Raw genomic sequence first — 266,459 nt, 5'->3', positions numbered from 1 at the left:
TTGGGGTTGTCCCACGTTTCCTTTATCTTCTCCTTCATTCTGAGACAAGGGGTTCCCAAAGTATCATTAGATCTTTTCATTCTTTCCTCTTCTCTTCCTTCTTCTTCTCCTCCTCTTTCCTCCTTTTTTTCTAAAAACATTTTTTTAAAATTTTATTTATTACATATAAGTACATGGTAGCTGTCTTCAGACACACCAGAAGAGGGCATCAGATCTTATTACAGATGGTTGTGAGCCACCATATGGTTGCTGGGAATTAAACTCAGGACCTTTGAAAGGGCAGTCAGTGCTCTTAACCACTGAGTCATCTCTCCAGTCCCTTTCTTCTTCTGTTCTGAGGGTTGAACCCAGGGCCTGGCACACATTAGACAAACACTTCACCTAACCCTTCACAGGCCCCTACTGTTGTCTTCCTGTCTCCTTCCTGTAGGAACACTCCTGCTGCCAAGAGGACCACCCAGCCTCACCTCAGACAACTCCTATTCTCCGTGTCTAGGCTGGACTTCATTCTGACTTCCCACCAGGTCTAACTGCCCTCTCCATTTCAGAGTCTGGGTCACCTCTCCCAAGGTCCGCTGTCCCCCTGGGCCCACTGCCTCCTGCTAGTCTGGCTGATTCATTTGCTTGTCCCAAGTCTCCCTTTCCATCTCCACATACCAACTTCAGGCCATTGCAAAGACTTGGGTGCCTCCACACAGCGGAGGAAGTTCCACTCTAACAGCCCTTAAGACACCCCTGTCCTGTATCTTGTCCCCTGCGTTTAGCCCTGGAGTGGCACCTTGGGCCAGACCTGACACGTGCCAGCTATAGTTGCTCTGATACACTGCTTTTGACCCTCATCTCTGAAGGTCTATACCCTGCCTACTTTGATAAATCACCTACTCTCAGCAACTCTAGATAATGCCCTTTCTACAGTGTGAGGCAGTAAGACTTGATTACCCACCGTGTGGAACTGTCCTCGAAGGTTCTCAACGGAGGAGAAAATGGCTGCAGCCTGACAAGACCAACACAGACTTCCTGGAAGAAAGGCTGTGTGTGCTCTGCAAAGAAGGAGTAGCCTTCGGGGTGGGGGTGGGGAGAATTTTGTTTTCTTTAAACACAGAAATGCCATACGAATGTTTCTGTTTTAATCCCAGGTGTGGGATACGGGGCTGTTTCAGATTGTCCACAGCAGCTGACTAGGATTTACCTCACACTCTAACAAGGGTGTGGTTTTGACAGCTGCAGACAATTTTGCAAGTGCGTGATGTTTGACATTCTGAGCACTCTTGAGAGGATCCACAAATGCCAGAGCCCCGAGGGGGGTGAGGGAGGTGGGGCTGCTCTCCCTCCTGCTGCTGTGGTTGCTCCCCCGCACCTCCTCCCGTTCCTAGTTGTTAGTTGGAGATATCCTGACAATGAGGATCTAGAGTGGTTCTTGGGGAAAATTGGTCGGCTGGTGTTTTGCTGTGGCAAAACACATGAAGGAACATTTAGCTGAAGCAGACACAGGTGAAATGATGTTGCGCTAAAGCAAGGATCCGGGATGAAGGATTCTTCGCTAACGACACTCATGTATTGGTCCACCTTATGCTGTGCAGTTCAGCTCTCTTAGTTGGGACTCCATAGAGAGAAACGCACCAAAACCAAGCTTCGGGCGGTATCCTGTAGTTGCTGCTTTCGTGGACTCAGGCTGGTTGACAGAGTAATGTCAGCTGAGGCAAGACGTGCCAAGGAAAGACACAAGGAGGACATGTGATGTTTGGAGGGTACAAATAAGACAGGAATGGAGACTGAGCCAGGCTCGCTTATAGATCGAGCTGTGACTCTTCACTGATCTTCCCTTCTGAAAGAGGCACAGCCGAGAGAACTTCTCCTGGCGTCCCTCCGGGTCCCTCCTGCTGACTTGTGTCTCTGCTAGGTCATGCCACCACTGCTGATTTGTTTGCTAACCCAACTCTACTGAACTGGACTGCTGATGTATCCGTGAAGTGTTTGTGAGTGGATCGAGCCTGCTAACCTGTGAACTTAACTGCCGATTTCCAGACAACACAGATGGGAGTCTGAAGACTTTCTGAACAGATTTATTCTTTCCTACCTCTGGTGGTGGGCTACAAGGGAAGTTAAAGCATGTAAGAACCATCATTAAAAGTAGACTTTGGTGCTCGCTTCGGCAGCACATATGCTAAAATTGGAATGATACAGAGAAGATTAGTGTGGCCCCTGCACAAGGATGACACACAAATTCCTGAAACGTTCCATATTTAAAAGTAGACTTTGAAAGAATTAAAATTGCAAAGATCAACATGGCCCCAAGGAACTTGACTGCCCCTAATCATCAGGAAGTGGTCTAGTGAGGTCGACACCCCCTTCCCCTCTGTCCTTCTTTCTCTTTCTAGTGTTGGGGGGGTTGGAAGGGATAAGAGTGGAGTAGGGTGATAGAGGAGGGAACCCATAAAGTAGCCCAAAGTCTGGTTACAGGAGGGGATCAAAGAAGGGGTGAAGGTGGGTGGGAGTGGACATGGGGAGAAGTCCTCCTGAGCTCGGATCTTCACTGGGTTGGGGTAGAGAAATGGGGCTGATGCAGATATTCAGCCACAAGAAAGGGTCAAAGAGTTGCCTGAGCCACAGCTTTGAAGCAGTCAGTAGGGTCCCAGAGAGAAGAGGGGAGAAGAGAGAGAATGGGCCTCATTAGCTAAAATACTGCACAATCTTGGTGAGAGAGGGCAAGCAGACTTCTCTTAGTGGGAAGGGAGGACGAACCCACCCCAACCAGTTGTGAAAGAAGAATTCATTCGTGTGTGGCCATATTGCCTGACCCCTCCCTGATGCCCCTTCCCAAAATGAGTTCATGCCTAGGGGTACAGAAATGGCTACTGGTGGCCGTACCCTGAATGGTTCTGGATAGCTAGTGCCAGTAGGGATACTGGGTGTGTGGGGAGTCCTTCTTACCTCTTTGCAGGGCCTGGATCCCTGCCAGATGTACTGACTCAGAGAAAGGCTATAGTCATGGGCTCAGTACTTTCCTGGTGGGGAGCAGGAATGAGGCCATGGAGCCTCTAGTGATCCCCTCTTCCCCTACCAACATACAGGTGCCATACAATGTGCCTCTGTCTTGGCCAGTGCCTAGCTCAAGTATACCCTTTCATCAGGTAGCGGCCCCGGCTCAGCATCTCCACCTTGCAGAAGCCCCTCTGCATCCTTCCTGGGCAGTGCTGGCTATAGCTCTGAGAAAGATGTTTCTTTCAAAAGACTTCTGTTGCGCAAGTACTATGTGCTTACTGTAGAAAAATTTTTTAAAAACACACCAGGCCAAATAACAAAGCTATTGATATGTGTTATCAAAGTACAGGCTGCCCCTCCCCCCACCAGAAAGAACAACTATAATCTTAAGAGGTTTGTGCACTTGTTTAGACCTTGAGATACCCGAGGGGGGCCCAGCAGAGGGTGGGGGGTTCACATTCCATCAGCCAAGAAGCTTGCTCTGTCTCCAACCCCTCCCTGGCAAGATGCAGCATTGATGTCACTCCCACTGACAGGACATTAAAGAGTTGACATGCATGGTGTGAGGGTTTGAGCAGTCTGGCAGTGAGCACTAGGCAGGCTGATCTCATTATGTAGATGTGCACACCCTGAGAAACATTTTATTGTGGAAACTTCAGTCATCTGCATAAGCTGACTGCCAGTTTGGTCGCTCCTGCAAATCCACTCATGGACCACCTGCTCTGCTATGCCTCGGGCTCTCCTCCGAGGGCATCATGTGATCCCACCAAAGAGTTTCTCTCTCTCTGAGGGCATCTCATGTTATTCCACCAAAGTGTTCTCTGCCCCCCACCCCCCATGAATTTTGCATTACAGCCTTTTTTTAAATCAGGGTCTATGGAAGACCCCATGGGCTGGGATTACCATCCATGCCCCCCCCCCCATCTTTCTTTTCTTTCTTGAACATGTTACTCCATCTAGGTTGTGTCTCCAGAATTTTCCCAATGCCATTCCTTCCCAGGGGCAGGACAGGCTCCTACCTGTCATCTCTTCACGTTAAAACTAAAAAGGATCAATTCTGGACTTTGAGCCTCTGCTTGAAACCTCCCCTCTTCTTCAGAGTAAAAGTCAAAGTCCCTCCAGGGACAGACAGACAGCCACATGATCTGACCACATTTTGCTCCTCTTCCCTGTGGCTTTGCTCCAGCTGCAACGAACGGCACTTCCTTCTTCAATGTAAGAGCACAGCCTCACCTTGCTATTCCCTGCCAAGAACAGGGCTGGGGGAGCACTGCTCAACCTTCAGCTTCTGGCTGGGCATGCACTCTCCCCTGGATTTGATGTTAAACTCTATGGAAACACCCAGTTCTGTGAGTTTCTGCTCTGTTCCTGCTCAGCAAGAGCCAGCGTTGGTGTGAGAGTGGTGGTTCTTATCTGTATGGCTTCTCTCTCTCTCTCTCTCTCTCTCTCTCTCTCTCTCTCTCTCTCTCTCTTCCCTCCTTCTCCCTCTCCCCATTCTCTTCCCCCCTCCCCCTTCCCCCCTTGTTATCCATAAATGGACCATTCTCCTGACATGGAAGTTGTAAGCCCTTGTCAACGTGGACCTTGTTCACAGGGTCACACTGTCACTGCTGCATTCTGTTGACCAAAGTAAGTTTCAAAAGGAGCCACTGAGATGGCTCAGTTAGTAAAGGCGCTTGCCTCAAAGCCTGACAACCTGGATTAGATACCTGGGTTCCACACGGTGAAGAGAAATGACATCAAATAAGGAGGGACAAGCCTCTGCCTCTTTCTAGGGGGAAAAGACTTCAATCTGTCATTAAAGAAAGACAGTAGGGGGGCAGAATTCCTGGGCAATCTTCACCCACCGTCATTGACTAATCTGCTGGTCTAATGTGCATTCTCCCAGTCTGTCTTGTACCATGTGGGTAGTGATTTCTGTATGCCACATACACTGTATTTCATGTGCTTACACAGCAGGCTGTGTGGTTGTTAAATGAATGGTTGGAAGGATAGCTGTAAAGTTAAATAGCGAGTTAGCCAGTTAGTTAGTGTTTGTTTTGGTGGGGGTTAGGTTTTTGCTGTGACTGGGTTACAAGCAGGACAGACAAGTGCTCTAACATTTTAAGTTATAGTTTATATGTGTGTATATATGCATATACACATGTACACATATACACATATAGGTATATGTGTTTAAATCATGCTTCTGCCTCTTTGGCTGCAGCAACCTGAGAAACATAATTCTAGCTTGAAACTGCTACACTAACTACAATATGAGGACATGATTGTAAGCAGGTGTAGTTTGCACCTTCCCTCAGAGCACCCTGGAAGCAAAGGCAGGAGGATTGAGAGTCCTAGCCTAGAGCCACACAGTAAGACCTTGCCAAAACAACAGTAGGAGCTGGAGAGACAGCTCAGTGACCAAGAGCACTTACTGCTTTTGTAGAGAACCCAGGTTCAGTTCCCAGCACCTACATAACATAGATGGCTGTAACTACAGTTCCAGAGGATCCAACACCCTCATTTACCCTCTGAAGGTACTGCATACACATGTTGAGTAGACATACACTTTTATACACATTCAGAAAAGCTGTAAAAATAAAACCAAGGTGAGCAGTGGAGGTGCATGCTTTTAAGCCCAGCACTCAGGAGACAGAGGCAGGTAGATCTCTGAATTCAAGGCTAGCCTTGTCTACAGAACACATTCCAGGGCTGCCCAGGCTATGCAAAGAAATCTCTAGAAAAACTGATAAATGATAGATGGGTAGAAAGATAGATATGCAGATATATAGATGATAGATAGATATGTAGATAGATGGATGATAGATATGTAGATAGATGGATAGATAGACATGTAGATAAATAAATATGTAGATAGATAGGTAGGTATGTAGATAGATATGTAAATAGATAGATATGTAGATAGATAGATGGTAGGTGATAGATATGTAGATAAATAGATATGTAGATAAATAGATATGTAGATAGATAGAATAAAACCACCACCATCAAAGTACAATGGGTCTTATCTTCTGATGGTCTAACTTACAAATCTTCAAGTTTACAGTTTACTGTGTTCAGTTGAAATTATACTTAAAATATTTTTAAACAGAACTGTGGCTTAAGCAGTAAGCTGAAAGCTCATATTTTTTTTTAAAAAAGTTTATTTTATATATGTGAGTACACTGTCACTTGAAATCATACTTTGAATTTGTATCTTTCCCCAGACAAGTGATGTTCTGGCTCTGATGAGAGTGGCCTGCAGCGTGCAGGGCTGGTCCACTTTGGTGCTCTGTAGGACCAGTGTAGCAAATCATATCCTACCTGGAAGATTTCCAGGTTGTCACAGGCTTACCATGCATTGCCCCACGCCGTCAACGACCCTCTGCAACCCGTTCAACATATTCATAGAGAAAATAAGAATTCAACAAGTCACTAACGTGGGATGTGGCTGCCTCCAAGCCGTCCACTCATGTGAGAGCTGTTACTTCTTACCTGTCTATCTGCCCACCACTCAACTTCTGAGGCAGGCCTTGCCCCTGACTAGGAATCCAGGGTCTCTCTGCACAGCCTCCTGCCTGCTGGTTTCCCTTTTCCTTGTCTTGGTGCTACTCAGGGTAGCTTGGTTGCTTTCCAGTCCAGCTTCTCAGGACCGTGGATAAGAAACCAGGAAAGGTAGCAAGATTGTCTAACTCTGGGTGGGTAAACCACAGTTCTCCCTCCCCACTATTTGTATCTGTGTTTTATTTCACAGTAAACGAGAAAATAACTAAACGTTACTGGGTCTGATTGCTCAAGAATGAAGCAGTGTTAGCTTCTGCGGCAGTGTGAATGAAATCATCTTCGGATTTTTTTGTTTGTTTAAGGTGGAGCCTCGCTGTGTAGCCTTAGCTGGACTAGAACTCTCTATATAGAACAAGTTGTCCTTGAACAAAGAAATAGGCCTGCCTCTGCTTCCTAAGTGTTAGGATTAAAGGTACCTGCCACCACACTTGGCGATGTTTTTATAAAACGATAAAGAGGGTAGTATGGATTGTTCTCTGAAGGTGTGGGGGAAAGGGGTGCCTCTGGTGGGCCCATGTTGGGGGACCACACTTGACAGTATAGTATAGAATGGAGTTTATTCACGGCATGAGGAGGGGAATTAGGAGGGTAGTAGGGGCAGAGAAAAGCAGAGAAAGAAAGAGAAAGAGAAGTTGGAGGCCAGCCATGAGCATGTGAAGAGAGGGGGAGGGGATGGGGAGAGAAGGGACAAAGGGGAAGAGAGCAAGAGAGTGAGGAGGGAGCAAGCAGCCCCTTTTATAGTGTCAGATATACCTGGCTATTGCCAGGTAACTGTGGGGTGGAGCTTAGACAGAATGCTAACACTTGGTATCTTAGTTTGATACCATGACTGTACTGGTTGGTTTTGTGTTAACTTGGCACAAGCTGGAGTTATCACAGAGAAAGGAGCCTCAGTTGGGGAAATGCCTCCATGAAATCCAGCTGTAAGGCATTTTCTCAACTAGTGATCAAGGGAGAAGGGCCCAGAGCATTGTAGGTGGTGCCATCCCTGGGCTGGTAGACCTGGGTTCTATAAGAAAGCAGGCTGAGCAAGCCAGGGAAGGCAAGCCAGTATGTGACATCCCTCCATGTCTTCTGCATCAGCTCCTGCTTCCTGACCTGCTTGAATTCCAGTCCTGACTTCCTCTGGTGATGAACAGTGATATGGAAGTGTAAGCTGAATAAACCCTTTGCTCCCCAGCTTGCATCTTGGTCATGATGTTTGTGCAGGAATAGAAACTCTGACTAAGACAATGACCAAGGCAACTCCTTTTTTTTTTTTTTAAAGATTTATTTACTTTTATTATACATAAGTACACCGTGGCTGTCTTTAGACACACCAGAACTGGGCATCAGATTCCATTACAGATGGTTTTGAGCCACCATGTGGTTGCTGGGATTTGAACTCAGGACCTCTGGAAGAACAGTCAGTGCTCTTAACTGCTGAACCATCTCTCCAGCATCCAAGGAAACTCTTTTTTAAAAATGTTTTTAAGATTAATTTATTCAGACACATCAGATCCCATTATAGATAGTTGTAAGCCACCATGTGATTGCTGAGAATTGAACTCAGAACTTCTGGAAGTCATTGCCCTTAACTGCTGAACTATCTCTCCAGCCTTCTCTCCATTCCCCCAAGGCAATTCTTATAAAGGCAAACATTTCATTGGGGCTGGCTTACAGGTACAGAGGTTCAGTCCAGGATCATCCTGGTGGGAAGCATGGCAGTGTGCAGGCAGACATGGTGCTAGAGTTCTACATCCTGATCAGAAGCCGCAGGAGACTGAAATTTGACACTGGGTGGAGCTTAAAGGAGAACTTAAAGGAGACCTCAAAGCCCAAGACCACAGTGCCACACCTACTCCAACAAGGTCACACCTCTCAATAGTGCCACTCCCTGTGGGCCAAGCATTCAAACACATAACTCTATGGGGGCCATTCCTATTCAAACCAATGCACATGGCCATCTTTGGATTCTTAACTTGCAATGAATCTGGGGTCTGTAAGCACCCTTGTCTTTCTCTTCTTCTGAACCCTCAAGGCACTCCTTCATGGCCAGCTATTCCTGGATTAGATAGACAAACCCAACGAGCTTTCAAGGATACTTCCTTTGCTATAATCCTCTGGCCAAATCCCTAGGCAGAAAGGGGTCTCTACGCTTTTTTGCCTTCCACGACTCCCATATTGAGATGGGGTCCCATTCTGGTCCTCCAACTGCTCACTGGGTTCTTGAATGGTGCCTGTCCAGAAGGAGAGACACAAATCTTCCTTAAAAGGCAGCAACTGTTTCTCACAAATAAAGTCTCTATATTTGTTACATAACCAGCCAGGCCCTGGCAAGCCTCAGCCCCAGTGCTGGAACATCAACTGCCAAAAATCCAAATCTAAGATAGGCATGGTAGCACACACCCATAACCCCAGCAGTGAGAAAGCTGAGGTGGGGGTATTGGAAGTTTGAGGCCAGTCTGGAACTACACAGGGAGACCTATTTCAAACAAAATTACACAAAGCTTGAGGTTCTGACAGGTCAGAAAAGGTGATAACACTATCCCCAGGGTAGCAGATTGAAAAGCAGCACACACCCCCTCCCCTAAACACACACACACATGCGTGTCATCCCACAGCTTTTTTGGAATGAGTCCTTCCCTTGAGGGGAAGAACCTTGAGATAATGTCCTCCTGAATTTGAGCAATGTTTCTTGATCAGTGTCATTCTAAGGAAAGAGGAGGGCTCACAGAAGAGCCCAGAGGGAAGGCAGCCACTAAAGTGACAGCAGAGACTAGACCTGTGTAGCCAGTGACCAGAGGAGACAGACAGGGGCCTCAACTGCAGACTTCAGGAACCTGGTCCTGCTGACACCTGTTTTTTTTTGTTTGTTTGTTTGTTTGTTTGTTGTTTTTTGTTTTGTTTTGTTTTGTTTTTTTGTTGTTTTAATTCTTGCTTGAAAATGAGGAGTGAACTTGTTTCTGTTGGTTCAAGCATCCCAGTTTGTGAAAGTTTGTTATGCTGATCATGGGAAAGGCAACACCAGAGATGAACGACTACAACGTATCAGTAAGAGCCAGAAGGTCCAGCCAGAGCTCGTCGGGGGCCAACACTCTCCACCAGCCCTGTCCAGGACCATCAGGAGTTTAATCACATGCTTTCCAAGTGTTGCTGGCCAGTGGCCTTTAAAGGGAAAGGGACAGAGGACAGGAGGGGTGGGCGCTGGAGCAGAGCTGACTGACTCCCAGCCCTCAGGTGCAAACTGCACTAAAGTGAAAACCAAAACCAACTGAAGGCAGGTGCTGCTGGGGTGGGGTGAGGGGCAGAGGTGTGCAGAGGGCTGTCTAGCTTTGGGAAGGTTTCCCTCTCCCCCAACACAGGCTAGAGAGCTGGAGAGAGGACCAAGCCTCAGGGCCGGTGAAGGAGCCCAGGCATGAGGTGGTCTGTGCAGGCTCTCTGACTATGTGGGGGTCTCAGAGAGTGGAACCAACTGGAGACTTGAAACTTAGACGGGAACCCCTAAGCTAACTCTACTGGAACAGAGAACCCAAATCAGTCTGTCTCTCTTTCCCAAGAGGCACAAGAGCAGCCTGGGGGCTCTGGAAAGGGAAGGCCAGAGACTCCCCACACCCAAGTCCGGCCTCTGCCCCCTGCCTGGGCCAGTCTCCTGAGGCTACCTGCTCTCAGTTAAGGACCTTTTTTTGGGCCAGTTCCTTGGTCTGTATGAAGGCATACACAGCATTCTTTCTCGGTTCTCTAGGCTCATCCAGGCGACTGCGGCACACCTCCCTTTTATCTTAAGGGCACCTCATATTGGGAGGCGGCACACATCTCTCTTCTCAGATTCACTCCCCCACCACCTTCCTACAATGGCTGCCACAGTCAGACTGTGTGGAGCCGGAGGAATGAAACCAAAAAGACAATTTCCATATGGGAATGGAAGGTTTCTGCTCCGTGGAGTCCTTGCTACTGTCCAAGGGCTGCGCTGGAGCCCGGACTTACCCAGTAACTACGCATCCTGCTATGAGAACTGTGAGTTCTGCTGCGGAAGCTACCTCCAGGTCAGTCCCAAACAAGTTCCTCAGCCCTCCAGGAGCGATCCCTTCCCTTCTCCACCTGCCCTTTAGCCTGCTCTGGGGCTCTCATAGGCACACACAGTACACTCAGTAGTCATCCACAGCCAGCCCAAACGACTCTCAAAATGGAGTCCCTCCATTCTCTGACCGCACAGTCACGCCACCTCGCCAGACCGAAATTTAAAGTTATGCGTGGTTCCATTTGCCACTCCCTTCCTCCACTATTACCAAGTTTGTTGTGCTCCTTAGATCCCAAAAATATTCCAACGGGGCTGGAGATATAGCTTAGGAGTGGAGAGCACTTGCTGTTCTCGCAGAGGGTCTGGGTTCAGTTCCCAACTATTCCTAACTCCAGTTCAAGGAGATCAGACACCCGCTTCATATTTCTACCCGCACCAGGCAATCACACGGTGTCCATACAAACATTCAGGCAACACAATTAAGCACATAATTTAAAACAAAAACAAACAAACAAAAAAAAAAAACTTTAAGAGACTAGAGGCTTAAGAGCATTTGTTCTTGCAGAGGGCCTGAGTTAGATTCCCAGCATTCACAGGGGCAGCGGCTCACAACTGTTCTTAATTCAAGGTCCAAGGACCTGACACTTTCTCACTCAGCGGGCACCAAGCATGCACGTGGTGGACAGCTACACATGCAAGTGAAACACGTAGACACATAAACTAAAAATAAATAAGTATTAAAAAAAATAAACCGAGTGTCACCGGTATATTTTTGTTTTCTTTTTCAGATTTAAATGTTTGATCCATCTGGAATTTACTTAATGTTCAGTAGCTTGTGAGGGGGCCAGTTTCTATTTTTCCAAATGGACCGCCAGATGTCCCAGTGCGGTTCGTTAGACTGGAAAACTTTTTCACACTCCACCAGCTCACACGCAGACTACTCAGACTTAACTTATATCTGCGCCCCTCTGTGTGCCCAGGGGAAGCCGCGTGGGCGCCCAGTCACCAGCAGAGGCAGCAGAGAGATGGGCCGGGACTTCTATGGTCCAGGATAAGCCGAGACCCCGCCCCCGAGGAAAGAAAAGTGCCCGCCCAGTAGAAGGCGAAGCCCCGCCTACGAGCCCAGGTTCCTCCAGGGTCTCCGAAGCCAATGGGGCTTTCGATAGAAGAGTCCTCCTCGGGCGTTATTTGCATAGAGCTGGGGCTTCTGGAGGGAAGCCTAAAACATCCTAGATTGCACAGAGCGAACACCACTTCCTCTCTCCGCAGGTTTCCTCCCTCTCCTTCCGCCTTCTTTCCTCACCCTACCTTCCTTCGTTCCGCGGCCTCCCGCGCCTCCTGAGTCGGTGATCAGATGCTTCCGAAGCGACGGCGAGTGGGAGCCGGGTCCCCACACAGCGCTTTAGCCTCTTCCGCGCCTCCAGCGGCGCGCTTCCCGGGCGTAGCCATTTACCTTGCGGAGCCGCGAATGGGCCGCAGCCGCCGGGCCTTCCTCACTCGCCTGGCGCGGTCCAAAGGCTTCCGCATCCTAGATGCTTACAGGTGTGCGGTGGGGGGTTGCCAGCCTCGCGGGGGGCTGGGGGCCTGGTGTAATTATGCCCGTCACCCCAGCTGTGTATAGACTTACTGTGGCCCAGGGCGGGAGCTGGCGCGCTGCTGCTGTGACGGCAAGCAGCACCTGCGGCTTTGGGTTCCAAGCCAGCCTTGGTACTTCGCGGTTGCGGTACGGTGGTTCTCCAACCCGAGTTCCTCTTTTTGAGAGGATGCCATCGAGCTTAAAGAGCCATACAAGGAAGAGTGGTTAATGAGCAATATTTGCTAGCTCTCTTCCCTCCCAGTGAGCTGGCAGTCAAGGATGTCCTGAGTTTACAGACGTCACCAACTGGCTTCATTAGAGAACATGCCCAGAGCAGTGGGGTAACTTTGAGATTGAAAAGACTAAAGAAATTTGGAGCCTGTGCCCCTGTAGCTGGCTAGCTTGTTTGCAACTCCGCCCTCCACAAAGGAAACATTCCTAAAGACTAATGTACCAGACTCACTTAAACAGTAGAGATGACGATTTGGATTGCACATGGCTCTACATTTTTACCACAGCCTGACAAGATGGCTTGTTTTGGATTTCTCCAATGTAAAGGAAATATAAATACCACACTTTCCAAAGTCTGCCTACGGGGGTTTGAATAAACAGGCAAGAGTCTCCAGTCTTGAAATCTTAGCGGAGTGGAATGCCCGTCTGCAGTCCTGGTGCAAGGGTGCTAGAGTTCCAGGCCAGCCTGGCCTACAAAGCAAGTCTCCAAACAACAATTAGCACTGAGATCAGAACCACTTGGCCCTGGCCACTAAGGCACCTGAGGCAGAGGGTGGTGGATAATTTAACACGTCCAAGTGGTTTGTGAGTGAGGCTGGGGTGAAAACCTGTTGGACCCAAGTCTAGGAGAGGTATTCATCCATCATGGCGGCTGGGAAGGCTTTCTGGAAGAACAAAGGCTTGGGATAGGAGCAGAACAGCAAGGGCCCTGAGCCTCATTCTCCTTTCCTTCCAGCTCAGAGGTGACACATGTGGTGATGGAGGGGACCTCAGCCAAGGAGGCCATCTGCTGGCAGAAGGACATGGATGCTCTTCTCCCCGGCTGCCCACAGCCATCTCTGCTAGACATTAGCTGGTTTACTGAGAGCATGGCAGCTGGGAAGCCTGTCCCTGAGGAGGTCCGGCACCGCCTGGAGGTGAGGGAAGGAAGGACTAGCTCAGCTGAGACAGATGATGTAATAGTGGTGTCCTCTGGAGGAGGTAGGGAGCAAGGACTGTCCTGGGAGGGTGAGACTGCAGGGTGCCTTGGGAAACCAATAGAGACCTCAGCAGGGATTTGGGGACTGGACCATCCCACCTGCTGGTCTAATCTTTTGGGACCTACGTTTAGTATAATTAGAGTTTCTTCCTTAGTGAGTACTTGGGATGAGCTGAGTTGACAGAAACCTGTCCTTGGGATGCTCTGGAGCCAGGGTGCTAGGAGACAGGAGGCAAGCTCCCTCACTTTGAGCCCTCATCCCTATCCCATATATGTAGAGTTGGGGGTCAGAGGGCACGCCAGTGCTTTGGCTTCATGAAGACCTGTGCCTCCCCCCCCCCCCCCCGCAGGTAACTGAGCTAAGGAAGGAACCTCCAATCTCGGTGATGACGCCAGCTTATGCCTGTCAACGCCCCTCACCTCTCACACACCATAACACCCTCCTCTCAGTAAGCTGCATCTGTGAGCAGATCCCTACCCCAGAGACCTGGGTAGAGCTGGGCAGTAGCTGAAAAAGGCACCTTATCCTGTAACCAAGGGCCCTCCCTGCAGGAGGCTCTGGAGACACTGTCAGAGGCAGCAGGTTTCGAAAGCAACGAGGGCCGGCTTCTCTCCTTCCTCAGATCAGCCTCTGTGCTCAAGTCCCTTCCCTACCCTGTCACATGTTTGAGCCAGCTGCACGGGCTGCCCTACTTTGGAGAACATTCTTCTAGAGTAATCCAGGTAGGTGCTTCGCACGGTGAGTGGGTAGCCTGGGGAGTCCTGGGCCCAGTGGGACAGCAGAAGACTTGGTTCAAAGCCTAGTTTGAAAATGTGGACACTCACAGGAAGCTGCTGCGTGGCCACACTAAGTTGTCTTCAGCACAGATTTCTAGTGTGTGAGTGGTTCCCCTGCCCTAGGGCGGATGAGTGACTCAACCGAGGTTGCTGCTGACGCTCCTCTCATCGTTGGCAATCCCGGGATGTCTGGGGTGGTATCCGAAAGCAAGTGGAATGTTTGTGGAGGACCCGACATTGAAACAGTCCTTTGGATGCTTTTCCTTGAAGACCCCTTAGTGGCAAAAGCTGCTTTCAGATGAAGACGTCCGAGTTTCTAAAGGGAAACATTGGTCTATCCTGGGACCCAGGAGTGAACCACACCAAAGGTTCCATTGCTCCGGCCCCGAAGAGTTTTACAGCTGGGGTCCCTGCCACACCATTTCCAAGTCCTGCTGGTCCCTAACTCTACAGAGCCCCTCTCTGCAGGGTACAGAGGAAACTGCCTCAGCCTTGGGCTCAGAGTTTTGTTCTGTTTCCTGTCCCAGGAGCTGCTGGAACATGGAACATGTGAGGAGGTGGAACAAGTCCGTTGCTCAGAAAGGCACCAGACCATGAAGGTTCGTGTCAGAGGAGGGGACAGGACCCTGGCAGGGGTTCACAGCCCAACCCACATGAGCAGCCAGCAAAGGTTTTTCCCTCCGCCCTGGGGTCATAGGCGGTCACTAAGGAATGGCAGCTGGACCGACACCCGATAGGTAGCAGGCTGCCAGATGCAGACATGCAGACAGAGCCTGTTTTGAGCACAGGGAAACTTCTACATCACTCAGCACCATCTGGTTCTTTGGATGGAATATTCTTGCACATATCAAGTGCCTCACTGAATCTGGCAGTGGCGGAACAGGCCTTTAATTCCCAGCACTAGCCAGGGCAGAGGCAGGGGGATCTCTGAGTTCCGAAGCCAGCCTGGTCTACAGAGTTCCAGGACAGCCAGGGCTACAAAAAGAAACGCTGTCTCAAAAGACAAAAACCACCACCACCAACACGATGAAAATGAAAAAGGACACACTGAACAAAATGTGTGTGATAGGATTTGTGTGTGTGTGTGTGTGTGTGTGTGTGCGCGTGTGCAGGCTACAGTCACCTTCCGCCTCTCCTTTTGTAGCTGGAGATTGTCAAGTCAGTGCCAGGGACTTGTGGCAGTGAATTGTGGCCTCCTGGGAGGGTGAGGCTTGTGGTATTGTGGGACACTGTCAGAGTGGCAGGGAGGACTTGGTAGAGAGGCCTGGCTGTAGCCATGCTGGGCAGATCAGACATGGGGCTGGCTCTGAGGTGACTTTGATGTTGGCAATAAGTAAGGAAACGGTTTCTCCATAGCCCAGCCAGGGTTTCCTGGGCAGAAGAGGGCCCTAGAAGAAGTTGGAGGTGTCTCTTCTCCATTCTGCTTCCTGGACACCCCAAAGTCCTCAAAAACATCCATGCCAGCAGGAAAGACTTACACCAGTAACGAGAAGAATTTTTGTTTGTTTCTCAGAGTAGGGGGTTGAGACTTTTCATACTGACGCTGAGAGTGGCCTCCAACTAAGAGCAAGCAGCCTGCCTCTTTGACTCCTGCGTGCTGAGATTATAGGCGTGAGGCTCTCCCACTTTTAAAAACAATTTGTTTTCTCTGTATTTTATGTATTTTTAGATTTCATTTTTAAAAATCTGGTTTATTTATTTTGGGGAAAGCACACTGTGGCACACTTGTGGGGGTAGAGGATAGCTTGCAAGGGGTTGTTTTGGGCTTTGGTGGAATGCATCTCACACAGCCCATGCTGGGCTGGATCAATTCTGTAGCTGAGGCCACTTTTCTCCTGCCTTCACCTCCCAGATGCTGAGATACCAAGAATGCACTGCCATAGTCAAATGTCAGATTTTTTTTTTTTGTAGATTTATTCTTTAAATTACATATATGCATGTGCGTGTGCTGAGTGAGGGGGCCCAGGTAACAGAGCCCCTGGGGAGAGAGGCCGTTGCAAGCTGCCTGACATGGTACTGGGATTTATACTCTGCATGAGTAGTACTTGATCCTAACTGCTGAGTCATCTCTCCAGCCCTAGATTCAGATTTTTGTTTTGTTTTTGTTTTTCAAGACTGGGTAGCCCTACTCTGTAGGCCAGGCTGGTCTCAAAAGTCAGGGATCTGCCTGCCTCTGCCTCCCTCCCAAGTGCTGGAGATTAAAGGCATCACCACCTCAGTCAGCTAGTACCAGAGTCTGAAAGCCAGGTTCTGTTGACTGTAGCGACACTGGTCTGTTTTACGCTGTGAGTTCAGAGTCAGGAAAACATGGCTGAGAAAAGCCCAGCAAGGGCAGGGCTGACACAACTCTTTTTTTTCCCCCCTGCTTGTCTACATGGTAGCTTCATTTTGTTTGTTTGTAATTGGGGTCTTGCTTAGTTGAAGACTGCCCTGGAATTCTTGAATCTGCTGGGATTACAGGCATGTACGGCCACACCTGGTCTCCATCTTCTTGACACACATCTGTAACATCCACTGCTAGAAGATGTAGCCACACAGAAGGGTTTGGATTGCATATATAGCCTTCACTGCTGTGGGGGCTGTCCTTGGTCTCGTTCAAGAGTCTCTGAGTGGTTAGCCCAAGAAAGGCTTGCTTAGTCCAGAACTCCATGGGCCAGTGGGCATTTGAACATTGGAGAGCAGCCTGCTGGGGTAGATACTGGTCAGGCCTCCACCTCTTTGTTCACTCTTCCTTGGTTTTGCTGTTGAAGGGAAGCACAAGCCAGCTCCACTTGTGGTAGGTTTTCCCAGGAAACTAAGAACCTGGTGAGTCTGTATATTAAAGTAACTCTTTGCGGTCTGTTGTAAGCACAGGCTAGGCTTGTGCATTAAGGAGACAGACTTTTTATTTTTTATTTTTTTAATATTTGCTTATTTTATAAGTAGCTGTCTTCAGACACACCAGAAGAGGGCATCAGATCTCATTACAGATGGTTGTGAGCCACCATGTGGTTGCTGAAAATTGAACTCAGGACCTCTGGAAGAGCAGTCAGTGCTCTTAACCACTGAGCCATCTCTCCAGTCCCGCAGACTTTTTATAAAGGGGTAAAGAGAGCTTCCTGAAGCTTTTTGGCAGCTGCTCAGCACAAATATGCTGTCTCTAATAGGGCTACTCTCAGAGTTCGTGGTTTCAGTCCCCTGTGAGAGTAGCCTGCCCAGGATTGAGTCCTTATCCTATGGCATTGGGCATGAAGACAGTACTCTCGGGCATCTTTCCACGAACTTTGCTCCTGACCCATCCATTCCTTCTTCACATAGCTCTTCACCCAGGTCTTCGGGGTTGGGGTGAAGACTGCCAACCGGTGGTACCAGCAAGGACTACGGACCCTGGATGAGCTCAGAGAGCAGCCCCAGAGGCTGACCCAGCAGCAGAAAGCAGGTGAGCTTCCCAGAGCTGCCTGGGCCTGAAAGCTATGTAGCGAAGCCCTTAGCTCTAGTGTGGAACATGCTGATTGCCTGAGGGCAGGACAGCTGGTGCAGAGGGATCCTGGTAGCCATGAAAGAGGCTCCCTGTGGCTTCCTCCCTGTACCCAGGGTCGGCCAGGACCCTTTCTCAGCAACTGTTGTCACAGCACTGCCATGGCATCCGGACCTCATGTTTCTTTCTGTTTGATTTCGGTTTGTGTTAGGGACAGCCTTGGTCTGGGCTACCTGCCCAGTGTGGTGCCTGGTGTGTGTGGTTTTGTGGTGCAGGCACCACTGTGAGTGGAAATAACACAGACCTTGGGCTTGAGTCTGCCCCTCCATTTGCTAGGTATGTATCCATGGCTTTTAAGACTAACCTCTCTTGAGTTGCCATTACCTTCTCTGGGAAACACAGAGAAATGACAGCATGGAATTCCTAAGAGCCTCTGGAAACTGCCAAATGATGAGCACACGTGCTGCCTGCGTAGCCTGCTGGGTTGGGCTCGGGGTCTTGGCTGTAGGCACTGCTGAAAGGTACCATGGCCTGCCGGTGGCCTCCCCAGGGTGATCCTGTTTCAGCTGCCTCTCCCCAGGGCAAGGTAGACAAGATGACCAGCAGCCTTTACTAAGGGCTTGCTAGGTTTGCTATTCCTCACGCTTAAACCTCCTTAGTGGTGTCCTTTTCGAAGGCAAGAAGACAGAGTAGGCCAAAGGAGAGGCGACTATCGGTGCCCCATCTTCTTTCCGTCTTCTTACCACGTCTCACTTGCATTTCATTAATCTGGAGAATATGAAACTTCAACAGGGCTGGCTACGTCTTGCTTGTATTAACTTCATTGTCTCGTGTAGTCCTGTGAAGGCATTTTTTTTTTTGTTTGTTTGTTTGTTTTGCTGTACTGTTAGGGGTTGAAGCTAGGGCCTTATAAGGCACATGTTAGTTAACAAACTCTCTGCCCCAGCCCTCTGGTATGTAGCCCTGGCTGGCCTGAAACTATATATAGACCATGCTGGTCTCAAACTCACTGCAGTTTTATAAGATCTTGTGTTTGGAGGGGAGTTGGGTAAAGGGCACAGGGGATCTGGTTTTCTTCATTTGCATGTGAATCTGCAGTTATCTCAAAATGAGAATTTAAATTTAAAAGTAGGATCTCACTCTGCTGTGCCCCAGACTTTCCCTCTGTGCCTCTGCCTTTTTTTTTTTTTAATATTTGGAACAAGGTTGATATTTATGTATTTATTTACTTATTTATTTAATGTACATAAGTATATACTGTTGCTGTCCTCAGACACAGCAAAAGAGGGCATCAGATCACATTACAGATGGTTGTGAGCTACCTTGTGGAATTGAACTCAGAACCTCTGGAAGAGCAGTCAGTGCTCTTAACCGCTGAGCCATCTCTCTAGCCCACCTCTGACTGTGGTGGCTGCTGTGTGCTGGGGAGTGAGGCTCCATGGGGAACACAGGCTGTGCTGCCCACAGGGCTCCAGTATTATCAGGACCTGAGCACTCCAGTTAGTCTAGCTGACGCTGAAGCTCTGCAGCAGTTGGTAGAGGCAGCTGTGAGGCAGATCCTGCCCGGAGCCACTGTCACACTGACTGGCGGTTTCAGAAGGTAACCGGACCATCCGAGTGTATTCCAGGCTCCTTCCTGAGGGAGGGACTTGAGTTGTGTGGCCTTTCCTATCACTTAACATGCATGGCTTTGGGTTGAGGGCAGAGAATCAAACTGTCTCTTTCAGGGGGAAGTTACAAGGTCATGACGTGGACTTGCTTATCACCCACCCTGAGGAGGGCCAAGAAGTAGGGCTGCTTCCCAGAGTGATGAGCTGCCTACAGGGCCAGGTGAGGGCCTCTAGTGTCCTGCCCAGGAGTGCTGACCAGCCCTCCCAGAACCATGGCACACCAGACCACACCTGCCTCCCCTCCCGCAGGGACTCGTCCTGTACCACCAGTACCACCGAAGCCACTTAGCAGACTCTGCCCACATCCTGCGGCGGGGTTCCACCATGGATGCTTTTGAGAGGAGTTTCTGCATCTTGCGCTTGCCGCAGTCCCAGCAGACAGCTTTAGAGGGGGCCCCGCATCCCTGCCCAACTTGGAAAGCTGTGAGGGTAGATCTTGTGGTCACCCCCAACAGCCAGTTCCCCTTTGCCCTTCTTGGCTGGACTGGCTCCCAGGTAAGTCCTGTGTTCCTTTCGGGGCCTGGGACTGTGGTGGACCAGCCCTGCTAAAGGAAGTTGCCCCTTCCCTCTCTCCCCAGTTTTTTGAGCGGGAGCTACGGCGATTCAGCTGGCAAGAGAAGGGGCTAAGGCTAAACAGCCATGGGCTGTTTGATCCTGAGCAGGTAAATCTCCGGGAACTAGGGTAAGAAACAGTTCCCATAATCCAGATCTAGTCCACAATCTCAAATACGATGCACACCGCCAGGTAACCTGACACGGTCACAATGCACTGTGCACAATAATGTGGCCTGGGCCTCAGCCACTAATGTTTTTGTCCTTTGCAGAAGACATTTTTCCATGCAACTTCTGAGGAAGATGTTTTCAGATTCCTGGGCCTCAAGTACCTTCCTCCAGAGCAGAGAAATGCCTGAAATGAGAAATGCATGCTGGCTGCCACACCCATCGGCAAAAAAAAAAAAAAAAAAAAAAAAAAAAAAAAAAAAAAAGAGAGAGAGAGAGAGGGGCTGTCTCTTGACCAGGAATGTTTCCAAACAGGAGCATTGCCACCCCATGGCCTCATCTGAGCAAATGAGATTCTCACCCGGGACATTGGTCGAGTGTGAGATAACTCAGCTTTCCACCTCCACCTCCTCACAGTCAGGGGCTCTTAGCAGTTCGTGCATCACGGACCTATGGCAGAGTCTGAAGTCGTGGTTCTGATCCAGCTGTGGTTGCTGTGCCTGTTGTGGTTTCTGTCCTTTCGGCCGGCCAGAAAAGAGACGTACGGCCCCGCCCTGGGCTTGAGCCGATATGGGAAGTATAATTCTGTCAGTGAGGTGTTGCAGAAGTGAGAAGCCTGCCTGAGTGCCATGCTGCAGTAGGAGGTGGCCCAGGACAGCAACATCCAGTGCCAGCACCCCACCCCCACCCCACCCCTGCAGACCTGGGTACCAGACTGCATAAGCAGCGCAGCTCAGGAATCGGCCCCACATGTGTCTTCTATCCTCGGTTATCAATCCTCTCACACTCCAGCCTAGGCCTGGCCTACCCACCACCCCCTGTGCACCCACAGCCCCAGCAGTGCCTTCTGGGAGGACTGATTCCCAGAATAGAAGCTGTAACCCAGCCTGACAGCGGTACTAAAACTCAGCAAGATCGGTGGGGCGGCAGAGTGTTCTTCCTGTCCTGAGATGGGAGGTGCGGGCTTCCTGGTCCTGACAGCCCTGCAGCAGTTCCAAACCTGCAGTCCTCACGCAGCCCCTGTGGCTCTGGTGTACCCCTCCACTTAAGCCTCCCACCCCCAACTTTCCCAGTTCACTTCTGGACCCAGTTTGCAGGCTCTGTGTGACCAACTTCATCTTCTCTGGGCCAGAAGCACTAAAGTAGGCTGGTCACAGTGTTTTCATGTCCCCAGGTGCCAAAGGCTCTAAAGTCCCTTGCCCTTGCCTTACTGTATACCTTGTGCCCACTTTCCCTGCCTCCTTCGGGACTTGACAGACGAGGGCCTCCTAGATCAATCAGCAGATTAGCAAGTATTTTAAAAATTAACATTCAATAAAGTGGATTCTTTTGGAGTATAGTGTTATGAGTTTTAACACACATGCTCACACAGAATGGTCATTTCTGCCACCTTAAGGACCCAACAGCTCTGTCCCCAGAACCTTGTCTTATACTGTTATAGTGACAAGGCTTTCTTACCCCAACCCACTCATTTGGTTTTGTTCCTACAAATATGTCATAGATGTGCAACTGAACTTTACATAAGCTGTCACTGGCCTCTTCCTTAGCAAATGCGTCTGAGGTTCCTGCAGCTGTTACATGTAGCAAGCTTATGTCTCCTGTTCCACTGTCTGCTGGGCTCTCGGAGGCTCAAAATGGTGTGATTGTAACTAGAGCTGCTCTGGGCATGTCTAAGTGTCTCTGTAAGATACTGTGACAAGAGCAATGGAAGGGAGAAACTGCTTATTATGGGCTCACAGTTCAAGGTTCAGCTCATCGTGACCTGGAGGCATGGAGCTTGAGGTCACATCATCTCCTTAGCCAGGAAGCAGAGATTAACGTGTGCTTAGGTAGTCTTTATGCACTAGTAGCCAGAAGAGTGAGTCACCCACATTCGGGGTGGGTCTCCCCACCCCAGTTACCCTACTATAGATAATCCCTCAGAGGCACACCTGGAGGCTTGTCTTCTAGGTGATTCTAAATCCTGTCAGTTGACAATATTAAGCATCACAAGTACATTTTAATATCTTTTGGGTAGATAGCAAGGCATAGGACTATTGGATCATATGTATATTAAGGTTCTCTAAGAGGAACAGAATATGTAGAATGAGTGTGTGTGTGTGTGTGTGTGTGAGACGGTTTGTATATGCTTGGCCCAGGGAATGGCACTATTAGAAGGTGTGGCCATTGGAGTAGGTGTGTCATTGTGAGTGTGGGCTTAAGACTCCCACCCTAGCTGCCTGGAAGTCAGTCCTCCACTAGCAGCCTACAATGAAGATGTAGAAGTCTCAGCTCTGCCTGCACCATGCCTGCCGGTCCTACTTCCATCTTGATAATGGACTGAACCTCTGAACCTGTAAGCCAGTACCAATTAAATGTCTGTCATGGTGTCTGTTCACAGCAGTAGAACCCTAACTAAGATAATATGTATATGTGTGTGTGTATGAATTTACATATGTGTGTAGTTTATTTGGGATTTATTAGAATGACTTATGAGTTGTGGTTCAGCCAGTCCAACAAAGACTGTGAAAGATCCAAGGCTCCATAATTGTTCAGTCCACATGGCTGGAAGTCTCAGCTGGTCTTCAGTATACGCTGGAACCCCACAGAGTAGGCTCTAATGGCAGTGGAGGAATGGCTTGCTAACAAGAGTGCGAGCAAGCAGGCGAAGAGAGAGCTTCCTTCCATGTCCTTCAGTAAGCTGTGAGCAGAGGGTGTGGCCCAGGTTAAAGGTGGATCTTCCCATCTCACGAGTTGGAAATTACAAATGTTCGTCCCACTTCAGATGATTAAGAAGTAAATCCCTCACCGGGTGTGTGCCCAGCCACTTGGGTTTTGGTTTATTCCAGAAGTGGTGAAGCTGACAACTGAAAATGGCCATCATAGGTTCCCCTCTTGTGAGCTTGACAGAAGTAATATTTTTATGATATGCTTAAATTTCCAAATGAAAACAATAACCACGTCATAATTACATCTAACATATATAATATCTCATGTATATTTATCTCATGTATAAATATCTCAGGTATAAATATCTCATGTACAATTAATTACAAATGCATTATATATTTAACCACATCATAACTATGCTATCATAACATAACCATCCCTTATGCAACTACAGACACGTTAGAATAGAATAGGTGTCATTGTCCTTTAAAGAACCTTAACCACTTAATTGATGTTACATTGCATAGGAAAACAGAAGTATCTGTACAAACACATTCTTAACAAAATATAACAAACACTTGTCAATTATTATTCTTGTTTCTGCAATTGGTCACATGGCCTTAGCTGGTATAACTTCACTCCTCTACTACCTGAATTAAATACTAAATATTATCCCGTATTTCCTCTGTTTTCAACAAGCATCTACCTCAGCAGGTCTTGGATCTTTTCCTAGAGGAGTGACCCATCCCTTCATTCCTGAAGGATCTGTGCCCTTTGTCATCTTGCCTGGATTAGGTGTAGGTTCCTATTAACACTCGTCACTGGAAATGTAGCACCGAGAGACCAGACATGAATAATCTTCAGTGTGGAGAAGCAATCAATTTCCTCATGGTAATCTGGATAAGGCATAACTCCCAACACTGCTATTCCTTTCTTACTTAGCCTGTTGGCTTAAGGGCTTAAACCCAAAGTGGACAGAGGAAATCTGAGCTTCCAGTTCAATAGAATCTTTGTTGTGGCTCCTAGCAGGGGCACTTCCCCCAAAGCTTCTAGACCAGCAGAACTTAAGGTCATGGGAACAGGAAGGAAATTTTTCCTAGTGGGTCACTAAGGGTGATAGTGAGTGGAACTATTCCCTTTTCCACCCCTTGACCCATGGATCCTGGCTATGAAGGAAACTACCATATATTGGATGCTGATTCAAAGCACACACAGCTCTTCGGGCTACTGCCACCTGATTAACACTGAAACAATGTCTTCAAAAGGTCATTCCAAATGTCTATCAAGTAGCTGCTTCAGAATGATGGGGGACGTGGCAAGACCAGTGGATTCTGAGATCATGGGCTCACTGTCACACTTCTCTGGTTGTAAAGTGAGTTCCTTGATCAGAAGCAATTCTGTGTGGAATGCCATGATAGTAGATAAGGCATTATATGAATCCATAAATAGCATTTTTAGCAAAAACATCACATGCAGGAAAGGCAAATCCATAACCAGAATAAGGATCTTCTCCTAGAATGACAAAGCATTGTCCTTTCCACAGAGGAAGTCCCAGCACCCAGGGGAATGGTGCCACATCTGAGGCTCCGTGTTTGTCTCAGCTGTTGGCAGATCTGGCATTCAGGGGCAGCTGAATCCGTATTGTTAAGCTGATCTCTGCCACCATGACCATTTTATTTAGGAACCCATTGGGCAACAACAGGATGGCTTAGTGGGGTTTCTGTTGCTGTGCCAGGACACATGGCACCTCTTATAAGGAAAACCGTTTCACTGGGGATGAGTTACAGTTCAGAGTTTATTCCATTATCACCATGGTGGGAAGCACACAGGCAAATATGATACTGAAGAGGTAGCTGAGAATTCTACATCTGGATATGCAAGCCGCTGGAAGAGAAAGTGATACTGAGCATCTGCAACCTCAAAGCCCACATCCTGGTGACACGCTTCCTCTAACAAGGCCACACTCCAAAAAGGCCACAGCTTCTAACAGTGTCATTCTCTATGGGCCTATGGGAGCCATTTTTATCCAAACCACCACAGCTAAGAAAGAGGCTTAGTGTTTACAGAACAGCTCATTTTATCTACTTGATTATTGAACTCCCTCTGTAGTTACATTTTGATGAACACTTACACAGGACACAAGTGTATTCACATGGTTTGTCCATTTGGAGAGATCTATCCACGTACTTTTTCTCCAGATGTCTTTCTCACCAATTTTCCAGCTATGCTCTTTCCAAGTCCCTGATCATTCGGCCAGCCTGTTAGCTACATACAGCCCACGAGTCAGTGAACAATTGAACATCTGGCCATTTCTCCTTCCACAAAAAAAAAAAAAAAAAAAATGTATACTACCCCAAGTTCTTCCCACTGTGAAAATCTCCCAGGAAGGGGTTGTAATGCTTCAGCTATCTACTTCTGTATGACAACTGCATAATGTGCAGAACCATCAGTAAACCTGGCCCTAGTCTCTTTCATAGTCAACTGCTCTGAGTCACTCCATAAGGCTGTAGGTGCATGTGTAGCAATAGACAGCATTATTTGGGGAGTAGAAACAATTTGGACTTCTTCATACAACTTGTTTGTGCCTTTAGGATCTGCCTTGGTCCAATCATATACATGCCACTTCCCGTTAATAATAGACTGCTGCTGTGTGTGTTGTGCTTTGATGGGTCAGATAACACCCAGCTCGTAATGGGTAGCTCAGGTTGCATTGTAACTTGGTAGCCCATTGTTAAACACTCAGTTTCCACTAAGCCTAAGAGCTGCCTCTCAAAAGAATAGCTGTCTGCAGATGATGGTAGAGCCTTGCTCCAAAATCCTAATGGTTTCTTTGGTGATTCACCAAAGGCTCCAAACAGCATCCCCATCTGCCACTGCTACCTCAAGTACCATTGGGTCTGTTGGATCATATGGTCCAAGTGGTTGAGCAGCCTGCACAGCGGAGTGGACCTGTTGAAGAGCCTTCTCCTGTTCCAGGCCCCACACAAAGCAAACAACTTTCTGAGTCACTTGGTATATGGGCCAGAGGAACACACACAAGTGAGGAAGGTGCTGTCTCCAGAATCAAAAAAGACCCATTAAACATTTTTTTTTTTTTTTTTTTTTTGGTGGTGGGAGGGCCTAGGTGCAATAACCGATCCTTCACCTTGGAAGGAATACCTCTACATGCCCCACGCCACTGGACTCACAAGAATTTCATCAAGGAAGTAAAATCTTGAATTTTGGTTGAATTTATTTCTCATCTTCTGATGTATAACTATGTTACTAAAAAGTCCAAAGTGGTTGCCACTTCCTGTTCTCTTGACCAGACCAGCATAATGTCATCAATATAGTGTCCCAATGTGATATTTTTGTGGACTAGACAACCAAGATTCCTTCAAGCTAAGTTATGACACTGGGCTGGAAAGTTAATATACCCTTAAGGTAAAACTGTAAAGGTATACTGCTGGCCTTCCCAACGGAAGGAAAACTGCTTCTGGCAGTCTTTATGGACAGGTACCAAGAAAAAGTCTTTTGCTAGATCAATAGCTACATACCATGTACCAGGACATATGTTAATCTGCTCAAGTAGGACACCACACCTGGTGCAGCAGCTGCAGTAGAAGTCACTATGTTGTGTATATGTGTGTAATTTTTTAAAAATGTCATGGTTGGGTTAGGTAGCCCCCACAGCTAGCTAACACTTTTCTGAGATCCCGGTTAAGCTCTGAGAACAGCCACAGCCATGTTGCCAGATGGCTTTTTCCTGAGACCATAGCCCATTCCTCTGGCTGGCTTTGCTAAGCCACTCAGCACCAGTGCCTCCTGAGAATGCCTGGAGCAACTGCAGCTGAGACCACCCCATGGTTGTGGCCTCTCTCTTGCCCACCTGGATCGTCATGAATGGAAGATACCAGACAATCTTAATATTAAAATCAGTCAGATGTCACAACTGGTGGGCTCAGAATCTATTGTCCTAAACTCATCAGCAATTCTATGCTGGAATTCTGCCACTGGGTCTAACCTGAGCTAGCTAGGCTTCATAGTACCCATGCTTCTCTCTCCACTGCCTGGCCAAAAAAGGCTTTCTCTATATTATATCCTCCTCTTCCTCTTCCTCTCTGGGACTCAGAAAGCCCACCACCATTTCTTCACTCCATGATTGGCTTCGGCTGTCTTTATTTAGCCAATCAAACAATTAGGAAAACCCCCTACATCACTGCTTGGTTGAGTTTTCAGCAGTCAGGTGTCACTGTCCACGAGCCTTCTGTCTTGTGTACTGACCAGATATACCCTGCATCTTTCCAGTCCTTGATGGTGGCAGTCATTTCTGCAAATCCGGCAGGGATGTGATACTGTTTTGGTAGGAACAATTCTAAAGGCTTCCATTTAGCCTTTCCAACCATAACAGATAGCCCACTCCACCAGTCAGAGAACCAATATGAGAATTCTGGCAATTTTTAAGTATATCTATCCCAATTATACATTGTGGGACAAACACAAAGAAATCCAAAGCCCCCGGGAGGAGATAACCATATTTCCAGCACTGTCTGCACCTACTGAGTTAGACTTTAGCCAAGTCCATTAATCACCTGAACTCTGTAAGCACCTGCTTTAATTAGAGGGCCACAGTGTTTCTTAGAGTCTCAGAATCAGTATCGGACAAACACAGGAAAGGCTGATTGTTTCCTATCCCTCAGTGTATAGTTAGCCTTGTAAATGGCCATAGGTCCCTCTGAGGAAAGACTGGAGAAAACCTAATAATAAAACCCTTAGGTATTTTATCAAGGCCTTTCCTTAGGAAACTGGCTATCTCTTCTTTCAATGGGTTCTACATCTGCAAACTGGTTCAAGTCTGGAAATTGGTTCATGGACTAAGATTCCCTTCTGCCATGATCCAATGGAGACTTTCTTTCATTTGTCTGAGAATCTTTCCACTTATACAGATCAAACAAAAATTCAGTAGGCTTCTGTGATTGTTTGTATATGCTTGGTCCTGGGAGTGGCACCATTGGGAGGTGTGCCCTTGTTGGAGTAGGTGTGTCACTGTGGGTGTAGGGTTTAAGACCCTCATCTTATGTGCCTGGAAGTTAATATTCTGCTAGCAGCCTTCAGATGAAGATGTAGAACTTTCAGCTCTGCCTGAACTGTGCCTACCTGCATGGATGGTACCGCCTTGATAATGGACTGAACCTCTAAACCTGTAAGCCAGCCCCAGTTAAATGTTGTCCTTTATAAGACTTGGTCATGGTGTCTGTTCACAGCAATAAAACCCTAACTAAGACACTTAGCTTAACTGCCAGTAGTACCCTCTGTGGCAGGACTTGGATTTTCTTTGTAATTTATCCAGACTTACAACGAAGACTTTAGTTTGATTTTCTGCAACTAAAGCTCTGTAGCTGTTGAGAAGATTCTCTTCCAGGACATGCTTAGCAGCGTTTAGACTGCTTATGTGCATCTGGAGTGGGTCAGTTTTATCACTGAGTTCATATTATTTTTCACTGTACACCGAGAGGCTAGCAGTTGGGTATCTTAGTGTTGTCTTGTTGTGAAGAGACACCATGACCATGGCAACTCTTACAAAGAAAAGCATTAAAGCATTTCATTGGCTCTGGCTTACAGTTTTAGAGGTTTAGTCCATTACTATTAAGGCAAGGAGCATGGTAGCCTGCAGTCAAGCATGATGCTGGAGAAATAGCTGGGAGTTCTACATCCAAATCCATAGGCAGCAGGGACACTCTGGGCTTGGAGTGAACTTTTTGAAGCTTCAAAGCCTGTAGTGACAATTTTGGAATTTTGGTTCTTTAAAACACACACATACACACAGAAATATTATAAGAATATGTTTTTGTTTTAATCTTAAGAGTGGGATATGGGGACTGCTTCAAATTGTCCACAGCAGCTAAATATAATTTGCTTCATGCTCTGGAAAGGGGATGATTTGCCAGGGAAAGTTTCTGCAAATGTATGATGTTTGGAATTCTGAGGCCTTCTCAGAGGATATGTAAATGTTAAAGCCCCAATAGGCAGAGTGGGTTGTTAGTTGGTTGTTAGGGAATTGTTGGTTGGTTGTTGCTAGTCATGGGTGGTAGTTTGTTAAGTAATCGTGTGCAAAGAAGAAATTAGATATCCTAACAATGAAGATCAAAATTGCCCCAAGGAACTCGACACCCCTAATCATCAGGAGGAAGCCTAACAATAACATCACCCCCTTTCTGACCCCTGGATTTGTTCAGGGATCTCTTTCCTTTCCTCTCTATCATGTGTTCTCTCTTATCTAGTGTTAGGAAGTTGAAATGTTGGAAGAAAAGGGATGGAGAAGTGTGAAAGATAGAAGAACCCACAAAGTAGAAAAAGACAGATACATGTCCTCAGTTGTTGGGGTTCAGGAATTGCCACACAAACCACATGAACTCTGATCTCATTTAAGCAAGATCAGATTATTGACCGTACATTCTAATGCTAGTCAGACTAGGGACCTAGCTCAGGATTATCTGAACTGTGACAACAGACATCTTTTTGTGTCAGCTTATAAAGGAAAAACAAAACAAAACAACACAATGGGCTCATACACAGGCAGGAAGTGCTGCCTGGTGGTCAACTCTGACTCAATCCACATTAGACATAACAGTTCATACTGACCTTTGATTGATGGGTCCTACATAAAGCTTTTTGGAATTTCTTAAGATTAACAAACCTCAGAGCATACCAAACATAACAGGGGATGTGGTCTGCATGATCCTACTCTGAGTAAAGTTATTTTTCTGTCAATCACTGGCAGTTGTATTAGAGCAACTGTATAAAACAGCTGGTGGGCATGGAACAGAATGGCTACAGCGATGTTGGAGTGTGGTCAGACCGTAACATCTGTGACACACTTTGTCCAACAATTCCACATCTCTTAATCCATTCAAATAGTGCCACTCCCTTGTTGTTTTTTATTTTTAAAGAATTGTTTATTTATTTTGTGTATTCAACTACACAGTCACTGTCTTCAGACACAAGAAGAGGGCATCGGATCCCATTACAGATGGTTGTGAGCCACCATGTGGTTGCTGGGGATTGAACTCAGGACCTCTGGAAGAGCAGTCAGTGCTCTTAACCACTGAGCCAGCTCTCCAGCGCCCCGTGCCACTCCCTTGTGACTTAGGATTTAGACCCATATGAATACCTATCTCAGTTAAGCAAGAATAGTTTATTGAATGCACTTCCTAATACTGGTCAGACAAGGGACATGGCTCAGAATTATCTGAACTATGACAACGGACATCTCTTTCTTATCCAAACCACCACATTGGTTAATTTAATCACAGAGCTCATTCTTTTTCTTTGTCAGTTTATACATCATCATTTTTCTTATTTTTTCAACAAATAAAAGTTGCCTCTCATAATTAGTGAATAAGAATAATCAACACGTTTGCCTTCTTACGTTTGTAAAATAGTTCCACCATGGGCTTGCAATGATCTCTGAGTTTTTAGGAGAGGCTTCAGTAACTAACTGTAGGTGTTGGCATATTGGAAACTCTATTCCAGATACTTTAAAATTTATCCTTATACATCTGTTGTTCTAGAACCTCTTCTAGTATCAAATCTGTTTAGTCATGGTTCTTGAGAGGAACACAACTCACAGAATCAGTCATCTATCTACCTAATATTTATCTATCTATTTACCTATCAGTCTATCTATCTATCTATCTATCTATCTATCTGTCATCCATCCATCCATCCATCCATCATCGATCTATATTACTATATAGAGAAAGGAAGTTAGAATGACTTATAGGCTGCAGCCTAGCTAGTCCAACAATGGTATTAATAGAAGGTCCAAAAATCCAATAGTTGTTCAGTCCATGAGGCTGGATGTCTCACCTGGTCTTTAGTATACACCAGACTCCCAAAGAAATAGGTTCTAATAGCAGTTAAAAAAAAAAATGGATTTGCCAGCAGGAGCAAGAACAAGCAAGCAGAGAGAGAGGCGGTGGGGAGGGAGGGAGGAGGAAGGAAGGGAGAGAGAGAGACATAGTTATTTATTTTCAACTTCTTGGCACAATTTCTGAGCATTATTAAACTCCAGGGGCTGCCTTGCCCTTATCAGTACTCTTATCTCCGCCCCTCCCACCTGCCCTAAACTTTAGTTGCTTATTTACCTCTAGCTCCTGCTTATTTACCTCTAGCTCCTGCTAAACTCCCCTGACCACCCACCTGCAGGAGCAGCCTGTGTGACCACTCTATTTCAAGAGCTCACATGGCTGGTCTTTCCACATCAGAGGTCAATGTATTCATAAAAAGAAGTCCCTCGGACACTGTGGGCTGCTCCCTGCCCTTGGGTGGCGGGCAGAGCCAGAATCGAGCAGATCTGTGGTAGAGGGATGAGAGAGAAGCTGAGCAGCTTGTGGGCTAGGAAGAGAAATGGAACTGGAGACAGGATGGTGAGGAACAGCCTGATGCCAGAGACCTGCGCAGCCTCCAGAGGTCATGGTAATGTCTGACCCAAGCTGCCACTGAGGGCTGTATCTGGGTCTATGATCCTGCTGAGGCCAGGGCCTGTGCTGATGCCCATGGCCTGTACTACCACTGAAGGCTCTGAGAACATCCGCAATATTGCAATGTTAGACAATGGGGAAACGTAGTATTAAGCACACTCAGCTGTGTTGGCAGCTGGCTGTCCTGGACCTAGGCTGATAAGGGGAGCCAGACTGTGGCAGAGGACAGACCATGCCTACCTCTGATGTACAGCAAAGGCTGTTTGTGTCAGTGTCTAGTGACACATTCCTAGAACATAGAAACACACCTAATGTTTATCAGTTCTCCTTGTATCCTGAAGGATGGCAGCACTTCACTTTAGTCATAAGAGAGTTTTGGTGGGCTCCCTGGAGTTGTTTATATAAACAATCATATTGTTCGTGAATGAGAAGCACATTTCTCCCTTTCCAATCTTGATGGCTTTTATTTCTTTTTCTTGAATTGTTACACTGGCTAGAACAATCTGGTGTTGGACAGGAATAGTCAAAGTGGGCATCTTGGGGCTGGAGAGCTGGCATCAGATCTCATTACAGATGGTTGTAAGCCACTATGTGGTTGCTGGGATTTGAACAGAGGCCCTCTGGAAGAGCAGTCAGTGCTCTTAACCACTGAGCCATCTCTCCAACCCTTAATTTATTTATTTATTTTTAATATTTGGGTTTTAATTTATGTGTATGGGTGTTTTGCCTACATGTGCGTATACATATCACGAGCCTGCCAGGTTCATTTGAAGGTCAGAAGAGGGTGTCAGGTTCCTAAAAATCAAGTTACTTCTTAGGTAGGATTCTCTCATGTGCTAGAAGGGATTATAAAAATTATTCTCTAAACTTCTAGAACTCACTAGTGAAATTGCCAGGGTCTAGAGAATTCTCTTTCTTGAGACAGGCTTTCACTGTGCAACCCTGACTGGTCTGTATCTTGCTGTGTAGGCCAGTCTGACCTCAGATTCACAGAGTCACTTCCTCTGCCTGGGTGCTGGGCTTAGAGGTGTGTGCCACCACATCCAGCAAAAGGATGCTGTCTTTGCTAGGGTTTTACTGCTGTGACCAACACTGTGACCAAAGCAAGTCTTACAAAGGACAACATTTAATATTGGGGCTGGCTTACAGGCTCAGAACTTCAGTCTGTTATCATCAAGGTGGGGTAGCATCTAGGCAGGCATGGTACAGGCAGAGCTGAGACTTTTTCATCTTCATCTGAAGGCGGCTAGTGGAGGACTGACTTCCAAGCAGCTAGGGTGGGGGTCTTAAGCCCACACCCACAGTGACACACCTACTCCAAACAAGGCTACAACTCCTAATAGTGTCACTCCCTAGGCCAAGCATATACAACCCATCACAGATACTTTTACAAAAGGTCTAAAGTTATGAAATAATTTCATAGTAGCTATAGGATGATTCTGGTTTTATCTTCTTCGGTATCACTAGTTTGTGACTTCTAAAACCATAGGTCTGTTTTTGTCAAAACCGTTCATGCGTGTAGAGCTGTTAGTATTTTCTTGGTTTTCAGTGGCTGCGGTTGCTCTGCCCTCCTCTCCTTCCCAGGTTGGTGAGTGTCTTAATCCTCTCTCAACCTCTCCATATTTTTTCCTTCATTGCTTTTACTTCCCTTGTTCATTTCATCAGTTTCTCTATGGAAACAAATATTGAGGCACTGGCCTTCCCTCTTAAGTAAGCATGTGACTTCTCAATTTCCCTCTGATCAGGTGTTTTACTGCTTCATAATTGCTACATTGTATCGAGGGGCAAATTAGGTTTTGTTTTGTTTTTTTTTTTTTTCTGTTACTTTAGTTTGTTTTTTGATATTTGGAGTTTATGTGTGTGAGTTTTTTGTCTACATGTACATATGTGTATCACGGGCCTGTCTGGTGTGAACAGACAGAGGGTGTCAGATCCCCTAGAACAAAGGTCAAGGATGATTGGAAAACAACATGCAGTTGCTGGGAACCCCTAACCCAGATCCTCTGCCAGAGCATTAGGTGCACTTAGCTACCCGGCCATCTCTCCAGCCTTGTTACTCTGTTTGCTGTTGGTTGGTTTGATTGTTTGGATGGACTGCCCAATTTGTAATCTAGGTTGATCTTGAATTTGGCTTACCCAGTATCATAACTGGCTCTGTATTTTTTTTTCAGTTCACAATATTTTGTTTCCCCTTGGATCCAAGGGTTGTCTAGAAAGGTTGTTTAGAAAGGTTGCTTGCTCTGCTTCCAGTGTTAGAGGATTTTCCCTTTAACCTTTTGGAATTCTAGTTTGGTTCTTTGTGATCTGAAAAACAATCCATATACTTTTAATATTTTAGCTTGTCAATATGGGGAATGTTCTAGGTATGCTTTTTAGGTGCTGTGATGCCTTGTCTACATGATTTCTGACTGTTCATTTTTCACCCTGCTACTTTGACAACAGTGTTTATATTGAGGGGGATCCCTAGGCAGGGCAGCAAACCTCAAAGAGGTGAGATGACTTCCTGAATCAGACATAGGGAGTCTCATGACAGGGTGCTCATTGTCAGCCTATTTAAAACCCAGTACAATTTGGGCAAAAGTTTCCAAGCCACAATCAGTCAGTCCAATTCCAGGTGCACAATAAAGCTTAAAGTATGACTATATAGAGACTCCTTTACAAAGAACATGTGACCTTGAGGGTGGTTCTATTGATAAAAGGCATATTGTGGTCTCTAACTGAGATAACATATATGTCAGCAGGCCAGAAAAAACATGAGACATCTTCCCTAAGGATGGCTTCTATTAACTGGGAACTGAAGATAAAGGTCGAAGGAGGGAGAGTTTGGGATACCATGCTGGGGGACTTGGGGGAGGTCTGCCTGAACAGATAGCAAAAGGTCACCTGGTTGTTAACAATATCCACTTCCAGCCTTCTGGGTGGAAAGCAGGCAATCCCTCATTTGAGGAGAGGCCCCCGTGTGTTTAATATTCCTGGTTCTCTTATGCTCTGTGGGATCTTTGTGTCCCTAACAGTTTATCAGCTGTACACGTTTCCTGGTGGAATGTTTTTGGGTGGTGGTGGAATCATTTACATATAAAATTATACCATCTGCAAATAGAAATGCTTTGACTCCTTCCTTGTCTGTTTGTATCCCCTTGATCTCCCCCAGGTGTCTTATTGCTCTAGCCAAGACCTTAAGTACTATATTGAATAGGCAGGAGAGAGTGGGCAGCCTTATCTTGTTCCTAACTTTAGTAGAAATGCTTTGGGTTTCTCTCTGTTTAGGTTGACACTGGCTATGGGCTTGCTGAAAACTGACTTATTATGTTGTGTTATTTTTCCTGTATCCAGAGTCTCTTCCGGTTTTTTATCACAAAGGAATGTTGGATCTTGTTGAAGGTCTTTTCTGCATCTAATGAGATGAGTGTGTGGCTTTTGTCTATTAGTCTGTTTATGTGGGCTAGGCTTAAAATTTTCAAAACCTACGTTTAATAAGGGTTCTTAAATGCTGTAACCTCCTTCCTAGGCCACTCCTCAAAAGAGGTAGTAGAAAAGAAAGGCTATTAGAATATGGGGGGGAGCAGACCAGTTTAGAAATTGCTCTTTAGAGCAAATCCAATCTGTATTGTCAGGAAATCAGCAGTTCAGTTCACAGGAATCAGCAGTGGCAGCTGGATCTATTGGCAAATATGCCAGCAGTCCAGTTCAACAGTGTTGGGGCAGCAAACATGAATCAGCAGCGGTGGCATGACCTAGCAGAAATAGTCAAGCCTCCATTAGATCTGCACGAGTCGGCAGGCACGACCAAGATCAGTCGAGATGCCAGAAGTTCTCTGCTGTGCTTCTTTCCCAAGATCAGCAGAGATGAAGATGAGAGACCAGTGAAGTGTTTTGCAGCTAACCTAAGCCAAACCCACCACTCTCCGTTGAGTCCTATTTATGCTCCCTCCAAACATCACATGACCTTCCACAGGTCTTGCCTCAGCATGCGAGTCTGTCTTAGAAAATTCCATGTGAACCTGTATCAGCTGACATCACTCTGCCAACTGGCTCAAGTCCACAGAAGCGGCTAGAAGCCACCAGAACCTCACGAGAAGTTCTTTGGTTTCTGTCTATAGTGTCAAAACAAGAGAGCTCAGCAATGCAATGTAAGGTGAACCAATACATGTGTGTAGTTAGTGAAGAATCCCTCAACAAGCATGCTTTCACATGCTTCCTTCAGCAAAACATCCTTTCACCTGTGTCTGCTTCAGGGAAACATTCCTTCAAGTGTCTGCTTTAGCAAAGCACCCTTTGATATGACTGACTTTCCAAAGACACCAGAAGTTTCCACTTCAATGTGGTATATTATGTTTCTTGGTTTACATATATATGTCCAATCATCCCTGAATCTCTTGGATGAAGCCACATGATCATGGTGGATAATCATCATCATCATCATTTTCCTCTTCATTGTCTTCTCCTCCTCTTCCTCCTTCTCCTTCTGAGACAGGATCTCTCTTTTATGTAGCCCTGGCTATCCTAGAATCCCATAACTAGATTATGCTGGCCTTGTACTCATAAAGATTCACCAGCCTTTACCTCCCATGTGCTCTGACTAAGTCATGCACTATTATGACCTGTTTTGTTTTGTTTTTTTTTCTTTCCAGGAGGGGGTGTTGGTCTGCAAGCATTTTATTGAGAAAATTTCCATCTATGTTCATAAGGGATATTGGCCTACATTTTCTTTCTTTCTTTTGTTAGGTTTTTGTGTAATTTAGGTATCAGGGTAATTGTGATATAAAAGGAATTTTCCTCTAGTTTCTATTTTGTGGAACAATTTGAAGAGTGTGGCTAGTTATTTGAAGGGTTGGTAGAATTCTGTGACAAATCCATCTGACTCTTGGCTTTTTTTTTATCAGTTGGGAGACTTTTAATTATGGTTTCTATTTCATTAAACATTATGAGTCTATTTAAATTGTTTATTTGATCTTGATTTAACCTTGGTAGGTCATATATATCAAGAATACACCCACTGTTTAGGTTTTCTAGTTTGGTGGGGAGTAAATGTTTAAAGTATGTCATCATTCTCTGGTTTGCCTTGATGTCTGTTGTAATGTACCTTCTCTTTTTTAATATTCTCTTATTTATTTTCAAGTTAGGATCTCATTTTGAAGCTCTGTGCTTCCTGGACTTGTTATGTAGTCCAGATGGCTTTGAACTCACAGAGACCCACTTGCCTCTGCCTCCTGAGTTCTAGGATTAAAGGTGTGAGCCACCACACTTGGTAATGACCCTTTTCTTTTCCATCCCTAATTGTATTAATCTGAATCTTCCTTCTACATCTTTTAGATGATTAGGGTTTGCCAATCTCATTTTCTCAAAGAATCAACTCTTCATTGTACTCTTCATTGTTTTGTCTGCATCAGTTTAAGCCATAGTTTGATTATTCTTTCTGTTTATCTTTTGGGGAGTTATTTATTTTTTTTTAGACCTCTCAGGTATATAACTAAGTTTCTAATATGAAATTCCCCTCCCTGTCTGTCTGTCTGTCTCTCTCTCAAGGAGGCACTTACGTGCACTGAATTTGCTTCTTAGAACTGTCTTCATTGTGTCCTATAGATTGGGGTATGTTGTGTCTTCATTTTAATTCAGTTCTAAAAAGTTTTCTTTCCTGATTTCTGTCACTGGTGGTGGCAGATTGTCTTGGCTGTCCATGTTTGTATTTTTGCCCTGGGCCTAGGCAGCTGCATTATGACGTCTAAGGTGTTCCTAGGTGTTTATACCTGGCCTTGTCTTTGTTGGATGCTGTTGCCCTCTCTGGTTCCTAGGCAAGTGTGCTGGCTGTGGGCCCCAAAGGTCAGGATGACAGCACAGCTGGACAAGCCTACTGTGACTAACGCCAGGTGCTAGGAAGAAAGGGCATGACAGGAGGTGGAGGAGAGAAGCAATTGCTTTGAAGAGTGCACAGGAAAAGACAGCTCCCCAGATGATACCTAGTTGAGCTAGGAAAACACTGAGGAGTGAGCCGTGCACCCTACAGGGAGGGCCCACAGTCAGGGTTAGCTAATACAGTGGGAGTTCCTAGTGTGACAAAGGGCACAGAGCAGCGATGGGGTCCATGTGCAAGCCCCGAGGTCTGCAGAAGTTCTAACAGCCTGTTAAGATTCTTGGGTCAACGTTGGTCTACAGAGCCTTCTCTGTGTACCAACTCATGTGGTCTTCAGGGGACCAGCATGGAGAGTTCCCTGAGTTCAAGGCTCCCATCAGCCACCCATTCTTTCTGGTGGGAGATGCAGGATGCAGGAAGGTGTGTGGGTATGACATCTGTTCCCCAAGCTCAGATGCAGATGTTCTAAACCCCATGCTGCTCATCCCATCTCAACCTATCCCTGGGCCCTGGAGAAGGGATGCATGTGCCCTGTAACTAATTCAGCGTATGTGTGTTTCTAGGTAGGGCTTGCAGGTGCCATGAATCCTATTTTCTTTCCAAGGCGGGTCTCAGCTTGGAGGGGTGAACCTGGCTTGGATGACAGCTCAGGCTCAACAAGGGAACCCAGAGAGTTCTTTTGTGATTGTTCTGGAAACCAATCCAACGTGTGTGAGTGTGTGTGTGTGTGTGTGTGTCTGGTGCTGTCCTCCACAAGGCTGGACCTCTCCCCAAAGCCATGGGCCGGTACCTACTATATTTCTTCCATGACTTTTTCTCCTGTCTACCAAAGGGCCCTCCTAGTGGCGACCCATGGAAGTCAGGAGAGGGTCCTGCCAGGGAGGCAGGTGATCAGGAGCTTGAAGAGGGCCTCCAGCCTAAAGAATTCTCTACCAAGTTGAGCACAGCCAGGCCACTTAGTGGGCTGGAGATGGGGGTACCCTTCTGGTAAAAATTGTATGCTCACTTCCAGTCTCACTAACAGACAACGCATGGATGCTGAGACAGGCGCTGGGCAGAGAATAGTCGTTTGTTGCGGACACACCTATTTATTTATGTATACACTGACCTCTTTGTATTTGTGTCTTATACACACACTTTACCTTGACACTAGGCTAGATTTCTTCCTGAGACATGCTTTGTTTGCCTTAATTGTGTGAAGAGGCTAAGGGAAAGATTGCAGCTTGGGTCACTCAAACCCTGTCTTTAAATATATGGATATATCAGAAACAGGCCTGGAATAGCTATGTTTCTACCTGATCAGGAAACGGCTGCCGGTGACTGAAAGCTGCTGCGGTCAGATCAGAGTGTTTCCATCTGGAGAACACCCCCCAGGACTGACTTCTGCCCTTCACCCTGGTCCAGTTCTGCAGCCCCATGTGGCTTGGTACCAGGTGCCAGCTGGTTATGGGCTTGTCATCTGAGCTGATGATTTTGTGGGACTATTTTTAAGCCCAGCTCTTGGACTGCACCCCACCCCCAGTCCTGCTACTGGTTGCTGCCTCCGCCTGCACCTCCTGGAATGCTGATTGGCAGTTAGGGCTGGGGTGGGGGCTGGGCAAACTGTTATAAAGCCTAAGGGGCTAAGCAAGTAGCTGTCACCTGGAGCTCCTGTGTCCCCTGCCACCATGACCACCCACCGCCTAGTGATGGTTCGACATGGTGAAAGCTTATGGAACCAAGAGAACCGTTTCTGTGGCTGGTTTGATGCAGAACTGAGTGAGAAAGGGGCTGAGGAGGCCAAGAGGGGGGCCACTGCCATCAAAGATGCCAAGATAGAGTTTGACATCTGCTACACATCGGTGCTGAAGCGGGCTATCCGCACCCTTTGGACCATCCTGGATGTTACGGACCAAATGTGGGTGCCTGTGGTACGTACCTGGCGCCTCAATGAGCGGCACTATGGTGGCCTCACGGGCCTCAATAAGGCTGAGACAGCTGCAAAGCATGGGGAGGAGCAGGTCAAGATCTGGAGGCGTTCCTTTGACACCCCACCACCACCTATGGATGAGAAACACAACTACTACACCTCCATCAGCAAGGTGGGCCAGGTGCTGGGAGGCTGTAAGGTTGGGAGCCCAGGTGGGCGGGCTACCCAGTCAACAAACAGACATGTTCCTGTGCCCTTGTCCCCAGGACCGGCGCTATGCAGGCCTGAAGTCTGGGGAGCTGCCTACCTGTGAGAGCCTCAAGGACACCATTGCCCGGGCCCTGCCCTTCTGGAATGAGGAGATCGCACCTAAGATCAAAGCTGGTCAGAGAGTGCTTATTGCAGCCCATGGGAACAGCCTTCGAGGCATTGTGAAACATCTGGAAGGTGAGGCCATCTGTAAAGATGTGAGACAGAAACCACTGAGGTTGATTCGTTTCAGTTATTTTACAGATGTCAGGGTTTCAAAACTTGATTGTGGAATACTGTGTGTTGTTCCAGTATGCAGGGCTATATGACAAAGGTGGTGAATTTAGTCAGCATAGCACAGCTGAGGCACTCCATGGAAGGTAGAGCAGGCTTAAGGCATCCACTGGGGAAAAGGGCCAGAGCTCTGGGCATCAACGCCAAGTACTGGCTTGCTGCTCAACCAAGCCACCTGAGCTGTTATAAAACTTTTGGTGCCTCTCCTGGTGCTGCCTGCATTTCTTCTTTTTCTCTCAAGATGTACACAGTGCCCTAATTTGAGGTCCTTTTGCCTCAGGTGTGGGCTACAATACATAGTCCATCCACCACACAAAGCTGATCTAGGCAAAAAAGCAGTCTGAGTGCAGAGACATGGAACTAACTTAAAATCTGAGGCCTGGAGTGGTGCTCCTAAGGAGCAAGGGCTGGCAGACAGGTCTGGAAGAGGGGTATAGTGGTCAGGGAGATTACCAATTCTGGTACCGACTGGGTCTTAAAGATACCAGAAGCCTAATCTGATTCTGGACAATCATTAGACTTTTGGGATCCTAAGGGTTGGGGTATGATCCACTTCTCCAGCTCCTAGCAGCAACATGAGGAAGATTCCCCCACTCCCGAGTTCTCTTTGTTGTAGGGGAGAAGTGATGGCAATAGCAAAGGTTGAGCTGCTATTCCAGGCAGGGCTGCAGGAGCAGGCAGTGGGTCAGGTTTCCTGTTCCTCCCCAGTTCAGAATTTAGAAGCTCTAGAAACCAAATGTCATTCTCCCAAACCCTCTTTAGCCTGGCCCACTCACCCTGGGCTGAAAGCATGTGTGTGGCCACTCAGGTCACAGCTGTTCATGGAGGATGCTCTTGTCTGTTGGGCTATTTCTGTAGCCAGCTCTCCCTTAACCTTTAGGTACATTTTTGTGGCCTTGCTCTCAGGGATGGGTTAACTGGCAGCATCCCAGCACCATGGGCCACAGGAGCCATTCTGTATGAATTGAGTAGAAGGGGCTGAAAACATTGTTCCTCCACTTCAGGGATGTCAGACCAGGCCATCATGGAACTGAACCTGCCCACTGGAATCCCCATTGTGTATGAGCTGGACCAGGCACTGAAGCCCACCAAGCCCATGAGGTTCCTGGGAGACGAAGAGACAGTTCGGAAGGCCATGGAAGCTGTTGCTGCCCAGGGAAAGGCGAAGTGAAGGTGTGGGGGACAATAAAGTTACTTCTGAAGCACAGTGCCAAGTTTAGTATGGCTGGGCTTGGTCTACCCAAGTTAGGTTTTAGTCAGTCACAGGACCTCCTTGGTCTAGGTCACTGCTATCCCCAAGTCACCATCTATGGGTACAAGAAGCCCAGTACCCATCCCAGGCTACTGGGGGTGAATCAGGACCTTGTACACCCTTTGTTGTTTGACCAACCCCCATAGTGACCCTAGAACTAGAGAATCACTTGGTTTTATGAGGGACAAAAGCAATGGAATCTGGCCTTCTCCCTGAGGAACAGGAAGTACAGCTTCTGGCCAACTTCTCCTTTGGGGTGGGTTTTTGCTATCTTTGTGACCTCTTAAGTGGCGAGTTAAATGTACCTTCAGGGCAGGACAAACCTAATGGACTAAGCCTGCAACAGCATAAGCTCGTAGGGCCGCCATGGCTGTTTTCACAATGCCTCGACAGCTGCCTGACAGGGTCAGGGGCTGCCAGTGGTAAGTCTGAAGTCAAGCCTGTCCATTCAGCATCTTCATCAGATGAGTGCTGGGCTCTGTTGCAGAGGTTCCTGGAAAAAACTGTAGCAGTGGCCCCTTCTGAACTGAAATGCACGAAGGCTCCAACATTAGCTATTCATACACCTCTTAACCCTGGCTGCCCAGGAACTACGCACACCAAGCTGGGCTTGTGGCCCTGAACTCAAGAGACCCACCTGCCTGTGTGTGCCGACATTTTCAGGCATGTGCCACCATGCCTGCTCATTTATACTTCCTGTAGGAGGCTAAACAGTCTGTCTGAGGGCACATATGTGTGGGCACACGCACACACTCAGGAACGATGCAAATACAGAGCCCAGGCTTGGATTTCTTCCCCATTCAGGTCACAAGTAGGGCAGATGGGCTGTGGGCCTCACCACACTGATTAGATGGCTTATCAGACATAGATGGGTGGAGACAGTAGAGGACACAATAGATGGACCACAGGATGCAAGTCTTTGATTTTGCACATTCCCAGAGATGGAAACTCAAGTCATCTCAAAGAGGTGGGGAAGCCTCTGATAAGAAAACTTCCCCTCTGCTAAAACCGCCATGTTCTATTCTGACTTTGGTGAAGACTTCCCTAAAAACCATTCTCTTTTAAGCTCATGATTCCCGAGGCCCTCTCTAAACAGCTGCAGCCACCACCCTTAGAAGCCACACAGAAAGAAAGGCAAATGTACAATGTGGCCCCAGATGTCCCTGCTCTGAGTCCATTGTCTCAGTGCTGCTGTCCCTGGACAGGTCATCCAGAGCTGGTCACAGGTTAAGCTTGGCTCAATATGCCATTCCCACCGGGGTCAAGTGTAAGGCTGGCAGAAGGGCCTAGAGGCTGCGGTAAGCATTTGGGGGAGCAGTGGGATACTGCTACATCTGGGGTAACAGGAGCACTCAGGGCAGAGAAAGCCTTGTTCTCATTGAAGTCCCATTCCTGGAAGAGGGCCAAACGCTAACTCTTAGGCCTCCTCCTTAGGCACAAGGAAGCCACTGCGGTGAAGGATGACAGGTCTCCGCCTCACTCTATGAGCTCCACGTAGTTGGCAGGAAACATGCCAAAGTGACCATCAGGCCCATAGCCACGCCACCAGCCTTCATCAATCACCTCGATGCCTGTGATTAGGTTCTCAGGGTCAAAGGAGATCTCTGTGTCGTCAGCTGCAGGAAGGGAAGTCACAGCATGGCATCCCAGGCCTTGCCACACCCCTCAGCTGCTCCCAGGGAGGCCTGCCTTTCCTGCCTTTCCTGCAGAAACCCAGCCCATTCCCCAAGGCCTCCCCTCAGGAAGGTTCACCTCTGACAAGACCTGAAAGGAAGAGATTTCTGCCCACAGGTGGCGAACAGCTAACTGGAGGCCGTTGCTGCAAGGCCACTGCCACGCCAGGGCTTTCCCTCTCACACGTCCTCTAGAGCTGACCTCCATGAAGCCCCTATACACACTCTTGTCCCCTAATCTTCACTTCTGTGATGGTCAGGTGGGAGGTCTTACCTGCCTGGTAGTCGTACAAGGCCCGAGCACACAGCCCTTGTCCACTGAGGCCCTGGCTCTGCATGTAGTTGTCAATGTGTCCAGAGCCAGCCCCTTGCTGCTGTACCTGTCAGAATTTGAGAAAGATGGGATGACACCAGACCCAGCCTTCTCCTGTGGTCAGATTAAACTGGAGGCTGAAGCAAGGGCACAGGATACAGGAGGGCTGCTGGGGTCAGGGGCTGTTGTTGCCTGACACTTGTAGCATAGCTCTCACCTCAAAGGTCCAGAAGAGCAAGGCAGCACACCAGTGCAAGCTCTAGGCACCTTACCATCAATCAAGCAGAAGCACTGGCTCATACATCCTGGAGTATAGCATGGCTCCATGCCAAACAACAGCACACTCACTGGCAGACTACTTCCTACCATGCTCAAGGCCTTGGATTCTATCATCCGTGCCACAAAAAAAAAAAAAAAAAAAAAAAACCAAAAAAAAAAAAAAAAAACGGAATGATGCCGTGCATGGCCACAATCCTGCACTCAAAGGGCTGTGTCAAGAGCTCTCCAGCTGAAGGCCATAAGAAGCAATACAGGGGCTGGAGAGACAGTCCAGTAGCCAAGAGCACTTGGGGCCTTGCAGAGGACCTAGGTTTGGGTCTCACAACCCACATGGTATCTCACAACTGTAACTCTAGTTCTAGGAGATCTGATATTCTCTTCTGGTCTCCACAGGCATCACACACACACAAACACACACACACACACATGTATACAGGCCAAATGCTCATACATATAAAATAAACAAAAGACCAAAACAAAACAAAACCCAACCCCACCCCTAGTGCCCTAAAATGTGCCACAGGAAACTCAGGCCTGTGTCTACACCCCATCCCCCATTAGGGACCCACCAGTGGTGGTTCTTCATAGAGGGTGTCCTGCTCTGGGGGCACTTCATACGTAGGTTCGTCTTCTGTCTGGGCTGAAGGCAGAGTGCTGGGTGCCGGCTCCTCACAGACACCTGCAAAGGACAGAGCAGGTTGTGACCTTCTAACAACACTCCCCTCCTCAAGCATCCTTCCCTTCCGGGGCTATGCAAGGGCTGTCACAAAGGTCTTGCCTGCTGCAGGCCGTGAGACAGGAGAAGTGGGCTCTCGGCCATAGGAAGCTTCTGGTTGAGTGAGCTGCTTCTGCAGGAAGGGGCTCCTCAGCTTGCCTGAAAAATCCAGCAATTACTTTGTGTATCACTTCAGACACACCCCTTGCAGTCTACAGACCTGCCTAGGTGTACCTAAAATAGGGCTCTGGCTACAGGTAAAGACCCCAGAATGTGAGACTATGTCAAAAATCTGTGAGCCTAGAGTCCTATGTTCTTTAGTGGTCAGAGTGGTGTAGAATGGTCATACTGCAGGGCAAGAAGGGACAGCTGGATTCTAGGTGGCTCTCCTTACTCATTTATCCTTTGTCACCCTTTAATACATGCATTGGAGGCCCCTGCATGGGACTCTGGCTTCCCCTCAGCCCACCCCTGCTGTATGACCGGTTCAGAGGAATCTCACCTGGCTGAGAGCTGGAGATGGACGTGGTGGACATAGCCCTTTCCTTCTGCTTGAAAATCTCTCGTGCGTGTGGGGCCTGCTGCCCAGCAGACTCCTGGGAGAAGCACAGAAGCATGCCTTGACCCCTGACTGCTCCTACCTCAAGCTCGTTAAGAATGTGTGGGGTGATGTAGCATGGGGACTAGGAAGCAAGGAGCTGACAGGGCCTCTCCCCAGAGCTGGTCCTGGCTTCCCCCACTGTGCCAGATAATGCCAGAAATGTGCCTCAGGCTAAGCCTTCAATCCAAGATCAAGGATTTCAACAAGTGACCAAGACAGATCCAAACCAGCAAAGTGCCCAGGTCCACGTAGAGAAGTCTCAAAACTCACCCATTCCTGTCTGTTTCTTGAAACCACCTCTTGCTCCAGCTCACCCGTCCTGCTGGAAGGGCAGAAATGAGAGGAGCTGAGGCTCCTCAGGAGCTCCTCACGCTGTTCCCTTAGTGGCCCTGCCTCTCAAGCAGGTGAGCATCTGGGGACAGCTGTAACCACTTGCCCCGTGCAGGGTGGGCTAACCTCGGGAGTCCAGCTGATCCATGTTGCTCCTGGTAGCGCTGCTCACGGCGGGCAGCCTCCTGCAGCTCTCGCTCCCGCCGCTCCTCCTCCAGCCGCTGCCGCTCCTCTTCAGCCCGTCGCTTCTCCTCCAGGCGGCGGTTCTCCTCTTCCTTCTGCAGGAGGAGCTGCTCACTCAGCCATGTGCAGCCAGCCCCCTTGGCCTCACCCTTGCGAGGGACTTGTTCCCTGAAGGGCCACGGTCAAGGAAGGGCCACTAGGTCCCATCATGCCCTGTGACTTAACTTACAGCCCGGAAGGATGCCTGTCAGTGTGCCTCCCCCACTACTGCAGCACTCACCTCCGCTTTGGCCCAGAAGTTATCCTTGCCAACTTTCTTGATCTCAGACATGGCATTGGTCTTCTGGTACACGGAGCCCTAGAGACAACACAGTACACACTAGAGGTCTGGCCAGGTTAAGGGGATTTGCCAGTTCCAGAGAGCTGGTGAAAGCTACTAGACTACACCTGGTAGGCTCAAGGGAGCCTGGCCTACCACCACCAAGGAGACTCAGTAAGATGTTCAGAAAAAAATTCAAGGAGCAGCCAAGTGGCTGAGATTGAAGGTTCTTCTTGAGTTCAAGGCCAGCCTGGCCTATGGAGCAAGTCCCTGTCTCAGAAAAACAAAACAAGAGCTGGAAAGATGGCTCAGCTGCTAAAAGTACTTACTGCTCTCGCAGAGGACCAGGTTCAGTTCCCAGCACCCACATGGAGTAACTCTTTAACTCCAGTTCCAGAACCCCGCACCCCTTTCTGTTCTCTGCAGGCACAGCACAAATGTAGTGCACGTACATATATGCAGGCAGAACACCTATACACATAAAATAAAAATAAAGTACATCTGAAAAACAAAAGCCCAGGGAAACCAGCCAGCAGGACATGGCATCCTGAGAACACTGTGTATATGTGCAAACGCGTGTGTCGATGGTGGAGACTGGTCCTCGCTGATGGGCAGAGGAAAGGATTCTTATCCTAGATCCTGGCAGCTCTAAAGCAGGCTGCTGCTCTGACAGCTGACAGCTAACAGCATCCCGGAGAATCACCATGGATCCCAATTGTATGACTAATAAGTGGTTTGCAGCCATGAGCTCCACCAGATGCCAGAAATGCATGCCTGTGTGGTTTCAGGCTCCACAATAAAGCCATCAGAAGTTCTCCACAATGGCTACTACCAGGAACTGTCCAAGTCATGCAGACACTGTAGCCTTGTAGACTATCTCAGCTGGAGACAGTTGCTGAAGGGCCTTTGCCAAGCCAGTGGGGTTGGTGCCTACCAAGGCTTAGGATTACCCTCTAAAGATACCAACAGGAGGGACTGGTTACCGAGGCATTAGAAATCACATTTCTGGTCCCTGCCCTCAGGCATGGAGAAAGGTGATGGGTGGACAGCACTCACCACTGGGGCCTGAGGCCCTACATCCTGGAAGCAGCTGCTTTCCTTATGGAAGCTGTAATTGGCTCCAGAGGCCTTGGCAACCTTCTCCATGATGCACTCAGGCTCCACGTCCTCCTCAGCCCGTGCGTTGATGGTCACATGGGCACCCTGGAGCAGAAGCAGCACTTAAAGCACAAGCTTTGCAAGTTTAGGAGAGGACAGGCCAAAGCAAAGGGCTGCTCTCCTCAGCCAAGGATGTTATATACTTCCTGATACCACGCCCCGCTCTCTCCAGCCATGGATCTTATACACTTCCTGCTGAGTTCCCACCAGGCCTGCTCTCCCCAGCCGTGGATGTTACATAGTTCCTGCCGAATTCAATACATGCTCAGGCACCTTCCACTATTCCTTTCCGGGTAGCTGACCTGTGATCTCATTAACTGTCATTATACATCTAACATGCTTGGAAGCTCACTGAGGATGTAGGCTCAGTAGCAGAGTACTTGCCTAGCTAGCAGATGAGAAGATGTCTTTGATCTCAGCACTGCATAAAAACTTAAAACTTAACTAAAAGCTTAGAAGCTTCTGTCACCCACCAGACAGAAGGACTAAGGTATGTCTAAAGTCATGTAGGTACAAATTGAAGCCAGTCTCAAGTCTTCTTGCCAGGAATCAAGGAAATGCAAAGTCAGTTGAAAACTGAGTTATAAATTGTGATAAAAAGTGTCTTGGAAACCGGAAAAAAAATTACAGCCGTGGCATGAGTGACAAAGGTTGTAATAACCAGCAGGAAAGGGATGCATCAGAGGATACATGGGACGTCAGAGGGATACTCGGGGCAGGGCACTGGCAGCTTGTTCCTTCCTCCAAGTCTTGCTGCTGCTTAAACACCCCTTCCCCCCTTTTTGTTTTTAGTTTTATGAGACAAGAGGTCTCACTGTGTAGCCCTAACTAGCCTGGCACTCAAAGAATCTGCCTGCCTCAGCCTTCTGAGTGCTGAGATTAAAGGTTTGAGTCGCTATACCATTTGGGGCCAAACCACTCAGACAGAATGATCATAACAAAACAGAACCCAGGGCTCAGTCCCCCTGCACTCGGCCAGTGCTGGAGTGTCCTTATCTTGCCCACAGTGAAGCCAGCCAGAGGTGGCTCTGCCCATACCCTGTTGTCCAGTTCACCTGGACCAAGAATCTATAGTACTGGATCTTCAAGGCCCTGCAGGGCTTGGCTCAGTTCCTACCTTCAGGAAGTTGGCCATGGTGCTGACATGGTTGGCACACGCTCCTTTCCGCACATCATTCACACCCTCGCCTGTCTGCAACACAAGCACAAACTGCATGAACCAGGCCTCCCCCAAAGCCACTTTAGTTTCCCTATCTCTCCTAAGAGATACTCCCTCGTCCCTACTCCCCACTCCCCGCCAAAGCCATTCTCCAACCGAGTCACACAATCCTCGTGCTTTTAAAGAAGCTCAGGATTGAGAAGTATGCTGGCTTCCCACGTGGGAGCTTTGCTCAAACATTCCTGTTCCCCAGCTAGGGGGAAACATTCTGTTGGAGCTCCTATCTCTACACTCCCAACGCTCCGGAACACAACCCCACTCTGCTCCACCAGAACCATCACTGGGAAGAGGACAGGGCAGGATTTTTTTTTTTTTAATCATTTCTATTCCATTCTCAGGAAACCATTCTGGGCTTGGAGGGTGAATTCCAAGCAAAGCCATTTATTCCTTGGTTCACAATGAACAGTCTATTCCTCTCATTCACCCGTTTACAGCTAACAGGTCTGTTGACCTACTGAATGGTATAGGAGAACACTCTGTTCCCAAGGTTCAAAGGACAGAGGACAAGGGACTTCCCCAGTGCATCAGAGGAGCTGAATTCACATACCCAGTTGATGAGGACAAACTTGGGCAGGCCAGAGTTGGGGTCCTTCACCCTGCAGAAGGCATACATCACCTTCCCACTGTTGAGCTCCTCCACCAGCTCCTCCAGGCCTCCCTCTGCAGAGTCACGGGAAGGGTCAGAGGTCAGAGGCAACCCCTGCCCACTGGTGCTCACCCCACTGCCTCAGAATCATTCTGGGACCCAGGTTTAAAATCAAACTCCTGAGGATGAATGTGCAGCTCAGTGGTAGGGTGTCTGGATGGCACATATCAGGTCCTGGTTCATTCTCCCGCACCACAACAGTAAGCAAATAAATAGATAAATGAATATGCAACCATATTCTTGGGCTTCAATCCCACTCAGATGATTGAGTAGAGTTGGTGGGACCCAAGACAGTACGTTTCTGACCAGCATGTTAGGTACCTTTTTGTTTTTGCCCACGACAGTTTGCTTATTTTTTAAACCACTTCTCTAAACTGAGGAGAGAAATAGACATTTTTTTAAAGTTGCTATTTCTATCGCATTTACCTTTTCTTCTTCTTTTTTTTTTAACGCTTATCCGACTTTTTATCCACTTAGTTCACCTCTCACATTCGTGGCTGGGGAAGGATGAGCTGCTCTAGGCTATTCTTCCTGTGCTTCACTCTCTAAACTCCCCAGGTCAAAGCAGAAGCCAGGTCAGGCATTTTGGCTACAGGGTTCCACAGAACCTAGGGCGGTCAGCATTCTGATGAGCAACTGAGTCCTGCTTTGTGTCAGCAGGAAGCTAGGAATGCTGATATCTGCAACTCACAGGCACCTACCATGTCACATGAAATGACCATTTGGTGATAATTCTAGAAAGAGGATTTATTAGTAAGAATGGCGCATAGTGGATAGGGACTTTTCTATCAACAATAGTAACTAAAAGCACACCCTCATTCGCCTGAGCAGAGAGCATGTTCTGGGCATCCACTTGGAGCTGGAGTAGAGGGTGGTTAGGTAGGCCCCACCGACAGTCATGCTAGCTTCAAGCAAGGGAAAAGAATCAAGGGTTTCAGCTGACAGGCCTGTCTCATATCTCAGGCATCTTTGGATCGGCTGACTTGCCAGGTTATCCCTGTAGTGGACAAAAGTATTTCTTCTGTATTTCTGAACAGACACTTTGACCACCAAATCAAGGTCCTCACGACCACTTGCAGCAGCACGGCCTCTCCCTAATGAGGGTCAGGCCCTTGGGTGTAGTTGCCTGAAACCAAGGCAGGACAGAATCAGAGAATATATGTGGGCCTCCACCTGCACCAGCTCCGAAGCTGGCTTCCTCAGTGTGCAGTACCCTGGACAAGGGCTGCGCATGAGTTTTTTGGAAAGCAGGCTGCTTCTTACCTAGCAGCACTGCCCTGGCCCAGCCAGAGAAAGATGTTTTCTCTAACAAACATGTGAACTGCATCAGGGTATCATGGCTGACATGGCTCTGGCCCTGGTCGATGCTAGTCTGCATTCAGATCAGAAGTAGCCCTTAATGGAGCCATCTTGGCACAAGGTCTGCAGGAAAACTCAGCCGGGGAAGGGTCAGCTGTAGGAAGGAGATGCCTGTGCACCTGAGTCCTCTTCCTGCTCCCGCGAGGCTTGAACATCAGCTGTGGTGGCCCACAGTTAGTCACACTACTCCCTATGTCACCTCACTACGATACTGCTGTTTGGGTTCATACTCACCTCCTGTGCCAGCCACACGAATGTCATTGCTGTTACCTTCATAGGTGAAAAGAGCCCTGCAAAGAAAGACAAGTGGGCTCAGCCGGCAGCACTCAGGGCTCTGCGCCTTCTCTGCACCCACAGCAGGCACAAGCTGCTCCGTATTGCCAGAGACTACCCAACAGGCTGCTGTGAGGCTACCTGCAGGACTGAGGAAGGACATACATACACACACTCGGGGAGAGTTATGTGCTCTTCTACACACTAAAATAAAGCACTCAGCTGGCTTTCAGGCATATACATTTCAAAAGGCAAAGGATGTCTTCATATTCCTGAGTCTCAACACCTACACTGGGCCCTCCTGGGTGTGTATCAGCCATGCCTTCTGTAGCCTGAGGGTAGAGCAGCAGGGCTTCCGGTCTTGAGATTCTCCTGGAAAACATGCACTTTCCCAGGCAGATATAGCAACAGAAGTAGACAATGACACAGCACCGAGTACCAGTTAAGACACAGAGCGGGGCTGGAGGGATGGCTCAATGGTTAAGGGCACTGATTGCTCTTCCAGAGGTCCTGAGTTCAAATTCCATCAGCCACATGGTGGCTCACAACCATCTGTAATAAAATCTGATGCCCTCTTCTGGTGTGTCTGAAGACAGCTACAGTGTACTCATATATAATAAATAAATCTGAAAAATAAAAAGACCACAGATCCACCAGTCCTCAAATGAACAGTTTTCCAGAGGCATGATTTCCATCTAGTGGAGTCTTGATGTGCTAACTTGAAGATGGGTGTGTATAACTATTCATAAGACTCTGGAGATGATTTTAGCTCATATGCTTGTTCTTTAGAAGTAGTGAGGAAACAGTGAGTCATGGACCAGAATGAAGGTTACTAAAGGAGAGCGATCCTGAAGATGTGGTTCATCTCTTCAGACAAGTTGCACCTGAGGGGTCACAACACAGGGCCCAGACATTAGCATGAATCTTGCACCTAGCAAGGCTGACATGAGGTACAGGTGACAGACTCAAGTGACAGCAAATCTGGCTGTTGTCTCTTGGGCTCAGAGGCAGGTGGACAGAAGCTCCAGACTGTGTTCTAAGAGGCTGTCAGTGCCTTGCTCAGGGCCATGTCCAGAGTCAGTGAGACAGGCCTACCAGGCAGGGCTGCGGACAGGAGACACTGCTTCCCAGAACAGAGGGGATCCCCAGAGTGAAGCCCGAGCCAACCGGACAGCGACTTGGGAGGCACATCTGACACTCAGCCTGAGTTGGTAGAGCTCTCTGGAAGAACCCAGTCCCTCTCTCTTGGTAATGAGTCCTGGCAGTCATGGCAGAGGGACTAGAAGCAGCAGCAGACAGAAGGGGCCCAGCAGCCTTCCTGCTTGGTGTCTGGGATGCAGACCTCCAGCCTCACCTCATGTTCTCTTGTGTTGTATTTGAAATCACCTTCAGAAATGATTTTCAGTCCAAACTAGGCAGAGTGGTAAATGCTTGGTAATCCCAGCACCAGGAGGTAGGGATAGGGGCAGAGGCAGAGAGATCACAAGTTTAAGGCCAGCCTGGACTATATGGAAAGATTCCGGCTCAAACAAAACAACATTAACAAAACCCTATCAAGACTGAGGAGGTGGCTCAGTTGATAAAGTGCTTGCGAAGTTTAGCCTCAGGACTAGAGAACCATTCCTAGTTCCTATGTGCAGCCAGACAGTGTTTATAGCCCCAATGCTGGGAGGCAGATAGGTAGATCCTGGAGCTTCCTGGCTACCTAGTCTAGCAGAATGAGACCCTATCTAAAAAGAAGGGGGGGGGGGCTGGAGAGGAGGTCCTAGGTTTGGTTCCCATCATTTACATGGCAACACACAATTGTCTGTAAATCCAGTTCCAGGGGAACCCACATGCTCTTCTGGCTTTCAGGGGTACCAGGCATGCACATGATACATATACATACATGAAGACAAACATTTATACACACAAATCTTTAAAAAAAACTAAGGCAAGGCAGAAATGGACTAAGGAAAACTGACACTACCCTCTGGCCTCCACACACTTGTGTGTGTGTCTCTGTGAATGCATTTGCACATGTACACTCACACATTCACATGCACACATAATACACACACCACCCCAAAATAAAATTTCCAGTTCAGGGTATTTTTCTTACCTTCAACAGAGCCCCCCACCCCTTCTTTTAAATCAGCGTAAATAAAGCATGGTGCGCTGGGCTGTGTACAGCAAGAAAGCATCCAGTCACTCTCCAGGTATGTGCATGCTGACAGGACTGAAGCTACAAACCACCCCGGAAAGGTCCGAACCACGGAAGCTACCTTCCAATGGAGGCACAAACATACATGCTAATGTACAGTCAGGGACAGAAGTACGCACAGAGTGAAAAGAAACCAGATGAGCACAGGGCAGGCCAAGCTCTTTTGGGAGGAGGCTGAAGCTGGATTATAGATGAGAAACTAAAGCTATGATTCTTGTCTACTGTGCCATGGTACCAGCTTTGTGTGTAACCTTTTGTGACTACCAAACTAAATACTACCTCTTTTTGACAGTCTCTTTTTTATCATGGCTTAATCCATCCATCAAAACATATGATAGTTAGGTAAAAGGGACAGAAACAGGCCTACCTGACCATGGTAGGGAAGACATAAAGGACACACACACACACACACACACACAGTTCATGACGGTTTCCAGCATGTGCCTTATTTGTATTGCAAGGAAATAAAACTGGGAGAGAGGACAAGGTGACCATAACTTTAGTTTAAGGGGACTCCACCTCTTTTCTGACCTCTGAAGGCTCCAGACATGCATGTGGTCCACATACTAGGAATTCAGGAGTCTCTGAGAAGACAACCCTAGCATAGAGACATGAAGAACAAGAACCAATCAAGACGATATATATAAGTATGTCCCATGCAGGGGAAGCAGCAACACCAAAGCTGTCTGATGAGGAACTAGCTTGCAATTTTGAGGAAGAGAAACACTTTGGTACAAGGGTGGTCAACAGGTGTGGCCAGAGTAGTAAGCAGGAGGGGCAACAGGAACCAGGTCAGACATGGCCTGAGTCTGGGCTTTACTCAGCATGCAACAGGAAGTCACGGCAGTGATGGGCAGGGAAGTTAAGATGGCCCAGATATTTTCTCAGCTAGCGAGTGGGGACCTGCCACAAAAGCTTGCTGAGTAACTACTGAAATGGCTGTGACAATGAGGGTGGAGGCCAGAGGCTCGTTCAGCAGGAGTGGCAGCACCGTCTGCATGTAGTACTGCAGGAAGCTGGGCAGCAACATGGCTGCTAGGGCCGATGTACTGAACGGGGAAAGAGAAGGCTCTGCACCTTCAGAAGGAACAATGGGTGGATGGGGCAGGATGTCAGACCAAAGTGGAGCAGATGATTCTAGTAGGAGGCTCAATGTGCACTCAGGAGACAGACACCGGTGAGATCATGGCCAACCTGGTCTGCACAGTGAGTTCCAGGCCAGTCAGAGCTACATAGTGAAGGCTCTGTCTCAAAAGCTAGCAAGCTAGCACAGGGAAGGATTATAAGCATGGGTGAAGTACACTGCTAGCTAGGTTGTGAGGTATCACTCCCCAAACAGTGATGGCTCCTGAGAAGACTAAGGGGCCAAAAGATGAAGAGGAGAGACAACACAGTAGATTAGAAGATAGCTGGTCAGAGTCCTGCAATAGGGGAAGTCTCCAGGGAAGGCTCAACAAAGGCAAACTCGGTATGGCGCCCCTCAGTGCTGACCAGAGGATAGTGGTGGTCCCACCAGAACTCCAAAGTCCAGTTTGTACTCCCCAGAATTTGTTCACCTGCCAGACTCATCCTATTTCTCAGAAACGGAAGCACTAAAAACTGGCTAATGGAAGCACACTAAGTAAACGGAAAGTGAAAGAATTTCGGTAGACGGGTGGTACGCAAGCAGCAGAAAGCTGAAGAGGGCTCAGCAGGGTCATTCCGGAAACTTCAGATCCCAGTTCACAGTACTGTAATGCCCAAGTAAAACGAATTGCAGGATGAAACCTATACACTGACAGCCTAGCAGACGATGTCCTGAGGTGGTGGTGGGAGGATGCAGTCTTTTCTCATACAGTTGACAGGATCCCATTTTCAGACCTCTTTCTATAAGTCAGAACCGTGATCTAAGAGAACCAGGGACCCAGAACGCTAACATCCCTGACTGAGCCTTGGGTGAGCTCATGACTTCAACCCCACTTCTTATGCTGCTTTCATGGCCTATTCCTAACTCAAGGTTTAGAAAACGTGGTTTCCGCCTTCTAGGGAGCTGGAGAACTGCGCGGGACCCCTTTGTCCAGGAAAGTCCCAGAAATGCAAAGAGCACAACCAGGCAGAGACCTTCAAGAGACTCCCCAGGGCAGAGCCAACCACTAGGTGGCAGGGAAGAGGCTTGGGGATACTCGCTGGAGGACCGCGGTGGCGAGGGTGGGGTAGCATCTCGTTAGGTTTCAGGGAGGTGGACAGGTGATCCTGAAATACTACAGCCACGCTGCGACCTCCACCTTCCCGCTTCAGCGTCTCTCCGGCCCCGCCTTGCTGCCTACCAGTCGGTCGGGGATTTCTCGGTCACCACTTGCACATAGGCCTCCTGCAGCGCCGGCCCGTTCCGGCTCAGGTTCACCGCCATGGCACGCCCCACGGTCTCAGCGATGCAGCAGCCTCAGCTTTCTGCCGGCCTCCAGTGACGGCCGGAAGCCCCGCCCCGGCGGCCGGAAGCCTCGCCTCTGACGTGCAGAAGCCACGCCCAGGAGGCCGGAAGCGGAAGTAGGGAAATTGCGAGCCAGAATTGAGGCGGGGTGTCTGTTGGTGAATTCAAATGCGCCAGAGGCGGGCCTGTTTATTTGTCCTCGTCCGTGGGGTGTCGGCTCAAGTTAGAACACCAAGCTTATTCTTTTCTCATTCTTGTTTTAGTTAATGTATTTTGTTTGAGAGCAAACTTAGATTTCCTGGTCTCTCCAGACGTGTATTCCTGAACCTGTATGTGCGCTCGGAGGCCTCAAATTTAATCTGATAGTCGGACATGTTGGTCTACGCCTTTAACACCAGCATTCGGGAAGCTAAAGCAGGTGGATCTCCGAATTCAGCCTAGCACGGTGTACAGCGCAAATTCCAGGTCAGCGAGGGGCTATACAGAGAAGCCCTGTCAGGAAAACACAAAGAAAAGAAAAAAAAAAAAAAAAAAAAAAACTACAGTGTCCGTCGTGGAGGTACGAGCCTGTGATCCTAGCATGCAAGAGGCAGAAGCTTGAGTTCTAGACCATCTGAATAATGTAAAATAAAATACTTGATGCGCTAGTGGGTGAAGAAGACCTGCTTTATGCTTCAGTTCTCTTTCAAAACAGTTGCCTGAACTTCCTTATGAGAGACCATAATCTAGTCGTAAACTAAAACAAACCATCGCTTCTCTAAATTGCTTTTAGTTAGGGCATTTTATCACAGCGACAGAAATGAACTAGAACAGTGGGGGTTGAAGTTACATTTAAAATATGGCGTTGGAAGGCCAGGTTAGATGGTTCATGTCTTTAATCTCAGCACTGGGGAGGCAGAGGCAAGCCTGGTTTACATAGTTGAGTTTCAGAACATTTAGTGACCCAGTCTCAAAGACAGACACAAAAGGGGGTGGGATATGGAGAGATGGTTTGGTGGTTAAGAGCACTGGCTGCTCTTTCAGGGGTCCCAGGTTCAATTCCTAGCACCCATATGGCAGCTCACAACCCTTTGTAACTCCAGTCCTAGCCCTATTCTAGTCTCTGCTGGCAGTAGGCATGGCCATGGTGCACAATCACACAATATAAAAATAAAATAAGATGGGCATGGTGGCACATATCAATCCCTAGACATGGAAAGCAAAGGCAGGTAGATCTCTATGAGTTTAAGGCCAGCCTGGTCTACATAGTAAACTACTGGCTACAAGTGAGTCCCTGCCTCAAAAATGTATTTATAAAGAAACTCCAGCTTCATCTAGCAACCCAAATTTTCCAAGAGAGGTAACATTGTGGTATATGCACATGGGTGGGTGTATATACATAGAATGTGCTGCTGGAGGCCAGAGGACAATGTCAAGTGTCCTGCTCTTTCATAGTCCACCCTGTTCCTTAGAGAGCCTGGATCTGGGCTGGTAGCCAGTTACAGTGATCCTCCTGTCTCAGCCGCCCACAGCACTGACATTGTATACAGAGCCAAACCCAACTCTGTAAGCAGTTGCTGGGTGTTTGAACTCAGGTCTTCAAGTGCAAAAGCAGTACTTTCCCAGTGAGCCATCCCCACAGCCTCAACAGCAGTCCTTTATTCACAGATCACTTACACTAGTGTTCTCAACCTTCCTAATATTGTGACTCTCTAATAAAGTTTCTCATGTTGTGACCACCAACCATTAAGATTATCTTTTGGATACTTCATAACTGCAATTTGCTACTGTTATGAATGGTAATGTATATCTGATATACAAGATATCTGATATGTGACCCATAGGTTAAGAACCACCAACTTAAACCCATGCATCTCTCTAATCGTTGTGGTCCACTAAGGGGGAAGAAGATCACATTACCTCACAGTTGTCTTTACAGATCTGCTTGCTGTTCAGTTACTGACCTAGGATTGAACTTGGCAGTATATATACAGATAGATGTTGGTGGCATGGACCACCCACACAATAGTTTATTTTCAAAACAAGACTTTTGATTCAGGAATCTTTCCCCAGGTTGACCAGAGCCCTAGGGGCATGACAAATAGGTGCCCTTCTCAGTGGCAGAGATTCCAAAGGATTTGCCTGAGCACAAGACTGTCCAAGTGATCTGGCGAGTGTCAAAGCTCATTTCAGCTTTGCAGTCAGCGAAAATTTACACGGGGACATCAGAGGGCTAAACTTTTACTCTCTCTTTTACTTATTCTTCAGTAGAGAGGCCTGGCTTGGAGACTGTGGAGTTATAAACTGTAGATTTATGTTAAGTCAATACACGATTGGACAGGGAGAGGAGGTGGGAAAAAGGAGAGGAAACGGAAGAGGAAGAGTCAGGGAGTAAAACAGAAGAGGAGGAGTCAGAGGGGAAAGGAGAGGAAGGAAAGGGAACAGGTGGAGAGTTAACGGCAAGTGATAAGGGATCTCCTAGGAGGGGATAGAGAGTGTAGTGGTAAATCTGCCCAATATAGATGTGCAGCTTGTGTTCCTAATCACTGAGTTGTGTTTTCATTGAATGGGTTTATTTGGGTTGAAGAGGATATTGTAACAAATTGGGGATTTGGGTTGAAGAGAATATTGCAACAATAAACTATGTTTGAAAGATTTAAGTATGGATGCCTAGAACACTAACACCATGTTGGTTGAGGACTTTCCCCTCTGCTGACCTTGATGTGAAACCGTGCCCTGGCTAGGTTATCATCTACAAAATGCTGCTGAGCTCAAGTATATGACTTCACAGAGCACATGGTGTTGTAGCTTGGGAGAGAGCACATGGTAACAGCTTTGCAGAATATTTCAGTAGAAAATTCTTAAAAAGCAGGAATTTAAAGAGAAACTCTCAATAGGTTGAGAAGCAAGGAAAGAAGACTGAGCACCCAAAGAGACTGTGGTGAGGAAATCTTAAATGTGGGGGGCAGATGCAAGGCTTTGCTGAAGAATTCTCACGTACTGGTAACTTCTGTCGTGGACAGTCTTATGTGGCTGAGGTTAGCCTTGAACCTCCTTCCTCCACTTTCTCCTGCATCCTGAGGTTATGGGTATGGGTAACCATGCCCAGCTACATGTTTTTAAAGCAAACCAATCTCCTTTGGCTGATTCTCAAGTGTTAGATCTGCAGACTTCTTCCTTGCTCTCAAAGGCCTAACCTGGTTGTTTAGTGGCAGAGTTTTTCTCTTCTCACCCCTTTCTGATCCGCTCCCTAAGAAACAGACCAGCTTTATAACCAAGTCAGAAGACTGAGTTAAGGCTTGGTGTTATGGGTATACCTGTTCTCCCCATGCCAACGAATCTCTTAGGTCAGCCTGGACTGTATTGTGAAAGCTCATCTAAAAAAAAAAAAAAAAAAAAAAAAAAAAAAGACCCCTCCTTGTAAACTCTTTGGATCTCCCCCCCCTCTTTGTAGTCCTTTCTAGAAATTTCTTTCCTGGCCAGATGTGGTGGCACATGCTAGTAAGCCCAGCTTTCAGAAGACTTGAGACACGAGGCTTCAAGACCTGCTCAGGCTACATAAAAAACCTTTTAAAAACAAAAACAAAAAATAATTCTTTTACACACGGAGATGCACTCACCCTTGTATTTTCCTAGGTAATTAACCTCAAAGCTCTGAACTCTTAATACGTGTGCTGCACCAGAAAGCCAACAGAAGAAGCCAAATAGTTAAAGCCTAATCACATCTCTGAAGAACCTGCTAAGTTTATTTTCTGAAAAAAGAAAAAAGGAGACGTAAATGTCAGTTGTCACTTCTGAAGGAATCTCCCTTTATTTCCATTTAAAGTTCCTCTCCTTCCTTGTGTTCCAGTCTGTTTGTTGGCTTATGCTTGAACTTCATGTTAAGTGTCCAGGGGGAAGAGGGTAGAGGAAGCCGCATTACATACAAAGCATAACCCAAATCTCCCCATGTCTGAGAATTCCATCATTTGTTGGGGCGTTGCATGCTTTAAATGCCAGTCTCCTCGCTTGCTATTTCCTGAGGCGAGAAACACAGTATACAGCACTACAGAGGAAGGCGCTGGGAGACGGCTTTCAGGTGATGCTGTTCTAATTTCCAGGAGCCTCCAGGATGCACTCAGACTCCTGAGAATATGGTTCTGTGGCAGACTCTGGCAGACAGAATAGGAAGAAGCCCAGGAAAGCACTGTGCTCTAAAGGCAAAGGGCATGTGGTCAGGGAGCAGACGGGGTCCCTGTGAGTGGTGGCACCGTGTGAGGACAAGTGAGGACAAGTACGGGAGGCATGCATGGCTTGGTTCCCCAGAGACAAGCAGACAGACTGGAGCCTAGATAAAGTCTGGTGGAACCAGGAAGACTGCAGCTCATAGCAATGGTTGCTAATTTGGCATCAAAGGTGTGGTGCTGCCAAGGTTACAATGGCTGAAAATGGCACCAACGTGCTGCAGCCAGAGGAGTGAGTGCCAACACGTGCGCGGACAGAGGATGTTCCGTGAGTGCCTTAGTCAGTAGCTCAGAGCATCACAGGAAGGCCACTCTGCCTGGCAAGCTTCTCTTGGACAGGGTCCCCCATGGAGCCTTTGAGGCACTTACAAAGCATATTTCTGAGTCCACTCTCTTGCTAGTCTGTTGTACCTAGAAGAAAAAAGCAAAGCGAGCAACGACCTTACTTGAAATGATTATCCTTTCAGTGTGGAACAGAGGACAAGAGAGGGAACGTGCATCTAGGGTTGATGGATGAGTGAAACAAAGGCTTCCTTGGAAAAGCAGCACTTCAGGCATGATGTAACCTATTAGCGTGGTGATTCCTGCTGCTCCTCCATAACTAATTGAGGTGGGACATGCAATAATGCACACCGTATCTTTTCTCTCCCATGGCCTTCAGTATGAATACAGGATGTGGAAGTTCAGCTTGGAATATTCCAGGGCACACAAAACTCCAGAATGGTGGCATAGTCTGTGAATCCACAAGACCTTCTACAGCTGGGTCACCTGTGTACTAGCTCCCTTGACTGATTACCATGAAACACCATCTATTTTGTGGGGCTGCTGGGAGGACTGGACAAGTCTATGAAAGCTCATGGACCATGGCTGGTACCTAGGGAGGGCTCTATCCGTATGTGTATTTACCTTCACATGTGACGAGAACTGACACCATACAACAGCAGATTAGAACTGTGTGGTAGTTAGAGGATCCTGAGCTGAGGAAATAGTTCTAGCTATCTAAAACAGCTCCTACTAAATGTTAAATACAGTTTAAGCCAGATAAAGTGGTGCACTGTAATCCCAGCATTGAGAGGCAGAGGTAGGAGGACAAGGCCAGACAGGCCTACTCAGTGAGAGAGACCCTGTCTCAAACACCACCACCACCAAAACAAATGAGCAGAATTCTTCAGATCCAGTCAGTTTAAACTTACTTTGATCGCTATGGGGAAACTTCACTAAGGAAATCAGATTTATAAAGACTTCAAGAAAAATTCTGAAACAAAATTTCTATACTAATCTCTTTAGATTAAAATACCTCATGACTCTTGGCCTCTCTTGCCTCCTGGCTCTCTTGCTCTCCCAACCCTACCCCTCCTCTTCCCCTTCCCTTCCCCCCTCTCTCTCCACATGCTCATGGCCAGCCTCTACTCCTCTACTTCCTTCTTTCTCTCTCTGCCTCTTAACTCTTAACTCTCCTCTTAACTCTTAACTTAACTCTCCTATGACCTGAATAAACTCTATTCTGTACTTAAAAAAAAAAAAAAAACCTCATGAACTAAAAGACTTATTGAAGATAATCTTTAGAAGAGCAAACACTGGGAACTGGAGAAATGGTTCAGTTGTTAAGAGCACTGACTACTCTTCTTGAGGACCCATGTTCAATTCCCAGTACTTGCATGGCACCTAACAACCCTTTGTAATTCTAGTTCCAGGAAATCTCATGCAGGCAAAACATCCATACACACAAAATTAAAAAATCTCAAAAGAAAAACAAAAAAAAACAAAAAAAAAAAAATACAGATCCAGAGTTACGTACTGGGCCATGCCGTCAGCAGGACCACCACACTTGGCCTGGTCAGAGACTGACATTTGATAGTGACTCCTGCATGTACTTTAACAACTAAGCTTCAGTGAAGCACTGCTTGCCAAGGGAGGGCATCCTACAAGTCTGGGTCTTCTGATCAAACAGCCACACATGTCAGACTTCCATCTTAACCAGAAAATTAGTCTTGACAGTGTGCTCACTCTGGGGGTGTCCAAGCAACTCCATTATTAATGTTATAAACCTTTTTTATTTAATCCAGAATTTTTTTGTCATATTCTTCGGAGTCCTTTCTTGGCTGACCACTGACTTGGCTGTCCTCAGGTCAGAGCTTGACAATATTTTAGGATTTAGCAAAGGTAGCGGGTGAGCTATCCAACAGGGCAAAGTGCTTTTATCCCTTCTCCCTCCTCTGGTCAAAAGACATGTTAGTTATAAAGCCAGAAGGCTGTGCCCAGGGCACACCCACTGCACACATGGGCTTGGCTTGGGCAGGAAGATGTTTATGGGAACCTGGGCAGCTGCACACAAAGCCAAACCAAAGAGGGCACATGGTCTTCTCTCTGTTGGTCTTGTAAATATGGACTATTTCTGGCACCAGGGGGTCATCAGGTTTAGGGTCACAGAGCAGAGAGCAGATGGACAGGAGAACTAGGAAGAAAAGGAAGGGTCAGTCAGCTGAGGCCCTGAGGCTGTGGGTTTCTTGTGGGCACAGTGAACCTCCTGAAGTACAGTTTCTGCTCTCCTCAGCACCAATTTAAGGATTTTGTTCAAGTCATGTAATATTTGATGTTAATATACCAGGGCACACATTACAGTGTAGTCTCAGCACACTGTCCTAGGACATCTCCTATGTGGTCTTGGCTTTTACTTCCCTCCTCACTGAAACCCCTGTGGTCTTAGCTCTCCAACTCTTCCAAACCCCCAGTCTGCACTCACACCACACATCTTTAGTGCCCCAGAAGTCTTTGTTTACTGGCAAGGAAACAGGAATTCAGAATGCTGAAGTTAGAGACAATGAACCAAGACTGCAGGGCCAGTACATCTTCTACCCCCTGCTTCTGTACTCTCCTGTGTTGGGGACAATATTAAAAAACTAGGACAGATGAAGTGAGTGATTTACCGGGGCTTGCTGAGCAACAGATGAAATGTTGAGAACTGTATTTGTGCTTTGCCCTAAATCCACCATGACTCAAAGTAAACTGGAGTCCAAAGTCCTGACCACAGTTTCCTACAAATAAAGCTACCCATGGGAAGAGCAGATTCTGTAAACAAAGACACTCAACTCTTCCGATGTTCCAAAAGCCTGCTACTCCAGAGCTGTGAACGCCCTTCCACACCACTCAGGACTGACTGCCTGTCCCTTCTCAGCTGCTGATATTTCCCTCTCCTCCATCTTTTCTGAGACCTTACCTAAGACGCTACTGGCCCCGAAGGCTGGCAGACTCTGATGGCTGCCCCTGCCTTTCCTGGGCAGTGGGATAAGGCTGTCTACCTGAGATACAACCCAAAAAAGAGCCATTTTGGCAGAATATTGGCCTATTTCCTAGATGTGTCACCCTGATAGAGTATACTGTGACCCTGCACAGTGGTTCTGTCCTTCTGGATTTACCACATATACCTCTGCAGGCTTTTGTTTTTCCCTTTAGCTTCCAAAGCCTGTCCCACCCATTGTCCATAGTCTGAGGCCTTTCCCAATGCCCAAAGCCTTATGGGCCACTTACCTGGGTAAGTGGCTTGTCCCACATGCCTAAAACTGTCCTTGGTCTTTGTTCCAGAGTACCTATAGTTCTATAGCATGGTTTAGGTTGGACTGGTCTTTTTGTTGTTGTTGTTTGAGGTGGGGGTCTCGCCTAGGCTGGCCCTGAACTCTGGCTCCCCCTGTCTCCTGAGTGCTTTAATTATAGGTGTGCACCTTGAATTCTTAATGTTGTCCACCAATATGCTCATTATCACTTGTTTTGGGAAAGGAAAATTTCTTCACAGACTCTGGAGATCAGGCTGTGTATCTGACCTTTCAGAGATGACTCACAGTCTGTGCTGGTCCACAGATTAAGGAAGGAAGGAAGAATGAGAAAAGTTTACTATTTGTGACTGGTTTTTACTATTACTGGCTGGTTTTGTGTCAACTTGACAAAGCTGGAGTTCTCACAGAGAAAGGAGCCTCAGTTGAGGAAATGCCTCCATGAGATCCAGCTGTAAGGCATTTTCTCAACTAGTGATCAAGGGGGGAGGGCCCAGCCCATTGTGAGTGGTGCCATCCCTGGGCTGGTAGACCTGGGTTCTATAAGAAAGCAAGCTGAGCAAGTCAGGAAAGCAAGCCAGTAAGTAACATCCCTCCATGGCCTCTGTATCAGCTCCTGCTTCCTGACCTGCTTGAGTTCCAGTCCTGACTTCCTCTGATGATGAACAGCAATGTGGGAAGTGTAAACTGAATAAACCCTTTCCTCCCCAACTTGCTTCTTGGTCATGATGCTTGTGCAGAGATAGAGACCCTGACCAAGACAATTTGCCTTCTAACTTTTAGGTGATAATGAAAGTAAACTTGGTGCCATCTTTCTGTACCCGTTTGATAGTTTTGAGTAGCACACAGAAACTAACCACTGAGGGTTCCTAGGACACAGGTGCTATGCTTTAAAATGACATCTCCTTACTGTGTGGAGAATGAGGTGGGTACAGGGCTGGTCAGGGCTATGTGTTCTAGGGAAGCCACCTGTTCTTCCTGAGCTTCCATGTCTGCTAGTCAGCATGGGGGAACGAGACAAGCATGTTGAGTACATGCCCATGTCCCTGCCGTCCCTTACATGGCACGAGTGAAGATGTATTACAATTGGTTATTGATCAAATTAACTCATAAAAGGATAGTTGTCTTTCACCTGCTCAAACAAGAAGCAAAAAGTCATCCTTAACTGATCTGTACACCTTACACAATTTATACGTATATTTCAATAGTACTAACAGTTTGGTTGTAAGATTCATATATTGCAGAATTTGCAACTCTGACAAGATTCATCCACAGGGACACTGAAATGATCTCCTGTTCCAGCTACCTGCCTCCCAGAATAGCATCAGGAATGACTGCTGATGAACTCAGTTCATCCAGCCTTTCAGACAGATCCAGTCAAAACTTCAGTCAAGTTCTGAGCCGTCTAAGCCTACAGAGACTGTGTAACAGATGCTAAAGGCAGCTTTCTTAAATCTGACCAATTTTTCTAATTTTCCTACTCCTCCCCACCCCTTTAAAATTTTTTGTCACCCATATTCAGCAGAAAAAAGTTGTGGAGAGTCATCATCCCGATCCCTTAGGTTTGAGTGTCTGGTTATGATTATTTTATAAATTATAGATAGGTTGTCGTTTTTAAGGAATCATTTAGAAATGATCATAATTTTGAACAGGGAGGAACTATATGAGATAGATTGCTAAAATTATTCTTGAGCAAAGCATTGAATAGCCATAATTTTACATTGGTAGAAATCTATATAATTGATACAAAATTGAAGTTAAAAACTTGTTACATTGGTTCAGAACTTATATATTGATGCAGATTTAAGGTTCTCATTGGTATAAATCTTTGTATATTGATACAAAATTTGAAAATAATGTTGTTACTTTTAGATAGGTATTGCACCTATGTGACTCACTTAAGAATACGAGGCTTAGACCCAGTCCTTCTATAGCTGCTATTACAAGAAATGTTTAGGATAATTAAGTAACACAAGTTAAGGGCCAGATAGTAAACTCATGATTATATTAGATTCTGATTTAATTATAGTAAAGTGTTTTTAATATTATTCAAATAGAAATAGCTAAGAGTAGTCAAGGTTTAACAGTTTAGATATACTTTATATACACAGTCTTCAAAAACATCAGAAATCCATAGAATATGACATTTAAAATCATTTCATTATTATTGGATTTTTGACTAACAGACAAGTAAGCTCCCAATAGTACCCTCTTTATGGTTCAAAGAAGATATTGAGATAATAACCTCCATATGGAGTTATTCCAGTTATGGCAAGGTAGTCACTGGGCAAGAGTTGCCCTAGTTCATCTACAGACAAAAATACTGTCTAAGAAAGGACACAAAATGGTGGGACAGTTGACAGCTTAGCTCTGCCAGGACAGGCTAAGCTAGTCTTTCATATTTCTTGCTTCACTTAAGGTCTGTCAGATGGTTCTGGGCCAGAAGGCTGAAGACAGATGCTCTGACATTTTGAAGAATAGAGGACTGACTGCCCAGGTAGTCAGCTGTCTCTGCAATTTGTTTAAGTTTTGGAAACTATGTTTTTGTGCTTCCTATATATTCAGGTTATATTTGATTTGTTCTTGGATCTGTGATGGAGTTGAAGATTGGTTATAGTCTCATAATCAAACAAGTTGTTTAGCATTGAGGAAGATGATGTACATTTGATAGATTAGTTTTCAGATGGTGATGCAAGTTAAAATCAGAACAGAATTCAGGTACAGAATTGTAATAGATGTTAGAATAATGTACCTATATTGACAAGATTGAACGACTGGATGTTATTAGTGTATATCATACCTTATAGGTTATATAACGGCCATAACTATGTTTAATATATATCTGAGAGAAAGAGTGCTTTTAATGGACCAAAAGAGTGAGATGTGGTTCTAATGCTATTTGTGTTAATTTGGCCCCCCAAATTACATGGGAACCTGCATGTCTGCCTAAAAGATGCTGAGGGTCCCTGTCTCAAGTGGCTTTGATTAGTGACTAGAAGTTGCCAGTGGCCAGTGGCTGGGCAGGGAGACAGAGGCAGGATTTTAAATTTCTTGGGCAAGGAAACCTCTGGGAGGAAGAGGTTTTTAGAATTGCCATTCCAGGGAAGCAGAAAGAGCAGGCCTGAGGGCTGGAGAAGCAAGACCATACCGCCATGTAAGATCTGGGAAAGGTGCCCAAGGGCCCCTCCCATAATGGGGTCTGGGGTAATGGAGATGAAATACAAATTTTAGTAAGTAGTAATTCAGGAGTATTGGAGGAGAGGCATTAGCAATGTGTGTGTGTGTGTGTGTGTGTGTGTGTGTGTGTGTGTGTGTGTTTCATCCGAGAATCCACAGCATTGGGGTGGAGTGAGAAGCGCACACACCCACACACCCATCGGGGAGTTGAGAGCAGACTAACCATACTTCATTACACAGGTCTCTCCCGTTCATTGATGGACCTGTTCTCTGAGCATTTATAGAGGGAATGGTGTGATGGCTAACTTGTGATTGTCAATTTGACAAAATTTAGAATCCCCTAGGAAGAGGGTCTCAATAAAGAACTGTTTGGATCAAGATGGCGTGTGGGGACTGTCTTCGCTGCATTGACTGAGGTGGGAAGACCTCTGTGGCTGGTTCCATCCCTTAGGCTGAGAGTGCTGAACAACACACAAATAGAGAAAGGAAATTCAGTCTGAGAATGCATGCACTAGGGCCGAAGAGATGGCCCAGTGGTCATGAGCACTTGTTACTCTTGCAGAGGACCCACGTTCAGTTCCCAGGACACACATGGCAATTGCAATGGGCTGCAACTCCAGTACAAAGGGGTCCAGCACCTTATCTGACCTCTGCAGGCACTGGGCATACAAGCAGTGCCCATATATGGGCAGGCAAAACACTCAAGTGCAAAGCATGACATAAGTACTAATGTATACATTGCGTTCCACTTTGCTTCTTGATTATGAATGCAGTGGGACCGGTTGTCTCCAGCTCCTGCTGTGTGGCTCCCTCAAATGATGCACTGCAACCAGAAACTGTGAACAGAAACAGCCTCTTCTGTCTGGTATTTATTCAAGTAACAGAAATGAAAAGAAGACTCGGGGAAGCTGGTCTTTGGCTACTTGGTGGGTTCTTCTTTCTCCTGCACTTTTCTCCATCCTGCCAACCCCCTAACACTAGATAGGAGAGAAGAAGGATAGGAAGGAAATGGGGCAATGATATCTTTAGACTACTTCCTGCTGAATAGGGCATCAAGTTCCTTGGGGCAAGTTTGACTGTCACTGTTCTTCTTTGTGCACGACTCCGTAACAAACTGTGACCAGCAACCAGCACACAACCACCACCCACCCAAACACCGACCTACCCCACCTCACAGGACATTAGCATTTATATATTCTCTGAAAAATTCCACTGAATTCCAAAAGTCATGCAATTAAAGAAACTATCTGCAGCTGGCAAAATTATGTCCCTTTGTCCCTGGCAAATCATAGCCAGCTGCTGTGAACAATCTAAAGCAGCCCCAGATCCCACACCTGGGATTAAAATAAAACCACAGCTTTATGATATTTCTGGGGTTTTTTGTTTTTGTTTTTTTAAGAATTCCAAATTCCAAAACTGTCACTGCAACGGGTATGTATGTGAAGGAATGCCTGAAATCCTTTTAACAACGAAGTAAACTGACTTTCTCGAGCTCCAGACCAGGTGTCTTCACCTTTGCATTCTCAGTGTGGAGAGGAGAGGAGTCCCAAGGTGTGCAGAGTTTGCAGCATTCCTCACTGAGCCGAGCACCTTAGCACACCCGCCATCCCTAGAGTGTGCAGAACCACTCCTCACCGTCAAGGAGCTGGGCACTGTATCATTCCCTGGGCCAGGATTCTGACACTGTAAGAAAGCCAGACCTGAATAGACTCTCCTGCAGAGCTAAAGGGCAGTTTAAGGATCCACCTGCCTGCTGCCATTTGTGGCTATTTAACAGCCCCTAATTAACTCTGGTCTATTTTCTCCAATATACTCCATTTCCCAATACACTCCAATATACAACTAAAGACCCAAACAACACCTGCCCCTCATTAGTTGCTTTATAACTTGATCTTCATTTTTTTTTCTTTTCTTATGTATTTATTCATTTATTTTGAGACAGGGACTCACTGCATAGCTCTGGCTGACCTTAATCTCACAGAGATCCACCTGCCTGTGGCTTCCAAGTGCTGGGATTGAAGGTAAATTAAAGTTACGCAGTGCCATATCTCTTGTTGCCTCCTCCTTCAGACTCCTGGTGACATTTCACCTACAGTTGGGTCTTGACACTCTATAGTCCTGGTGCCATAAAAACCTTTAAAACTGTGACTTCCTTAAGGAACCACTTGCCGTACTCACCCTTGCTCACAACAGTCCTGGTTAGCTTTCTGTCAGCTTGACACAAGGCAGTCATTTGGGACTAAACTGAGAAAAATGTCTATCACATTAGCCTGTAGGGAAATCTGTAGGGCATTTTCTTGATTAATGATTGGTTGGAAAGACCCAGCCTACTGTGAGTGGCACTACCCTTAGGCAGGTGATCCTGGGTCGTAAATGAAAACGGGCTAAGCAACATCCTTTCTCCACAGTCTCTGCACATTCCTGTCTCCAGTCTGTCCTGACATCCCTTAGTGATGGAGTGTGACCTAAGAGTTGTAAGATGAAATAAGCCCTTTCTTCTCCAAGGTGCTGCTGCTCATGACATTTATCCTTGCAAGAGAAACCATAAGACAAGGCTAATTGTGACTGGCAGGAGTCTCAGCAGGCTCTAATCACTGACTGGTAATGGCGGAGCATTGGGGGAAAGTACACACACTCCACTTGAAAGGATAATCTGTAGGGAAGTGGATGGTCAGGAAAAAAAAACACGTCTTTGGTAAGGACTGTCATTCTGGAAGGACAAGATAGAGGAGGACATCAATGCCTGCAGGAAAGATGGAGTACCAGAAACAACCTAGTGCCGTGTTTGCAGCAGCACTACCTACCGGGCCCATGATGGTGGCCTGCCGGTGGAATGCTACGAGACAACAGAGAGACAGGCATGTGAGGCTCCGCAGTGAAGGGTGCCTGTTCTACTGGAGAGGTGCTGCTGGGCTCAGACTGCCTTGTTTCTGACACCAACTGCAAGTGTGGGCTCTGAGAAGCACTCTCAAACCCTGCCACTCACTAGGACTCCCAGGCTCTGTAGAAGCTGCTACAGCCAGGGTTATAGATACTAATGTGACACAGACAAATTCAGTTTCCTAGGCAGTTACTGTTGATTAGAAATGCTAACCTGTGCAGCAGTGCTGAGCTGTTAGCGGACCCCACCATGGGCACATGACTGATGAGCATCTCAGAACTGAGGTTGAGGTTCCCTCAGGGGGGTGGGGATAAAAGTTCCCTCAGATCCTTTTTGGTCAAGACTAATTCTTTACATTTTTTTCAAGATTTATTTTTACTTTATGTGCATGGATATTTTGTCTGCATGTATCTATGCGTGTGTACATACACATACACAAACACACACACACATGGCCTGCTGTGAGGTGGCAGAGCTGCTTTTCTAGTCTCTGTGTGGAGAAGCATGCAGGAGAAAATGACAGTTACTTGTGTGTCTTCTCTTGGCAGAGGTACACAGCAGCTACTGTGGCCCTTGCTGGTCCTTCGTCAGCATGATTCCCAGTTTTCTTCAGCTAGCTGTGTGCCACCTATACTAGTGTCCCGTGTCCCATCTGGGACAACCTGTCTTCCTTATGACTCAGTAGAGAAAGAATGGTTTCTTTTTTTTTTAAGATTTATTTATTTTATTTATATGAGTCCACTGTAGCTGTCTTCAGACACACCAGAAGAGGGCATCAGATCCCATTACAGATGGTTGTGAGCCTCCATGTAGTTGCTGGGAATTGAACTCAGGACCTCTGGAAGAGCAGTCAGTGCTCTTAACTGCTGAACCATCTGTCCAGCCCAAAAGAATGGTTTCTGATCGTGCAGGCTCCATTTGTAAAGTAACCTGAGCTCATGGTGCCCACTGAAAAAGCAATTCAAGCAGTAGCTTCCAGATCTTCACTAAGCCTGCCCACTTTACTGAGTTCTAAAACTTACCCCATCCTATCTTTTTGGATACTAGCCAAAAACTTAAGTATGCACAAACTACATCTTGTCTAGACTTTCTCACTATTTCTTTGAAGAACCCAGCTCCCAACTTTCTGCAGAAGCTGAGCTCCATTACTGAACACAACTACTTTCTTGAACTCTAACTTAAAAGGCAACTACTTCTCCATTGAAATTTATAGCTTGCCTGTCCTGTTGTTGTTCTTAAATTCTAATACAGTGGAAAATGGTCCTAAGCTTTAAACAGAAAAAAAAAGACAAAACAAAACAAACAAACAAAAAGAAAGAAGAAAAGAAAAAGCAATTCACACTGGGCAAGGTGGCATACATTTATAACTCCAGCAATCTGGAGAGTAAAACAGAAAGATTACAAGTTTGAGGCCAACCTGGGCTACATTGTATGTTCAGGTCAGCCTCAGCTACTGAACAAGGCATGTATTAAAACAGCAAAAAACCAATTAACCAGAAAACAATTTATAAGCAAGTGAACGGAAAACAATTAGATATCCAAGTACTGATCAATGGGGAGAGTTGGAATGAGGTCTGGTCCCTGATGACACAGGAGATCTTGGTTGCAAGCCTTCTGAAGTCTTCTGGAAAAATACAGTCATCACCCACAGGTTCCTTGGAACGCTGAGCAGGCAGGCAGTTCCTAGAACATGAGCCTGGAGTGAGGTTGCTATATGCCTAGGAAGCTGCCTGTACACACTAGTCTGCTACCCATGATTAATCTGACAGAGGCCATTAGGAGATGGTTGGAAAAAAGGCCCGGCAGGAGGCTACCTAGAGGGGGATACAAGATGGCCAAAAATTCATGGTGACAGACTAGAGACCCTTAGCAGTTAAAAGCACTTGCTGCTCTTTCAGCAGACAGAGATCTGTTCCCAGTGCCCATTTCAAGGGGCTTACAACCACTGTAACTTCAGCTCCAGGTGGTCCAACATCCTCTTCCTGCTTCCAAGGGCATTCTTAAACATGTCACACACACACACACACACACACACACACACACACACGGACAAAGTAAAAATAAATATAGGATTGAGGTGAGCAACAGTTTGTACCTAAGAACCAAATGAAGATCAAAATGTGATTTTTGGGGGTGCCTGGTTATAACTTGTGAAGCCACTTAAGATGGACAATCTTGATTGTCAACTAGACTAAATCTAGAGTCAACTAAAATGCAAGCATCTGTGAGAGATTTTCTTGATTGGATCGTTTGAGGTTGGAAGGCCCACCCTAAATCTGGGCCACACCTTCTGGAGATAGCCCACAAAAAGCCCACATGGAAGAAGGAAGCTTTTGCTATTTGCCTGCTCTCTCTCTCTCTTGCTGGCAAGTTCATCTATTCTGTGATCCTTTGCTGGTATTAGAACCTGCTTCTTTGGAATTCCAAGAACCCTGAAGACCAGGTGAGACACCCAGCATGGTGATTAAAACAACTACCAAATTCTTCACCTTTCTACAGAGAGACAGTCATTGTTGGACTAGCTATATCACAGCCTGTAAGCCGCTCTAATATACCCCACGCACATTCTCCCTTTCTATCAGTTCTTTAGAGAACCCCGACTAATACACTATCTAAGAGGGATCTCACACTATAATCCCAGCTAGTCCGACAGCTATCAAACTGCCTAGAAGCATAACCTGCTAACATGGTGGAGCCAAACTTTAGGAGGAGCCTAATGTATGAATGTTCTTATAAGCCTATCAAGGGATCCTAACAGACTTTGATTTGGACACTTTAAAATGACCTGTTCTGTCTTCTTGGTTGTCTGTCTGTCTAGGACTTATACTTTTAACTGGCTCATGCCAGTTCTTGGGGAATGGAACCATTTTCCCTGCACACAGGGCTCCAATTTCACTTTTCCCTGATGTTTCTTTCCAGGTACTTCCTTTCAAGTTCCTCTCGAAAGTTCTGCTTCAAAAGCTTCCTTTCCCACTACCTCAGGTCGCTGTACAAATGGGACCATTAATGCATTTCAGGGTCCTTTAGATGAGTCCCCTGGAAGGGTAACCCATCTGCCATAACTGATGACCCCAATAAGCTCAAAGAAGTCAGATAGATTGTCAATCTAATTCAGAAAAGGTAGCTGGGGTTTGTTGAAATAAGTATTATGAAATCCTGGCAGTAGGTTCGCTATCTGCCCCAGTGGTTTAGGTTCCTGTGGAGAGCTTTTGGGGCGGCTTCTAGAAACTTGGCAAGAATTTGACATTGGGCTAAGACACAGAAGTAGGCTCAAGCAGGAATCTGACTTTGAGTTAGAATAAGGAAGTAGCTTACGCACGAATTTGACTTTGGGCTAGAATGGAGAAGCAGACTCAGATAAGAATATTTACTTTTGGGCTAATACAAAGCTCAAAGTAAACTCAGCTGAGGAATGTGTAGCATTCCTTTTATCTTAGCCATTCTTATAAGCCCCTAGAAACACTCACTGATCAAAGGGCTTTGTTTATTGCCTTGTTTGTTCTCTGACCTAGAACTGACGTTATTTGCACGTACTTAAAATGGTATAAAAGCAGACTAGGAAAAAAAAACCTGATTCAGCCTCAGCACTAGTGGGAGTCATGGTCTAACTATCTTTTTCTTTTCAATCCTCACTCCCTCCCTTGAGAACCTGTTGACTGACTGAGCTGGCTTGGTCAGTTTCCTGAAGACACACAGCCTTAATATTTTAATATGCGTTAAACAACGCACCAGCTAGGCCACTGCCTAACCTCCTTGTGATTAATCCTGAGTTATTACTTACTAATTCTATGTTCTATCTTGGCTGCCTTAGTTGAGCAGTGGGCTGCACCCCCTGCTCCTTCTCATGGGAGCCATGCCCCTCTGTCCTGAAGTCTTCTCAGACATGGCATCTCTCCTCTCCTCTACACTTTCCTGGCCTGCTGGACCTCTCTCTCTCCTCCTGGTCCCAAGCCCTTAAATCCTCAAATCCAGCCTCTGTCTTCCTCTCCAGTTATTGGTTGTTGGCATTTTTATTTACCAATCAGAACAAACTGGAGGCAGGTTCCCAGAAGTGACATGCAGACAACTCTCAGACTTTGGGGTTAGCATTTGTAATACAAGCGGCTACAGGGGTTAATTCTTCAGTGAGTGGAGATAATGGGAACAGGAGATAAAGATTAGCTAGACAGTTTAGGGGCAGGGATGCCAGAAGCAGCAGTTCTAGGAATTGCCTTGGTTCCTTGGCTATGAATGCCAGTTAGGAGCCATGGTTTCTTCTTACCTTCTCCTGAATGAGCACCACCCTTGCTTGGACAGTGTGAGATTCCAGTCCAGACATGAATCCCTTCTAGTGAACAGCTGTGGGACTGTATGTCTGAATTTTCTTGATAGAAATAGATTTTATCTATTCCCTAATCTTGCTTATCTCTTAAAGGGTTTTAGGATTCCCTCTTCACTGGATACCACTTAAGAGAAAGCTATCTCCTCTTAATCATGGCAATGAATTCTACATCTGGTTTGGATGGAGACCAGCAATTCCAAGCTACCCGAAACATGAGTTAATCCAGTTGGGCAGATGAACTGCCTGGCTAAGAGAATACACTTCAGAAAGAGAGATTATTTTAAGCCATGCAAAAGAAAAGAGTATAATAAATTAGCTTCTCAATGAGATTTTTTAAAAAAGATTTATTTATTTACATTATGTATATGAGTACAGTGTACCTGTTTTTGAACACACCAGAAGAGAGCATTGGGTTCTGTTGGGATTCTGTAAACCCACCCCCCAGGTACCCGGCAACAGCCAGGTAAACCCCACCCTTCAGTTACCTGGCAATAGGCAAGTATGCTCCGTCCCAGTTACCTGACACTATAAAAGGGGCTGCTTACTTCCTCCTCTCACTCTTGCACTCCTCTCTCTAGCTCTTGCCCTCTTGCTCCCCCACCCTTCCCCACCCCCTTTCCATGTGCTCATGGCCGGCCTCTACTCCTCTACTTCTCTATTCCTCTCTTCTCTCTCTCTCTGCCTCTACTACCCTCTTAACTCCCCCATTCCCCGGATAAACTCTATTCTGTACAATACTGTTGTGTGGCTGGTTCCTCAGGGGGAAGGGATTCCCAACATGCCCCTCCCCCCAGAGGCATCTCCTTTGCCCCCAGGCCTCACTGCACCTCCATGGGCCATTTCCCCCTGCCTCACTCTCTTCATCCTTGGTGCTGAAACCCGGGACATCATAGGTTCCATTACAGATGGTTGTGAGCCACTGTGCCATTGCTGGGAATTGAACTCAGGACCTCTAGAAGAGCAGACAGTGCTCTTAACTGTTGCGCCATCTCTCCAGCCCAAGATTTTTTTTTTTTAATTCATCCTTTTTCTTCCTTTCCGTTTCTGGCCCAAGCCTGGGTGAGCCCTTCGAACACTCTGGGTATCCTTACTCTTTTCTCTGAAGCTCCACCCACTAGTCTACGAGGCTTCTTGCCTGTCATGTTGCTTGCTGGTTCAGCTCCATGCCTAACTCAATGGCATGATCCTCTTTTCCTCTTCTCCGTCCCCTTTCTCTTGGCATCAGCCTATGAGACAAACCGTGTGCTGTGGGGGGCAGAGCCAGGGGAGTGCAGCTTTCTAAGCCCCTTGGAGACCACAAGGTCCTGAGCCCCATCCCAGAGACCATACACCGAGCAATCATTTACACTGTGCAGAGGGTTTGGGTGTTAATTATTGGAACTTAACAGTTAAGAAAATTTATTTAGTTAGTTTTTTTGAGGACAAAATTTCTGTGTAGGCCTCGATGTTCTAGAACTTCCTCTGTAGATCAGGCTGGCCACGAATCAGAGACCCACCTCTCTCTGCCTCTGAGTGCTGGGATTAAAGTCACGTGCCACCATACCTGGCTTCAACTTTGGATATTTTAAAGAGAACAGATTATTTTCGTTCTATTTTATGTGTAAATGTTTTGCCTCCATGTATGTATGCGCATCACATGTGTGCTTGGTGACCATGTCAAAAGAGGGCACCTGATCCCCAGGAGCTGAATCACCATGCCGGAAATCAAATCTAAGTCCTTTGTAAGAGCAACAAGTGCTCTTAACGTTGAGCCATCTCACCTTTTAAAGTGTTTGAGTTTTTAATGATTGTGGGACTTTATAAAGTTGGAGTGAGAACTAAAGAGATGGTTCAGTGGTTAGAGCATTTGCTCCCAACACCTACATGGCGGCTCACAAAACATCTAAAACTCTAGTCCAAGAGGATCTGACACCCTCTTCTGGTCTCCATGGAGTACCAAGCATGCATATGCTGCACAGTCACACACGCAGAGAAAACACCAATACACATAAAGGAACTTAAAAAAAAAAAACAAGCACATTATTTTAAATTTTGCAATGCATTTTGTACTGTGATATTAGGGGATCTTGGGGATAAACAAAAAATTATGATTTAGTAATAATATATTGGTATATTAAGTTGATAAAGGGTCAATCAACTTGGTTAGTTTTTTGTCAAGTTGACACAAGGTAGGGTCGTTTAGGAAGAGGTAACCTCAACCAAGCAAATCCCTCCCTTAGACTGTCCTATAGACAAATCTGTGGGACATTTACTTGATTGATGACTGATGTAGAAGAGCCCAGCCCACTGTGCATGGTGCCATATCTGGGTGCATGGTCCTGGAGTGTGTGTGTGTGTGTGTGTGTGTTTTAAAGTAAACTGGCAGACACCAGTAAGCAGCACTGCTCTAGGGCCTCTTCTTCAGTTTCTGCCTCCAGGTTCCTGCTTTGGTTTCCTCTGATGATGGACTACATAAAGTGTAAACTAAACAAACCCTTTCCTTCCCAAGTTGCTTCTGGCTATGGTTTCATCACAGCAACAGAAATCTGACTGAGATGCATAACCTGTATCCACTTGGTGAAAAGAATCATGCTAATGCTAAAAGTTGGGTTACAGGGCTTGTGATGGTTTGTATATGCTGGGCCAGGGAGTGCCACTATTAGAAGACGTGACCCTGTTTGAGCAGGTGTGGGCTTTTTGGAGTAGGTGTGTCACTGTGGGTGTGGGTTTTAAGACTATCATCCTAGCTACCTGGAAGTCAGTATTCTGCTAGCAGTCTTCAGATGAAGATGTAGGACTCTCATCTCCTCCTGCACCTTGCCTGCCTGGATGTCGTCATGCTCTTGCCTTTATGATAATGGATTGAACCTCTGAACCTGTAAGCCAGCCCTAATTAAATGTTGTCCTTATAAGACTTGCTTTGGTCATGGTATCTGTTCACAGCAGTAAAACCCTAAGACAGGGCTCGAGAGATGGCTTAGTGGTTAAGGGCAAGAACTGCTCTTCCAGAGCTCCTGAGTATGATTCTTGGCACTTAGATAAGACACCTTACAACCACACCTAAGTGTGCATTCCTGAGCAACATATGCCCTCTTTTGGCCTCTGGGAGCACTTAACATCCATGCAGGCAAAAACCCATACACACAAATTAAAAATAAATCTTTTAAAAAAGCAGTTATAAATACCATTTTGCAGTATAGAAAATCAGAACTATTAATGCTATGTGAAAACATAGATCATAAATTACAGTATAATGCAGGGTATGTTGGTGCACGCCTTTAGTTTGTAGTTCTCAGGAGGATCTCTGTGAGTTCAGGGTTAGCCTTGTCTACAAAGCGAGTTCAGGGTCAGCCAGGACTACATAGAGACCCTGTCTCAAAAAACAAAACAAAACAAAAAAAAACCAAACCGAAACAAGCAACATAGAAGTACAGAATACATTTCTTTAGGAAAAGGACAAAAAGTAGAAAGGCTAAAACATTAACAAATGGTAGGGGGTGCATTGGTGGAATAGCCGAACAGAACTTGTTCTATTTTATTTTTCTGCGATACCTTTACCAGATTCTAGGTTAATGGACTAACACAAAAGTGTTCCTGGAGGATAACCATTCCTGCAGCTCATCCTCTCTCATTAGGCACCCCGTGACACAGTCCCACAGTTTCCCCAATCGCCAGCCCGCAGCGGCGCGCGCAAGTGACTCAGTCGCCCGACTCCGTCCCCGCGAGCCACCCGCTCGGCTTTGGCAGCCACCTCCTAAATCTGCGCCCGCGGCCCTGCCCCGCGGGGCAGCCTGAAGGGAGCCGCCGGGGCCACAGCGCTGCACGCCGGGAGCGGCGGTCCACGCGTGCGCGCCGCGGTGCACTGTGGGTAGCCTGTGAGCGCCACAGCCCAGGGGCTGAGAACCCTGTCGCGTCTGGTCAGTTACGCGGCCACAGTCACTGGGCCCTGTGGCTCTGGTTTCTGCTAGGCGAGGGCCTGATTACCAGGACGTGCCTGACACCGCAGGTGCCACACGCAATGCTCTCTGCCCCTGCCTGGGCTCCTCCCCAGGCTGTCACTTAACTCCTGATCTTAGTGGTTGTCAGCTCTGTAAGTATACATTTGTTTTTCTATGCTTTCTGGGCAGAAGTGTTACAGATATTTCTGAATACGCGTAGGTGCTGAGCACAAGTGCATCTACATGTCTGGAGAGCTGCATTTTCAGTAGTACTTAGGTGGTTTCAATGCACTGCTGGTATGGAGACTCAGCCAGAAAGTGCACACCCCAAGCTAGACTCTGCTTCCCTTTCCCCAACACATCCGAGGTGTTTAAGACCAAGTAGTAACAAACTTAGAAGTATGTCACAAATCAGTGTAATAGATTGTAGCCAACATCTCGAAAATGAAATAGAATACGGTAAAATACAAAGTATCAGCATATTTTATATAGTAAAGAATCTGGACTGTATATGTAAGTGATAATAATATATGTTTTTCCATACCAATATACTTAATAGGGTATGCTAATGCAGTTGGTCTGGACCAAAGGTGTTCCAGTATCAGACTGAGCTACATAGTGTGTTTGAGGCCAGCCTGGATTGCAGAGTAAAACCATGTCTTAAAAAAAAAATCCCCCAAAGGAAAATTGAAAACAAACAGGAGTTGAGATAGTAAATAAGAGTGCTTGTGATGCATGAGGACCTGAGTTCATAAGCACCCACATAAAAAGTGGAGTTTGGGGCTGGGGAGGTGGTTCAGTGGTTAGGGGCACTGACTGTTCTTCCAGAGGTCCTGAGTTCAATTCCCAGCAACCACATGGTGGCTCACAACCATCTTAATGGGATCTGATGCCCTGTTCTAATGTTCTAATGAGGACAGTGACACTATACTCACATACATAAAAGAAATATATCTAGAAAGAAATTGTTAAAAGAAAAAAAAAAAAAGTGGAGCTTATCTGCTCATGTCTGTAACCCCAGCACTGGGTAGATGGGATGCCAGGATCCCTGGAGCTAGCTTAGCCTAGACAGCAGTTAAGTGAGACCATGCAGCAAAGGCAGTAAAGCAGGAGAATAACAGGAGACACCTGATTCTACTCTGGCCTCTGTCACATTCCTGTACCTCATGCATACAAACCCTGTCCCAAATAGAAACAATGAACTGAACACTTCAATGGCTTCCCAGCCAGATTCCTATATTCCATTCACCTGTTCCCCTAATTTGTCTTAAACACATGTCTAAAATACAAGCCTTCCAAACTTCACTCTTTTCCAAAACACCACAAGGAAGTCCTGTTGCTGGGATTTGAACTCAGGACCTCTGGAAGAATAGTCAGTGCTCTGGAAGAACAGTCAGTGCTCTTAACCGCTGAGCCATCTCTCCAGCTCCTGGAGTCATGTTTTCACAGCCCAAATTTCTAGTTGGGTGCAGGGGCTCTCATTTGTACTCTAGCTACTTTGGAAGCTGAGACAGGATTATTGTGAGGTGGGGACCAAGTTGGGCAAGGTGTAGAGTCTCAAATCAAAAAAGTAAACAAATTAACTGAGGTTGATGTCTTGTGCCTGTAACCCCAGCTCTTGGGAGGCTGAGACAAGATGATTGCTGTTCATTCAAGGCCAGCCTGGGCTACAAAGTGAGTTCTTGTCTCAGACCTAACAGAGCCAGGCAGGATGGTTCACACCTAGCACTTAGGGGGCAGAAGTAGATCTCTGTGGGTTTGAGGTAGCCTGATCTGTATAGCACCAGCCAGTCTGTACAGTAAGATCTTGTCTCCAAAAAAAAAAAAAAAAAAAAAAAAAAAAATCAGGCAAGCAAAAAACTACTGCCTCCCTCCCAAACACAAACACAAACTTTGGAACACACAGCCCACATCACACCCTTCTCCTCAGAAGATCTATGCAGATGAGGAAGCTGAAAGATTGTTGGAGCCTGTTAGAGCCAAAAGTGATGGATAACTTCAAGGAAAGGGGTTTGTTTTTTTGTTTTTGTTTTTTCCCAGACACATAGAGCAGGTGTATGTATGAGCTCACAGACTGACAGGAGGTCACAGACTTGCTCTAGTCAGACAATCCCAGTACTGAGAAGAGGAAGTGGACACAAAACCCCACCCACCATAGCCAAGAAGCTATTTGCAAGTGAGAGCTGCTGGCAGAGGGAGACTCTCTTCCCACCAATGGAGTAATGCTGGGTGTGTCAGCCACATTCCAGGAGTAGTCATTCAGTACAAATTGGACTTGATGTGTTTGTGGCTTTAAAGAAAAAGACCACAAAGTTGGATGGTATAGGTAGGTAGGATGTGGGGGAGGGTAAAGAATGTGATCAAAATACAATGTATAAAATTCTCAAAGGATAAATAAAAACATAATTAAAAAATCAGCTCACTCTTTGTAATCTAAATACTTGGGAGGCAGACGTCAGAGGATAAATGAGTTCAAGGGCAGTTAGGGCTACATAGTGAGACCCTACTTAGCAAACAAACACAACCTTAGAATAAAAATAAATGTTAGTTCATGGGCTACCCATCCCATACTATTTAACCCCTGCACATATCTTAGAACAAGTGACTACAAGTTTTTTGTAATTGTTCATGTATTTGTCTCAGAATACAAGTCTCAGTGAGCCTGAGTGGTAGGGTGTAAGACCCAAATTGAGTCTTATCTACTTGAGGCTCCCATGAATGAGAGAAGAGATTGGGGATCGATGCAAAAGCCAGAGGGTTATTAGTTCAGTGCACTGGGGTGGCCTGCATCTAGAGGAGAGGTGACCCTGAAAGGCTGTTACAAGCAGTTTTTATACTTTTTAGGGGTACAGGTTATATCAGCAAGGTTATAATTTAAATTCATTGGCTAAGCGTATTGGCCTTTGAATCTGTTGGCTAGCAAGCATGTGATAGGCATTCCAACTCTGTCTGTGACCAGAGGGTCAGGTGACTATCAGTCAGTACATCTGTCATTTTTCAAGAATGTTCCTGCTCCTCTCCTGAACTGTGGGTGGAGAATGGAACTTGGCCTGGCCTTGACCTGAGGCAGTGGATGGAAGGCTAGTGAGAGCCCCTGGGGTCCTTCGAAACAAATTAAAGGTCATCATACTAAATCTGGGTTATGTGAGACCATGTCTCAGACAACAATAGCAAACTCAAAAATGCACTTTTGGTGGCCGGAAAGATGGTTTAGTAGTAAACCACTTGCTACTTCTTGCAGAGGACCCAGTTTGCTTCTCAGCACCTACACAGAAGCTCACAACCATACTTGTCTCCAGGTGATCTCAGTACTTTCTTCTGCCTTCCACAGGCACTAGGCGTGCACACACATGCAGGAAAACATGCTCATACGTTAGATTTTTTTAAAAGATAGATTTAAAAACAAGTTTTACGTGTATATTGTATTTGTACACCACATGTGCTAGCCGGAAGAGGGTGTTGGATCTTGTAGAAGTGGAGTTGTAGATGTTTGTGAGCTACTATGTGGTTGCTGGGAATCTAACCCAGCTGCTCTGCTGTAGCAGCCAGAACTCTTAACCACTCAGCCATCTCTCCTAGCCCCTAAAAAAGATACATCTTTAAAACTTATATTTACTTATTTATTTGTGGATAGATGTATGGATAGATAGGTGGGTTGGCTCTCTTCTTCCACTGTGTGGGTCACAGGGACTGAATTTGGTTAGTGGCAATTCCTTTTCTTATTGGCCATTTCATTTGCCTTGTCAAAGATAAATTCTTAAAGATGCTCAAAGAATTGAAAGATAATATGGAAAATTTAAGGAAAGTATATGTGCATAAGATAAGACAGCAGGGCATTGGTGGTGCACACCTTTAGTCCCATCACTGGAGAGGCAAGCAGATCTTTGTGAGTTCAAGGCTAGCCTGGTCTATAGAGCTAGTTCCAGGACAGCCAAAGCTACACAGAGAAACTCTATGAGTTAAAAAAAAAAAAAAAAAAAAAAGCCAGGATGGTCCATACTTGTCTGGGTTAGCTTTAACTATCAACTAACTTGACACCTACTAGAATCACTTGAGAATAACATCAGTTGAGCAACTGTCTAGATCACTGTAACCTAAGGATATTTATCTTGATTGCTAATTGATCTAGGAGAGCTCTGCCCATTACAGGCAAGGCCATTCTCTACCTTGTCTAGTAAGGTGATCTTCAAGTGTATAAGAAAGCTCATGAGCCTGCATGCCAGCCAATAAGCAGCAACCTCTGTGGTCCCCTCAAACTGTGTCTTGACTTCCTTCAGTGATGGATTGTGACCCTGAAATTTTAAGTCAGTAAACCTTCTCAAGTTGCTTCTGGTCAGAGTGTTTTTATCACAGAAATCAGTACAACAGTGCTTAAAATCCCAGGAAGTGGAGGGAGAGGGATCCTAGATTTGAATTCAGCCTACACTGTTACAGACTTGGCTTTTGTATTTGAATGTAGTTCACAGTTCTGAAGACATCTAAAGGTCGACAGATATAACTGCTCCATGTCTGCCTCCCGGTGCTCTGTGGTGCAAAGCTGGAGAGGCAGACAGCAGTACAGAAAGATAAAGGTTCTAGACTCCCAAGATAGCTGACTCATTTCCTCAAGAAAAGCATCCTGATGGCTGGAGAGATGGCATAGTAATCACCTGAATATTGCTCTTGCACAGCAACAGCCTTTAACTCAGTTCTAGGGGACTCGATGCCTCTGACCTCTGTGGCTTACCTTCATTCACTTGTACAAACACACATACACATAATAATACAAATAAAAACAAAAAACAACTTAAAATGTGCTTTGGAGCTGTGACAAGCAGGTTTTTGTACTATTGCAAATATCTGAAATAAAGGTCTTAGAAAAAGCTGTCCTGTGTGCTGAAACTTATTCTTAATCTCAGTCCTTTGAAGGAGAGTCAGGTGTATCTCTATGGTTGAAGGCAACCTAGTCTGTGTAACTTTACCCCCCCCAAAAGACAAACAAACAAACAAACAAAAGAAGCAAAATGCAGAGGGTTCATTTTGGTTCATAATTTTGGAAGTTTCAGTCCACGGTTGAACATCCATTGGTAGAGGACCTGTGATAAGTCAGTACATTGTAGAAGCAGTGTGTGGAGGGCATAGCTGCTCATCTTACTGCAGCCAGAAAATTAAGAAAATAAAAAGAGACGTCTGCTTGTCCCATGATCTCACTGTAAATTTCCGGTATGGGCCAGGAATTGGCACAGCAAGTCAAGGCACTTGCTGCACAAGTCTAGAGACTTGTCTTAGGCTTCCAGAGGCCACCTGAAGGTAGGGGAGAACTGACTCCACAAAATGTATTCCGATCTTCACATGTGCACCTACACATGTGTGCATGTGTACGCCCAGTATACACAACACACACACCAAACCCTGCAAGTCTTCTCTCCCCACTCTTGTGTTTTCTTTGAGGGTCTTATGCAGCAGTGCTTGCCCTGCACTCACTGTGAGATCAGGGTATTCCCTCCTCTGAGACACCCCATATTATACAAAACAGTGGTTTCAGCCTGTGGCTTGCCCTGAGAGAACATTGATAAGCAGCTTTTGACTTGATTTTGAAATTGAAGGATCTTGCTCTGGATACACAAGTAAACACCACCATCTGTCAACAACAGAGGTAGGTACCACCCATGTAGCACAGGCTGACTAATGGCTGACTCCTGGCAGAGTGTGCCATCCTGTAAATTTATTGGAGCGAGTTGAGACATTGGGGGCATGTGCATAGATTAAAATTATATCAAATTAGGCTCAAGAACTTTTCTGACATAAGCCAGCCCAGGGAAAGGTCCACAGTCAGGACCCCAAAGTGGTAGACACCTAGCACTTCAGTGGTGATGGCCCACCTTCTCCACTATCTGTTGCTTGGTGTGTATCAGGGTCTACAGACAGACAGAACTCTGGACTATTCCTGGGGCCTCTGTGAGTCTTGGTCCACCTGACCGCTGCCAGCCATCTTGCTTTGTCTATACCTGAACTGCACTTACCCCTGGTTCTGCCTTTGGCCGCGTGCTGGAACTCTGCAACTTTACTTTCAGCACTGTCAACAACAGCTTCTTTCCCATTGTCTTAGTCACTGTTCTGCTGCTGTGAAGATACACCATAACTAAGGCAACTTGTAGAAAGCATTAAACTGGGACTTGCCTACAGTTTCAGCAGTTTAGTCCATTATCATCATGGTGGGAGCATAGTTCATGCGTGGTTCTGGAGAAGTAACTTAGTTCTACATCAGACAGCAGGCAGAGAGCACTGACAGGGCCTGACAGGGCTTTTGAGACCTCCTAGTAACCCTTAAGTATTGCCTTTCTCTGATGACTAAGCAAGCATTCAAATATATGAGCCTATGGGGCCATTCTTAGTCAGACCACCACACCAGTGGCTCATGCTAGCCACACAGATTCTACAGGATTGCTCTCAGCTCACTTCAACTCTGTTTTTTTTGTTTTTTTTAAAGACTTATTATATATAAAAGTACACTGTAGCTGTTCTCAGACACACCAGAAAAGGGCATCAGATCCCATTACAGATGGTTGTGAGCCACCATGTGGTTGCTGGGAATTGAACTCAGAACCTCTGGAAGAACAGTCAGTGCTCTTAACCACCGAGCCATCTCTCCAGCCCTCACTTCAACTCTGTTACAGCTTCTTTAACTTGTATATTTTTCTATAAACCGAATATATGTGTATATGTAGTGTGTGTATGTATGTCACTTGGGAAGTGGAAGTAGGCAGATATCTGTGAGTCTGAAGTCAGCCTGAACAGCCAGGAAAACTACATAAATAGACCACATCTCCCACCCCACCCCCCAAAAAAAGAAAAAAAACTTTGGAATAAAGGGGCTAAGGTGTACTGGTATTTGCTACTTTGTGGGTTCTTCTGTTTACTCTCCTTTATCCCCCTGGTTTCATCTTGTAACACTAGATGGAGAAACAAGGATAGAGGGGAGAGGAATTAAGAAAAATCCACGAATCTCATTTCTTTCTTTTTGTTTCCTTTTTGACTGTGGTTACTAACAAACCACAACCAACCTCACCCACCCACCTGAAATCAGGGCTCTAGCATTTATATATCCTCAAAAAGTTCCCAGAATTGGAGAAAATTGTAGAAACTATCTGCAGCTTGCAAAACCATGCCTCTGCTAGAGCACGAGGCAAGTCATAGTTGGCTGCTGAGGACAGTCCAGAGCTGCCCCACATCCCTACACCTGGGATCAAAGTGATAGCACATTCTGATAATATTTCTATGCTTTTAGAGAAACCAGGTTCCAAAACTGTCACTCAGTGGTTAAGTGTGTGATATACAGGTGTAAGGACAGGAGTTCTGATCCCCAAGGTAAATACCAAGTAGGTATTGCAACTGTAATTTTGGCCTCAGAAGGCAGAGACAGGTAATCCACCAAGCAAGCTGACCAAGGAGAGTTGGCCCAAGCTCTGGGTTTGCTTGAAGGACTCTGCCTCCTGGAGTAAAAATAATTGCTGATTTTGGTTGGTCTGAGTTCTGCTCCACTACAGGGCATGGCTACCTCAAGGCGAAAAGTTTGACTGTGTTTTATCCCACACTGCAGCCAGTGGATGCTGAGATTCCTCTCCACTGGGAAGGGCAGAGACACCTCTCTGGGGATAGGAAAGCCCAGTCTGAGGAGTCCCTGACTTCTGGGCCCCCAGTCGCCCCTGGAGAACCACACAGAGAAGTCAGGAAGTGTGAAGGGTGGGGGGGCGGTCCCCAGGCCTGTGACAAGGCTGGGGTCATGGTGGTTCTCAGACTGGATATCCAGGTGCCGCTGGCAATCGCAGAAGAGCCAAGAATGGAGTCGGGGCCTGCAGGCTGTGAGGATGGGCAGGGGGCATCTGGGGTGTGAGGAAGGGAAGCTCTAGCTTAGCTCAGATAAGCCTTCTGTGGGAGATTTAGGCAGCGGCTCTGTAGTCGAAGACCCCCTCTATGCAGCCCTCTGGGATTCTTGATGAGATAGACAGTTGATGGTTCCAAACTGTTTATTAACTGTTCATCATGGAAAATGGATGCTAATGTACCAACTTCTCAGGGCAGACCTGAGATAAAATACCTATTGCAGGGAGGAATGTCTGGGAAGGGAAGCTTATTGACTAAAACCTTCAGGGCCTCTAGGAATCTCATTAGCATAGAGGACTGTTCTGGGCCTGTGACCACAGATCATGTTTCCTTATATGAGGGGTGTGGCATGAGTTCTAGTCCAGGAATTTGGCAGGAAGCAGGAGATGCCTACCATCTCAGGTGTGAGTTTCTGGGGTCTCAACCTGCTCTACCAGCCAGACTTCCTGGCATGGTTTACTGTCCCACAGGTGATGATCTCCAAAATCAACATCAGGGTTCCTCATATAAGCATGCATGCGCACAGGACAAAAATATTGTAGTTAAAGGACCTGCATTTGCCTTCACCAGATTACCAAATTAAACAGGATTATCTGGCACATTGCTGCTACTGAAACCATTGAATCTTGTGACTTTCGGGTTTGTGATTCTGACAGAGTATGCTTACAACACTCACTGTATAGTGGAGGATGACTTTGAACTTTTAATTCTGCCCCTACCTCTGAGTGCTAGGATTATAGGGCTTTGCTACCTTCCCCTAGTTTTTCCGTTTGTAAGCTTTTCATTTTCTGTAAATATTTTCGTATGTGTCTAATTGCCTTGACAGAACTCTCAGTCCTATGCTATAGTACTAAACCATAGACCTATTAAAATAGGTTTCTCTCCTTTCTCCTCCCTCTTTCCTTCCCCCTCTCTTTCTTCTTCCCTTTTCTCCTTTCCCCCCCTCTCCATCCTTTCTTTTCCTCCCTTTTCTTTTTGAGACAGGAAATTACTATGAAGCTCAGACTTTCCTGAAACTTGCTAAGTATGGCCTGGCTGTCTGAATTCACAATCCTAAATGCTGGGATTACTGATGTGAATCTGCAGGCCCAAGCCAAGGCTTTAAAGGCAGCCAACTGAGTCTCCTCAGCCTGGGATATAATCCTTTTAAATGCTCTTGTATTCAACTTGCTAGGTTCCCACTTACCCCCCTCCCCCATTTAAAAAAGACAGTTTTCACTATGTAGCCCAGAGTGGCCTCAAATTTAGGACCCTTCTGCCTTCTGAGTGCTAAGATTATAGCCAAGACTCCTGCTCCTGAAGAGAGGGTGGGGAGGGGGAGAAAGGGATTGAAATTGAACCCAGAACATCACATAGTGAAAGTATTCCCAGCCCGTATTTGTTTATTTATTAAAAAAAAAAAATGTGTGTGTGTCTGTGTGGGTATGTAGCACAAATGTAGGGGCTCACAGAGGCCAGAAGGTGGCATGATGCCCTGGATCTTTAGTTAGAGGCTGGGCCTAGTTATATCGGTTTAGAGAACCTCTGAAAAAATTATATGCTGTGCTCTTAATCACTGAGCTGTCTTTACAGGTCCCCACCCCAAAGATCTTTTAAAAACCCTCTTTAAAAAAAAAAAAAAAAAAAAAAAAAAAAACTTCTTTTCTTTTGGAGAAAGTATTTTACTATGTAGCTTTGGCTATCCTGGAACTCGAGATGTAGATTAGGCTGGCCTCAAACTAACAGAGATCCACCTGTACCTCCTCCAAGTGCTGGCTGTTTTAGGATTTCTGTAACTAAATTCTGAGGGAAATGGGTCAGTAGGTTATTTTCTTTATATATCTTTACTTTATTCTTTTTTTTTTTTTGGAAGAGTTTGAGCATGATTCAGGGTAACTATCTAAAAAAATTGGAAGAATTCACCAGTAAAGAGATTTGGTCTTAGACTTTGGAAGTTTTTGATTAGTCATTCAGTATTTTTACTTCTTACAGGGTCAGTTGGATTTTCAGGGATTTTCCTTTATTTACTTATATATGTGTCTATGTGGGCATGTCTGCTGAAGGTCAGAAGATAGCTCGTGGGGGTTGATTCTTTCCTTCCACCATTGTAAAAGTATCTTTTACCTGCCATATACAGTTGTTGTTTTGGAGGGTTACTGCTGAATAAACTCACCTTTTCTAGCTCTTTCTGATCTCCTTGTGGCTGGTTCAATGCAGCTGTTCTGCAACTAGCTTCTCTTGGCTTGTGACTGAATTGTGCTCTGCTTGGCCTCAAACTCAGTCTGGTAATCTGTTCTCATCTTCTAGCTCCTTCTCATTCCCTGGCTTGATCTGTCTTCCGCTGCAACCTGTCTCTGTAAAACTGCTCTGGTAAAACTGCCTCCTCTTCTCTCTCTGCACTGCTCTCCTGTGCTGCTCTCCTGAGAGTTGGTGTAACTTATCTCTACTCCTTCTGTCAAGTCTTTCTCTGGTTCATCACTTTGTCTGCCCCTCAATTAGACATCACTTTCAAACATGGCTGTTTCCTTCCACAAATAAGTTCATTGTTTGGGATTGAAGGTATGTGGCATGTCTGCATTCCAACCAGGTAATATCTTTGGATGTGATTCCTTGCCAGAGCAGCCATGCTACTGGGTTAAAATTTCTCTACACACCATGTGGGTTCTGATGATAAACCTTAGGTCCTCAGTCATGGGAATAGGCTCTATTAATGTTTCTGATTTTGCCTTCACCTGTTGAACTATCTTGCAGGCCCAGTATTATTTTCTTTCTTTCTTTCTTTCTTTCTTTCTTTTTTTCCTTCCTTCCTTCCTTTGAATTGGTTTATGTTAGAGGTTGAATGTGAAATGTCCTCAGTGGTTTAGGTTTGTGTACTAGTGACACTGTTTTGGTAGTTGGGGAGCCTTTAGGAAATGGGACCTAGCTTAGCTGAAGCATGTGGGTTATGATGTCCCAAGGGACCTTATGAGTTAGCTTAGCTTCTGGCCAAGTCTCTGTTTCCTGATAGCCAGTATAGTGTAAACAGCTTTCTTATAACCCTGCTATCACGCTTGGCATGTCATGACAGACTTAGTCTCAAATGGACCAAAATAAATTTGTCCCTTCTTAAATTGTTATTACGTGTTTTGTTACAGTGATAAGAAAATTTATTAATAACTTCAAAATAATCTATATTTCTGGAAATTTGTTCATTTCATCTGGATTATCTAATTCGTTGGTATACAACTGTTCTTTTGATTCTGTAAGGTTAATAGCAATGTCTCCATTAATTTTTTTTAAAGATTTATTTATTTAATGTATATGAGTACACTGTAGCTGTCTTTAGACACACAGAAGAGAGCATCAGATCACATTGTAGATGGTTGTGAGTCATCATGTGGTTGCTGGGAATTGAACTTAGGACCCCTGGAAGAGCAGTCAGTGCTCTTATCTGCTGAGTCATCTCTCCAGCCCCCTCCATTAATATTTCTGATTTTAGTTGTGTATGCTTTTTCACCCTTTGTTAATTGGCAGATGTCAACTTTTGCTTTTCAAGAAAAACTTGTTTTTTAATTATGTGTGTTTGGCCATGATTTTGGGTGTCTACTGAAGCCAGCAGCATTGGATCTTAAAAGAGTAGGGATTGTTTCAGGCTGCTGTTAGCTGCCTTTTATGGGTGCTGGGAACTAAACCCAGGTCCTCTGGAAGAACAGTATATGCTCTTGACTGAGCTATCTCCAGCCCCAAGAAACAACTTTTGGGCCTGGTGATGGAGTTTAGTTGGTAGATTGATCTAACACATACAAAACCCTAGTTTCAGCTCCTACCAACACATAAACCTATTGTGGTAGCACATGCCTATAACCCTAGTACTGGGGAGGTGGAGGCAGGAAGATCAGAAGTTCAAAGTCATCTTTGACTTAGAGCAAGTTGCTATAGTGAGATTTTTTTAAAAATCGAGTATTTGGGGCTAGAGAGATGTTCAGTGGTTAAGAGCACTGACCACTGTTCCAGAGGTCCTGAGTTCAATTCCCAGCAACCACATGGTGGCTCACAACCATCTGTAATGAGATCTGACACCCTCTTCTGGTGTGTCTGAAGACAGCAACAGTGTACTTATATAAATAAAATAAATAAATCTTAAAAAAAAAAAAACCCAAAACACATATTTGGGTCTAAAGAGTTGGATCTGTGGTTAAGGGCACTGTTACTTTTGCAGAGGACCCAGGTTCAACTCCTAGCACCCACATGACAGCTCATAACTGTACCTCCAGTCCCAGGGGATCCAATGTCCTCTTGATTTCTGCAGGTATTAGGCATGTATGTGGTACGTAGACATAGATACAGGTAAAGCACTCATATACATAAAACAATAAGCAAATCCTTTAACAGTGTTTAATAAGTAAAATAAATAAAAACTCCCATTGAGTGGCTCAGTGGCAGACCATTTACTTAGCACATGCAAGGTCTTGAGTTTCATCCTAGTACTATAGATAAACTTTCTTGGTTTCTAAAATATTAAATAATTCAAATTTACAGAAATTTCTTACCATACTTTAAAAAAAATCTATTTGAGGGTGGGGGTAGGAACCAGTTGTCCAGTTGTGCCAGGGTCCATTTGTAAAGATCAGAGGACATCGTGTTATAGTATTTCTCTTGCCAAGTTACATGGGTCCTAGGGATTGAACTCAGGTTGGCAGGCACGGTGTCAGGTGCCTTACCTCACTGAGCCATCTATCTCAGCAGCTTCTTTTGCCTTTATTTACTTACTCACTTTACATCCCACTATCAGCACCTCCTCCCTGCCCCTCCTCTCACAGTTCTTCCCCCCTCCCCTCTCTGAGAAGGGGGTGCCCTTCCTGGGTATCAGCCCACCCAGCATATGAAGCCACTGCAGGATGCAGGGCTAGGTTCATCCTCTCTCACTGAGGTCAGACAAAAGGTTCAGGTATTGCTCTAAGGATCCAGGTTAACTAACTGTTGGTCTTCCTGTGGAGTCCTTATCCTTTTGGGGTCCCTCAATCCTTCCTCCAATTCTTCTATAAGACTCCCCTAGACTCATCAAATGTTTGGCTGTGGGACATTGCATTTGTTTCAGTTGCTGTTGAGTGGATCTCAGAGGACAGTTGTGCTAGGCTTCCGTCTGTAAGCATAAGAGCATCGTTAATAGTGTCAGCATGGCTATTCTCTCCGTCTCTGCTCCACCTTTGTGCTTGTAGGCAGGACACATTTTGGTTAAAGGTTTTGTAGGAGGGTTGCTGTCCTTATCCCTCCACTGGCAGTCCTGCCTAGCTATAGGAAGTGGATCCATATCCCCTACTGTAAGGAGTTTCAGCTAGAGTCACCCCCATAGAGAGACACCCTGGGGCCTCCTCCACCCCCACTCTGTCCCAGGTCTCTGGTATATCCTAGAGATGTCCTGTGCCAATTTCCATTCTCTTCCCCCTGCTTTACCTGCATGTGACTCCCCTCCCTCCCCCTACAGCCCAGTTCCCTTCCTCCATCCACCTCTGATGTCTATTTTATTTCCCCTTCTGAGAAAGGTTCAATCAGTCTCCCTTGGGCCCTCCATGTTATTTGGCTACTTTTGAGACAAGGTCTCACGTAGCTTGTACTATCATCAGACTTCTTATGTAGCAGGAGCTGGTTTTGAACTCCTGATTCTCCTGGCAACATCTCCCAAGAAGTGCTGGGGTTACAGATATGTGCCAGCTCCATCTCACAATACATTTTAAAGCATTTTATTGCATGGTGGACTTTGCTGTGCTTTACAGGTTAATGGCATTTATTTGTTTGTTTATTTATTATATATATATATATTATATATATATATAAGCACACTGTAGCTGTCTTCAAACACACCAGAAGAGGGCATCAGATCCCACTACAGATGGTTGTGAACCACCATGTGGTTGCTGGGATTTGAACTCAGGACCCCTGGAAGAGCAGTCAGTGCTCTTAACCGCTGAGCCATCTCTGCAGCCCGATGGTATTCTGAGAATAAATATTGTTGTCATTATTTCAGTTTTTTATAAAGATCGAGGGCAATAAATGTCCTTTTATTCAAGCATGGTGGCACACATTTGTGATCCTGCTGGGCAGGTAGGGCAGAAGATGAGATCCCATCTTGAAACACCCAAAACACCCCCCCCCCCCCCCGCCATCCCTCATGTGTTCTTAGAGGTTGAGGCAGGAGGATAATGCATTTGAAAAGGCCAGCCTGGGTTAATCAAGATCTTACCTTTTTTCTATTCTTTCTTTCTTTTCTTTTTTTCTGAGACAAGGTTTCTCTGTTTAGCAGTCCTGGCTGTCCTGGCTGTCCTGGAATCACTTTGTAGACCAGACTGTCTGGAACTCCAAGAGATCCACCTGCCTCTGTCCCGTGCTCTCCAAATGCTGGGACTAAAGGCATGCATCACCACCATGCCTAGCAAGATCATATTTAAAAAAAAAACAAAAAAAACAAAACAAAAACAAAAAAAAACCCAAAGACAATAATAACATAGTTGAAATACTAGAATGTCCTAGACTAGATTCCTAAAGTTCAACAGGACTCTGTGACCTTCCTCTAAGGACATAATTAGCATTAAATAAGATCATAAGAATAAAGCTCTAATCTGATAGGGACTGGGAAGATGGATCAGAGGTTAAAAGCACTTGCTGCTTATAGTTGTTTGAATGAAAGTGGTCCCCATGGCTCATATGTTTTAATGCTTGGTCCCAAGTTGGTAGAACTGGTTGGGAAGAAGTAGGAGGTGTGGCCATGTTGGAGGAAGTGTGTCAGTGAGGGTGGGCTTTGAGGTTTCAACAGACCATACTATTCTCTCTTTGCCTCATGGTTGTGTCTCAGGATGTGAGCTCTCAGCCTCTGCTCCAGTGCTATGCCTTCTGGGTATCATGCTCCCTACTATGATGGTCACAGACTCTAAATCTCTGAACCGTCTCGCCAGCAAGAACGACGCGGCACACGAAATAGGATTCTTCTGTGGTAAAGCTTTAATGCTCTCGAGAGGCAGAGCATAAGCTTGCAACACGTGAAGACAAAGACCCCGAACTATCTAGCCCATCCCCTTATAAAGGGATCAGTCCTCGCCTTGGACGTGGAGCCCCCTGATTGGTTGAAACTCATCAGGCCCTATGATGCCACAGGAGAGGCAGAGCTCAAGGAGTGGAAAGTTACCCAGCGCGTGCGCACATGACTTGTTTACTGCTAACTCCAGCCGGATGTCAGCGCCATCTTGTAATGGAGAATGTGCAGGCAGCGCCCCACATAGTATCTTATCACAGTTATAGAAAAGTAAGACAGAACCTGGTACCAGGAGTGGGGTATTATTGCAGGACCTTGCCTTTTTTTTTTTTTTTTTTTTTGTTTTTTTTGGTTTTTTTTGTTTTTTTTGGAGGAATATGGAAGTTTTTGGACTTTTGACAGGAGAGTGGTTGGAGCTGTAAGTGGGGATTAATAGACCACCCTAGTAGGAGTTTAGAATACAATAGTTCTGAATGTGAACTATGGAGGCCCTGGCTTTTAGAGGTATCAGAGGGGAAGCAATATTAGCAAGTTCTAGAGACCATTTCTGTAATATTTTGGCAAAGAATATGGCTGTTTTTGTTTTGTTTCCCCCTCTCTGTCTTAGGTAAATTGAAAAGTAACGAACTATTTTTATCCTTATTTGGTAGAGATTTTAAGACAGCATAATATTGACTTTATCATGTAGTTATTCATAATTGTTCTTATGTAGGTCTACAATGAAAAAGAAAAAATGGGGCAAAAAGACACACAAAATGTACAATAGAAGTAATAAAAAAAACATGCTGACAAAGATAACTGAATTGGAATCAAAGGTACCCTTGGATCTGACCCCACCCAGCTAAGCTTCTGACATGTTAAAAAAAAGAAAAGGCAAAAAGGCCTGAGGAATTTTCTTCTCCTAAAAAGCAACAACAAACTGCAGCTTGGCCCTGCTCTTGTAGAGGACGCAGGTTTGTTCCCAGCACTCATATACTACCTCATAACTGTTTGATGCCAGTTCCAGGGAATCGGACACCTTTGGATTTCCACAGGTACTTCACATGTTGGTATAATTACATACATGCAGACAAATCACCCATACACATCAAAATAAGACTTCTCTAGACAACTAGCAGCTTAAAAAAGGAAAAAGACAAAAGACAGCCTAGAGAACACCTGTTCCCTCCACACACTTCCATGCATATGCACAGAAGAGGCTCTACAAGCGTACAAGAACCAACTGTCTAACCAGAAAACAACAATAGATTTTGGAACTCCAGCCATGTTGTTTCTGGCACCCACTCTGTTGATACTTTTTGGTAATCTGGGCAGACAAAATGTAAAAAAAATGAAGCCTGAATACATTGTGAGCAACTATAGTTAATAAATTGGTGGAGTCCAGTTTCCAGCCTGGATATTGTGGTACCTGAAAAGAATTTCACTATAGCTAAGTGAAATTAGCTGGTCATAAAGGACAGATATGATCCTATTAAACAGATCCCTAGAAAGAGAACATTCAAACAGCACAGCAGAACAGAGCTTCTAGGGTGGAGGAAGTAGGAGTAGAGAGTTCTAGCTAAAGGATCAGTTAGTTTCTGTTCTGGGTGATGAGAATTTTCTAGAAATGTAAATGGTGGTAGTTACTTAATGTTGACAAGTTACTTCATAGCAAAGTTGGGCTAGCATGGTTAGGGATAGGTAAAACTTTTGGTTTTTGTTTTTTAATGTGATTTTTTTTTAGTTGTATGAGTATCCATATTTAAGATATTATACTTACTTAGAAATTACTGTAAATGAACACAATTCACATATAAATATTTGAAGTGAGATGAAATGTCAAAGAGAAACCATGTAAATATTTATGAGACTGGGAATAGATAACTATTTGTGAATAGTACTATTTGTAAATTAAAATGAATACTGTACTTTATCAAATACCAGAATATTTTTTCATTTTACTCTACATGAGATGTATAAAATGGGATACATTTTTTTTCAATGAACAGCATTATATGTCTGTTGTCTAGGCAATAGGCATACCTCTGTCACCATAATAACTCAACACAAGGGGCTGCAGAGCTGGCTCAGCGGTTTAGAACACTGGCTGTTCTTCTAGAAGACTTGTGTTTCTGGCACCCGCATGACAGTTACAACGGTCTTTAACCCTATTCCAGGGGATCTAATGCTCTTTTCTAGCATTGTGGATACTGCATTCATTGGTAACACAGACATAGATGTAGGCACAGCACTCAGATGCATACAAAATAACAAATCTTTTAAAAAAAGAATTGTTTATTTACTTTAAGTATATGAATACACTGTAGCTGTCTTCAGACACACTAGAAGAGAGCATCAGATCCCACTACAGATGGTTGTGAGCCACCATGTGGTTGCTGGGAATTGAACTCAGGCCCTCTGGAAGAGCAGTCAGTGTTCTTAGCTGCTGAGCCATCTCTCCAGCCCCCCAAAATAACACATCTTAAAAGAATGCAATCAAAGGGCTTGAGAGATGAGATGGTTGACAGCACCCACTGCACCTGCAGAGCACCCAAGTTGTGTTCAAAGCACTTGTGTCCAGCGGCCTATGACTCCAGGTCAGGGGGACACAATACCTCTGGCTTCCACAGACACCTGTAATCATGTGTACATACCCACACACAATACATATACACTTCATTAAAATGCACACTTTAAGGAAAAATACACACTACTCAGTCCTAGCACTGAAGAAGGCAGAACTAGGCAGATTAAGCAGCATTTAAAAATAAAGTTGAAACTATGAGTTGGTTTACTTATTTCTACTTTGAGAGATGGTCTCACTGTGTAGTCCAATCTAGCCTAGAACTCACTAGTAGATTGGCTATGTAGGACGGGGTGGGGTGGGGGGATAGGGGGTGGCTAGGAAGGTGGGGGTGGGGGGGCGGGGGTCTGTGAAGGTGGTGAACTAGTAGAGGGAGGCAAGGAGAAGTGTTAATTTGTTAATCTGCTCTATACTTCCTGGCAGGTGCACATGCACTTCTCACCATCACCCCAATGACCTGGATTGCCAAAAGACAGACACATATACACCGCCTTAAGTACCTTAAACAGCTCAATGGTTGGGCCATTCCCTAACTCCCCATGTGGCCAACACACACTCTCCTCTGATATTTCTGAGTTAACACTTACTCAATCTGTATTTTATCTTTGCTTCCCTGGACCCTGCTGGGCAGCCCTCCTGGGGCGGTTCCCCCCCCCCCCCCACCTTTCCTTTGTGGTCTGTCCCCTATGCTCTTCTCATGGTGGAATCTCCTCTTCCTCCTTCCCAGGTCCCTTCTTGGGAATCCTAAAAGTCCCACCTCTTTCTCTCTGCCCCGCCATTAGCCGCTGGTAACTTTATTGACCAGTCAAAAACCAACTTGGCTTCCTTTGGTACTTTGGGGGACACTGCAATTAGGTTTTGAAGTAACAATTAGCATGAGAACACAAGCTACTACAAGGAGACAGTTGGGTTCATCAGGACTCAGTAGCCTATGTTGGGTCAACCTTCAAGGGTCTGACTCCCAGTAGGTTATTTTAGGTATATATAAATACCTAAAATTTACAAATTGGTAAAAACTAATGCTGGTGATAATTTATCGTAGATGTTCAACAAAGCCTACATAAATCCTCCTTGAGGAAGAAAGTAAGCTAAATACAGAGCAGACTTGACTACTTTGGAACCCTTTGTATAGTTACATAAAGATAGGTTATATAGGTTCACTGGGGGAGAAATCCAGTGCTGGGTCATCTCTGAACACAGATAGTGCAAACATCACCAGGCTAGGAAGCATAGCCGACTGATTGATTCAGACACCCACCTGCGGCTGCTTCCCGACTACAGATCGCTGCAAGACGCTTCCTTCTTTTGCATATCAATGCAGTTTTTTGTTTGTTTTGCTTTTTAACTTGCTTCAGTCTGGCCTCCTCTAAGGGCAGACAGCACTGTTGGGATTCTGTAAACCCCACCCCTCAGTTACCTGTCAGTAGCCAGGTATGCTCCGCCCCAGTGACCTGACACTATAAATAGGGCTGCTTTGCCCCCCTCCTCTCTCTCTTGGTCTCTCTTGCCTCCTGGCTCTCTTGCTCTCCCACTCCTATCCCTCCTCTTCCCCTTCCCCCCTCTCCCTCCACGTGCTCATGGCCGGCCTCTACTTCTCTATCTCTCTCTGGCTCTACCACCCTCTTAACTCTCCCATGACCTGAATAAACTACTCTGTACTATACCGTTGTGTGGCTTGGTCCCTCAGGGGGAAGGGATTCCCAACATGGACCCCCCAGAGGCATCTCCCTTGCCCCCAGGCCTCTCCGCACCTCATGGGCCATATGCCCCCCACTCTCTTCATCCTTCCCCTAACGAGATGCCATCTTTTCACAACATTGGTGCCCCATGACTTTTCCTTTCAATCACTGCCTGGAATCCAGCCTTTTATGACTGCCTAGTCCTCAACCTTTCTCATCCTTTCTTCTGGGTTTGTACTTTGTATCGGTTTCTGCTGCTACATTTATTTGTCACTTTCCTTTGTAGCTCTTTAGATGTCTTCTGAACATCTAAAGTAATTGTTAGCCTTTGTTTTCCTAAGGAGGACAAGAACATCAGAAGCACTGGCTGAATTCAAGGATGGAGAGCGAACCAGTACCAAAAGAAAACTAATTTATCTAGTCCTCAAAGAAGAGAGTGGGGAACTGTGGCCCCAGAGGTTCTGTCTCATCTGGGCAACTATAGCCTGTAAATTGGAGCCCAGTTTCGAGCCTAAATGTTCTGGTAACTGAACAAAGAGTTTAGCTGTCTCTTTGGTGTTTAATATTCTTAGTGGTGAAAAGGATGCTAATATTTTATGTTGGGCCCTGCACCACATGGTGGTGTACACGTGTAATCTCAGCACTCTGGAGGCAAAAGCAGGCAGATGGAACTCTATGAAATCAAGGCTATCCTGGTCTACACAGCAAGTTCTTGGCAGGACAGTGTTAAACAGAACCTGTTTCAACAAAAATAAGGAGAAAGAACATGAAGTTAGGAAGGTGGGGGAGGATCTGGGAAGGGAAAGAGTATGACCGAAGTGTATTGTATGAAAAAAAAATTTAATTGAAAAAACAACTTAAAATGTGATAACACAAAAATGCCACCAGCAGTGGTTTGCATTTCGTAGTTCAGATTTTTTTTCGTTTGTTTTTTTATTAGGTATTTCTCTTAGAAGACATAATTTTTCTTTGGCAGGGACTGGAACCAAGCCTCAAAATTTTACATACCCACGTATTTATAGCTTGTAGGTGATGCTAGGAAACCCCACCGCACAAGTTCTAAGCTTTTTATTTCTATTTAATACAATATAAGGCTTAATATTCACACTTTTTTTTAAAGTGGGTAACTAGCTGGGGGGGGGGGCAACCTTACTCCACCCCGCTGTGAACTAGTAGGGGAGAGACCTTGTTTTCCTTAAGAACAGTAATAACACAGTACACCCCAGAGGTAGAGGAAAGAGCATTTCTTACAGAAATTAACATCAGAATGCGGGGAGTCCTGGGTGACGTCCTGCGGTCTGGCAGCTGTCAGTGGCCCCCGGGCAGGTCTGGCTGGGCAGGTGAGTTCCAGCCTCGGGGCAGCGGGCCCGGCTAGTGGCTGCAGTTGTAAGTCCTCCGGGGCCTGGGCGTCCTCTCCCTCGCCCCAGGCGCCCGCCTGCCCTCCGCTGGGAGCTCGGCCCACGGCGCCCGACGCCCTAGCGGAGCGGGCGGGGGCGGCCTGCAGGCCCCTCCCCGGCGCCCAGCGGCAGCCGCGCAAGCAGCGGAGGAGGCGGGAGCGCCCAGGCCGCTGCGCTCATGGCGTCGCCGGGGTGAGTGAGGCGCTCCGGGTGCGCCGGGGGCGCCTGTTGGGCGAGGGGCGGGCAGAGATGTGCGAGTCCACGACCCGGCGCCCCCTTGGCCTCGGCCGGACCACGGCTGACTCTGTCTCGCCAGGTGTCTGTCCACGACCCGCGGCCTCCCCCGCCGACCTTGGGCGGTCGTAGCCGGGCCAGGGTCTCCCCGCAGGGCCGCGGGCAGGACCAGCCAGGACCGTGGCCGATTGGGGCTGGGGAGGCGGATCCTGGAGCGGGGCAACCGGGAAGCAGCGGGAGGGGACTCGGGGTCCTAGGGCTCGGCTGAGGCCGCAGAGCGGCTTAGCAGGCCTGACGTGTGTTTCTGGCGTTTGGACTTGGCTTGCGTTGGAAGTTGATGCTTGGGTTCACTGTCGTTAGGACTGTCCCACAACGTCAGGGTTAAGGGGGGCTCAGCTGGACTGGACCCCTGTCCAGAGTGGAAAAGCAGGTTCGGGATCTAAGACACTGTGTGGGGGCGGGGTGGGGGTGGGGGTGCTTCTGTGGGATGGCTATACTTGTTCTGCTATTACCTCTTTCCTAGTTTTCATTCTCTCTCTCAAATAATGTTCTTAGGAAATTATAGTGACACATATAGTTTGTATTTTTTCCCTCATTTTCTCAGCAGTTCATTACTACTGTTTGATTTGATTTGACTGGTTATGAGATCTGAAATGACATAATTGGACTAATGCTTTTATGTCACAGAAAGGAAAATGGGTCTCAAGGTCATAGCTGTAGTTGGTAAACATCTTTTTTGACTGTACTCTATCATTCAGAGGGTCCCAGACCCAGCAGTACTGGTAGCAATTCAAGCTGTGTATCTTTGCAGTTAGAAGGCTTACAGGTGCATGAGGATTTCTGGGGGAAGCATGTAGAAGTTAGCTCTCCTACAAAGGCAGACTTCGCTATGCTGTGGAGTGATTTGGCTCAGCACAGTGGTCTGAATGAAGGTGAATGAAGCAATCTGAACTTGATCCAGGCCTGCAGGCGCCAGCCAGATCATGGGCAATTTCCACCTGCCTAATGCCTTTCTAGGCTCGAGGGCAAGCAGGCACTTCTGGGACCAGGGCTTTTTCAATGCCAGCTGGGTATCCAGTACTTTGAGCTCATAAGGAGAATAAACAGCGACTCATGGGGCAGGCCAGGTTGATGGACCCAGAGGGCCAAGGTCCCCTCCATTCTTGTCCCGCCTCTTAGGAAAGTGGAAGGTAGTGTTGGAGTCCTTTGGCAGCTGCAGTTAGGCTTGTAAGAAGTCATAGTACATTGTGCCTAAGCACACTGCTTTGTAGACAGGGGTCAGAAGAAGACCTAACTAGGATTAATCATCCCGTGGGCCCGCCCACAGAATTATTGTATTGTCTGATAACGGAAGAGAAATGTCTGAACCATGGTCTGTATAGTGGTATTGATATTGCCAGTTCTAGTTGTGAGTGACCCAGGTAATTTGGGATATTTAATAATCTGTAATTTCCTAAGGGGTGTCTGCTAACAAAACCGAGGTCACAAAACTTTCAGTATAATCCATTTAAGGAGAAAACTATGTGCTTACTTTGATAGGCATACACTTACTGATGGCAGTTTACATCTCTAGATATTACTCCCATGGATTCTCCTTAATAAGCTTCTATGGTAGCTGAGAGAATGCCTGAATGCCTCCTGGACTTCTCCCCTGTCACTTCTTCTTCTTCTTCTTCTTCTTCTTCTTCTTCTTCTTCTTCTTATTGTTATTATTTTAGCTAGGGTCTGGCTAATGTAGCCATGGCTGGCCTAGGGCCTCAAACTCATAGAGGTGAACCTGCGTCTGGCTGTTATCATTAAACCTACTACGTTAGGTGTTTTAGAGAACAAATGTAGATCTGTCAGCAATACTGTGCTAGAACTAGAGAGGAAAGAAAACAATCTTAACCTGTTTTGAGGGCCTTACAGATGTACCAGGCATGGGAGGTGACCCATGATCCACTGTCTTGAACTAAATAGACTGAAGACTAGAAGAGAAGACAGGGCCCCTGGGCTCTTTGCCTACCACTAAAGGGCATTTCCAGTGAGCATCGTGACAGCTCTGGGAGAGCCTTGTGGCAGCATTGCACAGGGAGAGGACACAGGACACAGAGCTCACCCATCTGTTTCCATCCTGCCCCTCCCGAGCAGGCCTCACTCCTGTTACAGTCAGCCTAACCAAAAGCATTTGCTTCAGTCCTCAGTACCACATAAACTAGGCCTGGTGGCTGGTGCCTGTAATCCTAGCACTCTGGAAGGTCAACACCATCCTCTACATGAGAACCTGTTGTAAAATAAAAATGAACTTTGGAATGTCACCGTTAGTTTTACGTTTGCCCACTGCCCAGAGGAAAGGGAGGGAGGCATCTGCCGCTCTTCCACCTGTGTGGATTTCCCACCTACAGGGATCTTTCTGTCTAGCCTTTTCTTTGATTTCTGGGGTTTCCTTTGCTGTCCATCTCAACGCATGTATTCAACCATTGTCATGGCTGTTTCTGTGGACTAAACTGTTGATTCACAATTCACATGTAAGTTTCTAGAAGTCTCTCCCTGACTTGAAATTGTCCAGTGTTAGGGTGGTGTGTGTTGTCCTGGAAACAAAATCTATCAATTGTTCAGTTCAAGACAAGGTATGACTACGCCCAGGCAAGCCTTGAAATTCATGATCCTCCTGGTTCAGTCTCTGGATGCTGGGATCACCAGCCTTCAGCCTGTGCTCTACTTGTCCTGTTTTCAAAAGCATCCTCATTCTCAACAGTATCGCAGGCCGTCTATTCCCTGATTCTAAAGTTTCCTTTTATGATGCGTGTGTGTTGGGGTAGGATGGAAGTTAAAGGAAAACTTTATAGAGTTTAGGATGTTCTAGAATACTAGTGTTGCTTTCCCTGTTATCTTGAGAGGGTTTCTTCTAAGACACCCAGCAAATGTCCAGAACTGGCAAGCATCAAACGATTTGAGACAGGGACTCCTGTAGACTGGGCAGGCCTCAAGCTCACTGTAGCTGAGGGTGACCTTGAAGTCGGGATTCTCCTGCCTCTACCTCCCAGCACTGGGTTATAGACAAGCACTACCACACTCAGCTAATACAGCAAACCTTTAAACTTCTTTTAAGGTGTATGTATGTACATGAATGGTTTGTCTGCATCGTGGGCATGCCGGGTGCCTAAGGAAGTCAGAAGAGGCTTCAGATCCCCTCCACTGGAGTTACGAATGGTTGTGAGTCACAGGGTGCTGAGACTTGAACTTGAACTCAGGTCTTCTGCAAGAGTAGTAAGTGCTCCTAACTCTTAACCACTGAGCCATCTCTCCAGCCCCTAGCAATTTTTGTATGCATTTTTTCTTATATCCACACCCACCCCTATGATACAGTTTAATTTGTAAATTAACAACTAATAAAAATGAAACATACAATATACTGTAATAACAGTCATCTGGGCCATTTGTAAGTTCAGTAAACATCACTCGAGTACAAGTGTGACTATGACAGTTGACGTGGTAATCAGGGAGATTGTTAAGTGACTAACAGGTTGCTGAGATACATCACAGGTATGCATGCTAGCAAGAGGGGTGATTCATGTCCCGGGTATGACTGGACTGCAGGCAGGAGACCTTCATGCTGTTGAGAACAGTATGAACTTTGAAACTTAGGAATTATTATTATTATTATTTTAATTTCTTAGTTTAGATTTCTAATCTGCAGATGGTCACAAGGAATGAAAACTCTGGAAAGTGAAACCTGTGTGTGTGTGTGTGTGTGTGTGTGTGTGTGTGTTTGTATTTTATGTAGTCTGTTACACTTACACAGCATTACAGATATCTCCCTGTCTCCCTGAGTTTCAGCTGAGTTTGGGGAGCACACTGCAGACTTCCCTTTGTGTTCTGTCCTCTGTTGTTTTTGGAGGGGTGTCTTGAGATTGAACAGGCTAAGTAAGCCTTCTATATCTGAAGTGCAGCTTACTGAGGTTTCTTTTTTTCACTACATGTTTCAGGCTAGCCTTGAACATGTGATCCTTTTGTATCAACTCTGGAACAGCTAGGAATATAGGCCTATGCCATCTGAGCCCACCTTTCAGTCTGTCTGAACATAGAAGCTTAAGAGTAGTCATTGTTGTATTGTTCTGTGCTCATTTTATTAGGTCCAAAATGCCTTTTGTTTTTCTTTTTTTAATTTTATTTATTTTGTGTTTTGAGTACACCGTTGCTGTCTTCAGGACCTCTGGAAGAGCAGCCAATGCTCTTAACTGCTGAGCTGTCTCTCTAGCTCCTTGATTTTCTTTCAAGATGGGATTTCTCCATGTACTTCTGACTGTCCTGAAACTTGTTCTGTAGATCAGGTTGGCCTTGAGCTCAAGAGATTCTCCTATGCTGTCTGCAGGGATTCAAGGCATGAGCCACCACACCTGGCTTGAAAAGAAATGGATACCTAAATTTTGACAGTTATGTCAGAATCTGTGGCCTGATCACAGTATTTAGCTAAGAACGGTTAGTTCTGTCTGAGGTAATGTTGCCTGTTTGTATCCCTAGACTGTTGAAGGGCAGAGGTAAAGAACTGGCCTTCTGTAGAACCATGGTTGCGTATCTTTAATCCCAGTACTCTGGATGCAAAAGCAGGTGAATCTCTGAGAGTCTGAGGCCAGGTTGGTCTGCATAGTGAGTTCCAGGCCAATGAGGGCGACACATTGAGACCTTATCTCTCTAACCCCCCTCCAAAGAGGGGGAAAAAGGAGTAAAGAGTGGCTTTCTTTCTTTCTTTTTTTTTTTTTTAAAGGTGGAGATCTTGGCCTCCCTGAGGAGGAGGAAGCTTCCTCTTTGGCCCCTGGTGTTTCCTCAGTAATATTCAGCCCAATTTGGTTTGATCTGATAACATTTAATTCAGTTTGTAATGAATTCTGAGCACCCACATCACAGGTAACACTTGATTTGCATGAAAGTGAACCACACTCTTCAACTCTTGGTTTGGGCTGTGAGCATCACCCACAGTGAGGAAGAAGGGCATATATGTGAGAGGAGCTGAGTTGGGACGGGGGGGGGGGGGGGGTGCGGGGGGGGGGGGGAAGCCATGGCTGAGTGGGACTGGGGTGGAGGCAGGAGCATGAGGGTGGGGTGAGGGGAACCAGTGGTAGATGAGAGTGCAGGCTGGTGCCTTCTCCTTCGCCTCCTTCTTCCTTCCTTTCCTTTTCCCCAAAGCATGATGCAGTCTTTTCTCTCTGCCAATTTTTTAAAAAGATTTATTTATTTAGCTTGTTTTATGTGTATGACTGTTTGCCTGCATGTGACCATAGGGAGGTCAGAAGAGGGGATTGGGGTCCCTAGAACTGGAGGGAAGTGGATGTGAGCTCTTCTCCACTGAGCCTTCTCTTCAGCTCTGTCTCTCAACTGCTCTCATTCTGTCTTCCTCTCTCTCATCCGCCTTCCTCCCAGCCTTACCTTCCAGAACCTGTGTCCACTTTACTCACTCCCCACAGGACTTCCCCATTACCCAGAATTCTCAGAGCAGCTAAAAGCTGTTGCATTAACATTTTCTGGACCTAAAAAGGTACCTGAGGTTTTTAGTCTTGCTATTCCTGTATGGGAAGATACTCAACCCAGCATCTGTGGGAGTGGAAGGACTTGCCTTTCCTACTGGAGTCTGGCCTGGACTGAGGGGGCCAGATATTGGGGGTTGGGGAAAGAGGAAAGAGACTGACATACCACTGTTGGAGAAAAACAAAAGATGTATCGTGCTTTGGGGAAATTTGACAAGAGCACCTCTGTTGCACAGCTGTTACCATTATCTCTGCATATGGGACTCAGGCTTTGCAGTGGTCTGTGAGTCTGAGGTCCCACATGGGTGTACTTGGCGATCTACTGGGGGACTGTAGACTGGAGTGTTCTGGCTCCGAGGGGTAGTTCTTTATCGTCAGAGGTCAAGACTCTCTGTGCCTAGAAACAAATCAGAATCTTTGAGTCAGGAACTTTCCAGTCCAGAGAGTAATCTTATATTTAGATCCAGCCCACTTCCAACAAATGTGTTGTCAGGCCCAGCCTGAGTCTTTTGACTAATTCTCAGAGAAGGCTTATGGCGAGCGTGCTATTACTTCCCACAGAGAAGGAAATCAAGCCCAACAAAGCTTTAAAGTAAAACCTGGTCCAAAATGGATTTGCTCGAAATTCATTGTTTTTGTGTGTGTGTGTCTCTCTCTCTCTCTGTGTGTGTGTGTGTGTGTGTGTGTGTGTGTTTGGTGGAGGCCCACAGTTGTTCAGGGCCTTTCTTTAGTTGTTCTTTACCTTTAATTTTTGAGACCAGGAATCTGCCCGTCTCAGCCCCAGCTTCCCTCCAAGGCTGGAGTTTCGTGCACCCGATGGGCAGTCCAAAGAAACAGGTCCACTCGAGTTTATTGGGTTAATTATAGGAACGTGGGGGATCCAAAAGCCGCTGTGTCACCCAGAGACCAGCATGGGCGGTGACCCAGGAGGCCGCATCCCTGGAGCTTCCTGCTCCACCTGACAGCATCCTAGCCGTTTTTACTGCGTTTGTCCGTATTTATTTTGTACTTTTGCTTGTTCTGTGTGTATGTATGCATGTGTGTATGTGTACGGTTGCAGCGCATGGCATGGCACAGGGCACATGTGGGGGTCAGAGGACAACTTGCGGAAGTCTCTCCTGCTTCGCGAGTCCTGGGGATGGGACTCAGGCCACCATGCTTGACAGCAGGCACCTTCACCCACGGAGCCGTCTCAGTCACCCTTTGTTCTTACTTGTTTAGTATGTATGTATGTATGTATGTAGTATTTGTTTGTATGGAGTGTATACCCATGTATGTGAAGACCAGAGGTCCATGTTGGATGTATCTTTAATCACTTAATTACTCTTCGATTTTTAATCACGCTTATATGTATGGCAGGGTATGGGTTTGTGCACGTGTGCAATGCCCAACAGGCTAGAAAACCAGGGTGCTCTGGTTCTGAAGTTAACGGTAGTTGTGAGCCACCCCATGTAGCACTGGGACCCAAACTGAGGTCTTCTGGAAGAGCATACACACTTTTAACCCCTGAGCCACCTCTCAGCTCCTTACTCAGTTTCCACTGTATTTCATAGTCAGGCTCTCTCACTGAACCTGGTGCACTTTGACTCAGCAAGGCTGGCTAGGCGATGAGCCTCGTGGATGCGCTGGTCCCCGCTCCCACAGTGAGGAGAAGCTGATGTGTGTGTTACTGTGGCCATTTTCACATCGGTGCTTGTGTGGCAGGGACTTTACTGACTGAGTACCATCTTGGGGCTATGGCTTATTGCTTTTGTAGCTTGGGGAGGGGCCTGTGGCTCTTGTAACTGGCTGGGCTTTCTGAGCCTTGTGAGATCCCCTTCCCTCCAGGAGGAAATGTCTCAATTTGCAGGAAATAAGACACAGCAGATGGTTTCAGCCCAACGCTAGCATAGGTGCCATCATATCTGATTAATGCTCTCCCAATAAGATACAATAAAGCCGGGGCCCCTGAGAACATGACTTTAGAAACTGGATCCTTGAAGGTATGATTAGTTAAAATGAAGTCTTATACAGGATTAGGGCGGGCTCTGGGGTAGGATGACCAGGGTTTTTCTATGGAGAAGAATCAGGCACATAGAAAGAAAGCTGTGAAGATTGAGGTGAATGAGGTGACACAGCTGTTGAACCACACATACACTGTTAGTTCCCTGTAGCTGGTGTCACAAGGTACGACTGTTGTATGATGGACTTTCCCTGGGGAGATACAACACACACATCTATTCACCCCAGATCATGGGGCCCATGACAGCAAGCACTGACACCATGGCCGTCCTGTTTGAGGAGCCACGGAGTTTGATTGGGTTTGCTTTCAGAGAATGGGCAAGGAGTTACTTATAGGAGTAGAAATGACTCAAAGACAGTTGCATCACTAAAGCCCACCCGAGCTTGGGAGACTGCACACAAAGCGACAGCTTCAGGAGGCAGATGGTCTGAGCCTCTTCCAGGAAGCTGGCTGCTCCCTGCTTCTTCCGGGCTGCTGGGCTGGTCTCAGACCAGGAGTGACTCTCAGCAGCCTTTACTGGTCACTCCTGGGAGGGAGGAGCCAAGTGACTCCTAAAGCTATTTTAAGTTGTTTATTCTCTGTCTTGAAGGAGTTTTTCTGAAAGATGGGGCATTCCACCTTGCCCCAGAATGTCCTCCCCTTTACAACCTGTGTCTCAAGTTTCCCTCCAAGTTGGAAGATTTGAACCTGGGAGGAAAACTGCTGTATAACAGCTCTGGAGACACCTGACGAAATGTTTATCCTCTTACTGCTGGAGGCTTTAAAATCCCAGAGTTCTGAAGACTGCTGGCATCCGGCTCTTCTGAATCACCAAGTGTCACTTCAGTCTTCACCTGTCGCTGTCCTTCATGTGTGTCTAGTTTCCCTGTCTCTTCTGCATCATGATTTATTCATCTTTTGTTTATTCCGAGTCAAAAACTTTATAGCTCAAGTGGACTTGAACTCACTCGGTAGTTCAGGTTGGCGTCAAACTTAGCTATAAACCTCCAGCCTCAGTATCCCAAGAGCTTGGATTACAGGCATGAACCACTTTACCTGGCTGTGACCTCATCTTTATTTAGCTAATTAGACCTGCAAGGATCCTGTTTCAATTAGGATCACACACAGTTCAACCCACAAGACATATCCAGAGGGTTTTTACATGTTTCTGTCTCATAAAGCTAGGCTTTAGGGCAGGGCAAATTTTTTTTGGGATATTATTTTAGTTTAGGATAAGAGTCCATAGTCAGCATCAAAGGAGAAGAGGAACCTTAGACTTTTCTGCCACTTTCTGGAATTGTAGGGCATAAGGGGAAGGGAAATTTAAAAACGGGTGTTCTTATTTTCCAAAGCAGTTAGTAACCTATTGATGATCACAGTTGAGAGTGGCTCACCTGTGCTTGCTGTAGGTTGAGTGGTGTGCTGGGCTCACCTGTGCTTGTCAACGCTCAGCGCCACAAGGAAAAAAAAAAGATCAACCAAAAAGCTGACAAGCTTTGCAAACTTATAAAAAAAAAATGAAAGAGAATGTGCTAAAAAAACAAAACAAAAAAAAAAAAAAAACCCCAGCTGAGCAGATCTTTGTCACATCTCTCTGAGCCCTGCTTCCTACCCTGTAGTGTGGATTTGGGTGCTACATGAGCTGCTGTAAGGTTCCGTAACCTGGCATCAGTTATAGTTGAGGATGGTCTTGAGATAGCAATAGATTTGAGAGATTCAGTTTCTGGTGAGGCCATTTCTCCGCCTGCAGGGGAGAGTAAAGTGGCCCTCCTTGGAGGTCACCAGCCCTGTCACATAAGGGCCTCATCTTTTAGCCTTATTTGATGCTTAGTTACTTAAAGATCTCAAGTCCAAATATAAGCACACTGGGTGAGGACTTCAACATACAAATGTTGAGCAACACAATCTGTCTGTTGTTCAAAGACATGTGTTTAGTGAGGCTGTAGATTAGAAGGCGCCAGCCTCAAGCCTGATTCTGCCTTCATTGAACCTGATATTTCAGGAGCAGTAATGGAGCAGTAAAGTTTGGGAGCAGACCCCCCCAAACCTTGCTTTGCACATCTCTTTTGACATGGTTTGCAAGCAGGAATGAAAACAGAACGTGCCAACTAGTGTCACATTTTCTATGAGCATGGTTAGGAGTCCATCCTTTGCTGTTTGCTTACTGTTTCCTTGTGTGGAATAGAAAGGGGTGGAGTCAAATTCTAGCCAGAATATATGTCTTGGGATGAGTGGCCAGCCTCAGAACATGGCTGGAAGCAACTATGTCTGGAGCTGTAGAAACCTGTTTGTCTGGCTTAGCCTGTCTGGGATCCTCAGGCAGTGTTCTTGGAGCTCTGAGGCAGGCCTGCAGCTTCTGTTCTGAAGAACTATGTTTAGCAGACACACTTCTTTTATACTTCATTTATTTAGTGTGTGCATGCACATGAGTGAGAGTGTACTTGTGTGTTACATCCGTGTGCGTGCAAGCATGTAGAAGTCAGGAGATGATTTATTTCTCTCCTTCTATCACGTGGACTGGAAGGACTGACCTCAGCTTGCCAGGCTTGGCCGCTGAGCGGTCTCATGGACCTCCTTAGAGTCAGTTTGCTCCAGCCCTTTTCCCTGTCTGAAGCAGGGTCTCACCGTGTAGTCCTGTTCTCTAACCAAGGCCGTGCACTTGCCATGTGTAGGCAGTAGCACTGAGCCACACCACCAGCCAGACCCCTGTTTACAAAACCCATTCTTGGGAGTATTTCTAATCACCTTCCAACACCCCATCTCCAAACACCATTGTGCTAGCTTTAGGCTTTCAGTGCAGTGACCTCGAGAGTAGTTGCTTGCTTCCTGGTACTTTCCCCTTAAACCCTTCAGTTTCTGTTTCCTAAGAATAAGATGTTCTGTTATGTAACCACAGCATGGATTGGACCTACATTTCATTTTCATCTCACCCCAAACTTTCTTCTTTGGGATATAATCTAGGATCAGCTGCTGTATGTGATTTTTCTGGAATGTTTCCTTTGTCTTATTTGGGATACTTTAACTCTCTCTGATAGGTCACTCATCTTCAATGTGTTATGATTGCTCGTTTATTCTTGAACAAAACACTGCAGGGGTAGGAGCCCTCTCGTTGGAGGCCACAGAGGGTTCACACCAAGGTCTGACTTCATTGTTGAGATTAGTTTGGCTCAACTTGAGCTCTGTTGTTAGTTGCTGTTGGGTTTTCCTCATTGGCACTTCCTAGGGAGACTGGAGACTGAGCAAGTACAGTGGAAAGATGGTGCTGTTCTCTTTTGCTTGTTTGTTTTTGAGACAGGGTTTCTCTCTAACCCTAACCCTAACCCTGGCTGTCCTGGAACTCACTCTGTAGACCAAGCTGGCCTTGAACTCAAAGCTCTGCCTGTCTCTGCCTCCCGAGTGCTGGGATTTAAGTTGTGAGCATCCCGCCTGGCTGATGGCACTGTTACTGTTGCACCCCCACACTTGTATCTTTCTTTTGTGAGCAGGAGTGCTTTTTATTACCTATGTGACTATTTCTGAGCTATTTATTACTTAGATGGACAAATTAATTTGTTTTTCAGTGTTTGTTTATTGTTGGCTTTGAGACAGTCTCACTATGCAGTCTAGGAGAGCTCACAGTCATCTGTCTGCCTCTACTTCCTGGGTTGTTTTCCTTTTGAGATTTATTTATACATAGCTGTGTTTTGCCTGTATGTGTGTATCACGCGCACTATGCGTGTGTCTGGGATCAGTAGAGGGTCTCTGGAATTGGAGCTGTGAATAGTTGTACACCATCATGTGATTGCTGGGAATAGCAGGTCCTGCAAGAGCAGTGAGTGCTCTAACCACTGGGCCATCTCCCTGGCTTTCAGTGGTTTTTAATTACCGTATTTTATTTTCTTCCTGCTCATGTTATCCCAGCTTTAGCCAGTGGGAGACCCTTGAGCTGCTACATGAATGCAGAGACATTTTCCAAGACTTTGCAGAGAGCTTTCTTACCCACATGCTCAAGTCTCTCTTCTCTCCTTCTCAGTCTTGGTGTTAGCCAGCATCTCCAAGGAGTCCTTAGTTTTCTTAACCTGGAATGACTCTAAAGGTATGGGATGTTCACATTGCTTACTGCTCTGTCTTTGCTTACTGGCTCGTTCAGCAAACAGAGGAAATAGACAAGTATATACAGACATATATAGCTTAGGCATGCAGCACATACATATGTATGCAGAGGTCACAGTTTACTCAGGTACACCTGCAAGTTTTATAAATTTTGCCCAATATTTGTGTGTTCATCTTCTAGTTAGAACCTTCACCCTTGGGCTTGCTTGCTCTCTTTAAAAAAAAGAAAAAAGTCTTTTGTGTGTGTATGTGTGTGTGTGTGTGTGTGTGTGTGAGTGCATGTGCTTGAAAGCATGTGTATTGTGCATGGGTGTGCATGCACATGTACCCTTGTATTCATCTGTGCACACATGTATGCCTGTATGTGAGTATAGGTACTCTTATGCTATATGCACTTGTGTAGGTCAAAAGACGGTTTTGTAGGAGTTGCTTTCTCCTGCCTTGCTTTGAGATGGCCTGTGTCTCTTCTCTGCTCTTGCTACTTTCTTTGTTACTATAGACTGGCTGGCCTATTCTCCCATCTCTGCCTTCTATCTAACCTCTCATCAGAGGAACTCTGGGCTAGATGACTGCTGGCTGTATGTCTGGTTTCTTCCAGTTGTCAGGTTTGTGAGGCGAAGGCTTTCCCCTACCGAACCATCTCTCTGGTCTATGTTATTTCTATGATACACCTAAACTAATTTAAAATTTTAAAATTTTATTTTATTTTTGGATTCAGGATCTAGTTTTGAACTTGTAATTCTTCTGCCTTGGCTTCTATAGTGTTGGTTTGGGGAGTGGGTTATAGATTAGTAATAGAGTATTTAACATGTGGGAGGCCCCGGGTTTGTACCTAGGCAACATACATATAAGATGAAAACAAAGAGGATTACTCCTTCTTGCCTGTACTGTTTGTTTTCTACAGGGATTTGCTGTGTAGACCAGGCTGGCCTTGAAATTGAGATTCTCCTGCCTCAGCCTATTAAGTGCTGGGGTTACAGGTGTATGCCACCCCACATAGTTCCACATTGTAGACATTTTTGTTCTGTGTTCCCTAACTTTTGATGAACGTTTCTGTATCTCTCAGAACATACATAATTTTATCATATTTATATTACACTATTCTGTAACCTGATCTCTACTAATTTGTCCATCTGAAATTGCTCTGTTCTCAAAATGAAACCCATAGAATATTTTGTGTTGTTGTAGTACAGGACTGTAATACCCGTTTACTGGACTTTGATTTTAACGGGCATAAAGCTTTTGCTATTGAATATCCACATCAGCATCTTTGTAACTAAATCTTACTTTTCCCCTTAGGCTAGAAGTGGAATTGCTGGTCAAAGGGTATGTATGTATCTTACGTCTTCTGAGTGGCCAGCAGCTGTGTGAGGGGTGGGGTTTCCAAGCTAGTGTGTCTTCTTAGGGCTGTACATTGGTATTGCAAATGCACAGATGCCCAGGGTCAGCCAGCTCCCAGAGGGTCTGATTTCATGGATCTAGGAAATACCCAGAGTCTGTAGTTTTGAACCACTGTATTATAAGTATATGTGAACGTGCTGGGAACTGGGTTAGGGTTCTCTAGATGGGCAATATTTGCTCTTTACCACTGAGCCATCTCAACAGCTTGAGATTGTAGATTTAGAAGCTCCAGAGAGATTTTATATGCAGCCAATTTGATTAGATGAAAGTAGTTTAATAACAATTTTCTTCTGAAAAAATTTCAGGCATTCAGATCTGGGAGAAGTGGCCCCAGAAGTAAAACCTTCAGACAGCCAAACATCTGTGGCAATTGCAGGTAAATTAGACCTGGGCCTGTCTTGAAAGAGATATGTTTCTTCTGTCTACTGGTATTCTTATACTGACTTGATTAGGGACTGTGGACCTCTAAATTAGACTTAAGGCTTTTCTTTTTCTTTCTATAAAAAGATTATTCTATCTCAGCTTCTTCTGATAAAATCTGTAAGTTGTACAAATACTAACTAGATCTTTATTTGAGACATAGATATATGCTATGCAAATATTTTATTCCATCTCCTCTCTCCCTGTCTGTCCCTGTGTGCTAGTGTATGTGATGTGTGTGTGTGCGTGCATGTGTGTGTGTGTGTTTTGTTGTTGTTGCTGCTGCTCAAACTCAGACCAGGGCCTTAAATCATAGTACTTAGTACTGTACCATTGAGATACATCCCTAACTCTATGTTCAAGTGGTTTTTCTTTCTTCTTTTTTTTTTAAGACAGCCCTCACTAAACAGCTCTGACTGGCTTGGAGCTCATTATGTAGGTCAGGCTGGCCTCGGGCTCATAGAGATCTGGCTTCTGCGTCCAAGTGCTAGGAGTAAAGCTATGGGCCCCCGTGCCTGCCTGTTTTCACTTTTTAGGTATTGTCTTTTGATGCACAAAGTCCTACTTACCTTTGGCTGGTCAGCCAGGTTTTTAGTATCACATCTAGGAAACTAAAAGGAGGTCCAAGGCTCTGAAGAGTTTCATGATTTTTAGTTCTTATGTTTAGATTGTTTATTTTAGGTTAATTTCTTGTAGATGGTGTGAGATCATGGGACCACCTATGAACTTTATTCTAACCAGCACTAACAGTCTTGAGGTATAAATGGTAGACGTCTATTTAGTGCTCAGTAACAATATCCTACCTCTTGATGGAAAACTAGCAAGTGTGTGCGCTGTGATGGTCAGGAGGGAAAGATCACTTGGTGTCAGTGACAGTGCTTTAACCCTCCACTTTGAGTCGTCCCACGCAGGCCTGAACAGTTCTCACAGCATGTGTTGTGTCCAGTGAGACCTCTGGAGGGTAGACTTGCACTTAGTCGCAGTCACACTCCCTCCCCTTTTTGTTTTTTATTATTATTATTATTTTTTTTAATGTATGAGTACACTGTTGCTATCTTCAGACACACCAGAAGATCCCATTATAGACAGTTGTGAGCCACCATGTGGTTATTGGGAATTGAACTCAGGACCTCTGGAAGAGCAGCCAGTGCTCTTAACCGCTGAGCCATCTCTCCAGCCCAAGACATGTTTTGTTAAGTTGTCCATATTAGTCTGGAACTCGGTGTAACCTCAGTCCTTTAGCTTGCTGCCTTCCTGATGAGCAGCCTGGGATTACAAACATATTCTCTTATACCTGCCTCTAAAGAATGACCAACCCCGAGTAGTGTTGCACATCTGCTATCCTAGCACTCAGGAGTCAGAGGCAGTGGGCCTCTGAGTTCAAGGCCATCTTCACCTACATAGCAAGTTCTAGGACAGCCAGAGCTACATAGACCTTGTCTCAAACAATGGCAACAACAACAAATCAAAATGATATATATGAGTGTTTTGCCTGCATGTATGATTGTACACCACGTGTGTATACATGTACACCACATTTGCCCACAGAGGCCAAAGAAGGCACTGGATCCCTGGAATCAGGGCCACAGTGTAGGTGTTAGGAATTGCACCCAGGTCCTCTCTGCAGGAGCATCAGGTGCTCTTGACCCCTGGGTGACCTCTCCAGCCCCTAAACTTGTCTCTGATTTTCTTTAGTTATTTTTTTTTTCCTTCACACTGCATTTTGAATTTCTAGGGAATTTTTTTTTCTAGTATCTTTCACTTTGAGTGATATTTCTAAAAGATTTATTTGTGTATGAGTACACGGTCATTGTCCTCAGGCACACCAGAAGAGGGTATCAGATCTCATTACAGATGGTTGTGAGTCACCCTGTGATTGCTGGGAATTGAACTCAGGACCTCTGGAAGAGCAGTCAGAGCTCTTAACCGCTGAGCCATCTCTCCAGCCCTTAATTGAGATTTTTAATTGCTGGACAGTGTGGGTTGATGCATGAATCCTGTGTTTCCACCCACAGCATCCTGCCTCCAGCACCACACTCCCCTCAGTCACATTCAGTTCAGACTTCGTAGACAGGTTCTACCTTGCCGATGAGGTGAAACGCCCGTGTGCTTTCTTTCTAGATTTGGAATGGAGAGAAATGGAAGGAGATGACTGCGGGTTCCATTATGGAGGTAGGGGCGGGGCCCTGGGACTTAGACACACTGGACTGGGGAAGGAGGGTGCAGGTGAGAAGTAAAAGCCGCTACAGTTTTATATTTTATATTGTTAGGATTTCAGGGAATTGCAATTGTGGTTTAAAAAGAGGGTTGGGCTCTACTTAAGTTACTTCTTGTCATCCAAATATACATTATTAGATTAATCCCCTTCATTTTCCTTTGCTTTTTCTCATAGATGGTACAAACGAGGCTCAGGACAATGACTTCCCAACAGGTATTCAGTTTCTCTTTTCTTTGCAGCTTTCCATTCTGTTGGAGGGGGAGGACCCTACAAGTGGCTAGTTCTCATACCTGACTATCAAATCACTTGGGTATTGATTCTAGAATCCTCTTGTCTAGCACCCTTTATGAACTATTAATAACAGTTGCTAAGACCAAAACCACTTGGGGAACTTACTAACAATAAAGTAACCACTGTTCCCGTTGTTAACTTGCCTATACCCTCACCATGGTCTTTGTAGGTAGAGGCATGTATCTTGTTTTTAACAAGCTCCTGAAGTTATTCTGATGTGCAGCTAGCTAGTTTTAGAAACACTAGCAACAGCTTAGTTTGCACATTGGCAAACTTGGACCCAGAGCTGCTGAATGATCTCCTAAGGGCCAAGTGCGGGCCATGGGCACATATGCAGAGTGAGGTTCTCTTTGGTTTCCCAAGTTGCTCTGATGGATCGTGCTACTCCAGCAGTAATGGCTGTTGTGCATCCCGGGCTTCATTTGCTCAAAGTGAGGAAACCCAGTAAGAGAGAACTTCCGTCTTCCTGTGTAGTTCTTCTGTTTTTTATTTATTTTTATATTACATTTATTTGGGGCTGGAGAGCTGGCTTAGTGTTGAGCATTTGTTGCTCTTGCAGAGGACTTGGGTTTGGTTTCTAGCCACCTTAGCTCTGTTATTCCAGTCCCAGAAGGATATTGCCCTCTCTGGCCTCTTTGGGCACTGCAGGCACATAACACACACACACACACACACACACACACACACACACAAACACCTATGCACACACAAAAATACCCATGCACATAAAAACAAAAATTTTTACATTACATTTTTTACAAACTTCTGTATGTATTTGTGTGCACATGTGCAGGTATTTAGAGATCAGAGGACAATTTGAACATTTATTTTCTTCTGCCATGTAGATACAAGGATCAAACTCAAGTCATCAATTTTGGAGGCAATTGATTTTATCTGCTGAACCATATCATCTGGCTTGTTGTTTTTAAAATAAATTCACTGCCCCTTTGTAGCTTCTCAAGTGGGCCTTCAGTCATATTGTTCTAGAACTTGGAGCCCTGAGCTGACAAGATGACTCATGGGTGAAAGTGCTAGCTGCCAAGGCTGATGACCAGAGTTGTATCATTGGGGTGCTTATTGGTTTTTCTCTCATCTTTATACATATGCCATGGCTCATGCATGCAAATAAATGTGGAATTCTGGGCCCTAAAATCAGTGCTATGGGACACTTACGCTGTTGTATGCTTGTAGTCCCAAGGTAAAGATAGGAAATGAATCCATTCACATGTTTGAGAGAAGACTGGGCAACACCCTCATTCCTCCTCCTGTCTTGAAAGAATGCAAATTTTAAAAAGAGCCAGAGGTATCACTTAATGGTGAAATGCTGCCTAGCATGTGCGAACTATCTCAGTATTGCAAAATTAATACATACATGCATATATACATACATACATACATACATACATACTTACATTGGTAAGATATCAGGCCAAGTTCCCAGAACAGTTAGAGCTTTAGGAGGATCAGCTTATAAAAGTTTGTATTATATAGAGTGGTATTAGAATATCTTAATCATTCAGTGTCTATAAAGCAACAGTCAACACCAAATGCTTATTGTCACTGCATTACTCAGTGTTCTCCAGAGTAACAGAGCTTAGAGAGTTAGTCTCTGTGTGTGTCTGTATGTGTACACATCTATATATACGCATGTATATAACACATATAACAGCTTAGAGAGCGAGTCTGTGTGTGCACACATGTGTGAACACATTCATCTATATATGTGTATTTAGAGATATTTACATATCTCTATATATACATCTGACATAATATATATGTAGTTGCTCAGTCCAGGAGGCTGGAGGTCTCAGCTGGTCTTCAGTATATATTGGAATTCTCAAGAAACAGGCTCTAATGGCAGTGAAGGAATGGACTTGCCAGCAAGGTGAGAGCAAGCAGACAAACGGCAGGCTTTCTCTTCCATGTCCTTATATACTCTTCCAGCAGAAGGTGTGGCCCACTTCAGATTAAGCCAAAATTCCTTACAGATGTGCTCTCCATTTTTGGGTGTTAGTTAATTCTAGATGTCAAGTTGACAACCAAGAATAATAATCACAGTCACTAAAAGGCAAGTAATTATAGAGGGAGTGGTGCTGTCTTAAAAAATATCAAGAGCTTCAGGTTGAGAGATGGCTCAGTGGTTAAGAGCACTGACTGCTCTTCCAGAGGTCCCGAGTTCAATTCCCAGCAACCACATGGTGGCTCACAACCATCTGTAATGAGATCTGATGCTTTCTTCTGGTGTGTCTGAAGATAGTGGCAGTACTTACATACATAGAGTAAATAAATCTTAAAAAAATAAAATAATAAAAAGTTAAATATATATACACCATAAGTTGATAGATCAGTAAGGTTGGCGATGGTGGACAGTCTGCCTGGCATGCAGACGGTGCCCTGTCTTCAGCACCAGAAAAATCCCAATTTACAATACAAGCCAGAGCTTGCATTACTAGCCTTAGATTTGTAAACTGTTGCCAAGATATGATTGCTATTTTCCTTTAAAAAATAGTCTCTAGTTTCTTGACAAATATAAAAGAACATTTACCAGGTAACCCAGAGTGTGAATAGTCAGTGGTTGTCCCCCCCATGGGAATTTCCTGTCGATATTTTTTCCTTCAGATTTTGAGGCAGGCTTTTATTATGTGTTTCATGCTCGTCTTGAATTTACAGCCAGAATTACAGGAATATTCTACCATGCTCCCAGATTCCTGATTGGCTGGAACATGAGGGGGTGGGTGACCATGTGGTTTGGGCTGAGATCTGAGAAAGTGGAGTTTGCCCTCAGCACCTAGGAACATGTGCTGCTGTTCTCTATAACTACTTAAGGTCCAGCTCAGACTTAGACAGTGTGCATTATAGAAAAACCAGAAATCACAGCTTCCTAAGTTTCCCTGTCCCCTGCTCATTGTTTTCTGTCTTAGCTATGGTCTTACCCTGGCAGACCTGGAATACCTTGTGAAGAGCAGGCTAGCCTTGAATTCATAAGAAATCTGCCTGCCTTTGTTTCCCCAGTACTGGGGTTAAAGTTGTGCATCACCAGGCCTGGCTGTAGATTTATTTTTAGTTTTACTTACCTGCATGGCTGTTTGTCTCTGTGGATGTGTATGTGAATGCAGATACCTTCAGAGAATGCAGGATTCCATGGAGTTGGAGTTAGAAGCAGTGTGAACTACCTGACAAGGGCGCTGAGAACTGATTGACTGGTCCTTTGGAAGGGTAGTATGTGCTTTTAACTACCGAGTCATCTAGACAGTCCATACCTCTGTATTTCATGTCTCACAGTTGAGTTAGGTGGTGCAATTGAGACAGGATTTACCCTCTTCCCTGATCATAGGTCAACCCAGTATATCTTGGTTCCTTGAACCTACATCTTATTCTCAGGGATGTCCTTTCCGACACTTTTCTGGCAGACTTTTCCTCTCCAGCTCTGCTCTGGCCCTGACTTGAGAATGAAGTCTAAACATTTCTCTCTCTCTCTCTCTCTCTCTCTCTCTCTCTCTCTTTTGTACAGTGGAGAGAAGCAGGCTTCAGGAAATGCTGTCCCTGTTGGGACTGGAGACATACCAGGTACAGAAGCTCACCCTCCAGGACTCCCTGCAGATCAGTTTTGACAGCATGAAGAACTGGGCTCCTCAGGTTCCCAAGGACCTTCCCTGGCATTTCCTCAGGAAGCTGCAGGCACTCAACGCTGAAGCCAGGAACACTACCATGGTGCTGGACATGCCTCCAGAAGCCTGGCCTGCAGAGAAAGAGAGCCAGATGGAGGAGGAGATGATGTACTGGGACCCTGCTGAGGACGTTGCTGCTGATATTTACTCTTTCTCGGAGCTGCCCATGCCTGACACACCTGTGAACCCCCTCGACCTTCTCTGTGCCCTCCTGCTGTCCTCAGACACCTTTCTGCAGCAGGAAGTCCTGCTGAAGATGTCCCTCTGTCAGTTTGCTCTTCCACTTGTGTTGCCTGATTCTGAAAACCACTACCACACCTTTCTGCTCTGGGCCCTGCGTGCTGTTGTGCGGACGTGGTGGTTCCAGCCCCCACGGGGCCTTGGGAGTTTTCGAGAAGACAGTGTGGTCCTGTCCAGGGTGCCCACGTTTGCCTTCGTTCGCATGGATGTCAGCAGCAACTCCAAGTCGCAGCTGCTCAATGCCATCCTCAGCCCAGCCCGGCGGCAGTGGGACTGCTTCTGGCATCGGGACCTCAATTTAGGCACTAATCCTCGAGAGATTGCAGACGGGTTAGTAGAGATCTCCTGGTTCTTCCCCAGTGGTAAGGAGGACCTGGATGTTTTCCCAGAGCCCATTGCCTTTCTGAACTTGAGAGGTGACATTGGTTCTCACTGGCTGCAGTTCAAGCTCTTGACAGAAGTCTCTTCTGCTGTGTTCATTTTGACTGACAACATCAGTAAGAAGGAATACAAACTGCTGTACTCCATGAAGGAGTCAACTACCAAGTACTACTTCATCCTGAGTCCCTACCGAGGGAAACGGAACACGAACCTGCGCTTCCTCAACAGGCTGATCCCCGTGCTGAAGATAGACCACTCGCACGTCCTGGTGAAGGTCAGCAGCACTGACAGCGAGGGCTTCGTGAGGCGGATCCGAGCCATTATGTGTAGTGTGGCTCGCTCTCCCTGCAGGAGAGTGTCTGTTGAGGACATGGCTCATGCAGCTCGTAAATTGGGCCTCAGAGTTGATGAGGACTTTGAGGAGTGTCAGAAGGCGAAGGACCGGATGGAGAAGATCATCAGGAAGATCAAGGATGTGGATGCCTACAAGAGAGACGAGCTGCGGCTGCAGGGTGACCCCGCAAGGAAGGCAGCCCAAGTTGAAAGGGAGTTCTGCCAGCTCCAGCGGGTCTCCGAGCCCCCAGAGAAGCACAGGGCTGAGCTGAGAAGGCGGGCCCTAGAGCTCCGGGGGCAGCAGAATGGCCAGGAGCCCACCTCAGGGGTGCAGGAGTTCATCCTGGGAATAAGCAGTCCCTCCCTGAGTGAGAGGCAGTATTTCCTGAGATGGATGGAGTGGGGGTTGGCTCGACTTGGGCAGCCTCGGCCAAGACAGCCTCCAGAGACCCTTCTCACCCTGAGACCAAAACTTGGTGGGCCCTCAGACTTGAATGAGCCACTCTGGCCTGAGCCCTTGGGAGTGGAGCACTTCCTGAGGGAGATGGGGCAATTCTATGAAGCAGAGAGCTGCCTGGTAGAGGCAGGGAAGCTGCCTGCTGGCCAGAGGCGCTTTGCCCATTTCCCAGGCTTGGCTGTAAACTTGCTGCTGGGTGGGCTGCCCCTGGAGCTGGTCGACGGGGCCACCTTGAGCATCCCTGTTCGATGGGTCACTGGGCTTCTCAAGGAGCTGCATGTCCGCCTAGACAGGAGATCTCGACTAGTGGTTCTCTCTGCCTTGGGGGTACCGGGCACAGGGAAATCTACACTCCTTAACACCATGTTTGGCCTGAAGTTTGCCACTGGGAGGAGCTGTAGTCCCCGGGGGGCCTTCATGCAGCTCCTTCCTATAGCTGAGGGCTTCAGCCAGGACCTGGGCTGTGACCAAATCCTGGTAATAGACTCTGGGGGTTTGATTAGTGGGGCCTTGGCCTCTGCTGGAGACAGGTTTGAACTGGAGGCTTCCTTGGCCACACTGCTAATGGGGCTAAGTAATGTCACTGTGGTCAGTTTAGCTGAAACAAAGGACATCCCACCAGCTGTTCTTCATGCATTTCTGAGGCTAGAAAAACTGGGTCACATGCCCAACTATCAGTTTGTATACCAGAGCCTTCATGAGCTGCCGGTTCCCAGTCCCAAGCCGAGAGACAGGAGGCAGCTCCTGGATCCACCCAGCGACCTGAGCAGGGCTGCCACCCACTTGGAGAAGCAGGGTGGCAGCTTCCGGACACTGGCGGGCCTGGCCGAGAGGCAGCATGTCTGGCACATCCCAGCCCTGTGGCATGGAGCACCACCCATGGCCGCTGTGAGCTTGGGCTACAGTGAAGCCATTTTTGAATTGAAGAGATGCCTATTGGAAAACATCAGGAATGGCTTGTCCAACCAAAACAAAAACATTCAGCAGCTCATTGACCTGGTGAGGAGGTTGTGACTGTTGTGACTATAGGGCCTTCTGCTGTGGCCTGTTGTGACAACAGCCAGTAAGGCTGTACCTGGCTGGCACCTGAGAGTTGGCTGGTGCTTGCTGCTCATGGGGCAGAAGGCCAGTGACAGCCAGGGGTGAAAGGCCTCTTCACAGTGTTAAGAAGCAATCTCAGACTAGCTCAGAAATATCAGAATAATCGGAGGCCCAGGGTGGGGTGATACAGGCAGTAAGTTGATGTCTGTTCCTAACCCACGACAAGGCTCCTTCATTCGCCCCTGAAATTAGGGAACGGCTCCCTTAGTTACTGCAGATGCTGGCAGACAGGGATGTTTTGGGTTGTCCCAAGGAAACAGAATCCACACAGGTCCTTTGTGGACCAGCCTTGAAGGTTTTGGTGATGTGGCACCAAAGTGTGAGGCACTGCCGTGGCACTGAGCTTATATACTGGTGTATGAAGCGCTCTCTGACCCTTGCCCCGGAAGTGTTCACCAGTTACCCCTCTGTGGTCCAGCACTCTGTCATCTTTCCTCAGCACTTCACTGCACATTGTCACCTGTGTTTACTGTCTGCCCCTAGACTGTGAGCTGCTTGAGGGCAGGGCCTAAGCACCGTACAGCTCTAGGTCCCTAGGACCTGGCACACATAGGCGCTTAATAAATGTTTGTTGAATTAATGAGTTGAATGAATGCTCAAATGCTAATAGTGTGCAGGTTCTGCCTCTCCATGCCTTCATTGTTCTCGTGACGACAGCCTCTGCCTGAAGAGGGGCTGGGAGGGTGGGGGTGGGGGGACAGGCTGTTACTGGAAATAGTACCTTCATAGTAATATCAGCACGTTAGTCATTACCCCATTTGTGGTTGCCAGAAGGAAATCCTAGACTGCACTACCTGCACAGCAGGTCTCGAAAGGAGACGTCTGCAGCAGACTAGCCACTGTCTGAGACAGGTACTTGGTTAGGGACCTTGGGCTCTTTTCCACTGATCGTCAGCTGGATCAGCCGTCACTTCAGTAAATTTCAGAGCCCTGCCATCTACATCTAGGCCTATGAGTTTCTGCTTAACTGTGTCTTGCTGCTGAGGTCTTGGGCTTTCCTTTCATCTGTGTTTTTTGTCTTCAGAAAAGTCAGGGAGTGGCCTGAGAACCTCTCCTGTGTCTTGTCCCTTTACTAGATTCAGCAAAGGTACCCTTGGTTCCAGGGGACTTGCCTTCTCTCTGATCTGGAACCCTTTGTTGAACCAAAGGCCCACCGCATTCCTCTGTTGGCCTGGCTCCCTGGGTTTCCCAGGATGACCACTAGGTGTCCTGGTCATCTGGTGGTAAGTCTGGCCATGTGCTAAGAGGGAAAGCGATCCTGAAACTTTTCAAACCTGCTGTTTGACTAAGTTTAGGAAAGGGGGAATCTGATCTGCCTCGAATGTTAGAATAACTAACTTGCAACATGCCGATTCAAACAAACCTTCCACGTTGGCACTAAGGAGGCAGAGACTGGTGGATCTCTGGGTGTTCAAGGCCAACCTGGTCTACACAATAGACCGTGTCTAAAGACACACAAAACCAAACCTTTCTTTTCTCACTTGTATTCCTAGCTCCAAGTTCAAACACAGGGACTTCCTCTTAAGAACTGTTGCATACAGGGGCTGTGAGGTGGTTCAGTGGGTACAAGCACGTGTAGCAAAGCATGACAACTTGAATTTGGTCCCTGGAGCTCACAACTGGAAGGAAAACCCGACCCCAGGTTGTGCACTGACCTCCACATGTGTCATGCCACCATCCCCATGCACACACTTAAGCACACATGCTAATAATCAAACCAAGGTGTTTGCCTTCAGAGTTCCCCCTGCTTCTGAAAAGTCAAGAACTGTTGAGTTTCAACCATACTTAAAAATTGTTTTATGCTGTTCCTAAAATATGAGACAAGGAAGTCAAGACTCATGACAGCTTAGTCTGTGACTGTGGTACCAGCACTTGAGAGATGGAGGACCCAAAGCTCCGGGTCAGTCCGGAGATGTTGAAAGGTTCTTTTTCATGAGGTCTGTCCACTGCTCCGAGATAAAATTCAATCTGTATTCCTAAGGTTTAGATCCATGCAGAGAGTTTGTAATTTTATAATTTTCACCATGGTCTCAAAGGGACACGGATTAGAGGACAGAGTGGTGGCACATACCTGTATTCTGAGCATTTGGGAAACTGAGCAGGGGATAGTTCAAAGCTAGCTTGGGCTACACAGTGAGACCCTATCTAAAAAATAGACAAGCCACTCTAGGGGCAGAGGCAGATAGATCCCTGAGTCCAAGGCTAGCCTGATCTGCATAGTTTGAGCTCCACCCTGTCTCAAAACCAAACAACCTAGTAAGTTATTCAGTATATTATCATGACCCATCTGTTTTTATGTATCCAACTTGGACAACAGCCAAATCTTAGAATCAGACGCTATGGAGACTACCCTGGAAGCAGGGCATTTTGGGAGAATTCTGAAACCATTGACACTCAGACATAGGAACAGAAGAGCTCATCCTGAGCTGGTGACTTCCAGGAAGTAGTGTGCATGCTCACCCTGCCCATGCTGAGCTGGTGACTTCCAGGAAGTAGTGTGCATGCTCACCCTGTCCATGCTGAGCTGGTGACTTCCAGGAAGTAGTGTGCATGCTCACCCTGTCCATGCTGAGCTGATGACTTCCAGGAAGTAGTGTGCATGCTCACCCTGCCCATTTGAAGGGCTGATGTTTCTAGCCCAAGGATTTCAGGGCTGCTCTTAGCAATCAAACTTGTATAGCCGGGCCAGTGTGGGTTCTAGTTCTTGGCAGTGGACTGTTCAGCCTTTCTAATTGCCATTGGCTCTGATGTCAGGAGAGAGCATTCTCAGGGCCCAGAGCTGAAGTTAACTGTAGTGTGCCATGTACTTAGTCCATTTTCCCTCCACAGGAAGAATGAAGCAGGAGGCTGCACAGACTTCCTGTGGAGCGCCATTCTGTTTTAACCTGTAGGGTTCAGCAGTTGACTACCCAGGGAAAGCAGTGGGGTTAATTCTTGTGTACTATCTGGATTTACAAAGTGAAAGTGTCAGCCCTTCTGAGTTGATTTAAGTCACTTGTAAAGAAAACCAAAGGGCTGCGCATTTGGTGGTGCTTTTGGAAGGCCAAGTGATCATGAGTTAGAGACTACATGGAGTTACATCAGGAGACTGAGGAAACACAACAGAAGCTGTTTCACCCTGCCTGGATTCTAGTAATTCCCAGGAAATACTTGTTTTCTCGCTCTTGCACAAAGTCACTCCATAGCTCAGACTTTGAACACTCTAGGTGAGGCTGTTGGTTATGCTGGGACAGACAGAGAAACTCCACCTGGTGGACCAAGGGTCAGCAGGCCTGGGAAAATGCTAGTCTTTCCCTCAGGAAGGTCTGCACATAGAGGTTTATGGCAGCCTCCCAGAGTGAGTTAAGAGTAGTTCACGGGCTGGAGAGATGGCTCAGTGATTAGGAACATTTAGTGCTGCAGAGGACCTGGGTTCTGTCTCAGCTCTCATGTGTTTGCCTCACAACTCCTGTCTTCTGCCTTCCCACCCAGCACCAAGCACAAATATAGTATGTATACATAGATTCAGACACACACACACACACACACACACACACACACACCTCTACTAAAAACTACATCTGAGAGGATTTCAGGAAACACATGTACCTGCTTTCTCACAGGCTGGTTGGGCTCTGTCAGAGCTTCTGAGAGCATAGGCTACTAGTTGTCACATGAAGAATAAGAACTCTTGTCTGAGGGAGCAATACATACCCCGGGGCTTGGTATTGGGCCTGGAGGGGTGCTACGGCCATTCCTATGGGGCTCCTGGTCAAAGCTGCTCTGTACCTTGTAGTCACCTAGCGACAAGCTGGGGCCCCTCCTCCATCCTAACATAGTTCTGAACCTTCACCCTATCAAAAGTGGTGCAGGAACCCCAGAAATAGGACGAGCTCATGCTCTGAATCCAGGGCCTCTGTCGTCTCATCTACAATGGGATGAGGTAGTGGAGACACTGCCTTTGCATGATGGAACAGAGCATTAAGACAAGTGTACGCTGTCTCCCTTTAAAAGGATCTACCTGGAGCTGGGGAAATGGCTCCAGTTAAGAGCACTTTGCTCTTCTGGAGGACCTGCATGTGCAGCATCTATAGGCGCTTACAACTCCCTAGTGTCAGGACCTGACACCTTATGACTTCTGCAGTCACCTGCACACCCCTGGCATATAATCATGGACCACACACACAAAAGATGTTGGAAATGAAATTTCCACTGGTTAGGCTAGGGAAATGGCTCTATGGGTAATGTTTTGGGTGTGTGTGAGGGTCAGAATTGGGAGGTCTAATATGCACACAAAGACCTGTGATCCCATGGTTTAAGGGAGGGATATGGGCTTAGCTTGGTGATGCATGCCTTTAATCTCAGCACCTGGGAGGCAGAGCAGATTTTGTAGCACATGCCAGGCCAGTCAGAGCTGTACAGTCTGAAAAAAAAACCAAACAAACAAAAAACAAAAACAAAAAAGAAAGACAGGAGTCTTGCAGCAAACTGGTCAGCTAGTGGAGATACTAGCTGAACTGGTGAGCTTTGTAGAGGTTCTGAGAGACCATGACTAAGTATGGTGAGGGGTGACTGAGGAAGACCCCCAGCATCATGTCTGGAATAGAACACATTTGATTGTGCTAATGCCCGATGCTTGGAGGGGAAACTACCTCCCAGCACAGTCTTCGTGCCTGCTCATGAAGCCACCCCCACCGCCTGAGGAGAACCTGATTCTGTCACTTCACCTTTTTGAGGTTCGAAAGTACCTCAAGGACCTTTTCTTCCTTGTCTCTCTGCTTCAGAGGACCAACGAAACAAAAACAAGCAGAAGAAACAGAACCCACCGACAGCCAAACACACACAGAAGGCTTGCAACTTCTCTGTGCTAATATGGTGAGTTTTTAATGGATGGAGCTCAAAGCCTTGTTCTTCTGCCCTACCACCAAGAAACACGCTCAGCCCCACAGTAACTATTACTGTCCCCACTTTACAGATGCGGGAAACTGGGCACAGGGAGGTTGTCACTGCTTACTTTACCCTGCTAGGAAGTGGGTTCAAGTTTGGACCTGGATAGTTCAGATGCTGAGTACCTTATCTCTCTCTCCATGGTAGAGCAGATTTATGTAATTTGCCAAACTATAAAAGTATCATGCTTTATGAGAAAAATTTTAAAAGCTTAAAAGGATTATTTGGGAACAAGTAAAAGACTTTCCATTTGCAAAGGACAATGGATTTGAGAAAGGTCACATCTCTGTAAGTTGGTTCCCTTATCTACTAATTGGAACAGTTGGAGGTGTAGCCTAAAAAAAATAAGAATAAAACATTCGGGCTGGTGAGGTGGCTCAGTGGCTAAGAGCACTGACTGCTCTTCCAGAGATCTTGAGTTCAAATCCCAGCAACCACATTGTGGCTCACAACCATCTGTAATGAGATCTGATGCCCTCTTCTGGTGTGTCTGAAGACAGCTATAGTGTACTTACAATAAATAAATAACTCTTAAAAAAAAAAAAAAGAATAAAACATTCCCAGTGAGGTCCAAAGGAAGGACCCAGATGCAAGTGGCCAAAGGAATTTTGACCTTAGAAACATGGCTGGCAGTCAGTAGACTGGGCACTCAGCCTCTGCCTCACTGTCAATTCTGGCACCAACCAGCCAGTTTCCTTATCTCCATGTCCCTCTATAGTTCTAATATTTCTCCCTCAGGAAACAGGGTGCAAATACCACCAGCTGACCCACGCATATCTCAGACCTCAGAGGGCAGCTTCACACTGATGATGGAGCTGCTGCCATTCATTAGAGGCTTTCTTCTGTTTGTTTTCCAGACAGGGTCTCTTAATAAGTCAGGAGAGCCTATGTAGTTCTGCCTGGCCTTGAACTCAAAGCAGTCCTCCTGCCTCAGCCTCCCAAGTCCTTATAGGAGAGAGCCACCATGCCTGACTATTAAATACCTTCATCATAACAGCTATAAGTAAGAAGTGCTTACCCCCCTCAAGTTGTGTGTGTGTGTGTGTGTGTGTGTGTGTGTGTGTGAGAGAGAGAGAGAGAGAGAGAGAGAGAGAGAGAGAGAGAGAGAGAGAGAGAGAGAGAGCCTGGTCTTGTCTTGGTCACCAATTTGTCTTAATCAGGGTTTCTATTCCTGCACAAAATTTAAAACAAGTTGGGGAGGAAAGGGTTTATTCAGCTTACACTTCCACATTGCTGTTCATCACTAAAGGAAGTCAGGACAGGAACTCAAGCAGGTCAGGAAGCAGGAGCTGATACAGAGGCCATGGAGGGATGTTACTTACTGGCTTGTTTCCCCTGGCTTGCTCAGCCTGCTTTCTTATAGAACCCAGGGCTGGACCCTCCCCCCACTTGATTACTAGTTGAGAAAATGCCTTACAGCTGAATCTCATGGAGGAATTTCCTCATCTGAGGCTCCTCTCTCTGTGATAAAGAATGAGGATTTTATCTAAGAACCCGTACACATTTGTATAGATTCTTTGTTTTTTTAAGAGTTATTTATTTATTATATAAGTACACTGTAGCTGTCTTCAGACACACCAGAAGAGGTCATCGGTCATTGGATCCCGTTACAGGTGGTTGTGAGCTACAATGAGGGGATTTGAACTCAGGACCTCTGGAAGAGCAGTCCGTTGGATGACTGCAACAGGAAAATTGCAGGGTGTCTCCCCTACACCGGTCACGCCACGCCCCCTTTCTTCCTCACGCCCCGCCTCTCTCCGCCCCGGCCCGAGTTCCCGTTAGTTCCTGCTCTGCGGCACCTCCTTCCTGCGGCTGCGCACTGACGCGTCCCGCGTCGCGCCGGCCCAAGATGGCGTCGCCCGCGTCTGTCCGCAGGCTGGGGCTGCAGGTGAGTGGGCTGCGGGCGGGAGGACTGGGGCGCCGCCCGGTGTCCGCTCACTCCCCGTCTCTCCGTAGGTGCTGGCCTGCAGTCGGGAGCTGCCTTGCGCCTGGCGCGCCCTGCACACCACGGCGGTCTGCGCCAAGGTGAGTGCAGCGGGCGGGTCTGGGGGCTGCTAGGGCGGCTGGGCTCGGCTGCCCCGTGACTGCTCCTTCGTTCCTAGAACCGGGCGGCGCGAGTCCGCGTGGCTAAGGGGGACAAGCCGGTGAGCTACGAGGAGGCGCACGCCCCGCACTACATCGCACACCGAAAGGGCTGGCTGTCGCTGCACACAGGTGAGGGCGCCCGGGAAGGATCACCACCCAGTCTGACCGAAAGGTGGCACGGGTGACTCTTGAAGGCAAAGATACGAACTTTTGGGTTGGAGGCCGGGCGTGATGGCGAACGCGCTCGGGAGGCGGACCTCGAGTTTAAGGACAGCTAAGGTTAAGTAGTGAGACCCTGTCACTTTTAGTTATGGGACTGGAAACAATTACTGGAAAGATTGCTAAAGTGTTGTGCCGCTCAAGCACGCGCATGCATCCTAGCTCCTAAATGGAAACTTGGTGGGGGCTCTAACACAGCTCGAGGGGTGTGAAGATGAAGGAGACATTTGGTTCTTGGGGTCACTGGCCAACCAGTCTTGGAGGAGCAGCTGTTTTGCCAAAAAATAAACAAGCAGCAAATAAATAAACGAAAAGTAATAGAGAAAAACATTGGCTGTTAACCTGCCCTGTCTTCTCCATACCTCTGTCAAGGGAGCTTTACGGCATGACTCAGATTAAGGTGTTGAAAGGAATCTGAATATTCCTTGCTAAAAAGTCTCGTTTGAGCCTCTGTAGAACAGTATTTGTATACCTACAAACAAGGTTTGACAGTGCTGTGGTCAGCCTTTTACAGATTTTACACATGTGTAATAGCCCAGAGGCAATGAAGTAGTGACGGCTACCTGGGAGATTGTGCCCTAAATACTGCAGTATCTACCAAAGCACAAAACTCTTCAGGAGTGTGCTGTAGCCTTTGTGGCTCACAGAACCCATATTTGCAGACTTACATTTTTTCTCTCCCTCCTTCCTACTTTTTGTTTTTCTTGTTCATTTACATTTCAGTATGCTTGTGTGTGTGTGTGTGTGTGTGTGTGTGTGTGTGTGTGTGTACAGTTTGTCTGAGTCAGTTCTCTCCTACCATATGGAGTCCCAGGAATAAAGCCAGCATCCTTACCTGCCAAACCATGTCATACTTCTGCCTCGTTTTTTCTCAGTGCTGGGAAATAGGTGTGCGCCCTATCAGCTGCCTGTTTATCTTCCATGCATGCTGGAGTTTCAGCTCTCAATCTATAAATTGTCTATACACATTTGTGTCGGAATGTTCATGTGTGAGTGCAGGTGTCCGTGTATGACACTGGATATATGTGACAGTCAAGACAGCCTCAGACCAGTCCTTGTCTTCCTTTTGTTTGAGATGGGGTCTTTTTCTTGTCACCACCTGTGTATGCCAGGCTAGTTGGCATACAAACTTGTGGAGATTCTCCTGCCTCTGCCCCCATTTCACAGTAGGAGCATGGGGATCAGATGCTGGTACCCACCCTGGTGATGACCTTTGTGTGAGCCCTGGGCATCCAAGCTCAGGTCCTCGTAAACATGAGGTACAGCAGTCGGTATACTCACTGAGCTATCTGCTCAGCCCCTCAGCCCTTGCATAATCTTACACGGATTAAAATTTACCTGTAACCTCAAATCATTCAAGGTTGTTCAGGGAAGTGGGTAGAGCAAGGCTCACTCGAGGGTCCCCAGATGAGGTAGAACAAGCTTCTATTATAAAATGTGCCCTTTCGGTTTAGAGCCGTATTTCAAACATTACTGTGCCTTGTGTTGGGGTTGTGGCACTATGTGTGGTCCTGAATTACTGTCTAGTTTCTGTGAGCTCAAGAAGAGTGACGTGTCTTACGGGGAATATTTTGTTAGATAAACTTTTCTTAGGCCTGAATTATGGGGTCTCAATATTGAAGAATCAGCCTTATCTACTAGCAGAGTCTTTAAATAGAAGACAGGCAAAATTAGTTATTTATTAATCTCTTGATAAAACATATTGTGACTAGAGGCGTGTAGAAAGCTTGCTGTGAATCACCACCAGGAGCAGTTGCTCAGAATGCACTACTAGTTCAGTGTGTGATGATGTAGAGCGTAGCCCTTGTGAACTAGGGAGAATCTGTGTTTTGTTCAGCACTCGAGGCCTCACCTGGAAGTAATGTTCAATAGGATGCACATGCAAAACCTTTAAAATACATGTTTTTGGTTGGATCTAGTGCCTAGCCCCTCCCATGCCCCAAAAGATGTAAGACACGGCTTGGAGGTTGTACCTTGTACTCTAGTTTGTCTCAGCCCTTTGTAAAGTGCGGATGACAGTGGTGCTGACTTCAAAGGATTGATTTGAGAAATAACGTGGCGCTTTGGATTTTATTTAAACTATTACTGTACATGCACATGTTTGCGTGGGGCACCTGTGGAGGTCAGCGGGCAACTTGTTGAGACAGGGCGTCTCTCTCGTATCTGGTTTGGACTCTAGGCATGTCTTGAACTTCCTAGGCAGTTCTCTGTCTCCACCTGTCATCCTCCTGGGCTGACTGTGTGTGCCACTGTGTGTGAGGAGCTGTGGACTGATGGGTTTAGTGGGATTATTTCATGGGTGAATGCAGGGGGACTCAAAGGCAGCTGTACATGGAAGGTACATCTGGCTTCTTAAGGTGTGCTTTGGGGATTGAACCCAAATCGGTAGACTTTTACACCAAGCACCTTTACCTGCTGAGCCACCTTGCCATCCCTGTGCTCTGGATTTTAACATTCTTCGCTAGAAGAAGAGGGAGAAGGCTGTGGGCAGGGGGTAGAACTTAGTGCCCAGCCCTGTCCGTCAGGTCTGGAGTCTGCACAGCTCCTTTGGCTGACTCTTCTATGGTACCCTCCTCAGGTAACCTGGATGGAGAAGATCATGCTGCCGAGAGGACCCTGGAGGATGTTTTCCTTCGAAAGTTTATGCTGGGCACCTTTCCAGGCTGCCTGGCTGACCAGATTGTTCTGAAACGCCGGGCCAACCAAGTGGATATCTGTGCCCTGGTTCTCAGGCAGCTGCCGGCACACAAATTCTACTTTCTGGTGGGCTACAGTGAGACTCTGTTGTCACACTTTTACAAGTGTCCTGTGCGACTCCACCTTCAAACTGTGCCCTCCAAGGTCGTGTACAAGTACATATGAAGGGCACTCTTTCTTGTCAAGCTGTAACCTGCAGAGGCCCGAAGAAGTACATCAGACGCCTGCTTCCAGAGCAGGGGCCTCAACTCCAAGCTGCTGTTTAATAAATCCCTGATAATGTTTTGTCCCTCTGTCTCATTTAAAGATTTTATTTTTAATTGTATGTGGGTGGGTATGTCTATGTGTATGTGCGCATGAGTAGAAGACATTGGATGTTCCTGGAGCTGGAGTTACAGGTGACTTTTGTAAATTGATTAAAAACTCAACAGGAGGGCTGGAGAGATGGCTCAGTGGCTAAGAGCACTGACTGCTCTTCCAGAGGTCCCAAGTTCAATTCCCAGTAACCACATGGTGGCTCACAACCATCTGTAATGACATCTGATGTCCTCTTCTGAAGACAGTGTATTTACAAGAAAGAAATCTTAAAAAACAAACAAACAAACAAACAAACAAAAACCTCTCAACAGGAAATCAATGGTTGGAGTCCCTTAAGGAGTAGGAAACGCTGAGCCTGGCTGTCTGGTCCACCAGCGTGGTGCAGGCAGAGGGAGGACTGCTTCTGCACTTCCAGGCTGAACTAGGTTAAGTAGCAAGTTCCAGACTGTACAGCAAGGCTCTATCAGAAAAACCAACTAATTATTGCTCAGTACTTCCAACACAAGGGCTGGATAGATGGCTCACCCTTAAGAACACTTGTTGCTTTTTGTAAAGGACCTGGGTTCAGTTCCCACCACTCAACATGGCAGCTCACAACCATCTAACTCCATTTCCAGGGGACCCAGTGCCCTCTCGGGCCTCTGCAGGGCACTTTGTGCACACAACAAATAGACATACACACAGATAAACACAAAGCTTTAAAAGTTTAAGACTATGAACAATCTATATTAACACATTTCTCAGCACAGATAAAATGGGATGGTGCCCCAAAAGGCAGAATATCCAAATACAAGAGAGAGGTTCAAAGCTAAACATGTCTATGATGGCAATTGAAAAGTAACTTTAGAGTATTTTAAGACTTACTTGTATTTTACACCTTTGTTTTGCCTGTATGCCTGTCTATGCACTACATATGTGAAGTGCCTACAGAAGTCAGAAAATGGCATTGGACTCCCTGGAACTGGCATTAGTGTTGTGAGATGTCATGTGGGTGCTGGCAACTGAACCTTTGCAAGAACAGCCAGTGCCCTTAGCCACAGAGCCATCTCTCAAGGCCCTACTTAGGTTGCTTTTGATGGGGGAGGGTTGTTCATGTCTTTACTTATGATGATGAAGCTCTCTTTTTTTCCTTTGTAGTTCTAATGATTTTGACTTCACATACTGTATCTATTATTAGGGCCCGGCATGGTGGCAAAGTCCTTTAATCCCAACATTCAGGAATCTGATGCAGACAGATTTCTGTGAGTTCAAGACCAGCCTCATCTGTGTATAGTAGAACTTTAAAAAAAATCTTAGGAAAGAAAGAAAATATCTAAATGTCCGGCACATAATCACGGAAAACGCCAGGTGTGGTGGGGTGGCAGAGACGTGGGTCTCTAGAGATAACTAGCTAGCCAGCCTAGCTGAATTGAGTGCCAGGTGAGAGTTTGTCTCAAAAAATAAGGTGGAAGGCAACTGAAGATGTCTGACCCTGGCCTCTGGCTACCATATTATAGGCACACATGTACATACATCTGAATACATACCTGTGCAACCATAGAACGCACACATTCACTGTTAGAGGACTGGGTACTTTAGTTCATAGATTGCCTAACATGCCCAGAATCTTGGGCTTGAGCCCCAATACTCCACAACCAGATGTGGCAGTACACAGCTGTAAACCTAGCACTTGGGAGGTGGAGGCAGGATAGAAATTTAAGTCTTCGCAGTTACACAGTGAGTTTGAGGCAAGCCTGAGATACATGGCATCCCATCGGTGGTGGTCTGAATAGGTATGGCTCCCCGAGACTCGTGTTTGAATGCTTGGTAGTGACACGATTAGATGTGTCCTTGTTGGAATGGGCATGTTCTTGTTGGAAGTGTGTCACTGTAGGACTGGGCTTTGAGGTCCTGTGTTTAAGCTCCACCCAGTGTGGAAGAGACCTTTTGGCTGTCTGCAGAAGAGCCAGTCAAGATATAGAACTCGGGGCTGGAGAGATGGCTCAGAGGTTAAGAGCACTAACTGATCTTCCAGAGGTCCTGAGTTCAAATTCCAGTAACTACATGGTGGCTCACAACTATCTGTGATGTGATCTGGCACCTCTTGTGGTGCGTCTGAAGACATCTACAGTGTACTTATATATAATAAATAAGTCTTAAAAGATGCAGAATTCTCAGGTCCTTTTCCAGAAGCATATCAGCCTGAACACTACTGCCATGCTCCTTGCCATGGTGGACTGAACCTCCGAAACTAAGCCAGCTCCAAGTAAATGTCCTTTATAAGAGTTGCCTTGGTCATGGTGTCTCTTCACAGCAATGATACCCTAACACACAGTCTCAAAACTTTATTGTTAATACACAGGACATTATGAATTTACAAATTTACAGTAGCATTTATAGAACCATCTCTGGTAACAAATATAGTAATTATGAATAACCATATAATTCAAAATATAGTGTTTATCTTGAATCTTTTTTTGGCTCAAATCAGCTGCTTCTGTGATAAAATGTTGAACAAATTCTACAAAATACTGTAATCTGCCCAAGTTTTCTTGGCCTACTTTGTAAATACACATACAAAAGCAAGGTAGCTCACATTGTTTGTTCAGTTGCTTTTCCAGCTGAAAAGCCCAAAACCCCAGGGAATTAATCCTATTGCCCTGATGTATTTGTCTTTGCATTTCATTTGGTCCAAAGGGGTTGCAGCGATTAATTTGGGCTGTCAACATGACTGGGCTGGAAATCAACTACAAGACACACCTGCGAGGGGTTTTCTTGACCAGATTACTTGAAGTGGGAAGACTCCCACCCCCACATGCGGGTGGCGCCTTTCTGTGGCAAACCAGATAGGAGACAGAGTAGGGACAGGTGGCTGTTTGCATATCTGCCCTCACTCTCGGCGACAAGTACATCTACCCCGTTGCATTCCTTCACTGATATCAGACCCATTTCTTCAGGCTTCTAAGGTCGGCTGAGGATCAGCAGCGCCTGGAAAGCCTCCACTTGGGACCTTCTGCCCCACATTGTAATTACTGAGGCATGTCCTCATGGACTGAGCAACTACTGGACTCTTGGCCTTTTAGGTGTGAGGCTGCCATTGTTGGACCTTCTGGACCGTTCTAAATCAATGCAATCATCTCCATCTAAGTCAGACTTGTTCCTCTAGAAAACCCTGGCTAATAAATGAAGGATGTTTCTTTGATATGTCTAAACAGTCTCTGGGATGTAGGTGCAAAGACAGGTACAGCTGATACCCTACACTATAGGTGCCCACTGGAGTTAAATATAGATTTAGATCCATAATAAACTGATGTGGGGATTCAAAATTCCTTTCTTTGCTCTGTTTCCACTTTTTTCATTACTCTTAAATTTCAAAATAAGAGTACCCAGCCACCTTGTCATGGGAAAGGTCTCTCCTCAGTGGGCAAAACTTCCACAGGCAGCTTTGCAGTTCAGGGTCCCGGTCTATGCGGACATTCAGTGTAGAAAGGTGGATGAGAGCAGAGGTGATCTGTTATAGTTTATCCTGGGGAGGATGCTGTGCAGGCTGCCAAGGGAACCACAGCTCTTTATTCTTGCTTTACTACGAATGAGTCAATAGCTCAGCGGAAGGACGGGCTAAACTGAAAACTGTAAGAGTTCAGTAGTAATAAATAAGGAACGCCTGTGGAGGGGATAACTTTTAGTTTCTTGTATTTCCTGTTGGTTGACTGATTGTTTATTTTTATTTTAAGTGTATGGGTCTTTTTGCCTCTATGCATGTCTGTGCACTGTTGTAATTCCCAGCCCCAATAAGCCCATATAAAAACACACAATTATAATAGATTGGGCAGAGCTAAGTGTGCCATGTGGCACCATTCCCACAGAGGCCAGAAGAGGGCGCTGGATCCCATGGAACTGGAGTTACAAGTGGTTTCGAGCTGCCATGCGGGTGCTGGGAATTGAACCTGGGCCTCTTGAAGAACAGTTAGTGCTCTTAGCCAGTCAGCTCTCTCTCCAGCTCAGAGGTTTTTTCTCCCCACAGGAACATGGATGCCTAACCAGTGTCCACAGCACTGAAGACATTTCTTGCTCATCAACCATTAACGATGTATAAATCCTCACGAAGGGATAGGGTGCCGTGAGTCCCTAACTCCTCCCATGACGTGTCAAGAGGCCCAAGCGTTGGTTCCTTGTGTTCAGGAATGCAGCAGCCACCCCAGGGTCTGTGTCAGGATCCCCGTCTTTTCTTCTGCTCCTATATTCTATTTTTCCTCTGGTGGTGTTCTCTGAGGGAGAGGTGCAGATGTCCCATTTATGTCTAAGTTTTTCCCCATCGTTTATTCCAGGATTTGACCAGTTATGAGTCTCAGCAGCCACTGCCGTGCTGCAAAACAAACAAACAAACAAACAAACAAACAACCAGCTTCTCTGACCGAGGCTGAGAGCCTCGATGATCTCTGGGTACAGACACAAACTTTCAGAAGGATGTATAACAGTATGTCCAAATTCTGCAGTAACCTCTCATGTCTAGAAATCCACTCAACTAACTGCCCATTGTGTCCAATTGTATACTTGATCTTTTTCCCCAGTTTTTAGTCAGGAAGCCCAAACCTGACTAAAACCCAACCTGTCCCCAACTCATATATACGCTGGCTTGGGACTTCTCACTTAGGCCTCTTCAGCTCTCCACACTGCCCTACTGAGGGACATGGGTCTCCATGGATGCCATTAGTTACAGGACAAACACAAACCACTACCCAGCAAGCCAGGACTTTCCTCCATGAATATGGACGACTTACTGGCAGGGCTTAGTGAGTTCATGCTTAAAAAAAAAATAATAGTAAAATTCTATTTTTAATTATGAATATGTTTGTATGCAGATAGAAATGTATGCGCAGGTGCCTGAAGAGGTCAGAGGCGTCGGGTCTCCTGGACAGTAAGCCACCCCGGCATGGGTGCTGGGAACTGAGCCTGGATCCTCTGACACAGCAGTTTGTGCTCCTACCTGTCACGCCCTCCTCCACTTTGAAGCATTTTTGAGTCACTAGATTCAGTATACCTGTCTAGGGCCTTCCTGTTTTGGGTTTTTAGTCATGTTCTTCTCCGGGAGGCCCTTTGATCCTCTCATTTTCCCTAATGCTTAAACCACACGATTTACCCACCCTCCACAGGATTTTATCAGGCTCTGCCCAGTAAATCTGTAATCTGAGTTTCCAAAAAAGCTGCCAGGACGGTTCTTAGTAACCCATAGGTGGCGCAGTTGCTCTTCCGGAAAAGCAAATAAACCGCAGCTTTAGAGGATCTCTAAAGAGAGCTACTGGACACTAAGGGACATGGCAGTATTCTGAGTTAAAATGTTGTCTCTTGAGGTTGGAGAGATGGCTTAAAAGGTTAGGAGCTATTCCCAGGACCCACATGGAGGCTTACAACTATCTGCAACTCCAGTTTCAGGTCCAGGGGACCAGGAACTCTCTTCTGGCGTCCACAGGCACCAGACACACAGACAGTGCACACATATCTGTGTGGGCAAAACACTCATACTCTAAATAAAAAGAGAAAGAAATTGTAAAGAAAGCAGCAGCAGCAGGCTACACATTCCAGTGACATCCCCGTGGTCTCAGCAAGACTAGAGCTCCAGGCTCTGGAATGAGGGGCCACTGGTTCCCTAGAGGTTTCTGCAATTGGCTAGCTCTCTACTGAATAACTTGCCCCAGGAGCCACCAGGAAAGCCCTCTTCCCCCTCCCCAGACTTCCCTGAGGCTGCTAGGGGATGGCAGTAATCAGCTGTGTGAGAACAAACTCTTAGAGTCTTGTCTGCCTTCTTCAGTTCCTGGACAACCTGGGCTTCCGACCTCAGCTTTCTTTTAGCTGCTCAGTTTCACACCCCAGTGTCCTAGCCCCTGAGTCGAGTCCTGGAGAATTGGCCCATATTCAAATTAATCAGAAATTTTCATCTTGGAAATGGTGCACACAGACAGAGACAGGTTTCACAAGGCCACTGGGGTCCTCTCAGAGAAGGGACACAGGATAGGGACAGTCTTGCTGGCATTTGTTCCAAGGGCAGAGCCGAGTCAGGCTCCTGCTGAGAAATGAGGTCTGACACTGTTGTATAATGTCTATAATGCCCCGTTTACAGGTGGATCAGCACCTATGAGAGGACGGAAAACAGCAGCGGCTGTGACAACGTGGTCCTCCCCGAGCATGCATGACCTCCCTAACCGGACAACGCACAGAGCTCACTTGGCAGACCTAACAGACAACCAGCCCCTGAAAAAACAAGCAAACCAAGAATCGTCTATTCGAGATGTATGGAGAGGCACAAGAAGCATGTCCCACATACGGACGCAAGAGATTCTAAAATAAACGGCAAAGAGCAGTATTGGAAGGAATCTGTTAATGAAGAGACAGCATTCTCATGTCCAAGGGGATAAGAGTTTGTTCTGGAGGCTGATGAGTGGCATGGCCCAGGACCACAGTTTCAGGTCATCGCAAAATCCGTGTTCCTGAGTGGGAACAGGTGTGTGAGGTGCTTATAGCAACAGAGAAAAATCACAACCAGGTAGGTGGGTGTTTCGTGAAATATATATACATATGAATCCCACACGACCACTGGCAAGGCCCCAGCGGACAGACTGGCCTGTTCTCAGCACATGGGCTGACCTGTTCTTATCCTGGCCAACTCTCTGCTCACATTCCCAGCTGTCCGTCCCGTGTTCAGCTGTCATGAATCCCTGTAACAGTAAAATAAAAACTCTAGAGGCTTGTAGTTTATCAGTTAGATTTATAACAGTAAGTTCTCAACCCACAAAATGCCTGCAAAACTCAATTGATATAAACACAAGTTACACACCTAGATGGGGCAAACACACCCTACTTAGTATTTAATCATCCATCTAAGAAATCCCCAACACTGGGTCCACTTCCTCTCCTATAGGTTCCATCTTGTCTCCTCCTTCCTTCCCCTTCCTGTGTCTCTGTACTCTCTGTCTCTAAAATTCTCAGCCCGCCTTCCTTTTCCACAGCCCAATCACAATCTTGCGCCTTGTGATCTTCTGCCTGCCCTCACCTGCATATAGACAGCAATCCACAGTTGGGCCACAGCAAAGCAGGAACATTTCTGATGTGGATGGATCTCTGATGCTGTCTGTTATGCTCTTAGTCCTGGTTTGTTGGACACTTAAGGGTCTATTCATACATTCTAAATGATGCCCTAATTGTCACAAGGGTATTAGGGTGAATACTTAGGTGTACAATAGATTGTTCCTAAGGGAGCTAATGATGGCTCAAGATAATCAGGCGATGGACTTGAAACATTCCAGCTTCTCAATCTTTGTAGTCACAGATTCTGTTCTTGGGAGTTCCTGAAATCTTTTACAAATTATAAGAAGCATCATCCAAATTCAGCATCAGGCTTGCGTGCACATCTGAGCATCGGAAGAATGATTCAGAAACAATGAAGTACAAGAGGTGGATATGCTGACGGGAAACATAAAAGCTAAAGTATCCCTGAGTTCAAGGCCAGCCCGAGACAGAACAAGTTCCAAATCTAGATGTGGTGATACATACCTTTTGTTGGACTTGACTTAATACACACTCTGACTGTGCCTAGAACTATACCCTCCGGAAACCAGAAGATGTTCTGCCAAGTAATCTTACACCTCTCTCTGTTTCTGGATTTCACTTATTAAGTTTGTTGTTGGGAACCCTTATTGGGGAGATGGCTCAGCAGTTAAGAGCACTGACTGCTCTTCCAGAGGTCCTGAGTTCAATTCCCAGAAATCACGTGGTGGCTCACAACCATCTGTAATGGGATCAGATGCCCTCTTCTGGTGTGTCTGAGGACATAGTGTACTTATATAAATGAAATAAATAATCTTAAACAAAAGAAAAGTCTTATTGTTTGGGTTATAAAAACCTTACATCCCCTGTGTTTGGGTCTGATCTCTTGAGACACAAATAAAGCTTGCTTAATTTGGGTTGGTGTCTTTTTTCTCTCATTTGTGAGATTAACAAGAAACCTGAGAAATCTCATTCCATTAAGATTTTATTTTTAATTGAAATATAACCATTGTGAAAGAGTTAAAATTTCAACCTAGCCCCACTAACCCTGCCTTGAGGACAAGTATGTCTCAAGGCTGAGAACAAAAACCGAAGACCACCTGATCTTGATAAGGTCTGACTCTGCAGTCCTGAAAAAAACTAGTATGAAGGTCAGTGTGCCCCAAAACAGGGTGATCTGGAGTTGAATCATATCCAAAAGCAGACAGAGTGTGCCAATTTGAATAAACCAATAACATTGTTTCTCCCTTCCCCAAATAAACCTCTTGCCTGATTGCAGCAAGATTGGATCTCTGTGAGTTCTTGGGTTCGTGTTCTCCCGGTACTAGAGTGAGGGGCTTCCCCAATTCTGGGGTCTTTCAATTGTACATGCTTATGAAGTACAATTCACTCCATTGTAATGGAAATACTGATGCATGAGTACTTTATGGAAGGAAAGTAAAAAAAAATAACACTATTTTTGTTGTTTTTTTCCCCGTTTTTATTTTTTGGTGGGTGGAGGTTGAGAGTCTCAAGTAGCTCAGGCTAGCCTTAAAACATCTATTTAACTATGATGACTTTGAACTCCTGATCCTGCTACCTCTACCTGCAGGTGGCTGTGGGAACCATGTGACTCGGCTCAGCTCTTTTTGAGAAACCAATTTTCCCCTCCTCCTAAACTTGTCTGACGGTGTATGTTTATCGTATTCGGGAATCTCTAAATTATTTTTAACAGTGAGCGCTCACCTACCATGTTGCGAACCATCTGTAGTGGTAGTTTGGCTAAACCACTTTGGCTGCTCAGTGGGTTGCATGCTCACACACACCCAGGAGCTATCTGGATTATCTAATGAAAGATACACACACACACACACACACACACACACACACACACACACATCAGTTAATTTTTGACATGCCATGACTAGCCCAAAGGCCAGACACTCCTAAACCTTTCCCTATTAGCAAACACTCACCTCCAGCACTCCTGAGAACTTAGTGTGATTCCATGGGAATCAGCCCCTTGGTGGTCTTTGGGTTTCACAAATGCGAAATGGGCACACCACACCACACACCTACATCCTGATATCTATATGCCAACCATAGATTTTGGTTATTTTGATGATTTTGTGAATTGCTTTTCCCTTTCTTTGAGTGTTTCTTTCCTGTGTCATAAGCATGTCTTTATACAAACGTTAAAACCTGTCAGCGACAGGGGACCCTTCAATTGGTGGTACCAAAGTTCCCAATCTGGGAAAGTCTGTCGATGTCAGAACATGACAGGGGAAGTTTGTCATTCCCTGTCCATTGCCACTCAATAGTCCCCAAGTTGTTACATATGTTAAAATTTCTGTTTAATAAAATGGAGGAGTTTAGTAAGAATTTAAAGGCCATATTTAGGAAGATTTAGATATTAATCTAAAAGACGAATGGATCAGGTTAGCTGCATGAGAGCATTAGGGGGCAAAAGGCCACAGAAACCCAAACTGAAAAGGGGAAGAAACCAAGGTAGCCCCGAATGGCAGTTCGAGTGCACATTCATTTTCCGGCTCCGAGGCATCTGTGAGATCTGCGCCTGCAGCACAGACAAGCCAATGAGCCTCGCTATTTCCTTGGGCTCTGTCTGGCTTGCTCCCTCAGCTCTGTTCTCACTGGTTGGGTCACGCGGCTCTCTTTTGAATGGTGGGGCTTGTATTTTAGCATCCCTCCTTCATGGAGACGTTACTGAGCTCCCCTCGTGGCTAGCTGAGATTCCATGTTTTTGATCCTGAGATCCATCTGGTTTATCATTGCTGCATCATTGGCGTCTCTTAAATTTTCCATGTTCTTCTCATCTCTTGCTTGGGTCTAAGGCACAAAAGAACAAACGTTCAAAACAATTAACCCTCAAATGATTACTCTTGTTCCTTTAGTTAAGAGTCATCAGCTCCTGGGCTGTCATATGTTAAATGAGATGCTGGGATTTAAATTTTTATTACTAATACCAATTACATTTACAACATAAAGCCAGGTATGGTGGTACGGGAGGCAGGGACAGGGGCAGGTGGCAGGGGCAGGTGGCAGGTGGCAGGGACAGGTGGCAAGTGGTAGGGGTAGGTGACAGGGGCAGGTGGCAAGTGGTAGGGGCAGGTGGCAGGGGCAGGTGGTAGGTGGCAGGGGAAGGGGCAGGGCTCTATGAATTTGAGGCCAGTCTGGTCTATATAATGAACCTCTGCCTCAGACAAACCCTCTACCACAACCCGATTGAAAACATTTAAGTCACACTGAGGTGTACTGCTTTCCTTTGAACGGTGCTGGGGGTTGGTCCCGGGCCCTGCGTGTGCTACTTCAGCTCCAAATCACTCTCATGTTCTCAAGCTAGCCTCGGCTAGCTCCATAACTCACAGAACAAGTGAATCAATTAAAAAAAAGTTTAACTGTAACTGAAGAAATATTTCAGAGTATGTTTCAACTTTCATATACAAGTTTTTCTTCTCAAGTGTCTTAAGCTGCGAACGGTTGTCTAACCGTTGCAGAGGTTGCTGTTTACTGGCTTGCTCAGCCTGTTTTTTCCTAGGGTCCAGACCACCAGCCGAGGGATGGCCCCACCTACCATGGGCTGCACACCCCTGCCCCCCCATCAATCACTAATTTAAAAAGCCCGATCTTAAGGAGGCATTTTCTTAATTGATGTTCCCTTCAGTTGAATCACTTTAGCTCCCGTCAAGTTTAAAACTATCCAGCACCTCCCACCACATTTGTTTTTCTTTTTGTAAGTCAGTGTTTTATTTCAGCAATACAAAAGCAAACCAGAAAGACATACACTGAAAACCTTAAAGAGAGGCAGATGATGTTCAGAGATCTCCCAGGCCGACTGCTGTTAGCAGAGGAAGAGATGCAGGTTGGGACCACCTTACCAGTGTGCTGAAATGAATCTAAACGTGTCACAGGCTCAAAGACAAGCAAACTTTCTGCAAACCGCCTGCCCTCCTCCCACCCACCTCTCTTGCCCGCAGCCAGCTTTTCAAGTGGAGCACTTCCTTTTCCAAGTCCTTCTGGTTCCTGAGCAGGTGTCCGCACTTCTTTTGTTCTGTTTTTACCGCTATTAGCTCCTGCTCCATAAACTGAAGTCTTACAACCATGTGTAGGTGTTTGGAATATGTAGTCTCCCAGCTTTCTTTCAGCTCGTGGAACTGTAGGAATAAACAACACAGCTTCAAGGTGAAGGATTTGCATTGCTAGTCAGGCATTGAAGCGAACAGGTCTGCCGGCTCAGCGCCAGCTCAGCAGGAAGAAGTCCCTCTAGCAGCCTCTTAGACTATTAGAATTATCCAGAAAACAAAGTCAAACCCAGCAGGAAGGACACAGTCTATCCTTGACACACATCATCTGTGACGGACACTCACACCTGCCTCTTTCCATGCCTGGTTGTATTGACGGAAATCCCTGGCCCTTTCTTCCCTGTCATTTCTAATCTAGCTTAAGACAAGGTTCTCGGTTGCTTGGATCTGGGTGGATGAGCGCCTCTCCCCACGAAAGACCTCAGAAGTGAGACTCTAACACACATGCGTTAGAAGCATGGACTCTGAAGCCTTGCTTTCCTCTGAACTGTAAACATTTTATCTTAGTTTGAATTATATTCTAAAAAATGATTCAGGGCAACAAGTGACAGGATATGAGGTCACTCTTGTGACATATTTTTTTTTTTTTTATTTTTAAAACAAAATGTTCCGATTCAAAAGTGTTGCCTTTTAATCATTTTTAATTGTTCCACAAAATACAGAAGCACATTAAACAACAATAGTGATAAAACTTAGCTGAGTTAGGAGATGATTTCCCTTTAGATATAATGATATTCTAGGGTGGTGTTTTAAAACATGGCCCACACATTCTTCCATGAAATCCCTCTCCTGAGTGTTTGGTAACTAGTTTCTGGGTTTTGATTTTGTTTTTAAAGATTTGTTTTATGTATATGAGTACACTGTAGCTGCCTTCTGACACACTCTGAGGGGAGTCAGAGCTACATACTGAGACCCTGTGTCAAAACAGACACCGTATAAAAAGACGGAGCAGGTGTTGGCAAAGAAGTGAAGAAGAAAGCACCCCTTCAGGACTGGAGGACAGGAGACTGCAGCCATTGGAGGAGACATGCTGGCCGGGGGGTGGGGGGGTCCTTAGATAGCAAGTACGTGGCTATCACGTGACTCAGCAGTGCGGCTGGTCAGAAGCCAGGCAGGAGAAATGAAGCCTTTTGTGCAGGACTCTCAGATGTCAGAGCAGCATCTGTAATCAACGTTCAAAGTGGGGACGAGCCACAGGTCCATCTGTCGGTGAGCATATAAATTAAATGCATGGCTCGTCCACATACCAGGACGCTAGTCAGCAATGGGAGGAGACGAAGGTTTACAGGTGTTAGAACTTAGGATGAACAAGGAAAGGATCGTGCCCCGGAACAGGAGCCAGACATAAAGGCAGCTGGAATGTAGGCCGTGTGAGTCTCCTTCCAAACTGTTCGGATCGCTGTCTCGCCAGCAGGTGAGTGTACTTGGTTCCTTGAGTCCCAGCATGAAAGAGCAATCGCTAAGACGTTTAGAATGGATTTGGATGATAAAAATACTAAAAACATATTCAGGTATTTGAGTATCTGTGATAACACTCTAAGTTACTGAATGCTACCACATACTTCAGCTGACTGGCTTTCGCGGTCCTGACAGCGCTGGCGGAAACGGAACCGACACGGTGGGCATAGTCTTGGTACTGTAACGGAGGGTACACTGCTGCTAAGCCTGCTGCCAGCGCTGAGAGGAGCTGCGGCTCAGTGGTTAAGAGTCTTGTTGCTCTTCCGGAGGACCCGAGTTTGGTACCAAGCATCCACACGGTGGGTCGCAACCATCCACATCTAGGGGATCCTGTGCCCTTTCCTGGCCTCTGAGGACACTATATGGTGCACAGACACACATGCAGGCAAAACACCCACACACTTAAGATAAAATCAGTCAATCTAAAAAAACAAGAGAATCAACATAATGCATCTTCAATTAAAAATATATACATTTTCATTGATATCAAGTCAGTGAAGTTGCTTTTTAAAATCCTTGCTTTGTTGGTCGATGACTGTATAACTGTTTTCCCAAAGCAAGAAATAGTGAATCTATAGATTACTAAAATTACCTCATGCCTTAGCATATTAATTGGAATATCCATATCAAACTGGCTGGTTTTTAGGTCTCCAGGACCACCAAGCTCTCTGCCTTCATGTTTATTTAACTTCCTTTTTGTCTCCTCAAAGAGTTTCTTAAATCTGTAAAAACATACAGAAGTGGTTAATGAATGTTTTCAGAGTCACTATTTAATAATTTAAGTAGACACTATTCAGTATCATACAGAAGGAACAAAACTGAAAGCTGTGAGCATCTCATTGTCCCAACCTAAAATTGTGTATCTGTGTCTTGACTACATGTATGTATATGTACCACATGTATGCTCATGTTCACGGAGGCCAAAGGAGGGTGTGGAATCTCCAGGACTGGAGTAACAGATGTGAGCCACTATGTGGATGCTGGGAATTGAACCTGGGTCTTCTAGAAGAACGGCTACTATTCTTAACTGTGGAGCCGTCTCTCCAACCTGAAAATATAATCTTAATTTATATATACATATTTTAAGTTAAAATACATTATACAATTTTCCTCCTTTCCTTTCCTTGCCCCACTCCAGTCCTTCCTATGAACCTCTCTTTCTAAGATTCATGGCCTCTGTTTTTTAATTGTTGCTACAAATACATAAGTTTTTGTTGTTGTTGTCGTTGTTGTTTTGAGACAGAGTTTCTCTGTGTAGCTGTGGCTGTCCTAGAACTGTAAACAAGGTTGGCTTCGAACTCACAGAAATCCACCTGCCTCTGCCTCCCAAGTGCAGAGATTAAATGTATACCACAATCACAAATTTCTAAATTTATAACTACACAATACACAAATCATAATTCATAAATGCAACCCACTCAGTCCATATTTTGGAACCTGTATACACATGATTTCAAGGCTGACCACTTGTATTGGGCTCAATTGGAGGGCTCTTCCCTCGGGAAGACGGTTTCTTACACTCTCAGAATTTCTTAGTTGCCTGCAGTTCCTTGTCTGGAGCGGCGTGCCCTGTGAGACTCCCTCCCTTCATATTAGCGTGTCTATTGGTGTTTTCCTGTTCAGTCTCGTTCAGGCAGCCGTGTTGGTAAGAGTTCGTTTCTAGTGGGCACAGTCTCTCATGCTGCGCTGTCTCTTACCGTCTTCTGTCCTGGTCCCGGAGCCTCAGGTGCAGGAGCTGTGTTAATGGGTCAGCTGGAACCACATGATCACTGGCCTTTGCATTTCGATCAGTTGTGGGGTTTTTTTGTTTGTTTGTTTGTTTGTTTGTTTTTTTTTGTAATTGTCCCTGAAGAGGTGTGAGAGCTGCACTTGTTTGCGGGTATAAAGAGAAATACTCAGAATGTAGTTAGAAATTAAACTGGTTTAGGAAGGTGGTGGCTGTAGGTGTTCCTCCAAGATCCATGACTTCATTAGTCCTGTGTGATTGCCCGGGTTTCCCTACCATGCACGATTTCCCTTTTATTGAGTGAGCCTTAGGACGGCTGCTGGTCACCTCTGAAGTGTGCCCAGCAGCACTGCACCCTTATGGATACTGTGGTTCATAGGCAGCACAGCTGGCTAAGACTACTGCTAGTTTTCCTGTCTTGAAATCTTGCATAGCGCCCTCCGGTACCTTAGACACTAGCAGGAAGGCGCTCAGGTTAGTTCCAGCCCCCGGACTCTGTGTCTCAAGTGTTTGGTCTTTTCAACAATAGGGACTTTTTTTCAGTCTCTGGGAGGCAACCAAGGGCAACATAATGAATTGGGAGCCGCTTGGGTAACTCTGACCAATAACTCAGAAAGGGCCTTCCTGTGTCTGGTGTTGGGGCTTTTGTTAAATAGTCTACAGATCCTAGGTAAAATTATATTATTAAGTAAATAATATGAAGACAATTTGTATGACATTTATATCACATAAGGAACACATGTCAGAACTACATTCAGATGTTTTATAATGATTGTCCACTTTGGAGTGAACACTGACAAATTATTAAAGGTCAGCTGTAACTCAGAGATTAGTTACCAGGGTGAAGCAGAAAAACATATATGAAAGTCACTGAAAGATCCGAATATACACTTTGGTTCCTGTTCACTCTGGTGCACAAGAGGAAAGGGAAGTTCGTGGAGAAGCCCTCAGAGAGGACAGGAGTTTAGCAGGGTGCCAGGGTGAACGCTCAGTACCCACGATTGATCAAGGATTTGTAATTTTTCTTCGCATTGATTTCAAGTTTCATTCCATTATGATCCAAAAAGAGTCAAGAAATCATTTTGATTTTCTCGTATTTATTAAGATTTGAAATTATTTTGGTCTAAGATGTTATTTATCTTTGGGAATGGGATGTAGGTAACAGGCGGGGCACTCGGTAGGACTCTGAGCTCTGTTCTCACCTATTCTTCAGTTTGGCACCACGGTTTCTTGGGTGGTTGAAACCCAGGAGACTGGACACATGTGCATGTCTTTAAGTGTAGCACATTTTTGGATTCCATTTGTTAATCTGCAGGGGCCTTTGCCATCTCTTCAAACTTTGTCTCAAATGCCACTCAGTCAGACACACATTAGTTCCCCCTGGTTTTCAGCTTCCATCTGCTGTGCTTTTTCCATACTTTGTTGGACTGTGTTGTGTTCCCCACAGATGCAGGACTACGCTACCCTTACAAAGGTCAAATTAGAAGGGTCACTTCAGCTTCGAAGCTCCTCAAACTGGCCTTCATTGCAGATTGTCGCAGACTTATTATCTTGACAAGATTTCCCCACTCACTCTGTCTTTTATAGTTGTTGCTCCCTCAGAAACAACCTTGACAAAGAATCCTCAAGCTACTTGTTGAATGGCATCCAACGAGCCTGGCACCGCTGTGCTCGGTGTACAGGTGAAGAAATGACCGAGCTTAGGTCTTGCAGAGGACCTGAGCTAGGTTCCCAGCACCCACTTGACATCTCACGAACCACCTGCAACTCCAGTTCCAAGGGATCCAGTACCATCCTCCAGCGGGCACCAGGCATGTGTGTGATGCACACACACACACACACACACACACACACACACACACACACATATATATGTGGGCATAACACTTGAACACATAAAATAAAGAGATTACAATGAACTTATACAATACCACGTGGCCATCCCTGAAATACATGCACAGGAGTAATATTAAGTGAACTCAGTAGATTGTATTTATAAATTCATAAACACGGTATATATAATAATAACAAAGAAAAAAAGCTATAAATTTGAGAGGAAGTTGGGGGATGTGTCAGAGGGAGAATAAAGTAAATATGGCACTCATATATGAAATTCTCAAACAATATGAGATAACAAAAATGTCAATGAAGCTGACTAATGGTTGAGAGAATTTAAAGAATTAAAACCTTACCTCGTTAGCTCTGCCACCAATTCCTCATTTTTATTCATCTGTTTTTCCAAAGTACATTCTAGAGACTGCGTTTGAAGGATGAGTTTCTTCGTTTTGTCTCCAAGCTTAAAATATTATAAAAATAGCTAAAAGTATCAAGACTCTTATTCTTCTTTTATAAAATTATGTCTTATAAGTGTAGGAATAATATGCATTTGTCCAAGTTTGTAACATTCCACTTAGGATCAAATTAAAAAATAACCTTTTAAAGGTAGCCCCTATTTATTTACATTCTTATCATTAATTTTGAAGAAATTTATTTTTTATTTCCTCTCTACGTGTTTCTATGTGTGTATACATGTCTCATGCATGCAAGTGCCTGGCCAAAAGGGGGCCAGATCTACCAGAGCTGTAGTTACAGATGGTTGTGGGTGCTGGGAACTAAACTTGGGTCCTCTGGAAGGGCAAGCGGTACTCTTACCTGCTGAGTCATGTCTCTGGTTCTCCTCATTGTTGATTTTTATAGAAATTACATTCTTATAATTTTTTTTAATTGAGTCTTTTTCATCCTCACCTGACTTTAGGATGAGAAAATATTCATTCTTGGTAAGAATTCTCCCAAGAGTCTGAAATTTTCTTCTCTATTTACTATTTTTTCTTTAAATATCCATTCTTTAAAGAAAAATGCACATCACAAAGCATAACGTCTGCCCAATTCTGGATTCCCACCCCACTAATTACACTGTTCCAGTGGGCTCCAGTATCCCTTAAGACACAGTCCCTCTCAAAATCTATTTTTACCACCCACTACCTTCTAGTATCTTAAAAATGTGATTTAAAGAAAGATTTATTTTATTTTATGTGCATGTGTGTATGTATGCGTATGTATATGCCTAAATGTGTGTGTGTATACCTGGTGCCCATGGAGGCCAGAAGAGGACCTCAGTTTCCCTGAAACTGGAGTTACAGATGGTTGGGAGCCATATGGGACTGGAACCCAGGTTGGCTGCCTAAGCAATACATCCTGAAGCATCCCTTCAACCTCTTAAAACTGAGTTTTTGATCTCACAAATTCAGTATAGGGTAATATGGACATTTTGGAGTCTTTATCATGTTCTGGGTCTCATAAGAAAACTCTAAAGATGCCCATACTTTTCCAGAGGCAGCCTGAGCCCTGCTTTGGGCTCCAGGGGCAGCCATGCCGCGGCTCCATGTGATGGTGTTGGTGATGTCTACAAAGGCGGTGTGAGAATCAGGGACTCCCCATCTGTCTGGTGAGGACTAACAGGTTTCACTTTCTGTCATTAAAACGGAACCCTGAGCTGTCCATTTTCTCTCAAAGTGGAGGATGTTTTCTTGTCTCTTAGCAGGATAGGAGTTTTTCTTTGTGGATTTGGAAGTGGGCTCTGTTTTGAAGCCTCTTTGGACCCCCGCACTCCACCCGAAGCTTCGCTTTCTCTTCCTGCCTGTCTGAGTTGGGTTCCTGCGCCTGTGCACACGTCCTATAGCAGCTGCAGTTTCTCTTGTAAGCGTCTCTCTGGTTGAGTTGTTCAGAGAAGCCAGCCTGTCACTGGGGACCAGGGTGGCCGCTGGGCAGAAGCTCTCCAGCACGGCCATGCTGAGGCAGACGAGAGGGCTGTGTTCTTGGAAAACTGGGGGATACAGTGAACGGCAAAACAGTTTCTGTACCTTCAGTTCTGTAAGGCCCCATATTAAATGAAACGTTTCCTGCATGCATCCAATGGCATCACCTTTCTTTATGAAAATTACACAGAGAAAAACGGTCCTTGGTGGAAGTATTCTCCAAAAACATTTTTAAGATTTATTTGTTTGTTTGTTTGTTTATTTATTTATTTGATATGCATGAGGGTTTTATCTGCATGTGTGTCTGTGCACCATGTGGATACCTGGTGTCTATGGAGACCAGAAGAGGACATCAGAGATCTCTTGGAACTGGATTGTGGATGGTTTTGAGCTACTACGTGGGTGCTGGGAACTAAACCTGGGTCCTCTGCAGTAGCAGCCAGTGCTCTCCGAGTTCTCTTTCTAGCCCCAACTATCTGTTCTCGACTAGAAATGGAAGTGACAAAATCACCCACTCTCAATGCCTCGATGTGAGTTGGGAACAGATTTAGAACTCAAGACCAAATAACTGTGGAATGTTCTTAGAACAGTAAGACATTCTCAGTGACACAGACAACGACATGCTGTGTACGCAGCGACCCTACTCACAAAAACCAATTGAGTCTTGGTTCTCTACAAGAACAGAGGATGCGCTCAACCCCTGAGCCATCTCTGTAGCTTCTTGTTTAGTTGAATTTTGCTACCAAAGCCCCTAATGTTATCATCTCAATGAACTTCTATAAAATCAAGAGGATATTCACTATTGGAGCAGTATGAGCAGCAGCAACAGCAGCAACAGCAACAACAAAACACACACACACACACACACACCCTCACATATACATGCATGCACACACACGCGCTCACAAACATACACACTCACACATGCACATGCATGCAACACTGTCTCTATGATGTAGCCCTGGCTGGTCTGAAAATCAGAGATTCATCTGACTTGATCTCCTGAATGCTGGGATTCAAGGTGTGTGCCCCCATGCCCAGACATGGCAAAGGCAAATATTCTGTTTTTTAATCAATAGTACTTTTCGCTTATCTTAAAAGATTTCTATATAACCCCACAAATGGGAAAAAGGATTTTCAGTATGGCAGAGGAAACAAGACTCACCAAACTTTCCCGCAGCAGATGATTCTGAATTTGTTCAATTTTTGCTGATTGCTCTTTCAGTGTAGTTTTTAATCTGGAAAGCCGAACTTCAAGCCTAAAATGTATTTGATAAAGACTCATATATATACATATACATATATATATATATATATATATATATATGAACATATATATACTTTTGAAAAACATTATCACAATTTCTGAACTAACATCTGAAAGAATAATTTCATTTTAAACAATTGAAACAGGTAGTTTGGGAAGCTTCAGTTTTTTTTCCTGCCATGTTTCATGGACAATGTTCATAACAGTGTAAGAGTTATACATTTATAATTTTTGTCAGGGTTTAGGATCAAACTGCAGGCATAGATCATGCCCTGTCTCAACTGAACTACGTCTAAGATATAGACAATGCATTTTAACTACTATGTTGCTGAGAGGGTTTCCTGGCCCCATGGAAACTGATAAAATTTCTGTGCTACACCATTCCTTTTGCAGAACTCATGGTGGTTTGTGGCTGCTCTATTTTTACCTCTGCAAGGTGGCTCGAATCTTCTTAGAATGCTGTCCTGTCTGTGCGAGTTGATCTTGTACTCCCTGCAACTAAAATGAAAAAACGAAGTTGTTAATAGCATTCAGTCTGCCCTATACCCATCTTCATGCCAGGATTCGTGAGAGCATGGCTGTGCCCCTTCACCTGGATATTATCTATAGAGGCTTTTATACTGTAACTGTAGTTAGCTGAGCTGTCACAACAGGACTTTTAGCTCTGCCATACCTAAGGTAATGAATGCTATCTGCTATCTACAGAGTTAACTGACATTTACTATGCATAGAAGCACAACTTTTTGGATACACAAATTGATAGGATGTGTAAAATGTATAAATTTGTGGGTCTGAATGTTCAGGATCACCTCAAGAGTCATCATTTGAAAAACTGGTTTATATATACATATATGAATGATTATATCATCATAAATTATGATAAAAACTAACACGATGTTTTAGGTGAAAATTAGATATTTTGAGATGTGATTTGAGAGAACAGAAAGTGGTACTATCAGGAGGTGTGGCCTTGTTGGAGTAGGAGTGTGTCACTGTGGGGGTGGGCTTTGAGACCCTCCCCCTAGCTGCCTAGAAAACAGTCTGCTCCTGGCTGCATTTAGTTCAAGATGTAGAACTCTCAGTTCCTTCTCCAACACCATGTCTGCCTGTCGTGTTGATAATGGACTGAACCTCTGAACCTGTAAGCCAGCTCCATTAAATGTCCTTTGTAAGAATTGCCTTGGTTTTGGTGTCTCTTCATAGCAGTAAAAGTTAAACTAACACAGAGAAACTATTTAAATGTAATCTTCCTACTTGGTGGCCTGTTTCTAGGTATTCAATCTTTCCTTTTAAACTTTTTTTTAAAGTTAAAAACATTTTCATACAATATATTTTGATTATGTTTTTCTCCTCCCCTACTTACCCCCAGATTCTCCCCACCTCCCTATCCACCCAACTTGATGTTCTTTTTATCTTTCTCTCCTTTAAACAAGCAAAAGCAGAGCAAACCAAAACCCAAGAAACACCCCCTCACAGAAACAGAAACCAAGACAAACAAGTTAAAAACAAGTAAGACAAGAAATTCAAACACAGAAAAATGAGATTAAAGAGAGAGAGAGAGAGAGAGAGAGAGAGAGAGAGAGAGAGAGAGAGAGAGAGAGCGAGAGAGCGAGAGACTGGCTTTTCCCAGCTGCCATAATGCTCTGGATCCCAGCTCAGTCACTGAGGAGTGGTGTGAAGACGAGCCAAGCAGTTTCCATACCCTGCTGTCTTCACTTGTGAGATGGAGTTGATAATACAGTGCCTGCCTACCACAGTCCAGCACCAGGGTGGTTAGACTGGGGAGTGACGACACATCATGGCACATGAGGAACTGTATTTAAGCATTATGACACTGATCACATTTATTCCCCACAGCTGTTATACCAACAAAAGTGGTCCTGTATGTAAGACTGGTGTGAGTCAAGGCATTTGAGCCATAGCAGGCTGTGGACAGGAGGCCTAGCCAAGACTGTGCTGGCACTTGAATACTGCCTGTTCAGGCAGACATTACTCAATCCCCCAAAGAAAACTAGAAATGAAAACTGCAGTCCTCAATACCAGTTTCACAAAAGAAAATGTCGCCATCTTTTTGTTGAGGTCCATCCCCCAGCCAAGCTATGGCCATTTCGTTCTGTGTTTGCCAAGTATGTTATACTGTTTCTGTAACATGCCTATAACATTTTCTGTAACATGACACAGAAAAATAACTTTACTTAGAACAAGGTCAATGCGGATCACATATCCTGTTATGCTCTATATGTTATTAGGTTTATTAATCCTAAGAAATTCCACAAAGCTTTACACAGGACCCATCAAATTAAAGGTCAGTATGAACTGTTATGTCTGATATGGATTGAGTCAGAGCTGACCACCAGGCAGTACTTTGAGCTCATTTTGGTTTTTGTTTTCTCCTTTGTAACCTGACAGAAAGATGTTTTGCGGTGGCTCTGCCCTGTCTGAGCTATCAGAATGTCCTGATCTATCAGAATAAGAGTATGTATTCAACAACAAAAAAAAAAAAGAGATGTAACCAGTAAACTACTTTAGATGTGTAAGTCCCAGCAGAGAGATAAAAGGAACACAAAAATCTACCTCAACATGTTCCCTCTAATTACTAATTCCCTACTAATGAGCTTCAGTGAGAATGACTCGGCAGACAAAAAAACTCAAGAGATTTATTATAACTGTGTTCAAATGACTCAGAGAGAATAGGAGTATACTCCAAAAGAAAAAAGACTTGAATGAACAGCTGGACTCAACTTAAGATACAATAACTAACTTAACAAAAAAAATTGCTGAAAAATTTAAACTTAAATGTCCTAAAAAAAATCAAAAGAAATCAATGGTAAATCTCCCCAACAGGATGAATCATGTGGAAAACTGTGTCAAGATTACAAGACAGGGTAGAGGAATAGGATGACTCAGTAAAGGTCAATGAGAAATTTAAAAAGAATCAAACATGGGAGAACTTTGGGATATGGTGAAAAGATCCAACATTGTAATAATGGGCATAAAAAGAGGAATACCCTAGTGAAAGGTACAGAGAATATTTTTAATAAAGATTTATCAAACCTAGAGAAAGAGTTACCCATCCAGGTATAAGAGCCCTTCAGAGTACCACATAGACAGTAAAGAAACTCTCCATGACATATTATGGTTAAAACATTAAAAAAAATTAAAAAAAGCAAACAGAATAAAATGAAGGTATTGAAAGCTCCAAGAATGAAGAGTCAAGTAATTTTTGAAGATAGGCCCACCTAAAAGACAGCTGATTATTTGATAAAAAAATGTAAAGCCAGAATTGTTTGGAAAGACACATTCCAAGTTCTAAAAGGCTGAAACCACCAACCCGTATTATTATACCCAGAAAAACTATCTATTAAAAGTGAAAAAGATGAAATAAATTTATGAGCACTAAGACAGATCTACAGAGGATACTAGGAAGAATACTACAGTCAGAGGGGGAGGATATACATATCCAAGGTATCACAGGGAATAAATAAATAACACCTGAACAGTTAGTAAAATGAAGTTTGAGGAAACACCACAAAATCATCCATGGTAGTAATTAATTCACATATTTTAATAACAACTCTCTATAACTTATTTTATTTTTTAAGATTTATTTATTATATATACTGTATTATATATTAATGTTATATATATTATATGTATACTGTAGCTGTCAGACATACCAGAAGAGGGCATCAGATCTCATTAAGATGGTTGTGAGCCACCATGTGGTTGCTATAACTTATTTTTTATTTTAAATTATGTGTATCTCTCTGTCTCCCTTGCCCAATGTCTGTGTGTGTATGTGTGTGTATGTGTGTGTGTGGTTGTGCACACATGTTAGGTGGAAGCAAGAAGCTTTGTATTTTTTGTAGCTGGGAGCTACGAGTGGTTATAAACTGCCTGATGTGGGTTCAGAAACTGAACTTGGGTCCTCTCCAAGAGCAGTACTCGAACTTTACTGCTGAGCCATTTCTCCAGATCAGTAACAACTTTAAATATTAGTAGTTTCAATTTCCTAATAAAAAGACATAGACACTTAGTAAGATTGGATTAGGACACAGGCTCCTCCAAGAATATCCAAGGATGATAAAAGATATTCGAGGAAATAGAAACAAGCAGGCATATTTATTCTAATATCTAAACAAGCAGATTGCATAACAAAACTAGACGGAAGAGATAAAGATGGCCACTACGTGATCATTAAAGGAACAATTCGCCAAGAGGATATCACAACTATAACCATACACATATCAAACACGGGCACTTTTGACTTTATGAAAGACATTCTACTAGATCTAAAAGCACAGACTAACCCCAATGTACGGTCACAGTGGGTGACTTCGATACTTTATACTCACCAATTGACACCTCATTTGAACAAAGACTAAACAGAGGAGCACCGGAGCTAGATGACATATATCAAATGGACTAAACAGACAACTATGGAACATTCCACCCAGTCACCAATCATGCCTCTTCTCAGTAGTTCATGAAACTTTCTCCAAAAAAAAACAGAACTCTGAGTTCAAGGCCAGCCTGATCTACAGAGTCAGGACAGCCGGGGATATACAGAGAGAAACACTATCAAAAAGAAAAAAAAAATTAAATATAATTGAATCAAAAAGAAATCAGGAAAATAAAAAATCTGGGATTGAATGAAAATGAAAACACATCCAACTTATTTATATAGATCACAAGAAGGCAGTTCTAATAGGAATATTTATGATGCTAAATGCTTACCTCAAAAATTTGAGAGACCTCTAATAACTTAATAAACATACTTTGAGGCCTGGAAAAGCCAAGAACAAACCAAAGCCAAAAAACAGTAGATGGAAAGAGAGAATTAAAACCAAGGAAGAAATTAATGAAATTAATGAAAATTAATTCTTTATTAATTCTTTAAAAAAAAGAAAAAGAAACAATTTAAAGAATCAACGAAGAGTTGGTTCTTTGAAAAAAATAAAAGACTGGCAAACTCTTAGCCTAATTAGCCAAAAGAAACAGAGAAAAGATACAAGTTAGTAAAATTCAGAAATGACAGGGTGAGGACATCTTATCAGAAACCAATGAAATGCAGAAAGTCTTACGGATATAGTTTTAAACCTCCATTCCACTAAACTAGAAAATGTAAAAAAAAAAAAAAAATAGATGAATTCTTGTGTATATAACATGCTAAAATTAAAGTGATAAATTAAACATTTAAGCAGATCTATAACCAGCCACAAGCATGAAACAGTAATAAAAAGTCCCCACATTAAAAGAAGCACAGGACCAGGTGGATTTATTATAGACTTCTACCCAAACTTTAAAGAACTGATGCTAATACTATTTCAATTATTCCATAGAAATAGAAAAGGAAAGAAGGCCCTTTTTAAAAGAAAGATTTCTCTCTTTCTCTCTTTCTCACACACACTGTAGCTGTCTTCCAACACATATTACAGACGGCTGTGAGCCACCATGTGGTTGCTGGGAATTGAACTCAGGACCTCTGGAAGAACAGTCAGTGCTCTAACCACTGAGCCATCTCTCCGGCCCTCCACCTTTTTCTTATGAGCCCAGTATTACTCTGATACTGAGACCAGATAAAGATAACAACAACCACAGAAGAAACTCACGGACTGAGTTCTTCAACGTGAGCATAGGTGAAGCAATTCAATAAAATACCGACGACCTGAGTCCAAGACTACATCACAAAGATCACTAGTCAGAGTCAAGCTGATGAGATTCCAGAGATACAGGAATGATTCACCAATGAAAGGGATGGAGCAAGGATGCCTCAACTTAATAAAGGTTATATACAACAAACCTACCTACAGCCAACATCGTGGCAAATGGAGCTGAAAACCAAAACACTTCACAAAGATCAAAAGCAAGACAAGAGCGTCTGCTTTTTTCACTCGCACACAACATAGTGCTTGAAGTCTTCACTAGAGCACCAAGATTAATAAGTAAAAGGGAGACAGATGTAAAGAAAGAAGCCAACACATCCCTATTTGAAGATGACATGACTCTGTACTGAGAAATGCCATCAGGAAACCCCCAGAGGGGATAAACACAGTAAAGCAGAGTCTGAAGGTAGGAACCGAAGATGCTACCAAAAGATGGAGAGACCTCACCATGCACATGGGTTGGAAGAAGTAGTACTGTGAACGTGACCTTTCTATAAAGGTATAGGAGGGCATGTCAGGATATAGGAGGACATGTCAGGATATAGGAGGACATGCCAGGATATAGGAGGACATGTCAGGATATAGGAGGACATGCCAGGATATAGGAGGACATGTCAGGATATAGGAGGGCATGTCAGGATATAGGAGGGCATGTCAGGATATAGGAGGACATGTCAGGATATAGGAGGACATGCCAGGCTATAGGAGGACATGCCAGGATATAGGAGGACATGCCAGGATATAGGAGGACATGTCAGGACATAGGAGGGCATGTCAGGATATAGGAGGGCATGTCAGGATATAGGAGGACATGCCAGGATATAGGAGGACATGCTAGGATATAGGAGGACATGCCAGGATATAAAAAGACATGTCAGGATATAGGAGGGCATGTCAGAATATAGGAGGGCATGCCAGGCTATAGGAGGGCATGTCAGGATATAGAAGGGCATGCCAGGCTATAGGAGGGCATGTCAGGATATAGGAGGGCATGCCAGGATATAGGAGGACATGTCAGGATATAGGAGGACATGCTAGGATATAGGAGGGCATGTCAGGATATAAAAAGACATGTCAGGATATAGGAGGACATGTCAGGATATAGGAGGGTATGTGAAGATATAGGAGGGTATGCCAGGATATAGGAAGACATGTTAGGATATAGGGTCAGGAAAAGACTTTCTTAGTAGGACCTGGTTGCCTAGAAAATAGGACCAACAATCAGTAAGTGGAACTTGATGAAACTGAAAAGCTTTTGTACTGTAAAGGAAATCGCTCCTGTACAAAGAACTCAAAAGGCTAAACATTGAGAAAACAAACCACCCAATTTAAAAACAAACAGAGTTCACAGAAGAAATAAATGGCTGAGAAGTATTTGAAAAAGTACTCCCTATTGTTAGCCATTGTGAACTGCAAATTAAGGCTATGTTGAGATTTCAACTTACCCCAGTCAGACTAGCTAAGATTAAGAAATTAATAGATGGCAGTGGCTCAGCAGTAAAGGCATTTGCTCTTCAGAGGGCCATGAGTTTAATTTCCAGACTACATGGCAACTCATATGTGTGTGTGTGTGTGTGTGTGTGTGTGTGTGTGTTTGTGTGTGTGTGTGTGTTTGTGTCTGGGGGAAAGATCTATCAACAGCCTTATTGCTCAGCTGTGAGCCCTGTGAGTTACAGTGATGACTTGTGTGCTAAACCATATCCATGTGTGTGGTAGTGGCATGAATGTTATGGTCTAACCAACTGCTTCCTGAGTTGCTATATAAGGCCTGATCTACCAAAAAAGTTCATGGCCAATACTATAAATCTGGCCAAGAACCCATGGCTGGGGATGTCATAGGTCCTCATTAGAGATGTTTCTTTATGCAGTAGATGGCTATTAATGCAGAATCTCACAACTCATCTAAGTGTAGTTAATAGCAACAGTGGAGTCCTCATGCACAAAAGGGACATCTATGTCACACCCCATCCCCCAAGGCTCAGGGAAAACTTTGGAAGTGAGTTTGGAAAGCTTTAAAGAATTAGAGGTCCAGGAAGACCAGTGTTAAACAGCGTCTTCTAGATATGACAGGACAATTGCAGTCATGGTGATGATTATCAGACAGAAAATGCAGGGCTCCCATCTTCAGCTGTGGTGCTTCTCCAAGACCTGTACAAGAACAAGCCAGTCAACATTCTAGCATGGTTAGAGCCTCACAAACCTGAGCTGAGAGCTGTTGAGAGTTTATGGCTTTGGAGGGGAAGAAGAGTCAATTTTCTTAAAGGGTGTAGCCCCTGGGTTAGTTAGCCATACTCCAGTGAATGGCCCAACGTCCATGAATATACGGGCACCACAAATGGACTTGGTGAGTTATTTTAAGAAGGAGGGATGGATGAAAGTTGAATGGAATGGAGAAGTTAGGAGGAGGTAAATCTGACCAAAGTTCAGTTCATGCATGTATGAAATTCTTTAAGGATAAAACTGCCATATACTGAAAATCTAAACCATGTTATAATAAAAATCCATTGGCATTTCTGTACAAGTTATATAAAGTTAATAAAATGAGATATATAGATCTAGGGCTCAGGATGTGACTGTGGAAGAACATCTGATATATTACAGAACATTATGCTTTCAGTGACTGTGCACATTGAAATAAAATTGCAGTCTTCTTAAAGGGAAGGAATGTTCTTGGAAAATAGGACTATGTTTGTTTTATTTTTCCTCCTTATATAGTAGCTGAAGTATAAAACTTGCACATAAATCTCTATAATATCACATGAAAGGAGGTCAAATCACTGTCCCAAACTAGAAAGTGTCTGTAGAAGGCAGATTTTTAAGGAAAACACTGAAAGTCTTCTCTTACAATTAGTTTATTGTGGATGTCATGACTCAGACAAATAGAGATAAACTAAGACCATTACTCTTACATGGGAAACAGAACTGGAATGATCAAGAATGATTCAAGAAATGATTCAAGACCAGTCGTGGTTATGCATCAGGAACAAAGATGACTCAGTCCAACATTTTCATGACCACTTCCAAATATATACATTATACATATAAACTTAAAGGTCAAATTACCTGGCTTTTCCATGATACAAGTACATATTGGAAAATGCCTCGAGCATCTCAGACCCCCTTTGTGCTTTGTGCAATTGCTAATAAATCTTGCTGCAAAGATGATTTGCCCCAACCTTATCTTATGAGATGCTGGCATTTTTTTTTTCTTGAGAAACTTGCAGTCAGGGCTCTTTTGGTCTTCAAATCCTTAGAGAATCATTTCACTAAGAGTTTAGTCATGTGTATGTTCCCACAGCCCCCAAAGCATCACCACCGAATTTTACAACGATGTGGCCTTTTCGAGGATGATCACCCACAGAAACCACTGAGGCTGCACAGATAAGCATGTTTGTTAAAGTGCAAAAGCAGCTGCAGAGACAGGCATGGGTAGTACTGTTATCTACTAACGATCCAACTCCAGCCACTGCAGATCCAACACGAGCAGCCCACGTTTTAGCATAAATCACCTAGTCATCATCCTAGTGGCAGTTGGCTAAACTCCAGCCACCCTCTGGTCCCCCAGCCAGGAACATGTGGTGAACACTATTGATACCAAGATTTATAATTCATAAACTTAGCTACTAATGCCTTCATTTAACATTTGTTTTTGTCTAAGTAATTCAAGAATGGATGGCGTGGCAACATTTAGGTCAACACAAGAGAGCTATGCCTGGTGCCCCAGCGATTACACAGTCAAGTGATGAAGTGCCCGGCTCCAGCTAGTGTAATGCGTGCTTTCACGTTTCCATAGTGATGGATTGGCAAGCAATGCCTTTTCTTTCTGACCATTTTCTGTTAGCCACATATATTTATCTGAAAACACGTACAAAGTTGGAGTGATCTAACTAATACCGATCAAACTCTCAGAAATATGAAATTTTGCTCATAACTAGTTTACCTGTCTCAAATCCTTTTCTAGGGCCTTCAGTTCTGTGATCACTGTCCTGATTCCAGGGTGCTGAGTCCACTCCACATTCTCACCACATTGCTCCTTTCCCCTTTGTAACTGTGGCTTCTTTTGTTGAAACATGAACTCAGCATTTTCTTGTTTCGCATCTTGCTTTAAGGGGAACCTGGAGTATTGAAACACACTACGACTCATTTTGAGTAAAAATGTCATTTTGATTTTATTATACTAACAAATAATCTTTTTGATTGATCACTCTTCCAAACAATTGAATAAACTGACTTGAAATAAAGTTTCACTACCATAAAATGTGCCAGATGTGCCCCAAAATGATTCGCATTGCAAAGGAGCATCTCCAGATGCTCAGACAGTAGGGTAGCCATGGCCTAAGACCGGAAGAATGAATCCGGTATCTGCTGTCTCTCACCCTGCTTGTTCCTAACATTTCAACCATATCCTGATTTTATTCATCTCATAGGGAGGTTGACAGTCTTTTGTGAACAATACATCATCCCATCATTGAGCAGCAGTGAGTCAGTATTTAACATAGAAATCTGATCAGTTATGGCTGTATGAAAGAGACATGTGGAATAAATCAACCAGTGACCTCTATTTTCTGTGTGTTTCACTTTTGTTAACAAAAATACAGATGGGAACCTAGCTCATCCCCAGGCTTGTCACTCATGATGACTTTTGTTGGGTCCACAGTGAAGTAAATGAATAATTAACTAAAGAGAACAATTGTATGAATTTAAAAGTACTTGAGTTGAGAAATAACGACTCCTCATGCTCTTTAGATAAACGAATGGTAAGCTTTTATCTTAGAACAAGTGAGATGTATTGATCTAAGCTTTAAAAAAGATTTCTATACTTTGAACAAGTAATGTATAGGAATGTTTCCAAAATATTTAGAAATTCAGAAAACAAAGTCCAGATGGCATTTCTTGCAGCATTAACTGTAACAGGAAATCATGAAAGTGATGACAGTCCTCACCCCTAAAGGATAGTGAGCAATAGGACTCAGCATAGCCACTCGAATTCCAGTTTTGGAGATTATGAGTGTAAAATACTCACACCCATGTGAGGCTGTCACACCTTCCTTCATAGTTCCACATTCCACAGGACTGAAAACGTTTTCCTAGAACACTAGACCATAAGCCAGCAACAAGAGAACCCCATTGTCTATCGGTACAGTAGGATGGTTCAAGTGTTCCTCTAAAACTAAGATGTCATGGGGCTGGAGAGATGGCTCAGTGGTTAAAAGCATGGGCTGTCCTTGAGAGGACCTGGGTTGGGTTGCTAGCACCCATGGGTGGCTCAGTCATCTGTAACTCTCGTTCTAGGCAACCCAATGCCCTCTTCTGGCCTCTGGGGTGTTCTGTGCGTGTGGCACACAGACACACATGTGGGCAGATACACATGCATATAAAACAAAAATAAAAAAAATAGAAAACAACTAAGCTACCGTGCCTCAAAGTGCAGAGCTCGTCCCATGCCACCTCTTTATGCGGTGACCGGGACTTTGTTTTTTTAATTTCCGTTTGTCCTCTCTGTGCTCCACTAGTCTTGGTTTCCACTTTTCCATGTTCTCTCATAAGCAAATCACAGTGATTATTCTTCAGCTCTATCGGTCTTTCATCCGAGTGTGCCATACCCCAGAGCTTTGACAGGCTGCTGTAACCTGTAGGGGAGAGGGCAACACCGGAACAGATCATATGTGAGCATATTTTGAACACAGGGACTATGTTTTCACGGTCAACCAGCCATATGCTGACCAGTGAGCACTGTGTGCCTATATTAAAGAACACGTGTTAATTCTGCAGATAAAACAAGTGAGTCCTGGTGTGATGGATCGTCTTGGCTGCCAACCAGATTATGTCTAGAAAGGGCTAAAACCCAAGTGGCTGGGCACACCTGTGGGGGATTGTCTTAATTAAAACGTTTGAAGTGGGAAGATCCAATTTCTAATCCAGATCCAGAGGCGGAAAGATCCACCTCCAATCCAGTTTGTGGCAGGAAGATCCGCCTTTAATGTGGGTGATGCCTTCTGCTGGAAGCCCATCTAAAGGACAAGGAAGAAGGGGGCTCTCTAGCTCAGGGCACTCACTGGCAAGTCCATTCCTCCAGTGGCATTAGAGGCTGCTTCTTTGGGATTTCAGTGTGTGCTGAAGGCCAGCTGAGATGTTCAGCCTCATAGATTGAACAACTCTTGGGTTCTTGGACCTTTTGTTGATAGGCAGCCACTGTAGGACTATATGGGTCACAGCCTCTAAGTCATTCTAATATATTCCCTTTATATAAACATTCATTCTATACATTTTGTTACTCTAGAGAACTCTGAATAGTGTAATTGCTTTTGTCTAGTTTCAAATCTAGGGGGAAAAAGACACAAAATGAGAATTATATATTTAGATAGATGCTGTAGGAAAACAGTTCTATGAGAACTAATCTAAAATGAGATTAAAGTAGATTTTCCCATGGAGGATGAGCAAACAGTCAAAATATTATTATTACTATTACAAAATATATTTATAATTGTATTATTATGTATACAACATGTTGTATATGTAATATACAAAATATACTTACAATTATTAAGATAATGGACTATGAAGATAATGAACTATGATAGAAAAAGAAAAAGGTTTCTGAGCATCATATCTCCCTGTGAAGGGAAGGTCCAGGCCATCAAACATGAAGAAGGAACTCATGTGGAACCTTCTGGATTCTCTGGTGAGGAAGGTGAATCTGAGGTTTGCAGAGGACAGACAACTGGAGGGAAGAGAACACTGTGGAAGAATGCTGCAGAGCTGTTGAGGCCCCTTCAATATTAGCAGAGTGTGGACAAATGCTGTGACAGGAAGGCTTCAGTGACTGATGGGAAGGACACCTTTCAAACTTCCAGGGAACTGGAACATTGGATCAGGGCTCACAAAATGCCAGGAAGAGTCCATACTCAGAAGTCTAGCTGAGTAACCTGTGAGTCAGGTTATAATGGGTTACGATAGTAGGTCTCATCCTGTGGGTTGTAACCCCCTGGCAAAGGGCTCACATCAGATATTTACATTATAATTCATGGCAGTAGCAAAATTACAGTTATGACATAGCAAAAAAGATTTTATGGTTGGGGGGGTCACCTCAACATGAAGAACTGTATTAGAGTTACAGTTTTAGGAAGGTTGAGAATCACTGGGTCAGGAAAAGGTGGTGCCTAACTCTGGGGAGAACTGGAGGCTGTCAGAGGAACAGGAAGGAAGGGTCAAGCTGTTTAGTGTAACTTAAATGTATCTGTCATAGTGACTTTTCTATCCCTGTGATAAAATACCACGATCAAGGCCACTTATAAATCAAACTTTAATTTGGTGCTTACTTTTAGAGGGTGAGAGTCCATCATGGTGCTAAGCACAGGAGGAGCTGGTGCTGGAGCCGTAGCTGAGAGCCTCTATCTCGAGACAACCAAGGGGCAGAGTAAAAGAACACTAGGAAACGAACAATATGAGTCTTTCTAAACCCCAGAGCTCATCCCTAGCGATATGCCTTCTACAACAAGGTTACACCTCCTAATCCTTCCCAAACAGTCCCAACAGCAGACAGGTGGGCACAAACTATTCAAATCTATGAGCCTGAAAGGACCATTCTCATCCAAATTACCACATTACATTTCCTGGACCTCATAGGTTCATGGCCATATGATAATGCAAAAGTCCCCAAAATCTTTCAGGAATGTCCTGCCCAACATTGGGGTCAGGGGAGACTAGAGGCTGTCATAAGAACAGCAAGGAAGGGCCAACCTGTTTCTTGTGACTTAAATATATCTCATATTTCAATTAAAAGAGAAGTAGACCCATCAAGAGATAACTTTTTAAAAATTAAATTTTGCTTGAACAAATCTGAATCAATAGGAATCCAAATCAACAGCACAATGGTGGACAGATTTAACTGCAGCTAACACTTGAAGAAGACATGTTTGGAAGGTGGGTCTGTGGTGGTTTGAATAGGCTTGGTCAGTGGGAAATGACACTATGAGGAGGTGTGGCTTTGTTGGAGGAAGTTCATGACTGTAGGGGTGGCCTTTGAGGTCCTATGCTCAAGTTCCACCCAGTGTGGAAGAGAGCCTTACCCTGGCTGCCTGTGGAAGACAGAGTCTCCTCCTGGATGCCTTTGGATCAAGATGTAAAACTCTCAGTTTCTCTAACACCATGCCTGCCTGGATGCTGCCATGTTTCCTGTCATGATGATAATGGACTGAACCTCTGAATCTGTAAGCCAATCCCATTTAAATGTTGTTCTTTTTTTTTTTTAAAGAGATATTTATTTATTTTCTTTATTTGATGACACTGTACATTGTGAGCCACCATGTGGTTGCTGGGAATTAAACTCAGGACCTCTGGAAGAGCAGAAGTGCTCTAAACTGCTGAGCCATCTCTCAAGTCCCCAATGTTGTTCTTTATAAGAGTTGCCTTGGTCATGGTGTTTCTTCACAGCAATAGAAACCCTAAGACATATACTGTGTTGTTTTTTTTTTTTTTAAATTGGTTTGAGCTTTCAAATAGTCCGAAAAATTTATAGAACCACATGCCATAAGACTATTGAAAAGACATAAGGTGGATGTCATGAATGTATAAAACATAAGCACAAATTGTCCTTCATAATCTGTTAACAAAAGAGAACATAAAAGGCCACAACAAGCAGTTTATCAGAGCCATGAACACATTTCTGTCCCTAAGTGGTATGACCTGAAGTCATATATACTAAGGCAAAGAAAAGCCATGTTCTACGTACGGCTGCGCTGCTGCAGCAACCTCAAAGGGTATTTGCTCAGCCACACTGTGGATGGGATGCTAGCCATCTCTAGGAGAGCAGCGACTTTCAGGGACATTGGTGATTGTGATCTGAATGGCCGCTCTCAGCTCTCATGTTCTTTCTATGCTTAGCACACCGAGTCCGTGCCCACTGGCCATTGGTGCTTTCACTAAAAATGCCATTCAACAGCATTTCCCTAGCAGTTCTGTTGTATAGAAGTCAAAGATGCTTCTAAATCTGGGATTGTCAGGGGCTGTCACTCCCGTGCCCAGTAAAACGTTATTGCAGAGTTAATAGCCTCTTGGTAAGTATATGGAATAAACATGAGAACCAGGTGAATGACAGATTGTCTGTCTGAATAAAAAGTATGCTCCAGTGATATGCAGCAGCGGCGGCAGTAGCAGTGGCGGCAGGCTGAAGATATTACTCAGACGTTGAGAGCATTGGCTGACTTTGCAGAAGACCCAAGTTGGATCCCAGCACCCACATGGTGGCACACAACCTCCTATAACTCCAGTTCCAGGGGATCTGATGCCCTCTTCTGACCTCTCCTAGGATTGCATGCACAAGGTAAATATATATACATGCACATGCATGAAATACATCATAAAATGCAGTCTAATCTCATAAATGGCAGGGCCTTTGCACTCATGGGCCCACAGCAACTCTGGCTATCGGCAGATGAACAAGACCACTTCAGTCAATGTCCCAGCACAAACTGGGGAATGGCTGTCAAAAAGATGCATGCTGTCAGTTTGTCCAGTGACACTTTACAAATGAAAGATACAAAATTTGACCACATTGCCCAAAGTCATTCACTGATGCCACTTGACATTCTAAACTCACTTCCTTAGCAAGGGTTAGAGCAGACAGTCAGTGAGACAGTGTGGGGCATTAGCATGCTTTAACATGTTAATGCACATGCTAAGATCAGAAGTAAATCATAGAATTGTCAAAACAACTTAAGCAATGAGAAATATGTTCCACAGCGATAAAGAAATCAAATCGAAATTTAATGATTAAAATTTAATAAATACTGGCAAAAGTACCCAAACAACTCTGGCCTAATATGTGGTCGATTTATTTTTCTTTTTTTATTAAAAGATTTATTTATTTTATTTATATGAGTTCACTGTCATTGTCTTCAGACATACCAGAAGAGGGCATCAGATCCCATCATAGATGGTTGTGAGCCACCAAGTGTGGTTGCTGGGAATTGAACTCAGGTCCTCTGGAAGAGCAGTGCTCATAACCACTGAGCCATCTCTCCATTTAATCATAGGGAGAAACTAAATTCCAGGCACAAGGGGAGCTGGGGACTTCCCAATAGCGGAACAGCATCTATTATAAGGAACTAAGTGTCTGAGTCCAGACATCTCAGGGACAACTAACTTCTCCATCTTGCGGGCAGGGTCAAACAAGTTCATGTTCCCAGGTCCAGGACTTTACTCCTATCCTGATTGGTGAAAACTCCCTTGCTCAACCCTTTATGTCAGAATATGACTGGACAATGCTACAGCCCACTTCCCACCCCCTCTGTGTATGTCAGAATATGATTGGACAATGCTACAGACCAAGTCACGCCCCACTCTGTGGTCTCATCCTTTAAATATGCTGTGCACTTTTTCTTCATGGTCACAGCTCAGTTCCCAAGTCTGTTCTGTGGTTCTGATCGATCAGTAGCAGCTTGATTACAATACATTGTTTCTTCGTCTTCCTTGACCTGGTGTTTGAATTATGCTGGATTTAAGAGGACCTCACAACAAAATAAACCCAGGTTGCTTTCATTTGTATGGTCTATCACAGCGACAGAGAAGGAAACCAGAATGTGTGGTCCTTAATCCCAGCTACCCAAGAAGTTGAGGCAGGAGTCTCTAAAGCCATTTCACACTGGAGACACACTGGAAATTCAAGGTCAGTGGAGGAATTAACCAAGACTGTTTCTAAGAAACAAAGTAACCAGGGAGCTGGAGATACAGCTCAGTGGTACTTCCTGCACCTGGCACACAGGGGTCTATATTTATCCCCAGAACCGCACCAAACACACACATCATAAATAGAAAATATCATAGAAAGAAGCTTAATAGTGTGTTAAAAAAAAAAAAAAAAAAACAGCATCATGCACAAATTACTTTTTGAGTTGATGGCCAATAGATTACTTTACACTCGATTGCCAAGACTCTTGGTTACCCCCAGAGCTTGACAGTAAGACCCTACTGTTGAAGACAACACAAACCTGAGTAACAGAACATGGGAAAAAAATGAAGCTGGTACTCATGGGGAAGCCTCTTCCCTGTTGGCTAGCCTTCACGCTGCTAGAAGGTGCTATGCATGCTACTGGAGGAGAGAAATGGTCATCAGCTTATGAACGGCGCCCCCTGCAGACAGGCTAGTGCCTGACAGGACACGCCCACTGGTGAAACAGTACTGTTAAAGGGGCCAAGAATCTGTGGCCTTAGGGAAGACCCTAACACTACTTACTATCCTGCTAAATGGACAAAGCCTTAGAGTGACTACTAATGACTTCCTGGCACATACGTAAATCAGAACACCTCTCAGGCCTCTTCAGAGAAGCTTCTCCTTGCAGTGGCTGGTGATTAGTACAGGCGCTGTGTAAGACACTGTGGGATGCTCAGCCCCAAATGGGACACACACATCACACCCCTCCCCCAAGGCTCATGATCTTTGAGGAAGATGGGTTGCAAAAATTCTAAGAGGCAGAGGTTGTTGATAACATCAAGGCAACGCCATTTTCCAGGTGCAGCAGGGCAGTTACACATATAAAGTCATAGTGGTCGATACAGAGCTGTACACGTTCAAGGCAGAAAAACAATCCCAGCATCAGCAGCAGGGAGGTGAGCATACAATTCCACTACTTGCTGAAGAGCTACTGGCATTTGATAGCAATGGGGACAGAAGAGATTCAGTTTTCATTAACGACTGGACCCCCGGTAGTTTGTCCACCTCCCAGGGCAGGCCCTCCTCCCAAGACTAATAGGGCAATGCTTTGAACTCCATGAGGTGGGGGGAAAACTCAAAGCTGGAGGGAAATGGAGGGAGGGTGGTTACGGGAGGACCTTGGGAAGGGAGGGTAATATGACCAAAATAAGTCATACAAAATTCTCGGAGAATTATAAAAATTACTGTGTTTTTAAAAGGATACAATAGCTACTTTTACTAGAATGGTAGGAATGGAAAGGACCCATGAGACTGCTATGAATAAACAGAGGCACTGAGCACTGACATTCTCATATAATGGTGACGTGGGTGGGGATGACACAGGCACTTTGCAAAATAAACTGGTAGGGGACCAAGAGACAACCGAGGAATGATTTATTGATACCCATGTTGACAATGGTGTAAAAATGTGTTTAAACACGCAGACACCTAGGCACGTGGCACACTTTACATATGGGCGGTTCATTTTGGTCAAGAAGACCTCAGCGGAGTTACTGAAAACACTAGGTTCTGTTCCTATGACACGTGTCCAAGGAGTAGTGGGCAGAAGAGGGACCATGGAAAGCTAGAGGAGCCATGGAGGGCGAGCTTTAAGCGGTGGGAAGTGACACCTCGGGGGAATCCTGAAAATAGACCATTCTAGGGACGGAGCGGATCAGGTTTGAGGAGGTAGAGCTCTAAGAAAGATGAACCGCGCCTCGGTTGCCTCTCACACTGGGCGCGGCAGGAGTCCACAAAGCTTCTTGGCTGGGAATTTGAAGTGGTTCTCTGTCTAGTACGGTATCGAGGGCGTCTCTTGTGGGCCCAGAACCTGAACACTTCAGCATTCTGGGACTCGGGGCCCACATGCACCTGCTCACGTGGACCCCCTTGCGCATGCCCTTCCAAGGTGCTTCGCTTGGCAGTGCATGAAGTGGCGCATGACAAGGACGGGGCAACTCACCCGGGCCCGAGGCTGTCGCACAGGGCTCACTTCCACGGCTAGCTCCTTCTATTTCATTTACTTGGGTTTCTGTCTGTAAAATAACACTGTTTCAAAACATCCCCCAGATTTATACAGCACGTAGTAAATGCAAAGAAGCAGTGGTTTAAAACGTAAACGTGTAAGTAGAAACGTGCAGAATTCTAGATAAAACCAATGATGTCCAATGGTACTCTGGTTAACATCTCCGGTTTATTGATGATTGGTGGATTTTGAGACAAGGCTTCATTATGTAGCCCTAGATGGCCTAGAACTTGCTAGGAGACCGGGTTGCCCTTGAACTTGTCAAAATCTGCCTGCCTCTGGGATTTAAAATGTGTTCCACCTATACCTAGCCCTTATGTCTCTTGCTTCTTAATTTCTTTTGCAAAACGTACATTTTTACAAGTCTTTTTACCTTACTTCTGTAACGCATTTCGGTCAATATATCCATATTGCGTTTGACAAAATATCTTAGTAAAGTAATGTTTTAATATGTTTTATTTATTACTAAGACTAATGTTTTTTTTTTTTTTTTTTTTTTTTCAGAGCTGAGGACCGAACCCAGGGCCTCACACTTGCTAGGCAAGCGCTCTACCACTGAGCTAAAACCCCAACCCCTACTAAGACTAATGTTAACAGCTGCTTGCAGTTGTTTTTTGATTAAAAATATTTAGCATTGTGTGTAATAGTAAAGCTGTCCAGGGATCTAACATGGCATCCTGGATCTTTGGCAAATGTGCTCACTCACTGAGCTGCCTCACCAGCCCCAGAGAGTTACCTTAAAAAAAAAGTCAACTTAAGTACTTACATTGGCTTTTGGAGAGAGGGTTTCTCTGTGTAGCCCTGGCTGTCCTGGAATTAGCTTTGTAGACCAGGCTGGCCTCAAACTCACAGAATTCCTCCTGCCTCTGCCTCCTGAGAGCAGACTAAGGGACTGTGCCACGTCCAGCTGACTTAAGTATTTCTTACCAGTTAGGAGTTAGCAGAAAACCTCACACTGTACAGGGAAAGTGATTTCTAGTCATCTGAGTAAAAGGTAAGCTCTGGAGACCCTGCGCCTGATCTTCCCTTTGCTGCCACTGGGGTTTCAGTGTCTGTCCTGCTGTCGTTAAGACTGAAAGGGCAGTGCCAGAGAAGAGGCTAAGCCTGCCTTCCTTTACCCAGCCCATCAGCTGTGCCCACGGAGCTGGTGAACAAGTGTTTTTGACTCTTGGCCATTCCTGGTTCGTGGATCTCTGGGCATCAGTGTTGGTAACTTAAGTTTGAACAGAATGAACTTTCGTGTGTGTGTGTGTGTGTGTGTGGTACTAACTTCAGGTCTAATTGAGTTTCCTCATCCTCTTCCTTGCCTTCCTCTCAGTCTAGGGAGGAGGAGGCTCCTGCAGAATCGTGCCTACAGCCAAGCTGCCCACGTGGTCTCACTGTTTAGCTTGTTCTGTACCCTGGTGGTTCTCAGCACCTGTTTATCACTAATTCCTGCACAGCGGGCTGGGATACTGTAGTGGATGCCCAGGGGGTCACCAGACATAGAAACTGAAACCTGCAAAGCCTTGCTCATCTGCTTTAGGAATAGTCTTCAACTCCTCATATCCACTTCCTCAGCCCCTGCTCACGGCTCTACTAATTTTGCAGGTGAATTGTGCAAAGGACCCGGAGTATGGACACATCTACCATGGGTAAGACCGGCTACGCATTTATTCACTGTCTAGCCCTTCCTGCCTCAGCATCGGACTCTACAGTGACCATCGCCTTTAGGGAGACCTGACTGCCTGGCACTCGGATACTTTGTCCTTTGTCATTCTTCTGGATGAAATGATTGTTTTCTCATAACAAAACAGTGCTATTTCCAAACCCTTTTTTTTTTTTTTGCCACAACTATATTTGTAGGACAGACACTACTCTTGTGAAGACTCACAGGCCGGACTTCCTACCGGATACCCATGGTGCCAGGCTTGGGGTGGGCAGTGGAGGTTGCAGGTTCACATCCTCGCCAAAGGGTTATGGTGATGCTGGTGGCAATGTGGCAGCTGTAGATTCTCCCAGTGAAGTGACACATAGCCCAGGTTCCCCGGGCTCCGCTTCACTCCTACAACCAACCAAACTCCGTTTCCGATTACTCATTTATAGTACCTTGTTCTTTTCTTTAGCTTCTCTCTTTGTGAGCCTTTAAAAACACATAAAATCTTTTCAGGCAAATGTTAAGTGTACAAAACACAAATAGTGTCTTGTTATATAACATCTCTATGGCTGTAATTTACCTCACATGTCTGTGCTATCTAATTTAGAGTATACAATCATTTCCTGTAAAGTGGATTCAACTATAAACAGAAGTTAAATGCAATGGACAAAGAGTAATAGTAATGTGGTAGTTAATTCTAATTATCAACTTGACCCAACCAAGAATCACCCGAGAAAAGAATCTTAATGAGAGATTTCTAGATCAAGTAGGCCTGAGATTATGTTCATAGCATACAGTCTTCTTTATGCATTAAGTGATATGGGAAGACTCAGCCCATCGTGGGTGGCACTATTCCCTATGCAGTGGGTTCTGGACTGTGTGTGTGTGTTTCTCTCTGCTCTTGACTATAGATGTGACAGGATCATCTTTCTCAAGCTCCTACCGATGTGACAGCCCTATAGTAATAAGCTGTAGCCTGGAATTTTGACAAAAATAAAATCAACCCTTTTTCCCCTAAGTTGCTTGTTGTCTGGGTATTATATCCTAGCAACAGAAATGAAACTAGAACACTACTAATACTGTAATGAAGAATTATTCTTAGATCAAAGTTTTCCAGTAAAGCCAAAGGAAAAAAGTTATCATTTTACCACAAGGTTTCATTCTTATTGTCATGAAAAGACAAAAATCAGAATCACAGACACTTAAACTCATTTTAAAAATGACTTAAGTCCTTCTCTAAAATACCCTCCCTTTAAATTATTTACTTATTTCTTTAAAGTACAAGGGTGTTTTGCCTACATCTCCACATGTGTGTCTGGTGCCCTCAGAGCTGGTACTCAAACCCGGGACCTCTTGTAGGAGGAGCCAATGCTTTTATCTCAGACTCAGAGAAACCCTTCATAGCTGGGGGTGGCTGTGTGTATTCACTATACAGTGGGTGCACATTCCTCTAAGCACTCTGTGTGTCATTCTCACCCCTACACTCTGTGTGACAACAGACTAGACGATCGTTAAAGGAAGGGCAAGCCCGAGCACACACACAGTGAGCCAAGTAACTCAGAAGTAAACCTGAACTTCTGGGGGTGGGCCATATTGTGTTAATCATAAATGCCACATGCCACAACACTTTGTGAAAACAATATGAATCATAAAGTGATACTACGGCAAATGAAGCCATGTTTGTATGCCATCTTGGTTAAAATTACAGTGACTTCAGAGTTTTGCAGTTAGACAAAGGCTGAGCTCTGCGGGGCATCACTTAGGCACATAGGTCAGCTGTGCAGGGGTCTGTGTGAAGGTCACAGGTTCCAAGCCTGACTGCACTACAGCGTGATTTCAAGGTCAGCCCGAGTGGCTTGGGATGTCCAGTGGGATGGAGCTCAGGTACAGTGCCTGTTGCTTGGTACTGTTACATGTGTGGAAGACGGTTTCATACAGTGTGACTTTATTATTCAACCATAATAATCTGTGCCACAGTTAGAGGTTTATTTAGCTACTGTATTCTTGAAAAACTCTGTCTCCAGAATGTATACAACAAACTTGGAAGTAAGAAACTTTACATTCAAGGACAGCCTAGCCGGCCATAGCCACTCACAATGATTCTTAAAACACACAGAGGGTAATTATGTTCTTAGTGTGCCGCAGTGTCTTAGTACTGTGTTATTTTATAACTTTACAAACTATATATTACATCCTAATTTTTAACATTTGATTTTTAAATTGTGTGTGGGGATATGTGTGTGTGTGTGCCTGTCTCTCTGTGTGTAAATAAGTTCAAATGACAGTTTACTATTAGCCCGATAGTGTATCAAGATTTCAAATACTTTGTCATACAAACATTTCAATTGCTCAGTTTTTCTACACTGAATTATTTTCATCCCCATGCAAAAACCTTCTAAAAAGTTTCATTTTAAAAGGAAAAAGAGAAAAAAAGAAATGCTCTTAAATTTTACATCCTTTCCTAGTTGCTACCCATTTTAATATTGGATTTTTTTGAGAAAAAATCTCCAAGGACTGGTCTATCCTGGGCACTGTCTGGTTTCAATTGATGGTCATTGATGAAAACTCTGTTTATTGTAGCCTTGTACCAGCATCATCGTGTGCCTGTAACACCGTGTGCCTGCATCACCATGTGTCTGCCTGCATCACCATGTGTCTGTTTGCATCACCATGTGTCTGCATCACCATGTGCCTACATCACCATGTATCTGCCTGTATCACCATGTATCTGCCTATATCACCATGTGTCTGCCTGTATCACTATGTGTCTGCCTGCATCACCATGTGTCTGTCTGCATCACCATGTGTCTGCCTGTATCACCCTGTGTCTGCATCACCATGTGTCTGCCTGTATCACCCTGTGTCTGTATCACCATGTGTCTGCCTGTATCACCATGTGCCTGTATCACCAAGTGTCTGCATCACCATGTGCCTGCATCACCATGTATCTGCCTATATTACCATGTGTCTGCATCACCATGTGTCTGCCTGTATTACCATATGTCTGCATCACCATGTGTCTGCCTGTATCACCATGTATCTGCCTGTATTACCATGTGTCTGCATCACCATGTGTCTGCCTGTATCACCGTATGTCTGCATCACCATGTGTCTGCATCACCATGTGTCTGCCTGTATCACCATGTCTGCCTGCATCACCAGGTACCAGCAGTGCTGGCGTGGTGCTCCTTATTTGGAGCTCAGATGACTCCTTTCTGCTTTGTTTCAGAAAAAGTAGACCCTGTTAGTATTCCTTCACAGGAAATGCAGACTTCACAGCTTTTACCTTCTTTCAACCTGATCCCTTTTAGTGGGAAGGTGGCCATCCGTCATCAGCAGCAGACCAGCAGCTTCTGGAGGGGATTTCTCAGAAATCGGTGTGACCACAGGCTCCCGCGGGCCCCATGCTTCCTTTTCACCGCCCTTTGCTTCTTTTATGCAGGAGTCAGGAACGCTGCTTTGAAAAATTCACAAACACCAACATTGTCTTGTACATCAGGGGATAAAGGTTAAACAGCAGTTTGGTTTCTCCACATGCATCTGTATACCGTTGGAAAACATTATCAAGTACCAGGTAAGGAAGGGGAAGTCAGATTCCTTCTTAAACTAGGCAAATATAAGATTATGAGTTTGTGGCTCAAGAGTGAGTCTGAGCATGTGCAACGCTTTACAGAGGAGACCCAACAAAACAAAACAGCTCCTCAAGCAGAAAGTGGGGGAAACTACTTATGAGGAACATTCATCTGAGATATGGCTCAGCAGGTGAGACTACTTGTTTCTTTAGCATAGGACCAAAGCTTGATTCCCAGCACCCACACAGTGGCTCACAAGCATCTGTAACTCCAGCTTTCTCTTCTGGTTCCCGTGGGCACAGCACACATGTGGCATACACGTGGCACATATATACATGCAGGGAAAATACCCATACACAGAAGATAAAATAAACAAATGTAACAACAAATTCAAATTGATTTTACTATCCTATATCTAAAGTATTTGTAATATTATTACTAATGTGTGTATGAGAAACACGTGTGCATGTGTGTGTGTAGGTACCATGAGTGTGTGGAGGTCAGAGGACAAATTTATGGCATTGGGTTCCCCTTTCCCTCCTTATTCAGGCTTCAGGATTGAACCTTGTTCATCAGGTTGGCCTGGGAAACACCTTAATCCACTAAGCCATCTTGTTGGCCTTTGATTTTAATAAAATGCAGATAAACTTTGGATTTTATTGAACACAGTTTGCCATAATTGAAACTATCATAAATACCAGCCAAAGAATAATGAATCATGGCTACAATGCTGGATTTTTCTGAGAAAAAGGGGTTGATACAGAGAATATGGACTAAATGCCAAAACGATTCAAAACTTACATATCTGCAAATTTAGATTGTAAGAACTGACCAAAGTGAAGCATTTAAAAAATATTACTAGTCAAATGTTTAAAACAACACCAGCAATACGTCACATAGCATTTGCTATTTCCTAATGTAATAAATGCTCAGTGAGGAGTCATTTACTGTACACCATCCCCATGTATACCCACTGTGTTAGTAGCTGTACAAAATGATACTAACGGGGGTAAAATCTGTAATGCCAGTCAAAAAGCCAACAGCCCAAATATAAAAATGTCAAAGGAGCAAAACTGAAGCAGGAAGATGAATGTTATGCACAGGGTTGAGATGCACTGGCAGCAGTGTCGGTGTGGCCAGAGGGCCTTTCCAGGAAGGGCTAGAGCTGTAGCACAGATGCTAGAGTATACTCAGCATAGAGTACTTACTCAGCATAGAGAGCACTTACTCAGAATAGAGAGTACTTACTCAGCATAGAGAGTACTTACTCAGGATAGAGAGTACTTACTCAGCATAGAGAGTACTTACTTAGCATAGAGTGTACTTACTCAGAATAGAGAGTACTTACTCAGAATAGAAAGTACTTAGTCAGCATAGAGTACTTACTTAGCATAGAGAGTACTTACTTAGCATACACAAATCAATTCAATCCTCAAAGTTTCAACACAGCCTATGTTTGTAATCCCAGCCTTGGCTACATGTGACCAATTTTAGAGAGACAGAGATAGGGGAAGGGGAGATAATGGACCTCCATGTTTTAGAACAGTAATAAAATACCCAAACCCAGCAGCTGAAAGGGAGTGATGACGTTGAGGACTTAAGGTAATGGAGATGATAAGACACAGAACCCATGAGACAGAAGCGTTTCTTTGACACGATGAACAATACTGACAAGCCAGCCCACAAACACTGTAGAAACGGGCAGAAAACCCAAATTCTTAAAAGTGGAGATGATAAAAAGTAAGATGGCAATAGATACCAATAAAATACAGGCTGGTCAGCAACTACTTTGGGAATTGTATTGCTGAAAACTGAGAAGAAATCAAACCCCTGGACCCACATGACCTACCAACATTAAGTCAAGGCCTCCGACAGACTGAATGAAGAAAGAGGCTGAACGGACTCCTGAACAGTCTCTTGGCAGGTGGTCACTCGGAGGCCAGACCAGTGTAGACCTCAGTAAGGCCGCCCTGAGGTCTGGGGATTTGCAGGGCATGTTCAGAGGTCAGTCCTGACTTCTGGGGAAGTAGTAGATCCCAGGCTGACCCCAGGACTCTGGAGGGTGGGCTCCAGGCTCAGATCTCGAGCCTCATGTTAAAACTGTGAAATGAGCAAGGTGAAACGCAGGCTTAACAGAGTCTGTAGTGGGGTTTCAGTTAATAGATGGGGTGTGAATTTTAGTAACAGTTCCAGCAAGTACTGTAAAAATTACATTTAAATACTGAGAAAAATGCTCAAAAACAAAGCAGAATCTCTCAGCCTTGGGAAGGACAGGGCTGGGTTGAATCCATAAATAAGCTACTGGAGTTAAAGAGGGACTAGACTAGCACAGTGGCCTCATACTGTCCCATAAAAATAAGGTGGAGAGAAAACTAGTGATGATATAGAATGTGTTTGGTCTTATTATCCTGATATCAAAATCAGAGAAAAATATGCAAATGAATAAACAGTTAGAATTGTCAATTTGTGCTGAACATAGACACAACAATTCTCAATAAGATCCTTGAAAACCAGAACATATTGAAATATCATACACAGCTATCAAGTTAGTTTAATTTCAGCTATGTGACAATGGTTCAGCATACATGTCTTAGTTTGAATTTTACTGAAAAGAGACGCTATGACCAAGTCAACTATTATAAAGGGAAACAGTTAATTGGAGCTGACTTACAGTTTCAAAGGTCTAGTCCAACATCATCATGGTCAAGAGCATGGCAGCGTGCAGGCAAACATGGTGCTAGTGAAGGAGTTGGGAGTTCTGTATTTTAATCTGCAGGCAGCAGGAGACTGTGTGCCACACCTGGTGCAGCTTGAGAATAGGAGACCTCAAAGCCCACCCCAACAGTGACACACTTCCTCCAACAAGGCCACACCCACTACAGCAAGGCCACACCTCCTAATAGTGCCTCTCCCTATGGGCCAAGCATTCAAACACATGAGTCTATGGGGAAGGGCATTCCTATTCAAATCACACACACACACACACACACACACACACACACACACACACACACACATGTATCTTGGCAAACATCCCAAGATACCCAGAGACAGAAATCATTGATCATCTCAATATTTACAGCCATTTGTCAAAGTTCAACATCCCTCATGATAAAGCCTTGAAGAAGCACACCTCAATATAAGAAGACTGCATTTAAATAACCTATAGTCAGCACTATACAAAATGGGGAAACTTTGAGCACCTTCTCCCATAACTAGCAACCATCTTATTTAACATAAGGCTTAAATTTTAGACAGAATACTGTAGCAAGCCAAAGTCACACAGGGCTACCGACAGGAGAGAAAGAAGTCAAATCATTTCAATTTGTAGACTAAGTGGTTGTCAACTAAAAATATTCTTCTTACTCCACCAGAAACCTTTTTGATATAAGAATACTTTCAGAAAATGTCGGGATACAAAATCAACATATAAAAATCAGTAGCTCTCTAATGTATGAATAATTGAACATGTTGATAAAGAAATCAGAAAAACAACCTCTTTCTCAGCTGCCTCAGAAGATTTACATCTCAATCAACGTGTGTCTCATTTTATGTGTATAAGTGTTTTGCCTGCACGTTTGTCTGTGTACCACTTGCATGCCTGGTGACTGCATATGCCAGGGTGTTGGGTTGAAGTTACAGATGGCTGTAGGTGCTGGGAATTGAACCTGGATCTGCAAGAGCAACCAGCACCCTTAGTTGCTGAGCCATTGCTCCAGCCCAGCGCTCATTTATTAAATGGTTACACATATGATATTTAGTGGACATACACTATAAGTAAATTCTTGATAAATACACTATCTCTGGACTTATACCAATTCTAGCATAAATACCCATACGTACTATATGGACATATAAAATGTTTACACAAACATTTTAATATATATTTTTTGTGTGTTCACATTATGTATTGACTATGTATTCATCTATTGTATATAATATGTGATAAATGTCCTTAATGTCTTCTAGGTGTTTTCAAGTCCCAGAGGGAGGGAGGGACCCAGCTCTACAAATGAAGACTTTAGCTTCAAAGGATGGTACCAATCAATGCAAAGGTCAGTGCACAGTACTCAGTTCCCCACGGTTACCTTACTCAGCCATGTCCTCAAACAAGAGTGTGCCAGAGGGGCCACCACTTTACATTAATCAACTCTTACTCTCTTTAGGGAAAATATTTATCAATTTAATTGGATTAATAGATATCAAATTATTTATGTCCTTCTGATAACCATGCGGACACCTGAGTAGTCCTAGCAGAAGTCTATAGTTTATCAGCCCAAATTAGGATTAGTGTTCAGAACAGAAGGACGACTGACTTTAAACTATTTCTACAGCCTTACTTAGCAAGCTCATCTGTCTTTTCAGCAGGAAACAGCTTCCCAGTCTTTCCGCCTTTCCTTTTGAAAATCAACTGGTTGTCATTAAACTCAGTGACCACAAGAGGCAGGTTCTCTGAGACGTCTAATTCCAGACTCGGCTGCTTCTGGCTCATTTCTTCAACCTTTGATAAAAGTTGGAGGTAAGGGTGAGTGTTACTGTTTTCTTACTTCCACTACCCGATTTAGCGTGATTCGTGTGGGGCTGGAGAGGTGACGAGGGCTGAAGAGCAGTTGCTGCTCTTGTAGAGGTCCTACGCTCATTAAGTTTACAACTGTAGTCTCGGGACCCAACACTCTCTTCCGTCCTATGAGGGCACCTCACACGTGTCACACACATACACACGCACAGGCAAAATATTCATAAAATAAGAAGTAGATACATTTTAAAAGAAGCTTTTGCTTTGTTTAATCTTATCATTAGAGACTATTGAGTATTTTTGTTTTGTAAATGCTGCTTCATTTTATTTCTGATGGATCGCAGAAGGAAAACCCCAGAGTTTTATACAACTTCCAAGATGAGCATTCTTAGGTCTGTGTCCTTTTGCATTCAGTCTTTGCTGTCTGGCATTTCCACTGTCTATTTGATGGAAGAACTCTGAAGAGCAGGAGAAAACACGCCACCTTCAGGATTTACTGCACATGCAACAGTCAGATTCCCGGCATGTGCCATCATGGGTGTTAGGAGGAATAATGAAGCATCTCCTTCCAACTTTGACAACTTTTAAAATCACTTAGCTATTGAGGTACCAAAAACTGTGAAGGAGCTCACTGAAAACAGATGTGCCCCGTCCAGCTCCTGAGAGGTAGGTGAGGTTGCTGAGCTGGTTTCAAACTCTGGGATCGAGATGCCTCCCAAACATCATGGGCACTATCACATTCCACAGATGGATGATACCTAAGCCACTCCTACTTTCATTTCAAGTATTCATTCAAAGCCCTTAGGGGCCATTTCTAGTATTTCACAATGTCCCAAGACACGGCGCAGTCCTACAGTGCTTCGTCAGATAAATGACCCAACAATTCCTTGCAGTTAGTCAGCTGAATTAAAGATGTGTGAATTTGTATTAGGAGTGGAGGAAGCCCTGAGCCAATGACATCTCAGTGGATGCATGTCATTGACACGGTGTATTGTAGACACCAGCACAGCCACATCTAGGACTCCAGTGCCTCAGCCCCATGGGAGTAGCAAAGCTTCCTGGGATAGGCTCAGGAGGAATCTGAGTGTGAATGGTGACAGTGTGTGTAAAATGTCCACCACAGCAGTCTGACAGGGAGACCACTGCTCTCCAGCCTGCTCCTACTGAGATCATCTAACCTGCTTCTTTGGTTCAGCTACACACATCAGCATGCCCTCCTGTTTATCCGAATGAGATGGCCCTCTCTCAGTTGTATGGGAGAATCCTGCTTTCTTGTTCAGCTACAGAGCTCCCACACTAAGCATCTAGTGCTCAGTTTCTCCATCGGAGAGCTTAGTCTGCCCGGTCCCAGACTTTTCTTTTCTCTGTCTGTTTTTCCTTCACTCTTCCCTGGGGCAGTCTGGACAATCCCTGGAGCCACAAGGATGCAGTAAATTTATAAGATAATTTCATGTTTTCTTAGGAGATGGGAGGTCTCATTTACAATTATGTTTTCAATACTTCTCTAGAGTTTTGTGAATTGGATCAAATATATTTTTTGGCAGATGATGAATGTTCTTGTATGATATAAAATCATATGCTCTGAAACCAGCTTTCCCCAAGAACATTCTGCATGAGATGCTTTAACAAGGATAGTTTGTCAATTAATCTTAGGCTCCGTGGAAGTACACATACCCACTATCAAAATTGTATCAAGAGGGAAAAAGACCTCTTCCAGAGGTCTGAACAGAAACTGCCAAGTTTGCGCACATCAAAGCACAGTGACTTGCTGATTTGGATGGAAGTTTCTGTTGAACCTAGAGACATTTTCATTTCTTCTCATTTATTGCTTTATTCCCATTGAGTAATTTTTTCTTAAGTCAATGAAAGCACATCTATCAAAAGCTGACAATCAATACCATACTTCTCTGTTAACTTTAAAAAAAAGCGCCAAAAGAGCACCCAATGTGGGATAAATTGATTTGCTAGGCCATATGCTACTGGAAAGAAAGCCCGGAGGTGATCAGTGAAAAATCATTCTGAACATATTTTTCTGAATTTTTATTGTTTAGACTGTAGAAACCTCCTCTTTCTACACACAGCTTTATCCATGGATAATCCCAATGTACAGAAACTTTTTGTTTTGTTTGTATGAGACAGGGTCTCTCTATGTCATCCTGGCTGCCCTGGAAATTGAAATTTAGATCTGGCTAGCCTTAAACTTGAAGAGATCTGCCCACCTTTGCCTCCCATGTGCTGGGATTGGAGGCATGTGCCACTATATGAAAACCTTTTAATCAGCAAGGCAATGAATTAATTACATATATTCTTGTATCAATGTCTTTAGTTGCAGAAATACTGTGATTCATTTCTTTGAAGTATGTAAGCCATGGCCCTTTTGATTTACTAGCCTTGGGCTCCGTCCAATACTTAATTTCCAGTTCCTATTTTTTACATGCCAACATCAAGCACGTCATTTCCTTACATTTCATTTCTCACACTTCCAGGGACTTTACAGTCCCGTCTTCTGAATCACAAGCATCCCCTTATTTGTGGGCAAAATGTGTTTAGTGTTTGAATTCATTACTCGGCAAATGCACAGGATGGCTGCTAAGCTCAGACCAAGAGCGTGGAGGAGAGGGAAGACATTTTCTGTGTATCTTTTTTCAAGTTTGGGAAATCCACATCACTTCTGACAGGCCAACCAGACACACCTTTACCTCACAACAGGCAATTCAGGCAATTACCTTGAATTGAGTTCTCCTACCGTTACCCAGAAGTGGTTCTTCCACTGGACAAATGTTTTCCAGCACGTCCCCAGCTGCATGCTGCAGCTCAGAGCAGCTTTTGTTTGGCTCTCTCTTACTCCCTATCATGTCTCGAGTGGGAGTCTCTCTCCCATGAGGTTTCACTGAAGGAACTTCTGGATGTCCAGGTGCACATTCTTTGTCATATTTCTTGTTAATTTTGAGGTCTTCAAACAGTTTTTTCAGGTGCAAAGGTGGGGGGTGAACTCGCTTGCTCTCCTTCTCAGACAGGGGATGGATTGGGGTGGTTGGATCTTCAGGTGTGTTCTGTGTTTGGGGACATGTCTTCAAGAGGACTGGATCCTTCAGGGGTCACAGGATATAGATGAGAAAAATAGTAAGAAACAAATATATATTTTATATTTAGATTTCTTAATATATGTTTAGATATCAGAATCACTGGGTAGTAAATTAAAAAAAAATAATTTACTTGAGCAATGGGAGAATAAGAAGATGAACCAGCAGAGTTATATTAGTCACTGTTGTTTGGACAAAACACTTACATGTCAAACTAATTATTAATTGACACACTGTGTGCTAATTTACCAAAGATGAGTTGTTTATTTTTAATATTACAAATTTGTCCTTATATAAAAACATTTGACCTCTTAGGTCTCAAAAAGTAAGCCATGCCAGTGAGCTTCAGTTCCTTATCTGATGAACACCTGGGCAGAACAAAATTCTTAGAGCTGAACCGAAAGCTTTACATTGTCGAGAGCCAAAGCACTAACAGCAACCACACAAAAACTAATCGCTAAGTTTCTACTTCAATTACATAGCAACATACTGTGACATCTTCTATGGGGTATGAGCGTTAAGGCCGAATGTACTCCAGCAGCCACAAAAGGCAATAGTTACCAGCATCGGCCACTTTCTAAATATCTAAGCTTATATATTATATACGTATATATACAAATATCCATAGACAAAAGCCACTCAGCCTTAACCAGAGGATACTCCCCTTGCTACAAATAGTGGTAAAGGCAAAGACTCAAGGTTTCCCAAGATGGTGAGAATAAGTGACTGTTGAATGCTCAACCTTAACCAAGGCATTCCTAACGCCACCACTACTGTCCAGTCTCAGAGATGGAGATGTAAGAGAGAAACGGGGTGAAAGGCTGTGAAATGCCATCTTAGATTCAACACAGCCAGTGCAGTCATTAACTTGCAATGGCAACAGCCACCCAAGACTGGCCTGTCAATAAAACAAATAGACATGGCTGTGAGAGAGACTGTGGGAATGGGGATGCATGGGTGATAGGGAGATGGGAGAGGTTTGGGGCAAGAGGGGTCAGTATACGTTGTGACTCTTAAGGCCTAGGTAATAGTTACCTGTCTAGTCTATCTTAGGGTTCTACTGCTGTGAATAGACACCATGACCAAGGTAACTCTTATAAAGAATAACGTTAAATTGGGGCTGGCTTACAGGTTCAGAGGTTCAATCCATTATCATCAAGGTGGGAGTGTGGCAGCATCTAGGCAGACAAGGTACAGCAGGAGCTGAGAGTTCTACATCTTTATCTGAAGGCTGTTAGTGGGAGACTGACTTCCAGGCAGCTAGGATGAGGGTCTTAAAGCCCACGCCCACAGTGACACACCTACTCCATGGCCACACCTTCAAATAGTACCACGCCCTGGGCCAAGCACGTACAAACATCACATTCCACTCCCTGGCCCCCATAGGCTTGTTCAAACATGCCTAAACAGAGCATAATGCAAAATCCATTTAGTCCAACTTCCAAAGTCCCCATAGTCTATAGCAGTCTCAACAATGTTAAGAGTTCAAAGTTCAAGGTCTCTTCTGAGACTCATCCAGTCACTTAACTGTAATCTCAAAAGCAAGGCAGGAAACCAGCTGGGCCTGATGTCAAAGCAGTCTTCAGATCTCCAACTCCTTTTTCATCTTTGTTGACTACAACAAACTTCTTTCTGCTGGACTCCCTGTTCCACTCCCTGTTAGCAGCATTCCTCAGAAGATATCCTATGGCTCTGGAATCTTGAACATCTTGAGGTCTCCAAGGCAACTTCAATGTTATAGCTTCTTGTTTCATTGTCTGGGATCCACACATGATCTTTTTTGGGTTCCTCCAAAGAGTTCCTCTAGCTCTGCCCTCTGTAGCACTCTAAGTTCAGGTTGATCCACTCCAATGCTACTGCTGTTCTTAATGATCATCCCATGGTACTGTTATTTCCAATACCCTGGAATCTTCCAATACAACTAGTCTTCACCAATAGCATCTCATGGGCTCCCTTCATGGTGCCAAGCCTCAACTCCTTTGCATGACTCTTCAGTCCTGGGCTGTCAACTGCAACTGAGGCGGCTCCTTCACCAACGGCCTTCTATGGTTTCTCCCAGTGCCAAGTCTCAGCTGCTCTTCATGACCCCTTCATACCTTCAAAACCAGTACCACCTGGGTGACTCTTACATATTGTAAAGTACAGCTGCAGCATGAGGTACAACCTTGGCTACCTTTGGAACACAGCTTCTTTGTGCTCTCAGAAAACACTTCCAGAATATTTTACCTCAGTGGTAATGGCCTCTTCTTCTTTTTTAAAGAAAGCACTTTTTAAAAGATATATTTTTTTTATTTCTATGAGTACACTGTTGCTGTCTTCAGACACACCAGAAGAGGGCATCGGATCCCATTACAGATGGTTGTGAGCCACTATGTGGTTGCTGGGAATTGAATTCAGGACCTCTGGAAGAACACTCAGTGCTCTTAACTGCTGAGCCATCTCTCCAGCCCCGTACTGGCCTCTTTTTAATCACCACTAACTTCTTAGCTCCAGCTGACCAGCATCAATTGTCCTAGTAGTCCCTGCTATTTTTCAATCTAAAACCACAGCCACATGGCTGAAACTGCCAAGTTCTGCTGCTTGCTAGGGCTGGAACCCCCCACCCCCACATACACTTATTCTATTACAAGCTTTCTGTTTTCCAACTCCCTCTTTGCTTAAACTTGGCTTTCCTGGTACTTGCTCTGTAGATTGACCTTGAGCTCAGAGATCTGCTTGACCCTGTCTCCTGTAATGCTGGGATTAAAGATGTGTATCACCCAGCCTGGATTTAACTTTTCTTCACCTAGAACTTGCTCTACACTGGCCTGAATTTAGAGATCTGCTTGTTTTTGCCTCCTGGGATTAAAGGCTTGTACTACTGTGCCTGGACATAATCTTAGCTGGGTGGGATCTTGCCCCAAGGTCACTACTCCCTTAATTCAATTTAATATCCTTGAACACAGGATTCAGTTCTATTTCACTTCCTGAAGCCCCTTTAATATAGAACCATATAATTTATGTTTTTCTTTTCTCAGTTTGCTATTTTTGTTTAAAATGCTCTTCATGAGATTTAATAAGAGAACAAAGTTTATGGTGGGCGCTTCTGAGACTTTCTTTGTCAGTATAATTAGTCTGTGTCTCTTCACCTTGGCCTCAGGCAGATTCTTCAGAAAAGGGCAAAAATTAGCCACATTCTTCACTAAAATTCTACAAAAATAGTCTCTAGGCCACATACTGAAATTCTCCACTGAAACCTCTTGGGCCAAGTTGGTGCAATTCAAATCACTCTCAGTAACAAAGTCTTCCATATTCCTACTAGGATAGCCCATTAAGCCCCATTTAAAGCCTTCCACAGATTTTCAAATCCAAAGTCCCAAAATCCACATTCTTCTAAACAAAATCATGATCAGGCCTATCACAGCAATACCCCACTCTTGGTACCAACTTCTGTCTTAGGGTTTTACTGTTGTGAACAGACACCATGACCAAGGCAAGTTTTATAAAGGACAACATTTAATTGGGGCTGGTTTATAGGTTCAGAGTTTCCGTCCTTATCATCAAGGTGGGAGCATGGCAGTATCTAGGCAGACATCTAGGAGGAGCTGAGAGTTCTACATCTTTATCTGAAGGCTGCCAGCAGAATATTGACTTCCAAGCAGCTAGGATGAGGGTCTTAAAGCCCACACTCACAGTGACAAACCTACTCCAATAAGGTCACACCTTGTAATAGTGCCATTCCCTGGGCCAGGTATAAACAAATCATCACACCTGCCATTTTGTGCAGTTACTAATGTCATAAGGAAACTTTCTCATGTGTTGTTATTAGCATGTTCTGTGCTTTGGTATTCTTGGAAACCAATCACAATAGAGGTCAATTAAAACCACTTTGTATAGTTTATCACAATAAACTTGGACCTAATCAATCACTAGACAGTACTTTCTGCACTGTGTATGAGCTTTTATGATATTTGCATTTATAAGCTGCCTCTGGGATGGAGACACCTACACCAATATTAGAAACTATTTAGCACAAGACTTCCATTTTGAGTAGGGGCGTAGTAAAGTTTAAGTTCCCAAGACCTCTCTGGGAACTGACATCTGCTCATCAAAAAGAGCCATATATATGGACAACTGACACCCTGGTTGACAAGTTAATACATGAATGTTCGGCAAGACAAGCCCTCTGTACCAATTGAGTGCCCCAATTAATGGGAACAGGGTAAGTATACAACAAAGACATGTTTCTAAGGAAATCCCCTAACCCTCAATTCAATAACTGGATGTTTGTGCATTTTAGGCTTAAAAGCCCTATAGAATCTTTACTCAGTGTTGCAGCCAGCTCCAGAGTCTTATTTGCAGTTCTGATAGACCAGTCTTGGGATGTGGCATTCAATAAACTATCCCTGCTTGACAGAGATCAGTGCCTGAGTGGTTTGTGTGGTGATTCTCAGACCCTGACAGTGACCTCGTGTGAAATTATCTAAGAACAGGTTTAATTAAAAAAATTTCACCAGTCATGGTGGCACACGCCTTTAATCCCAGCCCTCAAGGTGGGTGGATCTCTACGAGCTCTTTTAGCCTGGTCTACAGAGTGAGTTACAGACAGTCAGGGCTACCAAGCAAACAAAAACCTCACTAGCACATATCAAATCATGACAGTGACACTGAACAACGCAGAAAGTGACTTTCTATAGTGACTTTATACACTCCACACTCAACTACAGCCAAGGTGTGTCTCAGCAGCTATGAGATTACTTTTAAGCCCATTATCTCCTTCAGGTCAGATGCTGAAGACAGACACTAAGAGACAGTATTACTTCTCTGAATTTCCCACTAGCCATTGCAGATGCGACACAACGGTTTTAAGCCACAGGAAATGATCTTCAACAGTGGCCATCACTGTTAGGCACACACAGGTTCAGCTCCACAGGTCTATGGCTCACGCCCCCCTCATCCTGCAAGGAAGTTAGATACACAGAAACAGAAAAAATACTCAGAAAAATGTCTGCTCTCAACATTATTCCTGTTTAGCATTATCCCTCTACAAAGAAACAAACTACCTGGCTATACCTTCTAAGAACTGCAAGAATGTTTTATACTAGTTATGATGTTTAAATATCACAGGTCAAACATGATATAACACTGCTGCTGAAAAGCTGACCACCCAAGTGCTGTTTGGAGTTCGGCTCATTATTAACACAAAGGAACCATGGCAGAGAGGTGGACGGTAAAGCTGCGTACCAACAGCTGTGTATTCTCGCTGCTGTCAAGATTCTTTTGTTCCAGTTGTGATGTCGCCTCAGAGTCTGCTTCTGCTGAAACACACATACAGTTCTCTCAGAAAAAACAAACAAACAAACAAACAAAAAACCTACACACTTACAGGTTATAAAGAGCAGCACTTAAAAATGAAAAGAAGAAAACTCTAAAGGGATAATAGTTATTTTCAATTTCCAAATTAAAATTTTAAATCAAGGTTAATACGCAAGTTACTCCTTCATTAAAAAATATTGTTATAAGCAAGCTGTTCTACACACACAAAGGGAGAGACAGACACATAAACACACATATACATATGGACACACACAAAGGGAGAGACAGACACATATACACACATATACATATGCACACACAGACACAGAGACACACAAACACACAGACACAGAGACACACAAACACACAGACACAAATGTACATGCGCATAGTCACACATACACATAGATACACACACACACACACACACACACACACACAAAACAAAACCCAACCCAATATTCTTAAATGCAAAGCATTTTTGATGCACGGCTTCCCCTGCTTTTAGAGAAGGTTGACGGCAATACACACACGAAGTGAGTCCCAAGTGTAAGTGGAGAGCGGGCTTTATGTGGCATCGCAGAGTTCATGTCCCCGGGCCTCGCAGCACTCAGGAAGGGCGCTGAGGTAACTGATGTGTGGCATGTATGCACTAGCTGCAGCTGGAGTGGGTCTCTGAGAAGATCTGAGTGACATAGAACTTCCCGTCCGCTGGTCGGCGTGTGTGCTCCCGCCGGTTCGGCCAGCTGACTCCAGAGCCATGTTTCACAACAGTCTAACAAAGACTGTTCACAACTGTGTGTGTGACCTGGCACTGTAGGTCTCTGGGGGCATCTCACAGAAGAGGAAGAGAGGACTGACAGAACTTGAGTCTACTTGAAACCGGAAGCTGCCCCGCTGTTTCTGCCCCCCTCCCGTGTTTCCAACCCCTTGTCTCTGACTTTGTGAAGAAGCACTCTAACCCCCTGCCTTTTGCCTGGCAGAGCTGCCTCGTGCCCTTCATCCACGCTGCCCTATTGTCCTTTCCTTTCTTTCTCTCCTCCCTCCCATTTCCAAGTCCTGACTTTGCTCAGGTCTCAGGATATCTTGACATGGAACTAACCCTTGTCCTGGCGTAACAGACACCCGGACCCCACTTTTCTTGTCCGTTCCTTCCCATGCATTTAGTTGGTACATTCTTTGGCTGTAGGTCACGTGTCTACCACTCAGTTGGTGACTGCTGGTCCCTCAGTGACTTTCAGGATGGCTCGCCCTTACCTGCTGCCTGTTCCTTTTCTAGATCTTGCCCTCCGTGATCTGTGGCATCAGATATACCCTCACACTTGTTCAGCAGATTCTCAGAGACACTCTGCAAAAATCAATATGCATAATTAGTCTGCAAACATTTTCCAAGCATTTCATGAGATGGCACCTGGAGCTTTCCTATTAATCATTTTTTTATTTTTTTTACTTTGTTATTAGAAAATCTTGGAGGCAAAAACATCACACACTAAAACTAGCCAGATCTAAGGATTATAAAAGTCAATAATGTCTTAATGAAAATCCTATTTCGAAAGCCATTGTTTTTAAATTAAGTAAATGTTAAGTTCCTAGACATGCCTACAGAGGATCTTTTGCATAATTTCTAGATCAAGCCAATATATTTGCTTCATATAGTGACCAATCTTTGTATACAGGCTGTAGGGTCCGTGGCCAGCATATATATTAACCCTATATTAACCAAACTGGATGGCACATCTATCTCAACGAGGAACTACACTTTAAGATGTCTGCTTTTGGTTTGTATTTGTACTGAAATTAAAGGTCTGTATAAAGCACTTTATATGTATAGTGCCTGTAAAAAACGTATCTTTCCTTGTCACTCAGACTGACTTCCAACACAACTTATAGGGTTGGTGTCGGCATCAAGCGCACCCCTGCCTTATCCCCACCAAACGCTGGTTACCAGCCTGTGCAGCCACACCCAGAACATGCCCCCAAATGCTTCCCATGACCCTACTTCATTGTAGAGCTCCATATTGCCATGATCACATCTTGGTGAACACAGGCACAGGATGGTGGGTCTTCATTTTGGTAGAGAGGAGCTTCAGTCTAGATAATCACTGATGGGAGATGATTAAGTGGGAAAGTTGTAAGAAAAACCCCGGGAGGGGCTGAGGGGTGGCTCTGTGGCTGAAAACAGTGGCCGTTCCAGAGGACTCAGGTTTGATTCCCAGCACCCACTGTGGTAGCTCACAGCCTTCTCTAACTCTAAGTTATAGACATACATGAAGGCAACACACACACTTAGGATAAAAATAAGTCTAAGAAAGCAAAACACACACAAAAAAACCACCATGCAAATATTAGACCTGCCAATGGATTATTTCATTACATAAAGTCCACACGGTATTTCAAGTCTGGAGAGAAACGTTGAGAGCATTTACTTACTAAATGTCTACAAAATGCCAGGTGCCGAATTCACACCCTTTCTTCCTAGTATCTCAAATGACACACCCAGAGTGGCTCAAGAAGTGGATGCTGTGGCCTTACGTTTCTTTGCTTAGGAAACAGAGTAGTCTACATGCTAAGCAATCTCATGCATCTGTAACTCGATCTGATTAGTGAAAAAATTTCACTAACAGACAACAGGCATGCAACTCATGCCAACCAAAGAGCAACTACCTCGTTTTCAAGGTGGACTTTCTCCCAGGCCAGGATCTCTTCCTCCAGTATCCGGAACTCATTGTCGGACAGCCTGTCCTGCAGTTCTTCATCCTCGAAAGCTCTTGCTGTCTGGCCAGCAGGGGGCGCACGATTGGTGGGTCCCGCGGTATGTGCTGGGGCTTTGCAGGGCAGTGGCTTCAGGGACAAGTCCGGTGTGCCTTTACTGCTCCTATACGTGTCGCTTTCAAGAAGGGTAGAATCACACCAACTTTTTATTTCACTCACGTGACTCCTTTCTTCAGTGTTTGAAAGCCTGTTGGCATCTCTGGACTTGAGCATGTGCCTGGTATCTGACTGCCAGTCGGTGAGTTTTGTTTTCATAGTTTTTGGCAACTGGCTCTTGAACTCATGCCCTTCTTGCTTTTCACCCATACGTATTTCTGGGCATTTCCCTTTTTTCTTTCTACTTTTAATATTTTTAGGAGATTTCTCCTTTCTTTTATAAAAAGCTTCTTCCGAGTCAGGCGCATTATTTTCACTGTCTAATTGATTTCTCATTAAGGGAAACGCAGTTAGTGACTGGCCACTGTATTCCACGACCCGAGAGAATGAGGGAGATGGAGAGGCATTTCCAAGGCCACCTTCCTTCTGTCTGGGCAAGGTCTGAAGTGCTACAGAGGCCAGCCCTGCAGTCACATCTCTGTCGCCACAATCAAGCATATTGTAGGCCAGGTTAGTGGGGGCTGACTTCAGGTGAGCTTTTCCTGAGACATCAGGTGGTCGCTCTTCCTTGTGGTAAGCATTAGCTTTGACACCTTCATAGATCTCACCACCCTTCTGGGTTGGCTTCTTTATGACACGTTGTACAGTTTCTTTACCCTCCAGTTTTTCTCCTTCCGTCAACTTTTCCCTAAGCACTTGCCCCTTAGCAGATTTCGAAAGTCCAGACGTATCCTCCTCATCAGAACCTGTATCCATCTCTGGCTCCTGAGATCTTTCTTGGAGTCGTGAAGGTGGAAGGCTCGTCTGCTTGGCTTGATGCTGGGATGCTCTGGATGTCAGGGGATGCTTCTCTAACCTATCCTGGTCCTTAGAGATCATAGGGCATGAATAAACAAACAACCAAAAAGATTTAGTGTGTACCATTTGGCTTTTCATGATATATGCTTAGTTACACAAGAATCATACAGGCAAGATTAATAAATAAAACTAGTCTAGGGTTGGTGAGATGCCTCTGAGTAAGTAAAGGGGCTTGCCACCAAAGTCCAACAGTCTGGGTCCAATCCCCAGAATCCACATGGTGGAAAGAGACAAACAATTACTCTAAATTGGTCTCTGAGCTTAACTTCATGGGGTGTTGAGACACAGACATGCTGTCACACATACAATAAATAAATGTGAAACAAAAACCTCTCATTTATCTTAGTCCTCCCAGAAGAGTCTATGACCCGAAGACTTAACACTGTTACTGTTGTTTAGACCGATCCTTACTTGCTGTATGTCAGGTGATTTTAAACACTACAGGACCATTTATTTATTTCACTATTCTTTAAGTGCTGATATTTATGGACATTTAGTCTCTGAAAATCAGTAGGTGACCTAAGATTGTTTACTTCCATAACGGTGACACCATGTGTGTAAAATCAAATTAATGTCAGCAGAAAATTCTAATGTTATGTTTGAGTAGCCTGCAAATGTGACGGTTTCCTAAGTCTTCCCAGCCGAGGTACAGCTTCAGGAAGTATGGCAGGCTTTACTAAGAACACAGGCACAAGAACCCTGATTTGCCAATCATCCAAAACATGCCAGATTCTTCTCTGTTGGGAAGAAAATGACTTTGGAGGTGGTTGTAGAGGTCACAGGAATCCTAATAACCATGAGAGTCATGGCCATATGTATTGAGTGGCACAGGATATATATGCTGGGCTTGGGTTAGGTCCTTTGTCTACAAATACTGTTGGTGGTAAAGTCAGTATTGGTTTCTGATTGTCCTACTTCCGGGGGTGTTGTGAAAAGTAAGGAGTCATTTTCCAGAGGCAATTTTGTATACAGTGCTTACAAATCCATCTGTCCATATGATTCTTTGGTAACAGGTAACTCATTTTAGAAAAATACCCACATTGTGATTTTGTTCATTGGATGTGTATCCATCACAGGCATATAATTATCAGCAAAAGGTAAATTAAAATAATTTAATGAAAAAATGTATATTTTTAAAAGAACAAAAACTGAAATTTTATTTTCTCATTTAATGTATAGAAATAAGGAATTCTTGCTAGATGTATCTTGTAAAACAATGGGAAGGGGCTTGTTTGGCAAACCCAAGGACCTGAGTTTGATTCTCCCAACATAGAAAGAAAAGGAGGAAGATTGAGGAGGGGAACAGATAGAAAGACAAAAACCGAAAATACAAACCTGTGTCTATAACCAAACCTTTAATGATAGGTTCAAATAAAATAATTTTGTATTTTCTAGATTATAGGTTTAGGCATTTCGTTGTTTTTTTTTTAACGATTTGTCTATTTAATGTGTATTATTATGAGAAGTCAAATTTGAACTGCACACACGAAAATACAACATCTATGTTTTTGAAGCGTCACAGATGAAGAGTCTTCTCTAGTGCTGAGAGTGGGGCTCAGTAGCTGGACTTCCTACCACATGTGTGGCACTCATCTTGACAACAACACCCCCATGGTGGAATGCATGAACACAGCTGACACTTTCTTCACTATGCTGCAAATAATACTTATACTTTTTATGATGCAATTAATTTTCTAAATGTACCATACTAAGGGCTGGAAAGATGGCTCACTAGTTAAGAGCACTGTTGTTCTTCTAGAGGTGCTTCTGAGGGTGGCTTCCCAGCCCACACCAGGTGGTTCACACAACCCACACACAACTTAACTCCCAGCTCCAGAGGATCCACCTCTCTCACTTCCATGGGCAAGAACACACAGACATGTGGACACGCGCACACACACAATTTAAGGAATAAAAGTTTATACATCTCTGCTAGTTAGAACCATGAGACACTAGGAAATTCCCTCATTATATGATAAGTGACTATATCAAAAATTTTAATTTATTTTGTGTGTATAAATATTTTACCTCCGTGCATGCCTGGGCACCATATATATGCCTGATGCCTGGAGATCTCAGAAAAGGCATCTGATGCCCTGTAACTGGGGTTACAGGTGGCTGTGAGGCACCATGTGGCACTAGGAACCAAACCTGGGTCCTCTGCAAAAGCAGAGTATGCTCTTAACCACTGAGCAAACCCTCTGGCCTGTGACTAGATCTTTCTGTAGTCACGAGTTTAACAAAAGTTGTATTGGCATCATTTAAAAGTGGCACAAAGGTATATTTGTTCCACAAATCCTCCCCCAAACTTTAATTTTTCTTTATCCTGAGGAAAGTTGGCTGAATTTAAGATTCACATCACTTTGTTTTTCTCTTGTCACTTCTTCATTCAAGCCTTGCTGACCAAGAATATTTTTCTTTTGTGAGGGACCCAGGTACAAACCTACTGACTAATTCTATGTAAAATGTTTCCTCTGATCAGTGTGCGGTATAAAGGAATAAGTAGATTGTTGTTGAATTTAAGAACAAATTCTAAAACAGTCAATACTCAGAACAAGAAGATCAACTTCTCAAAGAATTTTACCTTCGTATCAAACTTATATTCATCCTTTCTTGTGGGCTCGGGGTCACTAACATCAGGTTTGGTGGCGAACCTTCAGAACAAAAATGTATAAAAGTGGGTGAGCTCTGTTCTTTAAAATCTCTCCTCTAACTTCATCTGGAATTGGGTAGAGCACACTGAAACTGTGCTAGATAGAAAATCTACTTTTCTATATTGAGGTTCAACAAATCCATTTTACACTGTAAATATCTTATTTTTCTCAAAGAACATAGTAATGTTTTTGCACTGGTCTTTATGAAGAACATCTGTAATTTGAATGTTTATCAAATATAATACTCTTCTAATCTACTAAACACATAGCAAAAACATTTCTCTTTAATAAAGTCACATGTCAAAAACTATTCATTTGTAGTTTTAATAGGAACTGAGAACGCTATACTGATATTATTATACTCAAATAATCATGAGTATGTTATACAACTAAGGTCAAATGTGGATTGCTATGAAATGCAAAATATAGAAGTGACATTTTTAGAAAACTGAGATGTGTCCCCGAGTGCAGGAGACTGTATCAAACTTAATAAATATGTCCCAGACTCCTGTATCATCATGATCCAGTTGATGTAGACTCCAAATATTCTAAAGTCATCAGTGTTACCAAAAGCACATCTGAGCCTCTAAAAGCTCCCCTTCGCTGTCACTCCGTCTTATAACTACCATGGATCTGCTTGTTACATGCTCTCTCATCTGCGATGGATTTCTAGTTCTCACGTACGTCACCTTTAAAGCATGAATAAATAAATGATAAATAAAGGCCACGGGCTTTAGGTGTAAGGAACACGAGGTTGGATTTCATTCCTGCTGCCTTCAGGAAGTCCCCAAAGTCCTGATACTGTGTAGACTTGCAATAGGGTCTACACAAGCAAAGGACTGAAGGCAAAGCCACGCAGGAAGAGAAGAGCAGCAGCAACTGTGGTCACTGAGGAGGACAGATCAGTCAAGGAAGCAACAGTTGTAGCTCAAGAGGGAAACGGATAGGGACTCAGTAACAGAAATAATTCACATAAGCTTTTGGACATTTTAAAATATTGTTGGCTGAACAGTGTCTGCATGTAGACATGGTTTGCTTCCAGAAAAATAATTCCTCTACAGACGTTGCATGATTTTGATCTGTATGCAGTTGAAGGTCTGAGCATCACAGGCTTGAGATCTACCCTGGAACGTTCACTGGTTCAAACAGGCCTTGGTTCTGACTGCAGCCGTAAGAATTTTAAGACCATGATTAGAGTCCACACACCCGGAGTTGACCTCTTACAAGGCAGTTTCTTGGTCCTATTCCTATACCGAAGAGCAGGAAAAGGCACTGAGAAAATGTGCAGGCTAGTTCCCTGGATCAGCTTCCTGGCAATTGTGGGATCATGAGCCCCTCAGTGACAGCCACCTAGCCGAGGAAAGCTGGATGTGACAGACAGTGTGCATGCTCTGCAAACACATTGTTATGACTACACAACAGCCAGTGCCAAGCACATTCTGTGGCAGTGAGCTGAGTTATTAACAAATAGCTACTTCTTTTTGTTTTCTGCACTTCATCTTTAAAATCCTACCTTAGTATTGAATAGGACTCAGTAATTTCAGCTGCTTCTAAAGGTAAAGGAAAGAAATATTGTTAATCAGCAGTATAAAATAATAGAAAAGAAAGCCTAGAGCATATGCCTTTGATCCCAGCACTCAGGAGGCAGAGGCAGGTAGATCTCTGTGAATTCTGAGGCCAGCCTGGTTTACAGAGTTAGTTCCAGAACAGCCAAGGCTATACACACAAACCCTGTTTTGAAAAACAGGTGTACATGTATGTATATATATATGTGTGTGTGTGTGTGTGTGTGTGTGTGTGTGTGTATAATATATATGTATAAAGTGTAAACATATTAAATGGTATAACTGAGGATTATTTGATGATTGTTTGATGATTGTATAATAATAAATTTGAAGCCTTGCATCAAGAGCATTCTAATGATAGACACTCCACTTTTTAAAAACTCATACTACCACTACTTTGTGTAATTCAAATCAGGAGAGAAATAAACTTGTCAAAATTTAATACCTAAATGTAAACGACCATGTTCAGTAGCCAGACTGTAAGTGTAACCATCAGGGCGGAAGACAAGGCCAGTTGGCAGGGTCAGTATGAGAGGCTGTTGGTGTCATACACAGGCAGTATGACTCTTTGGGGATAATGGCAGGAGAAGCAGAGCTAAGAGCATGCACTTACTTTTTATTTTAGACTATTTTTCGTTTTTAAGTGTGCAAGTGCTTTGCTCACATGCAAGTCTGTACACCACGTGTATGTCTGGTCCTTGCAGAGGCCAGAAGAAGGCACTGGATGCCCTGGAACTTGAATCACAGATGATTCTGAGCCATCATCTGAATGGTGACAATTGAACCCAGGTCCTCAGGAAGAGCAATCAGAGTCGTGACTGAGTCACCTCTCCTCTCTATGAACTTGTTTTGTTAGGACACAACACAACTTCTGGGGAGTTTGAGGAAGCTGCTCGGCTTCAGATAAATTCCGCCAAAAGCGGCATCGATGAATGGCTGTGGTCCTTTGAAACTTTGCAAAACATGATGGGCAGAGGAGGAATGTGCTGACTGGTCTTATGTCAACTAGAGTCATCTGAAAGGAGGGGGACCTCAAGTGACAAAATGCTTCCATAAGATCTAGCTGTAAGGATTTTTCTCTTTAGCAATTGACTGGTGACAGTTAAGCCCATTCGAGGTGGTTCTATTCCTGGAATGGTGGTCCTGCATTCTGTAAGCAAGTGGGCTGAGCAAGCCAGGGTAAACAATCCAATAAGCAGCATCCCTCTGTGGCCCCCGCACGAGCTCCTGCCCCCAGGTTCCTGCCCTGTGTGAGTTCCTATCCTGACTTCCTTCAGTGATGCACACGGTTGTGGAAGGGTAAGCTGAATAAACCCTTTCCTCCCTAACTTGCCTTTTGGACATAGTGTTTTGTTGCAGCAATTGAAATCCTAGCTAAGACAAGGAGCAAGGATCTTTTTTAGTTTCCAGATTCTAGCAGAAGAGACATCAATACACTTGCTCTTACTAGGAAAAGCTAATAGCAATGCTCAGTTATAGCTATGTTCTCTATCTTGTGTGTGATGCAAATATCTCACTTTGTCCCCCATGGAACTATTTAATGGGGAGGCCACTCTGTGATGATTTACCCACTATTTCATGGGAAGACCATTCTGTGTTGATTTACCCACTCCTCACCATCTTTAAGCTTGAGATGCATCATTGAGGAAGAGAAAGTTGCTATCTGATAGGGCAGCTACAGAAATAAAACTATCATCTCATTTAAGCTTCAGAATGGGCCAGGAGGGGGTGCTCTCTATATAAAGAAAACTTTAAACATCCTCTAAAGCATGAAAAATAAGTGTCAGAACTCTCTTAGTATTTCTCAGGATAGTCTAGTATATTCATAGAAAAGTAAGGTAACAGATATAGCAGAGTGCTTTACACACACACACACACACACACACACACACACACACACACACACACACAGGCTCACATGTTTGAATACTTGTTCCCCAGTTGAAACTGTATGGGAAGGATTAGGAGGTGTGGCCTTGTTGGGAGAGGTGTGTCACCTGGGGCAGGATTTGAGGTTTCAAAATTTCCTGCCACTCCTAGTTAGTTCTTGCTATCTCACACTTGTGAATTAAGGTGTAAACTCTCAACTGACACTCCAGCACCATGTCTCCCTGCCTGCTCCCACGTTCTCTGCTATGATGGTTAGAGACTCTAACTCTCTGAAGCTGTAAACCCCAAACAGTTTTTTTTTTTCTTCTATAAGTTGTTTTGGTCATGTTGTCTCTTCACATTAATAAAAAGTGTTAGGCTCAAGGCCCATTAATAGCAAATAAGACAAATATGTTAAAATGTAAAGATTTCCAAAAGAAACTTTGCTAGGTTATAAACTTACAGTATATGCTTATATTCATCTCATGCATTCTTTCAGGTTTAACAATGTCTCTTACTCAGTTTTGTCCTACTGAGTGTCAGCTGTCAACTTAACACAACCTAGAGTCTCATAAAGGAGTCTCAATTGAAGAATTGTCTACATCACATTATCTGTGGCCATGTATGTGAGAGATTGTCTTGATTGATGATTGATGTGGAAGGACCCAGCCCACAGTGGGCGGCCTCATCCCTAGGCAAGTGGGCCTGGGCTGTATAAGAATGCTAGCTGAGCATGAGCCAGTGAGTGAGCCAGTGACCGGTGTCCCTTCATAGTTTCTACCTGAGTTCCTGCTGTGAATTCCTCAGCAATGGCCTGAACTCTAATAGTGTCAGCTAAATCAGCCCATTTTCTCCTATAAGTTGCCTTTGGTCAGACTTGCTTTATCACAGCAACAGAAAAGGAAACTGAAACTATTCTTATTTCCAATGGCAAGATAGGTATAAAAGTGATTGTGATGGCCATTTTATAAAGTATAAATTCTTAAGAATGTATCCCCCACCCATTTTTGCAAGTGTGTGTCTGAATGTAACTTAGCAGGATGGCCATGTTTCTCCTGGCGTTTACAGCATAGTACCATTCTCTGTGGCCATTCTTATTCTACTGCATACCCCCCAAAGAAAGAAGTAAAGTTCTTTGCACATAAGAAAAGCATCCCATCAGAACTTACACCCATAAACAGTAGTAAAAGAAACTATAGAAGACAGTGATATATGTTGGTGAGAGAGTACTTATCCAGAATCTGGGAAGCTCTAGGTTCAATCCCAAGAACACACACACAAAAAAAAGATTTTGTTTCAGAAAGCAAAATATACTTAATGATGAACTCATTAAAAAAAAAACTCAGATTCTAGAAAGTAATTTAAATATACAAAATCATTTCATATGTTCACTTTGTGATTTAACACTTTCATGATTTAACTTAATTCTTGCTCTTTTTTTTTTTTTTTTTTGAAATAAAAGGAAGGATTGTCTAGAATAATTCCTATTCCAGGTCTTACCTAGATTGCTGTCTTGGCAAATTTCAAGTCCCTTTTCTTCAAATTCTAAAACACCTTGTCTTTTTTCACAAGTGAGAAAAATGAGAAGCATTAACTACTGTTTTTGTAGAAATATAAAAATATTTAGCTAAAACTTTAAATTCCTTAAAGAATGTTAATTAAATACTAGAGAAGCTGTTCCTATACTCCAAACGTGCAAGTTCTTCAAGTTCTTATGGCATTTGCAATTAAACAAACACATAAAGACAAGATTAAAACAAGATTAAAGGTGATTTGGCCACTAATCCATGTCTCAAGGACATGCATCTAGCAAGTGTGAAATCCAGGAACCAAGTGCACTCTGTGTGGAGCTCAACCTGTTGTATTTTTGTTGCCATTTGCATATTGCTTATGTCCACTGAAGCATGGTTAATGTAAATAAAGACACTTTACTCCAACTTCCTGTGCTCACTACACATAAAATCTAAGACACTATAAACAATGTAAAAAGACCTAAATGGATCCTGGTGATCACAGTCAATGATCACTCAGAGATGCCATCGGGTGACTGCTCCTCAGAGACAGTCATCTGAAGCATAGACACCCAAATCACAGAGTGATTTTCTTTTCTTTTCTAAAAATAATTATTTATTTATGTATATGAGTACATTGCAGCTGTCTTCAGACACCAGAAAAGGGTATTACAGATGGCAGTGAGCCACCATGTGGTTGCTGGGAATTGAACTAGGGACCCCTGGAAGAGCAGTCAGAGCTCTTAACCATTGAGCCATCTCTCCAACTCCCCAGAGTGATTTTCAATCCCCGCTGTGTGTGACAACATACTTTCATAGGACATGTGTCAGAACCCAGCGATGGAAGCGACAATAAGACATAAACTCAGTGTTGAGTAAATATGCATGAGCCTGTATTTTACAACATTCATAAAACTAATGTGGACTCCTTTAGCATCACATGATGTGAGACCAGACTGAGTAAGGAGAACTGTGCATCCGCAAAGCAGGACATCAGTCCTTTTCAACACATTGCTTTGTGCCCGCAATGAGTAGTTCATGTATGAATTACTCATGCTTTGTTCTGATACTTATATCTCATAAGCTAGAAATGAAGTTTGTCCCTGTCTAGTCTTCAGATCGCTCTCAGGGCTGACTGCAGTCACTCCAGAGTGCCGGAAAGGCTGTTACGTAGAGAAAGGGGGAAACAGGGGCACCTCTCCAGCTTGACATCTCTCTGGAACTTGGTGGCTTCGGTTACTGGAAATTCTTCCATCTGTGATTTATTTTCCTCCAGAGAGGCTAAAAGTGACACCAGTTCATCCTGTGCAAACAAAATAGTAACTCAGTCACTCGGAAAATGCCACATATTCAACATGTGATGTTTCTTCCCTGTGAGATGCTATTGGGCCATTACACCAGCTACCCTCAAAACTCAGTTCATGAAGGAGAGTTGGAATAAGAAAAAAGGGTTGTATCTCAAACACAGAGTCACCCAGTAAAAGAAGAGAAAAACAAGGATTGATGGAGAAGCTGAATACTGTCCCCTGTGAAGCGGAGGGAACAGGGGCCACACCCAAGGCACAAACCTCACTAGCTCAAGCCCAGTGGAGGGTGTGGATGAAGCAGACACTCTGCCATGAACAGGTCAATTAGCGATGAAATAATCTCATGTGTTGTCGTTACATGAAACATGGAAAGGCAAAGCAACAGGGCTCCTTCAACCCCATCATAGTTCTTTAGATGGGAATCAAAGATTCTTGAAAGGCTAGACTAGAAGAAGCAAGTTGTAAAAGTTTCTGGCAAAAATGGTTGATGACCTGAAAAAGAATGAATCAAGCAGATGGGTTCTTCAGGACCCAGAGGCCAACAGCACAGAGGAAGCAGCTAGCAAGATGGCAGAGAAAATCAGAAGCATAAATGGGGGTCACCAACATGGAAGTATAGCTTAGCAAGGAAACTGAGTTTCACCAGGAAACACTTAGGCTCAGTAAACACTTCCAGCAAATTATTGGGATATAAAATCAACAGGTAAAAATCAGTAGCTTTCTTACATGCCAACAAACAAGTAAAAGAAAGTCCTTTCTCAACAGCTTAAAAGACAAAATTACCAAAAAAAATAAACCCCACAGAGGAGGTTAAGACTTCTATAAGGAAAAGAAGACACAGAAGGGTTTGAAGAAGACGCTAGACAAGGGAAAGACCTGTCACGATCACAATTTAACATTGTGAAAAACTGACAGTTCACCAAAAGTGATCTAAAGACTCAATACAAAATCCCAATGACATTCATCGGTACAGGAAGAAACTGCTAAAATTCATCTGGGTTTCCAATAAACAAACAATGCTTAGAAAAAAAAAAACCCTAAAGGCATCTCAGTGACTAATCCTGTTATCTATTACAAAATCATATCAACAAAAACAGCATCCCACTGGCATAGAGACAGACATGAGGGGTCTGGAGAGATGCCTTCACAGTTATGAGTGCTTGCTGCCCTTGCTGGGGTCCCAGCAGACATATAGCAGCTCACAACTACCTACAATGCCAGCTTCCTGTAACCCAAGCTCTTTTTCTGGCCTCTGAGGGAGACTGCATACATGTGGTGTCAATACATGTGGGCAGAACACCCATGTACATAAAAACAAATAATTAAAACAAAGACAAACACATGAAACACTGGAATAGAATACAGCATGCACATATAAACCCAGGCACATAAGGCCACTTATTGTTTATAAAATTGTCAAAGACATACACTGGAGGAAAAAATGGTCTTTAACCAATGGTGCTTAGAGTGCTGGGTCCTCACAGTTAGAAGCTAGGAACAAAAATCCGTACTTTTTTTTTTTTTTTTTTTTTACAGTTTTTTTCCTTACAACTTTATTTTAAAAAAAAGAGAGATACATGTACAAATTTTTAAGAGCATTTTGGAATAAATATGAATATATTTTTGTCAGTACTTGATTTTTTTTAAAGGTTTGATAGTATGCATTGAAATCTTACTAGTTACCATGAGCATAAGTACATGTAAAACAAAACATAACATGGAAGTAGTCAAAGTTTTCTTGTTGTGTATAGATTGAACATAATGGTTTTTAAATACCAAAAATTGCCACAGGGCTGTCTTCTTGGCTCTTGAGTTATTAATGATTTAAGGTCTACAATCCATACATCTTACTCAACACAGTCATCAACTCAAAATAGACTCAAGACCTTAATGACAAACTGAAAAATGTTGGGGGAAAACACTTCAATGCCATGTAAGAATTAGTACGGGGTTTCTTTTCACACAAGACACTAGTATTGTAGAGACCAATAGATGGGACACTATGCTATCAAAATACTGAGCAGTGAAGAGGGCAGTTGCCAGAGAGAGGAGGCAGCCTACAGAGGGGTAAAGAGTCTTTGCTAGCGGTGTATTAGACATCGGTTTAGCATGTGGGGTATATATTAAAGAACTACAAAAACAGCATTAGCAAGAACAATCATTCAGTCTACCAATAGGCTGATGAACCAAATAGATGGTTCTCAGAAGACACACAAATGGTCAATGGACTCTTGAAAACGTGCTCAGTATTCTTAGCTGAGATGGCAGTTTTTCATTCTCAGTCTGACTGCCTTTAGAAGAAGCATCATGAAAAGTGCTGGGCATGGTTGTCCTACCAGAAGCCACATGCTTAAAGACAGTTGACTGTCCATTCCTCAGGAGCTATTAACTCCTACAAATAGATCCTCAGTTAGGAGCTGGGGGAGGAAGGTGATGGGCCTTTTCCCTCTCTGTGCTAACATGGTTGAATTGGCTAGATCTCGCACAAGTCTTATGCAGACAGACACTGCTGTTTGAATTCATGAGTCCTCTCATGTTCACATGTCACTGCTTTACTCTGGTTCCCTCAGACCTGTGACTCTTAACCACCTGCCTTCTGGCACATGCCCCAAGCTTTGGAGACAGGGTGTGTTATAGATGTCTCAGTTGAGTACTCCTCAGACACTTATTCTCTGCACTTTATCAACAGCACAAAGACACTCCTCTGATGGAGCTGAAGAGCCTCACTCATCTATGGGTAGAGAGATGTAGATTCAGAGGGCAATTTAATACTATATTCATAGGTAATGATAATAGTAGGTCCACCCCAGGGGCCTATAAACTCCTACCCACAGAATCTTAGCTATATTTACAGTACTAGGCATGTGGTTTCTCTTGTGGAGCACACTTTACATCCAATTAGAAAGGAATTGGTTACCCCCTTAACATTCATGCCATTACTGCACCCATGGGCCTGTCTTGCCACACTGGTCATTACTATAGTTCACAGGGTTCACAGCTGGGTAAGACATCAAACATAATTTTAAATTAACAACTTAGAAAAAACAGTATATTTCATTTGTATGAAAATACTGATAAAATGTGTATACATGTCTTCGTTTCCACAATGTTCTTATTAATCTGAAAATAGCATCAAAACAGGGAATAAGCTCTCTTCAAACTAAAATAAAAAGTGCTGCAGGGAATACACCCCCAGGCTCTCTGCTATGTAGCTTTACTTTGCAGACAAAGGCATGTTCATTGATCATTGTGACAACTAATTTAATAGATTTTAGACATAAATGTTGAATAAGTCAATAATACAACTTTAAAAATCACAATAATATTTATGTATCCCAATAATCTTTGCTCAGTTTTCACTTTTATTTACTGTGGTGGAATAAAAACATTCCCTATAAACCCATATGTTTGAATGATTGATCTCCAGTTGGTGAAACTGTTTGGGAAGGGTTCAGTAGTGTGGTTTGTTGGAAAAGGTGTGTCACTAGGGGTGGGCTCTGAGATTTCTAAAGCCCATGCCATATGCAGCTAGCTCTCTCTGCCTCTGCTTGTGGCCAACATGTGAGCTCTCAGTTACAGCTCTAGTGCCATGCCTTCCTGCCTGCTGCCTGCTGACATGTTTCCCACCATGCTCTTCACTAACTCTCTGGAACTATGAGATCCAAATTAAACAGTTTGTTTTATAAGTTACTTTGGTCATGGTATTTCTCTACAACAATTGAAATTTAACTAAGACATGTCAGTAAACTACTTCCCTGTCATTTTGCATTTCTGGGCCATTATTTCAACTCTTATGGCTCCAAGTGTTTACTGTCTCTTTGGCTTTCATCAAAATTAAAAAGGCCAAATACTTTTAATTCCAGAACTCAGGAAACAGAGGCAGAAGGATCTCTGTGAGCTTGAGGTCAGCCTGGTCTTTATAGTGAGTTCTAAGATAGCCAGGGCCACATAGAACAGAGGTTCTCAACTTTCCTAATGCTGTGACCCTTTAATATAGTTCCTCATGTTGTGGTGACTCCCAACCAAAAATTTAGTTTTGTTCCTACTTCATAACTGGATTTTTTACTACTATTTGAATTATAAAGTAAATATATGAAGGACATTTGATATTCAATCTGTGAAAGGATCATTCTGCCCCAAAGGGGCTGTAACCTACAGGTTGAGAACAAAGGGGCTGTAACCTACAGGTTGAGGACAAAGGGGTTGTAACTCACAGGCTGAGAACAAAGGGGCTGTCACACACAGGTTGAGAACAAAGGGGCTGTAACCCACAGGTTGAGAACAAAGGGGCTGTCACACACAGGTTGAGAACTGCTGACACACAGAGAGACCATGTGTCAAAACCAAAAAACCCTAAACAAATCAACTACACAGAATTTTATAGGAAGGTTTTTTTCTGACAAACATTCTACATAAAAATGATAATAGAGAAGGTGCTGTAATAACTTAGGACAAATACTGAAAAATCTGGATTCAGAACAAGAAAAGTAACCTAATAAAACAGCATTTTACCTTAACATTCTCTTTTGCTGGAATGTTGGAATCATTGGCACCAGGCTCCTTGAAAACCCTTCAGAGTGAAGCACACAATAGGCATGAGTTCTGCTTGTTAAAGAATTCTGGAGCATGTGTACTAAATGTACTTTTATTTGTATATTTAAAAGTTGGTTTTTGTAGATACCTGTTAAATTCATTTGGTTTGTAACCTATATTCATTTCACTGTGTCTCTGTTTAGTTTCTGTTATAATGACCTGTCCATTGGTGAGAGTGGGGTGTTGAAGTCTCCCACTAATATCGTGTGATTTGAGCTTTAGTAAAGTTTCTTTTATGAATTGTGGGTACCCTTGCATTTGGGGCATAGATATTCGGAATTGAGACTTTCTCTTGGTGGATTTTCCCTTTGATGAATATGAAGTGTCTTTCCTTATCATGCTTGATAACTTTTGGTTTAAAGTCTATTTTATTGGATATTAGGATGGCAATTCCAGCTTGATTCTTGGGAGCATTTGCTTGAAAGACCCTTTTCCATCCTTTTACTCTGAGATAGTGTCTGTCTTTGTTATTTAAGTGTGTTTCTTATATGCATAAGAACATTTCACCCCAAAAACAAAAACAAACAAAAAAAATACATCTTTTCTCAGCACCTCATGGTAGCTTCTCCAAAGCTAACCATATATTTGGTCACAAAACAACCCTCAATCGAAGATTTAAATAATCCCATGCACCCTATCAGGCCACTGTGGCCTAAGACTGGTCTTCAATAACAGCAAAAACAACAGAAAGCCCACATAAACATGGAAGCTAAAATATAGTCTACTCAATGATAATTTGGTCAGGGAAGAAAGAAATTAAAGACTTCCTGGAATTTAATGAAAATGTTGACACATCATACCCAAATTTATGGGACACAATGAAAGCAGTGCTAAGAGGAAACTTCATAGCACTAAGTGCCCTGGTAAAGAAACTGAAGAGATCTTATAGAAGCAACTTATCAGCACACTCGAGAGCTCTAGAATAAAAAGAAGCAAACTCACCCAAGAAGAGAAGAAGGCAGGAAACAGTTAAACTCAGGGCTGAAATCAACCAAATAGAAAGAAAGAGAACAATACAAAGAATCAACAAAGCCAAAAGCTGGTTCTTTAAGAGAATCAGCAAGATAGATAAAACCCTAGCCAAACTAACTAAAGGACCCAGAGGCAGTATCCAAATTCACAAAATCAGAAATGAAAAGGGAGAGATAACAACAGAAATAGAGGAAATTTTAAAAAAATCATCAGATTCTACTATAAAAGCCTATACTCAACTAAACTGGAAAATCTAGATGAAATGTGGTTTTCTAGACAGATACCACATACCAAAGTTAAACTGAGAGCAGGTAAACTATCTAAATAGACCCATATCCCATAAGGAAATAGAAGAAGTCATTAAAAAACTTCCCAACCCCCCCAAAAAAAATCCAGGGCTAGATAGATTTAGTTCAGAATTCTACCAGACCTTCAAAGAAGACCTGATACTAATATTCCTCAAACTATTCAATAAAATATAAACAGAAGGAATGAACATTACCTAGTTCATTCTATGAAGCCACAATTACTCTGATACCTAAACCACACAAGGACTCCCCCCCAAAAAAAAACTTCAGACCAATCTCACTTATGAATATTGATGCAAAAATACTCAATAATATTCTTGCAAATCAAATCCAAGAACATATCAAAACCATGATTAAGTAGGCTTCATCCCAGGGATGTAAGGTTGGTTTGATATACAAAAATCCATTAACATAATCCACTATATAAATAAACTCAAAGAAAAATATCACATAATCATCTCCTTAGATGAAGAAAAAGCATTTGACAAAATACAACACCCTTACATGTTAAAAGTATTGGAGAGATCAGGAATTTAAGGCCCATATCTAAGCATAATAAAGGCAATTTTACAGCAGACCAACAGCCAACATCAAATTAAATGGTAGATACTTGAATCAATCTCATTAAAATTAGAAACAAGACAAGGCTGCTCACTCTCACCATATCTATGCAATATAGTACCCGAAGTGCTAGCTAGAACAATATGACAACAAAAAGATCAAGGGGATTCAAATTGGCAAAGAAGAAATAAAAATATCACTATTTACAGATGATATGATAATATACATAAACCACCCCAAAAATTCTAACAGAGAAAGAAATTAGGGAAACAATTCCTTTCACAATAGCCACAGATAATATAAACTATCTTATGGTAACACTAATCAAACAAATGGAAGATCTATATGACAATAACTTCAAGTCTCTCAAGAAAAAAAAAATCAAAGAAGAGCTCAGAAAATGGAGAGATCTCCCATGCTCATGGACTGGCAGAATTAACATAGTAAAAATGGCCATCCTACCAAAGGCAATCTACAGATTCAATGCAATCCACATCAAAATCCCAACACAAATTTTCAAAGACATGGAAAAAACAATTTTTAAAAATTCATCTGGAAAGGCAAAAACCCCAGAATAGTGAAAACAATTCTTAAAAATAAAAAAATGACTGGGGGGAATCACCATCCCTGCCCTCAAGCTCCACTACAGAGAAATAGTGACATTAACTGCATGATGTTGGTACAGAGACAGACAGGTTGATCAATGGAATAGAATTAAGACCCCAAAATAAAACCATACACTCATGCATACTTGATCTTTGACAAAGAAGCCAAAAATATACGATGAAAAAAAAGAAAACATCTTTAATAAGTGGCGCTGGTCTAACCACAATCTGTATGTAGAAAAATGAAAAAAGACCCATATTTCTCACTTTGCAGAAAGCTCAAGTCCAAGTGGATCAAGGACCTCACCATAAAACCAGATACACTGAAGAGAAGGTGGGAAAGAACCTTGAACTCATTGGCATAAGGGAAGATTTTCTAAACAGAACTCTAATGGCTCATGTTCTAAGATCAAGAATTGATTAATGGGACCTCATGAAACTGGAAAGCTTCTGTAACGTTAAGGACATAGTCAATAAGACAAACCAGCAATTTACAGACTGGGGAAAAAATTCACTAAACTCACATCCAGTAGAGGGGCTAATATCCAACATATATAAAGAATTCAAGAAGCTAACCACCAAAACCCCAAACAACCTAATAAAAAAATTAGGATATAGAACTAAACTGAAATTCACAACAGAGAAATCACGAATGGCTGAGAAGCACCTAAAAATGTTCAAAGTTCTTAGTGACTAGAGAAATGCAAATCAAAATGACCCTGAGATTCCACCTTACACTAATCAGAACGACTAAGATCAAAACCTTAGGTGACAAGACATGTTGGCTAGGATGTGGAAAAGTGGAGCACTCCTCTATTGTTGATAGGATTGCAAGATGTGGAAAAGTGGAGCACTCCTCCATTGTTGGTAGGATTGCAAACTGATACAACCACTTTGGAAATCAAGCTGGAGGTTTTCCAGGAAACTGGATATAGTCATACCTGAAGACCTAGCAATACCACTCTTGGGAATATACCCAAAAGATGCCCCACCATGCCACAGAGGTACATGTTCCACTATGTTCATAGCTACCTTATTTGTGATAGCCAGAAGGTGAAAACAACCCAGATGTCCCAGAACAGGATAATGGATACAGAAAATGTGGTTCATTTACACAATGAAGTACTACTCAGCTATTAAAAATGAGGACATCCTGAATTTTGCAGGCAAATTGATGGAACTAAAAAATATCATCCTGGGTGAGGTAACTCAGGCCCAAAAAAAGACACACGGTATGTACTCACTAATATTTGGATATTAGCCAAAAGTCAGATACAGATATTTGCACCCAACCAATCAGCAGAAGCTGCTGACCCCTATGGTTGAATTAAGGAAAAGCTGGAGGAAGCTGAGGAGAAGGGCCTGTATGAGGAGCAGCAGTCTCAACTAACCCGAACCCCCCGAGATCTCTCAGACACTGGATCACCAACCAGGCAGCATACACCAGCTGATATGAGTCCCCCAACACATATACAGCAGAGGACTCTTTGGTTTGGGTTAAATCAGCAAAGATGCATCTAACCCTCAAGAGACTGGAGGCCCCAGGGAGTTTAGAGGTCTGGAGGGGTAGGTGGGGTGAGGACATCCTCATGGAGACAAGATTTGTGGGGAGAGGAGGTATGGGATGTGGAACAGTCGGAGTACAGACTGGGAGGGGAATAAAATCTGGAGTGTAAAAATAAAAAATAAATTTAAAAAGTTTTTGCTTAAAAAACAAAAGAAAGCTTTCAATTACCTCCTCTGCCTCTACTTCTCTCATCAAAGAATGGCAGGAAGCCAAATATTCTCAGGGGTTAAAATGATTAGACATTGGGTATGCGAGTTATTAGTATCGGCCTCTCTCGAGAGCCGAACTAAAACAACTGGTTATTGGTTCACACAATTTTTGCTACATGTAGCACATGAAAACTAACGTGATAATACAAAACAAAGCAGGGGCTTTTCTTAATTGGTGATTGTTGAGAAAGGGCCCTACCCACTGTGGGTGGGCCCATCCCTTGGCTGGTGGTCTTAGATTCTGTACGAAAGCAGGCTGAGCAAGCCAAGAGTAGCAAGTCAGTAAGCAGCACCCCTCCATGGTCTCTGCATCAGCTCCTGCCTCCAGGTTCCTGCCCTGTGTGAGTTCCTGCCCTGACTTCCTTTGATGATGACCAGAGATGTGGAAGCATAAACCAAATAAATGCTTTCTTCCCCCAATTTGTTTCGGTTGTGGAGTTTCATCACAGCAATAGTGACCCTAAGTCAGCCGTATCCATAGCTGTAACTTGAGTTTCCTTTCAGTCTCTTCTCACAATTGTCTGAAATGATCTGACTGAGCAAGTGAGAGATACACTGATTTCTGTATTCCTAAAATCAGAATATAGTATGAATTGGTTTGGAAATGAAATGGGGCCTTTAATTGGAGCCCACATAAGGAGCGTAAACTTGGCTTCCCTTTGTGTCTTGAGCTAGTTTTCTTGGAATTCTCTTTTGAGTAATGTTCCACTGTGATTATATATGGATTCAGTCTTTGGAAAAGTTTAATCAGAGCTGAGACTACAGATGAGCCAGCTCCAAGCTTCAGACACTTTGGAAAATACATGGTAAGACCCAAATAGCAATTTATATGCAGCTTAATTATATGATGGGCCAGAAACAGCCATGGCCTGAGGGGCCATGGGTGTCCTGGGAGGCAATGGGGCAGGGCAGAGAGGCCGAGCTCATGGACATTCCTCACAGGCACATAGAGAGTTTAGGCAGAAAGCACCAAACAAACAAACAAACAAACACGTGAGAGAAAGTGGAAGAGCTTTTCCTGTGTCGCTCCTGGTCCAGCAGACCCGCTTGCTAGGGTGAGAAAGGGAAGCTGAGAAAATAGCGAGGAGTAAAGTGTTTTTGCCTGGTCCACGGTGATCACATACACAAAGAGGGACAAAGATGTCTGCCAAGCTGTGCAGACCCCGGGTTAGTGTGAACTGTTTGATTTTGGAACTGCAGTTTTCTCCTGTTTTTTTTTTTTTTTTTTCTCTTTCCTTCCTTTCCTCCCTCCTTCCTTGCTTGTTTTCCTCCTTCCTTCCTTCTTTAGTGCCTTCCTGCAGACAACAGGTGCTTTCTAACACAAGGCCAGTGCACTACCAATGATCCACACTACAGATCTGGGATTTTTGAGACAGGATCTGGCTCTGTAGCTAAGACTGGCCTAAAATCCATGACTGTCTCTACCTCCAGAGTGCTGGGGTTGCCGGCACCCACCACGGTGCCTGCTACACAACTGTAGTTCTGGATGGGGTAAACGAATTGAGCAGGTGTGTAGGCCTTACACGCTGTTAGGTGGTGCAAACACTCTCAGACTAAAGGTGATGCCACAGGCCAGTGTTCCATTGAAGATAAAACTGCAAACTATCTGATCACCGTGTTAAATCTTTTCTATAAATCTAATATGTCTGATGGCACTTGGCTGGTTTTACTCAGAGAAATGACAACCTGTACCTGGCCCGCAGCTCCTGTGTCCGTATGTTTGCCTCCTTTCCCAGCAAGACCTGCTGTTTGCTTTCCTCTAGAGGAACTGACCGGGATTCCATGTCTTCCTGTATTAAAAAGGGTATCAATTATTCTGAAAACATAGCACTGCATCTTTTTGGGAAAGTTTAAAATCCTGTTAAAGCCAGTTTTACCCGCCATTCGGTTGGGTTGTAGACAGCTGGCTGCCTGGAGAATTTAATGGGTTCAGGCCAGTCTGCAGGATAGCCAACCCAGAGGCTAGACTCGTTGAGCATGGAGGACTGGACTGCAGGAGGCTGCACAGAAAAGAAAGCAGAAGGTGGTGTTTGAGCCCCAGAGAACCCATATCCTGACGTCTGGTTGCCATCGGCAGCGCTGCTTGGGTCCGTGGCACAGCTCACAGGAGCTATGCGGGATCACAGGAAGCCCACGCCACAGATGGCCACATAGGACACCGGTGACTGAGCCTTCCAAGCCACTTAGACCCACGGTCTCAGAAAGCATCATGCAGAAAGACTCCAAAGAGAAACTTGTGACTTGCAGGCTTGCATTAGACCTGGGACATCCGTAGCAAAAAGCACTTTGGTCACAGAACTCTTCCTGACTGGGTGGGCACACAGATTTGTCATTTGGCCACACCCCCACCTGTGTCATCTGGGAACAAAGGCAGAGGAAGGAGGAAGAAGGCCTCCCCCTTAGGAGTGCCTACCATAGGCATAACACCACATTTGATTGTAATTGCTTATTTTTATTTTAATCTTTTCTACTTTAATATTTCAGAATTTATTCATTTGAACTTTGTTTTATACTGTGTTTTAATGATTTATTTAATTTATGTTTGTGTTTTGCTTGTATATATGTCTGTTTACCGGTGCATGCCTGGTATCCACGGAGGTCACAGAGGGCATTGTATCCCAGGATTGGAGTTATGGATTGAGGCAGGGTACGATGCAGGCACTGGGAATGGAACCTGGGTCCTTTGAACATGGCAAACATGGCGCTGGGAGGTTTTGCTCTTTCCCATTACCTCTCCCTCCAAAATGCATCAGATTACATTTGTAAAGCTAGTTCCCAAGGCCCATTCCCTTATTTGGCCACAGACTCATTCATGAGACTAAACACCAAGGTCCATCAGTAAAAATTCAGTATTTGTCTACACTGGTCAACCTGTCCAATCAGGACTTACCAATCCATCCTAGCACAGACAGCTCCCCCTTCTCCCTAAACCCACTCCTGCAGACACAATGCAGTAGCTTTGTCCAATTCAGTGGCAGCACCCCTCTCTCCCATCCCATCAAAAAAGAAAAAAAAAACCTGCTTGTCCCTCTGGAGTAATTACTCTCCTTTATGCTGAGAACATGGTTGGGGTGGGGGAAAAGAGTTCTTAAAGATGGGTATGGGTAAGAAACTAGAAAAAAAAAAACCTGCATGGAGAGTAAGATGCAGGTAGTGGGGAAGAGGAGAAAGAAAATGTCCCCCATAGTCTCGGGTCTCTGAGCACGTGGTCCCCTGTTGGTGGCTGTTCTGGAGGTGTGGGTGGTACAGCCTTGCTGGAGGAAGTGTGTCACTGAGCTGAGCTTTGAGACCAGTTTGCTTCCTCTCTCTGCTTTGTGCTTGTGGTTCAAGAGGCGAGCTCTCGTCTCATTGCTACATGCCTGCCACTTCTTGTGTGCCAGCGCTACCATCACAGATACTTGTCCCTGTTGGAACTGTAAGCCAAAATAAACTCTGTCTTCCTTAAGTCATCTTTGGCCATGGTGTCTTATCATAACCAATAAAAAGCTAATACAGGGGAATGTATGACAATCCTTTAAGAAAATGCATTGGCTCATAAACTAATATTAACAAAAACAAAAATAACTCTTACTATAAAAGACCTTGTGCCTATAAAATACATGATTTACAGAAGACATAACCGGTAGTTGGAACTTCATCTGCCTCACTACCTTTCCACCATGCTGCCCTTTGACTGGCCCTCTTGGGCTGCACCTCTCTCTCCAGACCTCCCCACATGCACTTGCTGGTTCCCAGAACCAGAATTTCTGTCACAGTATTTTTTTCATGTGATTTTGGTGTCTTGCTTGTTTTCCCATTTACCAAAAGGCTTCATGAGGACAAGGGTCCTATCTATCCATCCACTCACCCACCCACCCATCTATCTATCTATCTATCTATCTATCTATCTATCTATCTATCTATCTATCTATCTCTAGGACTATAACCTTCATCATGTGACTATGAAGATTTTGAATGTTTCATTAAATTAATATGCTTGATCATCTGTACAGCAAAGCATCTCAATGTGTCATGCAAAGCCCATTTATGTCTCTTGAAGTGACATGTCCCTCAAAAATTTTCATGCGCGTCTATTTGAGAATGGACAGAAAACTCTGCAGTGTCATGCAGCATTCATGGCAAGCATAGGTATTTGAAAGAATAGTGTCCAGGGACACAGTGCACAGAGCTTTTCCGCTCCACACTCACTCCTCTAGCTTGTGGTAGCACTCACGTGGTTCCCCAAGGCTAAAGCTCACCTTTCATAGCTCACCAAGGAATTTAATTTAACAGCCTGTTGTGTTTGCCCAAATGGCCTCTTGACTCAAAGTGTGTGAGTCTGCCTCTGAGTAGCATCTACCTCTGATGCACTGGATTCACAGCACATGTAGAATGTTACTGCTTTTTCTTCTTCTTCTCCTTCTCCTTCTTCTTCTCCTTCTCCTTCTCCTTCTCCTTCTCCTTCTTCTTCTCCTTCTTCTCCTTCTTCTTCTCCTTCTTCTTCTCCTTCTTCTTCTCCTTCTTCTTCTTCTTCTTCTTCTTCTTCTTCTTCTTCTTCTTCTTCTTCTTCTTCTTCTTCTTGTTCTTCTTCTTCTTGTTCTTGTTCTTGTTCTTCTTGTTCTTGTTCTTGTTCTTGTTCTTCTTCTTCTTCTTCTTCTTCTTCTTCTTCTTCTTCTTCTTCTTCTTCTTCTTCTTCTTCTTCTTCTTCTTCTTCTTTACTGAGGCACCCTCATTTTGGCCTTCCTTCTTTTGAGCTTCATAAGGATGTTGCTTCTTAGTGTATTAAAGACTTAAGACAAATGGTTATATGGGTTCCTCTCTGTCTCAAAGAGACAGAAGGCGACAATACCACTGGGACAAAAGTAAATGAGCAAAGCCACATAAAAGTTAGTGAACAAAATGTTGTAACTAAATAAAGGCAAAAAAATAAAATAAAATAAATAAAATAAATAAAAAAAAGTTAAGGTCAACAAAAGTTTCCCAGAGTCATTCAAAATGGCTTCACTGGAGGGATGAATCAGCAGGAAAGCCTACTGCAGAGAGTTCTGTAGATTCTGTAACAGGTCACAGCTCCCAGAAAACAGCCAAGGCTGAATTTTCTCACTGGCTGTTTTCCTCTGTGCTTGCTTCTGTTTCACATCCACGTGAATGTTAAAAAAAAAAAAAATACAACTCAGAACTGCAGCGGGGAAATCAGTTTTACGTTTTAAATAATTCTGTGTCTTCTGGTCCATTTTTGTGGTTTTGTAACACAGATTGAGAATCTTCTCAATGGAAATGCTGCTGAGATGGAAGTGGACTCATGACAGACAGACATGCAGCCCCGGGGTGACAGACGCCAAAATAAAAGCGGGTTGTCTACACCAGAATGAAACCGAACCTTTTCTGAGAGAAAGATGCATTGGAAAAAGAAGTCTTGCTGTGGCTTTTAATTGGGAGAGATGATGAGCACTTAGGGTGACAGACAGTAGTATGGACTATGTTTGTACTATGGAAGAATACAAGAGTAAAAACAGAAGGTCCGAAATGCGCGAGAACTGACCGAGGGTTCGAATCCGAGGCCTCTGAGGATGCTCTAAGCCTTTGCTCTCAGGGCCTTTCCTAAGTTCTCCCTTCTCGCTTGCGACGTAGCTCCTTAGAGCAAACCACCCCGGAGGACAAACCCTTAAACATCAGGGAGGATAATAAATTTAGGGTGCATTTAAAATGCTCATTATTGTTAATTGCTAGTATTTTTCTATTTGTTTCTTCACACTGAAATATATTAAAATTCTGTTTTAGTGTGAAATTCTATTCTAGGAATAAAAGGTGACCTGCCTACAGGTTTCTGGCCCTCTACTGGCTCGTAATGTGCAGAAGACTTAGATGAAAATTTAAATGAGTAAGTAAAAGCCTTCTAAAATTGAAACCATTAGAATATGAAACTAAGAATCTGAGCACATATTAAAAACTAAGCACAAAACTTCAGGAATTAAAGTTTTACCCTATGGTTATTGAATTTCTGCTTGTACTAGCTTATGACTATTTGGGTTAAAAATGTATTAGTATTTGGTTGTACAGACTTTTAAAAATTATTTTTCAAATTGAAATTAGATTCTTCTTCATACACTACATCCTGGCCACAGTTTCCCCTCCCTCCATTCCTCTCAGCACCCCTACCTTCCCTCTCCCCCAGATCTACTCTTCTCCACTTCCTTCCAGAAAAGAGCAGGCCTCCAAAAGACAGTAGACAAAACAAGATACAGTAAGTCTGGGTGGGAGCCTTATAGTGAGGCTGACCAGGCAACCCAATGGGGTAAAAGGCTTCCAAGAGCAGGCAATAGAGTCAGAGTTCCACAGAACCCCCATTCAGGAAAGTTTTGAAACCAAAGGCAGATTGATCTATCGGCTGCAATGTAAATTTTCAGTTTCCTTACAACTTTGAAACGTGAATATAATGAAAGTCACACAAGTAGATATTTTAAATCTTGTTCCATTATTTTATTTTGTGTGTATGAGTGTTTGCCTGCGTGTATGTATGTGCACCCCGTGCGTGCATGATGCCTGTGGAGGTCAGAAGAAGTCCGCAGATCCTGCAGTACTGGAGTTACAGATGTTTGCAAGCCACCATGTGGACAATGGAAACTGAACCTGGGTCCTCTGCAAGAGCAACAAGTGCTCTTAACACCGAGCCAGCTCTTCCAGTTACAAAATTAAACCACAACGATGTGTATTTTCCCACGGTTCCGGCTCAATTTCAGATTTGCTCTATTGTGAAAAAGGCACCTCGTGACCTTCTTTCCAGCATGCATTTTCCACATCTGACTCGAGCCTCACTGCACAGAGAGCCACTGCCTCTGTCAGGACTCAAATAAAACAAAGCAACAAGAAGCCCATGATTATATGAGAGTAGACCATTGTCAAGTGTAAGACTATATCATAAAAAAACTCAAACAGAGAAAGTAATTTCATAGAGGGACATTTTTACCTTGGTACTGAGGCTAGGTTCATCTTCTGTTTCTATGGGCTCAGAGTTATTAGGTCTGTGGGCGAAGCTTAAGAATAAAAATAAACAAGAAGAGGAAGATTTGGCTATAAGTTTTCTGTGCCATTTTTTTTATGAGATATTTAAAGTTGATCTCTGTTTTCAAAACAACAAACAAACAAACAAGGAAGCAAACAATTACTACTTTCTGCCTCAACTCTCTGCCCATCACTCAGAGGTAGCTCATTCATGTATACAGCCAAAGAACGGTGCTCTATATATTGGCAAAGCTCAAAAAAATGTGTCTTCACAAACTCCCTTTCTTGAAGGCTGAAATGAAAGCCCAGCCATTGGCTCACACAGTTTTGCTGCCTGAACTGTAAAAGAATACGAAGCAAGGCTCAGACAGTCAGTGCTCCCTCTGCCCAACAACTACAATTCATTCAGAACTGGACATATTGATCCTTCATGGTTCAAACTATAGACTAGAAGATGCCAGGGTGCTGTGTCATCTTTAAACAGCACAGAGGAAGACAGCAGTTAAAAAAAGTCACAAGTCTACACCATTACTGACCATATTCTCTTCAGAGAGAGGGAAACATTAAAAATTATTTTAAAAAACAATTATTTTTTTCAAATAACCTTCATTTTCAGATCTTCACAAACCATTAAACAATAAAAACCCCTCATAGGCTCATCCACACTCCAGGATGAGGATGCGAGGACCCTGATGGAGCATCTAATTCCCCAGGAATATCTTCCCTCCTCTGCTCTCCACATCCCCATCCCCCTCTTCAGGGTTCAGTCATGTTCTCTGGTGGCAACGCAGTATGGTAAAGTCTTTCACATTCTGAAAGACTCATTTGCTGGACCTCACAGCCAGAGTTAACAATTCACCTTTCGGTCACTTAAGACTGCAGTCCTACTGTGTCCTCAACCTGTTTTTTTAACCTGATTTTAAGAGAACCATGTGACAATCACCCTTGCTTGGCTTAGATTTCCCATGTAATCAGCATTTACAACCTATGCTGACGCATAGCTGTGATGTCAAGTTAGAGATTCTCCCGTGCCCTGGCCCACACAATACATGTGTATCATTCGCTGAACGAAGCAGATTAAGAAGTTGACCACAATCCTCAAGAGTAAAACATTTACCATAAATGTTAAACACAGCATTTGGATCCTGGCTGATAAACAGCTAGGTCTGTGGTACTGTTTGCTATCTGGGTCGGTTGGTGTCAATGACTTGATCTCGGTCACACTCTGTCAAAATTTCTGCAAAGTGTCCCATTCCCCCTGCCCCATGTGATGTTTTCTATGCTGTTCAATAAAGATAGAAACAAAACAAAACAAAACAAACCTTTGTCAAGGGTATTTGTGTCAAGAGATACACACAGGATGAAACACACACACACACACAGGAGCATGAAATAGAGAATTCAGATCTGAACTTGTTCTTGGTTAAATGACTCCAAAGGGACATGCTTTTATTTCTTTCCTTAATGAGACACCAGTGCATGATCGGTGACTCAGCCAATCACTAATGCGTTTAATCCACATTTTCTCTGACCATAAACCTCAGTCCCGGAAAAGCATGGAATCCTGAGGAAAGGTCGGACGGACTCAAACCATTAACATTGCAGCCCTATTTCTCAAGCCTGACAAACACCTTCTGTGGGGCCAGTCAGCAACCTGGCCTCAGCTTAGCCTGGTAGGACTTAGATCGAGGCCATAGATTCAACTTGCCATTTCCTAGGTGACAGTGTGTGAATTAGCACTGGAGAGGATGAATTATCACTGCTACCTAGTTCAGATGCTTTAACTAGTTCAAGTTATTTTAGCCCCGTTTAACAGAAGAAGCCTTGAATTTTGTCCAGAACTTTTTGATTTCTTTTTTAAATTTTTATTTATTCTGCACTCACATGTTACATCCTTATTGAAGTTTCTCCTCTTTCCTCTCCTTACCTCCCTCTGAATTCTTTATTCTAATATGCTCTTCTAGATTCTGTGTTAAGGATTTCCAAATTACCTTTATCACATATATATAATATATAATCCCCAAAGTGCTCATCCCTTTTCTCCATTTGTGAGCACCACCCAGAAGTTCCTGCACAGAACCTGTCTGTTGACTCTGGTGTTATGTATGACCTGGAATGAGTTCCATTTACTATTTCCATCTTTATCTTTCCTCTGGGCTTCTCTGTACTCACCGCCATATTGCTAAAACACTAATCTACTAATGGGGGCGGGGCACTACTGGCCATAGACTTAAGAGTCACGAGTCTCACTGCTGCTGCTTGCTGTAGCCAAGGAAGACATTTCAGAGTCTTTTAGTCCCAAGCTCTGACAGAGCAGCCATGTAGGGGAGGATTCTAAACACAGGTTCAAGTAACCGCAGGCAGCATTGATTAGTCTCCAGCATTTCCTAAAGTCCTGAAACTGTACATGTAAAGGAACACTTAGCTGTCAGATATAAAAAATAATGAAAGAGAAGACAACAGAGTAACCATTCATAAAAGTAGTATATTCGTTGGAAAATAGAAGAAAGAAAGACGGACATGGCAGCTCATGTCGGTAAGTAGAAAGATCAATGAAAGTATCTTCCAATGAGTTTTTGGTATTATTTGTACAATGTGTAAATGTTCTTTACTTCTAGTAGAAGAATTATATATCAGTGTTATGTGCTATGCCCACACGTTAGTGAGAACTTCCTAAAACCTTTCACTACTGACAAGTCACTGATTATCAATGCAGTGTTATTATAAATCCCCGGATTATGTGGATACATGGAGGAAAAACAACACAAGGTCTAAGTTTGACTTTCTAAATTGGTGACTTGTATCTTGGTCCTTTTAATCTATGCAGAGGAAGCAGAGACAGCGTCATAGAGCTCTGCAGGCAGACAGTCAAATCGTAGGTCGGATACAGGTCACTCACAGGATCAAGATTAAAAGCAAGTTAATCTGCCTTCAGATGATAATGGCCAACTATGGGGACAAGTGTGTTCCTTCTTTGTTGTTGGTGGTGTTTTTTGGTTGGTCGGTTCTTTTTTGTTTGTTTGTTTGTTTGTTTTTGTTGTTGACATGTGAAACAGAGTTTCTCTGTGTAGCCCTGACTGTTCTGAAACTCACTCTGTAGACCAGGCTGGCCTCAAACTCACAGACCGCCAGCCTTTGTCTCCAGAGTGCTGGGATTGAAGGCATGTGCCATCACCAGCTGGCATGAGAAGTGAGTTTTACTGGGTCACTTTCTCTTCCTTCTGCGACTGCTCGGAGAGGCAATATTATGTACATCTCATTGAATCTAGTCCAGGGAATACACAACAAAACTCATTTCTTGTCTCTTCCATCACTAAAGACTGCCTTAAAGAATTAAGTTAATCAAATCTTACCTTGTTTTAGAGTAGCATTCAGGACAGGTATCTGCTTCTAAAGATAAAGAAAAACTACATTTTAAACCAACAAAATGAATAGAAAGTGAAGAAAACAGGGCTGGGGCATTCTTCATAGCACGACTCTCCTTAGAACTTCAGCTGGTGAGTGTTCACCAGGAAGACCGATTAGACCAATGGCTGGCAGTTAGTGCACCGGGAGCTCTTAACTTAACCCCTTATGTATTTCAAACAAAAGATGGAAAAAAGAAATGTCTCGGGACGCAATCCATGACAGTTAAATGCCTCTGCACAGCCTCACGGTCTCAACGGAAGCCTGGCCGACTGGCAGCAGAGGCAGTGCCGAAACCAACCGTGTCAAGTGGCTCTGCGGGCTTTCTGGATGGGTGACACTAGGCACAATTCTGTTCTTACTTTGTTATTACAAAACAATTCCTCTAGGTTTTCGTGCAAAACCATGCTGTGTAAGGGCAGTCTGTGGGTCCTGTGCAGCATGACAGGGGAGGCTCTCTCTCGAAAAAATGTAGAAATAGAATTATTGGAGCTGGAAGGATGGCTCAGCAGTTGAGAGCGTTGACTGCTTCTCCAGAGGTCCTGAGGTCCCATGTGGCAGCTGACAACCATCTGCAACTCCAGTTCCAGGGAATCTGAAGCTGCCTTCTAGCCTCTGATAGCACATGATATGAACATGATGCACAGACGTATACAAGACACCCACACACATTAAATTAAAAAAACCTGTTAGTTTGCTCAAGCTTCCAGAATATGGTAATAATCAAGTGATGGTGTCTTTTAATTGTCACCTTGACGCAGTCTAGAATCACCTAGGTAGGGAATCTCAGTGAGGGCTTTTCTAGATTATGTTGCCCTATGGCCAATTAGTGGGGATTGCTTTGTGAACTAAGATGAGAAGACCTCACCACTGTGGGTGGCACAATTCCCTACACAACAGATCCTGGACTCTGTAACAGTAGAGAGAGAAGCTAGACACAAGCATGTGCGCATTTACTCCTCTCTTCTTCTGACCACATACTTAATGTAACCAGTTACCTCAGGCTCTGGCTGCTGCTAACTCTGGACTTGTAAACTAAGATAAATCCTTTCTCCTCTAAGGAGGTCTTTCCAGGGTATTTTAATCACAGCAACAGGAAATGAAACAAAGACAAATGAGATTACTACAATCAGAGAACTTTCCCCCCTCACTCTACTTTGAAAAAACAAATGATTGGACTCTAGTATTTTCCCCAAACAGAAGCTATACTTATAAAAGGAAGGTTACAGGTTCAGACCAACGATAGAATAACACACAGACAGACACACAGGCACAATCACACACACACACACACACACACACACACACACACACACACACACACACACATGTGCACCCCTGCACACAAATACAAACTCAGTCTGTACACTGATGTCACTGACCAGTCCTTCTTACTCCAACTTTATCAAGGGCAGGCAGACCTGAATTAACCAGAGGACTTACCTGAACTGCAGTCTTCACAATTTTCAAGTTCTTTCTTTTTGTGTTTTAAATTAGCTTGGCTTTAGCAATAAATAAAAAGTGAAAAACAAAATTAATATTTTAGTAGTTATATGAAAAGTATTAAACAATGACATTAAACAATTGAAGGCTTGTTTTTATAAATTATGGGGGTGAATATTATGAGGTTAAGCAACCAAAGTTCCTTCCTGAGTTTTCAATCAAAGAATAAAATGTAAAAATGTACACAAAATGAACATGAATCAAAAGTAATACAGCTCAGATCAAAAACTGGGCCAGTTTGACATCACAGAAAGTACCCAAGAATGTTTTCCAAACAGACAAGCTTCTTTTCTCATATGCAAGTTCTTCTAAGGGATAAGTATTTTATTGGCTTTCTTTATCATGGAATGTTCAAAACTTGAGATGTTAAGAAAACATGAGCAGAGAAATAATCAGGTAACAGTATACTTTGTTCTCTGAGCTGGACTTCTTTAGAATCACAGAGATATGTCATATCATAGGTTCAAACAACAAATGCTGGGGTTGGAGAGATGGCTCAGTGGTTAAGAGCACTGACTGTTCTTCTAGAGGTCCTGAGTTCAATTCCCAGCAACCACATGGTGGCTCACAACCATCTGTAATGGGATCTGATGCCCTCTTCTGGTGTGTCTGAAGACAGCTACTCACATACATAAAATACAAAAATCTAAAACAAAACAAAAAACAATGTCTGCACTTACCAGAAATCTTTTAAATTACATTATTACCTGTTTTATTTTTGTGATATGTAATTCAGAAGAGATAATTATTTGTAACTATAAATTCTCATTACCTTAAACATGATTGGCATCGATTATAATAATCCTAGTTAATCACAACTGTCCATGGAAAACTAGTAAAAGCAAAGACCAGAGTTGGAGGCTGACCACTGTTCCTTCAAACTGAGCCATATTGCTTGTTTATTTGGCTGGTTGGTTATCTTGAGAAAGGGTCTCACTTTGTAGTCTGGGTGCCCCGGAGCTCAGAGACCTGACTACCTTTGCTGTGTGGGTGCTGGGATTACAGGCATGCACTGGCATACCAGGCCTCTGATCAAATTCTTGGTATACACATATGAACACATGGCCTATCACCCACAGAATGACAGTTAATCTCCATGAGAACTGGGAAAGAAAGGCAAGTTCCCTGGGAGAGATTCATCACCATCTACAACAGGTCATTTGTGGGACCAAGCATAGGAAGTACCCTGGAGAAGAGCCCAGAAGGGCATCCTGCCACCTGAGACTTCACAGAAGGAAGAAAACATCCTCCAGCACTATCTGCACCTCTCCAGTTTACAGTGGAAAAGCAAAGGAGCCCCTCAAACACTGTCGTCATGGGCGCATGGGTTAACGTGGATTCTACATAAAGTTTGGGGTGGAGAACAATGAAATTGTGTGCTGTGTGTGACTACATCTGGGAGACCTAGTTAGCTGCTCAGAGTGTGGCTCCTGGTCTTACTTTTATGTTGCTATGATAAACACTGAGACAAAGACAACTTTTTAAAAAAGTGTCTAATGGGATTTATGATTCAGAGGCTTAGAGTTCATAATGGCTGGAGTGGAGGAATTGTAGCAGCAACAGCTCAGAGCTCATAGTTTTTCTTTTTGAATTTTTGAGATTAGCTTTACTCCCTCCAAACCTCTCCACATATCCTTCCCATTCTCCATCAAATTCATGGTCTCTTATTTCATTATTATCGAATGTGCATGCGTACATGCACATGCACACATGAATATGCACACACATATGCACTCACACATGCACATATGCACACATATGCACACACACACACATGAACATGCACACATACTCATGTGCATACATGTACACGTTCCTACATATAGCCTGATCCAGCCTAATGTTAATGTTGCTTGTATATAAGCTTTCAGGGCAGACCATTTGGCACTGGACAAGTTGTTGTGCTCCTCCCTGGGGAAGGCTATCTTTCTCACCCTCAGCTTTCCTCAGTTGCCTGCAGTTCCTTGTGTTTGGGGCCTCATGGGTGTTTATCCATCCACTTTGGCCTGCTCATTGGTATTGTTCTTATTCAGTGCATGTTTGGGCCATCGTGTTGGTGGGACTTTATGGATGTTGCTTCTAACACTACAATCTCAAAGCAAACTCCCCGGTTCTCAGGCTCTTACAATCTTTCAACTTCCTCTTCCACAGTTTCCAGAGCCTTAGGTATGGGGCTTGTTTTATAGATGCTTCCATAATGCCTGGGCTCTACAACTCTGCGTTTTGATTGGCTGTACTCTGAAGTTCTCTCCATCAGTTGCAAGGGGACATTTTCTTAATGAAGGGTAAAGACTACATTTATCTGCTGGCATAAGGACAAATGTTTATAGTTTGCTGTTGGGGATTGTGCTGGTTTAGTAAAGTAGTGACTGCAGAGTCTCTCCCACAGTCTATGACTTCCCTAGCACTAAGTGGTTGGCCTGGCTCCCAGTCCCAGGCATGGTTTCCCTCTAGTTGAGTGGCTCTTAAATCCAGTCAGAGACTAAGTCCAAACAGAGCCAGCTGCTCTTGCACCACTGAGGTTGCCTTGCCATGCTGGTAACTGATGACTCACAGGCAGCATAGTTGGGTAGGAAGGACTGCTGGGTTTCTCCCTCTTTTGGAAGCTTGCACAGTGCCTTCTGGTTCTGTAAAGGCTCAAGGAGGAAGCTTTTAGATCAGTTCTTACTCAGGGGTCTCTGGGTTATGATTTTGAAGTGCATGATATTTTCATCGAGAGAGATTTACCTTCCACACCCAGGGAAAGAACCAAGGGCAACGCACTCTGTTTTGGGAGTTTCTTGGGACAGATCTGGCCAACAACTCAAAAGAGGGTTCTCATGTCTGCTGTTGGGGTTTTCGGTTTGCTGTCTTTGGCATATCAGCTGAGATGAGAAAGTTCCTTAAAACTATATATGCATATTTATACCATGAGTTGTGTGTATTACAGGTTTTTAGGTAAATCGTGGACAGTATGGTTCTCTGTGCCTCCTCAGAGAACTGTTATTTTACCTCCTTCCCCAGCTGGAAGATCCTTTTGTTCCCATTTCCCCTATCAGATCACTGGAATCCTGCTGTTCCCTGTGCTGCTCCCCAAACCCGCTTCCTGGCAATGATCTTTTACTTTCCTTCTTTCTGTACTTTCTACACACTCACATGAAGACTTGGGGCTGGGGGCCGCCAATGAGAGAGAGCGTGTGACATCTTTCTGAGGCTAGACTACGTCACTCAGTGTGATCTTTCCCAGGTCCATCCATTTACCTAACAAGTTGATGATTCATTTTTCTTTACAGCTAAATAATATTCCACATTGTGTATGCAGCACATTTTCATTGTCCGTTGTTAAAGGACATTCCTGTTGATTCCATTTCCCAGCTACTGTGACTAGAACAGTAATGTCCATAGCTAAGCAAGCGTCTGTAGAGCAGAGGTTGAGTCCTACGGGTAGATGCCCAAGGGTGTTGTACCTGGATCTTGAGGCAGATTATTCCCAGCTTCCCAAGGAACTGTCACACAGATTGTCATAGTGGCTGTACATGTTTGCACTCCTACCAGCAATAAAATGAGTGCTCCCTTCCCCCACATCCTTGCCTGCATGATCTGTCATTCATTTTATCCATCTTAGGCATTCCAATTGGTGTCAGATGAAACGTCAAAATAGCCATCCAGTTTGGCCAGCATCATTTGTTGAAGATGCTGTCTTAAAACTCAGGTGAGTGGACCTATGCCTGGTTCCTAGATTCCATTTCCTTGATCAACGTGTCTGTTTTTAGGCAAATGTCGTGCTGTTTCTATTACTACTTGACAGCTGGGATGCGACACCTCCAGCAGTTCGTTTATTATAGAAGATGGTTCCAGCTATCCTGGTGTGTGTGTGTGTGTGTGCACATGTGTGTGTCAATGTGGGAATGGTCTTAGAGAGCTTCCACTTAGCTGCCAGAGGATTCCAGTTCTCTCCTGTTCGCCTTCAGAGCAAGATGTAGAACTTTTAGCACCTCCAGTGCAATGTCTGCCTGAACACTGCCATGCTCCCACCTTGACGATAATGAACAAGTTCTACCCACAGTTCACGGGTGCGAGAGTGTATGTGGGCCAGTGCTGCGACAGAAAGTTCTGTATTGGTCTCTGAGTGCAGTGGAATGTACTGGAACTCAGGTAAGGTCAAAGAAGTAAAAGCAATTTGCATAAACCCACCAAGTACAATGACAAAGTAGCTAAGTGAACGAATGATATTGCTAAGCCGGAAGTCAGCGTTGAAGGACACAATGCCTTCCGGCAGCCTTCTACGAGCATGTGTCACCTGTCACCTCCAAGTGAGCATGCGAAACCCTCCCTGTGTCAGGAAAGACAGTAAATGTTAATAGTCCCTAGTCATACATCCAGCAAATAAGAAAGGAAGGAACTAAACTCGAGTTCTTTCTTTTATATGGTACCTATGACTTTTATATCCAGTCAAAGGATTTTCTTCCCACAAATATGCTTCTCAGAGGAAAAAGTAAAGAAAAATCTGACACAATTGAATGGTCTCAATTAATAGCCACTCACGAACAACAGAGTGCTAACAGTCTTAAAAGAACAAAACAAAACTTCAAGCATAGCCATCCCATAAACATCCCCAGTCATTTCAGCTCCGATTTGTAGGTGGGCACGTGTGAGAGAAGTTGAGGAAAAGGAAACACAGCGCCGGGTCAGTTGGTTCAAGGCTATCCTGTAACAACCAGTGTCACCCTTGGAAACCCTTTTCACTGCTCTAAGCTCTTATGACAAAATTCAGCCTGCAAACTGCAAATATCAGGCATTCCTGAAGGGGAACATCAATCATCATACGCGGTTGTCTTCCCACTCTGAATGATTGCTGTTATGATTAACCCGGGCTTCGGAGGCATGGCTTTCAATAACTACCAATAAATACTTGCAAATGAGTTTCCTCTTACCGGTGCAACATCACCATACTCTAGCCATCCCACAACACCCCACCTCAGCTTGTTTTAACTAAAGGTATGTACAAGCAGCTGCTGTACCTCCCCAGCGTGTCAACTGCATCTATGTTTTCCTCCGTCCTTTGGTCATCTTCCTTGGTGCGGTGTGAACATGGTCCGCAGCTATCCTGTTAGAAAAAAGAAAAAAATTCAAGAACTCACTAACTTACATATTTCTTAACTGCCCTGGCATCTTATGAATGGACCTGTGTCTGCAATCATGGGCTCAGGGTAAATAAACAGAGTCTCTCCTCCCTCCAGGTGCTGCTGCCCCCACTGTGAAGGGCTGCATGCTGACCCATGTTGGCCCATGTGCCTTTACAGCTCTTTTTCAAAGAAGCCAGCCACTGTCTGCTCCAAGGACACTTATAGCTCCTAAGGGTCCAAATCACCTACCATGCCTGCTCATGCCTCCAGATTCCCTGTCTCCTCTGTCCAGGGTTTTGTGGCAAAGGTCTTGAGTTAAGGAAGTCAAGTTTCAGGGACACGCACTGTGAAGAACTTTCCAATGGTGCCAACATTCTCTAGAGGTTATGGACAATATTCGTTTAACTGTATTTAAGGTGGCAGGGTCTCTGGGGCCAACACCTGTCAGTCATGCTTCCAGTGAGAGACTGAAGAAATTTAAAGTGTCTGCTTGTTAGATGTTTCAATGTTTGCGCAGCTTAAATTTACATGACTTTCTTTTTAGGAAAATTCTAGACATTTGTCTTTCAATAATATCTTACCTTGGTTAGTATACTACCAATAATACTTTTCTTATGCCTTAATTAATCTTTTTGTAATCCACACAGAGTAAAAATATTCATTTTGTTGCTATAAAGAAGTAATTCTGTTATCCAGTCAAAGCTAACTATGATTACCTGAAAACGGTGACATTTCTAATAGATAGGAACATAAATTGGAAAAACAATAGGACCTCCATATTCCACTTGAACAAAAAAAAAAGGCAATTAAAATTCTAGAAGGTAACGTGTAGTGTGAAAAGGTGCATTTAATGAACAGAACACATGGTTTAGAAAATTTAAGAAATGCTAATCTAAGGTCCTAGCTGAAGATCAGAGTTGAAGGACATGAGGAATATGCTTCAAGCCTTCTTTCCTAATGCTATTGTTTTCTTAGCTTCTCCCTACGTATTTATGATTCAGTACCTCAAAATAAATCACCTGAAATCACACAATTTTAACATCAAGAATATTTTTCGAATTTCGATGCATAATTACTAGAATAATCCACACTGTTTTACTTTCAAATCTACATTATGAAAATCCAATTGGCAATTCATCAATTCACATTCAAAAATATTGAAATGATTCTAACACACGAGCTCTTGGTCACATAAACATGGGGACCTCAAACTCAAGCAAGCTGAAGCACAGGGACTAAGTAGTGAGGAAGGCTTCTAGCATTCCAAATACTAGAAATGATCCAAGGAATCATATGTTAATGTTCTAATCCCTGAAGAGTAGGTACTACAAAGTCTGTAATACCAACCATTTCAGAAATCAGACATTTACAGTCATTGGCTCAGTGCTTCTAGAACCGGTCATTCTTAGGTAAACACAAATTTTTCATTTAGCTGAAGAGAGTCAGACATGCTCAATGGAATGGTTTACAATGCAATCACTTTGTAATATGGATTTTGAGAATCTGATCATAACTGTCTAAATTTCCAGGTTTTGTTCCCTGTCTGTCCCAACATAAAAGTGCAGAATACAGAACAAGCTTTTCTACAAACTTACATGACGCTAAAATAAAGCAGGCTCTATTTAATTCATTTTTCTATGCTTACTTGAATTGCTTGCTTGAAACAATAGAAAAATAAAGGGCTTTTGTCCTCAGGAGCAGACACCTTTAAAGCAGAAGCCCTTCCTTCAGTAGGTTCAACTGAGATTCCCATCTCCAGATTCTACAGATAGCCAATAGTTTAGAAGAAAGGGACAGCTCCTGGCAAGCCTTCCTTGGAATGCTACAGGGATTTTGCTCCATTCTTCTTTTTATGCCTGCCCATGATGTTCTACAAATGTGCTTCAATCTATTTGAAGAATATTCCTGCCTTATACGGTTTAATATTGTTATAGCACACACATGTGCACACACACAGGCATGTATTAAACACACACACAAAAACAAACAAATACACCAACAAAACAAAAACTCTAGATTCAACTGTCAGTTTTCTCCAGCATAAACAGCTTACTGGCCAAAAATACCCACACACTACGCACACTAACTAAAGTCATTGCACAGATGTAATTCACCAAGTGACCCAAAGCCAAAACCAATTGGACCAGCTGTTCAGCTCTCTGGCTGATATGAAACCAAAGAGTAGATATGAAACCAAATACACATTTATGCATATATGTGTGTTGTGTACATGTAATACATTTCCCAAGGAAAAATAAAAATCTTCCCCTTCAAAAAAATCCCAAGGAAGAAAGGATTGCCACAGCTTTAGAAACAAAGGAATTAAAAACTAACTGCCCACTTCAGAGTTCTAAGAACCCCAGCTTGGCCCCTCAGCAAGAGAGGGATCACCATAAGGAAGAATGTTGTCATCCAGCAAGGGAAGGAAGGGCTTCTGCTTTAAGTGCTCCTGAGGACCAAAGCCAGGAAAGCTCTCATTTCTCAGTGACTGCAAGAGACCCCTGAGGATCCTCAGATAACTCCTGACATGGCAGGGGGATGCCAGCTTACTTTTCAACATGGGGACTTCATTCCCTGCCTTTATCAATAACCCAAGATTCCTTATTAAACACACTTGTGAAGAAACTTATTCCCAAAAGCTAGTGGAATTAATGATGTCAGCCCCGGCTTTGGGAACTTCGCAGATGTGGCCTAATGATAAATCAGAACATCTGGAATATCTCCTAAGTTAGGGGACATTCCCAGACACATGGATGAAGATACAGAGAAATGACTCTGTTGTCTCTGCAAGAATTATCTGAAACCATGTTTAATACTGAAGCAGAGAGATAATGGGCCACCCAAAGACACATATGATCTGAAAACCCAACGGCAGAGGGATTCAAGAGAGACACAAGATCCTGCTGTCCCACGAAGGCCAGTGGAAAAGTAAAGCATCATGATTCATGCTATCTGAGAACTTTAGCAATCTCTCTCATTCATGACATCAGGAGAAAAAAAAAAAGCTCATGTGAACCTACTGCTCAGTCTCTGACTGAGCCCAGCGTGTGAAACAACCATTCACACTCAGACACATTCATGCTGTGAGTATACATATCAGCTGACACCTTAGGAGTACACAGTGACCTACTCTCCCCAGACTGAAAGAAATGAGGAAGTTAGGATAGCCTTATTCTAGAATAAAGTCTGTCCCCTATGAGACCCCAGAGGCTTAAGAACAGCCTAAGGGCAAAGCCAGTTACCAGGGAAAACATAATGAGATTGCAAAGCTCTCTAAAAACAAGAGAAGACCTCAAGTACAAAGCCAACTCCAGCTCTAACTCCATCCACAGTTATGACCTCACTGTGGCTTAAATTGTTCAATATTTCTCTTTTAGGCTCTTGGGCTATAACCAGATGCAGTGATCACAACTTCACTATAGTTTCTTTTTAATCTGTCCTGATGCTTGATTGCTTCTTGGATTTTATGTTAGTTTGCATATGTATTAATATTTATTTTCACAACTCATCTTAAAATCATAAGATGAAAAGGACTGCCACATTACAAATCCAGAAGGTCCTTGGGATTTTAACAGAAGTACAGGAGCAAGCTTGTGCCATTCATTACTAGATTGTGCTGTGTCCAGTTGTGCAGCAATAATGCTCCTCACAACTAGGGCAATATGGCCTTGGACTGGTGATTTACACACCCAAACTAAATCTACATTGAACTCTATGCACATTTTAATGATTTCTATCAAACCTTTGTGGAAACCAGGCACCTTATACTAAAATGGCCATTACCGTTAGTGTCGATCTTGGGACCGGGTACGACATCCTCTGATGTCCTAAATAAAAACATCCTTCCTACCAGACCCACAGCCTTCATGAGGCTCCAGAGCAGTGCTTCTCAACCCTCTAGTGCTGCGACCACAGTTCCTCATGTTGTGGTGACCCCAAAGCACAAAGTTATTTTCATTGCTACTTCATAAGTGTAATTTTGCTCCTCTTATGAATCATAATGTAAATCTGATATGCAGGATGTTTGATATGTGAACCCTGTGAAAAGGTCATTTGAGAACCACCGCTCTACTAGATGAACAAGATAAAGATTTTTCAGTCCCTGGGTAGACAGGGTCACATCCCTACTCAGCAGAGGGCTAGCTTCAGAAAACAGGTCATCAGCCATATACAGTCCTTACATATCAAGGGAAAAGAGCCTCAGAAGGGGTAATTAAGGCAGGAAACAAAGACAGGAGAAACTAAGAGGTTGCTGATCTGGAATTTGGTGACAGAACAGTCAGCAGACCCAGGACTCCCAACACAATGCAGGTAATTCAGTGTGAAGGCTCTTTATAGCATTCTGTACAGGTATCTCAAATAACATCTTACAACAGCAACGAACCAAGCTTAGACCTAAACACATGTGAGCTTCCATTTACCCTCACTGTGTCCCAGCTGTTAACAGGCAGCTCTGGGGACCTCATAATTTTATGAACTTCATTTGCAATCAAAGTCTGTTTCTCAACTGCCTTTGACCTAGTACGGCAGGGATCCCTTTGTCCTTGTGACTTAAGGATGTTTCTTGTCAGCCTCTAATTCTGCCCAGTTCACACCCAGGAACCATTTACTGTAAGATCTCATTTACAAAAGGTAGAGAATTTTTTTCTAACCAAATGTCTTAGGACTTCTTTTGCTATAATAAAACAAGCAAGACCAAAAGCAACTTGGGGAGAAAAATTCAATTTCATCTTACAGCTTCCAGGAAAGCCAGGGCAGGAACCTAGAGGCAGGAACCGAGGCCAAGACCATGGAGGAACACTGCTTACCAGCTGCTTACCAGCTTGCTCCAACTGCTTTCTTATAAACCTCAGGTGCTCAGGGGTGGCCCAACCCACAATGGTCTAGGCCCTCCCACATCAATTGTCAGTCAAGAAAATGCCCCACAGACTTGCCTTCAGTCAATTTTATGGAGGCATTTTCTCAGTTAAAATTCCCTCTCCCAAACCCCTTGTGTAGGTTTGCGTCAAGTTGACAAAACCCAACAAGGACCACAAACCCCTGAACAATGTTACCCTAGAAGGCACCAAAGGCTATTTATAAAACTAACAAGGATGGCTCTTCACTGAGAACCCTACGCCATGTTTTCAGAATATTGTTCTTTTCCTTACTGAGCTCCTCTCAGCCTTAATGCTTGAATGTAAAGTCTATGTTAAAGCCTTTGCTTAACCCCAACTTTGTTATTAGGGTACAACAAAATCAAATTTACAGCAAATGTCCCCCACTCAGAGGTGAGGACTGAACCTAACCCTCGTACTCAGTCCCTGAGCTAAATCCCTGAACCCCCATAGCAAAAATTATCAGCGTCGGAAATGAGCTTTTACCTTTGTATCAAAGCTGTGTTCGTCCTCTCTTGGGAGCTCAAGAGAACTGGGACCGGGGCCTTGGGAGAGTCTGCAGAGTAAGAAGGACAGTGAGAGGCGGGTCCGGAGAGAAGCAAGCTGTCCAGGCACTAGACACATTTTTTAAAGACTTAAATTTGTATCGTTAAGTTATGTTGCAGGGGAGTATATTCATGTGGGTGTTTAGTGCCCATAGAGGCCAGACAAGGGCATGGGAGCCCCTGGGCCTAGAGTTACATGTAGTTGGGAGCTACTTGGCGTGTAGTTCTTAACTGGAACAAACTCAGCTAGCTCCTCAAGAGCATTATGCTTTTAACTGCTAAGCCATCTCAGACTTCCTTCCTTCCTTCCTTCCTTCCTTCCTTCCTTCCTTCATTCCTTCCCTCCTTCCTTCCTTCTTTCCTTCCTCTCTCCCTCCCTCCCTTCCTCCCTCCCTCCCTCCCTTACTCTCTCCCTCCCTCCCTTCTTCCCTTCCTCCCTCCCTCCTTCCCTTCCTTCCTTCTTCATTTCCTCCCTCCCTTCCTTTCTTCCTTCTTTCTTCCCTCCCTCCTTCCCTCTCTCCCTCCCTTCCTCCCTCCTTTCCTTCCTTCCTTCTTCCTTCTCTCCCTCCTTCTTCCCTTCCTCCCTCCCTCCCTCCATCCTTCCCTTCCTTCCTTCTTCCCTCACTCCCTCTTTCCCTTTCTTCCCTTCCTCCCTCCCTCCTTCCTTCCTTCTTCCCTCCCTCCCTTCCTTCCTTTCTTTCTTCCTTCCTTCTTCCCTCCCTCTCTTCCTTCCTTCTTCCCTCCCTTCCTTTCTTCCTTTCTTCCTTCCTTCTTCCCTCCCTCCCTTTCTTTCTTCCTTTCTTTCTTCCTTCTTCCCTCCCTTTCTTTCTTCCTTCCTTCCTTCCTTCCTTCCTTTTCTCCTTCCCTCTCTCCCCTCTCTCCCTCTTTCCCTGCCTTCCTTCCTTCCTTCCTTCTTTCCTTCCTTTTCTCCTTCCCTCTCTCCCCTCTCTCCCTCTTTCCCTGCCTTCATTCCTTCCTTCCTTTCTAACACCCCTTTCTGTTTCGTTTGTTTGTTTGGGGTTTGTCTATCTGTTTTTTGAGATGGAGTCTAACTGTATATCACTGGCTGGCCTGGAACTCACTATGTGGACCAGGCTGGCCTCAAATTCACAGAGATTCCCCTACCTCCTGCTCATCCCAGTGCTGGGATAGTAAAGGTGTGTGCCACCACTCTCTGCTATGTGTCATTAAGTCAACTTAATTCAAGCTTGCAATTTCCTCTTTCTGCTTCTACTTCTCTCAACCTAAGAAAACATTCCAGGACCAGTCTCACCGGGCTCTACAGCTAAGAGTGACAGCCAGTGCACTGTCAGGGCCTGAAGGTACTTTGTGTGCACAGATTTCATCTTTAACAATGAACTGAGAAGCCAGTGACTGGTTCTTGTATCTTTTGCTACCTGAATGGACTCAGCTAAGAAATCCATTGGAAACATTCATTGCTGAGGACCAGCCCTGGGAACAATCAAGTACTGAAGTGGGACATAGCATAGGACCAAGGTGATGATCTCTGGCCTTGGAACTCTTACTGTTTTGGGGTCAGAAGTTGAAGGCCTCTGGAAATTTAACTCTTTCTTGCTATTCTGTGGCTAAAAGCTGCTCGCTTCTGGTAATTTGACTCAAGCTGGTAGCAGCAGAGGAATTAACAAAAAGGCTTAGTTTCTCTCTGCTCAAGGGCCTCTCACTGGTCATGCTGGAGGCTTGGAGTTCGCTAACTCTTTGTGAGCCAGAGAGAAAAGAAGAAATAAGGGAGAATTCAAGTGCACACATAGACAGACACAGACACACACAGACACATACTTTGGCCAGGCTGGACAACTTGTTCCAACCATTCCACAAGTGTTCATGCATACGTACATACACATATACACACATATATCTACACATGCATATATGTATATACATATATACATTTGTTGGATGGGGCTGAGCCCTAATGGCCACACTTTATTTCTTCTTTCTGGCCTTTTTATACCTTCTTTAACAAAAGTTCTTTATAAAATTACCTCATAGATAAAATGTTACACAAAAGGGGAGTTACAGTTGATAGTAAGTTCAAATCCGTGTTTCATTCTATAAGCTCATTATAAGTTCAAAGCGACAGTTTCATGTGGCCTACCTATCGCAGTGTGCATCTGTGGCTCCATCCTTGGATTTAACCGAAAATGAATGTTTTTCCTTGATCACAAATTTGTTTCAAGCCTGCTTTCTTATCCTAGTGCAATTTGTTCATGACACGTGAAGGTTTACAGAGCCTATTTGTATTTTCATTCTGTGGGGGTTTGGGGATTGCTCGCATCAATTTAAGAGTTCTATAAAATCATTATGAGGAATTCATCTATACAGCATTACTACACAAGAGTACATCTTTGTATTTATCTGCAGGAAATGTGTCCGATAGGGTGGGCTGATGCCGAGCAATCATTAGGCTCTGTACTAGGTGACAGAAAAGGCACAGCAGCAGCAGAAGCAACCCTGGATGAAGTGACCTTGCACCTCAGAGTGCCTCTCACAGCCATGCAGAACAATGGGCCATCTCCAGACAACTTACTTGCTTGCCCCAGCCTTTCCTAGATGGCTTCTGTTAGTTAACCAGAAGTCTGAATGGAGAAAAGCCAAAGAAACACTATACAAGGTTGTTAGGCATCTCTTCCCAGAGGAAAAAAAGATTCAGACATTAAAAGCTGTAAAGACCAGGGGCTGGAGAGCTTGATCAGGGGTTCAGAACACTGGCTCTCAGGCAGAGGATCTAGATTTGTTTCCTGACATTCACATGGCACCTCCAGTCCAGAAGCTCAGACACCCTCTTCTGGCCTCTGCAAGTGCAGGTCATGCAAATGGTCCAAAGGCATACATGTAGGCAAAACTCCCATACGTGTAAAGTAAAAATAATTTTAAAAAATGTTAAAGGATGATATTGAGGAAGACAGCTCACAAGAGTAGATAACCACATTTTCTGCTAAATTTTATATTAAAAGACCCAAATAGATAGACAATTTAAAGATGGGACACTGTATTCCCACATGAATCTTTAATTGGAATGAAAGGGTTCCAATCTTAAGAACTTAGCATTCGTGAGGGAGGGGTTAGGAGCACGGCTCCTCCTGGTTGAAGAGACCTAGCATATGTGAATCCCAGTTCAGTCCCCAGCTCTGCCAAATGAAAGGTCTGAGCGCTCCGTGCCCTTTGCTAACCCAACCTAGTCTAGCATTTTACTTAGTTTCTAATGGATGAAGTCAACTAACTCATGGCCACTCCAAAATTTCCCAGAGTGAGCTATGAATTTTCACTGGATGTATAAATATGGATGGTTTATAACCAATAAAAATATTTGCTTGAAGTTAGTTATTCTGTATTATAATATGAACACTTACACTTGAAAGGTTTCAAAAACAGAGTAACTTTGTGCAGTGGCTCCATAGATGTCCACCAGAGATGCATCAGCGCCTTGCTGGAGAAGAAGGCTGATCATGTTTCTAGACTGAGCTCTCACAGCATGTATAAGGGCAGACCTGGAAGAGCAAACGGAACATCGCCCTGTCACAATCACTTTATTTGTTGTTATTGTTTGGTTTTGTTTTTGAGGCAGGTCTTTCTACATAGCCCTGGCTGACCTCGTACTCACTATATGGACCAGACAAGTTCCACCCCACCAGGCTCCCTAACACACGTTAATGAAGTCATATTAACAACTATTGAGCTACATCTCACCAAGTTCCTCTCTTGCCTGTGTGTTAGAGTGGCCATTAGCAATTGAGAGCAGACAGAAGCACTGTGAAGGAAGCATTCATTGACCTTTGTTATCTCCAGTGCAGAAAGGGAAGAAGCAGAACTCCCCGAGCCACCCTGTGCTACTCAGTAGTGTTCTGTGCCTGGCAACGGACAGTGCTATACTACATCACTTACCTGACATGGGTGAAATTAAGTGACAAGGTTTCCATTGCTGCCCTAGCCTGATGTGATATACCATAACTCATAGCCAGCAGCAGGCCAAATAAGGAGCATGCTTGTGTTTTTAAGTTATTGATGTAAAGTATTAGCAGGGAAGATAATTCAGGTTGGAGGAATAACTCAACCGTTAAGAGCATTTATTCTTGCAGAGGATATGAGATCGGTCCTCAGCGCACACATGGTGGCTTACAACCATCTAAAACTCCAGCTCCAGAGGATCTGATGCCTTCTTCTGACTTCCTTGGACACCAGACATATAAGTGGTGCTCAGGGGCTGGAGAGATGGCTCAGTGGTTAAGAGCACTGACTGTTCTTCCAGAGATCCTGAGTTCAATTCCCAGCAACTACATGGTGGCTCAGAACCATCTGTAATGGGATCCAATGCCCTCTTGTGGTGATTCTGAAGAAAGCTACAGTGTACTCACATAAATAAAATAAATATTTTTTTAAAAAATAGGTGTGAGCCCTGCTATTTGCTGAGAGACTAATTTGAACAGTTAATTTCTGCCTAGCTGTTCATTTGTTTTAATGTGTTTCCTATAAGCATAAGTTAAATCCTTATGATGTTCATATTGATGCTTTATATGACCATAGTCACTCTAGACTGTCGCAAGGTTTTAAGAGTTTTCACAGATACCTCTTACAGTTATCCAGGGCGTTTATGTCGGCTGCAGCCTGCAGCAAGAGTTCCACCATCTTCTGATTGTTTTCTAGCACCGCAAGTATAAGTGGCGTGTAGCCATTCTGTGGAAACAAAAAGCAATTCCTAACTCACAGTTAAGTGTTTCTTGCTCAGCCACAAATCTACTAAGACCCTGCTAAGGAAACCACCCCTCATTAGAGCTGACCAGGCACGCATATACAACTCTGGGCAGTGTTTGCCAAACTCAGCCCAGAAGTCTCGGACTCCAAAAACTCAGCTCCTGTCAGCATTCTGAACGCCAAGGCCACCTTAAAAGGCTGTGCCAAGTAAGTCCAGAGCAGTAAAGAAGCATGTTTCTTGAACGGGTTAAGTTTATCTGGGCCAGAGATAAGATGGTGATTGTGTTTGGAGAATGCTGCAAGGCTATGTGTGTGGTCCAGACCCTGAAGAATGGGATGCTGCGTTTTGAATATTTCCTATTTGTTGTTGCTCTTTTTGTAGAGACATTTGCTTTGGAGAAAACAGCATATTGTTTTGAGAGTTCCAATAATATGTTTCCACTAAGTCCTGAGAGAGAGACATTTGATCTTTCTAAAGTCATGTGATGCTGCTCCAACATGGGGCACTGAAGATCTATCTATATTAAAATAAAATTCACAGGCTAAAAACAAACAAACAAAGGGCTAGAGAGATGGTTCAGTGGTTAAGAGCACTGACTGCTCTGCCAGAGGTTCTGAGTTCAATTCCCAGCAACCACATGGTGGCTCACAACCATCTGTAATGGGATCTGATGGGACCCAATGCCCTCTTCTGGTATGTCTGAAGACAGCTACAGTGGGCTCATTCATAAAAAAATAAATAAGCTGAGCATATTCTTCCTCACACAGAGCTAGAACACAGTACTCCTGAAAATGCACTATTTAAAATACACTGTGATTATAGTTCGGTTTTAGACATTCCGTTGAGTTATTTCTAAGATATTAACATGAAATATATATACAATATATACAATATATATATACAATATATACAATAAGATACAATAAGATTATATCCAATGGACAAAGACACAAAGTGCCCCTTCTATATGAGATAAAATGACCTACAGAAACCCTTAAAATATTCATATCTACTTATCGTCGATTAAGTCCACCTGGATCTAAGTCTGCTTTCTCCAAATCCATCTTGCTTCCCTTCATCTCTCTCCTCTTCCATTCCCTACCTTTTCCCCGCCTACTCTCCACTGTCCAATCATGTATCGACTTAACATAAATCTACAGGTAGGGAAACTGTTTTTGGATCACCTTGACTCCAGCCTTTGAGTTACTCTCTCTGCTGTTGCCGAGTCTAAGTGCTTGTCTTAGGTTTTCTGTTGTAATGAGAAGATACCATGACCACACCAACTCTTATAAAACATTTAATTGAGGCTGGCTTACAGTTTCCGGGGTTTAGACCATGACTGTCATGGCAGCAAACACAGTGGTGTGCAGGCAGACATGGTGTTGGGGAAGAAGCTGAGAATTCTACATCTCGATCCTCAGGCAGTAAAGAATCTGTGTGTTTTGAATTGAGCATATGAAACCTCAAAACCTGTCTCCACAGTGACACACTTCCTCCAACAAGGACACACCTCCTAACAGGGTCACTTGCTGTAAACCAAGCATTCAAATACGGGGGTCTATAGGGGTCATTCCTATTCAAACTACCATGATTATGGGCAAAAGGGAGATTTTGTAAATGTTTTCCTTTCATTGAATCCATGTTTTGCCAAGTCAGAAGCTCATGGAGATATTTTTAATATGTTTAAAGAAGATACATTTCTTTTTGTTTTATGTGCATGGGTGTTTTGCCTATATACGTGTACCTCCTACATACAGTGCCCAGGGAAGTCAGAAGAAGGTGATCAATCCTTTGAGTAACCGGAGTTACCAGTGGTTGTTAGGCACCGTGTAGGTGAGGGGACCTGAACCTGGGCCCTCTTCCCAGCAAGAGCCATCTCTTATGCAAACAACAATAACAACATGCAATGTATTGTTCATCTGCCAGCAAAACACACAGTCTTGAGAGCAGAGTTTCAAATCTTATCTAAATGGTCCTTACTGACAAAAATAGGGAACATGTCCCCCTTGTTTGACCCATAACCACTGCTATGGCAGCTCCTTGCCTTTGCCTCTGAGTCCAGACACTGACCATGCTTAGTTTTCTAAGCAAACGGACAGGGCAGAGTTAAACCACAGGACTTTCCTTGTCTTTGCCGGTGAGAACCCTACATTCCAATACATTCTGCACATTAAGATAATTTTCTTCTCACCATTTTTCCTGACTCAGCCTCACCGCAGAGAGCAGCAATGTGATTTTTCATTTACCATAAAACATTTTACTTTGAGTTTTCGGGTCAAATCTGATTCTAGACTTCATTTGTTTGCTTGTTGAGACTGAGTCTCACTGGCACAGGCTGACCTCAAACTCACAGATTTCTCTGCCTCCGTCTCCCAAGTGCCGGGATCAAAGGTGTGCACCACCATGCCTGGCCACATTCTAAGGAAATGTTTACTCTCATTAGGAAAAACTGGTGAAAATATTTAAATTCTATTTTAAAAGAAACCTTTGATGACCTATTTGAAGAACATTTAATATCTGTTAATACAGTTTTCTCAAGTATTTTTATGGATACATAAAATAAAATTGTGTGCTATCAAACTTCCTTTGTAATGCAATCAAAACCACTCTAAGATTCCACCTCACACCAGTCAGAATGGCTAGGATCAAAAACTCAGGTGACAGCAGATGCTGGCGAGGATGTGGAGAAAGAGGAACACTCCTCCACTGTTGGTGGGGTTGTAAACTGGTACAAATACTCTGAAAATCAGTCTGGAGGTTCCTCAGAAAATTGGACAATAACTGGGACCTGAAGACCCAGTTATTCCACTTCTGGGCATTTACCCCAGAGAAGCTCCAGGACACACACTCTACCATGTTCATAGCAATCTTATTTGTAATAGCCAGAAGCTGAAAAGAACCCAGATGTCTTTCAACAGAGGAATGGATGCAAAAATTGTGGTACATATACACAATGGAGTCCTACTCAGCTATTAAAAACAATGAGTTCATGAAATTCCTAGACAAATGGATGGAACTTGAAGCATCATCCTGAGTGAGGTAACCCAGTCACAAAAGAACACTCATGGTATGTACTCACTGATCAGCGGATAGTAGCCTAAAAAGCTCGGAATACCTAAGAAACCATTCAAAGAACTTATGAAGCTCAAAGAGAAGGAAGGCTAGAAGGTGGATCCTCAGTCCTTCTTAGAAGAGACAACAAAACACTCATGAGAGGAAATAAGGAGACAAATAGAGGAGCAGGGATTGGAGAAAAGATCATCCAGAGACTGCCTCACCAAGGGATCCACCCCATATGCAGCCACCACACCCAAGCACTATTGTTGATGCCAAGAAGTGCTTACTGGGAGGAACCTGATATGGATGCCTCCTCAGAGGCTCTGCCAGAGTCATTCAAATACAGTTGGGAATGCTTGCTACTAACCATCAGACTGAACACGAGGACCCCAATGAAGAAGCTAGAGAAATAACTGAAGAAGCTGAAAGGGTCTGCAACCCCATGGGAAAAACAAAATGATCAACTAACCAAAACCTCCACAGCTCCCAGGGAATAAAACACCAACCAATGAGTTCGCCTGGAGAGACCCATGGCCCCAGGTGCATATGCAGCAGAGGATAGCATTTTCTAACATCAATGGGAGGAGAGAGGCCTTTGATCCAGTGAAGGCTAGTTTTCCCAGTGTAGGGGAACGCCAAGGTGCTGAGGTGGGAGAGGGTGGTTGGGAGAGGGAGCACCTTCATGGAGGCAGTGGGAGGGGGAGGGGGATGAGATTGGGGAGAGGAGATAACATCTGAAATGTAAATGCAGAGAATATCCAATTTAAAAAATTGGGAAAAAAAAGAAAAGAAAAGAAACATTGTCACTTAACTTCTTCCAAACCATTGTTTTAACCAAAAGAATTCTCACTTTCAGCTTCTACAGGTGGAAATGGCTCCACACACTGTCCAGGCAAATGCCTGTTAAGTACTTGGGATATAAAGTTGTGTGTTACCTTTGTCTTCATTTCAATGTCTGCACCAAACGACAGAAGCTTGGCAGCGATGGCGGTGTCGTTGTTGTAGACCGCGTAGTGGAGGGCGGTGTTCTGATAGGCGTCAACGGCATTTGAGCAGGCGCCGTTTTCCAGAAGAATCTTCACACAGTCCTCATGCTGGCGCTGTGTGGCCTGCGGAGATTGTCCCAAGGAAACAGACTCTCAGCTCAAGAAATTCCAGATAATCCTTCCACGCATCTCACCAAATGGTTACACTTAAATGCCAGAAAATTCGTTTTTATTCATTTTTTTTAAGTTTTAAAAATGTATTTTCATAACCTATATACATCCAGGGCTTGTGTGGAGTCACAGTGTTCCTGCCTCCGCCTCCAGTAAGGCAGAGTACATGCACTGCATCTGCCTCATAACAGGGTCCAGACCTCCCGCACCCCAGTAATCTGGGGGTTGGATTCGTTCACCTTCAGCCCCGCTAGTTGGTTACCTTGATCAGAGCTGTGCTTTCGTCTTGGTCTCGGGCTTCGATGTTACAGTTGTACCACAACAGGAGGCTGACCATTTCTGACTGGCCGTGGGCACAGGCGTAGTGCAGAGCGGTCCTGGGAGAGAAAGAGGGCCCTGAGGGCTACCGGGCAGTGTGCCAGGGAGACAGCAGTGTGGGGGTTACGGGGACTTTTCTTCTGAAGCGGAACAGCCTACTTTGAAGTTCTTTTTCTACTTAGCGGTGCTGGGAAAGAGCAGCTAAACATGGAGGATCCCAAGGGGGAGGCATTGCAACTGAGACGCCAGACAGACCGGCAAACGTCCGGAACTAGGGACCACACTGACAAGCTCCGTGGCTTTGATGGTCTCTAAGATGTGAAGACCTCCAGTGGACCATCTGCTTCTGCGTCAAGGAAAGCAGCTGAAGCTAAGGAACTGAAGGGGGCACTTGAGAGCTTCACATACTGTGTCCAGGGCCAGCCACCCGGAATAACTGAAGGGCGAAGTCCTCCTCACACTCCAGCCTCCGTGTAAGGTCCCTCGGGAAATAGTATCAAGTCCTTTGTCACCATGAATTAAAATGAATGTGGAATTTTATTGAATGAACTCCGTGCCCTAGGACCCATCACATTATTAACTATTTTTCATGTGCACATTTAAAGAAAATGCTATGTCTTCTCAACTTTGCAGATGAAATCACATTTAAACTATCAGTGGAGTGCTCTGAAAACAGAATTATATGGGGCTTGGGAACCAACTAAACTAGAGTTTAGTTTTTGCTTTGCTTCTCTTAAGAAAGCCTGGGCTCTGGATGCATCCAGGGTTTCAGGTGCTGAGGTGCCTATGGTAGGAAGAAGGCAAGTGTCTCCTGTTAAAGCAGGTCTCAGCCTCCCTTCTCCACTCCCAACATCAGTTTTCTCTCCGTAGGGCCCGATGCCATTCATTTTCCCCTGTTCCGGACCAACTCCCATCCCCACCCCGCGCCCTCTAACCTTTTCTTCCGGTCAGTAATGTTCACGTCAACATCCCCAAATTCGAGCATCTTCTGCACTTGGGGTATGTCTCCCACGCTTGCAGCTTTGTGGATCTTTTTTATAGGCACGTACCCAGTGAGGTACCTGGGAGGTTCTTGGTTCTCAGCATGCCTAAAACTCAGGAAGCCCCATGGCGAATGGCCCTTGAAAATCTTCTTCATGGCTCAGACTGTGGCTCTTCACCCCACCTCTACCCCTTCAGAACTCAGTTTTACAGTGCCTTGGTGCCTCCCAATAACAACCTCAGTGCTCACAGTAGCCCAGTTCTTCCAGGTCCCTCTTAGCCACTGTCAGCCAGTCCCAATGTAAAGCCAACCAAGTCTCAGAATCTCGCCAGGATGCGCCCACAGAAGAGCCCCAAGGTTTGGCATTCCTCCACCCCTTAGGCAGTTGGCAGGACTGTTGTTGCCCAGCAACACCGTATGCACGTGCTCTAGAGACTCCAGCAACCAATCAAAGCATGCAACCAACAGTGCTCAGTGCGCATGCCAGGCTTGTAAGCAACGGTGCTTTCAAGCATCAAACGTGTGCGCCACTAGGCGGATGGTCCCGTTGCTCAAGACCTACTTATAGTCTTGGGACATAACTCCCTTAAGGTGGATCTTCAGGCCGTTTAAAGCTAGTCTCCAAGAAAAACCTTCCTCAGAATTCGACCTTGAGGCCAGCATCATCTTGCATGCCCAGCCAGCCTGGATGACTGTAGTGAGACGCTTTCCCAACAAGCAAGCAAGCAAGCGAAGAAATCTCAGAACCTCCGTACAGACTGCTTATACACAACTCCACACCCACCCCACACACAACTCCACCCCAGAGACCAGCAGTTGCAAGAAGAGAACGCTGCATTAGTGATTTCATAGCTGGTGATAGTGCGCGGCGTAGTGTGCAAGCTGATGTTGAGGAAACTGCACGCTCTCCAGATAAAATGAGATCACGTTTCTGCTGCTTCTCACCCCACTTGATGGGTCCTTGGGAGTATGGTTTCTGCTCATGTTTCCCCCCTTTTAAAATCTTCAGGTTTATTTGGATCACGGTGTAATATTTAAGAACTTAACCTTTTACTTGACTGTTGTCTCAGAAATCTCTTTCCTAATTATGCTAGAATACCACTTTAAGCAGCTGGATCCTGGTATCACCGCCTTGCCCATTGTTCTGTTCCTCTCTCTCCTCCTTCCCCTCTTCTCCCTCCTCCCCCTCCTCCTTCCCCTCCTCCCCGTCCTTCCCTTCTCCTTCCCCATCCTCCTCCTGGTTCTACATTTCCATCACATTGAGTTTCCATCTTGCTAGCGCATCTCTCTCAGAGACCCCAGTCCACCCAGTCCCAGCTTTTCTGTATTACGTCATCTCTCCATTCTCTGTCACCCCATTCAGGTCAATCCCAAAACCACGCAGGTCAAGAAGTCTTTGGTTACCACACATCCTGAGCGGCGTCTGCCTTCCAACAGAGGAAGGCAATGGCGGTCCTCTCAGCTTTATCAGGCAGTTGACAGCTGGTGGAAGTGTGTAAATAATGTTGTCAATTTCTCTACTTCCATAACGAGTGGATCTCGGCAAACACTGGGACGAGGTTGCTAGGCAGAACAGGGAGATCGTTTAGAACAAGAGAAGGCAATAGATGTGACATGAATTCAAGAAGGATGATAATTTGGGAATAGAAATGGGCCAAACAGGCAACATAGTGTGTGTGTGTGTGTGTGTGTGTGTACCAAAACCCATAATAAAACTCCATACTCTGAACGGTAACTGCAAATCTAATAAGATTAAAGTAACAGAGGTGCCTCATCCCAGCATTTCTCTGCCCAACACCAAGCCCAGCCCATTGCCAGAGAGCCATGCGGCCCCCAGCACATTTGCCTCTTAGCCCCTAAGTATGGGGCCTGCACCCTCTACACCCACAACAATGGGCATATTCTGTGACTCCTCCTGTAAAAGTATTGGGTTGTAATTACGTGTGAAATAAACATCCGTGGAGGTTGAAGATGTTTTAATTTTTTAACAAGAAAAGCAAGAAAATGATTATTTCCTTCATACATTTTAAATAGGAAAACATGTATCATAATATGTGTATATCATGTATCATAAGCACACAAGGAAGGAAATCTATATCCTCTAGATCAGTGGCTCTCAACCTGTGGGTTGAAACTTCTTTTGGGGGGACATGAAAATACTGTTTCACAGGGGTCACCTAAGGTCATCTTGAATATCAGATATTTACATTATGATTTATAACTAGTGAAATTATAGTTATGAAGTAGAAACAAAAATAATCACAGCATTAGGAAGGTTGAGGACCACTGATCTAGAATATATTCTAAAATCCTACAAATCCATAAGAGAAGGGAGTGGGGAAGGAAGATTAAACTTCACCATCTTAGATGGGTCTGAAAGCAACAGTGGTGCAGATGGTGGCTGGGAAGACAGCTCGGGGTGCAGAGCTTGCGAGGAAGCATAGAGATATGAGTTTGATTCCTGGAACCCATGCAAAGAGACTCAGACATGGTGCTGTAGGACAGATACTAAGTTCCCTGGGCCTCGTGGTCAACCAGCCTAGCCTGAAAAGAGAACCTAAGGTTTCAGAGAGTAACAATGTCATAAAAATCTCACAACAACATTCACCTACACAAATGAAAATGAGAAATAGAGCTAAATATGCAACATACGGTGTAAAGGCTGAGGTTCTCTTTTTTGTCTAATTGCTTCCTTCAGATAACTAGAGTGACCCCATCTCTAGTCAAGAGCTTCCGTGGCCCATGGGCAGCTCCTTCCAGCAGACCGAGACTGCGCGTGGAACTCTCCCTTGTTCTTTGCTCATAAGTAACATCTGGAAAAGGAAACTTCCCTCTTTGCCAGAAGCTGGAGCTCATAAGAAAATCCATGCTGAATATGCAGGCGGGCTCTGAGATTTCAGATTCTGTCTACATGAAGATGGAATCTAATTGCTTTAGTAAAGTTATAGTCTTCAGATAGTAAGTAATAATTTATTTGTTCAATCCAGGTACTGAAGTTATTGTCCTAATTTGCTTCCTACGTTGTAATAAATACCATGAACAAAGCGGGGGAGGGGGAGAGCTTTATTTTGGATTATGTATCTTGATTACAATCTGTCACTGAGGGAAGCTAAGACAGAAACTCAAACAAGGCAGGAACCTGGAGACAGAAATTGAAGGCCCTGAACTGCTCCCAGCTGGCCTGCCTAGTTTGCCTTTTTTTTTTTTTTTTTGTTGTTGTTGTTGTTGTTGCTGCTGCTGTTTTCTTTAACAGGGTCTCTCTATGCAGTCCTGAATGTTTTAAAACCTGTTAAATAAAGATGTAGCTGCCCTCAAACTCACAGAAATTCACCTGTCTCTACCTTCCCAGTGCTGGGATTAAAGGGGTGTATCACCACACCTGACAGTTTTCTTTCTTATGAAACCCCAGACCTCTTGCCCAGGGATGTCAACATCCACAGTGGACTCTTCCACATCAGTCACTTATATATATATATATATATATATATATGTAATCCAGAGGCTTGCCTATAGGCTACACTTATGGAGAGATTTTCTCATTTGAAGTTCCCTCTTCCAGATGACTCCAGTTCTATCAGGTTGACACAAAACTAGCCAGCACAGCTTTCCAAGTGTATAGGGAAGATATCTGAGTGAGAATAATACTATTGTATGAAGAGACACCATGGCCAAGGAAACTTATCAAAGAAAGCATTTTATCAGGGGCTTGCTCACAGCTTCAGAGGGTTAATCCATGATCATCGTGGTGGGAAGCAGACAGGCATGGTGCCGGAGCTTACATCTGATTGTCGGCAGCAGGCAGAGAAAGAGACGCTGGATTTGATATGAGCTTTTGAAACCACAAAACCTATTCCCAATCACACACACACACACACACACACACACACACACACACCTCTACCAACAAGGCCACAACTACTCCCAAAAGGTCACACCTTCTAATCATTCCCGAAGTGTACTACTAACCTGTGACTAATCATTCAAATATAGGAGCCTATAGGGGCCATTCTCATCCAAACAACCGCATTCCACTCCCTGATCCCCAGTGCAAGAGCATTTAGTCAGACTTTTAAAATGTCCGTAGTCTTAAACAATCTCAACACTGTTTAAATTCAAAAGTCTTTTCTGAGACTCTATGCCTTCTCTTAACTGCAAGCTTCTGTAATGTCAAAATCACATAGTTTCAATTGTGTGTGTGACTCTGTGTGTGTGTGTATGTGTGTGTAACATGTGTATGTATACATAATGTGTATAATGTACACACACGCATATTTCAAAAAGGAGAAAAGGAGATATAGTGAGAAAATACTGGACCAAAAATCAGCAAAGAAACTAAAATTTGCATTTCCATGTCTGATGTTGTGCCATGGTTTTGTGTCTACTTGATACAGAGAGAAAGGAGCCTCATTTGAGGAAATGCCTTCATGCGATCCAGCTGTAAGACATTTTTCTCAATTAGTGATTTTAGGGGAAGGGCACAGCCCACTGTGAGTGGTGCCATCCCTGGGCTGGTGTACTGGGTTCTATAAGAAAGCAGAGCAAGGCAGGGGAAGCAAGTCAGTAAGTGACATCCCTCCATGGCCTCTGCATCAGCTCCTGCCTCCTGACCTGCTTGAGTTCTGGTCCTGACTTCCTTTGGTGATGAACAGCCATGTGGAAGTGTGAAACTCTTTTTCTCTCCAGCTTGCTTTTTAGTCATAGTGTTTAGTTGCAGCAATAGAAACCCTGACTGAGAGAGAAGTCAAAATGCTCTTCAGAACTCCTTCCAGCTTTGTTGACTGAAACAAAGGCTGGTTCTACACCCTGTTAACAGCTCTCCTTTGGGATGTAACCCAGGGCTTTGGCATCTTCAACATCTTGGGGTCCCCACCAAAATCTAGTTTTCACCTTCACAGCATCAGATAATGGCCTCTCCTGGCTTCCTCACAGAGATCCACTGCCACACACTTAGCCTCAGTGACTTTCCTTAACTTCTGAGGAAGATTCTGTAAACCCTCTTCTGCAAATTTTTACTCTAAATTCAGAGCACATGGTCAAGCTGTCAAATTCTGTTTGCTGGAGATGGGATCTAGGCTCCTCCCTAACCTTTATTTGAATAAACTTTCTGTTGTTTAGGCCTAGAAAATTCTTCCTGGGGCCTTTTTCCTTTCAAGGATTAGCTGTGTGGGGTCTTATCATTATTAAAAATTTAGCCTCTTAACCAAATGGATGGAATTAGAGAATATCATCCTGAGTGAGGTAATTCAATCACAAAAGAACATACATGGTATGCAGTGACTGATAAGTGGATGTTAGCCCCAAAGCTCAGATTACCCAAAATACAATTCACAGACCACATGAAGCTTAAGAAGTTGGAAGACCAAAGAGTGGATGCTTCCGTTCTTTTTAAAAGGGGGAACAAAATATTCACAGGAGAAAATACAGAGGCAAAGTTTGGAACAGAGACTGAAGGAAAGACTATCTAGAGACTACCCCACCCAGGGATACATTCTATATACAGTCGCCAAACACAGACAATGTTGTGGATGCCAAGAAGTGCATGTTGACAGGTACCTGCTGTAGTGGTCTCCTGAGAGGTTTTGCCAGAGTCGGATGCTTTCAACCAACCACTGGACTGAGAATGGGGTCTCCAATGGAGGAGTTAGAAAAAGGACTGAAGGAGCTGAAGGGGTTTTCAACCCCAGAGGAAAAATAACAATGTTAACCAACCAGATCCCCCAGAGTTCCCATAGACTAAACCACCAACCAAAGAGTAAACATGGAGGGACCCATGGTTCTAGCAGCTTTGGTTGTTAGTATGTCAACACCAGGCAGGAAAGGTCCTGGTATCAAGCCTTGGCTGTTAGTCAAGGTCAGGGTTTGGTCAATCAACAGTTACTTGCAAGCTTCAGAACAAAAAATATACATTCTTGCATATTAATTAGAGCAAATACTGAAGAAAAAATTAATTTTCTATCAAAAAATAATGCATCAAACAATTATTTTCTTCATGGTAAGCAAGGATCTAAATCTTCTACTGGATTTCTAAAATTCTTGCTCTTTCTTTTAGTACCTTCTAGGAGGTTGGTTCTCTGGTGTGCTGTCCTTGACATGCTCATCTTGCTTTTAACACAGCCCAGGACCATCCCACATCAATCATTAATCAGGAAAATGCCCAACAGACTTGCTATTCTGATGAACATAACAGGTGTCAAGCTGACAAATTAATCTGCATTGTATTAGGTCCAAAGGAGACTCCAACTCCCCAAGCTCTAAAAGGCAGTCCAAATATCTAGAAATAGGCTCAACCTGGATTATAAGATGATTTATAGTTAGATAAAAGCTAGTATTCCTCAAAAACTTAAGCCAATTTTACTCTACTAAAAGAAGTAATTTCCCTTATCACCGATCTAAGGAAGAAATGGCTACCTGGGTGTCTACTCGCATACCAAAGCACACGCTGGCCTCCAGGAACCTTCCCTATCACAAGTACCTGTCACACATTCCAGAGTCCAGTATCCTAGTCTTTCTTATCTCTTCCCCATCCTAAGTTCACTGCAGCTGAGGTAGGGGAAGGCTTCTCAGCCCCCAGGCTTGGTCTTTGTACAGGTAACCACAGCGGCTTTGAATTCACGAATTCAGAGGTCCTGTCATTTCCAGGAGACATTGTTTTGGTCTGGTCCTCCACAACCTCTGGCTCATAAAATTGTTTCTCTCACTCTTTTGTGAGTGGTTCTTAAATCCAATCCAAATGTGACTGGTTAACCCCATAACATTCATGCCATTATCACACTAATGAATGTATTAGACATGGGGGATCTCTTCTTACCTCTCTCTAAGGATGATAGAGCTTTGCATCAAGAGCCAATAGTCAGGCTTTCTGATTCTCAGGCAGGATTCAGGGAAGGTAGTGGAGAGCTGTTAACTAAGTTCCCAAGTGAGAGAACTAACATCACAATTATCTGCTAGGTAAAGACTCGGTGTCTCAGTAGGGTGCTAGACAGTATCTGTGAAAGAAAGAGAGGAGGCCGATACAGATACCATGGCCTGAGCAGTAGCTAGATGTCAATATTGTAGTATTACAGAGGCGCTCTTTCAGTCACTCCAGACTTTCCCTGGAGCCTATGATAGGGAGCCCCAGTCTTCGGGTAACTAAGGGAGGATTCAAGTTTCAAGCCAGGTTCTAAAGAGCTTCCTTCATGGCTATTGGCCAAAATACCTCTGGAGTGTTTACAGAATGCCATTTAGGTGCTTCAAGTGTCCTCTGAACTCTCTGTACAGACAGTTTGAGACAGTGCAGATGCTATACTTCTCAGACCTGAGTTCTTTCCTCCAGAGCCACCATCTGTGCATCCCTGAGGCCATAGGAGTGTTCTACCAGGAACTGGCAGTGTTAATAGGAGGCCACCTGCCACCAAACATCCTCCTCCTTCTATGGGCTAAAAATAGCTGGGGCCTATTCCCTAAGGCTTGCAGGAGAAGACTATATCACCCTAGGTTCATTTTATAACCTTCACCCTTTACCCTCCCTATGCAGGAAGACTAGGTCTGTTGTGTAGATGGGCCAAATAGGGGAAAGCAAAGGTCTCACTAGACACTAGGCAAGAGGTTTCTGGACATGACCTAGCCCATAAAGCAACCCAATTGGCCTGCCTTCGGGAAGAAGGACAAAGCCATCCCAGAGTTACCTTTGGAGCAAGTTGTGAACTCCATGGTGACAGCTTGGGGGCTGTACTGTTTCATGAGTAAGGCAAGCAGATGTAAACTCCGGACAGTGTGCTGAAGGCAACAAGTATACTGAGCAGTTTGTGGTAGGACCCCATAGGACAGTGGAATTTTGTATTCATGGGTCCCATCAGATGGGGACAACATACTGTTACAACATACAGGCATACATATCTTAAGATACAAATATCTATGACTGGACCTACCCCAACCTGTTGGGGACACACAAAGCCTTGGGAGCCTTGGGCTTCAGATTGGTGCCAGGCGTCACCAGTGGAGTCACCCCTAAGGCTGAAGGCTAAGCTGGACATCCTTTGGCCCAGAAAGGGTCGCCTATATGGCAGGGTTCCTCCAAACCCTCAACTAAATATGTGCTCTGCGCCCCCTTGGTGGAAACTTAGAAGCCAGGCTTGGAGAGATTATCCTGGAAGGGAGTAGCATCTTTGAGATAAATTACTCTCATCTGCAAAAGCTTCCTGTCTCCTGTGGCCCTGGGCACATAGGGAAGTGACCATCACTCTATATCTGGCTGCAGCTCCTGGGGCCAGGGTGCCTGTATCCCTTCAAACCGTGAGTTGCATGTAAATCTCAGGTCCATCCCAGCATCTAAGAAGCCTGTTGGCAGAGGCTCCTGGCCAAAATCAAAGATGCTCGGGCTTAAAAGGGCCTAAGAGGTAACAGAGGCCATCCTAGGGCCAGTCCCTGAAGGCTACAGCTCATCTCATATCTGTAGTGAGAGATGTCCTTAGCACATATGCTTTGGAAAACAGTAGGCTATGCCCCTCAGCAGAGTTTGGAAGAGGTTATGAGAATTTCAGATTAATCTGTATATGGAGTTTCCAATGGGCTTAGATTGGAGCTCAGAGCCACCTGTCTTCCCTTCAAAGACTTCTTTGACTGAGTCTGGAGAAATGATTCTATGGTTTAAAATCATGAGATATGCTTCCAGAGAACCTGGTTTTGGTTCCTAGTACCTACTTGACTGTTAGCAACCATCCGTAAGTTCACTTCCAGAGGAGTTCATGCCCTGGTCTGGCCTCCATGGCCACTGCATGTATACAGTACACAATCATACATGCAGGCAAAGCAGCCATGCACATGAAATATAATAAGTAAATCTTAAAAACTTAAAAGACAAATGATTCCTTAAAAAAATAATTCCTCTTATCTTGTGCAGAAGAACCTGGCATACATGGTTCAAGACAGCCCAGTGTAGCTACTATAGCAACTGAAAGAACATGATTGTTTTTGCTGTCTGGTTGCAGCACAGAAGTTGAATAGGGTGAAGGGTCATATCAATGGAAGGGGGCAGGCATTATGTGGGGCACAAGTCACCTATATGGAGAAAGAGAAGTTTCCAGAAGGTAACATATAGCTGATCTATGGTGAAGGTGTGGCCAAGAGGAGACAAATTCAAGCAAGGCCTGAAGGCCTGGCTTGCACTGGAATTTCATCTTTTACACTGTGATGGTTTGAATAGGAATGGCCCCCATAGACTCATGTGCTCAAATGCATGGCCATAGAGAGTACCACTATTAGGAGGTGTGTCCTTGTTGAAGAAAGTGTGTCACTGTGGAGGCAAGGCTTTGAGGTCTTACATACACAAGCTAAGCCTAGTGTGGAACACAGTCTCCTTCTGCTACCTGAGGATCAAGATGTAGAACTTGGACTGGAGAGATGTCTCAGTGGTCAAAAGCACTGATTGCTCTTCCAGAGGTCCTGTGTTAAATTACCAGCAGACACAGGGTGACTCACAACCATCTGTAATGGGATCCAATGTTCTCTTCTTGTGTGTCTGAAGATAGCACCATATCTGCTGCACATACCACCATATCCTACTGTGGCAATCATGGTCTAAACCTCTGAACCTGTAAACCAACCCCAACTAAATGTTTTCCTTTATAAGAGTTGCCTTGGTCATGGTGTCTCTTCCCAGCAACAAAACCCTACAACATATACATTCCCTAGATTTGTGGCTTTTCTTCAGCCTTTGTGCTCATTGCTTGTTTCTGTCCCGCCAAACAGTACATTCTTGGTAAGCCTGGGCCTGTAGTCATCTGATGACCTCTTCCACATCAGTTTAACTGGTGTGCTGGTGACTGCTTTGTATTGGCTAGTTAAATGTCAACTTGACACAAGCTGAAGTCATCTGGGGCAAGAAGAACCTCAACTGAGAAAATGCTTCCAAAGATGAGGCTGTAGGCAAGCCTGTAGGATATTTTCTTAGCTAGTTGTTGATTTGAGTAGGGCCAGTTCATTGTAGGCAGTGCCGCCTGTGGACCTGATCCCGGGCGCTATAAGAAACAGGCTAAGTAAGTCATAAGGAGCAAGTCAGTTAGCAGCACTCCTCCATGGCCTCTGCATCAGCTCCTGCTGCAAGATTGTATTGTGCCTTGACTTCACTTGGTGGTAGAGTGTGACCTGGGAGTTGTAGCTTAAATACACTTTTCTTTACAAGTTGCCTATAGTTGTGGTGTTTATCACAGCAACAGAACCCTAACTAAGACATGTTTTTCAAGTCTTCAGAGCCTGTGCTATCTGCAGCTGCGGCACATAGCCTGTGCTACACTATTAACCTTCCCAACATGCTTTGCCACAGTGCTAGCCTTGCCAGCACAATACATCTCCTGGTGGTTCTTGGCTCACAAACAACTCCCATTTTTTGTTAGTTGCCATTAAACATAAGGAGAATGGAAAATGTAGCAATGGGGCCAACTTTCTGATTTTAAAGATTGTTCTGAGTTTAAAAATAGAACTAGGGGTAAGGAGATGGGCAAAGTGTTTGCTGCACCAGCATAAGAACCTGATGTAGATCTCCAACATTCACACTGAAATCCAGGCACGCTGTCAAGTTCCTGCTACTGTATAGCTGTTTATGGGAGAATCCCGAGGCTCACTGGCCAACCAGTGTAGGCAAAATGTTGAGCTGCAGTCAGTGATCTCTTCTCTCAAAAAGTATGGTAGAATGAAGTGGAAATTCCTGGTTCCTTTTGAGACTCAGCTGCATCATGTGATGTTTTCCTAGAAACTGACTTAATGAGAGGATATTTTTGCTGCAGCAGACTTGTGGGAAGATGTTCTGCTAAGAACAGACACATGATGTTTTTCTGGAAGCAGCCTGGAAAAGGGGCATGTGATATTTTACTAGAAGAGATAGTTGAGAGAACAAGGATATAAATATAACCCAACACACAGTGGACAATGCCGAATGATCTTGGTATGCCTTACCATTCTTTGCTGGTCACCATTTGTTGTGACTTCATAAAGAGAAATTCACCAAAACAACTTCTGGTTGTATTCCAGCAGCTTCTTGCCACTTCTTCAAACATGACCCAATTGGCAGAGCCTCAAGATTTCTTCTGGATCAATCTGCCATTGCTGATTTGTGAATGGTGTTTGCAAGTGGATCAAGATGCTACTGCTGATTTTTATGTGAGCTAAACTGCTGATATCCTGACAGCAAAGACTAGATTTTCTCCAAAGAAATATTTCTAAACAGGTCCACATTCTCTTTTGCTCTATTAACCTTTCCTTTCCACTACCTCTGGTTGGTGATGTGGTAGAAGGGAGTTTAAAGCATTTAAGAACCCTTATTAAAAGTAGGTTTTAGAAAACCTAAGCCTACAGTAGAGAGCTATACAAGAAGAAATCCCAATGAATAAACTTCTAGCCTCCATATATGACTACATGAGTGAGTGCACCTAAACACACACACATGCATGCACATGTGAACACACACACACACACACACACACACACACATATTGTGGTGAATATGCTTGGTCCAAGGAGTTGCACTATAAGGAAGCATGTCCTTGCTGGAGGAAATGTGACTACTGTGTGAGTGGGCTTTGAGACCCTACTCCTAGCTGCATGGAAGACAGTCTGCTCCTGGCTTCCTTTGGATGAAGATGTAGAACTCTCAGCTCCTTCAGCACCATGCCTGCCCAGACACTGCTGTGCTTTCTGCCATGATGATAATGAACTGAACCTCAGAGCCTGCAAGCCAACACCAACTAAATGTTGACTTTTATAAGAGTTGCTTTGGTCTTGATATCTCATCACAGCAATGGAAACCCTAACTAAGACAAGTATGCTTAACATAAAATACATACTTAAATGAAGTTTTTGTTTTTTTATTTTTTAAAAAAGATAGTTTTAGGGAAAGAGATATCAGCTTAAGACTGAGTATTAAATATTTAGATGTTATAATCCCCAAGCTGATAATGAATACATTAAAAACTAAGCCAAAACTATGGCAGGTTTGTAATAGAGATTAACATACTACTAATTCTAGAATGCTGTGCCCACCTCTCTGAAGCATATTGGGCCTTTTTAAGCTCCACTAAAAACCCAGGAAGAAGGAAAACAGAATAAACAACTCTAAGGACACATAAAAAAAACCAAAATCTGCCTGTGGTATGTTTTGGCTTCAAAGAGTTCACACAATAAGACCTAAAGTTATGAGATTATCCAGAATAAAAGCACAGAGCAGGAGGGCCTACTGTGACTACATTTTTTCAAGATGAGATCACTTGAACTTTCCTTACTGAAGAGCAGAAAATTGATGTAAAATTGTTGCATTCACAGAACTTTTCAACTCTAGCCAACGATTTTCATTTGCCCTGAAAACTCCCTCCCACTCTCCAAGGTTCATATAGATCCCTGGTTCACCCCCAATAAAGTGTATGCCTAGAAGCCCAACCCTAATAAAGGCATTTGTACAAGCCAAGGTCTTCTCAGAGCTGATTCAATAAAGACTGCTGGAGAAGACGTTTGTCTAAAAGAAATGTAACACTTAAGATCCTTGGAGTGCCTCCTCCGCTGTCTTTCTCTGTCTCTCTTTCTCTCTCTCTCCCTCCCCCTGACTGGGATACTGCAGAATCCCACCCATTCTGAATACTGCTTCATCTTTCCAGCCTGGTGTGCAGTTCATTGGACACTCTGAGAGGAAGCAGAGAAATCTGAACTATAGCTGGACTCCCCAAAACGCACAGCACAAGCTCCCATTGCTGCAGAAAGGATTAGATGACTATTCCAGAGAGTCTTCATCCACAGCACCTTCCACCGCATCAGCAAGGATCACATGTGTCTCCTTAACATTAAAATCATCTTAAAGTTTTAGTGTTTTGTGACTGTAGTTTCCCAGTTTGGTTTGGTTTGGTTGGGTTGGGTTTAAAGCAAATGAGAAATGACTTATGTATCATGGACCTTTCCCCACTTTGGAACCAAAGCCTTAATTTTATAACTTTGTCTAGTCTTTATTTAAAAAAATAAGTGTAGTGTCAAAACTGACAATTTAATACATAAACAAGTTTATAAATTTTTTAAAGTACATGCTCAGGTAGAGTCATTGGTGAATTCTTCATAGAAGAATTAATACGAACGTTTCTCAAACAATTCCATAAATAGGAAAAACCAGAATGCTAAAACAAAGTCTTTTTGTGAACCCTAATTAGCTGATACTAAAATACAATGAAGACATAACAGACAAGGAGAATTACACACCAATCTTTCTGATGAACATCAGTGCAATTATTCCCTACAAAGCACTCAGAAATCTGTAGTATTGCCACATAAAGTAGGAAAGACAAATTTCTGCTGTCATTCATCTATGAGCTTTGTTCTCTCTCATTCTAACTATAGTCTAATAGAAAAGAAATGAATGCTAAGAGTCCTAATCTACAAGAAGTCTAGAGACATCATAAGCAATGACATTCTCTACACTGAGCAGGACAGCAAATATGGACACAAGGTTAGAGTGATAAGCTTTTGCTTTAACCCATCTGGCCCTGGGCTCTCATAAGGGAGAAAATTGTTTCTCGGGCCCTGATGACTCAAAACATCACAGGAAGACTTCAGTGGGTATTAGCATCTTAAACCCACATTTTCCTCCAACATGTTTTGTGACCGGGGGTATAGGTTTGTATGCCTTGCTGCTTGGCTTCTGGCATGTGGCTTTAGACCTGACAACCATATAGTTCACATACATATTATTCTGTGTCATGGTTGTCATAAAAGGCAAATAGGGAACATGGTCTGGCCAGAGCTGCACATTAAAGTAGGCTTGCAGGACTGACTAGCACTGGAAGCCCAGATAAAATAAGGTTACAATGTTTGCTTGAGAAGCCAGTTGATTCTGAGCAGGTTGAGCACATGGTATGTAAACAGAATGAATACATGGCTGTAAATGATTTCAAGCACATTAGTTATTTGATTATTTACTTGTTACATGTCGGGTAAAAGGTTGACCTGTAAGGGCAAACTTTAAATAGCATTTCCCAGAAATAAAAAGCATTCCCACACAAACTGAATTCAAGAACGTTTAAAAAACATGCTACATGCTGCACACAATCATGTTTGATTTTCTCAGCACTGATGAGGAAGAAACAGGTAGATCTGCGAGTCTGAGATCAGCCTGTTCTACATGGTAAGTTCCAGGTCAACCAGGGTTACACAGTGAGATTCTGCATCAGCAACCAACCAACCCCAAACAAACAAGAATTAAATCACCCCCAAATCATACTCCATGATCAAACTGGTTTTATTCAAAACATGCAGACATAGCTTAATGTATGCAAAAATGAGTTAATGAATCTCACATCACATAAACAGACTAAAGGACAAAATTCACATATTTATCTAATTAACAAAAAAAAAAGCTTGAGAAGTTTCATTCTTAACAAAAACCCTAAAGAAACTGAGAATTAAACGAACATATTTTAACATACCTATATTAGTCACGTTCCATTGCTGTTATAAAGAACCATGAGCAACGCAGTTTACAGAAGATCTTTAATTTGGCTCAGTTCCAAAGAGGTGGGGTTCTCGATAATGTATTATCCGAGGCTGAGGGCTCACATCTCAAACAGTAAACTAGAGGTAGAGAGAGCTAGCTCAAAATGGTGAGTTTCTGAAACCTCAAAGCCCTTCTCAGTAACAGACTTCCTCTAGTAAGGCCACACTTCCTAATCTGTCACCAACAGCCACCAACTGGGGACCAAGTATTTAAGTATCTGAGACTCATTCAAAAATCACCACAATAATAATAGCTATCCATCAGAAATAGGCAGCCAAGATTTTGCCAAATGGAGAAATCTCAAAGCCTTTTCATTAAAAGCAGAAACAATCTTCTGGAAAGACATCCATGGTCTGTGATGCTGCCAGAGGTCATGTTAGCGTTCATAGTGTATGCTGCCACCTGAGACAAGGTATTTGCAGTCTATCCACAGAGAGTATGTGGATGTCTGTGGCCTTTATGGACGCCAGAGCTTAAGTTGATGTTCATGGTCCTTGTTACCACTAGAGGCCAACTCTGTGGTCTGTGCTGCTGCCTAGGGCTGTGTTGGTGTTCATGTGCCATACTACCTGTAGAGGTCATGTGGAAGTCTGCAACACTACCAGAATCCATGTGGAAGTCCATGACCCGTTCTGCCACATGGTGCTGTGAGCAAAGAAGACTCTTTTGCATTGGTATTGGTGACAGCAGACTCATATTCGATAATGAGAGACTTTACTGGCTGGTTTTGTGTCAATTTGACTACAAGATAGAGGCATCATAGAAGAAGGAGCCTCTGTTGAGAAAATGCCTCCATGAGATCCAGCTGTAAGGAATTTTCTTTATTACTGATCAGTGAGGGAGGGCCCAGCCCATTGTGGGTAGCCATCTCAGCCAACTCAGGTGGTCCTGCGTTCTAGAAGAAAGCAGGCTGAGCGAGATAAGAGAAACAAACCTGTAAGCAACACCCCTTCATGGCCCCTGAATCAGTTCCTGCTTCCATGTTCCTGTCCTACTTGCATTCCTGTCCTGATTTCCTTCAGTGATGCACAGAAATGTGCAAGTGTAAGCTGAATTCCCAATTTGGTTTTGGTCATGGTGTTTTGTTGGTGCACTAGAAACTCTACTAAGACAGAGACACTGAAGGATTCTGTGACAACCTCCCTCCACACTCCACCTGTCCCTCCACAGTCCACCCCTCCCCACACACACACAAGAAGCAGGCTAGACAGAAAGCCATTGAAGAGAGTGGAGAAATTTGTGATAGGGACACTGAATTTAGCTCTTTACAGTTGATGGCTTCAAGTGGAGGTGGGATAGGGAAGGACCCAGTTATCTTTAGGGGCTGGCCACTGGGAGTCTGACCATGCTCCTTTGGGCAACACAGATATGATTTGGTGTTTTTATTTTTAAGGGAATGTTGCAGTAAATGTTAAAAAATATGGGCTTATCTCTTTATCGGCCCATGGTCTCACTCTGCTGGTCCACTTCTAGTATAGGTCTGGCATACAGATTCTGTTGCTTGGTCCAAGTGGCCACCCAGGTCTCACTCCATCCATGTGACTCTCTTCCCTTGGCAATTTACTCTGCCTGTTTACTGCCACCGTCCCGAGGTGTTTCTTTACCCCAAATCCCAACTCGAACACAACTCTAAGGCCTTATAGATTTTCATACAGGTTTATGTATTCAATTCTCAATCCACAAACCCTCCACACAACAATATTACATCAAATAGACAAAGATATAAACGGCCCTACTATAGGAGATATTGGACCTATAAAATCCTTAAATGTTCATAGCTACTTAATATCAATAAAGTCCACCTGGATTCAATTCATCTTTCTGGACCTCCATCTTGAAACTCCCTTCTCCCCCTCATCCTCTGACCCTCTTTCTCTCCACTTCTTTAACCTGGCCAATCACTGGCTCTTGCCTCTATTTTACTAATTAAAATGGGAAGGTTCAGATTAAGTCACCTCATGAGTAAGTAACTAGGCAACCCTTCTTGGGGAAGTGAATTAACATCAAAATAGAAACAGCTTCAGGACTATCTACAAAAACCGGATGAGAAGAATAATGCCAGAGGAATGGGAAGCAAGTACAATAGGGGTGCATTGTGTACAATTCCCAAATAATAGATAGCATTATGTTGGGAAATTAGTAATTAATTAATTTGGGAAAACCAGGAACTAGACAAGGATGTCCATGTTTTCCACTCTTACTCAATACAGTCCCAGAAGTTATAACTAAAAGATGAAGACTAGAGAAGCAAATAAAAATGCAAATATTATAAGAAAAGATTGTGTAAATTTATCTAGATTATATTATTCTATCCATAAGAGAACTAAAACTTCCAACAGAGAATTCTTAGGACTAATACGCACTTTCAGTGAAGTGGCAAGTTGCAAGATTAATCTACAAAAATCATTATCATTTCTATACACAAAGAACAAACAAGCTGAGGAAGAAATCAGGGGGAAAACACCACACACAATTGCTTCAAAATGAATTTAAAAAAATATGTTGGAATAAATCTAACCAAGGAGGTGAAGAGCCACTATAGCGAAACTTTAAGAGCCAGTGGATAGAGGGATGTGTAATTTTAATTTTTTTTCAAATCTTATTTTTAATGATGGTTCTTAAATGCTTTATCCTCCCTTGTAACCCACCCACAACCCACCAGAGTTAGTGGGAAAGGAAGAATATGGAGAAGTGGACCTGTTTAGAAAGGTTCTTTGGAGAAACTCCCTTCTGTGTTTGGAAATCATCAGATTATTTCACAAATCAGCAAGGGCAGCTTGATCTACTTGCAAACACTTCATGTATACGCCAGCAATCCAGTTCAGTAGAGTCAGGATAGCAAACAGGAATTAGCAGTGGTGGCACTACCTAGCAGAAACAGTCAAACTTCAGCCTTGGCACAAGTCAGCAGGAAGGAGCAGGGTCAACAGGAATGCCAAGAGAAGTTCTTGGCTATGCCTCTCTCAGTGAAGCAAAGATCAGTGAAGACTAGACCCACAAGGGTTGCACATTTAACTCTATAGGCAAGCCAAGCTCAGCCTCTGACACTGTCCGTTGAGTCTTATTTATCCTCTCTCCAAACATCACCTGCCTTCCATGTCTTGCCTCATCACACGCATCTGTCTCAGCTGACATCACTCTGACAAACACCCCAAGTCTGTGGAAGTGGCAAGAAACTTAGCACAGCACCAGAAGTTTTTTGGTGCGTTTCTCTCTCTCTGACAAATGCAGCTTAACTACACAAGGACTCACCCAAGTCCCAAAGTTGGAACCAAAGGAGCAAATGATCACAAATATTCTTATTGTTTGAGCTGAGGAAAATCCCCCTGGCTGGGCAAAAATGTGCCCCAAGTCATAGTACAACTCACCTTGGGTGGGGGTGGGGCATGCCCTTCTGAGTGGCCCAATGGTGGCTAGAGAAGGGATCAGGAACTACAACCTATACCTCACCAAGCAGGCATGTTCACCTCTTGCCATTCAGTCTGGGATACTCCCTTATTAACCATTCAGAAACATGGGACCCCAAGACTACAGATCACTGCAGGGTTTAAGGGAGGTGAATGAGTGGGTAGAAAATACTCACCAACTTCCACAAATCCTACGCTCTGCTCAGCACACAAACACCTGAGCATAAGGCTCATACTCTGCTGGATCTAAAAGGTACCGTCTTCTCTAATTCCTGATCAAAACCAAGTCAGCTCACCTTTGTGTTCAAAGGAGCTGGTTTTGAAGCAAGACTAACGGGACAACAGAGCAGGACTTCACCACTACAGAGATTCACGAAATCCTTAACCAGGACTTAAGCCATCTCCTCAGTGAGTAACCAAAAGCCGCCTTACTCCAATGATGATTTATTAATTGCCAAGGATAAGCAGGATTGCTTAGAGACTACTCAAGGACTCTTGAGACCTTTATCTCAATTAGGCTATCAGGTCTCCAAAAATAAAGTCACCTGTTTGAGATATGAACTAAGAGAACAAGAAAAATGACTATTATAAAAAGCCCACACAAAAGCTGTAATGAGGATCCCCTCTTGAACCACAAAGAAGCAGATTAGGGAATTACTGGGGACCACTGGATTTTGGAGCCTCTTGACACCCAGGATTGCAAAAATTTGCCAGGACCCTGTACCTGGCAGTGATGGGGGCATCTGGGTATGGGTTGAGGAACACAGACACACAGACAGACAGACAGACAGACAGACAGACAGACAGACACACACACACACACACACACACACATACACACACACAGATACAAAACGTACACAGGCCCCGACTTAACTCTGACTACCAACCCTTTCCATCTGTATGTCTCGTGTTCAAATACAAAGATGTCTATTAATATTAGAAGAAAAAGCACAGGGTCTCACAGCCCCTTGGAGGGAGGAAGAATACAATGTTAACTGAGAGTGAACAAAAGGTGTTTGAGGATTTAAAAACAGCTCTGACTTCCAGGCTAGCCCTAGAATTTCCAGAGGTTTCAAACATTTCCATCTATTTGTCCATGAAACAGAAGATCTGGACCCATGGAAACACCCTGTGACATACCCGTCCAAATGACTGGACCCTGTAGCCACAGGATCCTCTCGCCTAAGAGCTGTAGTGTCTACTGCTAGTTTAAAATGAAGGAAAGCAAACAAATTAACTCTGGGCCAATATCTTAGACTCTCAGCATCCCACAATGCAGTTGAGATCCTCCTCCGGGGAGCACTAGATCACTGACGATCTCAATGACTGTATAATCCAGTACCAGTCCCTGCTCCTGGCTCACCCTCAAGTCCGGTTTGAGAAACCCATCATAATTGTCATCAATTAAGCCAATGTCTTACCTGATGATGCAAATGCTCACCCATGACTGTTAGGTGGCAAAAGATGGAACCAGGGGAGCTGCAGTAGTTACTTTAACAAAAATGATTTGGGTCCAAGCCAGGTACCTCAGCCTAGAGAACTGACTGACCTGACCCAGGCGCTCAGACAGGGGGGTAGAAAGTCCACTGCTACAGACACGGATCACCAGCCAGGATGCTTTCACTACCAGGCTTGTCCACAGTGTGATCTATAGAGAAAGAGGGCTTCTCACCGTGTGATTGGTCATCGAGTCTCACAAGATCTTCTGGGATGGGAAGTTTTGAAGTCTTTCCTCCTTGGTAACCTTGATAATTTGACAGAATATTTATATACCAGGTTGCATTTACTTATGTTTTCTTCATAATTAGACCAGAGGTGTGTGTTTTGGAGAGACCACTGAGGAGCAGGACCTTCTATCACACAGAATCAAGAGCACAAACTATTAACGAAATCATTACTTTACAGGGATGCCATTTGTCCTCAGAGCATTTGTGACACTTCTGCACGTACAGCACTCTTTGGAAGGAAGTCTTACTTTGTGCTGCTCTGGGCTGGGAGGAATGGTAGTTCTTTACCTCCTCTAAGATGGCAAAATTACTTTACATATTTGGGTTCTTCTGCATTAGATCTGTCTCATCGCCTTTGTATCTGAACATGTGTATATTCAATAAATAACTGAAATCACTAAAACTAGATGTAAAAACTTTGGTTCTCTAGAGGCTAGAGAACCTACAAATTGCTTCCCTACAAATTGCTGTCCTCCACACTGTCCCTCTGACCTGGCTGCCCTACAGACAGCCCTAAGACCAGTTGAACCTATTGATATTCTGATGATCTATCATGACCTAGTAGGGCCCAAGACTCCATGGTAAAGAATAATTGATCAGCTCAAACCCACAGGTTGATAGAAGACACCAGAAGAAAAGATCATTCTCCCAGAAGCAACTGGCAGGACTCTGGTAACTAATCTTCACCAGGCTACTCGGCTGGGTCTACAAAACTTTCAGAGTTGCTCAGACCAAGGTATGTTATAGATAGACCGGAAAGCCTAGTGCAGGATACCTACGCTATATTTTAGGTTTGTGCTCAAGTGAACCTAAAAGAGATAACCCTTATCCAGGAAAAGGCCCAAATGAGAGACCAACACCCCAACGAACTCTAGGAAAATGGACGTCACCGCGAAGCAGCCTGCTGGGAAAGGACAAAAGTATTTGCTTGGTTTTATAGCTACCTTCTCAGGGTCGGTACAAGTACTCCTTACACAGACTAAAACTAGTCAAATCGTAGCTTTAAAAGCTCCTCCAGGAACTGGTCCCCTGGCTTGGCCTTCCCTAACCAATGAGGTCTGACAGTGGCCTGCCTTTCATAGCCAAAATCTCCCAATTAATAGCTAAAGCTTTAGACATAAATTGGTAACTTCACTGTGTATATAGACCTCAGGGTTCTGGGCAACTAGAGAGAATGCACAGGACATTCAAGAAACCTCTAACGAAACTCTCACTAGAGAGTTAGGAAGGATGGGTAGGCCTCCTTCCTTTCCTTTGCTTTGCTTTGGTTCAATTCACCCTGCATAGGAAGGGATTTACTTCACAGTGAGATTATGTTTGGAACACCTCCCCACTGCTTCCCAGGCTCAGAGACCAACAGTTGACAAAACTCTCTAACCCATTCCTTTCTCAGGTCACTACAGGCCCTCCAGTCCTCCATACAGGCTATGCATTAGATTATGCAAGAGTCCCAGCGGAACCCTGGGTCCACTACCAATTTCCCCAGTTGCAGACCAGTGATACCGTCTGTGCCTGGCAGACAGTGAAATGGGCACTAAAACTAAGTTGGAAAGGATTCTACACGGTGATTTGTCTCCACTCCTATGGCTGTGAAGGTAGCCGGCATTGCACCATGGATCCAACCATCTCACCCAGGTCAGAAAAGCAGAAGCCATGGATGCTGCCAAATGATGTCTCCAGACTATGAACCTGTTGGAATGAAGGTTTCACTGGGTCTCCATGCTCTTCCACTCCCTGCCCCCACCTCCTCCTGAGTTGTGTTTTCACTATGGGTATGAATACAGAACCATGGTCCAAACCCACAGCCTCTGTCCCGGACTGGAAACCGAGGAAGCAGATAGAGACAGGGAAGGTCTTAGCTATTGAGATTACAGACCAGCAACCTGTATTCCATCCTGACCTGTACTGGCTGATGTCCACTTCCAGTGTCTGGTTGTATGGAAAAAGAAAAGATATGGGAATTTATCTTTTGACGTAAAATAAAGAGTTAACAATTCTATCTATGCCATGTAGCTGGGGCTCATAGTTCCAGAAACAAGGGAGTTAATTGTAAAAACAGAGGTTTCCTGAAAAAAAAAAAAAAAAAAAACTTTAAAAGATTCTGGCTTTTGGGAAACAGAAAGAACACCCTGGGGAAACAGACTCTACGTCATAGGAAGGGAATAGAGTTAATTCCCAGGTCATATAACACCAAGCTTCTGTACTACATAGGGATGGGAACTAACCACACTGTCAGCCTGTTGACTGACAAAACTCACTGACTGTGTGCAACCCAAATTAAAGTTAGAGTAGTAATAAGGGGGCTAAACCTTATTTAATTTCAAAACGTTTTAGCCTAAGCACTTCTCATTCGGATGCCTGATGTTCTGCCTTATGGGTTAACTCCTCTGTATAACAGCAGTATTACTGGGCCCCTGAGAATACTTGGTGGACATGCACCAACGGTTTGACTAAATGAGCCTCTTCTGAGGCTTTCCAAACGAAGGACAGACCCTCCCCCATTTGTCCTTGACCAGAGTTATTCACTAGCTATTTCCCAGTAACAGTTAATCAAAGATTAGTCTGTTTGTTTTAGATGCATTTTCAAATCATTCCTAATTGTATATGGTCTTGCTTCAAAGCACCCACCTGTAGGCTTACAATAGACATTCAATTAGATGCTTGCCAGGCTGGACACCCCCACACACTTACTTCCATTTTCTATACATTCTTGTCCCAATGAGAGTTTGGGGTTGCCTCACCAAAAACCATCCTGTGGGCTGGTGGTGAGTAAGCCCAAACTCAAGTTTGTAATAAAGAGACCTTAATGTGAATACATTGGAAATGGCTCCGTGGTAGACTTTGGGGGTGTACAAGCACTTCCTGGCACAGGTCAAGTTGAACATATATTCTATAATGCTCAGGGGTTTGTTATCCTGTTTTCAGAACTTTTGGAAATTCCTGAGCCATAGGTTCACTCAGGGCCAACCAAGATAGGGGTCAGATTGAACTCTTATATCTAAACTACTAAAGAAAGTTGGAAGAGGGCCGACCACCCTGCAGGCCCCCTTGTATCTGCTTATGAGCTCATTATGGGATTTTCCTATTCAAACTGACCCTGGACAGTGTTCATGTTCCAAAGTCTGAAGCTGCATCGCCATAATGAGTCTTGGAGTGTGAATTTAATAAACTATCCCTGTCTAGCTGAGATCAATGTTCCTGTGGTTTGTGGGGCAACTCCTGGACCTAACAGCCACATCTAATCACGCATACACATAGGAAATGAATGGATTATGCTGTTTTGTTAAGATGTCATACTGTTAAACTCCTTTCTAAACATCCATTTGCCTCCAAAGACTTGTGCAGGTTTCACCCTAGGTCAGGGAAGCTTCTTATTGCAGAGGATGGAGGTTGATGCAGAGTCAGAGCTATTTAAAATGCTGAAAAAAGAGACTGGAAGAACCATCTACACGAACAACCCTCTGCCAAAAAGGCTCAGGGAACATCAAAAAAGAGAGGGTGGAAGGAAGGACTGTAAGAGCCAGAGGAGAGAGAATGCTGTAGAAGGCTGGCTTCTGGGCAGGGCGTGGCTATTCCACACAAACTTACAGCAGCCATGGAGATTCGCACAAGTCCTTTCTTCACAAGATCAAGGGTTAAAAATTCTAGCCGGTGAGAGTGAATAGTGGTGCACATCTTTAATTCCAGCAGTAGGGAGGAAGAGCCAGGTAGATCTCTACGATTCCAAGGCTATGCTAGCATAAACAGAAAGTTCCAGTACAGCCTACACTACATGGAAATACCCAGTCACAAATAGACAGGCAGAAAGACAAATAAATAAACAAACAAACAAACAAAAAAACAGTATGAGGCTGGAGAGATAGTTCAGTGCTTAAAAATGGTTGCTTCACATTGAGGATCTAACTTCTGCTCCCAAGAGGCATGTAGCAGCTCACAGAAACCTGTAACTATAGGTCCAGGAAATTCAGGCCTACTTCTGAACTCTTTAGGCACACGCACACACACACACACACACACACACACACACACGCACACACACACACACACACACAAAATATAAGAATAAATTTTGAAAGACATTCCAGAATAATGAGGGACTTTCAGTGCACCAACCCCAGCTGAAGAGCTAATGGTAATTAACAGTTTGCACTGAGGGTCATTGTTGCTGGGAAGGAGCAATAAGAAATTGTCCAACACACACTGAATCACCCCACACCATGCACATCTCAGCAGCACTTACTAGAATTAACGAGTTATCAAAACACAAACATCCAAACCAGGGCTGGAGAGGTAATTAAGTGAGCTTGGAGCTCTTCTGAAAGACCAGAATTCAGTTCCCAGCACCCACACTGGGCACCTCACAACTACCTGTAGTTCCAACACTAAGGAATCCAACACCCTCTTCAGGTCTCACAAACACCCCAACACTCACACAGGCACACAGACACACACATAAAAAGAAAAATAATTAATCTTTTTAAAAAGATATGAAGTTACATATGGAGGTGCTGCAGATGAAGGGATGGAGGGAGAAAGGGGAAAGGAGGGAAGAGGGAGGGGAGGAAGGAGGGAGGGAAGAGATTCATATTATGAAGATACATTGTATATTTGGGTGAAATGTTAAAATTTTAAAGTAATTTAAAAATTTTTACCTGTGTGCATCGCCAAACAATGTAAACAAAATAAGATAAAATACAAGCAGAAAAAGCAGAAGTGGAATTACTAGGGGCACAAGAATGGGAAGCACCTGGACCACCTCTTGGGACTCAGCCAGCCCTCTCTTCACTGTCCATCAACAGAGCCAAAAACAAACAGTGGTGCCGCCGGCACATGCATCCGTCCTTTAAGAAAACTGACCCCCGAGCTACCCCACGGACAGGAGAAAGTGCAGGACCTGCAGAGTGCAGACCCATAGCTGACTGGACCTGTCCTGCTGTGCTTACTTCTCATCATCGCCTACCTGCTCATCTCCGTAGTTGGTTACGATGAACAACTGTATGTTGAATTACAATTCTTCTGTGCTGTATTTAACTTTGGCCAGCGACTTACTTCCTTTGGAATCTTTGGATCAGACACACAGTTAACCTTCCTAACTTTCTAAGGAAGGTGGCATGGCTGGAACATGTAGGCACAAATACAATGAGCAAGTATGTGATGGGGAGATGGGAAAGAGAAGTGCAGCCATTTACATACTATAAAGGGACAATGAAGAGGGACATCCTGATGTGAGGAGCCTGCGCTGACACCTGAGACCATGGTAATCTCCCAGACCATGTTGCTATGAGGGCCATGTCAGGGTTCATGCCCTGGAGCAGCAAGGGTCTTTGTTGATGTTCCCTGTCCAGGATACTACAAAACCATGTGGATGGCCCTGGTCTAGACTGCTACCTGGAAGCAAATGAAGGTGTAGGAACTAAGCAGATCAGGCCTCATCTTTTACTTCAACAGCATGGGGAACCTGGATCGGGAGCAGAAACTGTTCCAACGCTCTACTGCCATGAAGTACCAAGGTCCCAGAAGAAATGATCCGCTCATAACCAGGGGAGTATGGAATAAATTGCCCCGGAGAGCATCAGACAAAGAGTCATGCAACCCACTTTTAGGGGGGACCATTCCCCTATTCTGTCTAAAAAGGATAATCACTATCACATGGCCAAAGACATGGCTACTAAATGATTCAAGATCCTGTCAGCCAATAACACTAACAATTACAAAATCTAGTATAAATTCGATAGTACACAGTATAATATGTGCTATTACATAATAATAAAAAGACCTAAGGCAAGGTTATTGTAAATAAAATGATTACAGGTAATTAATGTATATGATTATTAATGCAAAATATTTTCTGTGTTGTCCCGGAGATAAAAACAAGAGTTTAGTTCATTGATGGCAAAATAAGTATTCTGTATAATATGCCATTATTCTATCAAAAATAAAGATATGTTTAATATAAAATCAGTAGGAGCTAAAAGAAGGGGATACAGGCAATGAGAAGAAAAACTAAAGAATACCAGGGATATAAACCATGATGTCTGACATCTGCCATGAAGACGCGGAATGAAAAGAATGAAGAACAGCAGCATTCTCTGGGAAATCAACATTTATTTGACACTCTCATCAATATACATATACGAGGCCAAGACACAGTTGAACAAAATGTCCAAAGAAAGCAAGGATCAGCTCTTCATTGAGCCTTTGAATCCTAGATCACAGTCAAACACAGTTCATGATCCTGAGTAAACACTTCAATGTCTTCTTCTCACCCAGGTGCCCGTTTCATGTTCACACAGAGAGTGGATGACACAGGCTGTGTAGACAGGGAGGTGGAGTGGTCCTTTGTTGCCTCAGAGGGAGACTTGGCTTAGGTTGGTCTCATGGCCTTGGGTCAGGACTTGTCTGGTGGGCTGGCAGGATCTGTGGTCTTCTCTCTTCCTTCCAACAAAGGATTCTGAGACTCCTGGCCAGACTTCTCCTGAGGGCCAGGCATGGGAGATGGAACAAGCCAGCCCGCAGCAGGGAAGGCAAAGGCTGCCTGGTTGGCCATGCTGTAGAAGGTATGAACCATGGCAGTCAGAGAGTCTGAGAGCTGCCTGAGCTGAGAGAGCTGCTCAGGGAAGAGCAGGCAGCCATGTTGCTGGGCCTGCATCTGGACTATGTCTCTGTAAACCTCCTCACACTTCCACCTCAGGAAGGTCACCAGGTTCTTCCGAATTGGTGGTGTGTCAGTGTACTGAGGCCCTGGGCAGCGGGCTACTCCATCTTGGTGACCATTGGCTTTAGTCTCCGCCTTCTTTACAGGAGTCTTCTGTCTCTTTTTCATATGGGAGCTGCGCTCATTTCCTATGGAAAACTCAGACATTGAGACAGTCCAGCAAAGTTCCCATCACCCCATCCCCACCCCTACAGAACCTCCTATAGACTTTTCAAAGCATACAACGAACTTGCCATTCCTTCCCATGCATGTTTGCCTCCACTTGTACAGGGCTGAATTCCTTCTCAGATCCCACATGCACTAAGAACCTGGTCCCTCTTATGTGCCAGGAGGCACCTAGCCACCTGCCTGCCTGAACCTTGTAGAAGGCAGAAGGGGGTGGACCCTTGTGGGAAAGGGGAGAACTTACCTGTGCCAACCTGGCTGGAGTCCGAAGAGTGTTTCCTCTTCCTGAGTCGCTTCACCACCTGGGCTGAAATGTGATTGTGGGATGAAGTGAAAGAGCCATGGAAAACTTTCAACTGCACACCACACAGCTAGTTCATCCTGGACACTTGAGGAGCTGAGCACGGACCCAAAAGATGCTGCCCAGTATTTCCCACAGCCAGGAAGTCTAGGGACCCAGATGTCTTGAAGGCTCTTAAGGTCATGTCAAGGAGAACTACTACCTCAGCACTTGGAACCCTTCACCATAGAAAAACCAAACACACCTACCTGATTCTTTTGTGTGCTTTCTGGAGTCGCTGTCTGATTGGCTGGATGTCTTCTTGTTTTCACTTGGTTCTGATCCTAAAACCAGAGAGCGTTCAGATGACAGAGAGCCTTGACTACCCTGTAGCATGT

The 266,459-nt window shown here is 44.3% G+C and overlaps 6 protein-coding genes and 1 long non-coding RNA gene across 11 annotated transcripts; 4 read left to right on the top strand and 3 right to left on the bottom strand.

The window, feature by feature from the left end:
• The first annotated feature begins 11,667 nt into the window (after positions 1–11,667).
• POLM (DNA polymerase mu) lies at positions 11,668–20,240 on the top strand. Its single transcript, XM_080922796.1, has 11 exons — positions 11,668–12,070; positions 13,072–13,252; positions 13,665–13,763; positions 13,867–14,037; positions 14,619–14,690; positions 17,389–17,509; positions 19,016–19,148; positions 19,276–19,378; positions 19,468–19,713; positions 19,797–19,880; positions 20,043–20,240. Exons 1-11 carry the CDS (start codon positions 11,883–11,885, stop codon positions 20,127–20,129), a joined length of 1,485 nt encoding a protein of 494 aa, XP_080778922.1. The 5' UTR covers positions 11,668–11,882; the 3' UTR covers positions 20,130–20,240.
• Positions 20,241–38,514: 18,274 nt separating this feature from the next.
• PGAM2 (phosphoglycerate mutase 2) lies at positions 38,515–40,554 on the top strand. Its single transcript, XM_080928403.1, has 3 exons — positions 38,515–38,981; positions 39,076–39,256; positions 40,357–40,554. The coding sequence occupies exons 1-3, from the start codon at positions 38,568–38,570 to the stop codon at positions 40,521–40,523; spliced, it is 762 nt and encodes a 253-aa protein (XP_080784529.1). The 5' UTR covers positions 38,515–38,567; the 3' UTR covers positions 40,524–40,554.
• A 16-nt stretch (positions 40,555–40,570) lies between these two features.
• On the bottom strand, positions 40,571–54,319 carry DBNL (drebrin like). 2 transcript variants are annotated; one of them, XM_080928384.1, is made up of 13 exons: positions 54,182–54,319; positions 49,634–49,689; positions 47,942–48,054; positions 47,293–47,367; positions 46,074–46,220; positions 44,979–45,056; positions 44,642–44,793; positions 44,456–44,507; positions 44,087–44,180; positions 43,648–43,743; positions 43,439–43,548; positions 42,552–42,657; positions 40,571–42,220 (listed from the first exon to the last, which is right to left on the bottom strand). In XM_080928384.1, the coding sequence occupies exons 1-13, from the start codon at positions 54,262–54,264 to the stop codon at positions 42,081–42,083; spliced, it is 1,302 nt and encodes a 433-aa protein (XP_080784510.1). In that variant the 5' UTR covers positions 54,265–54,319; the 3' UTR covers positions 40,571–42,080. The 2 variants fall into 2 exon arrangements, with proteins under 2 accessions (XP_080784510.1, XP_080784511.1); XM_080928385.1 differs by having other exon boundaries at positions 44,456–44,504.
• Positions 54,320–76,377: 22,058 nt separating this feature from the next.
• LOC308420388 (up-regulator of cell proliferation) lies at positions 76,378–119,715 on the top strand. Of its 4 annotated transcripts, XM_080916389.1 has the most exons (7): positions 96,970–97,010; positions 108,550–108,612; positions 109,929–109,955; positions 110,336–110,406; positions 112,572–112,622; positions 112,843–112,881; positions 116,471–119,715. In XM_080916389.1, the coding sequence occupies exons 5-7, from the start codon at positions 112,589–112,591 to the stop codon at positions 119,050–119,052; spliced, it is 2,655 nt and encodes an 884-aa protein (XP_080772515.1). In that variant the 5' UTR covers positions 96,970–97,010; positions 108,550–108,612; positions 109,929–109,955; positions 110,336–110,406; positions 112,572–112,588; the 3' UTR covers positions 119,053–119,715. The 4 variants fall into 4 exon arrangements, with proteins under 4 accessions (XP_080772516.1, XP_080772514.1, XP_080772515.1 ...); XM_080916390.1 differs by lacking the exons at positions 96,970–97,010; positions 108,550–108,612 and adding an exon at positions 76,378–76,483; XM_080916388.1 differs by lacking the exon at positions 108,550–108,612 and having other exon boundaries at positions 96,950–97,010.
• Positions 89,910–96,899, bottom strand: LOC308431583. Its single transcript, XR_013975378.1, has 3 exons — positions 96,673–96,899; positions 90,394–90,579; positions 89,910–90,146 (listed from the first exon to the last, which is right to left on the bottom strand). It is a non-coding gene; the product is annotated as an uncharacterized lncRNA (long non-coding RNA).
• Positions 119,716–125,869: 6,154 nt separating the features above from the next.
• MRPS24 (mitochondrial ribosomal protein S24) lies at positions 125,870–129,355 on the top strand. Its single transcript, XM_080931092.1, has 4 exons — positions 125,870–125,953; positions 126,022–126,090; positions 126,168–126,279; positions 128,948–129,355. Exons 1-4 carry the CDS (start codon positions 125,915–125,917, stop codon positions 129,229–129,231), a joined length of 504 nt encoding a protein of 167 aa, XP_080787218.1. The 5' UTR covers positions 125,870–125,914; the 3' UTR covers positions 129,232–129,355.
• Positions 129,356–139,104: 9,749 nt separating this feature from the next.
• Positions 139,105–239,417, bottom strand: LOC308422625 (uncharacterized protein; the record flags this gene model as incomplete). The annotated part of the gene is made up of 33 exons (XM_080919234.1): positions 139,105–139,230; positions 140,364–140,555; positions 142,534–142,663; positions 145,860–145,963; positions 148,588–148,681; positions 149,117–149,187; positions 158,296–158,470; positions 159,775–159,985; positions 167,009–167,081; positions 169,160–169,193; positions 171,994–172,164; positions 176,620–176,780; positions 179,522–179,884; positions 185,102–185,175; positions 186,431–186,521; positions 187,838–188,908; positions 191,484–191,553; positions 193,067–193,103; positions 196,488–196,546; positions 197,695–197,801; positions 202,318–202,375; positions 208,313–208,410; positions 208,498–208,620; positions 213,567–213,633; positions 216,955–216,991; positions 218,450–218,508; positions 223,510–223,595; positions 228,978–229,047; positions 232,408–232,545; positions 233,622–233,728; positions 237,740–237,913; positions 238,224–238,338; positions 239,215–239,417. 33 exons carry the CDS (start codon positions 239,415–239,417, stop codon positions 139,105–139,107), a joined length of 4,749 nt encoding a protein of 1,582 aa, XP_080775360.1.
• Between the last annotated feature and the right edge of the window lie 27,042 nt (positions 239,418–266,459).

This window comes from Micromys minutus (genome assembly GCF_963924665.1).
Source record: "Micromys minutus genome assembly, chromosome: 1".
Classification (NCBI taxonomy): Eukaryota; Metazoa; Chordata; class Mammalia; order Rodentia; family Muridae; genus Micromys; species Micromys minutus.
The sequence above is the reverse complement of the archived record's forward strand: the minus strand, read 5'-3'. Positions and strand labels throughout refer to the sequence as shown.

Coding starts and splice junctions, on each gene's coding strand:
- LOC308420388 (XM_080916387.1), top strand. CDS start 101,914: ATGAATTCTGAGCACCCACATCACAG. Junction 101,940..109,928: donor TCTGAGCACCCACATCACAG/GTAACACTTGAT, acceptor TTTTCCCCTTAG/GCTAGAAGTGGAATTGCTGG. Junction 112,623..112,842: donor CTGCGGGTTCCATTATGGAG/GTAGGGGCGGGG, acceptor TTTTTCTCATAG/ATGGTACAAACGAGGCTCAG.
- MRPS24 (XM_080931092.1), top strand. CDS start 125,915: ATGGCGTCGCCCGCGTCTGTCCGCAGGCTGGGGCTGCAG. Junction 125,954..126,021: donor TCCGCAGGCTGGGGCTGCAG/GTGAGTGGGCTG, acceptor GTCTCTCCGTAG/GTGCTGGCCTGCAGTCGGGA. Junction 126,280..128,947: donor CTGGCTGTCGCTGCACACAG/GTGAGGGCGCCC, acceptor TACCCTCCTCAG/GTAACCTGGATGGAGAAGAT.
- PGAM2 (XM_080928403.1), top strand. CDS start 38,568: ATGACCACCCACCGCCTAGTGATGGTTCGACATGGTGAAAGCTTATGG. Junction 38,982..39,075: donor ACTACACCTCCATCAGCAAG/GTGGGCCAGGTG, acceptor CCTTGTCCCCAG/GACCGGCGCTATGCAGGCCT. Junction 39,257..40,356: donor CATTGTGAAACATCTGGAAG/GTGAGGCCATCT, acceptor CCTCCACTTCAG/GGATGTCAGACCAGGCCATC.
- POLM (XM_080922796.1), top strand. CDS start 11,883: ATGCTTCCGAAGCGACGGCGAGTGGGAGCCGGGTCCCCACACAGCGCT. Junction 13,764..13,866: donor ACCATAACACCCTCCTCTCA/GTAAGCTGCATC, acceptor CCCTCCCTGCAG/GAGGCTCTGGAGACACTGTC. Junction 19,714..19,796: donor TTGGCTGGACTGGCTCCCAG/GTAAGTCCTGTG, acceptor CTCTCTCCCCAG/TTTTTTGAGCGGGAGCTACG.
- DBNL (XM_080928384.1), bottom strand. CDS start 54,264: ATGGCGGTGAACCTGAGCCGGAACGGGCCGGCGCTGCAGGAGGCCTAT. Junction 44,794..44,978: donor ACTTCTGGGCCAAAGCGGAG/GTGAGTGCTGCA, acceptor CTCCTCCTGCAG/AAGGAAGAGGAGAACCGCCG. Junction 43,744..44,086: donor CATCTCCAGCTCTCAGCCAG/GTGAGATTCCTC, acceptor TGGATTTTTCAG/GCAAGCTGAGGAGCCCCTTC.